Genomic DNA, 248814 nt, shown 5'->3' on the forward strand with positions numbered 1-248814 from the left:
TTTGTTTAACTGAAGCAATAGGTTTAAAAATATTAAATAATGTATATTTATTTTAATTATCTTTGATAATACTAATAATTGTAAGATAATAGTAGAGCCCTAGTATCCACAAAACGTAAACATTATTGTAATAGTAGGTAGACGAATATCTGCTATTAGCTATACCTAGAAAAAAGTTCAATTTTCTCATACATCGCAGTAAACATGACACAACAAACAATAAACGCTAAGCTCCCTTGCGTTCCCTATAATTTCCTTATTCGTAAAAGACTATATTTTGAACTCCGACACCGTTTTTACATAATCTTCTATGAACACTGGATGAAGCCATTATATTGGCTCGAGATAAAATTCTGTTGTAAGAAAGGTGTGAAAAGGGTACCAAATTTACATTATAACAAATTATAACTATATTGGCGCCAATCACTTTATCGGTATTAAAAATTACAGAGTAGGTACATTCGTTTGGAGTAAATTTTCAAATATGTAATTCACTATACTCCGATTTTTAATTCCGTAGAATTCTAACAGCTATAATTTTTTGACATGTCAGAGATGGAAAACCTTTTTGGCAAGGCACATTTTTCAATACGAGTCTGAAATTCTGAGGCTATACATACCTTTTTTTTGTTAGTGAATGTATCTATTTTATTAAGTGCAGTGCTCCACAGTAGAAGTCGTTTAACGGCGAGTGATAATTACGTCCCATTTCATCACAAACAGTAAGAAACGCACAGGTTAAGATAACATTTTATTTTATTACAAATGTTTACTAAACCTGGAATTAGTAGTGATGCTAGCTAGCTAAAGAATAAAATAAAGTATGTAATTAAAGTTAATTCGATATATTGTTCGTGATATTTGTTATTTTTGAATTAGGTCAATTGAGTAAATAAATACCTTTTTGTAGGTAAAATATACGTAGGATTTTTTTTTATTGCGCTCAAATAGGTCAAATTTGTCCCTTTTTCGGTGGAGAACTTTTTAAGTTAAATGTCAGATCTCAGAATTATACGGAATGAAAAATCGGAAAATTTATAAAAAGTATTATGTAAAAAATAACACTAAGAATTAGTTGTAAAAGCACCAGTACAAAAATTTTTAATAGTCAACTAACCACCGCGAGTACTTTGCTTTTAAAGTACAGAAGGCGTTAATTTGAAAGTTTTTTCTTAAGACAAACGTGTAATTCAATACAAATTATTTTAGTACTGCTTGTATGCGTTATACGACGTGTGAATATTAAATAAATCTCAAAGACAAAGCAACTGTAAAGGCGAAAGCTAGGCACTCTATCACCTTTCACGAAGCCTCTAATGTGATGCCTCTAAACTAGAAGTCCAAATTACCCAGTTGAGAGTACTTAGCGTGTCACATACAGTGAAATATGACTTAATGTTAGTATGGAAAGGGACGCGTTCATGCATTTCTAAGTACGCTGCCATTTTCTACAACTAGATTGTTATCACAGAGATCACGCTAACAAGTCGACATGAGCAGGTAGCTCGTAGACCAATTGAATGGACTGCGGAAGTTTGCGACAGTAATCTGCCCGAGTCGCGCCCACAAATCGAGATATTCACTTGTATGCTAATGGAAGCCCATATAGCTGATGTGATTATACGAAATGGGCTCCATATACAGTGATACGAATTGTAGATACCAGATACACGTGTTGATAAGGCCGATTGTCGGAACTCGTAATAGAGACAAAGGGACAGGTCGACATTGCAAGCTCTATACTTGTAACAATACCATTCTATAATAACGTTATTGCCACGAATTCCAATGTGAACTCGTGCACAAATTGTGTGGCTAGGAATATTGAAATCGATATTAGCAATGCGCAATAATAATTTTATTTTGCATAAATGCATATTTATATAGTCGTACAAAATTATAATCTCAACTACAGCTTCGCAGCTTGTTCGCTATACATTCACAAATCGATTTTCACAAAGTTTGAAGTAGAATTGTTAGTCTATTTTTAAATAACTCTAAAGGCCGATTTACATAATCTTAGTGTTTAGGAGAGTACTTTAGTACAACTTGAAAGGCAAGTTCTTTAGCGTAGCTTTTACTAAAGCAAGTAGCGTTTACATGTTTCAACTAAAGTACTATCCTAAAGCACTCTCCTAAACACTAAGATGATGTAAATCGGCCTTAAGAACAGTATTAAAGACATCGTGTTACATCAAGGTATAATTAAGAAATATGTTAAAGAATTAATACATAATATCAACGTTGAATAATGCAAGGCATGCGTGCGTGATCAATTTATTATCTACTAGTAGGTCAGCAGACTAAAGACTATTTAAGGGTTCAGAAGGGTTAACCAATTTGTTAGAAGGTCAACCTGTTCGATTACGGTTCTCATCGACTAGAACTCCTCGGACCTGAGACCGCTATACAATCTGTAGTTTCATGTGTCCTAATAAATTTGTATCTGGGAACCTAATGAGTGGTGTTGTATATAGGCAGTCCTCGACTTACGTCGTTTCAAGTATACGTCGAACAATGTTTTGACACTATTTATCAAGCATACGTCATTTGTTTCGATTTCCGGCATAGGAAAATTCACTTGTCTTGTGCAAATTTGGAGAATGCCATGAACATTTTTGAAGAAAATGATCCTAATTTTGAGAGAAGTTTCAACGTTAATAACAAAACGTGTGCAGCCTATCAGTGTTACCAAGATCTGTATGATAGCAAGAAGAAAGAAGCGAAGCAATCTAGAATTGATAGATTCTTTTTTTTTTAATTTCGAGTCCGTGTGGATCCTAACCCTTGAGTTTTACATGTAAATATACGAAAAAATATGTCTCGACTTACGTCGTTTCGATTTACGTCGCGCATTTCGAGAATCTAACATGCCGTAAGTACGAGGACTGCCTGTAATCCAAAATTTCCATTAGTAACCAATTTGATTCGTATAATTAATAATGAAGATGTTAACTTGGGTCCGTTATAGTATGTTTATGCTATAGATTAATATAATTAGTACCAATTTAAATACACTAGGTATTTAATCTGTAAATATGTAATGTAGATTTTATAAAACAATAACTGCCGTTACGCCTGACGAATTGGGTCCGATACTTAGTCGGTGCGAAAATTTTAATTAAATCTATAATTTGGTTACCGACTCTCGTGGGGCCTAATGGTCAATATATGCCAGGTATGGTAAAATTTCATACGGTCTTTGGCAGTTGTATCCCTAGAAAGACCGTGGCCTTATTACTAAGACAGAGAACAAATATTTTTTTGCAACACCAATATGTTTTGTGAAGAATGCTTAAAAGTTAAGAAGAACCCCAATCTTTAAAAGAGGCTGGAGGAAAACGAATTTTGGAGTTGTGCTAAAATAAGAAATTCCTAGTCATTATAGTCACATTCGTTCATTGCGTATTGCTAAAGGTTGTTGGACTTAAAATTGGAGGCGATATTAGACTGGCTAAAACCAATTACTTGCTAAAATCACTACAAGTATTTCCTGTTCATATGTACAATACACATGTTCAGAGGCCCTCTTGGATACTGCACCCTTTACCGACTTTTGGCTTGGCTTCTCTATCTCCTAAGATTTGCCACACACACAGTTTTTGATCCTATTTTCTCCACAGATAACCATGAGTCTACAATTTGAGGACTCGGTTTGATAAAAGTATTTTATAGTCTCATGACTATCTTGTAAAAGTTAATTAGAACTTCATCACCCGGTCGTTTGTCTCGTGAAAAACCCCGCAGATTTTTTTTATCATAGTTTCTCAAGAGATTTAAAAAAATTACGGATTACATAGATATAAAGGAAGTCAATACGCGTTTACAACTTATAATCTATTGCATGTCTTCATTCCATGTAGTTTAAAATATAATTAATCTTCTAACGTTATTAATGATATTAGTAATTGGATATTAATGAATGTGAATGAATCCTACATGAGAAACGTTCAACTATAATTGTATGTTCATATGGAATCATTAGCTTTTTTGGATTAGAGGCGTTGTTTCCCATTGATTTCATAAATAGAATTTACAATTAATTGTGATATCTCCAGTATTATTCTATACAAATAACTTTTATGGATCCACTTCCTCGTATCGTAAGGGAATCAGTTATTTTATAGTCAAAATTAATTGCATGTATCAGATTTAAACTCATCACCAAACCAAATAAATTGATTTAAAAATATGCCCAATAAAATAGATGCAGAAACGTGTTCCGTTGGTGCTTACGGGATTCCTAAAGTAATTGAACTTTTATTACACGACTAACTAATATAAACGTAAAAATATTTAGAGCTTTAGTACGAAAATAAAGTAGTACGTTTACAATAGTAAACATAAATTATTTGCGTATGATTTTACAAAGGTACTCTTATGTTCATTGATCAATAATATGACAGCTATTTCAAATCATATTAAGCACCTTGAATGATGCTTGTATACGTTATGCAAGAATAGTATTATTATTTCTCAATGCAAATAAACGTTATTTGTAGTTCCTCACTTCAATTACGAGATTATGATTAGAAATTAACTCTATTTTGCACTCGAAGGCATCCCTATTCATGAATCGGATTCGAGCTTCATTACAACGCATTCAAAGTGATCGATGTCCTGTCCGGGATTGAGTTATACAATTCTAACAATATATTACTTACTTCCTTTAGTGTTCTACGTCATAGGCTAATGATGAGTCTTCATGTATTAAGAACAGCCTTAGGGTTTTGAAAGTTTTCTCGTCTGACTCAATCGTACTGATTGGTGGGCTACTTTTCTCTTAAATGTTTTAAGTAGGTAATTAGAACATGATTGTTTTGAAATGCTAATTTCTATATCTTTCAACCCACCGTAACTGATATGGCAATTATTTTAAACAACTTCTAACCATACCGGACCTAATAAATAGGCTTAAAAAGCGACAAATCCTAAGTCTTGATAGACACGGTTGAAAGAGAGGAGCAGTCTCGATGGTGATTTTGCTCTGAACGCCTAACAGCTCTCAACACATCTGCTTATAGTCTAGCTCACTGATTGAAAGATAAACACTTATATAAAAAAAAATTAAACAACTTGTTCATAAGCTATAAGACAGAGTCGGATTTGTCCGAACACTTAGAAATCAAGAACGGCTGTACCAATATCAATTGTTTTTGATTTGTCTTCGTCCCAAATAACTACTAAAAGAATTGGAAAATTGGCGAATAAATAAAATAACATAAAAATGCAATACAAAATGTATGGGTTACTACTACTTAATATGGGTTTCGCTGTCAAACATTTAATGTTCATCCTGATGCGGATGCATCAAATTAAAGAACGTTTTTAAATAAAGGTTTCGTATCGACAAGATAATACTCAAATGATCGAGTATTTTAAACTAAAAGATGTAGCATAATCTCAGTAATGAAAAAATGATTGATGGTATTCGTGGTTTTTCGGAAATCATAACAAACTATCGATAAAAATTCTAGGTACTTAGAATTTTATGACACCCATCCATTTCCATTACCCAATGCAAATTAGTAAAATTGAGCAATTGCTATGTATAGCCTTTCAAAGTTATTACTTGGAAGATAACAGCTTTGACAGGCTCGTAAATACGTAAGGGATTTCTGGAACGAAGCAATTTAGCAGGAACTAAGTTCAATTGTAATTTTCATTACCCATTCGAGGTTCTCTAATTAGCTGGGATGCTTATTACTATTAAACGGCTGGCTCACGATTTGTCGATTTACTTCAAATCAGTTGTGGTTTCGTCTTGATAAGCTGGACATTAGTCAAGACCTTTGCTAACTAGCAGGATGTGCACATTCCAGGAACACTTAGGTAAACATCGTTAGATATATTCATATAAATTGTAAGTATTTGAAAATAATTTTATTTGTAATTATTCTCTATTGCGCGTAAAGAAATTATTTTCAAATTATCGTCATTTTGTTCGTTTTTGTGATTAAAATATTGAACTAATAGGTCATGGTACGAAACAAAAGCGATTCAATTTACAACCTAAACTCATCAGTATCTCAACTAGATTGTTATAACAAAACTCATAGTAGGCTCCCAAGAAGTACTTACATTAAACTTAAAGGGATCTGTAATCATGGCTTAGAATATTCTAACAATACTGCATTCTAATACATATATCTGTAGGAATGATAATAAAGTATCTTAAAGATTTCGTATGAGTATCAATCTGTTCTATTGGTATTTGCACAAAATAGGCTGCGGAAGCAACGGGCGACAAAAGCCCTAGAGGAACATTATGGCTTCCAAAAGCCAAGAAATTAAAGAATGACCTAAGATTGCAACTGACTGAAGCTGGTTTCTTTAATAGTGCCAAAGAGTTTTGTAAGAAAGTGGGCATTGGTGATACAAAAATGTTTTTCGGATGCGGTAAGCAGACGTAAAAAAAACTAAACGGAATATGTCCAGCAGACTCAAGGAACACATTGCGGACATAAGACATAGACGACACACAAAATCAGCAGACTGTGAACACACACTAGATAGGCCTAATCATTACATACGCTTTGACCAACCGAGAGTACTTGCTTAAGATTGGTACGCAAAGCCATTGAAATAAAAAAACACCCCAATTTCAATAGAGAAGACGGCCTAAAATTGTCAAACACCTGGGATCCAATAATATCCAAATTAAAGTCTCAAGATAATAGCGACAATAGAGGACACCGTGAGCCATTTCTGCCAAAACCCTCCATCTTTTAGTCGATACCAACTCCGGGGAAATAAATACAGATAATATAACTTTTTCTACAGCTGTGATACTTTTTGACATTCAACACGCACGCGAAACGTCGGAAATTAAAATAAAATAAAAAATAAAATTATGTAAAATAATTGTAAATTTATAATAATACCTACATAACTTCAATCAAAAAAGTGTTTTCTTTAAAAGTTAGCAGTCGTAATATATGTATATGTAAATTCCAGTAGCGAAAGCACTAATAAACTTTCCTTATAAAATAATAGATTTGTATAATAATGATTGTAAATTTATAATAATACATAACTTTAATCCGGTTTAAAAAATTTTTTTTCTTTAGATTTGTATAAATTTAAACACATTTTCCTAAATTTTATCATATTATATATTTTTATAATAACCTTACCTTTAGACAATATACCACCTGAAATTTATTGCAGCACCGATGTCCATGCATCGTGACTTTCTAACACTGTAACTGGCGCATTGGTTAACGGATTTTCATTCACCATTTGCACGTAGGTTTTATTGTTTTCGTACACTTATTGATGTCCATTTGCGAAAAGGAATTGTTTGAGGTTGTGGTGATGCGGTCTATATATTGAAGTATTAGGCTTAAATAGAATACGGTTTTTGATATAAATATATTCCATTACCGATTGTAATAAATAGCGTTTATAGCTCCATGTATGTGTATTATGACAACGTCTGTAACCCCAAGTAAATGTGTTAACGTAAGGGCCACACAGCAGTCACATTTCTGTGTCTGTTTCAATCATAATTCTTCGTAAATACGTGAATGTAACCCCGAAACTCGGTAACCCCGAAACAAATTGAATCATATTTTTATTTTAAATAACTATCTTGTTTATTTACTTTAATAGTTTTGACATTTAGTAATTGCCGCAATTCGTACTGGCTTTCCTCGGAAGATCCCACTTTCCAATCGAATTAAAACACGGATAGTACGAAAGCGCATTCTAAAAATTTCATTTTAATGAGGTTTGCTTGAAACGTTTTTGAAACGAAACACTTGACTGTAAGCGGTTCTGGGATAATTTTAATGAAAACATCCTTATTAAATAGCCGAGAACAAAAACTTTACAGACAATCAATGAGCCGTGCGAACACTGGAACTAAAATATTTTTTACGATGTCACATCCAATTTGTTTCTAGATCGACGCAAATGCAAAACATCTATTCATATACTGTTACTTGTTTCGCTTAATAAGTAGTCGGGGTTGAAATCAGATAGGACTATCCATTAGAAGAAAACAACACACCTGTAATGATGTACCAACATCCGTCAAGATGTTATCGGTAACACTATGAGGCATGACTTGGCAGATCGCACCTCACAATTTGTATAACATATTTGGCAAAATGCTTATTACAATAGGTGTAATTTAGCTTACTTAAAAATGCATTAAACATTAACCGTTATTCATGTGAACGGTAACTGAAATGTTTTCTGTGTATTTGAGTTCTAATTTATGTCCGTTTTGTAAAGCAAAGTATTAGCTTTTACCAGCACTAATAGGATGGAAGCGATATAAAGGCTTTTTCGATAAATGCACTATGAGACGACAATTATATGATTATCAAAACGTAGTTGTTTTTTCCTCCTGTGATTATTGCGTTGAACAAAAAAAAAAAAATGAACAGCTTTAAAATATTAACTAAATTAAGATATACCTTATAGAATGACGATAACTAGCAAGAGTGTTTTAATACGAATCTTTAGGGTGTTCTATATTGTATATATAAAAATATATAAAGTTATGTAGGTACATGTAAACATCGTGGTAAACCACAAACAGGTTTTCTAAGCACAACCTTTTAGTTTTTCTCAGTAGTAATGCGCTGGAAATGGATACACAATGCCAGAGAACTCGCGAGTGCGTCGTTGGACTTCTAACCAATTTATGACCTCTTGAAAATACTTTCATTTTAATCTCAACATGTGACTTGAAGCGCAATTCAAGCTTTTTCATAAAAATGTCATGTTACTATTTTCATACGTAATCTTTTAACATACAGCTTGTGAAATACTTACACTAAGTCCAATTTCTATATTATTTGAAGCACTGGTAATGGTATTAATGGGTATATGTGCTAATATATTTAGACTAATTGATCGAGTTATATACGACGAATCATTAGGACAGACTTGCACGTTGTCTGACTGGCATGGCTAAAACACGACAGCGTCACATTTAAGCCGATCAACGACCTTAGTTGACAACTATATATTAGTATTTTTTTGCCAATTTATTCTATACCGTGTATGACTCATGTGGAAATTGCAGATTATCTCTGCGACTTAAACCCACCTATCTTTGTTTCCTTAGACATCGCAGCCAGAACTAAAGGTGCATGCAATAAAATTTTGGCCGAGGTATCTCTAGTTATTATGTGTGGATCTGCTAGCAGCGTAAGTTCAAACCACCATGGATTTTATAACTATATGTGTGGAATTTCGAAAAATCATTTCTTGATTTGTGTGCTATTATATATTAGTCAGAAGGAAAGAAATAAGAAATTAGTGCAGCTTGCTACAAAAATAAACCAAAAGTCCGTTTAATGTGCTATTCATGTATTGTGATTTTGTAAAATTATTATATTAGGTAATTATAGTTGGTATAAACTGTATGTACCACAATACGCAAATGTTTTTTCGACAGCATAAGAAAAAAAAATATTTTCCTTACATTTCTTTCTCAAAATCGAATACCAATGAAATTACATGTAGTGGTTTGTATGTTAGTAGGTAATTGGCATTTTAATAAATCATGCATGACAATTTCGAAACTGTGAAAAGAATTTGCGTGACGGCGTAAAGTCGACCCCACCCACGGTGACTAATGCTAAAAACGATAGGAAATATTTTCGAAGCAAAATTCTGTTATTTTATTTTACCAACATAGGTTCTGACTTGCTCTCCAAAGTATTTTATTGTTTTACTTACCTAGGGATGCCAAAAAGACCGCAGTTCTAGCTCATTATTTAAATGGTGTGTACTTTTAAATTTGTTATATAAACATATATATAACAATTGCTATATAAAAGTATTACTTAGAACTATACAGTGATATTCAAAGTATATGCAGCGGTATACATGCATTATTTACATTGAGAAATTATCTACAAATATAAATGTAAGGAAAAATAATTGGTATTTGTATTTTTATACTTATAAACACAATTTAACTATTGTGTTTATAAGTATATAGAAAGTAAATTTAACCAAAATTGATAATTTTCTATTCTATTTCATTGGTATTACATATAAGGTGTCTTTTGCTTGATCCACGTCGAAAATTATCGTTAGTTTTCTCACAATGTTTTCCTTTAGCGAACCAGGAAGTTTAGCGCGAACTAAAAAACATTATATGGTGCATAGAGATGCCCTAGTGGATTTCATCTCTAAAGTCGTAGGTTCGATCCCTTGTACACAAATTTTTGTGTATGTGCTCACTTAACACTCTTTCGCTCGTACGGTGAAGAAAATTGCGCCTTAGACACAACGAAGTCAACGTCGTTCGTCGGCCACAAAAGCTTGATCACTTACTAGCCTATTAGAAAAAAAAAAACAAATGATCACGAAACAGATCCCATTGAGGCCCAAACCAAAAAGATTGTAGCGTCACTGGTTTTTTTAGCATAGCCAGTATATATAGTAGCCATAATCGAACGAAATTATTAAATACTTATAAAAATAAAAACTCTGAAATGTTATAATACATCGTATGATGTACTAAAGTCAGTCCTACGTCCTGTATAAGTTAAAAGAAATAAGTACACAAAATACAACGAATTATTTATTAATAAAATATCGTAAAATTAAGAACAAATACATATTATTTACATATTACGTTGTGCTAAGAATATTTTAAATACAAAAATAATTTTCAAAGATTTATACAACAGCTTATATACGAAATTGTAAAAAAGAATTACATTTTATTATGCTCTCACAACACCACAGGCAATGTACTATTTAGTCGACTTTATAAAACTATAGCAAAAAGCTTTTATCCGCTTGTATAAGAATTGTACCCTTAGTACGAGATATATGGTCGAATCGTTACAGTAATGATATAGTTTCGTAAACTTGTGCTAGTACCGAGCACAGCACAAATATTACCACAGTTTTGTTAGATATTTGCAATAACAAGTTCATACAAAAATTTGGTATTACGATAACTATTCGATCATTCGTTTTGTTCGTGCTGATCTGTAGGCATTAAATCTATTCATGTACTATAATATTGCATAATTTATAAGTCTGCTTTTATCACACATTATTCCGCAACATAAGGCTTATGGCAGTAACATTTCTTATTTTACCGGTAAAGACAATTCTATGCTGTAGATTACTCCTGACGTTACCATATATTTTACGTACATTACACCTTAATAAAACTATAAAGTTGCCATACACGAGAAATTAAAGTATAGAAAAAAAATCTTGGCTCTGTGCTCTTTGAACTATAATAATTATGTAATAATATTTTTTATCTGTTGCTGGTATAATACATCAATTGCGCAATGTGTTTGAGAAAGTATTAAACGTAACGTCTGCATGAAGTATTTAACGACAAAGAGAAGAGAGATAGGAAGAGCACCATAAGATTTACCTAAGCGATAATAATAGTAGCTCAAGATGAAGGAACATACATGTTTATTGAAACCGGGTACATAAAAAAACTATCAAAAAACTTTAGTTATTCTCTACGAATAGTTGTGTAAAAAACGTTCGATATACACCAAGGATTTATAGGATTTTTCATAAAAATATAGGTTACCATTAATACTTAGTCAAACTCATTTAAGCTACAGAATTCCTAAACTAAATCAATTTCGAATAATTAAATTAACAAATTTTACCAAAATATTTCTGGGCCAGCTGATCAACCTGACATTTAATAACATTACTGTGTATTTTTTGGAAACATGTAATAATAAAAAAATCAATAAAAAGGAAATATAAGGTTAAGTGCGAACAGATAGCCGTACACAGTCATTTATCTAATCTTATAATAATATAATAATTACGAAATTTAATGACTGATTTAAGGAAGTATTAAAACGAAAGAAGAAAACCTTTGGACTGATCTCGATTAATATATTCACTCCTTAAATTCTTTAAATAACCGTTTATTCTTAGCGAATGATTCTGTACGGGTTTAAGTTAATGGATGGATTTTGACAGATGGAAGAGTTAGTTCGCATTTAGACTTGTCTTTGAATTAATCGAAAACTATAACAATAGTGAATTAAAACATGTCCGTTCTTATTTATTTATTACGAAGACAAAATCCTGACTTTAATTTATACAGACAAATAAAATTATAAATATTAATATAACAAATGTAGCAGTTTGTTGTTTGATTACTAAAGAAATTTAATAGAATATACCGAATTTTAACGCATGATCATCAGCTATAATCTATGATAGATAATAAACTTAAAAAAAAAACATTCATTGGCATACGTATTTTGTAAGGATTTCATGTTAGTGTAAACAAAAGTGAAAAAGCATTTGTGCTTGCTCTACACGTATTTAAAATAAGTACAACATCTTATAAGGCTCACAAAACGGAAAGTTAAAATTTTATAAAATTCGGTTACACCAAAATAAAGAATACAAATAAATGTTTAACAAATCCAATAATTAACTAAATTCGACACTAATTTTGAATAAAGAACAGCCAATTTTATGTGACTAGCTACCACACCCTCAAAGTTAAATTGCTAAATAATCTTTATATACTTCGTGTTTCCCAAAATCACATAGCATAAAATTTTATGAAATTTTAATTTTAGTGACATAAAATCGACTCCTAATGCGAATTTGTACCCAAGTTTTACGAAAATTAACATTTCCCATTTCGTAAATTTATTATAAAAGCGTCTGAGAATTGTCTCCTACCATTCTATCAATCTAAACCGCTTGAGTATAACAACATCTTAAATGAATGACATGTTTTTTGGCAAGAACATTAATCTAGAGAGACAGTTACTTGTAAGTGGTGCGCCAGAGGGTATGTGTTCGTAATTTGATCACCAACGGAAACAATTCTGAGTTTTGAGAGATCATTTTACAAACAAATTTAGATTTTGAGGTCATGAAATGGATTTTTTGCGACTTCAACATTTCACTTATGCATTGGAAACCTGTGTCATACACAAATTCAGATTGAATTTCGATTTTAAACGTAATAGTTTACAATGAAACGGTCAACATCGTTTTTGAGTAATAACATTTCAAACAATTCGGACTAAAGTTGTGTGTTTTTATCGACAGTTGCTTTTCATGGCGCCATGTTTTTTTAACTCTAGATGGCGTCGCATTTGAGTAATTAAGCGGTCGGTAACATTTAATTTCATTAGCGTTTTTATATGGGTTCATTGACAGTTAAAAATATGATTAAAAGGGTTCAATTACAGATTAATTTTCGCTCGTCAACAAAATATTTAGGTACAAACACACTCTCCGATTTCACCCTGAACCAAATCTCCGATCAAACTCATTTGTTTTTCAAACACTTCGTTGGTGCCAAGAATATGAACATCTTAACAAGACATAAAACTTAAATATTTTTTAACGACTTATTAACGGAAAAAGTCTAGGCTTGATTAAGTATGGATGCAATGCGCTCGAATCATCCGATTTGAAAGCTACCTACATTTTTATTTTATATACAGTAGAATTAGGACATCTTATTATTATTTTTTACTGAGTAAACGACAATCGAGGAGCTACGGGAGCCCCAAAAAGGGCAGTCATCGCAGCCCATGGACAACCATATTAGTGGGTGCGTTGCCGGCCTTTGAGAGAGGTCGTATTTGAGTCATCAGATTGCGAAATTATTGTGATTGATTCATCCATCGGCATATAGTAATGTCATCCTTGCGTGCGTAAGCTCACTTCAAGGGAGATTAAGCGGTGAAACGTGTGAAATCTTTCCTTCTGAAGTTTTTAACCCATTAACAGAAATCATTTGAGTCTCCTAATTAGCTGTGACAAAGTTGCTATCTCAGTAATAGATAGGTTTATTGATCGCGAGAATTGTCCGCCAGTCGCATTGTGTGCTAATGAGTCGGAAGCGTGTGCCCTCTGATCCCGGCCAAGTTGGGAAAACAAATATGTAGTAAGGGTTATTTGTTATACCACAGCAGCAATGCTTTAGTCGTATTAATTAACTGGCTTATTATCATACTTTCCTGAGCAATATGTCGAAATAATAGCTATCAAAATGACGGTATATTACACTTGAGAACGAAAGTCTTTTCAATGCGAATGAAATTAAGAAATCAGTTCAAAAAAAATACTCGGATAAGTCTTTTAAAGACAAAAAAATTTAGGTCTGGGCCTCAGATTTATGTATCTGTTTCCTGATAATTTGTCAACCTAATAGGCTAGTAGGTGATTAGCCTCCTGTGCCTGATACACGTCGTCAAACTTTTTGGGTCTAAGGCAAGCCGGTTTCCTCACGATATTTTTCTTCACTGTTCGAGCGAATGTTAAATACCCACATAGAAAACCCATGTGCACAGTCGGGGATTAAACGTACGACCTCAGGAATAAGAGTCGCACGCTGAAGCCACTAGGCCAACACTGATCTAATTTTAAGGCAACTTTGAATTGCTAGGCAACTATAATTTGCTATTTTAAATTTTAACTTGGTATGAAACAATTCCGTATTGAATATATATTTGGCGAACCTTAGCCACTCGTATTTATGAAGTATTTTTACATTTATAAAAAAACACTTTGTAGAAAAAACCTTTTAACCAAACGATCCAAGAAATAATGTTATAATTAAAACTTAAGCTAACAATCGGTGGCGTAACAACAGGGACGTACTCAAACAGTCATTTATTTAGCTTTTGAAGCTTAACACATTTTATAATTGTTTGTAGTCCACCAACGGCCGCTTTATATACTCAATCCCAATCCAATTTTTACCACTAGAGATTGATATTTCAATCCATTTCTCATAAAATACTTTTCAATAACCGATCGATAGATCGTTTTTGTAAAATATCTTTGAATTCGACAGTTCGAATTTTGACATGTATCAATCTAAATTTGCGAAAATCTGGATTGGAAATAATTTTAGATTATAGATCGAGTATAGAAAGCGGCCGTAAGACCCAATTTTGAAGCGTGTTTCATTGATATTTTTGTAGGGTCGCTTTGTCAAGGCCAGCTTTCTGTGCCTACCTGATAATTATTATTTTGCCAGAAATAGAACCTTTAAGTTACCAAAACATAAAACTAATGTAATAACTTAAAGGTTATTACAGTTATAGGCAATGTGGTTTGGATTCACGGATTCGGATCACGACGTAATTATTATATTGTTTTTATAATGTTACGTTGAAAATTAAACGACACAGTTAGTGTCTAAATTCATAGACTATAGAACGTACGAACCCCTAGTGAGGCCCCAACGTCGGGCTCCAAAAACCGTAATTACACCACCCAGTTAATAAGGAATGAAAATAATTCGGAAGACGGCGTGTAGTGCAATCGCGCGTAAAAACATGACTTAAACATAGCACCCAATTAGTATTTACAAATACAATTTTTAGTTTTTTATTCGCAAGATCGATATCCGTTAAATAGTACATGTTAGCCGAATGAAAAAGCTGGATACTGCTTAAGGCTCTAATCAACCGTGTTTCCTTCGACTTTTTTTATGTGAGTTTTTACCAACACACAAAAAGCCAACACATCAACGCGTGGGTTTGTTTTCGTAAAAGAGGTTTAGTTATGTATGTTACAGGTGTACTAACAGTCGATATTAATTAGGTTACAAATGATTTAAGGGATTATCGACATTTGTAGCTTCATTTTGATCTACGGTCAACTTATTTTAATTCGCGTGATAAACTTAATTTCGTAATAAACGTCTCACACTTGTTATTGTTTTTAGCTTCAGCAATTTTTTTATATAGGTATAGCAATTAATTTTGTTTCTTTTTTAATTTGTACAAAATTCCATTTTACAATTTAAAATTTAATTTTTAAAAGACCTGTGACCAACTTTGAGTTAAAAGCTAATGTATTCTAATATTATTTACACATATGAGAAATCAATCAAATCACGTGACTTATAAAATATCATAATCATACAGATTTCGAGACTTTAAGGAATACAAGTCTTGCTTGTCAGTAAAAACTGTGTTTTACGTGAGTCTATGAAGAATATCGGTTGTGATGCCGCGTAGAAACTCAATCACCTCTCCGCTTTCACCGCTGTCAGCGCTTTCCGCTGTTGGAGTCTCGGGTTTAGAAACCTGAAAGCAGACATTTAATTAAATATTGGTTTAGTATTTATTTGTGGAAGATTATCTATCGTGTCATTTACATTAGATACTACCGTTGTTATAATTAATGAAACTATTCCACAATTTTTATTAAAAAACATGATTATGATATGATTTAATATCCAAGACATTATATAACAAGAGCACTTTATAAAAATTGGTTTATCAGTGAAGGTGAGAAAGGTTTAAGAAATCTCGGGAACCAAGTAACAACGAAGACACAAATAGGTAGAAAACATTTTATTATTTGATATTTTATTACGAATTTTCAATTAAACAAAACACGACACGACCAAATTGACCAAAATAAATGAAATACACCATATTTCATTTATTTTGGTCAATATAATTTTCAACAACCCGAGCACGTCTGAAGACCACCGACGGAAAACCAATCGAATCAGGCAAACATTATTTTTTTATTAAAAACCGTCTTAAAGTTTCCTATTTATTTATCCAAGACTTTAGTTACCTATTTATATAATCCAAACACTTCTAAACACGATAAACATTTCCCTAACGCGGGCCATATCATTTTGTAAGTTCAAACAAGGTTAAGGAATTCCATCTAGACTTATCTTTTATCACCTAAATATATTTTACTGAAATGTACATAAATGTCATTTCGACATAATATTTGCGACTATTTCGCAGAGTACGAATAGAAAACATGATATGTTTATTGTAGAGTAACCGTTATTAACACTTCTCATATATTTGTATATCACAGCACTATTTCAAATCGATTCAGACATTCGATTTATATCGTTAGTGAATTGCCGACGCCGACGTTGTTCCATATTTGGAACAAAAGACTATCTTTTTCGATCAAGAAGATGATTTTTATTCGGTGTATATTTAGGAGCAGCTTCAGTGGCAGGAAGTCACGCAACCCTGAGGTAGCGCTTTTGTACCCTGGCTGAGGTTAGTTAACCTGACATAGTAAATTCCATGCTGGGGCCATAATACTAATCTTAATATATATAAATCTCGTGTCACAATGTTTGTCCTCAATGGACTCCTAAACTACCGAACCGATATCAATCAAATTTGCACACCGTGTGTAGTTTGTGATTTTTAGTTTTTGATTTAAAAATAATTTCTCAGAATATTGTGTCGGTATACAGCAAGTTAGATGATTTCCAACTCACCCTTGCCCAGCTTAACTTTGAAGCAGATTTGATAATTTTAACTGAATGTAGAATAGATAGTGATAAACCAATACCCCAAATGGAGAACTACACTTCTTATTCGACTACAAACCATATAAACCAATGTGATGGTGTTGTTATCTATGTTTCTAGAAAACACAGTGTCAATGTCAAAGAAATTATTCTAACACATGCATCCTGCCTCCAAATTTTATTTTGTGGAGTTACCGTGCTAGGAATATACCGGTCCCCTTCACATACTAATTCCGAGCCCTTCACGGACTCATTAGACCGACATTTAACATCTTTGAAAAATTGTATTAATTTAATTATAACCGGGGATATTAACATTAACCTGATTGACAGAAATGATGCTCCGCAGCAGGAGCGTAATAACCGGCTTTACTATTTAAACATGCTGGCTATGCACGGCTTGCTACCTGGCCATGTACTACCTACACGGTATGGTAATTGTCTGGATCACTTTATGCTGAGACTAGACAAAAATAAACATTCCGCAAATATAAATGTAATAAATACTTCTGTCACTGATCACTCCACCATATTCTTAAGGCTCTCCAATATACCAAAGTCAGGTGCTTCCACTAAGACAAAAACATTCATTGATTACGATAAGGCGATAGCTACTCTAAGAGATAGCACATTGGTGGCTGACTTAACTTCATTAAACAACCCCAACATGATTATAGAGCTCTTACTAAGTAAAATAAGACAAACCTTAGATTTACATACAGTCACTAAGATCATTACATGCAAATATCGTGTAGTTAAGCCATGGATGACTTTGGGCATTCTACGATGTGTCAGAAATAGGAATAACATGCAGAAAAAGCTAAAATTAGACCCTGATAATGAAATTTTAAAAATAACTTACCGTAGATATCGAAATTATTGTAATAAATTAATCAGAAACCTAAAAAGAAATTATAATAAACAGCAACTAATTCTAAATAAAAACAACTCAAAAAAATTATGGCAAACTGTCAACAATATTACAAATCGGAATAAAAATAAAAGCGACAATTACGAACTGCTCCACTGTAAAGAAACAGCACAAGAGTCTATAGATCATTGTAATCAATATTTTACCCAAGTTGGCAAATCACTAGCAGAAGGTATCCTTGCACAACAACCCGCATACAATTGTTCTGACAAAACTACTTCGAATTATCCTCACTTAACTTCATTTGTATTAAGAGATACTGACAATGATGAGGTTCTTAATGTCCTGATGAGGTTAAAATCAAATAGTGCTCCAGGCTGGGATGGCATTCCTACCCAATTCTTAAAGCTAACTGCTGATATAATTGTCCCTATTATTGTTCATTTGATCAATCTATGCTTTGCTCAAGGTGTCTTTCCAGATGCACTGAAAATCGCTGTAGTTACCCCAGTGTACAAAGGAGATGATAAAACGGATATAAGCAATTACAGGCCTATTTCTGTTTTACCACCTATTGCCAAAATACTGGAGAAAATAATTAATAAACGTTTAATGAACTACCTTAATACATTTAATATCCTCTCCCCAAGTCAATATGGCTTTAGACGGGATTTATCGACAGAAGATGCCGTGTTGGATCTCACATCGCTTATTACTAATGCTGTGGATAAAAACAAAAAATGTGCTGCAGTGTTTTTGGATATGAAAAAGGCATTTGACTCAGTATCAATTACAGACCTTATCGACAAGTTGGAGAAAATAGGCATAAGAGGAATTCCCTTGAAATTATTCAAAGACTATTTATGCAATCGAAAACAGAGTGTAAAAATAGGAAAACACCAAAGTGAACAATGTGAAATCACCTTCGGAGTTCCGCAAGGAAGTGTATTGGGGCCCACTCTATTCCTTGTATATATTAATAATTTATGTAACATGGATATAGAAGAGGGAACAATGTTCACTTATGCTGACGACACTGCTGTCGTTTTTGTAGCTGACACCTGGGAGGCTGTTAAAAATAATTCCCAAAAGGGCCTTGCAAGAATAGCTAAGTGGCTCAGCGATAACCTTTTGACCCTCAATACCTCTAAAACTAACTATGTATGCTTCTCCAATTATAACTCCTCTCAACCACCTCCGACGTTTGCTATTCAAATACATACTTGTGGCTCACCTCATTCTATAATATGCTCATGCGATTTTATTAAGCGGCAAAACTGCGTAAGATACCTGGGTACTATGGTAGACCAACGCCTATCATGGCGCGATCATATAGAGCTAGTTATGGCTAGAGTAAGAAAACTCATATGGTTATTTAAAAATCTAAGACACGTAGCTGACTCGGCCCTCCTAAAACAAATTTATACTGCTCTTGCGCAGTCAATATTAATATACTGCATTCCGGCCTGGGGTGGTGCCATTAAAACAAAATTCCTGGAACTGGAGAGAGCACAAAGGTCACTACTCAAAGTTATCCATTTTAAGCCATACAGATTCCCTACGGAAATGTTATATGCGGTTAGCGATCTTCTGTCAGTACGTAAGTTGTATGTACTGCAAACTACTCTTAGAACCCATCGACATATTGGATATGATCCTAGTATTTTGAACAGACGTAGAAGGCATAATGTGGCACCTTTACCAACTTTTAAAACTAAATATGCTCATAGACAGTACTGCTACCAGTCTGCTAACTTATATAATAAATTAAACAAGGAATTAAATCTATATAATATGAATAAATATAAATGTAAAATAACTATAAATTGTTGGTTAAAAACTCAAACCTATGAAGAAGTTGAATCTACTATCTAAGAATTACTATTCTAAAGTCTACTTTTATCTTACACTCTAAAAGAACACACACACTCAAACATATGATACAGACATATACACACATACCTCATACACACTCACTCACACACACTTACACTCTCACACATCAACATACACTTAACTGAATACAACGAACACCCCTCAATTTATCACTCATACACGATGCATCTTTTAACTTGTATAAATATTGTTTTGTTTTTGTAATATTATTCCCTTTTGTCTAAACTTACATACCTAATTAAGTGTACCTAGGAAGAGCGGATACTCCAAACACAAGTATATTATACATACTTAAATGGAGGCTCCAGCCACATGTTGTTATCATTGTAAGTGATTGAATAAATATTTTTTCATTTTCATTTTCATTTTTCAGTTTGATCCAACTTAAAAGATAGGATAGCTTACATCTGAATTTATACCCGCAATATTATTTTATTGCAAAATATTTGTTTATTATTTGATACAATTCTAACAGATGGCGCTGTGTTAAAAGTATCAACGTTTAACATAAGCTGTCATCTACCTTTCACATAAGTTCTCCTACCGTTTCCCTTGAATAGTTTACTACTATGTAATATAATAAAAACCTTAGCCACAGCAACGCTTGGCTGGTCTGCTAGTAGTATATAATATACTAGACTTACGCATCTGATGGGGAAACCACTTGAACGCAAAAAATGTCAGCGTGTGCCAAGCACAAACAGCTCAACTACTACTTGCCTCTTATAAAAAATGATTAAGAAGAAAACAGAGAATCCTAAAGGTGAGATGGCGAGAAGTTTATGGGGTTAGTGGAATATCACCATCACGTTTTTTAAGTCGGATGAGAATCCTAGTTAGTGAGTTGTTTAGGAAACCCCAAAATTGCTTTATGCAGACGGAAGGATGGAACCTATCCTGTAAATTGTCTTTTTTTTCTATAAATTAGAGAGAGATAGAGTCATTATTACTCCTGAACTAAAGCAAATAAAAAATGCATCGACCAAGTTCTTTCTGAGCGAAACTAACGCAATCGAGATATACATAGATAACTTTTAAAAGTGCATGTCTAATCAAATTGTTCATTCAGTTCAGACCTACAAAGTAGTGATTTGTGAAACGACTTGTAATATACAAAATTGCTTGAGAAGTTCACACAGACGAAATGATAGCCCCCAAATAATTCAATTGCGATAATTTACCAAATCTCGCTCTGAGGCAAATTGTTCCGTTTAGGAAATAAAAGTTGACCCACATCTTAAAGACAAGATAACAATCACAAACGAAGCGACATAAGCATTGTGAGTTTTTGTAAATCTCTGAAAGTGATTCGGTAATAGCCGACATTAAATCGCCTCTAAGGTGTTAGGACTATTGCAAACAATGATAGGTGTAATTATTCGGAGAGCGATGAACTGGACTAAGGTGAAGCTTGTCACGCTCGGGTGGCCCCGTTGTTCAACTTCAAGTGTCTTCTTTGATTTTAATGTTAACGATAAAGGATAAGTAATAATTCTAGTTAGACGCAATCTACTTATCTATCCGGTGTGATACAGGAATTTCGCATAAGTGAGCCGACAGGAGGGGAAATATTCTCAGGAGTTTTTGTATTCGTTTTTGTAGTGTGAAATTAAGATCACAATCGCTCAACTGAAAAGCCAGATGACATATTGGGCTTTAATTAATAACTTTACGGTACTTTGTGTGAGAAATTAAAATATTCAGAATAATTTGGTTATTATTTCTTTTCGTTCGTGAAATGTTTATATCTTTAGTATAACAATCTCGTTGTGCCATATTTATGTGTCTGTCAATACAACGCGACAGTGCGTTATCAATTCGTATGTGATTAAGATCTGAGTTTCGTGCGTGGATTGGTCGGGTCATTACGCCGAAACGTAACCGACCAAGAAGTAACGGCATTTGGTTTAGCCGCGGGCATAGTTATACATATTTGTTTACATGAGCAATTAATAGAATTTACAACTTTTATTACCATAATTTAGTAAGATGATTCAGAAATACAATTACTGAAGAAAAGTGGGCTAACTCGTAAGAACATGGTCCATACATGTGGCGATTATTTTGGTGATTGTAGTAATGGGATCAAAATGTTCTTCGCAATAGAACCTACGATGGTTATGAGGTATTAAATAAACTAAGTGATTTTAACTGATTTGTAACGAATTTTCGTTACTGTAGAATGATAACCTCGTATGTCAAAAACAATTTATTTTTTATTCTTAGACTCTTATGTCATTTCACTGGTATAATCATGAAGTACCATCCAAAACTATGGACAAAAGCACATAATAATATTTTAACGAACATTGACGAAATGAAATTTTTTTTTCGTTTCCTGTAATGTTGGGTTCTCTGGACATACGAGGTTATCATTCTACGGCGACGTTTTGTATTATTATTTATAACAAAACATTAGAGGAAAAAAAGGTATGAGTATATTATTGCCTTGTCTTACTGCTTAACTAATATATATGAATGTCACATCGACATAATATATATAACAGTAAGTAAGCAACAGAAACAATAATTTTAAATACCGAGTTTGTTGTCAATAAATTGAAAGGCTAGCTCATAGGATTAACAATTTGTAAGTAACTGAAATTCGATTGGGGTGTTTTTGAGCTTTCATCCCAACCACAGAAAAAAATATTTCGCGACCCTTTTCGCTTGTTTTATGTTTATTATATAACACAAAGAATGAATATACTTTGCATTTTTTAATCATTTTTATTGCATAATTTTAAAAGCAACTGACGAAGCGTTGTACATGTGTTAAAATTTCGTGGATTTGTGATATAATTAGTGAGTTAACACTTCCACTGCTTGATTACGCACTTCTGCTTCACTTTTTGTACTTTTAAATGAGATAGGATTGGTATTTATATTTTTAAAACGCAAACAAACGTGGCACGATATTAGTTCTTTCCGCGCCTACCCTCCATAGCACAGGACCGACAACAATGGGCATCTTTGGAGGAGGCCTTTACCCAAACCGGGGTTCCTGTTAAATAAATAATATAAATATATATTACTAACATAATTTAAGCTAACCTACTAACAAAATCAATATTTTTAATTACTTTAATATAACAACTATTGTAAAACAGGAAATAAAAAGGCTTATTATTATTATTATTATTATTATTATTGCATAATTTTACTAAGTTTTTCTGTCCTATGTGACTACAGAATAATACAAGTTGAAAAATAATAGTATACCAGAATATATTCAAAACATGCTATAAAAAAAACTTATGAAAAAGCTATGGGAAATGAAAGTGTGTCACGCTTATAATAGTACAATAACAAACACGTTCTGAAAATTGGATTGGTAATTTTTCCGCTTTATTTAACCGAACCGTTTTATACCCAACAGAATAGAATGTGAATTTGACGTGATTAACTAGTGATTGATCCCAATACTTCCCGCAGAGATGTTGTCATATAATTTAAGTGTGAAGTTAATTTATTCAACACAATGATTTCACTTATGTAGTGAAGAAATCTAAATATTTTCTTTTATTGGAATTCTTTGTTCGAAAACCAAGTTTCAGACTTTTGTCGTTGTTTATGCTTGATTTATACCATAAACCATATATTTAATGTTGTATTAGATGTTATAGATATAATAATTCAATAAAGCTTATAAGATATAATAATTGAATGCTTAAGTAAAGTTTATGGCGACATCTAGTGGTCGATATTTAGTTGTCAACAAATTTGTATCTACCCTCACTACTTTCCGGCTAAAAGCGTATAAGAATTAATACAAATAGAAATTTGCTAACAAAAAAAAAGAGTGTGTGTGTGTACACGCGTTAGAAGTTATACTTCTTTGGCGTATGGAAAAAAATATATAAATGCAGTAGTGATTAACGATAAATATTAAAATTAATCAATAAAATTATTATTAGTAAATACTATCACCGTCGTGTATGAAATTGATTTAATAAAAACACCAAAATAATATTTATTTATTCACACTGTTTAATTGTACTGTTACGAAACACGTGTTCTAAATATAAAAATACTAGAATATACAACTTGAACATAGTTATTATCGATTTTCATGCCACCTAGAACTAACTTCATTCTGTTAATTTTGTGTAACGGTGCGCGCGCATCGTAAAATTTCACTCTCATCAATTTTTCATAACGCGCCTAAAGAAGTATAACTTCAAAAATTCAATAGAATTAAAAAACAATGTTTAGCTATTGTACATAGAATTCAGATTGAGACCTCTCTAAGTCAAAGACATGTTACAGGAAGGCTACATAGCTTACATATCCTTAATCTTATCGTTTACATTGTGTTACCTAAGTGAATAAATGATTTTTGAATTTTTTTGAATTTTACTAGAATTTACAAGTGATGCATATTCCTAGTATTCATTAAAATTAATTCGTTCTTGGGTTTTCAAAGTGAAGGCGTTGGACAATGCATGTGATATTGTTCGGTCAGCACGAATCCATAGTTCATACATACAAAAACTCAATGAAAGTCGAAAGTCACGCTTTCACTTGACGGCGATTTTGTTTTGTACATAACCGCTAAACTCATTTTTAACAAAGGTGAATTTTTGGTAATGGTCAAATTATCGAACGCAAATTATTGGGTCGAGGTATAATTATTTTTAAACAAGGCATCACATACCAAAGGCTTTTATGGGTACGATTTCACTTATAAACGCGACCTTGCCTACTTTGAAATGGAACAAAAACCTTTTGAGTTTTCAATACAAGCCGTCGGATGCATCTCTCAACTTAAAGATCGTGTATTGGAATCCTAGCCATCCTATGTACACAATTAATACAAGCTGGTGGTAAACCAAAATGTGTTAATAGGTCAGGCGCAGAAGGTTTTTGACGCTGCTAAATGGACATCCTTACACTATGTTCTCAAGGTTTTTGAAACCTCTCAAAGTTTGAATTTCGAATAATTCATAAGAAGAGTTACGCGCAAATATCCAAGCAATGAAATTGCATAGTATAGTGCTTTTCATGAAAGAAGTCCCGCGGTGATTTTTGGAACTAAATTTGACAGGTCGGCAATGTTGTCATTAGTCGATGTTATCAAGTTCGTTTGTTGTGGTAGATTTTTGTGAATTATTAACTAGATTAGTGCATTTTGAAGATTGATTACAATGCCAAAAGTTGTAAAAAGTTCGGCTCAAGAAATTATATTAAAGGTGAAAGAGTTCTGTGAAGCGGAACATAATAATCAAGTTGTTTTAATACCACTAAACAATGTTCGGAAGAGAGTTGCCGACATAACAGGTACTTTTTAGAGTTGCCATTTAATTTTTTTTTGCTGTATTGATGGGACTTTTATGATATAAATTCGTTTTTGCGACAAAATTTAACAAATACATAACGTGATGAAACTAGGTAACTGAAATTAAAACATATTATATTACATATTACATGAGCATTATAAACTTAAAGTTACTATTATTTTTAAATGTTCATAATTTTATTGCAGGTGTGTCAGAGAAAACTGTAACAAGAATTACAAACGAAGGTATAACAACGGCGTGTATTTCGAAAAAAATTGTAACCCAACAATTATGCATTAAAACTCTGAATAAAAATTGTATTGTTTTTCTTTACCCTATTTTCCCATCTTTTCCCTGTAAGTAGGTAGAACACCGCTAAAATAAGCAAATAAAAATATACTTTTTACATAACAGAAATATTGTTTCATCGAAGTATGCAGAAAATAGTATTATTTGATAAATTACATCTGTTAAATGTAAATAAAATAGGTAAATTTTTTACTCATAAATAACATTACGTCATGCGATTGCAGCGCCGCGTCTGGGGGACTTCTTTCATGAAAAGGACTATAACAGTTACATCACATCCAGGATCAACGTGTCGCAAGTGTCAAAGCTCTCAGTGAGTTGTCACGAGGTCAGTCACTAGAAAGGTCAGAGGCGGGTAATTATATCGTCTGCGCATGTCCGCTAGTAATCTGTCTAAAGGCCCATTTACATGATGCCATTTTCTTGTACATACCAGAGCAATAATTGAATGCAATAAATGAAGCGCAATAATTGCCGTTCAAGGATTGTATGCAACTGTTTACACTTGAAAACTTGAATGCAAGTATTGTATTCAAGTATTGACAAGGAAATAATTGCACATGCCTTTTGTTTACACCAATGCAACTATTTTAAGGAGATTATTGCTTTCAAGTATTGTCTTGTCTAAACACAGGGTTGTACGTGCCTATACCATTTAATGGCGCTTTCGTGCAAGTATTGCACGTATTTGCATTGACAAATTTTTCATTCAAGTCTTAAATATTTTAGAAGAGTGTTGGAGTTTGAATATGTAAATATTAATGTAATAAAGGCAGGTAACACTTGTCACATGTAAAGAAAAAGTTTTAGTTTAGAATATAAAGAATACCTGTTTGAATTTTATATAAAAAGATACTTTCTGTTTTTTGTTTTTAGTACTTCTATTCTAGACGCAGATAGTGTAACATCTTTGGCTCTTTATAAACATAAATTATTGTTTTTTTTTTTAAATAGACCCTCACCACCAGAGCTCAGTCTTCTTAAAAGATTAGAACCATCCAACAGAGAGGTATGAATATGAGTAAAAAGGTGTTTAAATTCAGTTCTGCTGATATAATAAAGTTCATTGAGATTTATCGCAGTCATGAGTGTTTATGGGATACCGAAAATGTAAATTATAAGAACCGATGCACGTAATGCTGCGCTAGCAGCATTTTCACAGGAATTTGAAGTTGACGGTTTCGGACCGAAGGAAATAACAAACAAAATAAAAAAATTAGACTAAATTAATTTTTAATTTATTTAATTTAATTTAACACACCCTCACTCACTGCACTCATGTTTGCAAATGAAGAGATAATTGCGTACAAGAATTGCGTAAGAAATTATTGTACGTGCTGTTTACATCAATAATAGTTTTGAAAGGAAACTTTTCCCATTGATCAAGAATGTTACGTTTTGTTTAGACTATGCAATTCATTTATTGCGTTGATATAATTGTATGCTACAGGCAAGAAAATGGCATCATGTAAATGGGCCTTAATAGTTTAAATATTTGTAGTAGGTACATTGCATACAACGTCAAAGACAGTAGAATATTTCATAGTATTGACAAAATTTTCACACTATACTAATTTAAGGTTCATTAAAATATGTGTATTTTAACGATTAAAAATGAAATTGTTCCATATATCAGTACAAAAACGTTGTACCCCACCATTGTATTGCTATATATGTTTGTTTTAATTACTTTGACATTCAATAAATGTTATATTTCCTTCATAATTACTTAATCTATTATTTTAGTCTATCTTACTACGATATTCTTAATCTACATATTAATAATAATAATTAAAAATGGATAAACAGAAAGCTCTTATAAATTTAAAAAGTTTTGGTTTCTCGCTGTATTGCGATACTTATTCGTTGAGCAAGGAAACCACCAGCTCTGGGGTACTAACGTAAATCTTTAAATAAATCAATTAATTATTATTGCTTGTAAGTATGTACTTATGTAAGTAAACGCAGACTAAAACATAATATACTTTATTCATATAATTCATGTTATATATATAACATGAATTATATATATATATATATATATAGGTATGCATTAGTAGAGAAAAATTTATAAAATCTGCGTCAAGCATCAAACGTTGCTACTCTACAAGTTCAAGTACAACTCGAGTTCAAAGAAGAGCTTTAGATATTCAATTTATGGAGCAAATTAAAATTGCAATAATTTAAACGAACCCACTTATCGCTTAATGCGTAAGTAACACGATAGCATCTTACATCAAGCGTTATCTCATGAGTAAAAGGATATAATTATTGTATGTCTAAAGATGAGACGTAGGTCCTGGATGCTGTCAATCTTTATTTCAAATTGGTCCTAGCATAAAAGATATTTAAAAGAGCAATAAGCATTCGTGGATAAATTACCTGAGTGTATTCCCAGGCATCATATAATAAGCGATAGAATTAGAAGCCAATAATGACAATTTCTTTGCGATGTTATAAGATGATAATGTTGCCAGCAAAATTATATTTATTAGTTTAAGTCAAGGGAGGTGTCAAGTAGACACGATAAAAATTTCAGTAGATATATTTCATTTTTTCGTAATCAGTACAAATCAATACTTAACTGAAAGATCATTAAATGCATTTCATACTGGAAAAAATATAGGGAGATATTGAATGATTGTGTATATTTCGATTACCTGCGGAGGCTGAGCATGCCATGCCTGTCACAAATCACCCCAAATGACAGCCCGCTTCGAGCGATCCACAGATGCGAGAAGACCGGACTGCGGGTGCCATGAGACGGCTGTCACTGCAGTTCTAAAAAAATAAAGTTGAATATTTAATATGGCTAAGTAATCTTACTACTAAACCTTCATGGTTAATTTTTTTTAATTAGTTAAAAATACATTATAATCTAAAATGAACGTAAACGTAAAATTTCAAAATATTGTAGTTATTTGGAAAACGTAGCGATAAAAACAACTAGGTATACAAACTCTTCGCAAAAAAGTAAGTAATTATAAAGTGTTTAAATATTAAATAAGTATTTAGTATTAAAAAAAAAATAGGTGCATTTATTTGATCCAAGATAAATTCGAGCATTAAATAAGACACAGTGAGTTTAGATAAAATATATTCTTAGTTCTTTCAGAATTTCCAGTTTCAAGTGTAATTTGAAAAAGTCCAAGCAGAAATACCACGATCAGACTCCTACACTATATTTGGCTATAGAGGAATGACATTTATTCACAGATAATAGACTAAGAAAACCATCCATAAATGTCGTAATTGGATATATCAATAGAACTTCGAGATATGCTTAAATATCATTCGGTCCCGTTAATAAAATTGAATAATTGTTCGGAGAGTGAAGTCGTGAGTGAAGAACACGTCAGATCGGGAACTAGTGAATAGCGAACCTTGAATAGTCAATTCCGATACTGATAAATCTTTGAACTTAACGTTAGACCGACAAATATATGAGCTTTGACATTTCTAACGCTGATATAACGCTAAGTAATGGCTTGGAAATGAAATATGACTGAAGGTATTCACGATTTTATGTAACTAATTGCGCACAAAAATTTTATTCAAAAAATAATATTGTGGGGCGCTCTGAGCCATATTTTTCGTCTATCGAGCAACCCACGCTTTTTCACAATAATACCAGTCTTTTTTGTTCATTACCATTTTCAGCCTAAATTAGGAATTATTTATCACTTTTTAGTTTGATGTGCTTTAAAAGCGTGTTTTTTAGTTTTTTTTATTATTATTTATTTTTTAGTAAAAATTTTTTTATTTTTTTTTCGGATTATTGCATTGTCATCGATCTTTTAAGAGGTGCGCAAAGTTTGAATTAAATCTGTCCGTTAAAAGTGGGTCAAAATCGAGTCCGAAGGAGTCGGTTACATACATACATACAGGTGAAGCTAATATAAAGCGTGTAAAAATGAAAGAGTATCCGTTAAATTATGAAATGGGTTTTAAATTACATCGTTTTGTTATGAATATGTTATGCGTGAACTTTTTCTTGCCCGCTTTCTGTATTAGTTATTATTAGATATGTATTAGTGTGTGAGTATCTTTTTCAGAGTCCCTTTTACATATGACTTAGTATTTACGACGTTTTTACTTATCGTGGGGTTTTTCAAGCAATTTAATTAAATGTAAGGATTAAATCATTTCTTAAAAACTGGTAGCCATAAGAATGTGGTTTACGACGTACATCTCATCTCGCGCGTGATAAATGTCATTCGTACGTTGTTAGATGGGTCTTAAAAGGAAGACATTTCGAGCTTCTCGACAAAATCTTTTAAAGGTCATAAACTTCGTTCCATAGTAATCTTCATAACTGGTGCATTTTGTGGTCGTAATATTTCTTAGAATAATGAACGGTATCCATAGTAGTCTTCGTTTCGTAGTAGGTGTTGATAATCAAAATCGTTTGCCTTTAAGATACTAAACAATCAGCTAGATAGCCCCAACTTGTTAACAAAATTTCAATTCCGTGTACCCAATAGACATCCCAGACATCCCATCCTTCCATTTATTCCTCCTTTCCGGAGAACGCGTTTTGGCCGAAATTCACTTATGTCCAGATTGAGCATTCTATTAAACGAGCTGGATCTGGACATCCATAGTTGCTCACCTCAAACTTTGAGAGCGATTTTCGTTTAGTGTTTGTTTGAATTTTGCTGTTGTTTTGATTAATTAATTTCATTACTTCTTGTATGCTATGTTTGCCAGTAAGTGTTTGACACATTGAAAACTGTATTTTATTTTTCTTCTGTCAATGTATTAATGTGCCAAGCGTTGGCAAGCTTTTATAAATAAATAAAATAAAATAATATTAGCGATTTCTAAAAGTCGATGCCTCCTCATACATTATAAGTTAGTAAGTTATAATAATAAGATTTTTATTTACTCTAAAACAATGGATTATGCTTCACTATTTATGAGTTAAAGAAAATCCCATCTTAGGTTAGTATCTGCATTTCCTCCTAATGTTCTCTGTTTGGTTCTGTGCATTATAAATATCAAGTATACATTGAGTTCATAGCCAACAATTTTTCTCCACATAGTTTTATATATTAATTTCGTACTCCTACACTAACAGCTAACATATATATAGACATTACATATATACACATTTATTTAAAAAATATACGAAACATATAGCCGAGATGGAATACATAATATAAAAAAAGATTCAAATATTACGAAGAAGGAAAAATCTATTACAAAAAGAAAAATTATTAAATAAGATTACGTGAGTTAACTAATTAAAGCTTAATTCATAGTAAAATCAGTTGTGTCATCATATATCACTCTAAAAATTATACGAGTATCTATATTATTTGTATTTAATTTTCAGGTCGTTGGTTCGAAACCCACCCATGGATTTTTATTTCTATGTACGCATTTAACACTCCTATGTACGACCAAGGAAATTATCGCGAGGAAACAAGGCACCCCTTACAGAGACACAAAAGGCGGATCACAAAACATACATGCCAGGTCCAGACCTAAAAGGTTGTAGCGCCACTATAGGATATATATAAGCTTAATATATATGAAAGATACCTAATTAATTACAATTATACACCATTTTACCAGCTAAGACGTCTCTTGTCTTCAGACAGTTCATCAATTAAACCAAAGCATTTAACTCATACCTTCAAACTACTTACAGTAACTATTAGTTTAAAGAGCACCAATTATTGCGCTTATTGTATAGCGGCTAGTTTATAGCTTTATTATCGTATTTATCCTCGATAAGGGGCCGCATAAACAAGAATTAGAGAGTATGCGCGGTTCGTTTACACATACCGCATCGGGTCCGTATAACGAGCCAAGCAATTTGGTACCAGGAAGGCATATGCCGAGCCAAAATCGGGACTAAGCCCGTTTGGATATAAGGTCTTAATACATACAGACTTAATTAGCAAACCGGGCAAACAGACTTAAGTAGAATACTTATTTAAATGAAATGTAGCTTAGCAGGATTTTTAGTTTTAATAGTCTTCTAGAAACTGTTAGACGTTTTAGCTTTTAATTAAACCAATTTTGGCAGTTTTTACAATATAGAAGATTTACGTTTGTTTATTTATTTATTATTAAGACAATTTGTAAGGTGGTACAATCGTAAGTTCGCATATTCTGCCACACACAATGGCGCGCAAATTTGTCTTTAAAGGAATTTTACATTTTTAGTCATATGAATTGGTCAATTCTTATATTATTTGTATCGTACATATCATACGTCATTAAATTTATATCAACTACAGTGTCTCATGCATAAAATCATTTATTGAATAATACGTTAATACTAAAAGTAATACACCAAGTCGACTTTTAAAAACACTCGCTCGAAGTCTTTCTGGCCCTCTTTGCCTCATCTGCGACGCCAGGTTTGCTTGTGACGCCCATGCTCCCAAAGTTGCTCGTTAGGGTGGTCAATAAACCAAACATACATATAAAACCTCTATATAAAACTCTTTAAGAAAGCATTTAAACTGATCCATAAATAATACACACTCTTGGTATTAACGGTACGTGAGTTTCAACGTTAATGAAATCGTTACGACCTTTAACCGAATTCTGATCAATTAGTTAAATCAGATAACGCATAAGGGCCGAATTAGTTACGGTGCATCATTTGATAATCAAATGTTTGTGTGCCCATCAAAATTTAAATTGATTCTGTGGGTCAATCTTGAATGCGAAGCAATACGAGTATTCTAAATTCAAATTCAAAATTTCAATTTTAAGTTTCGTTAATGATGTTATATATTTATATATTCACTCCTTTTCCAAGAGGTAGGCAGAGACCATAGAACTCCAGTTGCTATGGTCCTGACGTACTCGCTTCATCCACTTACATGACATTGCCATGCCATGCTCGTCGTTGGTACTATTTACAGTAAATATTATTATAACAAGGGCTAGTTAAACAGTAGTACGGAGTACATGGCTGTTATTACGTACTACGCAGTTACGTCAGAAACAAAATCTTTCTATATATAAATCTTCGACGGGTGTTTAAATTCCTCCTAAATGGGTGGACCGACTTTGAGGAAGTGTTTTGTGTGTGTTCAATCTTCGAGAATGGTTTAAATGTTCAATTCGATTTTTTTGTGATTAATGTGTACTGGAAATTATCTTTCGGGTTCACTATGTATAAAAGCTTACTAGAAAACATTTTGAAATATTTGCATGCTACTAAAGACAGCATGAGACCGGAGTAGAAGGCTCTTGACGTAGCCGCCAGATGTTAATCTAAAAGATTACGTTAATTTTTTAATTACGGTCCATGAAGGTTATACAACCTATTAGTTTTTGAATGACTATTAAAACAAAATTTAAATTTTATTAGACCCTTATCAATTCAGGATGTTCTCTTATTTTATCTTTAAAACTGCTTCCGCAGCTCCATGCAACTTTTTTAAAAGTATAATAAAAATAAGTCAATAACTTTTATTTAACATCTCACTGCGGAAGCAATGATAATTTAAATTTAAATGAATAATAATAATAACAGTGGCGCTACAATCCTCGTTCTTTGCCTCGGATTGCGCCCGTTTCTTGGATAATTTTTATTTCATAGACAAGTAGGTGATCAGCAGATTTATGTCTGACACATGTCGATTGGATTTGAGACATACCGGTTTCGTCACGATGTTTTACTTCATTGTACGAGTGTTAGATGCACACAGTAAGGCCGTTGGTGCACAACCGGGGATTGAACCTATAACTTCAGGCAAGAAAGTGGCACGCCAACGCCACTAGGCTAACACAGCATTTATTGTATTTATTATTAATAGTATATTTTCCTAAAGTGAGAGTATTTGATAACCGCTAAAACTAAACACGCAAGATATTCTAGGTGTGTGTGTCTTAATTATAAAAGAACTGGACTGTTTTACAGTTAACATATTTAGGATTTATTAAAACTGTATAATTTTTGAGCTTTCAAAACCGATAATGAAGGAATTTCGATATGAATATTCAAATTATTAAAAACTATTTCGCATTATGGTAGCTGATTGCTAAATCGATATAATGATATCAATAATAATTTGTGTATCGTCGCTGGCGGTCTAACGGATATTCGATAGCTTAATATTTTCAGTAGAAGTAGGTACAGTAAATCCCCCTAGAACGCGTTACATTTCTCAAGTTATATTTAGTGTTAAATATTGTATAATGATTTGTCCATAATTAGTTTTGCGTACCTGTTTAAATTATGTTGTTATACAATTAAAATTAATATCTTTATTAAATTGGTGTTCCTAGTTTTTGTATTGATAAAAAAACGATTTTCCGAGAATACTCCTATAACGCGGTCTGTGTCTGCCGCGTTGTTGGGGGATTACTTTATTTATTCCTTATCATTCTCGAGTCTTTGAATAAAAAATAATAATAAAAAAACGTGTGTGTACTTGTACACGCGTTAGAAGTTATACTTCTTTGGCGTAACAAGATAAAAATCTTTACAAATTTTATTCTACGTTACGTTACGACACTAACAATAGAAAAAACTAAAATTTTGAATGTACCTAACTTCAGGGTATTGGTTTTTTTTGACAGTGTACGCGCGCATCGTAAAAATTTACTCTCATCAGTTTTCCCTAACGCGCCAAAAGAAGTATAACTTCATCAGGCTTTTTATTTACCACTCCTATTTTATCTGCTCCAGTACCAACCCGCGTACTACATTTCGCCTCAATATGATTTTTTACTGAGTTTTAATGCTAAAATTTTTAAGTAATTCTTTATCAGTGGCATAAACGTTTAATGAATTATGTATATTTGCGATATCAACATAAATTTGTAAGCATTTACGATGATAATTTATTGTGTTATAAATATTTAAAAAGGCTTTCCTTTTAAAACTACAGTAATCATAATGTATCTAGTTTTGAGTGAATCTTCATTTAAATGTTGTTCTTGAATAGAATATTTAACGGTAAGTCATAATAGGTGAGATAAGGTGATTTAAAATGCAAAAACAAATCAATATTAGAATCGATCTGCATATGTACCGAAAGTATCTGTATATAATATAGGAGCAAAATAACATAACTATATATAAAATTAATTATAATAATTATTTATAGAAAAATCTATAATTAAAAATATTATTACATACGTCAGTCACGTGACACACAACGATCACAGATAAGTCGAATCGACAATGCAAAGCATGCTTGTGAATAATGTCTTCGCCTGTCTATAACTATCTTGGAGTTTAATTTCATCAGCAACTGTTTTTGATTGAAATATAACATGTGTATTTGTGTTCTTTATGAATGATAATTAAGACGCAAAAAACTTGACAGTGGTTTAAGTGTTTACCTAGTAGGGACTAGGCGACGCCATCTTGTCTAGAGATGATTTTGGTGGGTTCTGGAAATAATGAATTAATTTGACTTTTTAAACCTCAACTCAACAGAAATATAAATAACAAACCTAATAATATGTAATGCTTTTTAAAATCCATTTCTTTTAGTTATTTTTTACAGTATAAGACAACAAAGATACTTAAATTAACATACATTTTATTTCAGTGTATCAATACTTAAAGATCCAACAACCGCTTACAATTACAATTAGAACCGCTTAGAATTCCTAAACCTGTCACAGATATGTGACTAGCTTAGTTTAGTTTTTGCAAAGTATTTATTTACTACTATATAGGTTGGCAATGTGGAGGTCGCTACCATAAAGGCACTGGTCCTTGAAAAGCTTACATTGAGACGCAGGTCCAACAAGAAGAGGTCATTAGAAAACATTTACTCAGTAGTTTATAAATAGCCATTAATAGCCAGCTCCAAAAACTTAAATAACATTGATAGGTACATTAAATCTGTTAGGTCTAAAGAAAACTTTGCTGGCAAACTTTAAATATCAAGGGCCAAAATTTTAAATTTAGATGCCAATTTGGGAATCTATTTGAAATTAATTAAATTTTTCTCGTTATGTTTGACTTGTAACTAGTTTGTGGATTCATATATGTATAAAAAACGCAAGCCTCAAAAACCAAATTAATTTTTATACAAATCTACGTTTCAATACTCCTTCGTTATTTATTGCAAATAGATTTAATATCTTAAATTGGAATTTATTGATTTTGGTAATTACACATCTAAACAATAATTATAAACTCTGGTATTTCCATCAGAGTTTGTTGACTTTAACTAGCTGGCTTGTGGTATGACGAAACATATAACAATATATGAAGTTAAAATAATGAAAACTGGAGAGTACGTAGGTAACGTGTTAAATTAGTTCAACCTTTCTTTTTGTAGTATGTAATTTATAACACTTCTTTTATCAAATATCAAGTTGCGCCCGCACACTTAATTGCTACGTACCAATATATAGAACATTTTGCTATGCTATTCATAAAGACTGCTCCCTTTTCCGGAATATAAATCTAAATATTTTTTAAATTTTTATCTCCATAAGATCCTTTCTAAGAATTAAAAATCAATTAATCTATTTGGTCTTCAAGTTTTGAGCTTAGCAACACATTTTGCTATTCATTTTTATTTATAAAAAATATATCATCGCCAGCGAACACTGTTACCATGCGAATTATTATAAAATATAGAAGTTTCATTAAATGTTAGTCCATCTACCAAAAACAGTCGTATTCGAAAGAGGTATACTGCTATTTCCCTCATATCATGCAAGGTGTTGTAAAGACTCGCTAAGTCTATACAAAATATTAGATAAGTGTTATAGCTTAAGGACCTGATAATATTTTTTTTAAAGGCGACGTTATCGTGTGAGTACAAACACTTATTTTGGAAAAGGGAAGAACAGTGGTATTTTGCGAAAACCTCTATCACCGTTGTTAATCTTTTGCCATTATGTTTAGTAATTCTAAGGGCCGTTATCTTAAGTGATATGAATCAACGATAAATCGTCGGGCTGCGCAATAAATCATAATACACACAATAAGTGTCCGCGTGTCGCACATGTTGTTAATTTTGTACCGCACGCTGCGAAGGGCGCTACGATAACATTCAGCAAGCACGTCACTGCTTTTATGCGTACCTTTGACCGACCGAATTTCATTTGCAAATGTACTTCTAGGACCGTTAGACTTTTGTTATGGTTCCTATTACTAAAACTATGCCTCTAACAAACGCGATGACTTTTTAAAGAGATTTATTTTTTATAATAAACATTTGACCGCATTCGGATCGTCTGAATACGTGCCTTAGATCCAAAAGTCGACGGCGTGTTTCAGGAAGAAATGGCTGATTACTAGTACTTGTATCTTAACAAAAAAAATCAAGAAAATAAATACAAAGCCCTGAGGTACAAACGGATGTAACGCCACTGAAAAATATATTAATTTAATATTTTACTAGATTTTTACACGGCTGTGATGCGAATAAATTTCTTAACATTCTAGACATTTGTGCTTCAATTAAATTAGTAATTATTAATAAAACGCCTTAAAGAAAAATTAACTAAAGGTCATTCACCTTTCAAAGGTCATGAACTCAAAGTTGACCTATCAGCTGTTCGTTAGCTTAATCATGAGCTCTGAGTAGTTAATAGATTTTTAGGAAATAATCGTTTCATGAGATCTACTTTCACTATAAAACATAATTTGTATATTGCTGCTTGTAATACTATTTAAGTATGTATAAAACCCAATCATGTATTTTGTTATTAATAAAAAAAGGACTAAATAGATTTATTACGAAAACCGTACCACGGTACTAGTAAGATTCGAGGCGTGTTAAATTTTATTACAATGCTAATAAGTCTATCTCGATAAGACTTGGAACAGTTTTATAGTCGGGTATTGAACCCGCTCGCGGTTTATGAAACACGAAACAATGGTTGAACCGAAATGAAATCCAATCTTTATTGTTCATCTAAATATTCGATAAACTGAAACTATTTAAATTGATTTCCGTTAAGTTAATTTCTATTATAGACCGCTGCCACTGAATAAGCCAGAGTTTTGATTCCTACTGTTTAACTATAGTATATAGAATCATTAATACGCTCACGAGATATGTAATCGCTAAATAAATTTCTTAATTTTATAACCAAATAAAATAGTTTTTTTTATTTATGTATAAAAACATTCTAACCTGGGATGTTCAAACCTTGAATATACAGATTACATTTATACAATTGGTAATTAAAAATAAAGACTTTTACGATATTTTTGTTATGATTCAGACCACCAGGGAATAATTCTAATAGTTACCCACAACACAGGGAGGTGTTGCGTTAGATCAATTGTCACAACCATATTTCTGTCCTGAATAGTTTTATTATTATTATTAGACCAGTTCACAGCATTATCAAACATCCTATTGTCCTAGTCGGTTTTTATAAAGTTTGTTAAACTGGTTCAGTTCCCAATAAGCAATATAAATAATTGCTGTTAGTTTTATTTCAGCATTAAGAGGAAACCCGGATAAAATTGAGCTTGTATGGGAACTCATATGTGACACCGGATGCTTAATTTCCTACTTGCGTGAAATAAATTTAAGAAACAGAAAGAAACCCGACCGATCATTGAAAACCCAGCATCAAGAGGAAAACCGGATAAAATTGTGCTTGTATGGAAGCTCGGACGTGGAACCGGATAGGGCACAATTGTTTAATTTCCTACCTGCGTGAAATAAATTTAAGAAACAGAATGAAACCCGACCGATCATTGAAAACCCAGCATTAAGAGGAAAACCGGATAAAATTGTGCTTGTATGGAAGCTCGGACGTGGAACCGGATAAGGCACAATTGTTTAATTTACTATTTGCGTGAAATAAATTTAAGAAACGGAAAGAATCCCGACCGATCATTGGAAATAAAGTTAAGTTAGGTAAAAAGTTATTTCAGTTTATTCCTAGATATTTGTTTAATAAATGCAAATTAGTATTTCGTGTCTTGGTAAATGTTCGTACATCTCAAATAAATAAACTAATCGACCATTAAATTTAACGATTATTTCTGTACGTCGTGCGTTTTAATTAAGAGACCAACTCACTATATAATAATAGCTTAGAGCACGGTAAAATGGTTGTAATTATTCAAAACACAATTACACTATTTTAATTTGATGGCCTTTTGATGCTTCTGAAATAATAATAAACATTGCTTCCTTAATGCTAAGTTAAGAGCATATATTATTTTACACTATGCGTTGTTATATAATATAAAACTTGTAAGTTGTCTATCCGTTTCAGTTTTTGCTATGAAAACTCTTTCGGGAATTTCAGTACGGAGGATTTGAGGAGGGGATATAAAATGCAAATATATATATAATTGTACGTAGATTAAGAAGATATTAATTGCTGTCCGTGGTTAACGCATTACAAGTAAACTGGAGTTTTGATTCTCACCAACAAAAAATAGTTTTGTACAATAATAACACTCACCAAATATCAAATATATAAATAATTAAAAAATATACCATATAAAATTTAACTGATTTAGTTATATTTTTTAAATATATACAGTGACACATTTCATATACCCCTTGTATACAAAAGGTGAATATAGACGTGCTAAGCTATTTTTGTATGTGATATAAATAACGAAAATATGCATAAAACAGCTACAGAATAGTTTAACGCTTATAAGTGATGCCTAGCTTCACGATACTGCCCAACAACACATTGACAATTCAAGCATGTAGAAGAAATGGGCCTTAAACTTAAAAATTTATCCCAAAATCATTCAGCTTAACCAATTTTGTAGGCATTGCTTAAAGGGCATATATTATTTCAAAGCCCAGCGTAAAAAATCCTATCTTAATGATAACTTCTCATATAAACTATTAACCCGAAACGAACCTACTCTTTATAGCGCTTTCTGCTTGGTTGGCTAATTACAATATCACACACCTTTTTTATGTTTTGTCCTTATTACTCTCTGGTCAGTTTTTAAACTGAATAGAAGAGACAACACTATTTTTAGTCTTGAATTTGCTTATAAGACTATAAAAGTTCTATCTTGTGTTCTATTTCCCAAGTGTAGTTAATACTTACGTAAGCGTCTGAAAGTCACAGAGCCGTGTGGGAAAGAGAAATTTATATAACGAGAAAGACAAAACTGACGTTGACCTCACGATTTCAATAGTCCAAGCGAATTGTTTTGCCTAAACGATGTCACGAGCTGGCTGTTAGTGTGAATGTCAAGGTCGTTAAAATCCCGCGAAAAGATCATCTTAAATTATTTAAGTCTCTATTTTTCGTTCTGTTTCATATCGTTAAAGTGGCGAACAGGAGGCAGATCACCTAAAGTCTTGCCTATGTACACCCGCACACCAGGAGGTTTGCAAGTGTGTTGACAGACAGCAGAAGGTAGTACGCTCGTATCTTAAAAGCCACTAAGTCGTAACCGTTCTGAAATATCTGGAATATTCGTTGGATTCATCTATTTTATTGCCAATTTTCTTTATAGTCAAGCCGATCTTTTATTCAATTTAACCGGAAACAATTTAAAAGAGACCCCCTGTATACGCCATATATCACCGTTTTACTAATTATGGACCATGCGTTCCTTCAGTCAGTCTATCGTTGTCTCTATAACTGGATTTTTTATAAAAATTAAAACTATTAATTAAACAGATGTCAAAATGTGTGTGCCCTATAATTATCTTAGCGGTTACGGACTTTAAACATTACCAGTATTATTACTTGTTGTTGATGTGTACTTTAAGTCCACAAAGATATATCACAACGCGAAGCCCCTAATTAGAATTATTAAACATAAGATCCTCTGTGAAAATACTTACGTGTGATCTTTGAGTACTGCTTCTAGTTTTCCGGAATGTGTATTCCATACGTAGGCGGCGCCGTCCGCCGCGCCCACCGCGAGAAGCCGCCCGCCCGGGCCGAAGGCGGCGCGCGACCAATCGCAACCCACTTTGAAGGAATCGTGGCTAAAAAAATGTTGATTTTAAGTAACTTTATTATGTTTACTTATATTTATTAGTTAAACATTGTTTTAACGAAATTTCCTAATCGTATTTAATTATTTAATACTTTGTTGTATAAACCAGAAAAGTTAAATATTTAGGACCAACTGGCGGCCTGGCGTTTAACAAGCGTTCTAGTAAGTAAAAAATTCAAATTCAAAGTGTTTTGCCATCAAATTATGCAATTTTAATTGACACAATACAAAAACATCAAGTATATACGTAAATAGTTTCGGCTTGTGTTAATTGTTATGAAATTAAGTAAATTTTGTCTTCCTTACATACAAAATATAAAATAATATTAATAAATAAGTCTTACCTGAAGGACCGCACAATAGTATTCATTCTTAAGTCTATGAGTTGTATTGTGTCATCTCGTACGCACGCTAATAAATAATTACTATCTGAAAATCAAATTTAAAAATTAGTTTCTTGTAGTTCGGATAGTCCTAAAAAGGACACAAGTAATTGGTTTGCTTTGGAACACAGTTATGTAACTGGTATATTGCTACTGATATACCTTTCCGTAAAACTTTATTTTTAAATAACCCCGAATTCTACCCTTATGTTAAACATGTATGTGTGTATATTTTATTTATATATACACGCCTTTTTCCCGAAGGGGTAGGCAGAGACCACGGATCTTCACTTACTACGGTTCTGCCACCTCTCTCGCTACATCCACTTTCGTATTAATCTAATATATAAAATTCTCGTATCACAATGTTCGTTCCCATACTCCTCCGAAACGGCTCGACCGATTCTTATGAAATTTTTTATGCATATTCAATAAGTCTGAGAATCGGCTACTAATCTATCTTTCAAACCCCTAAATGTTAAGGGTGGTCCAACCCTAAAGTTTTATTTTTTAGATTTTTTTGTTTTTATTTTTTTATGATACAGAATACAAACATAAATACAACCCTGAATTTTCACCCCTCTACGATCAACCCCTATTTTTATTTGTTAATTAAAAACTTATGACTTATTATCCAAGAGAAAAGTTCACAGTAAAACCTAAAAAGTTTTCATTCCGGAAAACCGAACAGTCTCTGTAGCATAGCAAAATGTTCCATGTTGGTATGTTTTAAAAAGGAAGGCTAAGTTAAATCACATTAAGGAGAAACGAAGTTCGCGGGGGCAACTATTATTATATATACATGTGTGTATTTATGTTGTACATAAGATACTTTGCATGTTACAGTTATTTAAACTTAAATAATTCTAAATTTTCCAATTGAATGAATAATCATTAAAATAAAAAGCTTCAAGATTGAAATGTGATACATAAACATTTATTTAATTACTTAATGCCTTAACTGTCTCACGTAACAGGAAATGTACCTCCAAAGGATAATTTAATGATTCCGAAATAATCTTGAAGCAACCAAAAAGATAATAAAGAACATGCCACATATAACGGGATATATTATTCTCGAATTAAACAAACACTTGTAACTGGACCTAAAAACTTTAGTAAAATTATATACAACATCCTATTATAGCAATTTATCATGTTTACTGCGATCATAGTGTATTATTAGATAGTTTATTGGTTTTCTATGTTCGCGAGAGGATTAACCTCTGCAATACCAAAACCTTTCGCAGTATAAGGTAAAAAGCAGTTGAGACCACTAGATTATGCCAGGATTATTATTAAATTAAATGGGGACTTTACACGATAAAATCTCTCTCGCATTTATCATAGTATTAGCGGATGGACAATCAATTGGGGTTTAATTTTGAAATATTATCGCAAAGTGGTACAACATTTCTATGGCGATTGATTACGAGGAGTTTGTATATGAATATGTGGGTCACCGCATCCGCTGTTTACGGGTACATCAGCGCGTAACAGATGATTGATGCTCTTGATGGATCTGGATCAGGCGTGACGTCTAACTGTGAATCTCCCAATTTGTTGGCCGATCGGTCGAGCGAGGTCGTCGGCGGAATCGACGTGATTCAATCAGTTTCCGAAAGACGTCCAGACGCAGCGATAGAATGTATCAATCTCGGTATTTCGTGCTCTGTCCGGACCGTTACCGACAAAAAAGGGTTTGATCGAGACACGCGTAACGGAAATAGGCATCGCCTACCCGTCACGTTGTTGTTCTGACACGAATACCGATAGTAATAATCTGAGCATTCAATTATAAGAACACTATAGAAATTAAAGCAAGTATGAAAACCGTTCAAACGTTTGGCAATCGTGAGAAAGCGATGTGTTTAATTAATACCAATCAATAGTACCTCTACTGAGATCGAGTGAGGTGACTTTGCCCTGAAGCACAATGTGATTGGCTGACATTTCTGTTCGTATGTCCCAAAATCGTATCCGCTTGTCGAAGTGTCCTGAAATTATGGTCGAGCCTGCGCCGTCTGACGTCACGAGGTCATTGCAAGATGATCCCGCGAATTTGGTTTCTGTACCTGTAAACGAAAACAGAATTTAGGTACGGGAGATTTTGTAGACACAACATGCATTCGTTGGGTGCAAACTTATGTTACTTACAATGGTGCATACGCGTGTCTCGATCAAACCATATCAAAATACATATTTATTAAAATATAAACAACATTATTGTAGGAGCTCTGAGCAGTGTTGGTCAAGTGGCTTCAGCGTGCGAGTCTCATCCCTGAGGTCGTAGGTTCGATCCCCGGCAGTGCACCAATGGACTTTCGTTCTATGTGCGCATTTAACATTCGCTCGAACGGTGAAGGAAAACATCGTGAGGAAACTCTCTTGCCTTACACCCAAAAAGTCGACAGCGTGTGTCAGGCACAGAAAGCTGATCACCTACTTGCCTATTAGTTGACAAATGATCACGAAACAGATACAGACATCTGAGGCCCAGACCTAAAAAGGATGTAGTGCCACTGATTTATTTATTTTTATGGTAGGGGCTCGATTATACGACTCTTAACCCTAAGGTTACGCGTTCAAGTTCTAGCTGTGCAGCACCAAATTATATTTTTAGTCACACTTGCTCGTATGGTGACAGCAATTATCGTGAGGTCACCGACATGTTTAAGATCTTATATTGTCGACAGGTATTTGTCTATACTTAGTCTACGGTTACTAGGTTAGAGCGATGTTTTTAATAATGTAAGATACTGTTCACAAAATAATATTAGTCCTAAATGAATACTATTAGTGCTATGAAATTATTAATAGCTCAAGAGAGTGTCGGGGATGGTCTCAGCTCTCGGATTTAACACCGACCATTTAGGGAATCATTTCTTAATAAACTCAAAATAACTTTATTCATATAGGTAAACAAGTCCACTTATGAACGTCAACAGAAAAGATGTTTAATTAATTCAAAATTTACATTTACTACCAGTTCGCAAGTCAAGGGCGTAGTGCGGGCAAGAAGAACTAGCAAGAAACTCTCCGCCACTCTTTTTAATCGCTAAGTTTTGAGTCATTTAAATATTCATCAAATTTATAAAAAGCTTTATTGATTAATTTACGTTTAACGAGAGCTTGCAATTTATTCAGTGATAATTCTCTAATTTCGCTTGAGAGTTTGTTGTAAAAACGAATACAATTTCCATATAAGGAGTGGTTTATCTTCTGGAGCCTGGTCGGTCGTACGCTTGAATAAGTGCTGTTTCGAGTATTAAACTGGTGAAATTCACAATTTGTTTTAAAATCGTATAAAAATATGAATTATAATAAATTGTCTCGTAAAGAAAAATTATCAAAAATTATAATATATAATTATTACTTACACATCCTACTCCTAAGATCCCATATTTTCAAAGTTCTATCATGACTTCCGGTGATAACTTTCGAAGGTTCTCCCAGGAATTTGGCTGCCATAACTTTCCCACTGTGTCCAGTTAACGTATGCTGAAACAATGTTATAAACGTTAATTTTCAAGTAATGTAAAAGGAGATGTTATAATGATAATATTTTAAAACCGGTAACTTAAAATGATTTCTTAAGATAAGCAGAATGAGTACATCTCGCGATCACTTCCGGTGATATTCGAGCTTTTATAGTAGATTCTTTTTGCATTTATTTTACGGTATTTAGTTTAAGCTTATTAAATATTTGATATATAACATTTAATTAAGCTTCATTGATAAAAAAGTGATACCGCGCCCATAGACACTCACATTTCCAGAGGGCTTGCAAGTCCGTTGCCGGCCTTTTTTGTTAATGGTAGTGGACAGCGTGGATTTAAAATTAAGTAATTCCAAAAAAAAAAATTTTTTTTTATGTTAGTAATTATTTTTCAAAGTCCAGTAATTATTTTGTCTGATGCAGAATGCTAAAAATGCGATTGGTTATTCATTAGTAATGCTAATGTTTGTATAACATTCAATAAGGCACAATTTAGTCCTTCATTGGCCATTAGCACGAGTACATGGCGGCGCATGCGCAGCTAGTTGCGACGAACGATTATTGTCCAATGTTTACGGCTTCGTGATCACACAACTGGATTCGGCCCGTGCTATACTGACGTCTCACGAACAGATTTGCTGTAAGCTTATTTACATAGAAAAAGCTCATTAATTATCCGTTTAATGTCCACAACCCTTGTGTACCTATTTGTGTAACTTTATTGCATCTTACTGCTGCATTTGTCAAAACCCGTTTCGTAACTCAAAATAGGAATCTTCGATAACCATAACCAAGCGAGTTACCTTGATAAAAATGATACAGTTTAATAGGCCGGCAACGCCCTTGCGAGCCCTCTGGCAATGTGAGTTACAATGGGCGTCGGTATTACTTAATATCAGGTGAGCCTCCTGCCCATTTGTCATTTAAAAAAAAGATACGAAACCAAGAATTCTATCAGTCACGATCAGATCATATGCTGGATATTTGGGTTGGAATCCTGGCGGTTTCTGTACAAACTTTCCATTAACCTCAGTTCAATATATCATAGATAAATTATACAGGGTGGTCAAAAAGTCGTCAATAAAACGCAACTAGGGGTTAGATGGGGTCATCAGCTGAAAAAAATTATTCTACGGGAGGTCCTTCAGCTCAACCCCTGCAGAGTTATAATTTATTTTGCGTTTTTATAAGAAAATTGACTTTTATTACTAATTCTTATTAAAATTCGAAAAAATCTACACCTGTATCTATTTCGTAATATACACTAGATTTGTACTGACGAGTCCTTGCGTTAGACATGCTATTTATAGTTGTTTATTTGGTGTATTGAAAATAATACTAAGTTATACGATACAAAATTTTCTCAAATCATAACTTTTTGTTTACTTCGGACCCCACTGTGAAAAATAAATACTCTACCGACAAGTGACCCTGTATAACAATTGTTTTGGCGTATTTAAAAGGGATTCTGAAAAGGTATTACACATGTCCATGAGTGGCTCTAATTTCTTTCTAGGACGAAAAACCCAAACATCGATTGTGAAATAATTGTTTTATTAAAATTTCCTGCCACTGGCCATAATACATAATATGCACAAAGGGAAAGTGGATATTAATAAGCTAAATTAAACAATAGTCTAGTACCATAACTAAGGTCTCAGTGCGTCTGGCCTTCTTAATTACAGACAAAACACTCCGTTATCCGAACGTGTCGACTCTCATTCCATTTATGCGAAGAACAGTAACATAAACAAAGGCGATCGTAGAACGAACCGCAAACATTGATCTGCACTTGCCAAGCGAGATGTTTGCTTAACTTTAGTGTTCTGTAACCTATTTAGTACTGTATCCTATCTATCAAATTACGTTTACATATTTATGCGTGTGTGTATGTTTATTTTATATTGTTAAATTTTCCAAATTTCATGCTTCTTCTATATTATATATATTATACCTGATAAATTAAAGATACATAGTATTATCCTCCATGGTATTGTTACTTAATACCGTCGATATGAATCTTTTATCATTTTAATTGAAAGTATTCATAGTATTATGAAATTACTGGACACTTTACACAAATAGAACTGATTACTATAGATTTCAGTCTAAATTCATACGTAAAATCGGTAGCAATCACCTCACAATTTTTGTTTTTAAGCAATTAACCCTAAACTATAAATATTGTTCGTATTATATTTAGTTATTGCAGCAATGCAAAAATGATATTTACAATTTTTTGCTTAGATTATTGTAAATCTTTATTATTGAAGTGCTGATGCTTAGTGGCTATCAGAAATATGTCTGCTCTAGCTGGGTAACTTTAAATAAAAAACAGCGTGATAGTTAAAGAAATTTTAGGATATTTTTTAGGCATAGGTTTATCCATAACTACATACTTATATTAGTTTAGATGTATATTTATGTATTTAATTATTTAAAAAAAAGGTTTACCATTAGGTAGGCCATTTCGAAACCCTTTAATAGGCACAGCATCCTAAATAACTATTGGTAACAGAATTCTTATGGGACGGAATATACACGATAACTTATTGAAATTTTTTGGAAAAGATGTCTCTGCGAAAGGTTGAGAACCCCTTCCACCTCGGAAAGGGTAAATTTCTGGGGAAAATTTATTAGCTTACTTACAAATCCTACGAATAGCAATTTTTGGGCGAACGACACCGACATGACAGGTTTTACGACTCAACATAGGCCATTGCAAATACCAAACACTGGTCCCAGTAACATAAACAAAGGCGATCGTAGAGCGAACTGCAAACATTGATCTGCACTTGGATGCCAAGCGAAATGTTTGCTTTACTTCGGTATTTTGTACTGTATTTATAGTAGACATACGATACTAAAAATTGCGCCTTTAGACTCTACAATTCGTTGTGTCAACTGACTGGATTCGGTTTAAAATATTAATATTTATTATTTGATACTAGCGGCCGGTCCCGGCTTCGCACGGGTGGACATTTTTAAATATTGATACATTCTTTGATATTGTGGTACATTTTTGTTCAATCATCAATAGTTTTTGCAACGCATGCAATTAAAGATATTTTTATAAGATTTTTTTAGCCATTAAAATATTCTATATTAATCAGTGTTAATGTAGTATTCAAATGGTGAAAGAATTTTTAAAATCGGTCCAGTAATTTTTGAGCCATTTCGTTACAAACATAGTTACATACAAATCTTTCCTCTTTGTAATATTAGTATAGATATAATTTAGAGTAAACATTTCAATAATAAGAATCGCAAACAGCCAATTTAACATTCTATGAATATAAATAAAATACCTTAACTTTTATAAGAACCTATTGTTGGCAATGGATTGCGCAATTCTGCGTCACAAATGCATGTCTTAAAACTATAAAAATATATTTATGAATGAGAGATGTGTAAATGTTCTTCATGAAATTACCTACATCTTGTGCACTTTTAAGTAATAGCCTATAATTGCCTGGTTATTACATTAAATAACGTCTTATTAGTGCAAGTATAATTGTTTCTAATTTTAAATACGTGATATTCCTAATACGTTCTTGTCCGGTGATCAAGCCTTTTTTGATTAGACATAACATCGCCATAGAAGTTATTGTTATCTCTTTTTCCATACCGCTTGATGCCGCATAATTAAAAGACTATTATTATCCTCGATGAACGAAAAAATAGACTGCATATTTCATGGAACTCGGCGACAGGTTTGTGAGGCAGTAGGAGAATATAACAATTATCCTATAGGTATAAGTTACAAAATGCTTTGATCATCTTGTTCGTTATTTCTCAAACAAAACACAGTCAAGCAAGCTAATTAATAAACTTTTTAGAAATCACATTTGAGTTGTTAATTTTCATTAACAACTCGGAATGTCGGTCGTATTTTTTTTATACAAGTAAAGAAAAACGTCCCAAATGGAATCCCATGAATCATATAACAGTGACGGTTGGATATGTCCAGAGTCTAAGAAGGGTGTTTATCAACAAGTTTTAGTTTTAAATTCATCAATAAAATTCGAATTTTGTAAGCTGTTTTTGCGCACATGACACGTATGAGAATGGAGTTTAAAGGATTTCAATTTCTTTAAGAGAAGAAGTAAAAATGCGCCAAAAAATTGTATGAATGAAGTGTTCTTATATAAACGATATTATTTGTAGCAAATACAACGCACTAGATAAAAAATACAAACTGTTTCCTTCTGTACAACGTGAAATGCGTGATAAAGTGCGTGCGTCACGTATTATAACATACATAAACATACATACATTATAAATATAATTAATATTCATTTCATATCGTAATAATATATTGTAAAGTACGATGATGATGATGTAGTGATAAGATAATATAAGAATTGACTTGAATGATATGACTCATAATATAATTGTAGCTTCTATTCTACCTTTTAAGATAAATTTTGCAAGCCATTTTGTGTGGCAGAAAATACCAATAATATACTAATATACTTAAGATTGTACCATATTCTTGCAAATACATTATTATTATTTCATAAAGTACGATTAATACGATAAATCTCAAGATATATTACACTTTACGAAGCAACAAAGAAATGTTTGTAGCATATATTTCATCCTAATTTCAAGAAGACATTGCAATACACGAACTAATTTTCAGTTCTAAAAGCATTCCCTCGTCGTGTGAGAGAAAGGCAATAACGACTCTTACCAATCTCTTAAGAACATGAGGAATTAATTAAACGATTCGCAAACCATTAACCAATGTTTAAGACCAACGGGATGTTATCATTCCGAAATTTATAGTATAACGGCTAATTAAGTGTATCTTCATTCCTTTCGTGTCACGAGCTGAAGCTGCATTTTGATTAGTACTTGGAGTCCAATGTTTTTGTATTTTAATTAATTAATATTTTTTCGAGAAAATAAAATCGATGTCATAAGGGATACACAAATGATCGTACAAATATTTTCATAACAAAAAATCAGTTTAATTTGATCTTGATCAAGTAAAATACTCGTTATAATCTAAGCACTAACTTATGGAGTGGAGAAAATATATCGAGATTAGATACGGTTATTAAAATTAAATTATTAGACGTTTATAAACGTAAATAATGAATTTTTGTATTTTAATTAATTAATATTTTTTCGAGAAAATAAAATCGATGTCATAAGGGATACACAAATGATCGTACAAATATTTTCATAACAAAAAAATCAGTTTAATTTGATCTTGATCAAGTAAAATACTCGTTATAATCTAAGCACTAACTTATGGAGTGGAGAAAATATATCGAGATTAGATACGGTTATTAAAATTAAATTATTAGACGTTTATAAACGTAAATAATGAATTTTTGTATTTTAATTAATTAATATTTTTTCGAGAAAATAAAATCGATGTCATAAGGGATACACAAATGATCGTACAAATATTTTCATAACAAAAAAATCAGTTTAATTTGATCTTGATCAAGTAAAATACTCGTTATAATCTAAGCACTAACTTATGGAGTGGAGAAAATATATCGAGATTAGATACGGTTATTAAAATTAAATTATTAGACGTTTATAACGTCTTAATATAAGTAGTTCTAACTCTTAATTACTATTTATGATATGCGCATATTCTATGAAGATCGAAAGGGATTGTTAAATACGCCTGGAGGCACCATATTGCCTTATATACATTTATTACACTGATAACCGCGTTAGCCTTCGTAGTATAGGGATAAAAAATAGATAGTTACCTTATCGTAATCAAGGAGTTATTATTACATTTTATTTGTTTTTTACTTAAATTTCATTAACTGTGTTCTATAACTAGAAACATTTACTAACTTAAAGGATGAGTAGAAAGTCTTAGACACGAATATAATTTCAGGTCTGATAAATACACATACCTACATCATTATTAAAACTTTTATTGAATACTGGACTCATAATTGTCCGTTATGTATCAGCTAGACGAAGGACATTATCTATCCATTTCTGAATAATCTCTATATATATAAAATTCTCCAGCTCGGCTACGATTTATATTTCAAACCCTAACTCTTAAGTAATATTTTTTAAACATGGCATTAAAAAATACATATAACCCGATTTCGACAACAATCCCCGATTAACCCCTATTTTTTATTATAGTATATAGTTATTTTTATTGAACTAAAAAAATGTTTCCTAGACATAATATACATGGCAAAACAAAGTTTGCCTAGTCAGCTAGTATAGTTATATTATTTATTCAGAACAGCGTAGCCCTTACATTCTACTTTAATAATTATCGTTATCCGATGAAACACTCTTCTTAAAGCCACAGCCAGCATTGGAATACTTGGCGTTGACATATCGAACGACGTTCAGTTTCGCGGTCACTTGGAGGGAAAGGCTAAATTAGCCTCCAAAAAGCTTGGTGTGCTCAGCAAGGCGAGACGGTACTTCACTCCGGGCCACCGCATGCAACTATATAAAGCGCAAATTCGGCCCCACATGGAATACTGCTCTCACCTCTGGGCGGGGGCTCCCCAGTACCAGCTCCTTCCACTTGACCGTATTCAACGCAGAGCGGTTCGAATCGTCGACGACCAATCCCTTTCCGAGCGGCTTGATCCTTTGGCGTTGCGTAGAGATGTGGGGTCTCTCTGCATCTTCTACCGCATTTACCATGGAGAGTGTTCAGAGGAGTTGTTCGGATTAATACCTGCAGCTGAGTTTCGTCATCGGACGTCGAGGCAGAGTACGAAATTCCACCCGTATCACCTCGACGTCCGCCGTTCCACAACTGAGCGTTTTTCAAGGCAGTTTTTGCCGCGCACCACCACTTTGTGGAACCAACTGCCCATTGAGGTATTTCCGAACCATTTCGACTTAGGGTCCTTCAAGAAAAGAGCGTACCGATTCCTGAAAGGCCGGCAACGCACTCGCGAGCCCTCTGGCATTGAGAGTGTCCATGGGCGGCGGTATCACTTAACATCAGGTGAGCCTCCTGCCCGTTTGCCCCCTGTTTTATAAAAAAAAAAAAAAAAAAAAAAAAAAAAATGAAGTGTAATTGAATCAATGGCCACGATTTGTCCTAATGTCTTTACATGAGCTGAACGCGAGGGAAGATGGTTTCCCATCTGAATTCGCTACACTTATCTCGCCTATGGATTTGAATATCTAAGTGGTTTAGAATGTATAAATAACCCTCGAGCTTCGGGCGAAATAACTCATTCCTTATAAATCCGACGATTTGAATTGCAGTCGCTCATTAGCGATTCCAGCTGTGCGGCGTTCACCAGAATCAACACAACTTATTACTTAAATGTATATACGCATTATAGTCAAGATATGTAATGAGTTCATAGGGAATTATTGATAGACTTTTACATTATATCAAAGGTACTTTATTACTTTATTTGAGTGTCTCAGAGAAGATACTGCTTGACAAACCTCGCTGCCGGATTTGAGTATATCGTTTTCTTCAAAAAATGAAGGCATATAGAATTTGATGTGAATCAATACTTAGACTTGGAATCTTTTTAGATTATAGATAGATAGTCAGGGCAAGGGATATAAATGCAAAACGGCAACGTCGCTTGTAATTATCAATGGGAACTAACCATTGTATTTTTACTACATACAATGTGATGTTGTTTGTAAAAAACAAATAAAACATTATTGTGACCAAACGGCTTAACAGATTTAATTTAAATTTTGAAAATCGATAAACGTTTAATTCTATTATGGAGGCGTTGGTTCGCAATTTCTTGCATTCATAGTACAAACCAAAGTTTAGATTCCTGACTGTAACAAACAGAAATGGTCGATTCAAGGGCGAATTTAGAGTTAAAGAAGGACAGACTTGCTCAAGTTTTTGATTTATAATTTACTAGTGAAAAGTCCTATGCTATATATGAAGTTACCCAGAAGTCATCCCTTGGTTCCATTTTTTTTATAACCGAAAATTATTTTTGCTTACTGACAACAACTTGTACATTGCTGATTGAGCTTATTTTATTATGTTTATTTGAAAACACTTTTCATACCATTATTCATTTTTAATAGTCGATTAAGGACAAATATAAAAATACTCTAATTGATTGTCGGCTTAGACTTTGGAGATAAGTGTTAATGGGGAGAAAGGTAGATAACCTTACAAATAGATTCCACTTATTGCTATTCATCCTTACTCCACTCTTATCACTTGTAACAGGTTCTATGATGTGCGATTATTGAGTGCTATCTCACTTCCGCTAATTAACACTTAATTGAGATACGTCAATAACTGAAGCAAATGTACTAACGGTATAATTGTCCAATAATAAAACAATAGAATCGGGTATTTCTCAATACCGTAAATGAGAATCTTCTTTATTTTTTATCACAAAATTTTATAATCTGTTCGACCCGTCATGTTTTTTTAATGTAATAAAATTACGTTTGCGCTACAGAAGTACTTTATTGATACAAGGTATTATCTAAAATTATAAAATTCAGAAGAATATTAGTATAATAAAATTTGTTTCTCCTAAAAATCGATCTTAAGACCTACCACAATTAAACAGTCTTAGACGAATTGACTGTTATTTAAAAGCAATTAAAATCAAGATAGCTAAGCTAAATGAGACATGTTGACTGTTATTATAATAGTCACAACAGGATAGATCTTGAGAAAATAATGTTATAATAAGTGTAAGGTTTTCTGTGTCAGCGCGCAGTAGGGATCCACAGTTATTTCTTAATGTGATAAGGACCCGGAGACACGTGTAATTGTGCTGATGTATCTCAGAAACGCATCGAGAGAAATAATTAGAAGAATACGTGTAGTATTTATAGCGAAGTCCCGTAACACCAGTAAGATTTACGCGGCAGTAGTCATCTCTTACACTGATTTTCAGACTTTAAAACTTAATTCGATAGTGTTACAAATTGATGGTGTCTTATCAAAAGATAATATCTCTTGATGTACAGTCGCGGTTCAAATGCATGAAAGGGGTTTAGCGTAAACCGCCTAACCACTACGCTAATAGATTTTTTATTCGAACCGAGACTTAACATAAATATAGGAGGTCGAAAGCACTCTATTTTGTTATGGATAATATCACTTTGCGAAATAAATCAGGCGCTTATCTTAGAATTGGCCAATTAAACGGATGTTAATTTGCTCGTGAATCTAGCGAGATGCATGATTCTAAATGATAAAGTAGAAAATTTGAGGTCGTTGTGCACCGTGAGAATATCCTTAACTATTCACATTATAATTTTGTTTTATAGAACAGTGTATGAATCATTTAATCCATTGTGTATATATAGTTTATTTATTACGCATTGTCCCCGAATTTTCAACCGCGCAGATCATATGTAAGGTCACTGACCATTCAGAACTCCAAGAAGCAATTAAGGTAAATTGTATATCTTGGATTTAATTTATATTTAATAATAGAGTTTAGCCAACAGAGTCCCGTTGATGATTAATTAGAATATCGCATTGACCCGGTGTTGTGAACCTAGTATCAACCAGTTTGTTTGAACAACGACATGTAATCGAGGAGGATATGTTTATGTTGTCATTCGTTGTTGCTGGGTCAAGAATCATAAGTCGCGTTGTCTTGTACGGTTAAAGGATTAAGGCTCTTTGCATACTGTGTGCGGTCTATGACCGGCACTTCATGTTAATATTGCCGTGTCTCGGCGGCGACATGGCCAGCGCATGGTGCGTACGAGACTTTGTAGTAACCATTTTATATTTGACTAGCAAGCACGGATAGCAAAGACTAGCACATTATTTTGACAGATGAAAGTAATGGGGTTTTGTCACTTAAAATAAGTTATTTTTAAATACAGACTGTAACTCACTGATAACGTGATAATAAGAAACCATATTATATAAATACATGTATCTACATTCTGGAAAAAAATATTACTTTTTTCGTTCAGCATCCGAAAAATCTTTAAAAGGACGACGTGTATTTAAAGATCCTAGTTGAAGTGATTAGATCTTAAAAATTTAATTTAACGTACAAAGTATTATTTTCACTTTTTATATGTATTAAAATATAACTGTATATTTGTAACAACTCGCCTATTTACATAATAATACAAAATATTCTAGTAAGATGTTTTTACAAAGATTTATAGTGGAAACACATAACTTATATCATACATATACATTATACATATTAGTCAGCATACAGTTATCTAAACATTAACATATATTATGGATGAAATAAAATAAACCGTTTAGGTTATTTTAATCATATTGATCTCACTTTACTACCACTATGAACAGTATTAAGAACGATGCTTTCAAGTTATTTTAGAAAGCAAAATGTATATTTCTATTATATATCTGAAGTGAACAAATAGAGACGGACTTGAATGGTTTCCTTGTTATTTGAATACTATAAAATTTCCCCTTTGTTTATTGTGGGGTCATACAATGCAGAGAAAGTCAACAGGGCTAAATTTCAAATCTACCTGTCAGGTTGTCATATTCCCACGGTACGATTGATAACATTTCCAACTTGTTAGTGGAAATGAAAATTATTAACAATTGTCCCACATACGAGCAATTCCCGAATTTCAAATTCTATCTAATCTTATTTATATACCTGTAAGATATTTTTATTTTATTAACATTAAATAAAAATTACGAAATTTATATATTCTATTAGTCTTTCTATGTATCGTTTGTTTATTATGCTCTGAATGATATTTATTGTAAGTTTATGTTTATTATATATTTATGTTCGTTGATTTATGTTATGATTTTTAATAATAGAGAATTATATTTTTCGTGATACATGTTTTAGGAATTAAATAAATGAATAGTGTTAAAGGTTCAAAATGAATCTAAATATTCCAGGACGGGAACTTTGAATCGTATGTTTATTTTTTTGGTTTGTTTTTCGAAAAAAAGCTATATTTTAAGCTTTAAACTTAGGCTCACCTTTATACAACTCCTACATAAATGAATAATATTCATAAATAAATCTAATCTTTCAGCCATTTATTTAAACACAGAACAGAATGAAAAAATATTCCGCGAAAGTTGACACTGTAATCTATATTAACCAACCAACTACAGAGGCGTTTGAAAACATTAACATAAAAGATTTATTCCTACGACGACAACATCACGCGATTAATTAACAAATTAAATATGTGAGAAACAGAAACTGGGATAATGCAATGTACGTTTTTAGATCACGTTTCACTCCCGTACCATTGTCTTGGCTCCGTTCGCATCGATCACTTGCCGGGTATCGTTAAATTTAAATAGAACACTGCACTTTCCTTTAAATTGATTGAATTTTAATCATTTCAGATCACAACACTATACATCACAGGACAAGATCGTAGCAGGCCCCCAATATGGGGCATCAAGAGGACTAATAGAAATAGCATTTAGAAAAGTAATGATTCTTGAAATAGGATGAGGTTAAAGACAAAGATAACAATGAAAATTAAGTTTAATAATAATGTATTCATTTATTATAAATTCAGTCTTACTGCTGAGAATAATTTATAGTCCGAAAACAAAACACCTCTAGGATTTAAGATATGTGCCGCTATTTAATAATTATATTAGATAGTCCAACATAAAAAGTAGGTTGAATAACTACTTTTATATGCATTTTTCACGTTTTAAACAAGACTGCTATTGTTACATTCATAGAAACCACAGCGGATGTCTGACGTAACATATGATTTCATTATATTATTCTGTAAAAAAAAAATATAATACATATTAATTGTATTCTTCAGTCTCACTCGGTTCTGTCTTTGGAATTTTTCATATCCACTTGTTCCAACTTTTGTCTTTTCACTCTCCTGGTACTGTATATTAAGTTTAGATTCATTATTATAGATATTCGTACTCTTGCATTTCTTCAAATTTATCTTCTTTTACAAGGTTGACTGGAAGATATCGCTTGAGCGATCAGGCCGTATACCAATAATATTTGTTTCAGTTTATTATAAGTTTTTTTAAATCATATAAAATTAAATCTTATCTGCCAAATCAAAAGGTAGTTATAAAAACTTTAAGTACTTCGAGACCAATCTTTTCTTAATAAAAATGCTATGTTCAGACGGTTTTCCTTTAATTCGACATCAAATTACGCTAACAAGCAGACACCCACAGTGATAACCGAAGCAGTCATTAACCCATATCATTTTATTGCAATATCTTTATAACGGAAACTTATCAATGTACTAATTACGCGCCGTTTTCATCACTTTTATGAGCGCCGATGCGTGTGTATAACCCTGTTTGATATTCCCCTGTTTCTTAAACTATCTTCCCAAGTAGCTCTCGCTTTGAAAAATAAACACGATAAAATATTGATAATTCTAACAATAAGATTTATAATTTTAGTTTATTCGTACCAGGTTTGGAAATACAATTTACAACCATTTGATTTTTAAACTACAGGCATGCTGAGAAGCAGTTTTATCATAATTTAACTAAGCATATAAAAAATTATTAATGAAAATTTTTCGGCCTAACACTTTCTTTAGCCTAGGAATCAATTAGTTTCCAGGAGCTTTCTAAGCCAACCATATAATACATATTTACACATGTAAACAAGGACTCAAAATAATTAATTGTAAAACGAGAAATACCTAACTATATTTCCATTTAAAAATAATTAATCTTAAATAGAGATAATTTACTATACCAAAACAAAATACTGTGCGTGCGAAAATATTTCTTAATACATAAGTTTGATTTAGGGTCGATATTGCCATACTTAAATTGAAAAGTACACATGAGTTTACAGTTGAAATGTACGGTTAGTCAATTAACGAAATGCGTCGTGTAGCGGACTTAGGCTTTATATGCGGTGTGCTTTATCTTTATTGAGTTTTCCGCAAAGGACTGTGGTTATAAGCTAGAACCGCAAAATCACCATTAAATATTTCATCTGGTAGCTTATTTATGCTTACGACGAGGTTATTAATTATAAGACATAATATATTACTCTTAAAAGAATTTTAGAATTGATTTTCATAAGTCTTAGGGAGCGTTCATGTATTACGTAACGAATTTGGGGGGGGGGGGTTTGGTCGGTTCTTTTGTAAAACGTTACGATGCGGGGCGGGGATTGAATTACGCGTTATTGTTAATATTATTTTAGACTTTCCAGTACTTTACACCACATAATGATAAGTTTTTTTAATGAGAGAGAGATTTTTTACAATTTACGAATAAATAGGATTTCAATATCATAACAACGATTTATTAAATCACCAAGCAAGTGGCGCTACAACCTTTTACGTCTTGGTTTCAGATATCTCTTCTGTGATAATTTATTTTTCTTAATAAGCAGGTGATCGTATCACCTCAACATTCGTCGTTCCATAACTGATAGTTATTTAAGGCATTTTTTGCGGCGACCACTACACCCACCGAAATCACCCAACCTATCAAAAAGTACATTTTATTAAAAGTTTAAGTTCCCAAAGTTAAATATCCGGAGTCAGGAGCATTTGTCAGGTGGAATTCTTACATTAAACACAGTTTTACACAGCTTTTAAGTTCCTTAACTGGCTGCAGAAACTAAGAGCATTTAGTTAAATATCAAAGAATCTTGCTCACGAATAAAATTTATACCATAACCGCCTATATTTCACTTGATATATTTGTTTCAGTAATAGAATTAACTTTTATTAATTCATTTTTCTGTGATTCTTTTTTATTTAATACAAACTAAACAAAAACGCAAAATAAGCCTCAAATAGTAGCGTACAAGTTTTCGATCGATATATTCATGTATGTATTCAATAAACTATTGATTTTATACACTTTTCAAGTAGAGAGGTTCTTACTAGTCAGCTAGAAACTCTTTGTTTTATATTAAATTACTAATGCTTGGGTACTCCCAAAATTCTGTTTGATATTTAGAGTCTAAAAAAAAGGGGCAAAGGGCAGTAGATTTGGATTAAATGAACGGCATGTAAACATAAAAGAACAGCTTTCGTTAAAAGTGCATTTCCTCATAATCAGATACACAACAGTCGAAATACGTGTGAAACTTGTATACATTAAAATGATGTCTAACCACTTGTCATAAAAAAGCCGTAAAACCATTTCAATTACACGTGTTTAGATTAAAAAGTGCTGTTGCAATTACGAAGTGAGGTCTGGTGGCATGGGACAAACATTTGTTCGTATATGTTTCATTTTTAGTAGAAGAAGCTACCTACTGAAGTATATCCGGACCTACGGCTCCTTTAAGAAAAGAACGAATCAATTCTTAAAAGGCCGGCAACGCTCTTGCGAATCTTTTGCTAATGTGGGCGGTGTCACTTAACCCCTATTTTTAAAAATACTGCGCTTTTTATTATTACATTTCCTATGGTTCTAAATGTGGTTCGATACATACTAGATCTATCGATCTAGATAAAGATAGAGATACGCTTTATGGATTATCTTTGTCTTTCTTCAGGCATCTAAGATTGGGGTAAAATGTAATACCAACTGTCCCAATGCGGCTGCCGTATCACCCAAACTATGATTGTGACTATATTGCTACTATATCATTGTATGAAAATGTTTAAAATACTTACGTTTACGCCAACCTTAAATATTTTTATTTTTATTATTATTAAAAAAAGAGTATTCATATTACTAAATCTAAAATATATATATGTATATGTAATACGGTAATATAAACTTTTCGCACGCTCTGTGCAAATGGTTTCAACAAGAAAAAAAGAATGCGGTAAAAACAAAATTGGGCGGTCAAGAATCGATGTGACCGTGTTTCTGATGATAGTAATGCTTTTGTGGCGTGCCGACACCATCTAATGTGGTTATAATGGCAATATGAGGCGGGGCTATGCTAAGTAAATTGATAGAGCGACTCCGCTAAGTTTACTGTGTTAGTCGCGCTAATATATTTGATTACACACAATGATGTCTTCATTTACAGACATTTGATTTAAATAATATAACTTAACATTTTCGAACCAATTACAAATTTTCTTTTATAATATTTAGAGAAGCAGATGATATTTAATTAAATTTTGTATTATAAGTAAAACGTTACTGGCCAGTTGTTTAGACAGAGAGCACAAAATATCACATTATTAAAGTTCATATTGTCTTGCTCAGTCAAGCCTTAATGATGTAATAGCTTATAAATTATAACGGACTACAGAAATACAAAAAACAATCCTTATATAGCATTATATTTTAAGTAAAACAGAATGCACTGTAAAAAATTGAATCCAAGAACGCACACGTTGATTTATAAACATATAAAATGCTATTCCATAATTCAATAGTCTTTTACGAGCCGTTGCAATAAAGGAAGATTACGAATTTCAACAAATAACATGCGAGCGTTACGATAAACAAGAATTGCGGGAAACGCTTTTTCTTTCAGATGGGCACCCATAAAATCAGCTACATCCCCGTTCAACGCAAGTCGCCCATTGTACGGCCCATAACAATAAACAATAGTTAATGCTTTCTATTCCTAGTGTACTAGTAAAAGTTTATGCATTATCAAAATTATCCGCGGTAATCTGTTAATATCAATAGGTTTGCGCAGACAAAACGAAACACTGTTGGTTCAGTCGATTTTTGTTTTGTTCACTAAATTATACGTTTTCATCATGAGAAAGTTCGAGCGGGATTCAAATTCGTGCTAAATTGTCTCTTTAAGTGAAAGTTTTGCACGGACAAGGGAAGTGTTTATTTTCTGTGGAAGTAAATGAAGTTATAAAGTGGCTCGTACACAAGATGCAAGATTGAGAGCTATCATCGTCGGGCCCTGTCTTGTTATTGTAGCGCAAATATCGCTAAGTCAGTAATGCTCACGGGCGTATTCTTAGAGGCATGACCATTACATTTAGAAGTGGGTGCGAAATGTTCCGCTAGTGGTTTTGGTTACAGTGTAGGTAAAGTGTAACGAACAAAGGATCATTCACATTTCATGCTGTTTCTGCCTTAGGAGATAGCGTGTAGGAAACAATAAATGTAACTGAATCGCTCTTTTAGTATTGTTTTGTTGTTATGGCCTTTTCATTTCTTTATTTGACTAGCTCTTAGTATGTAAACTTTGTAAGCATTGGAAAAGTGTTAAATTTGCGATATTTCAGCTAAAACAAAATGGTGCCGCAATTTGACGAAAGAAATAAATTCTTAGTCTAACAGGTTCCTTAAAATTCCATCCCGCTGTGAACTATGTAAATATAGAGTGAAAGCACTCATTTTGGCATTAATAAATGAGTTAACATTAAGAAAATAAGCCAGAAAGTCAATTAGCGTAATTACTATACACGTTTTCTTACGGCACCAAACATTAAATTAATCTCTTGTAGATGTCGCACTAAATCTCTTCGCGTGGCATCCATAATAGATGTGAACACTATCACTTATGTTAAACAATGTGATAAAGCGTAGAGTTTGAATGATAAATGTGCCAGAAATGCAAATACATTAGCTCTAGGGCTGGAAAAGCAGGTATAAAAAATTTTGATACGACTGATGCTTGTCTGATGTACGTCGCGATATGAATCGTTAACTTTATCTCGATCGAAGCTTAACTGGAGCAACACGCAAATTAACTGAATACTGAGACAAAAATTGCGAAAAAATGCATTTTCCCATCCTTTTCTTGACGTGCAATCTCCGTTATTAATTACATTAACGGGAACCGGTAAAATTTACACAAATAAATTATTGTTACGGTTTATGGAAGGATATATATTCTGTAAATAATGCTATTTATAAATATGGTAGAAGGAGACCTGGCCGCAGACGCACGTCCTGGTTGAAAAACTTGAGACAATGGTTTGGTCAAAGCACCAAGTCATTGTTTAGAAGCGCGGCATCCAAAATTAAAATAGCCATGATGATCGCCAACCTTCGCAAGGAGATGGCACTATAAGAAGAAGAAATAATGCTATTCATGTTTTTGGTGGATCTAATATAATTCACTGGACTGGCCCAAATGGAAAAAGAAACAAGGGCAGACCAATAGAGCGATGAGCCAACGAGATTGGATGACGACGGGAAAAAATAAAATATGGTGGAAAAAGTTAGAGGACGCCTAGTAATAAAATTGTATATTTATTTCTTTTTGTATAATGTATGTCAATACAATGTGAATAAAAAAAATGTGTGCGTGTACTAGGTGTACACACGTAAGAAGTGAAACTTCTTTATGACCTTATTTTTCGAAAAATTATCTACTATATGCAACTTTACAGAAATTGGTTAAATAAAGTTAAATTAGATAAAGTTTAACAAAAGGCTTTTATTATCATAGACATGAATACAAATACAATTATTTCATTTTAACTTATTACTGTACTACTATGGAGTACTAAGATTATTACAGAATTTCATTAATTGTAATAGAATTATTAGTATTACTATCATTGTTATCGTTATTATATACATATTTTTGTTACTAATGGCTTCGAATCTCTTCGGATCAACCGTGGTAGGGACAAGAAAAAGATGGCGCGTAACCGAAAAATGTGACAAATGTGTGTAAATTTTTTTCCAACGCCGATAAAGAAGTTTGACTTCAAAAAGCAACATAGCGCGTAACCTGCTACAAAATTTCTCCCATACGTCGATAAAGAAGTTTCACTTCAAAAGATGGCGCGTAACGGAAAAATGTGACGCGTAACGCAAAAATGTTACATTAAATTTTTTTCCAACCCCGATAAAGAAGTTTCACTTCAATAAAGGCTTAAAACAAATATATCATTCAAATAGTACCTAATGATTAAGAAATTTGACTTATATAACGTGGCGATATATTTTGAACTCTTTATAGTTCACTTAATTTACTAGACGTTGTCGTAGTAAATTAATGATATCAATGATAATTTATTACGGATAGCGCTTTCCATACAGAACCAACAATACGTATACTAGACGATATATTTAAGGCTGAAATTCAATAACGGCTCTATGTACTAAGTCATCTTACACTCTGGAATTTAACAGGTCCCATCTGTCAGAGTCAGAGTCACATGACTTCTGGCTTACTTGTACACTGAGTTACTTTTCGGGAAAGATTCATAATCGACACTTAGTACTAACTCTGACGGGTCATTAATGTTTCGCGTTAGTAAGGCCTGTTTCTTACCCTTGGATTGATACGATACGCCCAAACAGCTGCTGTAATACCTCATACGAATAGGTATTTGTTGTTACTATAACAATTGTATTTACTATTCATGCTATGGTTGATATAGGGTAATATAAGCTATATTATTTTAGCCTGAAGTCATAAGCATTACTCAAAGCCAGCTCTGATTCTACATTACAAAGTTCATTACGAAGACTTTTTGCTAATTTTTATACTGGCTACTTAATCATTTGTGTCTATACGATATAAAAAAACAAATTGTTTTTACGTCTTAATATTCTGGAGGTTTAGTGATAAATGTTGTGTTCGCACGATATTGTTTTTATACGCAAAATACAAACCGAAAACTATCGTTTATCTTCTAATATATAAAATTCTCGTGTCACAATGTTCGTTCCCATACTCCTCCGAAACGGTTCGACCGATACTTTTGAAATTTTTTATGCATATTCAGTAAGTCTGAGAATCGGCTACTATCTATTTCTCAAATCTCTAAGTGATAAGGGGTGTTTACCCCAAAAAGATTTTTTTAATTTTTCTAGTATTTTTTTTTGTTTTTATTTTTTCATGATACAGCATACAAAAATACATTCAACTCTTCATTTTAACCGCTCAACGATCGACCTCTATTTTTTATTATAGTAGATAGTTATTTTTATTGAACAAAAAAATTGTTTCCTAGAAATATTATACATGACAAAACAACGTTTGCCGGGTCAGCTAGAATTAATAATAAATCTCTATTCATGACACAAATATGGATGTGGCAAAATTGATCTAATGCTAATGCCCTCGCTAGGGAGCTGGTATTGTGGGTAACTAGATAAAAGCATTTTTTTTTATTTTAAATAAGTGCAAAGAGCATTATTTAAAACATTTTTAGAAAAAATACCTGACGTCAGGTTACGCCACAAATGGCGATACGGAGTTAGTTAAAATTAACGGTAGCTAGGTACAATACCCTTGGAGGGCGATCACACGCCAAACTTCGCACCCATACCTACGAGTGCTTATCGTGTTCACAGCGTAAATATTTGGTCCAGGACATTCACCTTTACGACATCTATGAAACATTCATTCCATAGTTACGGCTTAAGATATTATATGATTTCTATATTATATTTATTTGTCATTACTAACATTCCAAAATTTAATTAAATGAAAAAAAAATACAATAATATATTAATAATTTATAATTGTATATATTAGTAAAATAAAGAGCAACAGCAGAATATTAGGACGTGAAAACAATTTGTTTTTTAAATAATATAGACATAAATGATTCAGTGGCTAGTATAAAAATTAGCAGAATGCCTTAGTAATGAACTTTGTTATATAGAATCAGAGCTGGCTTTGAGTGATGCTTATGACTTCAAGGAAAAATAATGTAGCTTATAATACCATACATCAACCATAGGACAAATAGTAAATACAATCGTTATAGTAACAACAATAAATAGACTTATTAGATAAAAATACAGCTATTATAATTTTTTAACAGTAACACAACACGAAAAAAAAAACAAAATATAAGGATACAACGTAACAACAACAATGAATAATAAATATTACTATATATACGTTTTATTCATTGTTGTTTTAACAAATAACACACAAATGTATAATTTATATTCAGTCATAAAGCAAGCCAAACATCTCCGAAAGGCGCCAACTGTGTTGGCACCTGTTATCGTCGGAGGCTATTAAACTATTTTTCACTTCCTCCAATTGTTATTGTATAGGATTTTTATTTTAATTCCACACTATAAACGGTTATACGCTACTGTAATATATACAGTATTTTCACTGAGTTTACATTCAATTAACATGACTTATGTTTGTTCATACAAGAATACAGTTGAAACAGCGAATATAATTGTTATATATTAAATAATTATACTAAAAAAAGGTTGAAATTAAGATAACTTTTTGGCAACCAGAAAACTGACCTTATCAATAAATTATAGAACCGTTGTTTTGTAATCATCAAAACATGTTAATTGTTAATGCGAAAATACGCTGGTAATGAATTTCGCATTAATGTGTGTTTAATCTTGCTATGAATTTCCTTACATTCGTACTCAGAGACAATATAAGAAGCTACTTAATATCAATTAGTGATCGACTAATTTAAAGGGTAAAATACCTCAGGTCCAATTAACGTTAAATAAATATTTACTAAAACTTAGTAACCGTTAAGTTTATTACGGCTTTTAGTAGGAATAAAATATATGTTTCAGTTGCCCTACAAATATATATATAGGTCTTATTCTTAGAAAGGACTACATCTTTACGTGACTTTTATATATATTTTCATCTAACATAGGTGACCTGACCAAGTTAAGGTAGACCTGACATACGTCAATTTTTCTTCTGCCAACCAAGGGTCAATCGGGCAGTAAGAAAAATATATTGGGACACAACTGGGCACGACATATTTCCGTTCTATTAATGAAATACATGACATCTTAAGGAAGAAACCTGTGTTGACGTTTACCAGCCTCTGGAATGTGTTAAGTCGAAGGCACTAAACATGCACCTTGACAACATGTAGACATAAATCTGTGCAAACTGCGTTTGACGATACAATGGTGGGAAGAGTAATATAATTGTTTGACAACATCTCTTGTGAAATGTTGTCAGGCTGTCAAGAACAAAAGCACTTATACATTAACAGATTCGTCTGCTTAATATTATGCTTAAGTTGTATGCAGAAACGATTTAAAAATTAATAAAATACCGAAAATAGACAGACGCAATGACATCGACGTCACCAAGTTTTTGACTGAAATCTTCAAGAATAATAAACAATTATAATTTGCTGGAGATATGTAGTACTTGCTATAGCTTACAGACTTTTCCTAGTAATTATCTTATGATGATGGGCTGTGCCTGAAAAACGCTATCGAAGTTTTGGTACCAAGGTGTGTCGGTGTTTACTCACAACATATTCCTTCACCGTAAGAGCGAGTGTTAAATGCGCACATCGAAGGGTCGGGTTTCAAACCTTACCTTACCTTACCATTACCACCTAACCTTTCACCTTAGTTCCATTCTGAAGCCACTGGGGTAACTCCTCAAAAACGGGAAAAAGAATAATATTGCCCAAAAAAGTTAAATAATATTAAATAAAAGATAAGTTGAATTTGTGGATAAAATAAATTTCCAATTTATATTAATGAAATAGTATTTATCTCTTAAATGGTATTTAATTAAGTGATAAACACGTAAGATACATGGGTCAATAAAATCCCGTTTGTCAAGGTCAAAAGTCCATACATTGACTGATCCAACAATAAAAAAAAACACGCCAAACACTCTTCAAGTCGTAATAAATAAACCAAGATAGATAAGTATTAAAAATGGCAAGCAATAATTCAAATTAAAAATTCGATCGAAATATATTCGTCACCGATAAGAATGTGTCCTTAAAGCTAAGACCAGACGAGCGTAACTTTTTTAAATTGAGTTGCGTAATTTCTTTTTTGCACTTTCTAAGATTAGGTAGCGTTCTTGAACATCTATAAACTTTGTATTATAAGTGACTTTAATAAACAAAAACGTCATGACAGGGTGGGTATCTTCAATAATAATAAAATAAAACCCTTTTTTTCTTACAGCTTATAAAACAAGAAGTTAGATTAGATTAGGTTAGTTTACTTACATACAATTGTGCGTTTTGTTAGTAATTAAGATGGTGTCCTAAATTTACTTGTGTTAGTTTTTCCTTAACCCTATACTATTAAACTATTATTCTTCATTCTGTAAGAACTCCTCTGTAGGTGAAAGCCTCCTCCAAAGATAGCCAGCCCAAGATTGGGCTACTTGAATCCAGTTGGGGCAAGCTGTTTTTTTGATGTCGTCTTCCCAGCTAGCCACAGGTCTACCTCTCTTTCTTTTTCCCTGTGGACCCGCCCACTTGGTCACCGTTTTCCATCTCTTGTCACGTAGACGCGCTGTGGCGTGTGACGTGTCCGGCCCACCTCCATTTTAGTGACTGGGCGTATTCTAATCCATCCCTTACATTGTATCTTCAATATTCATCCGAATCACGGAAACTTTGTAACTAAGCCGCTTAAACAAAAACTATTGTTACTTTACAATACTTAAAAGCCATGGCCTCGTATTGGCCTTAAGAGTGTCTCTATTTAACAAACTGTCGTAGGTGGGTGTATACTCTCATCTGGCCTCAGCCTTAAGACTATCAATATATCTAAACGACGGTAATTCATCATTAGGTTTTTGTCGCAAAACCCCGCCTTAAGCTATGTAACTGTATTTAATGAGTTATTTTGACAGAACGTCACTTAATCATTGACCTTATGGACGTATGATTAATCAATGTTCTATTAGAAACATGCCACTTGACATTGTAACATTTGAATACGGTTTTTATTTTAAACTAAAGTTCTCGTGAACTGACAACTGGTAGATTTTAATAATCGTTTTGAATTTTTGTTTTTTTTTTTCCTCAAATAACTGCCACTTTTATTCTTTTTTATTTCGGCAACAGAATTGATTCGAAAAACAAATATATTTTTAAAATATACCTCATACTAAAGCTATGAATTACACATTTCTGAAGGTCTTATTTTCATTATTTTGTTTGTAAAAAGTCAAAAGACATCAAATATTTCTCAGCTAGGAACAGTCTTTAATGGATTATTCAACGGTCGCTTTTAGTCCTTTTCTTTACGAATTAATCATGTTCCCCACTTTCCAAGAACTTCACAAATATTTTAATATAATTAGCCAGCCATTCTAGAGTTTTAGCTACTAACAAACAGTAATTCATATATAATCTATATATTATGGGTAAACTATTCGTTTAAAAGACGTTCCTTAAAACAATAAACAGATTGCCGTATAGAAACAAGCCATCCCAATCAGCTAATATTCGCGTTAATTAAATTAAAATAAAATATCCATTTTGTAAGTTAGCAACAAATTAAACGAAACCTACGTATTCAAAAAAACATTAATTTCATATTCATATTAATAAACTTATAATGCCTTTTAATAAATCATACAACGTTAGGTGAATCGGAAATAGGCGATATTTGTCAGTGAACTCGTCCGTTCTGCATGGGTGGTCTAGGCGCGCACGCACCTAATTATCCCTCGCAATCTTGCAATCTGAATATTACTTTATTTCGAGCTTAGCTTTCATGTTTGATAAAGATAAGTATTATCATTGCATAGATACTTGTTGCAATAAGCTTTCGTGCTGAACGCAATGGTTTTAGTACTCATGGACCTGTAACTTCAAACAGTTAATTATTAATTTTAATACCATTATTATATTTATTCATTTAAAAATATACTTCGCGGTAGGAGATGCACTGGACTGAAACCAAAAGCAGCGCGTTTACGCTGTAACTTAAAGCAATATACCTACATTAAGTTCGATGTAGTTTAATATCCGTAACACTGATGTCGCAGACTTGGGATCGTGCGGAACAAAAACTCATTATTGTGATCCAGCATCTCTGTCTGCTTTCGGCCGAAGACGCTCACCTTCCCATCATAGCATCACTTACGATTTATACGATATCCAGCTTAAGCTGACGATGAGACCTTATCATATTTTTTTACGCGAGATATAGAAAAATAGTCTATATTTTTATAGTAAATATTTTTAATTTTATTTAACTTTATATGTAATTGTATCTACATATAACAATGTAATAATAAGCATTGTTTTAACTTTAAATGTTATAATTATTAATTCCTATACGTTACACTCTTTACCTTCAACATTTAAAGGCTACAATATATTCTTTAAAAACAATTAAGTATTTTAATAAAAAATTAATGATTTATCTAACGGTTTTATTAACGGATCGTTTTCACACACAACAATTTTAGTTTCTGAATCCAAGAAAACTTGATATGTGTATTGTGTAATCCATAAGCTAAAACTATCGAATACCGAAATTTAAATTAAGCATCGTGTGGGTTATTAATTACATTACTACGTGCCTGATTTTTACCATTCTTAATTCGTTAATTAGCTTTCAAATGGAAAGCGCCTTAGCTAATTTGGTTATACCAATAAAATACTAAACCATAAAAATAAGATTAGGAACATGAATTTTATTGCTAAAGATAACATTGAGGTTAACTAATTGTAAATAATTTTATGTGTATCATGAATAAATAACAGTCTACCGTAATAAAATGCATTTCCGTAGTATATATAGCAATGCGTGCCTAATAATTGAATATTAGACTTAAATAAAAAGCTGTCCCATGGGCAACTCTTAAGCAGTCGTGTTAGAATTAACCGAGGTGATTTTAGTGTGTATAGGTCACCTGAATCTCTACGTAATACATATTTTCTTAGGCTATCAAAATCAGCAGAAATAATAAATAATTGGGTAGATATAGTAGATAATTTTATAAACTTTTTAAGTTAAAGAGTGTTTTATATTTAATTTTGTAATGGTTTCTGTTACATGAATTATACTATAAAATTTTCATAAGTCTAATCGCACTAAGCCTAAAATGTACCTATATCGAAGATGAATTCTATCATAACTGTTAGAATATAATCGTATTTCAAATTATATGTGGAAGTAGTTATTACAACAGCTACCAATGTATGTACAATGGGATTTTCGATGAAATATCTACAATATAAGCCATTATAGCCCTCATTTATTGCCCATTTAATTTATAGTCTAGAAAAGGAACAACTTGTAAGGTCAGATGTGTGGTCTATGTAACTTGTCTTTGTTTCATTACTTTTCTATCTCACATGACTAAATGACATAACTAATGAGATACATTCTGAAGAGCTCCAGGTGCTCTATGGCCTAAAACACGTTGCACATGTCCCGCTAATTCAATTTATGTGTTCGGCTCGAAAAGATAGGTATCGGAGGCGTGAGGCGGAAGGATTGTGGTACAATGCGTAAGTACGCAGGTCGCGTATCGCGCTGCGCGAGAGCATCCGCGGAATATCTCATAGGACGGTGTTCGCAATTAGAGGACGGCCCGACGATGCTAAGAGCTAGGCAAAGTTTAAAGAATCATGGAAATATTTTTATATAACAGAAAGTTATGGAGTTGGTTTTTTTATAACAATTAAATGTAACATTTATCTAAAACAACCAGTATTTCAATAAAATAAATTCCAAAAAATCTAATTTAAAATGACCTTTGGCCAATCTTCAAAATTTCCTTTTTTGGCAGGAAGGGGTAATAATTAATGCTTTTACGTACCAACGGGTTGGGATGATGTTTAGCCTTGTCGAAGTGGCGTGTAGACGCCAATTTCATCCATTAGGCTATGGTAGGGAGCTCCAGGTCGTGGTGGAGATCGACTTTATTCACGTAGAATGGCGCACCGGGCGCGATTCTCATAAACCGACGGCGACGTTTTAGCTCCTATACTACACGCTATCGACGCATCCGGCGCGGGCGCCGCGTATCGTGTGTGAGATCAACCCCACCTGCACTTAGCTGAATACGAGTGCCATTGCAAATGATTACCGACAGATCAGATTATCAAGATTATACTGGCACTAATATAAGCTTATTTCAACTTTAATTAGAGTTAATTTGATGGCTTCAGAATGTTTTTAGAGCCTTTCTTAAGCACATTAAATGTCTATATACACATTGAAATTACTTAAATATTCGTAATTAAATACAATAGTTTTTTAAAGTATTGTAAAGTAAGTTTTGAATTTGTATAACGAAACACCGAGATTGGTTTTAAACCACTTTAAAAATATGCATATTACTCGTAAATTGATATGAAAGAAATTCAATTTAAAACATTTGTATAATAACGAAAAATCTAATATGCAGTCCGGAATAAATTAAAACATTGTACTAATGAAACCTCAAAAATCACTATCAAAGTAATAAATTAATTCAAATCTATATTTTAATACCCGAGGTGTGATAAAACATTAATTAACACTAATAAAACACGGAAAGCTCTCGGGATCATTAATATTTAAATTCCATCAAAAATCCCATGACATGTAAACATTAAGTTGATTAATATTTCGAATACACAAGTAGCCAGCCACGATCAAATGTGGAATTCGCAGTTTAACGAAATGCGGCAAAATTACGTCCGATAAATCACATCAATTTAGCCATAAATTATTCAAGCGATAAGTAATCATTAATATGAATAGTGTGAAATTTATAAATTGGAATTTGGCGACGTCAAAACATTTGTAATTTAACCGAGGTTCATTGGCCGTCTGTTCGACACTGTATCTTTGCTGCCAGGGTCAAAGAGAACTTATGAGACATCACTACGCGTACGTTAAAAAAAAAGTGCGTGAGTACAAAGTACACATGTCAGAAGTGAAACTTCTTTGGCAAACGAATTTTTAACTCTTGTTCATATTTATACAAATCTAAAACTTTAGATTTCCGAGACTTTGAGGGATTCCCTCCCTCAGGGATATAAAGGAAGATATGTTAGGAATTTAATGAATTTAATTGTCATTAAAATATTAAAATGAATAAAATTAAAAATTTATTTTTTTAAATTTATTTCTTTTGAGATTTCAATAAATTATTTTGCATAAAATACTAATCTATATATATAAAAGAAAGTCGTGTTTGTTACAACACTTATAACTCGAGAACGGCTGGACCGATTGCCATGGTTTTTGATTTGTTGGATTTGTTTCCGTCCCGAATAGCAGAATAAGCAATAAAATATCGGATAAGTTATCGAATAACAATAAATAAATAAATTAATTTTACGAATGCAAAAACCATATGGTGCCATCTGTTGACAAAACTACGCATCATTTTACGTCGAATTCGTGTCAGTTCAAGAAATTCCGATCTTGAGGTGAATGAGGAGATGCATAACCATGCTTTGATCCTGATCAAAAGATGTTGGATATCAGAAAGTGCTTAACATGCAGTATCGCCATATTGACGCTAGAGAGAAGATGCCTAATGTGTAAAACTGCCATTCTTCTTTCGCAATGGCAAGCAATAAAACATTTCTGTATTGGCAAAAAAATTGTATTAATGTAATACTTAACATTAATGAAATCCTAAAATAAGTTAAATTAAAGTAACAACGATATTATAAGGTTGTAGGGCGGAACGAAGTTAGCCAGGTCAGCTAGTATTACATAAATTCTCTTTACGAAATATTAATTTTAAAAATAGAATTTCTATAAGGTAATTCACCCTTCTCACTCTCTCTCAATCGGTCTCAATAGCTCACTCCCTTTTCTACGACGAAAACGCTGCACATCTTCGTGACGTTTTTAAAAAAATTTACCCTCATGCGCCTAAAGAAGTTTCACTTCTTTCTTTAATCGTACGTACACACATATATTATTAGGTTTCAAGACAATTTCTCAATTAAAGTTATATTCATGAATAGTCTGAAGTGCTCGAAATTTCGGTCATAAAATTCGCAATAAAATCGAAGTGGGAAATTTTTTCGTAGTTTTCATAAAGGCATATTTTGATAATTATTGCCTATAATTTTGATCCTTGCTTGCAATATAAATAACTTACATACCTAAACATTTTAATGACCCCGACATTAACAGTAAATGCACTTTTGTGGGCAGTAAAGCTGTTGATCAGTTACGGAAAGGTGCATTGATTGTAAAGTATCAAGACTGTAACTGTTGATAATTAAGAGTGGTCGCCTGATGGCGGTAACGGCTCGTGTGCCGTGTCCGCTTCACCAGCAAATATTGACATTATGACCGCTATAAAGACAATATCTAGACATGTCTAGGCACTGTGTCCACACTCTAAATCCTCGTTAGCTTAAACAAGACGAGGAAACGTTTTTTAGATTAAATTCCCTATTAGAAACATTTTAAATTTATTTTTGGGTAATTTAACAAAAATAAATAAAGGTTTATTAATATTATTGTCAAATATAAGATTTTTTTAAAGAGAAGAAAACTGGAAAATCAAGAGAAAGATGTAAACAATTAAGTGTTCTGGTATGTGTAACAATTTTAACCGACTTGAAATTAAAGAGGGTGGTCAATTTATTATATTTGTATTTTACTCGTGTCACGCAATCATCTGTTTATACATAGTGGATTCAGCGTGCGACTCTTATTCGAGTTCGATCCCTGACTGTGCACAGATGGACTTTCTGTCTGTATGCGCATTTGACACTCGGTCGCTGATCACCTACTTGCCTTTAAAAAAAACAAAAATACTAAATATTCGCTTCAGACCGAAAAAGGCATACCTGTATTTAAGGGTGAAAATCTATCTTAAATCTATTGCTTAGATACAGAATAATCCAATTATCAATCTACCAATAAAACCTTGTTGCTGTCACTAAACTCAATATTTATTACACTATATTTTATCATGTTATTTGTGTACAATTTGCTCATAACTATGTGCATAAATCCTAATAACTAAGCGGCCGTCAAGTGTGGACTCGTTGTATATTTGAAGGTACAAAGGATGGACGGGACATTGAAAAATACGCGAAGAGAACCTCCAGGAGCGTAATTCAAATAACATTAAATATTTATACATGAACTTGCTCTGTGCATCGATTTCGCATACAATAAATCCAACTTCACATGCAATAATGCACTCGTTTATCTAGCGACTCCCTACGACTTTGCACATACTTAATGATCTATAATCTATATATAAATAAACTGCTGTCTGCTGCGGCTCTCTTGCAAAAAAATGGCTAATTATGATCTTGAAATAATTAAGAAAGTTCAGGGGAGCTTTAAACGGTGGGAAACACGAATAATATGTAATTATGTACTAAAAATAACAATTGAATACAAACTGTTCCAAGCTGGGAAATATTTGATGTCTTTTGTCTTTTTAAAATTGTCACTTGGTTGTCTCATATATTGAAATTTGTGTATTATAGCTGTAGTATGAGGTCGAATCTTCACCTAGTTATAAGAATACACTTTATTCATAACTAATTATAGTTATGACAAAATTGATTCCTAGCCCTTGTGTGTGGGTGAAGTATCATTTTCAAAATAAAAGGAATATAAGTTATGTATTCAAACTCAAACTCAAAATATCTTTATTCATGTAGGTAAACAAGTACACTTATGAATCGTCAAAAAGAAGTTAAATTATTTGTAAATTTACATTTACTACCAGTTCGCAAGTCAAGGGCGTAGAGTGGGTAAGAAGAACTGGCAAGAAACTTTAGTTTATAGTTCACATACAGTTCATATACGACCCCCGATGCAAAATAGTTCAGTGTGAAATTTTCTCTCTGAGATTAAAGGCTATAGGCGTTACAGCTACAAGTATATATGATGGCTTTGAGCAAATTGCAATCACTGCCCATTCAGGCCTAACTACGCTTTGTCAAAACATCCCGAGCTGAGCTGTAAAGGCCTTTAAGGCCAACAGCGAGTTTTTTTTTTTTTGGACAATTCACACCAATTGACCTAGTCCCATGCTAAGCTGGTGAAGCTTGTGTTATGGGTACTAGGCAACGGATATACATACATATTATAGATAGATAGACATATAAATATATATTTAAACACCCAGGACCTAAGGACAACACCAAATGCTCATCACATCGATGTTTGTCTCAGCCGGGGATCGAACCCGGGACCCATGGATTCGCAGTGAGGAGTACTAACCACCATTGTCAGTCAACAAAACGGCACGGCAAGAATTTATTCAGTCCCTTAAGTAGGGACTGAATAAATTGACAGACTTCGTATTACATGAATCTTAAAAAAAAAATACGGTAGATGAACTGAGACTTGTTTTTTTAAATTACGTTTTTGATGGTTCAGCTAAATTTACCAAAATATACAGACAATCACTATTTACATTTCTATGTGTATATATTTCTAGGAGATCAGGTGTATGTTTATGATATTTACGATCTACTTTGCTCGTATTAATTTTATTCATTGCTACTAGAATAGATTGTTATTTATGGCCCCGTGAGAAGAGGCTTTTAGCTTTTAAATATTTACTTCTATCGACCGATGTCAGATAGAAATGATTATTAAATTAATAAAACAATTTGAATGAGTACCACCAAAGTAGTACCAGAAATAGTGGGTAATTTCAAAAAGTGTTTAAGTTCACATAAACACTTGCCGTAATACATCTCGAAGTACATATATGAGGCCTGTTATAATGTAAGACAATAATGTGTATGTACATAGAAGGGCAGGCGCCGCCACAGAGGCTCGGTATCCCCACGATTGTATTTCAGCTATGTGCAGTTGAGTTATCGCTGTTTGCTTCGTTCGTTTCCGCATCATTGTCACAGGTTACAAATACGGCTAACACAGTTTAATACAGGTAGAATTAAAGTGAGGAATGAAACAGCTGTTTAAGATTTAAAATTAAGTTCTTTAGCGGTTGTATGTTGCCTGTGCATTGTTAGCCCTGCGCTAGCGGCTCTTTTGATAAGCTAACGTACTCGCTACGAGCGACCACTTGATACCATAATCATATAATCATACATCGGCTAGACTAGTATAAACTTTTTAATCTACTTCGAAGTTATTACACAAATTAATAATACTAGCCGTTTCGCGCCCGCTTTGCTGGACGAATTAAAATAAATTTTATGTTTCATAATTTTTTTTTTTTTTCATATTTTTATTATTCTTCTTTTTAACTTCCCGCTAAGAAAATTGAAATATTTCGAAAATCGAGTTTTTAACAGATGTTGACGTTTAGAGGTTCTAGGAAGCCTCCCCGAATGTTTCCGCGGTGAAGTCCGTATGGATAAATTTTCATAAAAGTAAAACAGCAATAAACAAATGAAGGAACGTTGGAATTTAATAAATAAAAAGCCATAAACCAATTTCGCATCGAATGGTGGTAGTTTCATGTCGATACGATCAGTGGTTTAGGCGTGATTGAGCCTCAAACGAAGACCATTTTCATTATATATATATAGATTAATGTACCAATTTACTTTCAGAGTATTAATAACAAAAAAAATTAAGTTATTGTAATAGCATTTGGCAATAAAACTTAAAAATATAAAAGAATTGTAGGTTGTCAAAGTAATGATGCCCTACCCGCAAAACAGTCGCTGGGAACCGAACCCAGACCTCCTTGTTATGTTAACGAATCACGAAATGCATTATTAGATTTTAAATACATAAATTATCATTGAAGTTTAATACACAAAGAAATATCGTGAAATATAAAAAAAAACATAAACTTTACTAATTTAATTACTTTAGGTACACGATTAGAGAAATCTTCTTATCTTATCCCTAAGGCAATAAAAGTAAATTATTTTGTGAAGTGAATTATTAAATAATATTGTTAGTAATCTAACTAACCCGAACCTTAGGGTGATATTTGGAAACGAGAAATAGTACCTCAAAAACAATCATTACAGATTGAATAAATTGATTTTCCAATGCGAGTAACAATAACACTATAGAATAAAATTTACTTTTTCCAACAGACACAACGTCCAGTACCTAATAATAAATTAGCATCGATTGAAAACGATGCGATAGACAAACCTGAATACATAAAACATGATCATGAAGTTTTAAGTTTTGAATAGAATCGATATTGTAAGATATGTGCATGAATTTATGATAATTGATAAATGAATATCAGAACCTACCTTAACAAGTTTATCGTAGAATTCTTATGCCAATGAATTGGACGATGTCTGTATCTTTACATAGTATTGCTTCCCATAGAGTCTGGAATCTATATGTCAAGCGAGTGATAGCTCGTAGAAGATGAATATATGTTTTTTTTTTAAATGTAATACATTTCAAGCACTGGTATGCTGACGTCAAAATTTGGGATTAAAACCTACATTGGCAATGATAATTGTTCTAATTCAGTAAATATTATGTCTATACAGTATAGGTAAAATAAATCAATATATTTTTTAAATTTTAAATCTCTGTGTTACTACTTGGTCACTAATAATAAATCTAAGTAATGCAAAAAAAAAACAATTTGTCTACTTCAAAAGAATAAAGTAAGATTCGTCCTAAAATAGAATAAAGATTTCTGAATCTGTTTCATGATCATTTTTAAATCTAATAGACAAGTTGGTGATCAGCCTCCAGTGCCTGACACACGCCGTCAACTTTTTGGGTCTAAGAAATGTCGGTTTCTTCACAATGTTTTCCTTCACCGTTCGAGCAAATGTTAAATGCGCACATAGAAAGAAAGTCCATTGGTGCACAGCCGAGGATCTAACCTACGACCTCAGGTATGAGAGTCGCACGCTGGAGCCACGAGGCCACCACCACTGCTCACTGATTCAGGTCCTAAATTTATGTAAAAACGTTTCTCACTTTTAATACTTACCTACTGAATAGCATCTGTATACAAGGAATCGTAAGAAACATTTAAAATCTAAAAGAACCCGACAACAGCAAAACTTTCAAGTATAATTATATATACTACAAATACATAGACATTATTCATCATAGCTCATCAATGAAGTAACTAATTAAGCTGATCATAATTAGTGAGCAACAAGATGTTCAAATGCACTAACAAAGGTGTGAGCCAATGTCAGTGATTATTATTCGTTGTAGCTTCAGGCAATTTTACTTCATTCCCCTCACGGTAACTTTAATTAACAACAACACAAACGTCCGCGTTTAAAAGGAGCGCACCTAATTTATTTGCAAATTTATTTGAAACATAAGCCTCCTTAGATTTATTATAGGAAACGAATTGACTGCCGCTAATGCATGGTATGATGCTGTTTTAGTGATCTCCAATAACGAGTTCGCCTGTTATGGAATCCTATTATTAGATAATAAAACAATTTTTTACCGGATTTAAGTTATGTATTTATAATTATTTTTCATAATTTTAAATTTAACCGACGTTCGCGTGCTTTACAGCGTGCGTGGTCACGGTGACTGAAGACAAAAGGTGTTGAATGTCAAAAAGTGTCATAACTTAAATCCGGTAAAAATTGTTTTATTATCAAATGTGTGAAAGTTAATAAAAATAAAAGACAATACTATCCTATAATTACTAAGACGAATTATCGAAAGCAAGCGTTTTTGTCCCAATTCAAAACAAACTGAAAATAGAACAAACATTAACCGAACACTTTCAAAAGCTAAGTATGTAAATGAAAAAGTTACAGAGCACAATACGGGAGTGAGGTACGTGATCGACCGAGAGACCTACTCGATTTAATCACATTAATTGATAGAACCGTTACGGCAATGATGATGTATTGTGGAAATAATTTGATATTTTAGTATACCGTGTGTTGCGTGCAAAAAACGAATTCAGGTACCGCAAATTAGATAAAAGCCTAGCGTGGCGTGGGGTGTTTGACTTTTGAGTTGCACTTTCTGAACAATGGCGGACTGAGTAATATAATTGCCCTATAATCTTACTAAATTAGGCATGAGAAGGAAATTTTGTCTGAATTAGATCACTATTTTTGTGTGAAGGTGTATGTTTTTTATAAAGGATAATTTGCAACGGTTACTAACTGGCCCGTACTGAAAGTTAAAATTACGATAATTACTTTCAATTACAGTTTGCCAACTTTTCTTAGGTTGATTCAACTCCGTGGGAAGCATGAATGAAGGCAATACAAATATAACACAAAAAATCACTGAATTAGCTATTAAGGTAGTGTTTCCGATATAAATTCCAGTATAAATCGATCAGAAAGATAATTATGTGCTGTGGTCACGATTACCAAACTAAAAATACTAGATGTGTGAACCCGTAATTTAATACAAATCCATCAGAGCAATGAACTCAAGGTAATATAGAAGAAAATGATCTGGGCACTTAAGATACAAATTTTATTGTCGAAATGAGAGCAGAGGCGGCCATCGCCTCTAATGACCGTTGTTACGTGTGTAATTTGCACAGATTTAAGACAAATGTGTTAATGTGAATTTTATGGCATAATAATTAACGCACTTGTAAAATAAACGTCAGATTGAGACAATTTGAATGGAACTAACTTCCGCCCAAGGCAGTTGTAGTTATGTTTATCACACATAACATCTGTGTTGTTCTAATCGCGATGTTGCTATTATCGACAGGTCTCGTTCAATAGTTATTACGTCCATAAATCTAAACAAATTTTCTTGCTAGCTGTAAACGCCCGACAAGGATGAGTTGTGTTGACGATGTCAAAAGAAAACAGGAATGTTTTATCGTATATCGTAGCTGCCTGGGGCCAGGCGGCCAGTTAGGTCGATACGGGACAAACTGTTCACTTCCTAACATAAATTCGGTGCAGAATCGGATATAATTCAATCGTACGATCGAGGTACAATAATTCATGGCGACTCGAGCGCCGGCGGCCGCCGTGAGCAGCGGCGCACGAGTACGATCCCATCACCAAGCATTCGAATGCTTTTAGCAGGTGCTTTCAATAGTGTGATGCCATATTGACGTGTGAAGAAACCTTTATATGAAGAGCGTACAATTAACATTTACTTCGGGCAGCTTTGTCTCGCTATAAATAGAAATTAAATACTTATTTACAACGATACCATTTTTAAGAAAACATATAGTTCGTACAACAGCTACTTTGAATATTAAAATTGTAAGAGTTAAAAGCCTGTTAAGTAGTTCTCTTAACTTGAGCTACTGAATTAAACAGTTCAACGATGACTTTGTTGATATCTTTTGTACGGGCCAAACGTTCTTATAGGTAATAAACAAGTTTAGCGGAGTATATATTCACTATACAAGTATTTTACTATGGAGGACTTTTGGGTCTATGTCACCAGCCTGATGTCACAATGATTATTTCACTGAATATCGATGCCTCCGTTGACAGGCTGAAACGAATGAACGAAGCCTTCAAGTTGAACTTAAGTTTTATCTTAGTTAAAATTGTCTAGGATAAGATTTCTTTATTTCACGTAATGTCACCACTTTTATATTCCGTACGTGAGTTTAAGAGTCAATTATAAAATAAAAAACAATAAAAACACCGCCGGCGGTGTAAAATGTTGAAAAATTTTTACTTAGAAAAAGAAATTGTCCGACAAAGAAACCGGTATCAAAATAGCTATGCACTTGCCCTAATATCACGGTACATTTGGACACTTTTTAATTTCACTATGGCTAATTTAATAGAAATTCTTTGAAAAACGAAGTAACGCCTCAGTAAAACTTATTCTTTATGTAGCTGGTATAGTATAATATTTATATACATTTCGTGTCCATTATATCACAAAACCGTCAGTCAGACCTCACGTATGTCGAAGGCTTTGCCAATACCAGTGGCGTTACGACCTTTTAGGTCTAGGCCCCAGATTTCTATATCTTCCTTCGTGATCATTTATATTTCATTATTAGCAAGTTGATTTTTGGGTCAAAGGCACTCAGGTTCCAGTACAGTGAGCCGTAAATGTTTCTGTATATAACACGAAGCTATGGCTGATCACGTACCTCAAAGTCAAATAAACTTTATTCATATAGGTAAATAAGTATACTTCTGAACATCAGAAAAGAAGTTGAATTAATTCTAAATTTACATTTACTACCAGTACGCAAGTCAAAGGCGTAGAGCGGGCAAGAAACTTTCCGCCACTCTTTTTAATCGCTAAGTTTTGAGTCAAATATGTTTGAACTGGAGCAAATCAATCCCAAGGATAAGATTCATTTAAATATTCGTCAAATCCGACGAGTCTTTTGTAAAAACGAATACAATTTCTAGTAAAATTTATCACTTTGAATAATAAGTAATATCACAGTGACCAACATAAAATGACGGGAACAAATTTTTCATAAACAAAAAGTCGATAATTAGTTAATAAAATAATCAATGTCAAAAAAAATAATGAAAAAAATTCTAACAGTAACTGTATACTTTTTATCCCAGTATATATTAATGAAATAATATATTAACTTGCTTATATAACAATCATAAATATGTTACACTTGTAAAGATAATGCAGTCCTGTAATTGTTATGTGGGCGCATGACTAAAATGTATACTACTTCTTAAGGAAAACTTAACGTTTTCAGACTTCGAGATGAGATCATGTTTGAAAGCAATATTTTCTACCTGTCCTAACGGTATATTTAAATAGAGTTATAAAACATTTTATAAATTAACCAGTGGTGCTACGACCTTTTAGGGCTGGGTCTCACTTTTCTGTATTTGTTTCGTGATAAGTTTTTTCTAATAGGCAGGTACGTGATCAGCCTTATGTGTTTAACCGCCGTCGACTTTTTGGTAATAGGGCATGTCGGTTCCTCACGATAGTTTTCTTTCCCGTACGAGCAAATGTTATAACGACGGTAAAAGTTCATTCGCCACAGCCGGGCTTTAAACCTACGACGGTTTGAGGTCATCCGCAGTGATGAAGTCTAACGCCACTAAGCCCAATACGCTCTTTTAAATTTAATTTACAACACTGATTTAGAATTGGTGAAGCAGAAAAGAAAATTATTGCTGCTGATGACAGCAACTTAAAGCTGAGTTGGACAAATATTTTTTTTAAATGTAGGAGGCTCAGTATAAGATTTTTTTGTACGTATACATATATGCTTTTATCATATAAATGTTTTTTTTCATTCATTTTTATAAAATAAATACCTATAATAAGTATCTACTTTCCTATTTTATTTCTTTTCTTTGTAGGTTAAGAAAATTGTAAATACTGTATACTTGATTGTAATCAATAAAATTACTATTAAGTGTATTTAAATATTAAAAGTATTTAAATGTTATATATAGTTAATGTTATGACTTATTGCGTAATTATAACTAAATTATAATATTCGATATAATATACTTTTCTATTAAGATTTTCAATGATCATTATCAAGCAAATAAAAGGCTTTCTCTAAGTCTAGATCATTTAAAGTCTAGAACGAAATCATAAAATCTTCAACGTTAATAGCGGTGAAAGTTCTCAGGTCTGCAAGAAATTGATGACCTAAAAGGCAAAAACTGAAGATAGATCTTACATTAAAGGTCATGGGACAGTCATGCCTTAGGTCCATTGGAGAAATAGCTTCTAATTGGTACCAGTGCATTGTAAACGGTGTTATTCATTTTAATACAATGCATTTCTTTTGATGTAAGGTTTTTAGACTAAGAAAGGGGAAGATATGCATGGTATTGTATTATATGTGTTATTTTTCCGAAACTAACCATTATTTAAACCTGGAAAGACAATAGTTATAAGAATAAAAAAAATATTACGTCCTAATATAGCTTTGGCCTGTGAGCACAGAATCAGAATCTAATTCTGAAAATTGAAAGAATAATAACATATTTAATGTTCCTGAAACTATCTTAGATAACTGCTGTATTTCGTAACTGTAGAAAAAAATGTAATAAGCATAATACTCTTTCTTGCCTTAAGGGAAAATGAAACCAAAGGCATATAAGCCTTCTAAGGTACGTCGACGACGTAAGAGCAAGTATTAATTGTACATTGAAAAATATGAAATACGACTTTTAGCTCAAAAGCTTTCGTCTAAGCCTTTCGAACCTAAACACTGCGAGAGGCGTTCAATACCGATTAATTCATAAGAAGTATTATTAGATCCACCTGGATATCTAGGTCTATATAAATTGATCTGGATACCCGCCACGGGCTAAAATAAAATATCTAGAGTGTAATGGAAATCATTGAACTAATACAAAACTTTTCCTGTCTTATAACCCGCTGGCGAATAATATATCGCGTAATTATAGTAAATTATATGAGATACTTATAATATTCATCGTGATGCTTTACTTTAAAAAGAATTGATCTATAGCTGTATGAAGAGTCGTTTATTAGGAGTGGCATTTAAAAATGTTAGCTTTAGGAATCAATATTAAAAGTTTTGTATTATCAATTAGCGAATTACTTTATGGAGCGAATCGCATGCTTCAAAAGTTGTTATACGATTTAAATCGTATGTCTTTAAATCGTTACTTAATCGGTGAGTTCGGTGCACCAACTTTATTGAAACATCACGCTGATGAAGTCACAAGCATTTAGTTTCCTATTTTATTCAAACGTTACTTTAAATAGTCCTTAGATACGTATACATTCAAATTAAGCTCACGTTTTTCAACGAGGTAAAAGAAATACTTTGTAAAGCCAAAAAAACCTAAATAAAAATCCACTTAAACATTCCTGTAATGTAGAAATAGAAACCAAACATTGCATTGATATAAAATATCGAATGGAATTTATAAGCCATTCAATACCCCGGCAAAAAAATAAAACCTACAGGAGCTTGTGTAATTTGTTCGTAAAATATCTACACTACTTGAATTAGCTCGAAGCACCTGCCTCTATGGAATTTTGTGCCACACACTTAGCATTCCCGTTACAAAAATAAAATTGAAACTTCGGTGAACCATCGAATGGGAATTTTAATAGTGAAAAATGATGGTTTACGCTCGAAAGAAATTATAATTATCTTGCATCATATCGATATTATTACACCATGATAACATTTGATTTATTACTCATGAGCAACAAACGTTTTAATTATAATCGTTATTTTAAATGAATTTGTTATCAGATTGCGTAGCTGTAGAATTTTTCTTTAAGAAATGAACACTTATCAAATAATACTTTCGTGATACTTTTGTTTCGTCAATAATGATTATAAATTAAAAAAATATAGGTATATACATACGTATTTAACAAAAATGTAATTATTATATATATTAAACATTACGACGATGATAGCCTAACTAGTAATTAAAACTAACCTTATTTACTAAAAAGGATTTTAAACATAAGAAAGTGTCTAATAACCCTAGTTACAGTCACCATTAAAGGGAAGACTCTATATTGTTGTATACTATAAATATAATAAAAATTATATAACAATAAAACTATGGCTAACAATTAACTTCTAAATCGCATAAATCTATATATTTGGTAACTGAATTAAGTTTTACGATGTGTTTATACAAACATCTCAAATAGAGCAACTAGTATCTTTACGAAGTAATGAAAGTTAATTATGTGAATCCGAATTGTAACAAAAAAGGCGTGACTAGAGAGTCATTAGGGTAGAGAAACGGCAAGAGCGTGCCCAGAGGCAGTTGGTAGTCGGAACTGCAATGCGAGTAGCGTGAGAAATGCACACTGAGGCCCTACCGAAGCGTGCGCACCCAATTCCCAATGCAAATTTGCACTCATCTCCCACCACTAGTGCACTAAACCGCCCGGCCCGACTGCAGTATCACGTTAATCGCTGGAGGCACAAGGCTCAAACTCGAGCGACCCAAGAACTCCACATATACAGAGTTAATAACTGGGTAAACGTACCTTTTACTGCTTTATTCGCAACATTAGAATAAGCTCCGAAGCTTTTACGGCGCATCACAACAATAGTGCTTAATAACTACAGAGCACTGCTGCAAGATCGCATCCCTATTATTTTATTAAGTGCTCAATAAGAAGAGTCTGCGAGCAAGACCCATTTTTCTCCAACTGCTTATTGTTTAACCACGAGCGTAATAAATACATTGGTGGTAAAATGTTTATCACGTCATAAATATACATGAATCAATTACTCTATCATTTTGTTCATCACAATATTTTTCACAGTAATAGCTGTTTTGCTTTTATTTATTGCCATCTGAAGCTCGACACTTCTATAAACTATAATGTTAGGGTCATATATAATAACGATAGTTAAATTTAAGATATACAAGTAAATTGGGTTTCAAGTAAAATTAATTTCTTAGCTATCGTAGAGTTATTTTTCGATTCGGCAGTTTTATTTGTATTACAGACAAAATCAGAGAAGTATATAAAAATAGCACATCATAATCACGAATAAAATCTAAGCAGATATTTATCGCTTCATAAACTAGGTATGTTATTTAGAACAATTCAAAAATTTGATTAGCACAAAAAGTTGCACGGATCGATTAGCGTGAAGCGGTTGACACGAGACAAGAGAGCGGAGTGCAGATTGAATCCGACAGGCCGAACGATATTGTTGGAATTACAAGCGTTTAATCACGGAGAATAAGCTCGCGACGCAACGCAAGCCGGCGCCGACAATAGCAGAGCGTCATGCCGAACATCAAATCTCAAGCGATCACGACCGCGACATCAGAAATCAATAAATGATTTAGCCACCGCTCCGCGTGCGAACCTGATTAGACACGATAATACCGCGTCTCCGAACTCTTGGGCTGCGGGGCGATAGCTTATCGTCGCCCGTACTTCACACAACTGTTTTACTTCTAGACATCGAATAACGGCGTAAAACACTGACATATATTTTACAACGATATCTATCTCACGAGAGCGTACTCGATTTAGTGGCTCTTAATTGTTAGGCGTGCATTTGCCGTTGAGTGCAAGTGTGAATTTCGGATACAAAAAAGCTTTCGTGAGGTATCAATAAAGGCAATTACTATCTGTGTAATCGGCGCTGCGTGCGAGTTTCCATCATGTTTCACTAATGTATCTAGAATAATCTATCATTACAATGATTTATATGGGGTCGATCACTGGCTAGGATGGTTAATGACAGGTCGTGGTCCTTCTAGCGTTGCATATGGGTTTGTGGTTTATAATGATTGAGTACGCCTCCCTTGAGCAATGAGCGTAATGCGTGTATCTTAAGAAAAAAAGACAGCGCTGTTCTATTAATATTAAGGAACTTGAGAATAAAAACTATAAAAAGATTTAGGTTTAGCTATATTATGCTTGGCTTAGGTAGTACTAGAAATGAAATATAGTAATTTAACTCATGACAGACTGTAGATTAGAAGTCACACTATGTATAGTAGACGATATATGAAACCTCTAGCCTCTTTGCTACCGCTGTATAGTTTTGGTATGATAAAAAGTATGTATAATTACAAAATAAGGGGAGCATAAACCACTCGGCATTTACAGAAGCACTTGCAAAAATCTCCATCAACGTAAAAGATTTTTTGTGGAAGCTTAAATGAAGTTATTACCGCAACGGCCAACAAGTAATAACTATATTTAAGTACCAGCCAGTTTGGAATTCTTCTCAACGTTAACAGTACAAAGGAAAAAATGTCATTAACAAATTTAAACGGCATGAATTTTTAATAATAAAATTATTTTAATACTTTTATATAAGAATAACATTATCAGTCGACTTGATACATCACCTGTAATTCAGTTCGATTTCCGATGAAAAATCACAATTGAACTTTCGGTAAATACTTATTTTTTTACTATGCTTTCATGTGCTATATACACACAGGTTAGCTAATAGTTTGCGTATCTTAACGTATCAGTTTCTAGTTTATTTAGTAATTGTTTTGTTGAAAGTCTATTCTACGAAAATATTTATTTTGCTAACTATTATGTTTAAAAAAAGTCCATTTCATAATTATCCAATAGTTGAATTAGCTTGGGGGCAATGCATACTATATACTGAAAACTAACCTAGAGACTACCAACTACCTTATTAAATAATGAAGAGTGGTGACTACCTATACCTACATATTCTATAATAAAATTTCAAATACAAACATAGCACCATATTTATCTTCTAATGCATATTTTATCGAATAAGATATAAATTAAAATTTTGCATATATTTTACTTATAAATAATTCCTTTACAAATTATTTTCATACTCACATAAGACCTGACTTACCAAGTGTGATTATCTTAACTTTGTTAAACACATGCCAATCAACACGACATGTGCTCATTGGTTGTAAAAATGTGATATTCAATTTAATGTAATTTTGAACAGTTACTTTCAATTACGTATAATTTATCGCCATTAAGATTGCGCATTTGTGGACACATCAAAGCCTGAGTTCACTGGCTTTTTAACAACGATTTATAATCTCATGTTTGATAAATTAAATAAAAAATCAACAGATTAAAAATAATAATCCTAAATGGCACGGCCTCTCAATCTGTTTCTTTGAATATTTTTATTTCATGGACTATCATCCTCTAACTATCAGACACATGTCGTATATTTTTGATTTGAGACATGCCGGTTTCCTGACGATGTTTTCCTTCACCGTACCTAGCCAGTATATTCGTAGGATGTGCACATGCGTCTATTGGTGTACGGCCGGCCATGGAACCTACGATCTCATGGATGAGAGTCGCACGCTGAAGCCTAGACCCACACTTCTATTAAAACGAACAGCTTAACAATCTATTATACTATCTAACATCTTTACCATATAATGTCGTATGATTGCTTTCATGAGTTTCACAGTATATCACGTAACATATTCACATAATTCGTATGACGAATCGCAGTTAAATAGAGAAAACTTCACCTAAATTTACAAAAATCGAAACAGCCTATTAGATTCGATTAAAAAGTTGGTGCGCATCACCAACAACACGCAAAAGCTTGCTAAATTACTTGCCATCCAGTGTTTTATACATTTACACAAACTTATAATTATCCAATTCGATTGTGGTTAAATATATGTAATTTTATACAAGCTACTCGACAGCGATTCTTTGTGAATATAATAAGTGAACCTTTAACACATTAACTTGGACGTGGTGTATTTGCAAATAACTACAGATTATGCTCGATAGTAAATGGAGCCCGTAAAATTAGCTTAAGACATTGTGAGATGATAAATACAATGAAATTAACTGCATGCTCTATGGGGATACAATATTTTTTTTAATCACTTGATTTTGAAGGTTAGTTTATATAGTTTTCAATGTGCTCTGTGATGTTTTAGTTATTAAAAACGTTATCATCTGTACATAGACTTCAGATTAGAATGCTAGTAAAATTAAGTATTCTAAACTTTGAAAACTTAATTTTACTAAATAATATCCCTAATTTTACAGATGAAATTTTATCAATATCGCCTTCTTCTTCATTAGTAATAGTGTAGAGCCTTCCGTCTCTTCAGTTTTAATTGGATTTTAATTTCAAAATCAATTAAGATTTAATGCTTTTACATGTGTCAAAACAACAATCAAAGTATCCGAATCAATTAGCAACAAGTAGCACACTTTAATTTAACAATGTATTTAAATATAACGGACTTTAAAATTAAATTCTGTTCGATCACTTAATGTCGAATCGCACGTTATTTTTGTCAAACTGTAAATTACGACTGACCCAAATTTCTATCGCATAAACGGCGAATGCTTTTATTGTAATAATAATACGATATTAAAATTTAATTTAGTATCTATAAAACTGCAAGTATTCTGATAGGAATATACATTGTTGCTTAACAAAAGCTTACAGAAACTTACTGTATAGTTTTATGTAAGTAATGTTTGATTTGCCATTCGATATTCAAATGTATTAAATTTGCAAATTTTGTAGGCTTTATTTTCAAATTTATAGACATAACATAAACCTTATATTATATAGCCCACGATGCGAAGTGGGGATTTACCGGGCGTCATAGAGACCTATTGAGTTGCGAAGCTAAAATAAAAAGAATAAAATGTTATATAATCTACACGTTTTCACCGGTAAAAAAAAACTGTTGCATGGACATACTCGGGCGCGTCAGATATGAATAGCATCCATGTCATATTAAACTTTAAGATTTGATGTCCGTATTAAAATGCATATTTTAACTAAATCAATAAGGCCTCATAGTCACACATTTTTAGTCTAAGTCTATTTTAATTTATTAATCAATTAATAATCTAAAAAATAAATATTTTTTTGTTTCTTTCATTTATTTGCAAAATGATAAGGGCAAATTATTCAACAGCTACGTGAGTTTTATAGTTTTTATTATATTTATGTATGGCAAATCTGTTTTTATGCGCGCTTAAGCAAAATAAATAATTTTTGGAAATTCTCTTTATATTATACTGAAAACGTGTCAATAATGTAATCACTGATGGTTTAAATTACATTGATGATAATGTATTTAATCGTGAAATCAATGTTTGTACTATTATGTTAAGTACCTATGTATCGAAATATTATAGTTATTTTTTTTTACAGAAACCCAAAGAATGTATTGTTAATACAGCTTTGTCCTTATAAAAATAGATTTTGCTAGTCTTGTTCAGAAGTTGTTTTAATTAATTCGTTTAGCCAAAAGAAAAAAGCGACATTTACAACGAGCAATTACAGTAAATAAGACCTATTTATTGTTCACCCAAATCGTTAATCCACAGGACTTTTAAGATAACATCTTTTGAGAGAACGATTTAAAAAGTCTTAATGATTAGCCCACCACGACATTTCATTATTCAGTGAGGCGCCAATAATCAGGACTCAGGCATGCGAACAGGCCAGCCATAAATAGACTTGCTCTATCGAACTTCACCAACTAACCTATAAAGCCTCCTTAGATCCTTATATCGTTAACTTGGAAAATGTTTTAAATGAAATCTCGTGGGTAAGAGAAGTCTAATGTGTACCTTATCAAGTAATATATCTACAAAAATATAAATACATATTATATATAATATTAAATTTTCAGGTTATTTTGGGAATACTAAATAATAGAATCAGCCTAATTGAGCTTTGAAACTTTTGCAAACGTCAATTAACATTACACAGTGAAATGTTATTTTATTCATATTTATTACTTAAGATGTCATGTGGAACATGACAACAATGGTTTATTGGTCCTTTCCAACGTTGTGTAAAAAAAACTTGGCGATTAAAAAGAGTGGCGGAGAGTTCATTGCCAGTTCTTCTCATCCGCCCGAGAACTGGCAGTAAATGTAAAATTAGAAGCATTTTATGAATTTTTTTTGACGTTCATAAGTGTACATTGTGTTACCTACATGAATAAATGATTTTTGTCTTTGACTTTGAAAGTGCTCGTGGGAAACTGGTCACAACCTAATCGACGACGTGTGTCAAAGCTGATCAGTGGATGATGCAAAAATGATCTGGTATCCCCATTTGGGTAATGGAACTAGAAACAATATATGATACAAATCAACAGAAGCCGTGCAAATATTACTTACATACATATTAAAGCACCCGCAAATTATAGCAAACTATTTAAAAATGCTTATTGAATATTAATATTATTTTTAACATTCCATTATCTCGTTTAACAGCGGATAAGTGTATTCATGTGCATTAAATAGTTTTAATGCTCGTACGATAAAACCGGGAACGATCGTACGCTTACTTGATCACTCATAAAAAATATAATAAAACTATAACTGGGCAAGATATTGATTATAACTCTACATATTTTAGCGCAGGGCTTATGACATAATTGTATGTTGATGAGTGCTAAGTGGCGACATCTGGGCGACGTACTTACCATAATATTATAAGTTATCGTTCCTTGCATTTTCACCCTTTTTAATTGGTTAAAATACTGTCTAAAGATAGATATGAGAGTATAATAGAGGAGAACTTCATCTAAGTTTGCACGGATGAATTTAAAACTAAGCCTTAAATGATCTTACATAACCTTAATTCAACAAAAAATTCGTATCAATTAAGGTATAATGAATACACATTAATACTAATTTTAACCTTACTAGTTATGTTCGAATCTTGTGGTTTAGGTGCATTTAGACTTTAAATATCTTCCCTATACAATGACGGTATAAATACTATATTGATACGTATTACTATCATAATACATAAACGCATAAATCATTGCACTTGTTGACCTCACAAATCACAAGCTGTAATTAAATGCACTCATAACATGCATGAGTTATACCTTTGCATGCTTTGCAACTTTTATCGAATACGAAAATAACCTCGTCCTCCACTCAAACTCTCACTTCAATAACCTGCACGTCGGTACTCTATGGTGTTTTTATTCCATTTTTAAAACTAAACTTGTCATTTGAATGTTCATTTATAATTAAAACTCTTACTACGGCAATAAATCGAGGATAGAGCCTTGTTTTCATGTTTTTTAATCAACCCGGTATGCAGATGGAGATACTTACACAATAAATAAAGCTTCTATTGTCTGATCGTATAATTTAATAGTAATATTCTTAGATATATTCAAAGATAGTCGCAGAAATATACCTTTTTATTACTCGAGCATAAAGTATTTTTACTGCGAAAATACTTCTTTTTGGCGAAGTATTTATGGACAATCAGCATAAATATATTGCTTTTTAAAATGTTTATAATATTTAGAGGCAATAAACTCGTAGCATTCCTAGCAAAGATAAGTAACTGTTACGCATGACTAATGATTGGATATACAAGAAATTTCTTGATAAAAATACGCCGTTTAAATATTAAGTTTGGACAATAGTTGACACAAAACAAACACTATTTTAATTATACCTGGCTATAATTAAAGCTTTTCTAACATGATCTGTAAAAGGATTTTCCTCATTTGGCACTACAAGCCCTGGTAATCAACCTATCAGTATTCATAGCAAATCGCGAAACAAGAAGATAATATCATACATGTATAAAGTACATGGATAAAAATCGATAATAACAATGTTATTAAACCAGATAGAAAAACAACTAAAAATCCAGTACAAAAATAAATCGTACTAAAATGGTATGTTTATTAATAATATCTAGGGTGGATTCATTGAAGTGTAAATAGAAACGAGTCGAAACTGGTTAGCAATTCCTAAGGGGAGCTATATATCACGAGCGGTGGAGGGATGATGTGCGAAAGAGATAGAGATGTCTGGCTGCAAGGACGCCATTGCAAGGCCGAGTGCGTGTCATTGCGCCTGCGTCACAGCCCTCATTTGACAGAACCCCGATCAAACGTCACACCAATCAAGGGGCGGTGACAGCTTTACACGCCTCAAGGATCAAGATGAATTATTTATTGCTTTTAATCTGAACTTTATTGAATCTTCTCTTCGTGGAATGCGATTTTAATAGGCGCTGATATCATATTATGATTAAAGACGAACAATCTCGTTAAAACATGTATTTTTGCAATTGGAAAAGAAAACTTTTTCTCTGGGATAGTGATAGTAGGTAACCCATGGGGATTTTATGTATGCATGGGGAATGGGATATTCCGAAACCCCCCACTGGGCCTTTGTGTAGACACTTTGAGGACTCGGCTTCAAATTTATGTATCTGTTTCGTGATATTTTTCTAATAGACTAGTAGTAGCTTTAGGTCTAAGGCATGCCGGTTTCCTCACGATGTGTTCCTTCTACGAATGAGTATTTAAATACACACAGAAACAGAAACTCCATTGGTGCGTGAAACCTATGACCTCAGGATGACGTTGCACGCTGAAGCCCTAAGGCTTGACTATAGACTGCTCAGAGTCTATTTATATTCAATATAATTTTTATTGGAACATTCAAACCCAAAAACATGTATTTAAAAATACTTGACTAGGATTTATTTTTAGCTATAACACAAACAATTAAGAAAAGGCGATCGTCAAACAATATACGCAAGGTAATAACTCATTGTTATTAAACAGAGAAGCTCAAGTAGTAAAAGTTCCGTTACCAATAAAACTATACCTATATCTAAATACTTAACGAGAACCCGTAAAGTGCAAATGCTTTGGTTAGAAATAATATCAATAGTTACAGCATCATACAGTTAGGTTGTAATAAAATCCTTAGCGCGAACAATACTTAAAATCGAATTGTTAACGTAATAGCATTGTAACAACATTTTTGTATAGAAAACTTGAACAGTGGAAGTATTTGGAACTAATGTCTTTCGATTACTGTTCGTGCAGATGATACCATGTATGAGATCTGTGTGCCAGTTCAAAAAAGTATCCAACACTTGAAACTATTAAAAAGTGTGTAACACACGAACCAAAAATATAAAATAATTATTTACATTACAAAATTAAAATGGAATACATTAAAATGTTTAATGCTAATTTAACAATAAACAAGCACGTTAATCAAACATTTTTATTAGTTAAATAAAATTGAGCTTTTAAGTGTATTATTGTACGATAATATGGCAGTTAAGCTCCCGTTGGCATAACCGAAAGCTGCATGCAAGATAATGTAATTCAAATTCAATTCAATGTTGTGTTAAAGTGCCCTATTAGCTGGTAGGTGATTGTTGAATATAAACGATTTACTTCGAATTAAATAGCTATACGTGACTTGGCGCATTCGAGACTTATGGGAAAGTGTTAAGAAATTGTCGAAACAAGTTCACGATACTTAAACGGTTGGTTTTCTAAAACAGTTCGTAATTCTAATACTAAAGCTTCGTTTAAGAGAAATCGTATTGTTAAAATGTCGGTGAACATCGGCCTGAATGGAAACGTTTACATACTTTCATTTGAATACTTATTGATAACAAAACTTTTTATGACATTTATAGACAGAAGGTCACTGTTAGAAACTTTTCTGATTCGGCAATTTGTCTTAATAGCTTTAAGTATATTAGGTTAAAAGATATCAATTCATCTAAGTATTTATGTATTTGTATTGTTGGTAAAATGTTATTACAGATGTGCATACCAAACGAAATATTTCACATTTATAAATGTATAATTAAAATTTTACCCTTTTACCTACCTAACGTATGGACGTTACGTCCAGATTCCATTATTAGGAAATTAAGGCATATAGTGTAAGTTTAAAAACGTTCATCATAAGTATAAGAGGCAAAAATGGGTCAATAACACAGCTTCCTCAAATTAGTTGATAAATTTTAAAAAACAGGGACACTAAGTTATAGTGTCCCTGTTTTTTAGATTTCTCATTTATGTTTATCTTTTTAACTAATAATGCATCGTATGTTAAAATAATTAAATTACTGGTTATCCTTCAATACTCATACATGTATTACCGCTTGTGAGAGTGAAAATCATGAAAATATAATAATTTTCAACTGACGACACAACTAGATAGACAATACCTCACCTAGATCGTAGATTAGGAGACACGTATTTTACGATTACATACGCTTCGAAACAAGCCTTATACACTCACAATAATCGTACACTACAAACCCATTTTCGTACTGAATACGTTTCAAAGACGGGCAAACTCAATAAATTCAATACAGTATAGCCTTCGGTGGCGAGAGCCGACCATCTAAATATGCCACGGATGTCAGGCTAATGTTTCGCTTACATATTATACAGTATTACCGTTCCTGAATAATTTTACATGAATCCCTTTGACAGTCCCTTTTACACTTAAACAATGTACTTCCTGTTTGCAATTTAAGTGCGGAAAACCAATAAGGTTAGCTTCGGATTATCTAATTTGAAATGCTTTACGCTTGTACCATTCAATGCAGTTTATTAATGACGATAGATGAAGTGCCTATTACGCCAAATAAAGTAAGGTTTTTTTAACAAATTTCATGTTTCCTGTATTAAAAAGATTTCTAAACATTAGGAAAATTAATGGCTAATCTATCAAGAGTTTTTAAATTTTTTTTTAGATTTTACAAACTTTATAAGTGCCAAAAGTAACCCATAGGAAGAAATGATACTTGCTTCTAATTTAACTTTGCTAATATTATAAAGAGGAAATATTTTGATTGTTTGTTTGTTCAGGCTCAAACTGGACTGATTTGAAAAGTTCTTTTACTATTATGCTTAACGAAAATAGGCTACATAATATTTACAAAAAAGTTACGGATCCGTATGAAAACTTTGACAATGTAACACAAGGTCTGAAAACAATACACATAAAAATCCCTATATGCTGCGGCAACTACTGATAATAAAGAAAAGTGATGTACTACAGTTTTATAGAAGTCATCAACACAAACATCTACAAAAAAGTCCGTGGTGCCATATCTCTAAATATTAGATATTTAATAAAATAAATATCCAGACTGCTAGTATACGTAAATTTTTCAGGAATAATTCACTTGATTTTTTTTTTGTGTACAGTAATAAAATAAATGCAGAAAGCATGGTTATAGATAGTCTGCCTTTTACAACATGCTGTTATTTGTACTTGCACCTGACATTTGCATTGTAAATTGCTTATCAAAGATCTGTCGAAGTGCTTTGAACTTAAAGCTCAGTGATCTAGTGCAAAGTTCACGACACTGATAGGCCTACTTAACTGTACTTTTAATTAACATATCTCAATCTTCGCGTACATGTACCGTAACAAAGACTGCACAGTGATAAAATTAACGACTAGTGAGTCCTTACCTTATCTTGATCACAGACTATATATAGCCTATATTCAAGCCATAAATAATAAAGTACAGTAGCTCTTAGTACTCTTTAATTTACCATATGCAGTCATAGCTTTCAAAGGCATTTATTTTTAGGCGATAATAAATATTCTTGATAATAATCTTAAATAGGTCTAAAATGTCGCACATAACATATTTGTTAAGATCTTAATCGTTAATTAGAGTGTCGAAGTCGGCGCTTCTTTTTAACTCCTTAAATGGCCGAGAAATGTGAAACTAATTAAGAAAAATAAAATATTATGAAACATATCGGCTTGAAATATTTAACAGCACATTTTTACTAACATTGTAAGTTTCATTTGCGTAGAACTAAGCAAATAAATAAAGATGAATTATTGTGTAATGAAACTTAATTGTTTAATTTTATGAAATAACTATTTATGAAATTAAGGTAAGTAGCTAGTTCGGACATATTTTATCCATTTCTTCTCTTGTCAAAGAAGTGTTAGCCTAGTGGCTTCAGCGTGTGACTCCAATCCCTGACGTCGTAGGTTCCATCCCCAACAGTGCATTTAACACTCGCCTGTACACTGGAAGGAATCCATCGTGAGGAAACCGTCATGTCTCAAATCCAAAAAAAAAAAAAGGCGTCTCAGGCTGAATAAACTGAAAAAACTATGAAATTAAAAAAATATCAAATAAACGGTAATCTAAGGCCATATAGGGTTATAGCGCCACTGCATTAATGTTATTATTACTCTAGTCAAATTAAATTTAATAGCAAGACTTTAAATACGCTCTTTTCGAGGTAATTATAAATGATCGGCCCTAATCGTCTACGATTCATTAATCATTGTTGCCGGTGACAAACACAGCCTCTGCGCACGCACCGGACTAACCAACCACTATCATTACATCTTGCTTTATAAATTAGTACCGTTTAGCTTTAATTAGACGTCAATTCATTTTACATATGGAACTGGCTCCATCATCCGTCTATTGTCTAACATTTTTATAACAAAAGAAACAATCTTGGTAACGTTACTTTATTCTAGGAATGAATAATTACTAACTGTATTATGATAAGGATTTGAAACAGGTCCTATTAAAATTCAATGACCAATTATCGATTTGCGATCCAGTTGCTAAAAGATATTGACCCCGTCCCAAGGTGGATGGCATATGATGGATGGTGGATGTTTTTCATTCGATCAATAACTCATATTTTCAATTTGTAACTCTTTTATTACCATATCCCAAATACACAAACCCATCTCCGTAGATAATGTAAAAAAAACAAAATACATTTTCCATTACAGTTATTTGTGTCGATTCATGTACAGAAGCATCAATTGATTCACTACGAAATAAAAGGTAACCAATATCGCTACATTAAAAGTAGATTTTGTTAGGACGCTTCTACAATGAAATATTATTAAACGGCAAATGCAAAACAAAACTTATCGATTCTAGAGCGTGAGATATAAATCAAAATAGTTGATGCATGATATAAGTAAAAGTGTGGGCTTGATTGACAGTCTTTCCATTTCTATTTGTTCAAATTGATGAGAGAGAACGGAGCTTTTACTTGATACCTGCAAATGGCATTTAATCCGCCGGCATGAGGTCTCTGGCACTACGGATTAATTAGCCTTTGCAAATGAAAATAAACGTTTCATTGATAATGCATAGTGCATTCATCGCTTCGGCTTATAGTCATCGTATCAATATGTCAGGCTATTTAAAGCTGATAAGTTTTTATTCCAATGTTATTTCAAACGGTGAGATTTAACAATTTTTACTCCATCTGATAATGTGGCGCCGCGGCAACTAGCCAAACAGTCGTAAGGATCACATCTTGTGGAGATTGGTGAATTAATTTAGCGAACGCGAGATCGAGTAACGGTGTCGGCGTGCCATTGACATTTGTCAGAAGCCGTCGTCGCTCACCGGCCACTGCGCAAGTACGTGTCATCGAACGAATTTCCACTCTAATATTTTTTATCAATAACATGTACACCTTTTTTTGTTTTGTCTTGCACTGAATCTATTAATTTGGTGATGGTGCTCTGAATACGCTTAATATGGCGTGAGTGTAGCGTTTCATAACCACCTTTCCAATAATAATGAATGAGTTGATGTTATATTACAAAAGTTTGGTTAGCGGATTTTTTGCGCATCGCTCTCTTTATAGATTGATTTCTATTATAGTTTGAGCGAGAGCATTAACAATTGAATATAATTAACACCCGCAGACTTCACACTACAGTGAGCTAATTTTATATAGAGACTAACAATTAAGTAAGTAAAAAAACGTCTGTAATTGGCGCAAGTAACATTTGTTTGACCCACTTGGAATCTATTAATCAGTTTTGCGTTGAACGCGCAAAGGATTATTTTCGGATTAAGTTTTAAAATCGGCCGATTCTCACGTTTCAGAATTTTAATGTTTTATCCGAAATTAATTATTTTGCATAAAACGACAGGAAATTAAAACTTTTTTAACGTACGTACGTACGGTAAAACATGTACGGAACAACTTTTTACAAAGTTTATTTTCTTGAAATATACTCGTAACACTTAAGTTCAATGTTTTAAAAAAAATTGATTTTATTGATGATTTTATTGTTAAAACTGCGGAACGTTAGCACACTTTTTAAATTATTTAATGTAAATATTATTTAAAATCACACCATTTTACATTCCAACTACGATGAAGCAGTTTTAAAAAAATACAGTTCTTATCGGATAAATCTGGTTTAATTATTTTTAACTAAAGCAGTTTGTGTGCGATACCTACATAAAAATAAGAGTTTATTTCTTATGCTATTTTTATGCTCTGCGCACTTGCTATACAAACAATATTTAAATAAAAACTTATCAATGCGATGTCTGCAAAAATTAACACTATTTGAATATACTAAACTAAAAATGTTTTGATAAAGAAAATACACATATAACAGTCTCCTTGTATATAAAAGGGTGGTTAAGACTAAATAATAAAATAGAAAGCAGGAAAAGTTAACATCGCACATTTAGTTTAAATTTCAATTAATATATTTTTCTAATACAAAACGGATTGTAAAAGTAACGTTATAAGCTTGTCATCTCTAATAAGTGAAATATTCACTATTCTTTTTTATAAATTGTCTCTGGACAAAAACATATTTTAACATTACGATCTAGCCCAACTTTAGATTAATAAATAATTTAAGTCTAACCTAATTTACTAATAAGGATAAGAAACTCTGGTTTTGTGTGCTATTTTTTTCTACTTGCTACTGTTCAGCAGGTTTAGATTTTTTTAATGCTTAAAAACGGTAAAAAGTTATCGACATAGTCATATTTTCATACAATATAAAACCGGTGTCAAACCGCTTATAAAAGTATTTAAGTGTTGTCTTACAACACTTCTATTTCTAGACTTTATAGTTTGAAATAAAATTAAGCTGAGTATCGCATACGGTGAGAACTTTTGTGATTATTAAACAGATATATCTTGTAATTAAACTGCTCATTATAAAAACGGGTGCTTGAAAAAAGGAAATATTTTATGGCAAGATTTTACAAGGCGTGGTAAGGTTTTTTAATCGTGTAATAAGAATGTTAGATATATATTGTTTCTATATGAAATTTTGTTACGGACCGTCTATTATATCTGCGGATCTTCATACTGTCTAATGTAAAGTCAAACAGGTGGTCACCAAAAACATATAGTTTTATATGCCCCTTCTTCATACAATACAAGGCAGACCCAACTATTTAAAATTCCTCGGTCTAATACAAACTATTTACGTAACTCAGTCATGTATCGTATACCTTCAGATTATAACACAAATTACCAGTAAACAGATATATTTAATGTATCTAAAAATGCTTAAGAAATTATATAAAAACTCTAGTATCCTTTATTAGATAGAATGGCTTTGTTAATCCTCTTTTATATTAAATATATTATAATGAACAATGAATCTAAGAACTTAGAATTTATTATAAATACATATATTCTTTGTATTTTTTTTTATATTTGTATAGGTGAAACTGTGCTTAGTGTATGTTTAAATGTGTATTCCGTTTTTGGCTTTTGTGTATAGTGTAATTGTTTGAATATTGTTTAGTAAGAAGCTGTAGGAATACCGTTAAGCAAATAAATAAAAAATAAATAAATCTACTCTAGATGATATACAATTTAGATGATAATACTAGCATTAATATTGCATCAAGCACAGACATAGACGCGATCGAAGGCTTGTAAGTATTCCGACAATATGTTGGCAATATCTCACTGGCAATTTGAAAAACCTAAGTTTTATAAATTATCATAACACTATCGAGAATTTGCGTATAATGTCCTCGATTAAGATTGTGTAGGCGACTGAACGACCGTTTCTATAAAAGAAGGCCTGTGGGATTATACAAATAGCTTTTTTGTATTTTAGTTCATATTTATGGTAATACGTGACTCTATGGTGGGAATTATCTACTTAACGTCCGACCTTAAATTGAAGGTAAATAATGTTTGGAGGTAAACTCTTCATTGGTAAACTCTCACTAAAATTATTAGTTAAAGTACGTATTCAAATTAAATTTTAAGTCATTTTTGAATCGTCAGTATTCTATAGTAGAGCCGGGAATCTCAGTAGTTACCATAATGAATGTATTATATTGATAGAAATACAATAATTTTAAAGAACAGAGTTATATTATTATTTTATGGTTGATATTTCTGTATTGCTAATAGTAAATGTAGTGCAATACATAGAATGTGTAATTACCATAAAATTTCAATATTTATTTTAGTGCTTTCAAGTTTCAACCACTTTTTAAAATCGTTGTAAAATAATTTGAAAGAACAGAGTTATGTAATTATTTTATGGTTGATATTTCTGTAATGCTAATTGTTAATGTAGTGCATAGAATGTGTAATTCCCATAAATTTACAATATTTGTTTTTGTGCTTTCAACAGCTTTTTTAAAATCTTTTATAGTACATACAGTATAAATTGCTGTTTGAATGTATTTTATTTTTGTTGTGTTACACTTAGTTTTTTATACAAAAAATTGTGTAAAAATTGAAGGACTTGTAATGCGTAATGCTATTTGTTATATTTGCTATTTGTAATGCGTCTGTCATGTTTTATTTTTAAACAAATAAATAAACTTTTAAACACCTCTTCTCTAGATCACTGCGGTACAAATATCGGCATTAATTTAGCTTAGTTCTGGACTTTCTTCTTTTTCGCGACTGAGGCAATCACTTGACACGTCAATCTATAAAAATTATCCTGAGAGTGGCGGACGAACACGTTATAAAATTAATCATATATTCAATTAGGGTTTATAAGGTACTACGTAAAAAAGCCTCTACTAGAAAGATAAGTTGTATTCTTGTGATGTGTGTGGATTAATAGGAAGATGATAAAAGAGACATAATATACAATTTAATATTTAAATTTTAAAATAGCTCTACTCTGGTGACCTTTTTTAGTAAAGATTTATAATGATACTGAATTTTATACAGTATACAGATGGGCTCTTTTTATGAGCTTTATAGACAATATTAAGCGCGTATATCTCTAAGCCGAAATTGATCGAAATTCTCGATACTTTGTCTCTTTATCCAACGTCATTGCTACAGATTAAACGTTTTTCGATTGAAAACGCATTAACAGCTTGATTTACCGTAGAAATTACTTCTATTCGGAAAAAAGGAAACAAAAGAAAAATTGTCTATAAAAATATTTTTTATTTGAAAATTTGTTACAGGCTACATAGCAAGACTCACTTATTTAAAAATAGAACAAGGCTTTTTTTATTCTTTAAGCTGCCTGAAGGCCGATGATTTTACTGCAAGGGCTCCAGTTTTTACCATATGCGGCACTTGTCCTGCTGTACGTCACGCTTTCTTTTATTTTAGTGTCACAAACGTCTGTTTGTGGATTAGTGTCAACTACTACCATTGTCATGAGAATAATGTTTCTTCTCACCGACAGATATAGCGTTATATATTAACCAGACTATATATAGTCTAAAAGGTTATTACCGCTAAAGACAATTCTACCAGTAAATTCTAGTAATAATTTAATTGTATTTTATGCTTGTATTTTATTATTAATGGTATATATGGTTTTGAATGTTTCCTATAAGCCAATTTCATTTTGAGTTGTTTGGGAGAAACTACGTTTTGCAGTAAGTGGTGGTTACACATTAAATTTTATTGTTTTGTCTGTTATGTACATAAAGTGTTCTTTTTATTATGATATATTACCGAACTTATATGCAGGCACACAGGCTTATATTATGTTTTTAAATAAGAGTATTAGTATATTACATCTTGTTAGAGTTTTAGTGTTATCGAAGTCCAAAATTCATATTGAATTTTGATTGTTAAAAATACTTATTTAGGATCAACTTAAAATATAATCAAAGTTCTTAAAAGTATTTCCTTATTCGAATCAATTTCTGGATTGTATATAGATATCTAAAATTTAATTTTAATTGCATAAATTGCGACAGCAATACCTTTAAAGGTTTCAAATTCTACAAATGATTCGTAAAATAATAAGTGTTAGTTATTATTTTTTGTAAAATTAATGTTCACCGCATTTGTCATGTATTTAGAATAGATAGATTGTAGAAAATCCATTATATACTTAATAAAATAGATAATTTATTGCATACATGTTAACTGTGCCCTAGTGGCTATCTATTCAATAGAAGTTAGATAGAACAGCATACATTAATTCTTAAAAATACTGTAAAATATCACCGTTAAAACGGAAAAGCCTACGCGATAAAAAAACCGGTTGAATTATACAAATATATCGAATGGTCTGTTAAAAAATATGCGATCTATTGACATAATTTAGATCAAGTAGGCTATCGAGATAGCCTTGGTGCTCTACATTTAGTTCCGCGAATCACCTGCACTTGGATGTCGTCTGTTCGAGAAAATGACCGATGAAAAATGGAAAGTGGAGTGAATTTGTCTGGTCCAGTGTGTTACTATCTTAACGGTTTTCAAGAGAATATCATATAATAATAAGTATCATACAAAACAGCAATACAAAGCTCGGAAAGCTTCATCGATAATTATCGCCTTAGTATTTATTATTTTAAACAAGGAACAACGTTAAGCTTTTAAGGAAGCTTTAAGGGATCAGTAAAACCTTACTCACGCCCTATCTATAAGTAGAATTACGTACGTTTTGATAGAAAAATCTGATTTGTATAAAACTAAGGCGATAAGTACACTCTTGAAAATTTGATTTATAGCGACATTTTTTGTAACGATAGGTGTATTGCACAATTTACTTTCCGAACGGAATAAATTACTACACCTATAAAATATATAAAAACATTGCCAGACCCAAGAAGGTGCAATTCATTTATATCATCACAATATTTGCTTGAGGTTTTTAGTTGAACAACTGAAGTGAACTGAACTAAACTAATTAGGTTCAATTCAGTTGAGTTGTTAAGAATTAATATTTGTACGTCTTAAAATGGTGTGTGACTGTTTTTATTGTTTCTTGTTTGAATATTCTTATTTTCTAATGGAAATGTGGTGTGGTTGGTCGACTCTATGTAAGAACGTAGTATGTAAATATTCTATATATATATTTTTTACTTACTATTTATTTTTTATCAGATTTCTATTTTTATGTTTCATATAAAGCTCATGAAAGGCCTCGTCTATCGTATCTATCCTTGCAAGGAAGGACATTATTTTTAAAATTGATCACCTTTAGAAATGTGTTTCTTAAGACCAGATTATAGTAAAGCGTGAGAATAGCAGCTATCAGTTCTGATACCATCTCGTTACAATCATGATAAATCATTTTGCCGCGCAGTTGACTTCGACTCTATTATTACACCTAGCACGATGTAATTAAGATACTTCCAATTAAATTATGACTCTTTGTATACAAACATTATAAACATTACACATCCAAAATATTGGTACAAGTCTTTGCGACGTGAAACGTAGATTTTCTTTTTATTTAGGTAAGATTATAGTGAGATGGAGGTGCTTATAGATTTTTGTTATTAAATAGCAACAGTAGTTCGTTGCGTACAGGACTATGCAGTATGCACTGAATATACTCGTACTAACATAATATTAGGTCCTTACATATGAAATTGGCGTTTTGTAAGGGAGGAACCAAAAGTCGAATATTTTTAAATATAATATATTTAATTAATCAAAGCATGAACCATTGTTTTCTGTGCACTTTTGCCATCTCATAGGTAGTTCATTGATCCCTTTACTAAAAAAATCAGTCGGACGGGAATCAATAAAATCTGTTAAGGTGATTTGGACTGCCCCATCAGAGTAAAATTTTTTCCCTTGCAAGAAGTTGTCCAAATTTCGAAAAAAATGGTGATCTGTTGGAGCAAGGTCCGGGGAGTACGGAGGATGTCTTAGACATTCCAATTGAAGCTCTTCTAATTTGGTAGCCGTCTGTTGTGCAGTGTGTGGTCTAGCGTTGTCGTGAAGTAGCAGCGGCGTGGAGCGATTGACCAGCCTAGGTTGTTTAGCCGCTAGCTTTTCCATCATGGTTTGCAATTGCTGACAATAGACATCAGCCGTAATAGTCTGGCCAGATTTGAGAAAACTGCATTGAACAATACCGGCACTAGTCCACCAAACGCTTACAAGTAACTTTTTTGGGGTTAATTTTCGCTTGGGGCAGGATTTCGCTGGCTTTCCAGGATCCAACCATTGCGCTTCCGATTATCGTAAAGAATCCATTTTTCATCACAGGTAATGATTCGGTTTAAAATACCTTAATTATTGTGCCGGTTCAGTAATGTAACGCAGCAGTCGACGCGCGTTTGCCGGTTTGCTTCAGTCAATTCGTGAGGTACGCATCTTTCAAGCTTTTTAATCACCGCAGCCTGCAGCTAACTCGGACGTGGTTTGCGATGGATCCGCTTCCACAATAGCCTTCAATACTTCAATATCAACTTGGGTCTCAGGCCGTCCACGGGGCTTGTTCTGCAGGTCGAAATTTCCAGAACGAAAATGTTGAAACCAAAAATGAACTGTGTTTTCACCCTTCATTCACCTTCATTCACCCACATCATTCACCCTTAGAGTGGTTTCCGCAGCACTAGTACCACGGAAGAACTCGTACTCGTAAATAATGCGATACTTTAAGTTTTCCATTTTGTAAAATGAGTGACGCAAACAGAAAAAAACAGAAGAAAAAAAACAAATGAATGACGGTCATCGAAGCACAAATGCATGAGTAAATAGCTGTACAAATTTTAATTTGGAATTCTTAACCAAAGAGGAGATATTTGAGGTCAAAGTGGCCAAAACGTAAAACGCCAATTTCATATGTAAGGACCTAATATTATTCTATTCAAAGACCACACATTAAGATTACCTAAAAACGCACATACACACTTACACTTTCCCACATTCAGCTCAAATTATTACTAAATTGTCTTGATTACTACATTGTCTTCGTATATATAGTGTAATCCGTTTTAGCGTTTTTTATTTAAAAATTGAAAAAAAATATGTTTTAAAAAAGCTGTGGATTATCAATAAACTGTTAAAAAAATCAAAATAATAACTATTAATTAGTGTACGAGTGTGTCACTACGTAATTTATAATTTTATAGAATAAAAACGATATGATTATTATAGACAAGGCGGCTGTCTGATACGAATAAAGACGTATTTTGTACATTGGATATAGGGCCCGAAACAATAACCAAACAAGAATCACAGGAATATAACTCTGTATGTTATAACTAAAATACTAATTTGCCTTCTGGCAAATATTCTACCATGGTAATCTTTTTTTAACCAGAATAACCTTTACATCAATATGTCAGGCGGCACTCACCCAATGAGCTATTATTAGACCTTTCTAAATAGAATATTAATATTTAATAATTACCGCTCTTGTATTAATTCTTAATAAATTAACGTAATTAATTACTCCAGCTTACTTGTTCAAATCCGTCATAAGACAATGAGACATGATAGACTCATTTCTTCATCGTCCATGATTAGTTGTACTAAAAAAACTTTCGCCAAGGATCGATCCCCAGACGCGGTTTATCAAGACCATTAAAATCATTTATATATTTTTACGCCACACTTAAGAAGCTTATATCAATGAAATAAATTTGTAACTTTCCAAGTGTGTCAACCAATTACATTAAGTACTCACAATGTTAATCCAGATAAATATTTGTCCTCGTCTTACCTGTAAAAGAATGTTTATATTAAGTTCAGACAATTAAAATTAATCTTTACCGGCGGATGCATTAAGATTAAATACATATTTTAAAGTTAAGTTCAATACTTACAAATGATATTACAAAAGCTTTCATTAAGATACTAGCTGACCTGGCTAACTTCGTTCCGCCCTACAAACTTATAATATCGTTGTTACTTTAATTTGACTTATTTTAGGATTTCATTAATGTTAAGTATTACATTAATACAACTTTTTTGCAAATACAGAAATGTTTTATTGCTTGCCATTGCGAAAGAAGAATGTCAGTTTTACACATTAGGCATCTTCTCTCTAGCGTCAATATGGCGATACTGCATGTTAAGTACTTTCTGATATCCAACATCTTTTGATCAGGATCAAAGCATGGTTATACATCTCCTCATTCACCTCAAGATCGGAATTTCTTGAACTGGCACGAATTCGACGTAAAATGATGCGTAGTTTTGTCAACATGGTTTTTGCATTCGTAAAATTAATTAAATATTCGATAACTTATCCGATATTTTATTGCTTATTCTGCTATTCGGGACGGAAACAAATTCAACAAATCCAAAACCATGGCAATCGGTCCAGCCGTTCTCGAGTTATAAGTGTTGTAACAAACACGACTTTCTTTTATATATATAGATTAAGGACGCTTAATACATGAAGTATGCACGTTCGCTAATATATGACTAGATATAGCAGCATCAATGCTATACATATTTGATATTAATTCTCACCTTCATGTGACATAACAAGCGTGTAATTCATAAATATTGTAGCCGTTAAATCGGAAAGTTAATTATTAAAAAAGTGCGTGCGTACAAGGTACACATTTCAGAAGTGAAACTTTTTTGTAAAAGTAATTTTTAAGTCTTGTTTATATTTATACAAATCTAAAACTTTAGATTTCCGAGACTTAGAGGGAGGAAAAAAGGAAGATATGTTAGGAATTTAATGATTTGAAAATCATTAAAATATTAAAAGTGTCGAAAATTAATAAAAATTATGAATTTAATTTTTTAATTTATTTTTTCGATAAGAAAAACAGGTGGCAATTTACTGTACAGAACGTCATTTGAGATTTTAATAAATTATTTTGCATTAAATATAAAATACTAATATTTCATAAATACTCTTAAAATAGAATTTCTATAAGGTAATTCGCCCTTCTCACTCTCTTTCAATCGGTCTCAATAGCTCTCTCCCGTTTTCGACAAAAACGCTGCACATCTTCGTGACGCTAATATTATTATGATTGCGTTTCATCCGTAAATTTTTAAACTCATGCGCCTAAAGAGGTTTCAATTCAAAAATAATAAGAGATAACATGTTTTACATTAAATATTTGTTTCACAACTTGCCTTAACTACAGACAATTTTCTGTATTTGCACGTTAAGAAAATTATTATATTGAAGTATTTTATGTAATAAATATATGGTTACAAGCACGTATGCTGTTAGCGACGACCTATTTGCCAGTAAGAAATATAACATTCCGTACGTGTCAAAGTAAGCTTAAACATTCGCGGACTGGCATTTTGTGATAATGAAACTGGGACAAACAATCCTAAAATACATTAATATTACACGTATTGAAATTTGCTTTTACAAGTCTAAATTAGGCAATTATTAATATTGTGCTTTAAGTTCAGTTTTTTATGTAACAGGAGGCAAACGGGCAGGAGGCTCACATAATGTTAAGTGATACCGCCTCTCATGGACCCTCACATTGCCAGGAGGCTCGCATGTGCGTTGCCGGCCTTTTAAGAAATACTGTCTTTTCTTGAAGGACCCTAAGTCGAATGGACCCTGAGCCCTATTTAGACGTTATTTCATTATTCGTTCCTTGTGAAAGAATAAAGAAAGAAAGAATCATCTTCGAAGGCTCTGTACACTTGGTACAGAGATTAGAGTCGGTCAAAATAAAACGGTCCGTTACCAGTTTAACGAGCCGTTAAAATGTTGGTACGTAACTTATAAATCTTCCAGTGACCCTAATCAGAAATGTAGAAGGAAATATCAAAACATAAGCTTCACAGATTCTGATATAACTGTAATTGTATTGTCTGTGCGGATCAACCCACGGATCTCACATCAAACTTGAAGATAATCGTAATTTAAGGTCAGATGAATGTCAACTAAATAGGGTAGCCTCCATGATTGTGAGTTTCTAAGGATCTTTATACAATAAATCTTAAGTGGGACTAGGAACGTTTCCCTCTTAGAATTTCATTTTTTTATGTCCATTTTAATGGTCATTTCCAATGGAAATGGTATAATATGTACTAATCATGATATTTTACAATAAACACATGTTTTATATCACATTGGAACGGATTTTCTCGTATAGAAATCATTATCTTGGTTTAAATAAACACGACTGAAAAACTCTACGCCATGACAGACAATGCAACTTGTCGATAAAACAGAGCAAGCGCCAACTAGCGGCCCAGACTGTTTTACCGACGTTTGAACAGATATTCAGGGTGTCGTTTTTTTTTGTGAAAATTTACTCTCATTATTATTCCCTAACGCGCCAAAAGAAGTATAACTTCAAAAAATTTATTTAAAAAAATGGGCTATGATAATACTAGTTTTATAACAAATTAAATAGTATCTTATAAATATCCGCATTGTGATCTCAAAACTTATATAGTTTCATAAACAAAAAAAAATGAAATAGTTTCATGAAAACAAAACATACAAAATAACGATTATATCGAAACAGAAGCTACTTTAAACAAATCTTGACGTCTCAAAGATTTGAAAACCGCACATTTGCCGTATAGTTAGAAATTCCTCACAAAGGCACGCGTGTTAAAATTAATGAGAAGTTATTCCATGTAGTGCGCTACTAATTAATTCTATTTCCTTGCTTTATTTTCATCTCTACGTTAAAATACTTAAACTACCAATAGGACATTACAGTCTTCCTGTCGTTTATAGCACTGCAATTTAAAATAAATTCCACAAATCTAATTAATCATTTTAATAATTATTCATTTACATAATTAAGTTAACCGTTACGTGCCTAGACCGTCTCGGTAACGAGAGTTATATAATTATTGTGGGGTACAAGTTTACTCTCAGTTATCAGTATTTATTGGACTATAAGGAAATTGTTAGGGCTCTTCCTGTTATAGGGATGCAATGATTCTGGCTATCCCAATTATCGCTGCACTTAAATCCTTGCAACGGACGGCCTATCCTGTCATTTGATGAAACAAGCCATAACATTAAAAATGAGCCTGAAATAGGGCTTCAGTCAATTTATTTATTTGAGCGGTGTTGGCCTAGTGGCTTCAGCGTCCGACTTTTATCCCTGAGGTTCGATCCCCGGCTGTGCACCAATGGACTTTCTTTTTATGTGCGTATTTAACATTCGCTCGAACGGTAAAGGAAAACATAGTGAGGAAACTCTCTTGCCTTACAACCAAAAAGTCGACGGCGTGTGTCAGGTATAGGAGGCTGATTACTTGCCTAGGTTGACGAATGATCATATATTATATACAGAATGAGGCCCAGACCTAAAAGATGTAGCGCCACTGATTTATTTTAAATATATAATTCAGCACAGAATTATAACTGGTTAATAGAGTAAGATTATTAGTAAAAAAAATCTCCACAGCATTGGTGTTAGGGGACTCATTTTTAAACATTAGTAGCAGATTACTACTGGATCTAAAGAGTGGAGAAGGACCTACTGCAGCTCAAAGCCAACTGACGGCAAATATACAAATACATCCTGGGCACAAGGAGTTTTATCGTTTTGCAGGCCAATACGTATTTGAGATCGCGGTGTGGAGTGAGTGAGCAAGTTGAGAGGTCAGAAATGATATCTCAAAGAACACATTTTATTTTTTATTTTGCGAGATCTATATGAATGGTTTTCTTTTATAGTAGTACGAGATCCGACCGCGTGATTTATACGTTCATATGTTTGATTAATAAAATATAATTTTTATCGATATTTATAACTAAACCAATGCAGATCCGCAAAGGTGGCCATCCAAATTTGGCCGCAATTAATTTTAATTAAAATGTAATTAATTATTTATTTTTGAACAATTACGTTCACTTGTAATTGTTAAAAAATATATTTCATTAGAAAGAAATATACCTGAGATACCGAGAAAGTTCAAGGTGCCATCCCTCACTTGGCCGCAACCTAATGTCAGCCAGGTGTAAACAGGTATAATTTCGTTAAATATATACGTTCATAATGTATTATCATGTTATACATACCAAATTGAAGATTAATTCTTTCCCTACATGATGAGATATAGGTGCCTATGCAAAAATGCCCGCAAATAGTGACTGCCAACGATTAAAGATAAATAAAAGCGAGAGAAACTTAAGATAAACACCCCATGTCGAATAAAGATAGAGCATCCCAGCTGCTTGTCGTTTTTATGCTACTGCGCATGCGTCCATAGATAAGGTGCTCAACTAGTAGCTCGCGTATTTGCTTGGAGTTTAAAATACTCCAAAAATTGAGCAGTAAAAATAATATGTCATAATAATTAATCTACCAAACTAGTGTTTTCAATATTTTTTTAATTATATTCAACTAAAACAATATTGATATGATTGCAATATTCAGTACGGTATTTAGTTGAGCACCTTGCCTATGGACGCATGCGCAGTAGCATAAAAACGACAAGCAGCTGGGATGCTCTATCTTTATTCGACATGGGGTGTTTATCTTAAGTTTCTCTCGCTTTTATTTATCTTTAATCGTTGGCAGTCACTATTTGCGGGCATTTTTGCATAGGCACCTATATCTCATCATGTAGGGAAAGAATTAATCTTCAATTTGGTATGTATAACATGATAATACATTATGAACGTATATATTTAACGAAATTATACCTGTTTACACCTGGCTGACATTAGGTTGCGGCCAAGTGAGGGATGGCACCTTGAACTTTCTCGGTATCTCAAGTATATTTCTTTCTAATGAAATATATTTTTTAACAATTACAAGTGAACGTAATTGTTCAAAAATAAATAATTAATTACATTTTAATTAAAATTAATTGCGGCCAAATTTGGATGGCCACCTTTGCGGATCTGCATTGGTTTAGTTATAAATATCGATAAAAATTATATTTTATTAATCAAACATATGAACGTATAAATCACGCGGTCGGATCTTAGACTATAGTATCGATACGGTTTTTCTTATATCAAAATAACCATATAACCTAGAACAAAATAGGTGTTACTACCCGGTACTATTTAACTCAAAATAAAATGCTTCAGACAATATCAAAACATTTCTAACGCTAAGTAAAACGCTCCGTGAGAGACAACGGGATCGTTCGTACGCAATAAATCTCTCCTAGGAAAATAAATTTCTAAGTCAAGTCTACATTTCTATGTTTTATTTAATTTCACGCTACTACAGTTCAGTGAGAACAGATGTAAAGTTTTGAGCTAGTGTCATGTCAGCACGCGCGGCCCGGATCGTGAGGCGAATACTGTGAGACAGCTGTGTAAAAGTAAAATTGATATGTGCTTCTCACATACGCGGTGACTAACAACACTTTCAACAGGATTTCGTTAGTTCCTTACTAGATACGTGAAAAATACGATTTATTACGAAGAAAGTTTTGTTGTTAAAAGTTTGGCGTTATGAATAAGTTTTATCGTAGTTCCATACATTTAGAATATATCAAGACTTTAATTTAAGAGCAGTGTCGAAGTAATAAAAGTAAGTTTAAAGTAAATTTGATAAAAGGGCCTGGGACTAGTGCTAGACAGGCTACTTCTAATTAATTTGCGATATTTGTTTTAAATAAGTGTTGTTTGATGATTTGCTGTTTTAAAAGAGTACCGAGAGTTTTTTACGCCGGCTTTTTCTCTCGGCCTACACCCTCTTTCTTCTTTGCCGATGAGTAGTTATGCCTACAAATTCAAATTTAATGACGTGGAATAAGTGATACATGTATCTTATGTTCCATAATAAACATATATATATATACATTTTTTAATGGTTTGGGAATCTTAAACACTGAGGTCGCAGGTACAAACACCGGATGTGTCCTAATGGACTTTCTATCTGTCTTTCGTTAGCACTCGCTTGTACGGTGAAGGAATACCGGCTTGCTGGACCTAATCAGTCGATAGCGTGTCTCAGACACAGGAGCCTAATCACCTACCCGTCTATTAGAGGTCTGAGGTCAAGGCCAAGGGTTGGAGGGCCGGTGATTTTTATTGTTCATTTTAATAATTATTTATGACTTTCTACTTAATTTATAATTTATCGTAATAACCCTACTTGGATTTTGACCATTGATAATGTTTCTTTTTTTTAAGTTTTGTGCGACATCTTCACCAAAATTGCGCAAATAAAAATACATTTTCTAGCATTAAACCTATGACAGGGTTACTTAATAACTAGCTCGACACTGATATCAAATATTTTTATTAATAAATTTAGCAATTAATGAAAACTCGCTAACCCTTCGATAGTTAAGACCCTACTAAGACCTTAGGGTTAAACTATACAAACAATTCCGTTAGCATAATTTGTAAATTTTTAGCCCAACACAATTAACTTGAATACATTCTGAAATGTATTTAAACTACGCCTCGCAAAGTGTGTCAAATATACAAAGTAAAAACTGTTTCCGTCCGCGCATATCGTATTTATGTATTAGCCTGTCTGCATTTAATAAGAATGCTAAGAAAGACCGTGAAAATTGACTCTAAAACGGGTATTGTATGCACAAAATAAATTAACATATAAACGAGATACAACGTTGAAGTATAAAGACGTGTCTGGACGGAGATATAATAGCTATGTACAATCTTTATAACCGTACAACTATTTAATTCTTTCATACTATATTTCAATCTACTACTACTAAGAATAGCATTAATCATGATGGGTGAAACGCATTGAAGGGAAAAGAATTTTAGTTATTTAGTTGTATGTAAAGGAATAATTATATTTCTTTTATATTGTTAATTATCTGTCATGTGTCAAAACTGACGTTTTAAATGTAATATTGAGAGTTTGTTAGTCTGTGGAAAAAGACGCGAGTATTGGCTTGTCACTAGAATGTTTACACCATTTTCGGATTTTAATTAGAAATTAGATTAAAATAATTGTTAAGATCAAGTTTAAATAATAAACTAAATGTTGTTTTTATAATTATTTTAAGTAATTGATTAATTATTAATTTTACTTACTGAATGTTTGGTCAATTATTAGTTTTTAAGAATTTTGTTTAAAAATTAAGGTTAGAATAAATCTATAATTATTTCACCAACACATTGGAGTTTCATTCATCATATGTATACTGTAATGTTAATTGGTTATTGGATTTTGACGGATGGGAAAGTTTGATCGCATAGAGCGCTCTTTGAATCTTAGTGTTGTAACACAAATAATAAGATTATTTAAGGCTGCTTTGCCGCGCACCACCACTGTGTGGAACCAGCTGCCCACTTAAGTATTTCCGAACCAATGCGACTTAAGGTCCTTTAAGAAACGAGCATATCAATTCTTAAAAGGCGGCAACGCTCTCGCGATCCCTCTGGTATTGAGAGTGTCCATGGGCGACGGTATCACTTAACATCAGGTGAGCCTTCTGCCAGTTTGCCCCATTCTATAAAAAAAAATGTCCTATTCATAAAAATATTTCAATTTTTTGTATTTTTCCCTAGTTTCCGAACTACTGTCTTAATGTCTTGTCATGTCTATATACTTGTTTAGGATCAAAATACTGTATGTCATATAGGAATCATATGATTGTGTATTTAATTATTGTGATTATGTTATATATAATATCGAAATTTTCAATCTTTTTAGTTTTAACTGTTAAAAATAAATTTATATTGATTTTCCTTAACTCAGGATTCACCCGCGTAATTCGCAGTATGATTTATCCCCGATAAATGGACTTCCCGCACCAAAATATTTTTTAAAATACCTGTGGTTACCACTTTCAATGTTCGGCAATATTAAACATAGTACAATAGATTCAAAACCAAATTCCTAAACTACTTTCATAAAGTACATATTTAAAAATAGAATATATTTCTTTACTTGGAAAAACAATTAACGTGTCAGTTTCACGAGCTAAGTTAAATTATTACACCTCGTGCTTTCTGTTCGTTATGTGCCCATCATTTGTACGCTTTTTACAGTGATTAAACGACTCTAATAATTAGTATATTTATTTATTACAACGATTTAACATTTTAATGAACCGTTTAATTTGAAATACTGTTAAATCAAAACATACTACTGTCGAGTGTAGCTGTTAACAATCATAAACAAAATTTTACTTGTCATTATAATGTCATGAATTAGATGCACAATGGGTTTAATGAAACGCAAGTAATAATTGCGCATACGGCGAAGTAAAACATCGAAGGACCTAATACTCATTGACTTCTGTCAGTAGTAAGCTGACTACAAAAATCAAGCAATTACAGATATATTTGTGGTAAGACCAAATCTGTAGCGGTTTTTACTGTCTTATTACTACAAATGAATATTTAACTAATAGTTACAGTACGTTTTTAATAACACTAGACTTTATATGTACAGTACTAAATACAATCTATCTTTAATTCGTCTTATATTCAAAGGTCTTTAACCTTTATACGTAAAAATAAATTCGAGCTATTCGTTAACGATTTGTATGGTAATAAATTTTTAATTAATTAGCCAAAACATGAGTATAAATGACGTGATAACAATATCAAATTAATATTTAATTTATTTGAGTAACGGTAAAGCTTTTAATTACTAAGCTTACAATAATATTTTAACTCATGAGATAAAACTTGTTTACTAAAATTGAATATTAAAATTATCTTCATTCGATTTAAACAAGATCTTATCAATCAATTTTTATTTAATATCTTAGGCTATTAAACTACAAGTTAAACAGTTTGTTAGTTTACGACAAAGTTCTTTTAATGAGACTTTAGTACTTTGAACTGAGGCTACCCGAAATCACTATAGCAAAAATAACCATATAGAAAGAGCATTTTTTTTAAAGACAATTCACACCAATTGACCTAGTCCAAGCTGGTGAAGTTTTGTTATGGGTACTAGGCAACATATATACATACATATTATAGATAGATAGACACATAAATACATATTTAAACACCCAAGACCTAAGCACAACACCAAATGCTCATTACATCGATGTTTGTCTCAGCCGGGGATCGAACCCGGGACCCATGGATTCGCAGTCAGGGGTAGTAACCACTAGACCAATGAGTCGTCAAAAATTATATATGTACAATGTACATATATATGTGTTTTGGGTGTCATAGAAGTTTATACTTTGGTATAAAGTGTATGTGTTTAAAGTATTAGAATTTAATCTAAAATTAAACTAAAGCTTCTAATACAGAAGCCTTCATATATTTTAGTCATAAATTGTAGCGAATTACATTGTCTGAAGTAACTACAGCCTCCTTGTCCAATTAATTGTCTAACGGAGAAAGGATATGATTAAAACTTGTAATATAATGTGCAGGTTAAATGAAGGGTAAATAAAGGCACCAATAAAAACATTTATTACATGGCAATTTTTTTAATGGGCTGAAATTATTTAGTTTATAATTGGTAAGGTGTTTGGACATTGGATTAAAAATTCTGTAAGCCAACCACAATCTAACAAAACGCACAATTGTTTCGTCTTTTGTTTTACTTCCCATTCATTCCTTGTAGCTTACGAAAAACACTTATATTAATTAATAATAATGTAATATCTAAAGCACTATTACCCGTAATTTAATCTCGCTATTATTTCTCTAAACAATGCGGAAATTTTCACACAATACTCATCCTGTTTTGATAAAACCAATTATGCTATATCAGCTTAGACCACAAATGACTGGTACGCACGATTTTGTGTATTAAAACGGAAATTTCATAGAATGTGGTACCGCCACTGCGCACCGCAATAGCCGATAATTACCTAGCAATTAGGTGTAATGGCATATCTTTGGGTATCAGAGTCGTGTTGAAACCTATTTCTATCGTAATTGCATGATAATCATATGTTTGTGATACACATGGTGTACACTATAACAACGCTTCAGACTTGATTGACATAGGAACCGGAAATTACAATATTTCTTAAATTTGCTTATTAAATTATGGAGTTGATTCAAGCTTAGGTCTTACTAAGAGAAATATATTTCGGATTACGAGAGTTATGTAACATAACATTGGTTAAGTAACATATTTATATTTTAGTTAATAATTAAAACATTAGCGTTACCAATTATCTTACACTTGTAGATAATAAATTAAAAAATGTCAGTTTTACTAGCCCTTTGGTTTTTCATACACTCATAAATTATAATACAACATTCTCGTTTCGGATAATGTACAATAGGTCGACATCGCTTATACCCTTTATACTTTGTTTTAAGAAATAAATAAGTTTCTTGTTAGTCTATCGTCGCAACCCCACTACCCCTAATTTTATGTTATATGCCCTTGTTTTAAACGATTAAAGTCAGTTTAAACCTAGCTATAAACAAACAGTTTAATTTATTTAAAAATCCCTCCAACAACCGCCACCGAAGTTATTTAGGCTATTTTTCAGAGGTTGTTAGAATGCAAACAAAACTATCATTGTCTTATTAGTGTAGAGATTTACAGACTTCACCCAACATCGGCAAGTTCAAGTTATTAATGAAGTTTTGCAAATCACTTTATTTCCTTCCCACAAGAGCGGAGCTCGATTTGCTTAGACAAAAACTTGCACAAGTAATTCAAGTATATCAATTAATGTTCAGCAAACAACTAATTACGACAAGATGGGGTCGTAGAAGATTGATGAGTTCGTGTATCTTAAATTTAAAACGTTTGCTTCTGCCGCGATTTGTTTTTATGAACTTTCAAATGGGGTCAATTACCGGGATAAGTTTAATATATCATAGTCTAGTTTTTACCTGCAGTAAACTCGAAAAATCTACTAATCGTCAATTTTTTAATTAGAACCGGTAGGTAGGTAAAACCGTTTAACTTTACAGATTTGCAATATTAATAAATAATAGTTTAAAAAAACTAAAAAACACGCTTTTAGTTTGATGTGCTTTAAAAGCGTGTTTTTTAGTTTTTTATTTTTTAGTTCATTTTTTTTCGGATTATTGCATTGTCATCGATCTTTGACAGGTGCGCAAAGTTTGAATTAATACTGTCCGTTAAAAGTGGGTCAAAATCGAGTCCGAAGGAGTCGGTTACATACATACATACATACAGGTGAAGCTAATATAAAGCGTGTAAAAATAAGAAGTGCGTAGTCATTTAGTAAAAATTTAAATAAAATCACCATAAATCCAAACGGAAGTTAAAAAATGTGCCTGCGCTTCCTCAGATCAGTCTGGAACTAATCGGGCATAAAATTTTGTTGGTAAGTTCCATCGTTCTTTAGATTATTACACTATTAGCCTAATGGGGCTCAACTCAAGGCTGAGGTCGTGAGTTCAAGCCCTGCTGTGCACTGTGTCATATTGTGACAACATCGTGATGAAACCAGCATGTCTATGGCCTAAAAGTCGGGCTGTGTCAGACCCAAGAGCCTGTTAAGCACACTTGCCTATAAGGAAAATTGATCAAGAAAACGGATCTATTATGATATTAACTATTAAAAAATCGATTAAATTATTAATGATTATGTTTATTAGAACAGATATCGGGGATCAAATAATATTTTTAGTTTGTACAAAGACATCTAATTTTAAACATAATAAGGAAGGCCATTTTACAGGAAACACACACTACATAGGTTTTATGCTTCCGTAGAACATTAAAAATCGTACAGTTGATTGGAATAGGGCCTGGAGCGTGTGAATAGAATATCAAGGAAGTAGATGTAACAAATGAGCACAGATATATTGATGGTTGGGAATATCAGATATTATTAGTATCAGAATGTTGCGTAATTTAATGCATAAGGCGAAGACTTTTTAGAATGAGTGTGGTTTAAGAAATTCTTAGTTATAAAACAGTCTTTACGGTGTACAAAGATGAGGAAAAAAGAAATCTTCATCACAAGTGCTATAGTGGCTTAATAAATTGATTAAGATTTTAAAAACATAATTATTACTTTGTCCCCGGAAAAATTTATTGGTAAATTTCTATCAGTATCATATTTTTACACATATAATATAACATCACCTAGAGAAATTGTTAGCGACAAGGTCGCCCTTGAGAGCCGAAGTGAGAACGTAGGACGACACTGGTCAAACAATTATGACCGGAAACACAATCTAGCAATATGTGTGATTGAACTAAAACGCTTTTATCAATTACAATCGAACGTCCTTTGTTTAACATCTTCACCAACAAAATATTCTATATATTCTAAATATTCTATATCTATTCTTAACAGTCTTTACATTATAACTTTAAAGGCGAAAAGGAAATTAGACATAAACGCACTAATACATTTCGTTACGATGCAATCGCAAATACCAAAGCACTCGTATCAAATTACTGCTCTAATTCGAGATATTTCTGATCCTTGATCGTGCTGATAGGCCTCCAATCAGCTTTGAACGCCATTAAAAATTTCTCATCCTGTAATAGGTTTAGCATTTAGACGTTTACGTGAAGGTTGAATTACAAGTGCTTCACCGCTTCCGTTTTTTTTACACGCTTTATATTAGCTTCACCTGTATGTATGTATGTATGTATGTATGTAACCGACTTCTTCGGACTCGATTTTGACCCACTTTAAACGGACAGATTTAATTCAAACTTTGTACACTTATAAAGAGTCAGAGTCATATTATATAACTTATATATATATATATAATATTATAGAACTCTTTCAAGGTTTGCACTCGAAACACGTTTTGCGTTCAAGTTAAATCGTGTAATATGCAGGGCAAATAATTCAAGGTTCGATTCCCGGCGAAATATTATAAACGCAGTAATAAGTCTGTACTTTGGATAGTTTATCGTTTTATAGATCTTTATGACGCCGATAGCTGTTCAAGTGACCGTCAATTTAGTCGGATTTTTAATAAAACACTTATCATATTTGTACCTTTTAATACAAATATCATTTTGAGAATACCATATACGCACCATATAATCATTAAACAAAATTCCAACACAAATCTCCAATCAGATATGCTAAAATATTTCATTGTAACGTCATGTTCAACTTTCCTTTAGACCTATGATAGTATTGAAATATTTGCAGTACTTTCAAAACAAGCTAGTCAAATGTCTAGTAAATCTTAAATAGAATTCAATGTACAAATCGAATAGAATATTACGTATGGAAATGCGGGTTGGATTGATGGAGCGGCCTGATAGAAATACTAACGGGCTCAATAAAGGTTAGCAGTGCAGACGATTTGAACTTAGGGAGTACGTACCGAGTAAGGGATGAAAGCTTACCACGCAACTTCAAAAGGGAATTTAATGGTGGATAATTGGCTGGTACTAGTCTTTTATAGGGAAAAGGTTTTCGAATTAAGAACGACTACAGCATCTAAAAATGCGTTATTAGCATTACAAGAATCGATACAACTTTCATAGTGTTTTTTCAACAGCTATGCGGAATTACGTGGTACGAAAATCTATTAATATCACTTTTGATGTTAGAGTAGGCTTGCAGTTCCGTGCTGAGACCATACTAAGAGCTCACGAATTCCCAAAGATAGTAATTGACACTGATGCTTCAGCGACGTACGGTAATACATATAAACAAATATATACTAATATTATAAAAAGAAATGGTTCCGTTGTTTGTTTGTTTGCTCCAAAACTACTGGACTGATTGAAAAAAATTCTTTCACCGTTGGAAAGCTACACTCCCCTTGGCGGCTATATTTTATATAGACGGGCTAGAATACCAATAAAGCGGTCTCGGTTTAAAATTTTTGTAACTACATACATACTTCCTTAATGAATTTCAATTAAATATTTGGTCAGAGACATATAACTATTTACAGGATATTACAAGATGCAGTTACACAAATAAAATAAAAAAAATATTACGAAGCTCATATCACTTCTCCGTTTATTGCGAGATTTATATACTTTTTTATATCAAATAAATGTACTTAACCCCAAAAAAGGTTTGAAATAGCAAACGTAAACGCGGTCAAATCTTTACTAGGATCAATTAAAGGCTGTATCTTTACGATAGTTCATTGACGTTGTAAATTGTAAACAACATCTTGACGCCTTGAAGGCCGGCAACGCAATAGCTGATTAAGGATTGAATCCATCCTAAAACTATTAAAAACGTATTACGCAATAAAATAAAACTCCTCGCTAAGAAAGTCAAAACAAACTATAATCAGAAAAAACAAAAATCACAACAAACAATTTGTTACTTAAAAGCTTTATACTACAGTCGATAAAATATAAGATATTCGTACATTACCAACAAGCTCGAAGCTCGTAAAACTAGTAGTTTTAATAGCTATATCTCAAGTTCACTATATCATCGCCTCTTTCAATATCTCAAACAATAGTTTACACTCTAATCTATAGCTGTAATGTACACTGGCGCGATGTAAGCAATTATTTCGTGAGAAAATATGACGCAAATTCTTATCGGACTGTCATTACCGCCATTTGTATTATCGTGAGTTATAGATGATTCTTTTTTTAAATTTTACAATGTTGCCAGGATATGCGCTCAAATTGACGTAGAATTAATCTTTAGCTTTTTACACACTACAGTATTGTAAAAACAATTGAATTACATATTTTAATTAGCGTCGCACCTTGCTGTAGATTAGTCCATTGTTCGAACACGAGTTTTTGAGAGAGAACGAATATAAACACAAATATCGATTTTTATAATAAAAAAAGATATATATCTAAAGTTAAAATCGCAAGATTAACCCAAATTATAATCACGTATAACGAAAATGAAATGCTGCGAAATAAAGCTTAATGCTTGAAAAGAGTAAGTGAAAGCAATATCAGCGACATGTATTTAGCTTGTGAGGTTTCGAGATAAACTGGTGAATAATCAACCGTGTCCTTGTGACCCATAGAAAGCAGGGGTCGTCTGCATAAGCGATTCTTTAGAGTTAATATGCCGATAGGTTGTATCGGCGCGACCTACTTGAACCGCATGCATTTTCTATTTCTCATTTCAAATAGTTCATGAAAGTTCAAGTAAATCGATACACAAAAGAAAGAATCAATTTACTAACGGCTATAATTAATTTATCTGTAAAAATTGTAGCGACTTCGAATTAACATTGCCAAAGATTGTCGGATTGGTCGTAACTATCTCTCCCTTTCTTTCTGGTTATCGCGCTCTCTCTCCGTCCTTCGGCGGCTCGTTCCTCTTCTTCTTGCAAGGTTAAGGTTACGTCAGACGTGTTATGTTATAACCGTTGGGGCGCACTCCAGCAAGTTCAGTGTCTCGTGGAGAGTGGCCGCGACACGACTCGCGATCAATACCGCGTCATCCCCGAGGACTGTGCGCCCGGCTGTGATAAACGAACAGTGAAAAGTTCATGAACTGGGTGTTGAATTTGTTTGAACTTGAACGTGAAGACCGGCAGTCAATTTATTAAAACGAGCCTAGTTCAAGGTAGGTTTTAGTTAAGATTAAAAAATTCACAAAATACGCACGAAGCGTAAAAAATTAGACAATTCGTAAGAATAAATATAAATTAAATAGTAAAAATGTTTGATCCTGTGGTTGGCCGGTATATCCTGTTCAATAACTGGTCTATAAATATTTTATGTTGGTTCCAGTGGCTGCGTAAGGACGCCACAATTTCTGCTTTGGTATGAGATAATTAAGCTTATCTCGTGTTTGTATGTCGTTAATTAAAGTACATGTTCTGAAAAAAAAACGTAAAAAAGTCCCCAAAGGGTAACTGACCCATTAAAGATTCGTCGATATGTTACCAGTCCCAAATTATTATTTAGGAGTCACGAACTTAAAATATGCCGTGAGCAAGCAAACGAACAATTGTATAAATAATGATAATTTATCACGCAAGTGCATCAATATGATAAATGCCGATTTATAAACGAAATATATAATATACGATAAAATACATTAAAACAGAATATTACAAAAAAAGATTTTCGTTGGATTATAACCAGGAAGAATAATTCTATAAATTTCTTTAAACATTTAATAAATCGCTCAATTATGACGAGATGTTATTTTGTCCCGTTAGACTGCCCATAGGTTTTTGCAATCCGAGCACTTGTCTTCAGTATGAACGATAAGCTTCGATGCGCTTGCGCAATACAAACGATGCTCTATATTTTGATGCGCTTCGCTCACCACTGAGACAATTAATTTTGATAAAACTTATTTTTTAAGGTTTACAACGATATTTCCGCGTAAAAACCTTTTGAAAAGATTAATTACAGCGGAAATATAAAAAATAAACGTTTCTTAACTCATCTTGATATATTTCTTTGGTAATTAAACGATAAAAATAGGTTTTAAAAAACAAGTCTCGGCACACGCGGTTGTTTCAAATAAAAGACTTCAACGTGCTCGGCGATACTGCACGTAATAATAAGTATTAAGAAAATAAAAACAATAAAATTATACGGCGTTATTATCTAGATCGCCCATTCCATGGGCCATAAAGCTTTTATGTATTACTTGCACGGCTTTAAATAGATTTATTTGACCGGGTAAGAATAAGAAAATAAATTGTCTAGATTTATAACTATAAACGAAACAAACATATTCGAAAAAGATTTTTGCGTTTTTTTAAACCATAGGATTAGGTTTAAAAAAACATTGACAAAAACATAAATATATTTAATAGGTAATGTAATGACGGTATATATAATTCAGATAAAACAGATTAAAAGAGATAAAATTAGCCAAGAGCTCTCATAAAGCAATTAAATATTAAATATTTCAAACAATGCATAAACACGCATTCGTAACATCGTTCATACAAAAATCCCAAATAAAAGACATCAACGCGCTCCACAAAATACTGTTTTATATTTATGAGGCGAAATTTAAACAATAAAAAGTGTTATTACCTAGATCAGACGTACCGAGAGTCATAAAACGTTTACGATTAAACGCATTATTCACATGCCTATAAAATAATAACCTATTTTTCTGTCGCAACTCTAAAAATATCGTCCGAGTTTATTATGAGTAAAAATAGATTTGACACCACCTAACTAAAGTATGTGAATATATGTACGGTTTGAAGTAATGTCTTAAAATATCTTTCATTCATAAAAAAACAATTTTATTGATACACATGCTTTATTAAAATAAATTTGCAAACCAATTCTTGGGCATGAGATAAGGAGTTTAATAAAATCAATAATTCAATTTTTATTAGGAAACATTTATAAAAAAATATATTTAATGTTTGAAGATATTTTAAAGCCTAGTTCAAAATTATTTTTATATTCTAAATTTAATAGAAACGATACACTAAAAACATTTCTAATCTCTCAAACATTGTTAGATTATCTATAACAAATCGATTTCAGAACATTAACATTGTTTTGATAATCTCACTGGGTTAACTTGGTCGTAACAGGTAGTTAAGGCTCTATAAGCATAAGGTTGTAAACGTTGTATAGTGTACAAACGAGCCGATACACGACCCGGGTCACCATTAGCGCAAGATCGCTTTGAACGTTGTAAATTGAGACATACGAACGTAATGTAGTCTATCTCTAGACATTCATCGTATTTCTCTGTAATCTACGATATGTTATTAATAGCGATTTCGTGCGGAAGATATCGACTATTACTTGTAGAGCGCAATTTATAAAATACCTATCTTTTCATTCACAAAGAACAGTACATATTGTAATAGTTATAATATAAAACGACGGGCTTACATTACATTTATAACATGTTCCATGTATCACAATTAAATTAAAATAAAATTCAGCTGGTTAGCGAAAGCGTAAGAAACATACTTTTATTCAACAGTTTAGAAATTTATTTTAATAGTTGTAGAAACTGTGTGAAAGTAACATAAACACTGAGTTTAGATAATTCGAAACGCAGTTATTAAGAACCGGACAATTATTGGTTTCTCATTGACACGCAAAAACAATATGAAATTTTACGGCTTAACTATAAATGGCCAGTAGGGCTTTTCTATAGACTCATCTGACCTCCTTGGCGATGCACAGATAGTAATTAAGAGGTCAGGTGAGAATCGCTTGTTCGTGATCGCGCGCGATGGTGACACGCTACTCTTGTATTATCGAGTACAAGGCGAGACTGCGTTCCGATTTCCCGATAATGGGGAAATTCGAACAAGTCGTTTCTTACAGCTTTCATAGAATTCGCATGCTCAATTCTTTATGGTTTGTCCAATTTTAGTATAAGTTCCAATCAGGAATAACTACAAGAAAAATAAATTTATATATACGATCTACAAGGGAATATATAGCTAAGTTTTGAATACATTTAAATTAGAAAATGTCTAACATACGCGCACATAAATGGCTTACGGAACTTAATAAGGAGTTCCTTTTAAATATTTATAATCAAGAGGAAGTAGCCTCAACATTTTTAAAACCGGACCGAGGCACCGCGTTGATTGACGTCGCATTAAAATTCATCGGTTCTTGTTATTAGCAAGTTACTGTTATATTGATATGGGCTAACACTATAATTTAAATAAATTTAGCAGTATTTTTTGCAAACATGATTAATTATTGATGATTTTATTGCTTGGGAATTTTATTCGTAAAAAATATTTTAAAGTTACACCACCCAACACGGTGTAAAGGACCAATAGAAATTAAAGTATCTTTAATCAGCTTGCAGAAGTGTTAGCCTAGTGGCTTCAGCGTGCGACTCTCATCCCTGAGGTCGTAGGTTCGATCCCCGGCTGGACTTCTTTCTATGTGCCCATTTAACATTCGCTCGAACGGTGAAGGCAAACATCGTGAAGAAACCGGCTTGCCTTTGGCACTCAAAAAGTCGACGGCGTGCGTCAGGCACAGGAGGCTGATCACCTCCTTCCCTATTAGATAAACAAATGATCATGTAACAGATACAGAAATCTGAGGCCCAGACCTCAAAGGTTGTAGCGCCACTGATTTATTTTAATCGTCAGCTAGTTACAATTTACTGCAAATACAAAATACTAATTATATTCAGATTAATAAATTGGTTATTGGACGCTGTCAGTAGATCGTATAACTTGCCTATTTATAAAGCAAAGGGCAGTGCGGTCGTGGGCGAGGTCACAACGGATTCCATCAGGTGCACTTTCCATCAAGGATTTTAATTACGGCAAGGCGAACGACCTTTACGTATTACGTCTAGACAATTTTAGAAATTAGAAGGTATCTATTGAAAACCTTCGGCGCCTCGGTCGATTTGGTATAAAAGAATAGTGCTTATTCATCGAATTTCATTAGAAAGTTCGATAAAAACTGTACTTTAACTTGTTGAGGCGGGTCAGGGTATTTTGTTATTTAAAGCTAATAAATTATACGTTTGATTTGTATACGTATAAATTGGTTTTTCGTAATTGTAGTTATAAAATAGTTTTGTTTGTTTGGTCAATTTCTAAAAAAGTTAATAAGTTTGCGCTAACAAGACAGAGCTAAAATTTTAAGTAATGTATTGATTTTAAGTAATTAAGCCGTTTAAGCTGTTCATTTATAACACAGCATTGCAAAAACGGTTTAAATATATTTAGTACTAGCCGATCCGGCAAACGTCGTTTTGCCATGTATATCATTTATAATAAAAAAATAGGGGTTGATCGTAGAGGGTTGAAAATTAGGGGTTGTATGTATTTTTTAATTCTGTAACATAAAAAAAATAAAAAATAAAATTTTATCTATAAATAAAAAAATAAAAATTAGGGGTGGACTACCCTTAACATCTGGCGGGCTGATTTGTGAATCTAAACCATTCCCAGATCCCCTTGAACACACACAAAAAATTTCATCAAAATCGGTCCAGTCGTTTAGGAGGAGTTCAGTCACATACACACGCACACAAGAAATATATATATTAAGATTAGACTAGATTGACTAGTATAACTAGTCATAAAAATTCTTATAGTTTTCTGAAAAGTCCTTATATTAATTCCAAACAAAATAATACTAATTCTTACAAAGTATTTTAATCCCACCGGTTCCCAAGTATTTCGATTCCGTCGGCATAGCAGCATTACTTCGAGCACATAGCAGGTGCGCTCACAATGGACGCAAGGAATAAACAAAGTATAAATCATGTATGTTTGTGTCACCGTTTAAATGAATTACACGAAAGTTTTCTTTTGATATAAAATAGTTAAAGGCGGTTCCAAGAGCGAGCCCGTTAGATGTTCAATAACGTTTTATTGTACATGTATTATTGATATATTGGAACGGGAAACTGTGAGTTTGAACGCATCGAAGATATTAAAACTTTACCGAAATATTTATTTTAAAAAGGCAAACGAAACTGTAGTTTTAAGCTGGATCGACTTAAATTTTGAAAGCGAAATATCTAAAAATAAGTGAGATTTCAAAATCAAGACAAACGTTTTCTCATACGATATAATTTTTCGTGACACGACATGACAAAATCTGCATAAAAACTTAGAGAAACGAGGTATCATCTCCCAAAGCTAGCATAGACCCGTTAATTGTTCCACATTTTTGCAAAGTTGGCGAAAAATTAAGTTTGTTAGTCATGACACCAAATAAAGGCACGTGAGGTGATTTTAGAAAAATGTTAACAGCTTCGTGTGGGTGTCTGTGACTCACTGACATGGTTACCATACTTTTGCAAATATCTTTAAACTAGGTATTTGTTTACGCTTTCTTTATTAATGACTTGTCATTCTGTAGATGAGAAGACAAATTTGCAAGTGTTGTTTTATTTTTAAAATTATGTTGTATATTTTTAAATAATACAATCACGCCTATTTCAACTTTTCTGTTGCTGCTCACTGAAGTATCTCCGAAGCATTTCGACTTGAATTCCTTCAAGAAAATTAGTGTACCAAATCCTAAAAGGCCTTTTTAACTTTCTGGATATGTTAGTGTCCATGGGCGTCGGTATTACTTCATTTGTGAGCCACTTGCCCGTTTGCTTTCTGGTATATAAAAAAAGCATATTTAATAAACATGTTCAAAATGTGACGTTTAAGTGCTTTTAAGTAATCGTGGTCAGCGAGAGACTGCTACATCTTGACAAATAATAACAATTATATTCTAATTTAATAAATAATTAAGGCAAGTTATTTTATATTGATAGCATTTTACTTTGTTAGATCTACTTAATAAAGTATTTTCAAAATTAAAAGCCACCGCTAAGTAGAAGCTTCGCTCATAAGCACCTACTTATTCTCTAAGAGCCACCTAGATTGCACTCAAATTGATTACTAGCGATATACGGATCGTAATAAAATCACTAATGGAACGGTACCGGTAGCGTGCATCGCATAACGGCTTACCTCGGATTCGCTCCCACGTTATGCAACCTGCGCTATAGGCGTCACAATGCGAGCCATTGATCGCGATCAAGTTCTCGGCAAAAACCCGGTGGAATTAATATATGTGGACCTTTCGCTGTCCTTACTTGTTTAGTATACAGTGCTGGACTACAATTGTTTTATACAGTCGATTCAGCGACTCTCTGAGGTCGTAGGTTCGATCCCCGACATCAATAGACTGTCTGTGTGCATTTAACACTAGCTCGTACGGCGAAGGAACACATCGTGAGGAAACCGGCATGCCTTAGACACAAAAAATCCGACCCTTTTAAGAAAAACCAAATGATCACGAAAAAGATACCGAAATCTGAGGCCCAAAGCTGAAAGGTTGTAGGGCTATTGTTTTTTTAAGTGCGTGCTAAAAATAATTTGTTAACCTGCTTTATGTCTCATTTTTCTCAGCAAAGTTGAATAAACACATTAATAACATTCTAAATCATTCAAAAGAAACTAATTTGCTGTTGAATTTTTCGAACATCGCACAATAATTTCCTTTCATTGACACATAATGGTTCATTAAACGCTTAATAAGCACCTATAACCTCTGAACAATATGATAAATGTGCGAGAAACTTAATTAGCTAAATCCATTTAATTCAATAGGCAATTGAATCATTAATTTTATGGTAGGAACAAATGTATGAAAAGTATGTGCAAAGAAAATCGCTTTCATTTACATAAAATTACGCATTTAGTAATGATGTTACACTATCAATGTTTTCTCACACGTAAATAGACGGAAGAGTGTCGACATTGCGATTTGCATATGCATCATCATCTCGCTTTTAATTCCCACTGCGATATTTTAGGACATATTTGAAAAGAAAAAAAAGATTCAACAAATTCTTAAGTTATGTGTACACTGACCTCTATCGAATTTGTGCAGTCAAGGTCCATATAATATCCTGTGTCATCCACCTCGAGGCCCTTACTTATGAACACAGGATGAAACGGCCAATAAATTATTTAGCAACTAACCGTGCTCTTTAGATACGTCGCATTGAAACTCCGTCTTTAAATTTCACACTTTATTACTTAGCATGTGACCCAAATATGCTTCACGTCTATTCGGCGTGCTATGAATGTGGAATGTCATTTAGTCGCGAGCGCCGCTATTTTACACCGCAATGCTTATCTCTAACTTCGGTACAACTATTGTAAGATATGTTCTTTACTTTTGCATTCTAAATAACTGTCGCTGCAAATGATCTGTGAATGTGTAGACAATGAGTACCCACTCGCATCTAACGATAACTTTTTGTAGTTCAAGTACGAGTTTATTGAGCCTGACGCTTCTGAGAAATGCGTGCCGGTTCAAGAACAACGATCTTTTTTAATTGTTCTAAAGTATAAATTCAATTAAAGCTTCAGTACTGGGAAAACGTATATCAGATTTTAATTAATGAATACGAAGGTGTTAGAAGTAGATGCATCACGAAATAAGGATTTAATAGTCTCGGCGTTATAGGACATAGTGGCTTAATGAAGTTTGTGTTCATTGTCGAAAACAGTTAGTGATAACATTCCGTTGGGTCGTGACGATCGGCTACAGTAGCGTGTGTCGCAGTAACGAGTGCCCAGAGTTTTACACAGATGCAATGCAAATTGACTAGCGATTTGCGCGCGCATAAATAAACCTCTACAAATACAGCACTAACCGCATTTCGTCAATTAACGTCAGTATCGCGTGAGATAGAGGAAGTGTTTATTCATGGGCAACTGATTTCGCTGGCGAGATATACGAAATATAACAGCAATTTTTGTTCACAAATACCACCCAGGCATTTCGTTCCCGCCCTAAGGGTATTCATCGTCAGTATAACTAACTAGAAAGTGAATAATAACCTACGAATAATTGTCTAGAGCGGTTTGTACGCGCGAACAAGATTATAGGGTGGTTTTCTAAAAGGACAAATTACAAACAATTTTTGTATTTTTTTTCGTTCCAGTAGTCAAAGTCAAATCATTTATTTCAATTAGACCATTAAAATGGCACTTTTGAACGTCAAAAAAAAAAATATAAAGAAGATTCTAGTTGCCCCTTCCAAAAGGTAGTTTCGTGTGGAGAAGAATGGGCAAGAAACTCCACACTTACTCTTTTAAAATAGGTTTACAATACTTTGTTAAATAATTATATGTGAAGACAATGTACTCTTAGAATAAACTACTATACTAAAAAAGTTAGTATACATGTTCCTCACATATTTACAAATATCGAAACCGTAGAATATTAACATTAAAGAGTAATAAAAATATTAAAAAAACACAACAAAACAGTGTGTGAGATACAAAAAAAAAATAATTACATTTGTAGCATTATAAATTAAAAATAAATAAATAATAATAACAAAAATATGTTATAGCAAAAAATCAGCAACCAATTTGATTTTGTCCAGGCTCTATGATTGTCCTATGGAGTAATAAAATTAAATGAGTTTGTTTATACAATATTACATCAAATGAGATAATAGTTGTTGATAATTAAACGGCGAATTAGCAATTACAAATCGGAATTTGAATGCCAGTGAAGTGGAAAGCAGAACGCAGAGTTATATAATTACTTGATATTCCATGAAAAACTATGCAGTGATAGTGCGTTTATATTCTCGTCTTTTTGAAAGATTAGGAATAATTTTGATTTATAAATTATTCATCCTCCCGTTTTAATTGTGCTTACGGTACTGATCAGCTATTTGCGTAATTATGAAGTTTATATCAAAGACTGAACGGTGGCAACAAAGTGCAATTACCTCCGAGGTCTGTAACAAGTGCTGGTATCCTTAATGAGATTGCTCTAGGTTCCGATATATTAATACAGCTTAAATTGATAAGACTTAATTGTCGTGGCAATTTATACTCAAAGCTTGGAATAAAAGACAATATTACTTAAAGGGGCGATCGTGCAATCCCCAGTGGGACATGAGAATAAACATTAATATTTATAATTAAATATTCTACTAAAAGTATCACATAAAATATTCCACATTTATTATGACTTTAAAAACAAAAGAACGACATCTTAAAAAAATAATAATAAAGAAAGAAAAAGATACTGTATTAATAAAAATTTCTTTGATTCTAAAATTTAAGCAAACACAAATGCTGCTGTCAATCGATTCACACGTTATGTTGGATTAATCTTGTCATGCGCATGCGTCGGTGGGCGTTCTTATCCTGACGCCTTACACCTCAACTCTGGTTATAAACAGTTACATATGCTATATATCCTAACGTATTATATATTATATTATTATAACCTAATTTTGAATACAGAACATGAGCTACATATTTAAAAATTATATCTTCAAAGACTTTATTTCTGATTCAATACTTAGAGTCGTCCCTTAATATATATGTCAAAATTGACTAACTAATATCTAGACGGTGCGAAATTTAATACCTTTACCTAAAATATTTAATACTGACTACATTAAAGATAGTAGAAAACTAAAATTTTCAGCTACCGATATGAATTATTTTCTTTAAATATTTAGTAAACGATTAAATCTTAATCAACGAGTCTGAGCAGGTTAGCTTTGTCATATAAATAATCAGAACGAATATTTATAAGAAAAGTTAGCTTTCCCGTTCAACACAAGTTACGGAAGCGCAAATAATTTTCACTCCTGTCAATTATTTAAACCGATAAGCTTTCCCATTGTTTTTCCTCACAATGTTAAAGGACGACTTCGATACCCTAACAATGATAGTATTACATCTATTTCTACACTATCAAGATGTTTAAAAAAATATCTGTGATCATGTTTTCCTTTGAATCTACACTTTCAACCTAATGCATAGTGCATCAATCAATAGTAGAGCAAAACAGGCGTCGTGATCGCGCACTGCGTACATTTCTCATCAATAATGGCGCATCCAATAGATGTAATTACAATAAATATCGCTCACGTGCGTAGGAATAGCTAACATGACGTGTCGACGCTACTATCCTTTTGCTAATTATGCAACACGTTGCCTGAAGCAATTTTGCACAAGGCATTGACTGCTACATTGTCAGTCCTAATGGCTTAGAAGAAAAATTCCAACTAAGCCATTTATACGTTCCTCTCCCCTTGCATAGTTAATTGTAAGAATAAATAAAATCCTACGCACTAAATTAAGGTTCATCTCCATATTTTTACATACAGACTAATTAAATATTCCGTTTCTTGTTATCAATTACATCATCCGTAGAAACACAGTTGCATTACCGATGTATTTGACCTGAGAACCACAGAGGTCATTGACCGCTCCGAGATGCGCCATAAATGACAAACTGTTTGCAAAAAGGAGCAAATATTAAAAAAGGAGAACATAAGAAAGCACGAGAATAATAATAGTCGTGTTGGCTCTGTTATTACAGTAATGTCAGGTTACTTCGTCCTGATTCCCGGACGTAGCGCGGCAACGCTGGGGAAACTAAAAAGCGTAGAATGCAGCAAAAATTTCTACATCGCGACGGCTCTATTAGGTTTTCTACTACACTTTTTGCGAAGCTGTCGATCAACACGATCGCGGGACGAAAAAAAGTTCCACTCGATTATTTCGAAATGAAATAAAAGTTGGCATAGAGATGATGAAGCGCCTTTTAAATTGAAAATTAGCAAAAAGCACTATTGTTTGCTAAGGTAACCTCGTTTGAATCTTTTTAGCATAGTGTTTCGATTTCTAATTCAGTTTAAAGACTATGATTTATGCAGTGTTATTGTCGAGAGTCGAGGTTTTAACAAAGCAATGTTGTTTTAATTACTTTTTTATTAAGTAAAAGTGATTTAGAAAGGAAGAGTGCATGTCACTGCGCAGTCACAACGGAGAAAGCACCTGACATATCGCGAAAGGGAACGACTATTAAGTGCAATGACATTGCCCGAACTAGCTTTAATAGCGAGATTAGTCCCCAGAAGTACTATCCTCATATCGAAGTACAAGTTTTTCTCTACGATAGTATGGAATCGTAGAACAAGTTCTTGAATAAAGTACTTCCTGAATGCGTTTATTTAAATAGTCGTTCTTTTAACCATGAGCAAATGCATTTTGTATTTGCTCGCTACTCGGCGCTCGCGGCAGAGTCGGATTTCCCGCGATTAATACCGCTTTTATTTCACAAAACTGTTGGTCTGATATCAATGTAACGGTATTGTACGGATACGAGGTTTTGCATGGTGCACCCATTAAGTAAACCGCTGCCGGTGGAAGTTATTAAAATACCTTTAAGATCAGTACCGTTTTCGACGGAGGCGATAAAGAGAAGAGACCGAGTCGTGAGCGTGCCTCGAGCAACAATCCTTTTCGGATGGAATCGAGCTCCCGAGGAAGTACCGCAAACAAAATGGATTGAAGTGTTTCGTGAGCTAGTATTGATAAATGCAACTTTATCGGACACGAATAGCGTAAGCTCGCTACAGAGGATATTTCACTGATGCATAATTTAAGGCACACTTTTACAACGGTTACTTGGCACAGGATGTATTGTAATCTTGACCCGAGTTCTGCATGCACTTTTACTAATGTTAGGGTTAGAAAGTGGGGCCACGAATGGCGTCAGATAGCAATGTCGTTGAGTCGCGTGACAAGTGAAGTCTGTGAACATTATCATTCCACGTACGACGTTAAACCACTTATTCGGCTCGCGGTGACCGTTATCCGGCGCACGCACACCGCTTGCATCAATGGCATATTTTTCCTCGGCGAAACTCCACGCACATTTGCCATTCAAGGTTAACCCGGTCAACGATGCTCTTTTGTTCACAAGAGCGTCGAAGACGAGACGAGAATTCCTGCATTTAGAAATCGAATATTAATTAAATGAAAGTAAGAAAGTGTCGAACACTGAGCGACAATACAATATTCTAAATATTTCCTCTTAAGTACACATGCTGTAAGCAATAACTCGCCTTTATCTTCCCCAAGGTAAATCGTTATAAATGTTTAACATTCTAACTGTGCTGTAAGCGACTGAATACACATTTCACACGATTTTATTACGCGGAATAAATAGTCATGTTACATATATCGTCTACGTCATAGCTATAAAGATCCGACAATATTTACATTTCCCGTATACAATAGATATTTATTTGTATTTTATGTATAGAAATGGCCCATTAAGTAAATTGAATCATTGACTTTGAGGCGATGATATAAACATCAGCTGTCCAAGACGTCGGCGTCCATCAAGATAACGGTATGCGTGTCTAAGCCCTATAAGCCTTAGCCCTTGAGCTAAATGGCTAAATCAAATCTGTATCGCTGAATAGAATGTGTCATTTAATTGAATAGAACCCAATAAAGCTTAATGGTTTTGTGTTTGAATAGCTCAGTAGCCGTATCAGTGTTCAAAGCTATACTATCATAAGAAATGGAATTCGTTTTGTCTATTTCGCTATAGATCGCAAAAATTATTTGACTTACACATTAAGTACTTTTAAAACATGTCGCTGTTCATATATCGTATTCTAAATATACAATAATTGTTTAATATACCCGTATCAGAGACTCGGAATTAGGCTAATGCAAGCTGTATGCTGGTAATGAGGAAAGTAAACCATATCCGCGTGTACCTCATATGTGAAGTTAGTAAACCATTCTTGGTCACAAGTTTAAACTGGTTACACGCCAAGCTGAGATTTAATAAGACCTCCTGTTTCGTTAATTAACTAGGCTCCATAACAAGAAAACAATTGAATGTTAGATTATATGTAAAGAGCTATGGAAATGTTCATAACTCATTACTGGTATTACAGTTATGAACTCTACGATGATATTTTATGTTTATATTGTTTACTTGATTTGCAAAGCTATGGAGTTTGTTGTAACTTATTGTTGGTTTAAACATATATTTTTGTAAATTTTCCATCTATAGATAGAAGTTATATTCTTTATAAAACCGGTGAAGCCGAAATAGTTTTTTTAATATATGCCTCCAAGAAAAGAGCGAACCAATTCTTAAAAGGCCGGCAGCGCGCTAGCGAGCCTTCTGGCAGTGTGAGTGTCCATAGGCGGCGGAATTACTTAACATCAGATGAGCCTCCTGCCCGTTTGCCTCCTGTAACATAAAAATGAAAAAAATACAAAACAACCGTCGATGGGGAATGTTTGGATAGGCCTTGCCGTACATCTTCAGGTACTAGAGAAGAGACCAGTTAAATGTACCCATTACTGATGAACATGCATGGTGAATGTCATGAAAGTGGATGAAGCGAGTATGTCAGAACCGATGTGGAGATCCGTGGTCTCTACCTACCCCTTCGGGAAAAAGGCAATAAATAAAAATGTAATTTAAAATGTAGACCTCAGTTCAGCCATAACGATAGCCGCTACAAATAGGTTATAGGTTTGAAGTACAGTGATTTGTTATTCGCGTGCCTGCACTAGCCAAATACGATCTGTCGTCATGCCATCCTTACATTTTAACGAGAGCGCGATTCTGCGCGCCGATATCGACAGCCTAATGAAAACCCTTGAATAATGCATTAATACCAGCGTTAAATCGTGAGCACCTACAATCGACATAACGACTTAAGAATACTAGATGCAAATTTAAGTCAACATTGGATGCCGATTCGCTTCCGGATTCAATTGAAGAAATATTTACATATTTAAACTGTGATAGCATTGGGTACAAAATTTAGATTTATTGCTGGCATAAGCCATGACATGATCATCGGTCTGCGGAAGCGTCACAGAATCTTTTCTAACATTGTGACCAAATGTATGTACATATGTATGTATCGTGCCTTGTCTCACGCCGCGACCCATGCTCACCTTCCCTATTGAAATGTCAGTGCTCGGACTGGTGACGAGACAATCGTAAAATACAATGTTAAGGTCACATCATGACTTCAATAAACCATTCTTAACATGGGAAACGTGACAGTCGCGGAAGACCCTTCGCAAGAATCCCAGAAAGTGTGTCAACGTTGTAACATACCGGCAAACAGCACGTTACTTGATTCTATTGCTCAGGAAGTATTAGGTACAGAATTTACCGCTGAATTCGCACTATATATTTGTCGGAACCGACTACATATTACGATTTTTACGACCACTGTTACATAATTCTGTGCAGACATCGTGTAAGGTCATTGGTAAGATGGAAATAGTACAAGAGCAGAGGGCAGACCCGAGCAGCGTGATAACAAGCTGCTACAGCCATACTTACCATTCCCGCGTTCCAGATCCGGCGAAACTTAGTATTGGGGTCGTTATGTCGTCGTTCTCATCGAGCAAATGCTATCTGTTTTTCCGCAGTAAATTCTACTACCTTAAAGGCCATTTGATCTTTGCAGACCCCATTAGGACAACATGAAATTGCATTCCGAACGTGCTTATCCAACAGATATGTCCCTTGTTCAATTGCACTTGGGTACCTTTCACTAAAATTTATGGTATGCAACTTATTAAATTGCACGTTTGCAATGTGCACATAATTCAACATGTGACAATAAAATTGAAGATAGAAACAAAGGCAGCAGGTTGATATTCCAGAATAATTTATCACAGCAATTTGTGTGTCAACAGGACACGAGGCAAGTCATCGAGCGCCAACATAGCGGGGTTTTACTTTCTTATGGTGGCCTCAAGAAACTAGTTAAGAGAAAGTAGGATTACTATCCAACACTATATCGTTATATAACTTTGATCAGATAACTCCAAAAGGAGTTTATGGTTCACCGCTGAAAATTTCATGGGCATTAATTAAAGCGTTTTTATTCTCCTCAGACTGGAACAAATAAGCACCTAAGATATCCAATTAGAGTAACAATAGAATGCGTATCCACCCAAGAGCCGTGTATACGCCAAATAGATATTTTCTCATAAATATTTATGACGAACACAAAGACGCTTTACGGACTTCCACATATAAACAAAATTATACTGGCTGTCAAACAAGGATTTTGAACAATGGCCGAAACGGTTTTCATTACAGAGTATAAAGGAATTTCTCTTAGCAACCGCCACGCCGAATGTCACCAATGTTAGGTGACACAGATGTTGCCTTTGCGATTTCTTGTAATACTTGAGAGCAGACAAGGAATTGTGTCCAGTCATCCACAAAGTGGGTGCCTGAGGAAATGTCTGCTTTCATATCAGTCGGTCAATTTGTTTTTCACTGCGGTTTTCGGAGTGCGGTTGCAACAGGAAATTGTGGTGTAGAGACAGTCAAGTGTGGGTGAACGACTATTTCTGCTTGAGATTTTAAATTTACATAGTGAGATTGTTTTACAGATATCATGAAGTTAGCTGATACTAAAGTACCTAATGTTATGTTAGTGTATATGGCCCTACGTTGCTACCCACATTTCGACATTTTGGTATAATGCGTGCCTTTGTTTTATTTCCAATTCAAAGCGAAGCGGTTAATATACCTACTTATTTTTTTAAAAAAAAGGGTGCGTGTATGTACGCGCGTAAGAAGTTATACTTCTTTGGCATTATTAAAAATAGTTTTTGATTGCATGCAAATAATTAATTACAAGTAAATAATCAAAGACTGGAAAAGGAGTCATTATAGTCAGTAAAGTTCAGTTTACATTTGAAAAATTAAATAAATAAATATTTATTATTATTCTCTTATATTAAGTTTAACATAAATTCTATTATTATTCGAATGTTGTTTTTAAATTATGTCCAATGCCGTAGCATCTTCCGTGGGCAACTTCATTCTGTTAATTTTGTGTCACGGTGCGCGCACATCGTAAAATTTCACTCTCATAAATTTTTCATAACGCGCCTAAAGAAGTAAGTATAACTTCAAAAATGTCACCTTTCATAACTTTTAAAATAATAATTTTAGATCTTTAGAAACTAAATATTTTGTATTGTAGCTTCATTATTCTCCTAACAAAAACCATAGCATAAAATCAGCACGATAGATTTTCTACTTTTTCGGCCGTTTCGCAGCTCCGTAGTTAATTTGCTATAGTAGGTATCCTGAATCGGATTTCACGCTTTACGGTAATGAAATCTAGCTGTACTTGTTATTCTTATTACTTTTTCCTTTCAAATACTTAAAGCCCATAACAAAAACTAATAAAACACTACGAACGAGTAATTCAAAAGTTATTGATGGTAATTCCTTTACGCGGATGCCTTTAATTATTCGATTCTCTCGCTCGTAAAATATGAATGGAATCACGTACATGGCAATAGATCAAAAATTGTGTAATGCCGAGCGTAGGTCGACGTCCGACTGAAAAAAATTAATCGAATTACAACCAAATACTAAACAAATGAGTTTCTGAATAAACAGTTTTTATTGCGTTCGTTCACCTTTGAATTTAGAATAAATAGCCTTCGTCCAATTCACCCACGTACTTGATGACACATTATACGTTGTAGGTTATATTTCCTTATAAAAACGTATACTATAATTTGATATTTTACAGATGAATTGCCCAATCCATACAAAATTAAATCCATACTAATCTTCCGAGACATTATTTAGTCGTGTTCTTTAGTCCGAAAAATTGTGTTAGTGTCGCCGCACTGTTTTATCTACTCTCCGTGTCGGCTAGCCTTAAGAATTAGACTTTGGTAATACATGTAAGAACTCGATTTCGGTCCGGTTCAGGGGAATCAGTCTCAAATTAGACATAGACATATCATTTATTACAAACAAAAACACACACACATAAACACCCAAAATATATCAATGAAAAAAAATAATAAGAGATATAATTTTTTTTTCCGTTTCACATTCGGTTCGTTTCAAGTGTGTAATGCGTGTGTGCTGTGGCTGTAATTGGTCCTGGCTCAGCATTATACTGAGGAGCAGAATGTTCCACAGCGCAAATTGTGGTAATATATCAATTTATGTCACCAACTAATCGTTATAAGTATGATTCAAATTATTGGAGACAGACATCTCAGTTTCAAGCAGAGGTAGAAATGTAACATGGTTTATTACACTATTGTTAAACCGTGCATGAAAATATTTGATTTTCATAGCGCGCAAATCTGTAAATCCAAAGACACTAAGTTATTGCCAAGTTTTAGTCACAGTCAAGACTTCGATGTACGACGTTGATCCCCTCTCTGATAACGTTAAGCTGCGTGGGAGAGACAGTATTTCTAAGGTGTCGATAGATACTGAACACCCATAACGGATTACAGGTGCGAAGTAAGTTAGGAGCTAGTGTTTTATCTGTGTGAAACATCAAATTTCTATTAATAAATAGCTGGAGAGGAATAACTGAAGAAAAAACTTTAGCGAAATAAAACTTATTACCAATCACATTCTAAAAACTTTGATAAAAATGTGTGTTTCAAAATAATAGAGCCAAAAATCAGTATAACTTTCAACTTTCGCTTAACCAAAAAACATAATTTAACCTCTCAAAATACCAAAAAACATTTAGGTCAAATATAAGACGGGAGACATTAAGCAAAAACATTAAAACGACAAGGAAGAAACTTATGTACATAGCGTATAGATGAGTCAATATTTGTGTTCGTAGGTTATCGACCCTATATTGTTTCTTTGAAAGCTTCGAAAAACAAATACGCCTTCCTTGTGCACACGAACACCTTACACTCTCGTACATTAAACGCCAATAAGATAGTACATTGAAATTACATCAGATTAACGAGATTAAACGCACGAATCATGTGTGAGCGCGTGTTCGGATTCCGCCGTTATCTAGTACGAATTTACAACCAAGATAAAACTACTAAAGCAACGCAGTTTATCACTAAGGTCGTTGAGGAAGCCTGGTAATGGCTTCTTTATTCATTTCCTGTTCGTCGGTATTTTGCTAATTCGTAACATTGATGTATGAGTACAAGATGCAGTTATCCGTAAGGATTGCGAATATCAAATATCCCGTCGTGCGTGTCTGACACTTTTTATTATTTTTTAATTTAGCAGGAAAACATTCGAAGATGTTTGTAAAAATGTTTAAAGCCTTTGTTAAAATGTATAAGTGTATGAAAGCCAATGTTTTTAACAGACATTATTGACAGTTCTTCTTTTTCGTTCTACACCCTTGATTTGAGAACTGGCAGGAAATGTAAAATTATTCATTTAATATATATTTCTGACGTACATAAGTGTACATTGTGTTACCTATACGAATAAATGATTTTTGATTGATGGATTGATTAAACATACTATATTACTATGCATGCTATATACCTTCTATTTATTCATGCCTAGCAGTTGTAGTAATATTCGTTTTATTAACTATCCAGAGCGTTTTCTGTACACGAAGTCTTAAAAACACCTTGTTAAGATCACAAATTCACTATCAAAATAACTATAAGCAGTTATTCTAATTAATCATACAATGTTTATTGTAGCGCGTATTGTTGCATACTTAAGCAAATAAGCTTTTTTACGCAAAAGATAACTTCCAAAGCAGCTGCAAAAGTTATACGATATGAATTGTATTACGGTTGTTTTATAACGAATTACGTTACGATTCAAACTGTTACTTATGAAGCTTAAACTTATTAAGCTTTCTGGCTGCATAGGCATAGGTTCGTTGCTCTAACTTTAGAATTAAAAAATACACGGAAACTGTTTTAATACAGTTAAATGCTAATGTACTATCACTATCGTTTTTCAAATAAACGCGCCAAAATGTTTGAGCAATTCAAGGCTGTTAAGACATTTCTAATTAAATTTTTGACAAGTTTAATTAAAGATACATATTCCAAGTCCGAGATTATGCAAAATTGATATCTTAATAACTGTAGTGTATATAGATTGCGTTTCTTAAATAAAGGTGAGGTTTAACTTTGGCTGATATATTACACAAAAAACGATGCGAAATAAAATAAAATAAAGTCTTAAATCTATATTATTCAATTCTCATTACATTATACTCACGTAAATAACAATACAGCAAATTCCAAACATTATCGCATTCCAGCAAATATCTGTTACATTTCAACAGGTTACATAATAGCGAATCGTGTTTATCTTTCATAACAATCATTGTAATGTCATAAACATGAACCGGCCCGTTGAACAGTTAACCTTTAGATATTGCTCTTCGAATTTGTATCCTTTAATATGGATACTATGAATCCTTCTTGTTATGAATAACTCACTACACTTTATTTGTGTTTTAGATCCCATATTAGCTACGATTAATACTAATAGTGCTATACCTTTTAGATCACATTTCCGTATCTGTTTCGTGATATTTTTTCGAACGCTGAGGACTTTTTGGATTTAAGGCAAGCCGGTTTCCTCACGATGTGTTCATTCACCGTACCAGCGAGTGTGAAATACGCACATAGAAAGTCTATTGGTGAACAGCTGGTGGTCAAACCTACGACCTCAGGGATGAGAGTTGCACGTTGAAACTATTGTTCTAAATATGTTTAATCATTAGAGATATATCGAATAGTTAGCGGCTCATTTAAAAACGACAGAGACCTTTTCGCTACGAATGTTCGGTGTTATGAACATATTTAAACCTTTAACAAATAGTATAATCGCTCTTAATAAGTTATATAATATTTATAAACACTTTCAGAAAAAAAAGATATTTTCAGCAAAAGCTTGTCGTTACGAGAGTGTACTGTAATGCTCCTTTTTTATTTTATAATTAATTAATTACTATATTATTTGAAATCATCGGGAAATAAAAGTTATAGACCTACTATATTTAAATAAATGTTTCCTTGTGTATGTGTAAATGATACTTTAATTAATAATAGTTTTCTTTCACAGGTTAAGCGCCAGTTCGAGTAGCAGTTGAAATCTCAGGTCAGTAACCCCGCGCACCTTACTCGTCCATCGGAATTCGTGAATCTTCACAAATAATATATCATTATATCGTATTAGCCGTTGAGGAAGCACTTAAAGCAATTGGAGAATAGCACGTTACCAGGCTTTAGCGACATTGAATAGTTTAAGGGTATATATAATAAACTATATTCTTGCATAATTTTTTCTAGAGATACGTTTAAGTACGCGATTAACTTTAGATCTTCCGAAGCCGTGCGTGAACTAAAGTCCAAGACATGTACTAACCACCAGGCACAGAGGGCTAATGCCCTACTAGCCTATAAAGATCAATTTAAAACTATGGAATATCGGCCCAAGACAACCGCTAATACAGTAGAACCTCTATAAGTCGAACATCAAGGGAGACGCCAAAAAATTCGAGTTATAGAGTTTTCAACTTATGGAGGATTTCGACTTAGGCGGATTTTGATTCGACATAAAGAGTTTCAGCAAGACTCAAAGTTTTTAGTTTACGTTTCACAGCACTCATGTTAACTGTTGTACTAATTGATGTGTAATGCAGTAGAACCAAACTAACTGTACTTCTGACAGTATTTAAGTCGAAAACAAATGACTGGCTTAGCTAAATTTCAAAGGGAATCAAAATTGAACACCTGACACAGAGCAAGCAAACACGTGTTTCCATGAGTCATAAATTTATTATTTTATAAAATGTTTTCTAAGAAACAATAGTGTACTCACATTGTCGGCAAGTTCTTAAAGTCGGTAACTTATTTTTGTTCGAACAATAGAGATAATAAATTCCAAATGATCAAGTTGTAAAGGTTGTAAAATAAACGTTACTATGTTCGAGATACAGAGGTCAAATTTAATTTTTCGAGTTATAGAGTGAAAATATGTACCAAAATGGCTTGGAGGGACTCGGTGATTATTTCGATTAACAGAGGGTCAAGATTTCAAGTAATGGAGGTTTTGGTGTTTTAAGGGAAGGGAACAAAACATTTTTTCGAGATTTGGAGGTTTTTGACTTATCGAGGTTCGACTTAACGAGGTTTTACTGTATTTTTATTTATTAATGTTTACCTAACAAAATAATTAAATAAACCAAAATGTTGCCCTTAATACTTCAATATGCAGTCACCTAACGCCTGTGAGCATAATTGCCTCGTTACATTAGTTACAAGTCGTATATCGTCATACGGTAAAAAATTGTATAATGTTACTGTAATGTCAAATTATGTCGAAATGATTCATAAAATGAGGGCCATTAACGGCCAAAATTAATAATGTATCCTCAATCTATGATTATAACCAATCTTGGACTGATTCATATCTAAAGACCGATCTCCAATCTGCATGCCAATAAACATTTCTGCTATCCGATTGTTTATTTGACAAAAGATTGACAGCAATCTTTTGCGTGATCCTTGCCTCTCGACCGCGTTTCGTTCAATGCAATATGTTGTGTTCAAGCATACCAAAAGTTTGCTGTTTTTGGAACGAAATAAAATAAGTAAGACTAATAGGGTCTGTTTCACAATGTATGGATAAAGTAGCAAATAGCTATGCAACGTTTTGTTTGTTTTTTTGTTACGAACAAATAAAGTTATAAAATTCTATAGAAAAACATAGAACCTTAACCTTTTTGTTGGTCATTTAATATTACTTGTAACGAAACGGGCTGTCATTTTCATATGGTATTTTTGTTTGTTATTGAGTATTTTAGTACATATTATTACAAATATAATTTTTCTCTGAGTAGTTTGTGTATGTTGTTTTTGTTATTCGAGGTTGGTTCTTTAACTTAAAAAAATGTCTACGCAAAAACGTGAAAGAAGCGTCAATTTCAGCCGGGAAGAAGTTGACCTTCTAACTTCGCTTGTTGCTGACCATAAAAATATATTAGAAAATAAAAAGAGTGACTCAGTCACCTGGCAGGAGAAAGAGCAGTGATGGAAGACGCTGGAGGCGCTGTTTAATAGCACAAGTGGGGTAAACTTTCGCAGTGCTAAAGCTTAAAGAGGGCTACAAGAAAAAAGTCTGCCTTGATACATGCTGAAACATATCGTACAGGAGGTGGCCCTAGTGCTGCTACTCCTCTTACCCCGATCTCTATCGAGGAAAAAGTCAAAGACATGATATTGTTGTCTGTCGAAGGAAATGAAAGTCAATTGAAAGGAAAAGCTTCTAAATAAGAGAAAGCAATGGGCATTTGAAGAGGAAGAAAGAGAGCATAAAAGATAATTATGGGCCATAGAAAAAAATATATTGTTAAATAAATTAGAAAAATAATAGATTTTGTGCCTGGAGCGAGGATGTATTGTATTAAAAATTTGTATTTTTATTTAAATAAAAGCATTGAATTTTTATTTAATTTATCTCAAAAATGTTGTAATTTATAAAATATTATAGTAATAAAGCAAAATAATCACTTATAAGATTACTTCGCACACTTGCATTTCCCACGTTGTCAATTGCGCTTTGATCAATATCATCAGCTTGTTCATCTACTTGTTGCAGTAGTTCAAAATGTTCATCTCGCATATCAATAGCAATATTGTGCAACACTGCACATGCCACTATCACGGCTTGTACACGAGATACTTGAAGCAAAACCTTTTTTGACAAACCGATTTTGGGGAACCGATTTTTTCCAAACACCATATTATGTCCTTTCCACCACATTTCTGCTTCGTATTTGAGATTCGTTATAAAGATGTTCTGCTGGAGTCTTGAGGTTTTGAAGTGGATTTAGTAGGTAGTATCTATAGTAACAAATATTTTTGGTTGTAGCTAATATTTTTTTTTTTTACAAAAGTTGATGAAAAGATGAAACCTGCAAGAAGTCATATATGATAGACATCACTTTGTGTAAAAGTGTCTCCAAAGCTTCTTTTGTTAAATGTGAATTCGGCGTCATTCAGGCCCTGGATATAATAAATTCTTGTCTTCTTATGTCTTCGCACAGAAGTACGTTGTCTTCTTCCAGCTTCAGAATTACTATCCCAATCGGATAATTGCATTTAAACTTCCAAATCACTATCACTAGAACTGGAAGATGACGAAGATGAATAAATTTTCCCAATGAATATTAAGTTAGGTCGCAATCCCAAACCCAAATCATACGAGTTTCACCGATAGCAATCCGAGATTGATTTGGCCAATCGAAGCACTGTCAAAATGGACAGATAGGTTGTTGGCATGAGTAAACATTCATTTTCATACAGAGGGCAATCTTCAATCTCTTATCCGCCCTCTGAACGATTGGTTGAATAATTAGATTGGTATCTCAGTCCATGTATTGAATATTGGCATGCTTTTCTTTAGAAATGGATTGAATTGTCAGTCTATGACAGCTAAAATTGGATTGAGATTGCATATTGGTTTTGGCCGTAAGTCAACGAAGTGAAAAACGGATTGAGATACAGTTATATATTTCGTAGCGCGTGTTGTTTTAATAGTAGCCGTACTACCGTTTCAAAATCAACTCGAGGTTTAGTTAATGAGTTATACATGAAGCTCATAAAATCTTTATCGTTGTATGTGTATGAATCCTACTTTTTTATTGTTTGCCATGTCACACGCATACTTGATATCGCATCAAGTATTATATTTATTTTATTGAGCAGTGTTGGCCTAGTGGCTTCAGCATGCGACTCTCATACCTAAGGTCGTAGGTTCGATCCCCGAGTGTGTACCAATGGACTTTCTTTCTATGTGCGCATTCAAAATTTGCTTGAACGGTGAAGGAAAACATCGTGAGGAAACCGACATGTCTTAGACTCAAAAAGTCCACGGCGTGTGTCAGGCACTGGAGTCTGATAACCTACTTGCCTATTAGATTTAAAATTGATCATGAAACAGATTTAGAAATCTGAGGCCAAGACCTAAAGAGGTTGTAGCGCCACTGATTTAGTTTTTATTTATTTAATCATTTTGATGCGTTTTTAGTACAATTAGAAGTCAATATATATAATTTTCTTCGTGAACACATATTAATTTTCCTTTGCGACATTGGCTTAAAGGTATTAAATACGTGAATTAGAGGTCCACATAATATGACAATGGATACACTTCGATAAAATACCATGTTAAATTTGGCGGGGACCTGCCAAAATCTCACTTCCCAGAAACACTTTCGTGATGGACTTTTCAGGTCCTGGCACCAAAATTACGAAACCTGTTTGTAAGCGCTCTCTTACTTTTACCGTTTAAACGAACCTGACCCACAAACGTGAGACGTACGCTACTACATAATCACGCATGTAATTAATATTAATTACCACGTCTAAGGATCGCTAGCTTTCTTACAGTAAAAAATTATAACCAAGCCAGCAGAACGTCGATTCATAATTTTAAACGAATTCATAATATCATACAACTAAAACAAATCCGAATATTTTATTTAAAATAGGTCTATTCAAATGCCAGTTAGATAATATCAGTATCACTTACTGGTAAAAGACTTTTTTCTTTCGTTATTTTTTAAACGTCTGATGGCAGACACGCGAAACAATGTATGCGAAAGATAAACGATAGGCTCTCGCGATTAAAGTAACACGCAATATCCGTAATTGAGCGGAAAAGCCTCAATTTAAGATATTCTTTTTAAAAAGTGCCGCAAAGAACAATGGACCTGAGCTTTTATATTTAACGAGACAATTCTAGAGAGTTTTACAAAAACTCAACAATATATGTCACTCAGTTTAGTTTCTTTTAATCAATAAAAATAAGAAATGTGTGAACGGAGCGATTGTTATTTGTACTGTTAATGATTCTAACACCTTTTTTAGAGTAAAGAACAATAGAAGAATGAAATGGATACATTCATAGCACTTAACACAAGTATTGATTAGGAAAACCTATACTTTTAAGATATTTCAACTTCCGGAAATTTAATAAATTTCTATTCAGGCATTACGATGGCAACGTGGGCGAAAACGTGATTGATAAGCTTCAATAACGATAATCTCGTTGCGAATACACAAAGATGACCGAGAGCGATTCAGATTACACAACAGAGATTCAATCAGTCCAATATTATTGTTTCCTTATTGATCAAGTTATGATTCGAATCTAAATAGATTTTATGTTAATTTAGCGAATGCACTGACCAGTACAGGAAATGTTGGGTAGCCACCCTAGGGCACGAGAGGTATCGGGAAACAAAAGGCGATCGGTCGCAATCTGCGCCAAGGGCTTTTAATTGACAATGGGAAGCGACTCCTCGAAGATCTACTAGATAGCATCCTACCTTTAACCTTCTCATTATGGTAGCCCGTCCAGGTATGCTCTTATCTCATTTGCCCATTATAGTGCAGATCGGTATTATCCTCTATTCTTTGCACATCAGGATGAGTATTAGCTTTAAACTAAATAAGCCTCATTCAGCGGACGGTAAGAAATAAATGTGCAGTCATTATGAACATCTGCGATTCCACGACTAATCAACGTGGAAAACCGACACAAGAGACATTGCTTCGAGTGTCCAATCGTTATGTTGCTATTTGTTTGAGCGGCATCGCCAAGATAAATGCTTTGAAGATAATTTACCACTAATTGTAAATTATCCCAAGCATTCCGTAATTAGAATAAAACTTTTCGCAATGGATTAAAAATATTATTTTTTAACTTTCTACATACAATCCGTTAAATATTTGCAATTACTTGATTTTACCGTAGTTGAAACCAATTAAAAATGAAACACGCTTAAGTGTTAAGGCATGTCAAGTGTGTAAATTGCTTAACGGAGGAGAAAAGTGTGTCGACAGCCTTATTGTAATCATATATACCATCTGGGGTTTTGCTGCCCGGGTAATGCGACATTAAAAATGCACATAGCGTCGAGCCCTCAAGTTATAACGAACCCGATGTTATTTATTCTTCTTTTATAAGTCTCGCTTTGTCGCCACTCCTATTTGAGCCTCCAGCCCGTTTGCCTTCTGTTACATAAAAAATCAATCGGTCTCAATAGCTCTCTCCCTTTTCTTCGACAAAAACGCTGCACATTTTCGTGACTCTAATATTATTACTTGTTTCATCCGTACAAATTTTGCCCTCATGCGCGTAGTTTCACTTAAAAAATCGCAGACGGGAAGAATACTTGTCCCTCAAAGGCCGGCAACGTACCCACTAAAATAGGTCCATGGGCTGCATGACTGCGATGACTGCCCTTTTTAAGTGTCAGGCTTGTTTGCCTTTTTTTATCATATATCCTTTAAAAAAGGGTCACCTCATGTTAAGTGATATCGCCGCCCATAGACACTCACACAGGAATCGCCAGTGTGTAGCCGTCCTGTTAAGAATTGTTACGCTCAATTCATGAAGTCGAATTGGTTCAAAAGCTGAGCAGCTGTTGTCTATGTCGGCAATAATTGGGTGACAGTCACTAGACTATAGAAGTCTTGGATGTGTATAAAACTTCAATAACTAAGGATACGTCTCAGCAACAACAGCTTGTCTAGAATACATAAGTCGTTTGATGTAGTAGATGTCTGGGAGGTGTTGTCAAGTCAGTTATCAAGACGCGACATCTTCGTTGGGGTCGCTTTTTCTGCGCGTGCGCGGAATTGTGGGCGGTAATAGCGTCCGTCACAACGGGATTCGTCGACATCGTTTCGTGTCTCATCGTGGCCGCAATACATTGCTCCACTTAAACACCGCGCGCTTGTTCCGGTAAACGCTTTATTGACAATGAGTTACCTTAATTTGTGAGATTACATATTTGATTTTAGCAAACAATCTCTTCTCTTTATCTGTAGACACTAACTTCTCAACCTATCCTATGCTGAAACGGAAAATATTCTTATTGTGCAACATTAGTTTAATTATAAAATGTAAGTGTCAGTGTAGAAATTATTGTCAAGTACCGTTAACATGTCAAAAGGAATAGACAAGACCACGACTCAGGGCATCCTAGTGTAGGCTAGTGCACTTTATTTTTAACTAAAAATCCTTTTTTATTATGCATGATAAAGTTTCTTTTTCCTTTTTTTTCTAACTACATTATTGCATTCCATAGTTTTTGTTTCACTTTTAAATGCCGGCACACAACTCATGCTTGCATAATCTTCGGATGCTTCAATGAAAAGCAACAATTCTTCTATTAGTAACTATCCTATCCGAAATTCTTTCGTACAATCTGTTCCTTCAAAGCCTTCGCAAAGTATAATTCAGTGTCAGAAAAATCAGTTACCCACTTTATTCAGTTCACATAACTACATCACGATGATTTGCGATAGTATGTGCTCAAACAAACCTCGCACACGATCAATTGCTGATAACGGTAGGCGCGAGATGACGCGCCGATAATTAATATGTTTTGACTTTTACAACTGTTTTGATATGCAAAACCTTAATATATGGGGAAAAGTTTATCCCAAGTGCTTTTGACATAACAGTATACCTTATCTTTTAGGCTGTCTGTTCTCATCATTATATTGTAAATAAAAGCCACCTGATAGCGTCTATTTGTGTGAACGCGATAAACTATATTTAAGATTCACCAGGAAATAATGTAATTCAGGAAGGTTTTTAATATAAATTGTTTGAAACATAACATTTATGGTTGAGGTCGCAAAAATTCCTGCCAAAAAGAAGATTTTAGTGCAAGATATTGTCTGCAAACTGTTAAAAGCTTAACAGTTCATTTTCTTACATTTGTTATTCGTATAGACCATATTACCTTACTTATAACACTTCTTATTAATAAATTACAAATATAATCTTTTAAAGAGCCTGCATTGTTGACGATTTTAATTGTATTTTTTACTGCACGTCTTCAATTTCCGCAACGCCAATATCTCATACAAAAATCGTTATTTAAAGTAGCCAATAAACGTTTAAATACACCATTGTTCACATTCATATTAAAAACGGCTCGTCGAGCGGCACTTTTTTGCTTAACTAATTATTTCGTCAGATTGATTGACAGTATATACGAGATAATATGCCATGAGTGATAGACTTTTAATTTAGTATGGATCAATAAACAAGTGGCTATTATCTCATTATAGCAAATTCGTCCCAATTATTGGGACCGTTCATTTGAACAAAACTGATCTTAATTAAGACAATTTGTTAAATATTGTATTCAAATTGAGAATTATATTGAGAATACTGTTAGATATATTTTTTTTAAATTATGTATATACATTATTTTCGTAAATACGAAAATAATCTGTTATATTGAAATTTAAATACATTTTATAGATCTAAAATTAAAGTCCATTCAAGCCTATAATTGTAGTTTTTATATTACACATTCTTATATAATATAAAATTCTCGTGTCACAATGTTCGTTCCCATACTCCTCCGAAACGGCTCGTCCGATTCTTATGATTTTTTATGCATATTCAGTAAGTCTGAGAATCGGCTAATATCCATATTTCAAGTGATAAGGGGTGTCCACTATCCACCCCACAAATTTTATTTTTATTAATTAGACTTTTTTTTGTTTTTATTTTTTATGATACAGCATACAAAAATACATAGAACCCCTATTTTTTATAATTGTAGATAGTCATTTTTATCGAACTAAAAAAATGTTTCATAATATACATGGCAAAATAAACGTTTGCCAGGTCAGCTAGTCTTTATAAAAATAAATACCTAGATAATTTACTTGTATAAACGACACATTTGATAGAAAGAATAAAACGAAATTGTAAGCATACTAGGAACGCTTCTCGATATGCCGGAACACTGCATTCACCGTTATAACTTTATAACATTAGTGTTTTTGTATCCGCCATCAGTGGGACAGGAGACCGGGAAACCAATCAATTACATATTAGCTTAATGTGACGGAGACTTCGCCACCATTTGCATGGTGCGTGCAAAACCGTTGAGGACTCGGCTAACGGCATTGGGGACAATCAACCCATGATTGTTCCTGGAATTTACTTTTAGCAAACTTTAAATTTGAATCTTTATTTACTGCCAGCTTGGAAGGAACGAACAAGAAACTTGGTTTATTTAAAATATTACAAACTAGCTGGCCTGGCGAACATCGTACCGCCTAACAGTCGATTCTTTATTTTTTTAAACACTTATTCTGCTATTCGGGACACCGGTTTAGGTAGTATGATAAAAAAAAGAAAGTTGATAATACAACAAATACATTATGTCAAAAAATAAAAATTTACCTTCCCGAAACCCCTCCACTAACACTTGAACTTTATGATATGGTATTAAAGTTCAAATTGCCTCCAATTCAATTTTTCTCTCCGTAAGAACCATCCTCGTACTTCAAGCAATATTATAAAAAAAGAATCAGACAAATCGGTCAAGCCGTTTTCATGTTATGTCGTGACAACGGAAAACGGGTTTCATTTTTATATATATAGATTTGAATATCGTACGATAATTGTATACAAAAATATTTGGAAGGTGTTAATTTTAGGAGATTTAAAAACCCGTCGTACTTAACATATTAAAGGATAACTATTTATATCCATCCGTTTAACGATAAATAATGTTTAATCTTAATAGTCTAAGCATGACTTAAACATAGGATATGCGACAAAATTGTAACGAAAGGTTCGTTCGAACAATAGTTTTACAAAGTTATACGTTGGAACTGTACTTAATTTATTAGAGGAGATAGGTGGATCATAAAGTAGATTTTAATTGGAATTGCTAGGATATCGTATCCGGGGGCTAGCGGGAACAATGGCGGCGTGCAGTAGGCGGAGGCTGGTCGTGCCACCCCGCCCGCCCTATTGGATTAAACGCTACAATGGTTGTTCATTAATGTACTTTAATAACTTGCGATAACTCAGATTTACACTGAACTTAAATTGATTTTTTAATCAATTTGCTATAAAATAGTGCATGTCTACGAAATTTCACCCCAATACGTCCGTCGTTCCACAACGGACCGTTTTTTAAGGCAGTTTTTGCCGCGCACCACTACTATGTAGAACCAGCTGCCCACTGAAGTATTTCCGAACCAATTCGACTTAGGGTCCTTCAAGAAAAGATCGTACCAACTTTTAAAAGGTCGACAACACACTCGCGATCCCTCTGGCATTGAGAGTGTCCATGGGCGGTATCACTTAACATCAGATGAGCCTCCTATCCGTTTGCCGCCTTTTCTATAAAAAAAAATATATCGTAAAGAATAATACGCCGCTCTATACTTGTAACCATTAAGTGAATAAACAGGCGCCTATTCGCCCGATTCATTCATAAGATTAAATAAGTAATATAGCATTGGTGTCGAGCGTGAGGTTCATGGGTACTTTGGATGATTACTTGTTCGATAATGAGTTTAGATGTCCGTTATGGACCGGTCGAACGTACCGTACAGGCTCTTCTCTCTTACCAATTAGTTATTACTAATACGGGGTTACATAACAAATGTAGGACAACGAAAATTAACATCGTGAGAGGACTGGGAATGCACTTTATAATATGTTAGTAGAACGTTCCACATATGAGGTGTCGTGTTTATATACTCTAGTATAGGTCCTCTCTGATCACTATGCAGCCCAAATTTTTAAGATTCTTATCGACAGGCAGCCATCCTAACGGTTTAATATCGATACAGCTGATTGTGACGCGAAGTATTTATAAATGATAAATGCTCTCCGACAATCTAAGAATGTTGCGTAATGATCAGTAAATAAAGATTTAAATCTTCATAATCATACTTCATGCCGCAATAACTGCATAGAGTTTATTTCACCACTCGGTATGATGAATGCGCATTATTTAAATATTGAATTAACATAACTGTTCATACATTTTCTTAACTACATGGCGCTTAGAATCCAGTATGTAGCGGAAGCGATGTGCCGTTACACCGTTCGTACTTGTTAAATTCGATTTTCAAAAACTTGTCAGACCAATAGATATCATTTGTGGACACCGGTAAAGCCGCAATGCAATTTGCCGTAGGCTCCAGCGGCATCGGAAGATTGAAACAAACCTGTAAATCGAATTTATCACGTACTGCCTGTCATTACAGCAGCCATTGGATTCCTTGCGGTCGACACTCCCTATGCAAGGTAAAATATTACCGCACACGAGGACATATACGTACGTTTGACTTTACATAGATTATCTGCGTTTGGTTCCCAATGTGTTGTAATCAGAGGCCATAAGTTACGTCAGTGAGCCTCCCTTATACGTATATCATTCTTTATGGATATCACTATTATTGCTTGAATGCAAATTATACTAAGTCGTATAGAAGACGGCTGCATAAAATTAAAACTTCAAAGACCCCAATAAATACGATTCATAATATAAATAAAAGTATATTCATTCTATAGGCGAAGAAGAGATCGTGAAATAGTTTTAAATAAATCGAATTTGATCGCGGTGCATTTGCGGCGCGTGTCAACCAAATAAGAGGAAACATTTCTAAGAAATTTCGAATTTGTTTCGTTTCGTCGATTTTTCGACGCGAAGTAGAGCACGGCAGGGCGAAAATACCTACCGTTTTTGCAACATTTTAGTTTCCCTCATAATTATTTATAACATAACAGTTAATTACGAAACGCTATTTCGCAAATTTAAATCTTTAACAGCTTATATATGATATCCGTTATTTTAAGTATGTTATAAAACTTAAATATGCTTAAAATAAGGATTGAAATAAAAGTTATATTATAATAAATCAGAAGTTCTGACACACACACATATATATAGAATATATATTTAAGAATCTTTGAAATTATTTTTATAAAATACTTGATGACCCGTTGAACTTCGTATCTCTACTTATATTTGTCTCAAAACTTATTTTTTTTAAAACAGACCAAAGATATCGGACAATTACAATTTATATTTCTAAAAAGTAAAAAGTCAAAAGACATCAATATTTCCCAGGTAGGAAGAGTATTTCAAAATTCAACTGTCGTTTTTAGTATTTTCTTTACTTATTATTTATATTTCCCACCGTTTAAACATTCTCTGAACTTCAACCATTTCAAGATCATATAAACCATGATCCAGTCATCCTCGAGTTTTAGAAACGAACAGCAATTCATTTTTATGTAAATATGATGTGTCTTTGATAACTGTGAAAGCAGGTGGTGGCAAGGTGTCAAGTAATAGCTGTTAATGGCTCTAATCACGATTCAAGAATTTAAACTATAGTGTTAGTATGAATGTACGCATAAAGTCACCCGCGGCGGTCGTGACCGTTGCGCGTGCGACGTCATGCGCTACTTGTGATTATCGAGCTGCAAAGCGCCTCTGTCATGGTCTTTATATCTAACCATTAGTGTATTTACAGCTACTAGAACCTCCATCGTTCATTGACAGCTGTCCCAAAGATAGAACCCAAAATATGAATACAAATGTTATTTTGCACAAAACTAATTTTTTGTTAATCAAATGTTAGATACAGATTTAATTATGCGCTTGCACATCAAGTTTAAATAAAAAAATCAATGGCACTACAATCTTTTTAGGTCGGGGCCTCAGATTTCTGTATCTGTTTCATGATCATTTGTTAATCTAATAGGTAAGTAGGTGATCAGACTTCTGTGCCTGACGCACGCCCTCGACTTTTTGGTTCTAAGGCAAGCCGGTTTCCTTACAATGTTTTCCTTCACCGTTCGAGCGAATGTTAAATGCGCACATAGAAAGTCCATTGGTGCACGGCCGGGGAACAAACCTACGACCTCAGGTATGAGAGTCGCACGCTGAAGCTTTTACACAATACTATCACAATTATTTATAACAGCTTTAAACACTAAGCAAAAATAATTTTCTTTCGCACGGTGCATGTCTAAAATGACTAAGATCAATCTTTATCAAAATCTCCGCAGTTAAGGAATGACCTATAAACTATATTTAAACTTTGTTTACTAATAAGAAAAACGAAGCCACAAGACAAGAATCACGCCTAACAGTAATACAATTAGCACTCCATTGAGAATAGTTCTGCACGATCTATCGCGCTCACTTCGAATGGATTTCGTGACAGCTGTCACGTGACGAACGAAGCATCTTTTCCGGGAATCGGTTACCGTTCTGTTGCTTTATTAGATCGGGTTCAATGTAAAGCGTGACTTTTATGCTAAAATATACGCATTAATAAAAACACACTGAATTTACAATAAATATACGTTACTCATTACATTTACTACTTGTAATGCGCCCTAAAGGTAGTTTGTCTCCCTCATAAAGAAATTAAAAACCCTAATTTTATATATTTTATATTACTATTTATATTTTTTGTTAATGACTTGGAGCTCTTATCCAAGGTTTAAGTAGAGTAATTAGGTTCTTCTCTTTTGAATATTTTTATATTTATCTTTGAAGCCATTTAGTTTTTCTATAATCAAAATTCTGACTCTTATGTTCTAATACGATGTGTATAGATGAAAAATGTTTTAGGTTATTCGTCACACATATTATTTATCATAAATAAATGAATTTCAAAACTAACTTATAGCCTAAAAATGTAAGAAATTTCGTAATTGTAGTCTCATTACAATAGGTACATAGGTAATTGCAATGTAGGATTGTATCATTGACGCCCTTCGTAATTAGAAAGTCCCAATCAAGTCACTTTGTTGTAACTAGCTAGAGGATTAAGTAGGAACAAATTTCCATACTCGAGAATTGGTAATGCTGTGTTCCGACCTCTGCAGACGCAATAATTGAGCATAGAAATCAAATTACCGATGATTGATGTTTCCGTTATAACTCGAAGCCACAAGTATCCCACCGGCTAAGCAGACCGTATCATATTCTTACAAGAAATTCGACAACACGTCCCAAACTGAATCTAATAATAGGCCGCTGTGAAATTATTTAATTAAATCAAATTGAATTTTCAAGTTGATTGTGAACAGATAGGTCAACTGTGATTATAGATGACGTTAAGAAATTCGTATAATAATAGCAATATAACAGAATAATTTCAATACTAAAGCGTAAAGCGTTTTTTTTATATATAACATTTGTTTCTGCACTTCGCACGCATCATGTTTATTTTTTTTTTAGATTTTCTCTTTAACTAGGGTTGCTTGGAAGAGATCGCTTATTAGCGATATTAGGCCGCCCGTTGCATCCCTTACAATTTTTATGTATTGTGTTTTTTTTGCAACGAAGTGTAAATAAATAAAATAGAACATACACAGAATAAATATTCATGCCAACCGTCATACATCCGCAATTTTACGAGATAAGCAATATAAAACCATTAGGGGTAATAAATGCCCGCTCGGCTTACGTATATGACATTTTACAACGCTGTTTGAAATATCACTCAAGTCTTAGAGTCCGCTTCATAGGCAATTGAAATGCCTGCGGCTGACTCTTCGTTGTTCTTGTCTAATATTTGAGACGTTTATGATCATTCTTATTAATGTTATTGAGATTTTTTGTGTATCAACCAATATAGATTTAATAATTATATAAAAATATTTATTTAAAAGCATAATAATGAGAGGAATAAATATGAAAAATAACAATTTTTTATAAGCAACGTATTGTCGTAATATCTCTATAATCGAATACATACTTCAGTGGCTACTAAACTGTATAGGCATCAGAATATATTCGTCTCCTTGTTTTCAGTTATTGGTAAGTAGTTGTCTTATTTTATTTAACAGAGGAGAAACATAAAGCCTTGAATCTAGCCGCTTATTAATGGTCTGTGCCTAACAAGATTTTTGGGTCTAAACCTGGGTGGTTTCTTCACGACGTTCATCTTGGCAGCAGGTTGTAATTGCAAGATCCATATGTGCACAGTCAGGGTGTAACCGCGTCCTAATTGAGAGTTGAACTCTAAACCACACAGGCTTAGAGTTGTAAGTAAATTCACGACAAATAAAACATAGCAACGATCATATTGAATAAATAGACAATAATTTATGTTCATCCGTTACAATGAAATATTCTTGATTTCCCATTGCAATACATAAATAAAATGTACGTGCGCCTCACTGAACGTGCCGCCTCGGGCACGTAAGCGCTTCCATTATAAACTTTTATTGCTTTATTTCATTTGAAGTGAAAATCGTCGTTGATTTAAAGCAATATTTCCTTCTAACTCGTGTAACGTCAATCAAACAAGTGTTAACTGACACGTGAGTTTTATTTTATTAACAGTTTTAGTTATTTTTATGTAAATTAAAAAACGTTAGTATGATTTTAGTTCTCACTTATAGGTCTTACCACAAACTGTGATTTAGACTCAATTAAAATATAATTTAATAATTAAACATAACATTGAAATTTAGTGATACAATTGGTCGGTGTTACGTTTATAAGTTAGTTAACAAATTAGTTGCGTAACTAAAGCTTAATTTAGATTTTTAGAACATATACATTTATAACCTAAATATTTAAAACATCGAACATTTTTAATTAATAATTCAACGTTTAAAAGGTGGATTTTTATTAAATTTAAACCTTTTCGCATATCCGGTTAAACTCACAAATAGAATAAACTAACCTCGAATGCATTGGAATTTTTAATTGGAAATAAATTATAGAACAATAGAATAGTTATAACTGTCCCTGATCATTATTATCATTATTGTTGCTTCATACTTTGACATGAAATATTTAATCATTATTACGAAGATTTTTATTTCATTATAAGCTTCTATAAAAAAGGTATGAACAGAATTCTATCATATTTTCCGCGCTCCATGAGTCGCTAGAGACGTTGACATAATAATGTCTGTGACGCGCGATGTATTTCGCACTTTTTTGTGTTATGAGTTTTGAAATAGAAACCTTAAAATAAATTGATTTAAAATAAGTCTAGAAAAACAGCGTAACAAGTGCAAAGAAACCGAATAGGTCAATCTGTGCAATTCAAAGAAAGCGACATAAAAGACGGATGCACTGTGCACCCAAAACCTAGTTTCTATTATAGCCGCCATGAACAATACGAAATTATAGCGTTTAGAATCTTCTACTTGAATGAGTTAGCGAGATTAATCGTGGAGAAAACTAGACAGGTTTTTACGGAGGTCATTTGTGATTGTAGGCTTTGTCTACCTGTCGTTAATAGTTATAGGAATTCTTGATTTTCTTTGCTACTAAAGGTACTATTACTTCTTTGAAACACTAACTTACATTATTCAATATGAAAACTCTTCTACCGCATTAAAAATGTTTTAAAATGGTCCAAAAATTAGATTTTAGCCAAATCGCATAAAGCATACTTCGCGGAGTTAATAAGCTAAATTATTGCTTCAACATAATATTTATTAAGTAAAAACGACAAAAAGCTTCACCAAAACCTTTAAATGTTAGCATATCGATATGAAGATTACGGACAAATAAACTCTAGGCAAATGTAATGCTTGCATAGTCACATAGTATGGTCACCTCAAATTGCAATTTAGCAAAGATGTTTTACGTTTAACACGACATTGGCATGTTTGTTGTTTAAGCTTATCTAAATTGAACGCTTTAAGTAATCGTGCGCAAGTTCGTAGGCGGTGGCTGTGATACATTGATCGACCCTTAGACTTGCAATAGCCATTTAATGTGTAGACTAGAGACGCCTTTTATTCTAAGACCATAAAAATTAGTGTTTTGTTTTCGTAAATCTGACGCGTGAATACCACAAAGAATTTCAAGCGTTATATACTAGAGAAGTTTAAACTATCATACTCATGAAACTACCAGGCTTAGCAAACTGGTAAGGAGATATCGCGATCCAGTATTGAGCCTTACGACCTCCGATGCGATCAACCCACTGACCCGGGAGGATTATCGAGGCTAAACATGTTAGAGACGTTTCTTATCGTCATTAAATTACCAGGTATTGATGGAATTTACATTTATGAAGAAAACGTAAGCAGGAAATGAGAATGTATGAGAAACTGGAAAATATTGTGTCACTGGTAAGCTGCGAATTAAGTTTTTGATTAAATGGTTAAAGCACGGCGTTGTGGTCAGCCACAACTTCATGCCTTGCCTTTTCATCTATCTTATAATTACTTCCTTTGTGAATATTTTAAACTTGAAAAATATAAGATTACGTTCTAATTCAAGCGTATTTTAAAGTTAAATTTGTGTCATCAGAAAATATACTATGTGTTCGACTTAGGGTCCTTCAAGAAAAGAGTGTACCAATTCTTGAAAGGCCGGCAACGCACTTGCGAGCCTTCTGGCAATGTGTGTGTCCATGGGCAGCGGTATCACTTAACATCAGGTGAGCCTACTGCCCGTTTGCCTCATATTACATAAAAATAGTTTTCCTTTTATAGAAATGATCGAGCTCTATCGTAAACCAAACATTCACACAGTACATCAAAATGTGAAGTGAGTAATAAATTACATGCGATCGACACCTGTCTTCACCTGCACATTAATAAGGCGGGTTCACAATTCCATCATGTCATCATAATGTTATCTCAGGCTTATTAAGAGCAACAAATAAGAACCTCATTCAATGTAAATGAGTGTGCTACTGTGGTTGTAAATGGTTAAATTTAGACGCAGGTTATCAACTTTCATTGTTGACAGTTCTATGCCAGTATAGTGTATTATGAATATGAATTGGTACTCAAGACGTTTATCTATATTTTTTTTTAACAAACACCATTACCTCATACAATTTATGTGAGCCAATCTAAGATGAAAACTTTACTAGATTCAATAAACGCCAGATCTAAACTAGATTAGAGAAGGGGCAAAACAGATTGAGGTCTTTAAAGGTCTAGCAAGAAATCAGCCGATATCCATAGTGTGCCAACCAGTACAAGTATGGTGAAACGTAAATAGCAGGTTGGAGGCATCCGCCTCATTCAATGCGCCTGACCCCATCTGATCACAGCTCGAGGCTAGCACACATTCGCAAGTGATATCGAACACAATAGCCCTACTAAAAACCCTTTAAGGGTCTCTCTAATAGACGTTAGATAGTCTTACTATAATTTCTGTTATTGAATACAAATACGTATAAATTACACGATTCGCTTACAGCGAACACGATAAACGAGCATTAGAATAATTTTAATTAGGCCACCGAAAGACTAATTAAATTTTAATATTATTATTATTATTTAGAGGACAAACAGAATGGTAATGTAAAATAATCAATTCTCAATTCGGACTCGCGAGTGCGTTGCCGGTCTTTTAAGACTTGGTACGCTCATTCCTGAGCCTTACAAGGATAAATATAAACCTTTTCAAACTTCGTTTGAAGTAGGCGCGCTCCATTAATTTCTCAATTTCCGCTTGAATTAAATAAATATGATTCGTCTAATCCTGTCAAATATGAGAACCATATCAAACATTGGACCATAAATCGTAATTTACATGACAGTACAAATAGAAACTCATACAAAACATACACGTTATACGTCATAGTTGAATCCCGCACCGTGTCTAACTAAATTGTATTACATTCCTAGTAATCTTCAAGGCGGTTACGGGTTTTATGAAATGGAGCAAATAGTCATGTTTTTGCTTCACATCTATTATGCTAATGTTATAATGCCACCCACTTTTATTGTCAATATTCATTATTTAGATATCATTTCAAATGTAAATGGGCATGTTCGTCACCTTTTAAGTTTTTATGGCTTAGACACAGTATAATATTAACACTTATTGATGTTTAGCTGATAATTAGATACAAATTATCGATTGGATCCTTTTTGTCAAACACAAGAAATCAGTTTATTTATCATGACTCTATACAAATATGTAATAAAATTTTAAAGAGATTTAATTTATATACAAGTTGTTAATACAAATTTCTACCATGTCTAGAAGCAGATCAAAGACGGTTCGCTAGCCGTAAATAAATCATTATTTTTCAATATGTAATACCGCTATGTAAAGTTAAGTAGAAGCTCGTTATTGAGGTTCAACAATAGGTTCAATGGAATCGATTTGCGGAGCACGCTACAAAAACTACTTTTGTATAGAAGATGTATTCAGACGTCCCCATAATTCAATTTTGGAATAGTTCGTGTTCTCGGAATTACTTGCTACCAAGCAGTAGCAATCATAGGCTTTTGGTAAATAGATCCCAGATTTTCATTAAGTTTATACAACTTTAAACAAAATCTAGTTATGTATGTCTTACAAGATATTTCAAGCATTAATTTGTTATCGTATTAAGTAAAAAGTTTTACAAGTTTTTGTATGAATGACGTTATTTAAGATGCAATAGTAAATAGCATTTGTAAAAGGTTAAGAAATAATTACTTTTAACGAAGGATAATTAACATTAATTTTCAATCAAAATGTGCATCACAATTTTTAACCATAAACACGGTGCCACTGACCATTGTGGACAGCACTTTAATATATACCGTTACTACATTGTGAGACTAAGCGTAACAGCGTACAAAAACTTGCTCTAATAAGCGCTTTACAATTCTCACACAAATACATTATTGCCTTCTAAATGGTTATCAATTACCGTTCTCTACGCGTTAATTAAAACAATCATGAAACAAAACGAGGTCACATTCTAATTAAATATTGAATGTGAAAGCTTTTGGCCGATTTTTCGTAACGAGTACAGTTATTTTTCGGTTTTTTAAAAGCAGAGTTCAACATGAAGGATATTTATTATACGTCATATTAAGCTCTAATTACTTTGAAAGACGATTAAAAAGTTAACGCCCCTAGATTGAGATCGTAATTGTTTTACGTTCATTCTCACAGTTAAGACCAGGTTACGGAATAATCAACGTAGTGTCTTAATTATACGAAATAACAATACTGAGAAAATAGTCCCGGCAAAAAGCTCAACAGTATCCGCAGAATTTAAATGAGCAACGTGTTTATCTTATGGAATAAGTAATCCTTACAATTAGATCACATCATTAAAAATTTACTAAAAATTCCTGAATAACATTTTGTTTTTTTGTTACAGATGTTGCCACGGTCCTTATCGAGAGGAACAATGCGGATTTTAATTAGTTTAGCGATATTAGTGTGCGCTGTGGAAGCCGCTAAGAAGTTCGAAGGGACTTTAAGATCGGCAGCCGATGCTCCGCCTCAAGACAACCTTGCCATAGAATCAGAATCTCCCGAACCATCCGTGGTAGATGCTCCCCAAGAGTATAAGAATCCCGGCGCCCCACCACCTGAAAAAGTTGAAGACGATCCCACTGAAGAAGAAGAAGATGAACAACCGGCGCCTGTACCAGAGACAGCAGCCGGTATTCCACCATCTGCACCCAGTGGAATATCTGCTCCATCGGCACCTGCGAACTCTCTCGAAGAATGTGATTCCGAAATGATTGGCTTCGAACTAGTCACTGGGTAAAATTATATACTATCTTATTACGGAGAAACGTAAAATAATGACGCCTTAATTTTGATTAAGTTGCTTCTATAATTTAATTGTCTGCAATATTACTCCTGATAGTCCATTGCGAGTACACATAAAATAAAAATAAATAAAACTAATTTAATGATAAGAATGAACTTTTGATTAGTATAATTATGCAACATCTTAAATCTTATCTTTCTTCACGCAGATACGTTTTCTCAGCGCCATCACACATTCTAGACGACATCCCTGGCACTTTAATGTTGACAGATTGTTTAGAACAATGTCAATCGAATGACACTTGCCGCGCTGTGAACTACGAAACAGGCTTGTGCGTTCTCTTTAGCTCTGATGCTGACCAACTACCAGGTAAGGGCAGACTGCTGAATGCAGATATTATTTATAAAATAGGATTGTATAACTAGTATAAATCATCTAAATGTACACTCTTCACAAAACTTATTAATAAATTTTATTTTTAGGTGCACTAACGAAATCGCAATTCCCTGTATTCACGATCTACGCCCAAAAATCTTGCCTTGGTGTTAAGCCGTGTGAACGGGCTTGGTGCTTTGATCGTGTGCGTGGCTACCACCTCAAAGGCCGCGGCAAGAAAACACACACAGTCAGCTCTAGGCACATGTGCCTTGACCTCTGCCTGGGAGAAAATGAGTTTGTATGCAGGTATGTAATTTGCTTTCCATTAATTTTTAAGTATAAGGAAATTACAATAAGGAAAAACTTAAATCAAAATACTGTACCAAGTTTGTTCAAAGGCCTGCGAGGACAAATATTAAATGTTCATAATTCACAGTCTGTACTAGTATTCTTGGCATCGCATTGCATAGAAAAGGTCATAACATCTTCATTGAATACTGTTACTTATTTGTATTCCCTTCGACGAGGAAGTGAAAATGCTTAGATTCCGCGAATAAGTAAGATTTATATTGTGTTGTTTCTGAAGCGTATTCAATTGAATAGGGCAGAAACAGTTCTGTTCCATTATTGTGGTTATGCACATTGCTTTAAAATCTAATAGCGTCGATCATTTCTTGTTTTATTGTTAGCAACATCTTTATGCTATATTCGGTTTATAATACGAAAAAAACTTCTTTTTATATGGTAAAAAATTATGTTCCACTATCGCATGTTTTTACTGTTGCTAATTAAAAGGATATTTTTAATAAACTACCATCCAGATAAGGTAGGGTCTTATCAAGATATTTTACTCGTTTGATTTCTAGATGTCCAATCATTCTTATTGCGTGGAACTTTAATTAAATCTACTGTAATACTGATGTAACGTCGATAGAAATTACATAGGGTAAAAGGAAATGAGTGCATTTATTCCATAGATACACGGGCAGCACATATGATTACGATCCAGTGGAGACGATAAATCCGTTTTACGATCATGCTTCCATGTTCGACTTTATAAGTTTTAATCCATCCAAACGAAACATTATTACGCCACTCAACTGCTTGATATCAATTAAATCTTCCCATAAGAGACTTAACAGACATGATACATTTACGGCGATTAAATCTGATGAAAAGCAATGAAATAAGAATTAAACTATAATTACTGGTATAATGGAACTTGAAGCTCGCCCTGTATAATAAAAATTGTACTGTAAATGATCGTAAATTTTGCAATAGAACTTTATAAGCACGAACATTCTTAGGTGTAAATGAATAATGTACGATTAGTCAAGCAACCCGCACCAGAGCTCATCGCGATTCGACAGTCACGACAAATATTCGTTTTCGCGAGAGGATGCTTAACGTCCCAGTGTGGGAGAGGATTGCCCTATCACTTCCTACTTTCACCATACAATAAGCGATAAACTGAATACTCCTCGCCTTATTGAAAGACCTACATCTCGTGCCAAGTGGAATTTATACGATGAATCCATAAATGTCACAATATCACGTCCTAGATTTACTATGAACTTTGAAAAGGTAGCAAGGAGGTTAATTCTTGTAATAGAAGATTTAAGCTTTAGGATAAAGTTTATAAATAAAATCGGTTTAGATACTCTTTGATGATAAAGGAGATATGCAGCCACAGGGAATTTACAAGGCGTGTGTTCTGTTCGATGTAGCTTAGTTTAAAAGGATGTATTGGCACAGGTTAGACCGAGGGTCATATGATTAGGATCGATTGTAAATCAAGAGAAAATATTGATACAGATGAACATGCGATAATATTATCCTTGGGTGGTCACTATAAAGTAATAAAGGCTATAGAGGTCACAGTTACATAAGTAACACCGTGAAGCGACTTGCAATAAAACCAGTCGAGCCATATGCGTTTAAGCAAACCCTAACATTATGGACTGCCACTAACATGATTTAATGACTTTTGTTAGAAACTATAACAATGCTCATAATGGCTGGTAGATATGCATGAGTTTCTAGCTGTTTATACTTAAGTAACGTTCTGCTACGCTTATTCACTAGGCATATCTTTTTGTGGTATAATTGGCTTGTTATCGAGTTACCATATAACAAGTTCATAAACCACAAGTAGATATAGTCGTTAAAGCATATGAGCGAATAAAAGGTGTCACTGGATGAGGTTAACTCTGGGAAAGTTCACACGGATATACAAAAAGAATAGAACGCCTTTTAAAGAACGTATTACTTTGTTATAGATCGGCGAACTACAACAACAAAACAGGCGAGTGTGTTCTATCAAACATGGATCGGATTACTTTGGGCGGCACCAATGCTTTCCAGCCGAATGAAGGTGCGTACAATTTTTTTATTACAGCTTTCATACAAGTAAAGCATTGTTTAATAAGGTTCAAAGTTACAACAGCCTTGTCTTTACATTCATGTTAATGGACTTTTAAAATATCGATTTCCTCTTACAGATACCGACTATTTAGAGAACAACTGTGTCGAAGAGCCAACGAAACTTTGCGAGTTCAAAAAAATGAGTGGCCGTATTCTTAAGACTGTCGATTCCGTGTACCAAGACGTGCAGACAGTAGAAGAATGTCGTGAACTATGTTTAAATTCACCTTTCCGTTGTCACTCTTATGACCACGGCGATACTGGTGATCACGTATGCCGACTCTCTCACCACTCCAAAGCAACTCTTGCTGATATTCAGGTTTGTATCTTTGATACAGAAGTTTATTAACATTATGAAGGCACGTCGATCACCATATTTAAATTATTTTCCATTTTAGGATCCGTACCTTGAAGTACCAGAAGCCGCCACTTACGAACTGTCTTCCTGCTATAACGTATCCATCGACTGCCGAGCTGGTGACATGGTCGCCAAAATTCAAACATCCAAACTTTTCGACGGCAAAATTTACGCTAAAGGAAGCCCCAACTCTTGTGTTGTTGATGTTAAACAGAGTTTGGAATTTGAGTTGCATATGGGTTACAACAACATTGAGTGTAACGTTAAACAAAACGGACTTGGCAGGTAATTCTCATCATAATAGTAGTATTTTCTTGAACACCTCTAACTCTAGGTTTATTCTAAGTTTATTACTGACGGACGCTTGTTGTTAATAATTATCATATTTAGGTGGGATTATTCTTCGAGTATGAGTTAGTAAATACTTAACATTTGTTACAGATATCTCAATGACGTCGTAATTCAGCATCACGACACGATCGTCACCTCTTCTGATCTCGGATTAGCCGTGACTTGTCAGTATGATTTAACAAATAAGACCGTTGCTAATGAAGTGGATCTTGGAATTCACGGCGATATTCAGACTGGTCTGTCCGAGGAGGTCATTGTCGACTCACCGAATGTAGCAATGAAGATTACCGACAGGAGCGGAGACGACACAATTGTTTCTGCCGAAGTTGGAGATCCTTTGGTAAATATAGACGCTAAAGTTATTTATTTCATGCAATACTATGCTATGATCATAACAGTATGATACTCAATGTACTTTTTAATTTTAGGCTCTCAAGTTTGAGATCATGGATCCCAACTCACCATTCGAAATCTTTGTACGAGAGCTGGTTGCTATGGACGGTGTCGATTCCAGTGAAATCACCCTTATCGATAGCGACGGTTGCCCTACAGATCATTTCATCATGGGACCTCTGTTCAAGTCTACATCAACCGGAAAGGTACAGTTAAAATCAAGATAAATCCATTCAGATGGCCTCAAATGTATTGGTATGTAGAATAAAATGTTTATATTTTATCTTTTCAGATACTTTTGTCCAACTTCGATGCATTCAAGTTCCCATCTTCTGAGGTTGTCCAATTCCGGGCTTTGGTGACACCATGCATGCCTACTTGTGAACCAGTTCAATGTGATGGTGGGCCAAATGAATTACGTTCCGTTATGTCTTACGGACGTAGGAAGAGGCGTTCCACATCAGCTGCTCCCACTGACGATATGCTCTTGGTACAAACCATTCAAATCACAGACAAATTCGGTTTCGACAAACAACGAGCTAAGAATGTCACAGAAGATTCAGTGTACGTCAGGGAGACCGATGTTACTTGTGTCAACGCATCTGGGGCTATGTTAGCAGCTGCTGCATTCATTGCTGCACAACTAGTCGTACTTGCCGCATGGACCTGCAGTTGGCAGAGGAGACGCGCTGCTGCCAAAGCTGCAGAGTTACTCCCAGGTCCCAATGCCCCTTCATCTCTTTGCAAAGTCTACGACCCTAGTTTCTCTCGAGCACACCAGAGGCACTTCTGAGTTATTATCTGAATGTCGACGTAACAGCGTTTGCAATAGTAGTATATCTGTAGCTTAAATACCCCCGTCGAGTCTTGGCTCAGAGAAACTTTCGAGTGAAGACCTGCGACAGCGGTTATTAATGATAGGAGCGAATCTAAAAACGAAAAAGATTTGCGCGACATAGAGACGGGGACGATCACTGAAGCGTTTGTGATAGAGGATGAATGATGAGAGGATAGTGTGTTAGTTGCGTGATTGTTCTGGATGTGAGCGCTTGCTTGTCCCCATCCCTGAAGTCGACAGCGGGACAATGGTCGTAGTCGTTATCGAGACGACGTCGCTCATTCATTCACAATACGTCCAAAAGTCCACAGGAATTATAATATGTATTGTACCATATTTTTCGATGTAGCGTAAGAGTGTTTTCACGATAGTTATAAGTAAAAGTAACATTTTTGTACCTTTTAAGTAGATAATCGATGAAGCGACCAAGTCAAGAAACGATACGAAGACTATCATAGTTCCGATACAAGTAATTTATTCATAGGATAGTTTCTTTTTTACTTAATTTATGTTCAACTACGAATTATACCTATAATATAAATCTTAAATGTTAACAAAATGTTGCTTACCTATAATAAAATGTGCTATTTTCTATATTTAGTGAACCGATAGTATTTTTATGGATATTAGTGCCTTATTATGAATTTATTTCAAATAATATTAAGTACCAGTTTCAACCGTCCAAATTGTCGAAAAAGTACAGCGAAATAAATTTATAAAGAAATAATATTTTATTTTATTTGAAATCCTTGAAACAAACCTAACCAACCAAAAAGCAAACAGATATTGTTTACTTAAAAATTTTCTTACATCAAATTGTAAGGGAATTGAATTTACAACCACAAATTGTATTTAAATGGTGCGTAGTCGAGCTACGGCGTAGCGCTACAATGACTAAAGCAATGTTCTAAAGAATTACCTTTATTATGTTTGAAAAAGCATTTACTATCAATCAATATCACTTAGGGTCGATTCGACCAAACTTCAATTTATACACGAGTAACTATACCAAGAATAATCTATTCCATGATTTTAATCTCGAGTAAATCCATAGTCGTTTGTCCACGTAATCGATAGTATAATTTGTGCTAGGAATAACAATACGCGAATAGCAAGAGAATGGTGAACGAAAATAAAACTCGGCAAATAAATGTTGTTCTACAACGGGACAGTGTAAGAGCATACATCATGTCAACTCGATTTTGCCGTATTATAGTGTGAAAAAGTAGCTTTTAACAGGTGTCAAACGACAACAAAAAGTTTTTATTTCTTGTTTGTTTGAGGCTTTCGTCTAAAAAGGAACTTCTGTTGAGCCCAGTTGAATTTCATTCTAATATTATAGAAAATAAAAAATCTAAAAACAAATAAATAAATAATAAATTATTTAAACGTTTCATTATACAATGCTAGACTATTAATTTAGTGCGTTGCGTTGACTTGAAATTAAAACACAGAATACATATTTGTGAAATGACAGAAATCAGCTGATTGGACTGACTGACGCCATTAAATTATTCTAGGAATAGCTGTTATTCCGTGCGAAACGGCGGTATACTAGCAATTCCCGAATAAGCCCACTATTCTTAGAATTTGTAGTTGGTAAAACGTAAAATTGATTTACTCTCGATTAACTGACGATTTATTCTAAGATTAAGATTTACTCTTGTTTGGTCGAATCGACCCTTAATAACATAACAAAAAAAAGATAGAAAGATAATTATTCTCAAAGCATAATATTCCATGCAGCAGCTCTCGATTACTAATAATTCCTACAGATACAATTAAATAAATATAACGCTTTAACATTTTAACTAACTCAATACATTGAATTTGTGAAGCAGATTTTGCCACAGAACAGAGACAATACACTATACGATAAATAATAAAAATAAATAAAACTTATTCATGACAGAAAAATGGTGAGACAAAATTTATCTAACGCCCAATTTTCGCAAATGACCCAATACTTTTTTTATTAAGATTGATATATAAACCTTAATTTGCTTATAAACTGCTTTCACATCGTGGCAACACGCGACGCAGTTAAAAGAATTTGATAACGAGCTTAAAGCCAATTTGACGACGAGATAACCGAAGAAATATCTTGAAAAGATCACGCGTGAAGTTGCACACGTCACGTCAGCATCCGTGCCCGCGATCAGATCAACGCAGACGGCACGCGACTACGAACAGCCTTTTGGCAGTTAAAAAGGATTTAAATCTACAGGCATTCTTTGACATACAGAACTGAATCTTTTAACTCTTAGAATAGGGTCTCTTTAGCCATCGCTCAACAAAGACGCTATATATACCACGTCCGAAGTTGCACTCTATAGACACGCGTCACCAGTCGTCTATTAACAAGCAGAAAGTGTTGAATTCTTTTAAAGATGCGAGTGCGCTTTGTAGCTTTATCTGCCATCGTATTCACACATGACGGTAGTAGGTATAGTTTCGATTTATTCTAGAATACCTAGGTTTAGATGTTTAAGATTATTGAATCTTAACTTATATATAGAAGATTCTAGATATGTGTTTTGTATAGAAAAACGATATGATTAGAGATAAAAATTCGAACAATGTAATCTCGAATGAGTTTGAAACATTGTTTTATGTTTCATACTACCAAGACTGTAGCTGACTTGAACTTGAATAACTTGTGTACGGTTCCTGGATCATCAGGGGTTCGAAATAATAGAATAATTTTAACTTACTCTATATTTATCACTCGCGTAATACAATAGAATATGAGCGAAATATTCTATAATGTTTGCCAGGCCACCTCTGTATCGTACTAAATAGTATATGATTTTATCTAAAGTGTCTATATCAAGTAACAAAAATAGCATAAAATAGGTAAAATGAGAACAAGGTATGTTGTGAGTTTATCAGTGTTTATTAAAAAAAATATTTTTAAATTTCCTAAACTAGTCAGCTCGAACGAACCAGTCAGCCAAGAATACATATAAGATGTATTACTAATTCCAATTTTACAGACAATATTACACCCTTAAATACAAAAATTTCAAACATAAAAAACAAACAAATAAATATGTAATTTTAATAATCTGACACATTCTCGAATTCTTGAACAGACATCAAAATCGTTTTAGCCGTTTAGGAGTTTAATTACAAACACGAATTTATATATCTAAAAAAACAAAAGGCATCAAATGTGTTGATGTTGTTTTGTATTGAAAAGTTAAATTATTTATGCCTAGGTTTTTGTTTTTATTTTTATTATATATTTTCCTTGTATCCTACAAGATGAAAATTAGCCAAATCGATCCTGCCATTCCCGACTTTTAGCGAGACAAACGAACACCAATTTATTTTAATTATAGGCATATAAGGCCACCGTATCTGACGACTTCTAGAACTTTTTATGAATTCCTTTACATCCTGTTCCTAGATCCTACCATTTGATTACAATTTAAATAATCATTATATAAGAAGTGAACATCCGCAGCGGCTAACTAGAACATTGATAGTTATCAATTAAAATCCGAATCTCGCTAACAATCTCTTATCATAATATATTCACGGCATTGAAAAGGTGAAGCACACGGAGAATTGTAATAAGAAGAATACGGTAAATGTAACATGTGTGAGATTCCATGATAAGTAAACAGTTAAACAATAAAACCACTGAATACTGATGAAACCGTAAATAAGTTGTTTCATGAAATATTCATTCGTTGATGAGACAGAGACGACCGTTTATAAGACAATTTATTTATGGAACTTTAAGGTATTCAAAGTTCAGAGAACTTATCGATATGGTCTTTGATAAATCTTTCCGATTCCATTCAATAAATAATTAGATTACATCTTGCCGGCATAACGGATATGATATATTATAAATAGCTTAGTACTTATAAAGGAACATCGACAGGTTATTTAAATGGAACTTAGGTTAATACGTAGGATTAATAGGTGGATTTATCAGAACATGAAATAAGGAAGTCTTTCTTGCTTTCACATGGATCTTATGTACGTCGTCACGTAGGTATATAAAGTATTAGTTTCCAAAATTCCAGTAAAAAAATATTAGTTGCGAAAATTAAGATACATCACGTATACTAATGTTTATAAGATTAAAAAACTATTTTTTTATAGAACAAGGGATCAACGAGCTCATCTGATGTTAAGTGAATGCCCGTGTGCGTCCATTTTCTTAATGCCAGTGGGCTCGCAAGTGCATTGCCGGCCTTTTAAGAATCGGTACCCTAAGTCGAATTGGTTGCAATATACTTCATTGGGCAGCATCCACAGTGGTGCTGCCCGGCAAAAACTGCCTTAAAAACACTCAGTTGTGGAACGAACGTAGTGGGTGGAATTTCAGTCTGCATCTCCGTTCGTACAATAAAGGATTTCATATAATATTATAGTACTGATACGATAGACAAGTCAATGAACCGTTTCATTGGAGGTTATGATCAAACTTTGACATAACACGATGTTAGTTGATTTGCTGATGCGGGTAGAATTCTCGTACTTATCAGATATTGAAAGAGAGAGTGCGTCGATAATACAAATACAATGAGCTCATAGTGAAATTATGCCCCAACGTCCGTACATGGTCGAATCATGTTTATCAAAGCCATTTCATTGTTTAAGCGCATGACTTTGCAATAGCACAACATTGATCGCAGATGTTACCATTCAGGTACAGGTAGGCAAATCAAAGAGTTGCAGTATTTGGTAGTACTTTTAGTTTCAAAACGATTCTATTGTTGTGTAAATGTCTTTAAACTTTTCAATGTGAACTAGGGCACACTTTCTCCGGGATGAAAATGAGGTCACTTATAATAGATGTGGACAATACACATCGTGGCTATTCTCAGTTGCTAACGACGGTCAATGAGGGGACTTATTCTTTGAGATACGATCTTATCAGCGAAGCGACATCGCGGCTTAAAACGGCAGAATGTAATTTTGGGCAATTTATAACATTTTCCTCTAAATGCAAGGCATTTTACAAATACAGTTAAGTTTCAACTTAAAGATCAGTTTGCACTAACTGATCTGAAATTATCATGATTCATGTGGATTATTTCCTTTTCATGTCCTTTTTTATTATTGTCGTGTTCACTGTTTATTTATGTTTTAATTGCTTTGTTTGGTTCCATTAGTTTTGTATAAATAACTATAATATGTCTTACGTATCTTTTCTTGGGCTTACCTTATTTTAAATTTAAAAAAAAACTCACAGTAATTGTCTGGAAGAGATCGCTCCAAAAGCGGTAAGGAAGGCAGTTGCCCTTCTTATTATTTAATTATACCAATTGTATTATATTTCTGTACATACAACGAACTCTAAGTAAAAAAATAAATAAAGAATAAAGTACATAATACCAGTTCAAGACAGTAAAATACCTTGCTATATCGGTCACAAAGGTTAAAAATTATAGTTTAATGATCATGAAACGAATACAGAAATATGAGGCCCAGACCTAGGAGGTTGGTGCGTCCCTGGTTTAGTTTATTAATTTTCGAGCCCTGTAACTTAGGTTATTATTAGCTGAAGCAACTACTACAACTACAACGACATTGCGCCGTCATATAACAATTAATAAATATCATTGTGTACGTATTTCGATAATCTACTCAAATAAGGATGCATGTTGACTTGTAAACAGAATCGTAATAGTATATATTAATCTCTTCGTCCATTTCATCAGTTAAGAGCACAGTTGGACAATGAATATAGTAAGGTCTGCTTTTACTGCACGATACCCTGTTATCGGGTCGTGATGAGAGGAATTCTCTGAAATTAACGTTCCAACATACAATGTACGGAAAATATGGTGGTGCAACTAATGCCAGCCAGTAGCTGGGTAATGACAAAAATTGATAGTGTCAGTGCTGAGGGCGAATCAACAAATCTGTTAGCAGATTGTAAATCAGTGAGGAATGTACGGAGCCTGTGCGTTCACGATGCATCGATTTTGGCTTATTATTATGGCGATTACTCGCTCTCGGTTACGGGAATTCGTTGTGTAATTTGTGTTTGCATCAGAATCATCCTGAGCGATCGTGGTCACGCAGACCCCAATGCGAAATCAAACACGGAAACTATAATTCTATAACCTGGAATAGCAGATCTATTTGCTCAAGACAATCTTCCCTTACGAGATTGATACGTGATTATGTATGTAATCCGAACTGTATATATTTTGTCCGAACATGTTTGTTAAGTATTACATACTATAAATAGATGGCGCATTTGCACTGTAACGACTGGGCGGAAATTACAATTTGAAATAAGAACGAATAATTTTAACAAATGGGCGGAAGTGATAATTTAAAATAAGAATGATCGACTATCGATATAATCACGTAAACCAGTGTCCAAAGTGGGTGGGACCAGGTTCATTTGTCACGGTTATTGAACCGCATTATCATTTACTAGTTGACTGACAGTTCCTTATTTGCAAAACGGGATTAAACAGGTAAGGCACAGGCGGGACACCCCGATCAATCACCCTAATACATATTGTAAACGTTGATACAAACGATTTGTTACTGAAACCAATTTGAATATTGTTTTCAATCAGACACCGGATTTGAATTTCATTAATAAACAATATTGATGTCTGAGCTATTGTTTACAGCTATTTGATTACAGTTATTCTTATAAAAATTATTATTATATGGAAGCAAAGACTTGTTGTTTTAAAAATAACTATAAAATGGATTGCTCACTGGTGTGACGTAATAAATACAAACATACAGAGGCTTTCCCAAGTTTAGTAATCTATAGTTTTTTTTTTAACGACAATTCACACCGATTGACCTAGTCCCATGCTAAGCTGGTGAAGCTTGTGTTATAGGTACCTACTAGGCAACGAATATACATACATATTATAGATATGTTTTTTTTTTATAGAAATAATATATATATATATATATATAATATATATTATATATATATATATATTTATCTTGGGTGTTATATAATACATATATTATATAACACCCAAGACCTAAGCACAACACCAAATGCTCATCACATCGATGTTTGTCTCAGCCGAGGATCGAACCCGGGACCCATGGATTCGCAGTCAGGGGTACTAACCACTAGACTAATGAGTCGTCAACTCATAGTAACTATTAATTATACTTATGTATTTTTTATCACTTCCCCCGTGCTATTTGAAATTAAAACGTATATCGTATTCGTATACGTATAGATGTTCAAGGTCAATATTAAGGGATGCTTGTTATTAAAATCCTTTTATCATTCTAAAGTCTAAACATAGACAATTATTTGCTAACAATATTTGTTAGACACAGAAATAGTAACACGAATATTCACGTAAACTGTCGGAAGTGATCGGTCGGGATCACGAAGTGAACCAGCCAACGCGCGCTAACAATGCGCTAATAGGCATCTTGCACGGTGCCACGCCCCCGTTCAACAATATCATCCACGTAGGTATACATATTGTTACACAATCAATCATTTTTCTCGCAATTTTGATGATTACAAACTACCTGAGCATTTTCGCGTCGAATCTCGACATTATAGAGCCATTTTGTAAATCATAGGTTCATATAATAGGGATAATCTCTTTGAAATAACCATTTTGAACTGAAAAAAATGTAGTGTTTGTTTCTTCCGTAACCACGACAGTCTGCTAAATCTACCATGTATACGCGTGCGAAATAAATATTTTTAACCGGGAATCAAATTAGGGATCACCACGCAGGATTTTTACATTATGATGTATAGTATAATAATATGTTACAGTATTAACCGCTATCGTGGTAGTCGCCACTTCTGTTATATCTACGAAAAATACTTTCTGAATGGCTGGCGTATAAAAAAGGCAGCACACGTATTTGGAACCAAAAAGGTTCGCTTTCTAATTATATTCGTAGTTGACCAAATGCTTAAGTTCAATCCCACACAGCCTAACAATAATCACATTCATCTACTTAAAATTAAAACGTATATCGTATACATGTTCAAGTACAGGACTGAACACGGCAGCACTTATTTCGAACCCAGTCTTTAGAACAACCTGCTTCCTGAGATACGGGAAATAGTGGACATTTTTAAGTACGCCTGCGAAGGCTTTTGATAGATGGACTTCGATGAAGCAATAATAAAAGTTTTTGAAGTTATACTTCTTTAGGCGCGTTATGAAAAATTTATGAGAGTGAAATTTTACGATGCGCGCGCACCGTGACATAAAATTAACAGAATGAAGTTGCCCACGGAAGATGCTACGGCATTGGACATAATAAAAACAACATTCAAATAATAATAGAATTTATGTTACACTTAATGTAAGAGAATAATAATAAATATTTATTTATTTAATTTTTCAAATGTAAACTGAACTTTATTGACTATAATGACTCCTTTTCCAGTCTTTGATTATTTAATTGTAATAATTATTAATTATTTGCATGCAATCAAAAACTATTTTTAATAATGCCAAAGAAGTATAACTTCTTACGCGCGTACGTAAGTACACGCACCCTTTTTTTCTCATCCAAAAGACATGTTTTTATAAGAATTAACTTTTTTAAATCAAATGCATAGAAAAGGTTCGGCCACCATATAACGTATATTATCGCTCACAATGCAAGTGTAAGTAGTATAGGCCTGTCTTATTCTTAGATAAATTTGTAGAACACAAATGTTGGTTTATTCAAATAACTTAATAGTTATTTGATGTGTCTGACCCCATTTATGCTATATAAGTATAATTTATTGTACCCTCTGCGATATAATATGAAGACTAGCGCGGTAAGTGCCAACAAACAATGGTCAATTAGTAATAAGTACAACGTACTATTTTCCCTACAAATATTTTTATGATTCATATATCATTATATTTATAATAAACTATGATCTTGAAAGTTCATTGGACCGTACATCAAAGGTCGATAAAAACGTGAACATAATACTATTATAAATAATTGATAAACTACCATTTATGTACAATAAAACTATAAAGTTCAAGAATAAATTTGTAATTTATTATATTCTATCTTTAACAATGACAACTTTTATAAAAACTTTATAATTCACAACTGTGTAACATATCTATGTCATGAAGATAATATTTTTTTATCGTAAACAGTTATTGCTACCGACACCGTGAAACCATAATCATCTGTGTTCGTGGGAATGGAAGGCCTAAAATCAATGACACTGAAATCTTCTGCAGTCTATATAAGAATTTATCTTCCTCATTGTGATGGAAAAAATATAACAGAATGTAATTCATTAGAACACAATTGGATTACATGACGTTAATAAATCACAATGTAACAGTTATCTTGATTATGAAATGTCAGAAGTTAAACCCTTATTCACAAAAACTAAATCAGCCTTCAACACTTTAAAATGAAGTACTTATTCATTATTGTCTATGAGATTTTTGGTTCACATTAATACTGTGATGAAAAATGAGTGTCGACATTTTAGCAACTCCGTTAAGAGCTTTCCCCAAGTCGTTCTAGCAAACTTGCAATGCTTGTTAATTATTATTATATTTTTATTTCATTCACTTTGTTTGATTTCGACCTTGATGAATTTATTATCAAATACACTGTTTTATTCTATATTCACGGATGCTTGGCAGACAAATGCGACTTCTTCAATGCAAAAAAGAAACAAAGATCTATTAGGTATGAGGGTGTGCAATTGTTTAATCGGTTGCCGTCTAAGGTTCGTAACATTAGCGTGATTGATCAGTTCAAAAGGGCATTAAATATACACATCAGAATGGGCCCATTAGACTAACATTGGGCTAGCTGATGGCGACGTGTATCTCGTTTCGTAGGTATATACTTAATATTAAATTTCTCATGTAAATAAAAAATAATTTTTGTAATGAGAAATAAAGTTCTTTTAACATTAAAAAGACCCCTTGGGATCTGCGACTTGATTTTCAGGAAATTTCCTGGATTTTCACACTGAATGAAATTTGTGTTTGATTGTCCTCGATTTAATATCTAAAGCAATCGTAAAAAATTATATCAGTGACGTTGATAAGACTGATTTAGATTTGGTTGAATTATTATAATTTAGTTCATTTAGAAACAGAAATTTTATATAATACGTTCTAATTTAAAAGTGTTTGTTAAATTTCTGAACGTGCAAATTCATCAATTAAATTTCATGATTGTCATTAGCGCCATCTATAAATTTATAACGGAAATTTCTTAAATCATGGAGGTAGAGTTTCTGCACTGGTCCTTTGCTAGAAATTTGTTTAGATTAATGATATATATTTTATGAATACACAAACAGTACAGTGATAATCTTATGATACTATAAACTTAAAATAGAAGTTAGTCCTTATCACTGCTATTATAATCATTCACAGCATCAATTAAATAAAACTTCTTTATCGGCAATATGCTGACCACTGACTGCTATAAGGAACTTGACATGTTAATGAAATAATGTTATAAATTTGCGTTGATAATAATCGTTGATAATAAACAACTAGTAGCTCTACAACCTCAAGAACTAGAGGACTCAGATTTCTGTATCTACGTGATATCTTATTTTATTTAATAGGCATTTAGGTGATTCTCTGCTTTACACATGACGTCGATTTTCGGGTCTTATCATGCCTCACCATGTTTCTGATTTACCGTACGGAAGAATATTTAATGCTCACATAGAAAAGTCCATTGGTGACTGAAGTCACCTCCGTCACATCCGAACACAAATACATCCAAGCCACTAGGCCAACACTGCTCAAACCGTTAAAGTAGCTTTATTTAAACTGATTTGCGTAAATGAACACGAATTCTATACCTTCAGTATAACATATATATTACAACTAAAAACATATTAACCACCTAAAACCAAAGAATATACGACATATTTTTTAAATAAATAACAACAATATACTAATTTCTTTAGAGAAACCTCTTAACAAATATTAATTTATTTGTGATAAATTAATTTTTAGGCTAATGTACTTACCCTTAATCGTTGGTCACCAACAGTCCAAACCCGACTCGCGAAGTCATTCGAAGCTCCGACAATGAAGGCACCAGTTGAATCGAAGTCCACTGACATCACACCAGCATTTGATCCGACGAGGGTACCTCTGTTTTCTGATGTACCCACTAAAAATAATAATATCTCTTTGTCTAGCCGTTAAAGTTTTACGTAAGCAGATTTACTGCAATTTATCCCCCTCCCCCTCCTCTTGTCAGCAAAAGTAAGCAAAGCTCTCAAAAATAATAGTACATAAACGTATTAATTTTTTGTAGGAATCCTCGAAAATGCATTTCGTTTTCAAGCATAGACAATGTGTGGGTAATATGTCTAAATAGGAAAACATCGTCAACCCAAAAAGTTGACGGCGTGTGTCAGGCACAGAAGACTTATCTACTTGCCTACTAAGAAAAAAAATATCACAAAACATACAAAATTCTGAGGCCAAGAAGGTTGTAGCTGTTTTTCTTCACCGTACGAGTTTTAATGCGTAGATAAACAGACAAGTCCATTGGTGCTCAGCCTGGGTTCGAATCTACGACATTAGGAATGACTATCACGCAATCCAACAGGCTACTAGGCCTACTACCAGTAGATTTAATATCATTCCCGAAGGCACTAAACACACCAAAAATTCATCAATATCGTTTAGGAGGCGAAACAATCACGCACAGGAGATATATCTAATTTTTTATTATCTTTTAAAAACTATGGTTTTGGTATTTTATCCTAACCCATATAAATCCCCTAATAAATCTTGTAAAACTAAAATATTCTCGAAGGCACTAGAAGTAAGGAATCGTTTAGGAGGCGAAATAATCACGCACAGAAGAGTTTTCATCTTTGTATAATATCTAGGCGTGCTTTTTGTATCCTGTACGTATATGTATTTGTGACTGTTTCTTTAAAGTTACCATGTAGGTACTACATATTAGAATGTAAATATATATATATATAACAGGGGATTATCAGCTCATTTGATGTTAAGTGACACAGCCGCCCATAATCATATACGCTCGTGAGTCGCCGGTCTTTTAAGATTAAGATTTGGTACGCTTATTTCTCGAAAGATCCTCAGTCGTATTGGTTTGGAAATATTTCAGTGGACAGCTGGGCCACATATTGAAGGTGCGCGGCAAAAAATTCTTAGGAAACGCTCAGTTGTGGAACGTGGATATTACTTTATTTCTTTCCTTACGTTGAAAAATAAATAAGGCTACCTTTGTAAAATAATAAATCCGTTTTTCAAAACCGCCATTAACGTTCAAAAAGCTTTAAATAAGATTAAATTCTTACATTTAGACACATCCCATAATTTAACTTTCCTATCAGCTCCGCCTGTAGCAACAATCCTATCAGTTGGACTCCACTTAACAGCATTCACTTCGCCATCATGAGCATCCTGAAATTAAAAAAAAATTAACATTTTCGTATCTTTTGTACTGTGTTTTTATGTAATAGGAGGAAAAGGGCAGGAGGCTCATCTGATTGTATGTGATACCGCCGCCCATGGACACTCAAACTGCCAGGAAGCAAATAAACAAGTATAGACAAACTACTAAACTCACGGCTGGGAAGAGCCGCATGCTTATCGATTACGACCTTATAGACCGAAACTTAACGCGAAATATGACTCTCGAATGTCAAAATCCAATACGATTATTATTATTCTATACTAAAACTGGGTTCACACGGCATTGTCCTGCACGTTTTTTTGCAGTATACGTCTTAACGAATAAATAGTGGCACATGTATTGTACATAGACCCATTCACACGGCGTTGGTACTGCAAAATATCGCACACCGTTTATACGTTCAAACGAATACTCAACGGACTTGTCAAGCGAATCGAATGAACTTCAACGTTAATTCGGTTCAAAGGGGCACATAATATAGCTCTGTCTCGTTCTCGCTCACGGTGACAACTGTGTGAAGACTGCGGCTATTCGTATTTTACACGAATGAAAATCTACCATGTGAACACCCGGGTGAAAGTACGTTAAAAAAACGAATACAAAGAAAACGTGCAGGACAATGCCGTGTGAACCCAGTCTTAGGGGTAAGTCAAAATATAAAATTCTCGATTCTCATCCTCAGAATCGAGACTTAGTGCTAATATTGACTCCTGTACGTCAAAATGACATAAGATTTTGACAAACGAGTCATAGTTCACCTTTATTTTTCAAATTCACTCTTCGAACCAACTTCGTATTTCTAGCGATAAAAAGTAAACACTTACAAATCTCAAAGCAACTTTATTCGGTAGCGACGTTGCATAGTACGGCAAGGAATCCATAATTTTATCGTCACTACCTCCAGAACCACTGCTTCTACTCCCGCCTTCTCTTGCTGCTTCCTCCAGCTCTTTTTTAACTTTATCACTCTTTTTTCTGGAAAAGAAAATATCTCTTTAATATATTGATATATGAATGGGACTTTTCCAGATCCTTCAAGCATTCGTTGTAAGCTCGTCGCCTCGTTTTCCCTTGCATCCCAAAACCAAATTTTGATTTAAGTTAGATTTCATTCCACATGCGGTATAAACATGCAAAACGCATCTTACTAAAATATGTACAATTTTCTTCACTTACATTATTTTATTACAATTTTACTCTTTCAAATTATGCGCAAAAGATATCGAATTGCCTAAGTATTCTGCCTCAAATCGCGCAAGCTTAATTTTGTAATTGTATACTTGAGACCCAATGAAACATACTATATTATTTTATACATATACAGTGTAATTCTTTATAACGAATTTCAAGGGACCGAGCATTTTTATGCGTTATAAAGGGGTATCGTTATAGGAATAGAAGAATTAATGTATGGTTATTGGGTTAAAAATAAACAGAACTCATTTTTACGTTATATAGAGAGTTTTTGTTATAACGAAGGACGTTATAAAGAGTTTCTACTGTATATTACATTTTCGGTATTAATTTCATCCTTTAAATTAAAAACTTACAGCCTAGCCTCATATGACCGTCTAGAATATATAGATGGAATTTCAAAGCTCGCACCATGCTGTAAGCTTAAACTTAGTTAGGCGTAGGAGGCTTCGTCTTAAGGTTCTATCTATTGATGTACACGTCAAATGTCTTTATTAGTATCACACGTGAATTTAAACAGGCCCATTACAATTTTCAGACTACATGTATTAAACAAGATTTACATTGTTTTTTTGTATTATAATTTTGATTACATTAAGTTAGGTCTTAAAATAGGGGCCGTTCAAGTATTGTGGATCGTTCAATAGTGGATTTATTGCCAGTTCTTCGCTTCCATTCTACGCCCTTGATTTGAGAACTGGCAGTAAATGTAAAATTAGAATTAATTTTATTGTATATTTCTTTTCTTGACGTTCATAAGTGTACATTGTGCTACCTACATGAATAAATGATTTTTGACTTTGACTGCAATTTTTCTCCCCCCCCCCCCCCCTCCCCCTTCTCTTGTCAGCTAAAATAAGCAAAGCTCTCAAAAATATTACCTTTTTGTAGGAATCTTCGAAAATGCATTTCGTCTTTAACCATAGACAATGTGTGGGTAATATGTGTAAAAAAGTAAATAATTACTGTTGACGTAATCACCAAATAAGAAAATCTAAGACCCCCTATAGAGCTTACGTAATACTTGAACGGCCCCATACGCATTAAATAGATGTTGTCTATTTTTCTTCGATCGTACCATAGAGTTTTCACAGCTAGAGTAGCGGAGTAGCAATAGGAAAGTGGCTTTACTTACTTGGAGCCGATTCCAAATATCTCTTATTTTACCATAGATTACAAAAAAAAGTTTCACCCCTTACAAGGGTAAGGGGTATAATGCATCATTTAAAGTAATTAAGAAGGATTTTCCTGACCACCTACGTCTTAGACTAACCCTCAAAATCACTCAACGATAACGTTTTCACAAACACGTATTAGTTATACTTTATCTACAAGTGGCGACATCTATGTGTAATAAGCCTGTTTAAATAATACAATGTTGAGTTAAATGGATCCACGCTATTGGCTGAATGTGTAGTGCAAACAATTTTGATTTATTATCCAATTCACAATCATTATTGAAATTTTTCGTTGACATTTCAAGAAAAGATAGAATAAGGCATTTGAAAATAGAACAAATTTCAAACCAAACATCACAAATGCAAAGAACAAAATCCAAAAATTCAGAAATCCGAGTCAGTTTCAGAGTGCAGTTAGGACATATTATGAGTTAGCCAACCGCAACGGAATACGCAAAAGATTTTCGGAGTCCAAAGAGAAAAAAAAATATATATATATTAAATTTATTCATCTAACTTTTTACGAAATTGTGAGATTCAGAAACTAATACATTTTTGACGCATAGATGCCAGGCGGGCTAGTTTCTGAATCACCCAAAATCTCTGAATATTAACATTCTCGTTTATCTATAACCCTTGCGTAAACCGTATTTGAAAAACGGTGCGGGCTAAACGCAATGGAGAGTTTACGCCACATTACCGTCATACCACCAAATCGTCATTCAATATGTCAAACTCACCCGAAACTAACTCTACCAAATGTGTTGATCAAAAACGCAGTAGGGTTGCTTGACCTGTTGAAAAAATTAACAAAAAAGCAAAACACATAAATCGTAAACTAGGCAGGCGCTATACCGCGTGACACACGCATAACCCTTCATTCGCCAACGGTACACTAAGCATGTTGAGTATGAAGTATCATTCAATTAAAAAGATTTTTTTAAATAACTTTCTAGTTTTCTATGTTAAATTTTTAAAACAATATTCAAACTTATATTTATTTATTATGCACATTTTAAGGTGAATCTAAGTTCTTAGCGAGCCGTTGGTAGCTACACTACTCTAGCACATACAAGAACTCTAACAGTATAGTCACTAGTGCATCATTTACAATAAAATAGCGGACAAAAATCTAAATTCTACGTGCAAAACTTCGCTGTTTAGCTTTCTATTTGTGCTTCAAAATTCATATAAAAATGTCTATAGCTAAACTATATCGTAACTACGTGCAAATAAATACGAAAATACATACTTAAGAAAATGTTCGTTTTCTTCATTCATTTTATCAGCATCTTTCGCCTTGTACTTTATCAATCTCTCCACTAGCGAACGGTTTTCATCCTGAAAGAACAATAATATTATTTTAAATACAAATTTATTACTGCATATAAACATCACTGACATTTCGATACATTTTGACGAAAACAGATTTATAACACTATTAACGATTTAACAAGCAATATATCACGCAAAATGCGACTTTAAGAAATGAAACACTCGTGCCCACACGATGCTAAATTTTGACTGAAACCTATGATCGTATAAAAGATATTAGCGTTAGTATGAATATAAAATAATATTGTATTTCTCCATTGTCCGTACATTACGTTTTTACGTACGTACATTTATTCTGTATTCAGTATCGATTGATTACAATTAGATATATTTTTCCTATGTTATATCCATTCTTGTTTTGTTCATTCTATATGTATTATGTAGATTTGCACTTCTTGCACTAACTATAATTACATACGGTTGCGGTTGCCTGGAAGGCCGCCCGTTATTATTTAATTAATTTAATTGTACTTTATTTCTTGCTAAGTGTAAAAAAAAGTGTTTTGTTCATATTTACGTTACAGGTAGAGTCTAAACGTCTGCCCAATGGAGTATTAAAGTTCCCAAATTATACATATTTGAAAATATTCATGTATAATAATTTTTACGATATATCTAACTATTTATTTCGTGATACGAACGCATGGCAAAGTCAGTATGAACAACTAGTTTCAAACACAAATAATCACGCAACTCATAAAACCTACGGGGTGTTACTTCGTAAATGCAATAATATTATTAGTGCTGTCGTAAATAGCCAAAACTAATCTATAAATATAAAGAGATTCCAGGATTTTACGTAAAATAATCTTGAAACTAATCAATAATTAGGATTAATCGTATTCTAACGAATCATTATCATTCAATATTATTTGAATGAATTGTGAATTGTGAAATGAAATTTGCATTATTCTAACAATTTTGAAATACAAACATCTTATAAACGGAAAAAAACTTCGAATTGATTTGGCACGGTGCCATAATTCCAATGATGCAATAAAAATATGAAGCTCCAGTGAGATACTTCTTAAGATTTAGTCCATAGTACTCGTAAAGTTGCGTAGAAATGGAAACGCGTGCGCATCGCGGAGGTAATGTTTACACATTATTTATAGGTTTATGTTAGTTTTTAATTTTGTAACTTACACTCCTTGCTATGACAGTGAGCATACCAAAAATGTTATCTATTAAATGTGAACATCCACCATTGTATAGACAAATATTTTTTCAATCACCTTTCATTTATGATTGATATGTATTTTTTTATTTTCGAGAATGTTTAACCAAAATATATAATATCTTATCAAGATACATGATCTCTTACAAGGTAAGTATATTAGGTGTTTATGCCTTTGTGCCCTTCTTGTCTACGCATCAAGAAGAACATACTAAAGGGTTTTGGGTGTTCTCTTCATTTAAGATTTTTAAATAAAATTATATATATTTCGTCCACAATAATTATATATACGTATATAATATATATCTAATGATGATAACGAACTAAATAAATAATGGCATTGTAATATATGACAAAGAAGATGAATTCATTACAATTATGATAAATTAAGATAATCTAGTCATGAAAATGAAATTAATTTTACGATGTTTACGTTATATCAAACGACTTCCCGACAAATAATTGGCTAACCAAATGTTATTATTAGAAAGAAAATAGCATTAGAATTTTTTTGTATCTATATTTAAATATGTTATTATATAAAGAGATAATTTTATTCATATATTATAATTATTATTATATATATATATATATATATATATATATATATATATATACTATAAGTAAATGCGTTTTTCTAGCCTGCATCCAATAAAAACTCTTTTTAGCTGGAAAAATGTCTTTTGTCTTTTTAGAAATAGAAAATTTCGGCTTGACATGATTCGAAAACGTTTGATCTTTCCTCAAATTTGAATGTAAAAATGAATAAACCTCTACAATGCTCATTGTGTTTACGAATGATTCGCCTCCGCACCTTTATTTTTTGTATAGGTAATCATAAATTTAGGTCCAGAATGTTTACATTGAGAAACAAAATTAACTGAAAACCTATTTTATATTTATAAACATTGAGGTTAAAGTCTGTCTGTTTACATCATTCTTCTATTAGTAAGCAAAATACGGAAGAAAACGATATGTATGTATTTATTTTATTTGTGAGCTACCTTAAACATTAATTAAGAACTTGAATCTCTGGAAATATATCAGATTAATTGGAATGTAGAAGATGTCAAGACTTTAGAATGAAACGATGTTTTTATAACCTGTCCTTAGCTGGGTTTGACATTTAAAAAAAAGGCAATTTTTTTGGCTATTCCGTTGAAGTATAAGAACAACCAGTAGGCATTACAATAACTAGGTCTTGGGCTCAGATATCTGTATCTGTTTTGTGAAAATTTTCGTTCCTACCAGCAAGTAGGTGCACAGCTGTTTCTGATACTTGCTGTTGACTTTTAGGTCTTAGGCATGCCCTACGATGTTTACCAAATATTTTAACTTTGTTTATATAAATTTATGCTATAGATAAAAAAGGTTGAAAAAGGCTTTGGTAGAATAATATACAATCATTGGTAGATTGAAGTATCTTGATATATTTTCCTCAGTTAACACAAAATAAATCAATTCATTTTAATTACTGACATTATTCTACATTTTCTTAAATTTAAAATTTGCCATTACCCGAATATTGTTCAGAAAAACCCATAAACATTTTGTATTGGATTTTTTTATTTTTTTAATGTTTTGACAATGTTGTAATAGTTATTGTGCTAGTCGGGCCAGCGATAAATATAACAAAACAAAACCCATGAAAATCGGTGCGGTCCCCGAGTTATAAGTGTTTGAATGACCCAACTTTGTTTTATATATTAAGATGAGAATTACCTGAGCTTTCCGTAACTTGTCTTCAATAGCTGCAAATGCTATTTGTAATGCTTGATGTTCATCTCTTAAAACTTGATTAAGTCCTTGTAACTCTGTCATATTATTTTCATACATCTGAATTTCAGCCCGAAGTGATGCAATAAGAGCTGTGTTTTCTGAAATTCTAAATATTTGTCATATTATTGTTGAAGAAATTTTGTTTGTTTCGATGTCTGTCATTGAAATTTAAAAGATAGTAGTTAGAATGTATATATTATTAATTCTTATTTGAATCATGTTTAGTTTAGTGAAATTTTATTTGTATAAAACTATTTACACTAATTGTCTTAGGTTCCGTAAAATTTAAAAACTACAAATCCTATCCTGCTTATTTGTCACTTTTGTTTTTCTTTTGTACTGCAATTTGGATTTGAGATTCATGAACCTTAAGATAAGCTTTTAGTTTTTAATTCAGATTTTACTTATTTTATTTATTTGTTATTATGCAACAAAGTTTTAAAAAATAAATAATTGACTTTAATATTACAATATACATATTACGAACATAATAACTGACTCCATATATATTTGATATACAGGTAGTCAGTAAATATATGATTATGCTTTGCAAATGCAGTATAATGATTCATGTTTATTTTGTTTAAAGGCAATATTTAATATAAACTGTTCAGTAAATATATGCTCATCATCAACATATAACATCATCTATTAATGAATTTGATAACCAGTATCACTATTTAATTAAAAAAAACTAAATTAAATATATTTACTCTAAAGACCACTAGAAGGGAGATTCACTGTCAAGATATTGTGATTAGTATGAACACATATTAAATTTTTACACACTCATAGTTTGCACTAAATCTCAACTCTGAATCTCATGATTATATAAAAATCCAATACACAAGCCTTATAGATATTTATTCTCAAAGTACATTAAAATTATCAGCTATGAATATACACATGTCATTCATGGGATTGAGACTCGAAGAAAAGAATGTCAGGTAATCTTTCATTAAAAAAGAAAGTTAAGATGAAAACTTAATGTTCTAAAGGATAATTACAAATACATACATAATATCTTTAGCTTGTAAGTTCTTCTCTAAATCATGTACTTTAGCATTTAAGTTTATTATTTGTTGAGAACTCTCTCCTCGTCTCCTGTGTAATGATGTCAACTCTTCTTGCTGGCTTAATATTTTATGCTCTAGGGCTTGAATCTTTTCATTAACAACACCTATAAAATAGTTAAATGTAATTAAATATACTGGCTACCATAACTAATAATGTACTTGTATTAAACCGATTTTAAGATCCATCAATTCATTATGGAGTTATTAACACCACAATTTTGTTTACTGATCATAATATTTTTTAAATTTCTCTGTTTGTGCTTTAGATAAAGTTGTTATATCTATTTGATAATATAAAGTTATGAAATCAAGACTACAAACCTCCTCCAGAAGAAACACTTTCTGTGTTAGAATATCTTATTCTCTCATTGACTAAAGTCAGCTGTAAATTTTCATTTTTAAGTGTGTTTACATTATCAAATAACCTGCTTTCTGAAAAGATATAACAAATTATTATCAGGGAGCAGTTACCTTAAAGAAACTAGGAAACAAATCCAAGTAAGATCTATAGAGAAAGCTATATACCTTAATTGTTGTGTGTTGACTTTGATCCTTTGTTATGTATATTATAACATTTTAATAATCATTATAATGGAATAGTAAACAAATAGTTGTTTGAAAGGTTATGTTAATGTGTACTTACGAAATGTAAAAATATCCTGAAACGCACAAGTTTCCCTTTTGTTTCGAGCTCGTAGCTGATTTATTATATTATTTCTCCACTCGCCACCTTCCATTTTTTAAAACTTTAGAACTATGGTGCAGTTTTAAAGTATTTTATGTAATGTGTAAAACACACACAGTAACTTTATTATTAAATAGGATTATGAGTTTCAATCGAGGACATCTTAAGCAGGCAAAAGTACAATTAGTATGCATTAAATTAAAATAAATTCAAAAATTAATCAGTTCCCTTGTAGGTACGTAAATAAAGTTTAAATATCATTGACAGCTGTTATGACTTTTGTTATTAGTGTTTTGAAATTCTGATGTTTGACATTTGACAATTGACTTATATTTTGAGTACTTTTTACGAATTGTCAGGATTCGTAAAATAAGAAATAGCATAGAAGCTGTGCTAAAATAGCAAATAAAGAATGAAGATTTGTTCTACATATTCTTACGTTATCTTAATGCGTAAAAAGGTGATCAACCGTTGTTTACTTTTTTTCTCCGTATTTTAATTTACGTAGGTTGCCAGTGATTTGGTTTCCGGGATTGCAGCGTCATCTGTCGACAGTTTTTTATCGATAAAATAAAAACAATTGGTGCAACGGTTGGCCTTATGGCAATCTCTTCCAGGCAACCCAAATTAAAAGAAATCATAAAAATAAAATTGTAAAGAAGTACAAGAATTTGACATAAAATTTGAACTATTGCCATAAAAAAGTACAAGAATTGGAAGCTTATATTATACATACCAAGTTCATACCTATTATAAAGAATTATTAAAACAAAAAATGTTAAGAGAGTAAAAATCTTGTATCTTACACGTTATTCCTATTATGATTCAGTTTAGAGTATTTAGTTAAATTAGTACCTACCAATATTATTTATGTATTAATAATGTCTTCTAAAATTTAGTTTGATTCTTTTACAAGACTAAAGTTTTATCAAGATTTAGCAGGTGATTATTTTACAGCTCACATCATAATATAAATGTCAATAATCTGACATAGTTTTCAGAACCAACGTTTATAATTAGTTTTATATTCGTTTAAAAGACTTCTAGCTTCTCCCATAGTCTCTTATAATTTTTCTTGAAGAGTCTTGTTCAGCACGTAAATTCAATTCCTATGCAATCATATATATAATATATATATGTTACTGTAAAAGCTCGAACTACGGTTAATCTTAAGATTTAAGTGTAAGTCTTACCTTACAGAAATACTTACATTTACCGTACCGAGTTGGTAAATGTAAGTATTTCTGAAAATACGACGATTTTTTCGAGCTTTTACCATTCGAATTCAGTATATGCTAGGTTTTACCACTGTCAGCTGGTAGATGTTGGTTTTACGAATAAAACAATGAGTAATTCTTAATTATTTACTTTAATGAACTATTAGACAAAACAGGTACATAATATTATAAAGGTATCATATGATAGTAATAAGTACAAACTAATACCAACTTATTTAAATCATTTTGAAAAAAACACCTAACGTATATCTCTGAATATCTCAATCTCTATCAATAAATATAAAAAATATCTATCTAACTGAATCAGTAGTTCTCTATTTGGAATTTAACAACGAAATACAAACATAATGCTTACATAAGCTACTCATGTTTTGTTTTTCAACATTTACCGTGCCATTAATGTAAATCCTAAGATTTACCAACGGAATGGTGGTAAGAGTTCGAATCGCAACCCTTTTAGGACATTTACCATTAGGAATTGGTAGATCTTAGGTTTTACTGGAATATCTTAGGATTTACTGCAGTTCGAGCTTTTACAGTAACATATACATAATTCATACTAGTTTTCTGTTGCGGTGTTAATCTCATTATGAGGATATATTTTGAGGATTGATTATATTTATAATTTCTTTCCATACGATACAAGACAAAAGAGGCAAATGGAAAATTTCGTCGCCTTTCAACAATTCCTCATCAGGTCATCTTAACAATTACAGGTATTTTCAAATATAACAACGCTGAGGATGCATTTATTCGACGCTCGAGAGATACCTACGCTTGTTCATCGAAGAGATTAACTTTAATGATTCTACTGCCACTTAATCTCGTTAATCCTACAAGATTTCGTCATGCTATGCTTCTAGCTTCTAGTAATGAGACCTTTATGGTATGATTTTCGTTTTCGGGATTTTTTATTAAATCTGTTTATGTTCAATAGAGGTTACACGAGACATGATAAGTACTTATTAATTTCAATAAAAGACCAGAATTCATGTATATTATTTATTAATTCAGAACCTCTCAGCAGATTACCGCGCTTCTGAAACAAACAAATGAACCATGAGCATTTTATAAAAACAATTTAAGTCTTAATAAACAAAAGCTGTACCTGCTGATTCCGTATCGGACGACTTTCCTCGATTATGAAGCCTAGAATTTGCTGAAATAAATGAGTGTTATTAGTATAAGTACTGTAATTTAAAGTTTTGTGAGAATTGTTTGTAATATTTTTTCTTACGTTCAGGCTCAAATTCATCAGGATTAATGCCCTTAGTGCTTCTCAGTGCTCTGTCATCGGAATCTGCAATTTTGAAGACTATAAAGCTACCTTTGAAGTAACATTTAATACAATTTTCACAAGTGATGAATCTATTAATTTTACATTTATTTGTAAGAAATCTGAGGTGGTACTGTCAATTATATATTTTTATGTGTCTGTCATTGCAGACGTATTTTAGAGCCCTACGTAGGCCCTAGACTAAGGCCCCGCATTTGGGTAACGCGTGTTAAACGTATCTACACTAATATTACAAAGATTAAAGATTTAATTGATTGTTTGTTTTGTATAGGCTTCTTTAAGCTACTGGATGGATTGGAATAATTCGCTCACGATTAGAATCCTGCAATATCCCTGATAAAAATGGGCTATAGCGTTTTAAAAAAGTTAAGAATACATATTAAAACTTCGAAAAGTACCCAAACTGTGAAAAAATACCAATTAAAATTTCTATATCGCGTACACTGCGGAAACAACAATAGGGTAAAGTGATGTACATACTACAGTTTTATATTAAACATCTACATAACAGTCCGAGATACCATATGTTTATTACATATTTAATCAAATTCAGCCGAGCGATGACTGAGCGCTAGTAAACTATATGAGAATATATAGGACCTAGGATTTAATTATAGTAATTTTATGTTTAACGTTGCGTTAGACTAGTGGCTAAGCGTAAAAAAGAAGCTACGACCTAAGGGCCTTCGAACATACGGTTACAGATGAGCTCCACCATAATCACACACACAGCTCCACAATAATAAATTGTACCTGAACTTTGAACCGCATCAACTTCGGAATCCTTGTCTTCCTTTTCAACTTGTTTATTTTCTTCAGTCTCCGAGGAAGAACCATCAGCTCTTATTGAAATTATAGATTTATCTGATCGTCTTCCAAATTTTCTTAAATTAAAATCTGTGTAAAAATTAACGGATATACTAAAAATATGAGATACTTGGTCATTGACTTGGTATGTTCGTACATTGGTCGTCCAAAGAGAATTAGCTGTCCCTTTAACTGACATTCAAACGTTCTTCGATACGATTCTCGCATCTTCATCATCATCTTATTAACGCAGCTGAAGTCGCTACATGAGGTAATTTCATAAAGAAAGAAAATGGTACCTTCAAAATCACGTATCCGTACCGAGGGACTGCCATCAGCCCTTGGAATAAGGTCAAACCCTATTTTAAGATTAACTGAAAATAGGAAATTTGGATGTGACGACGCTTAATACTGATATTCTTTTTATAACTATGGTTTTTTTTTATTATATCTATTTTTTCAGGAACCATTTTTACACATTTACCTACCGGTAAATGCCCAGCACCCAATTTAAGAATATAAAGAAGTAATTATTTTAGCAGATACATAAACGGCATAGGAACTGAAAAATAAACGAGTGATGTTTGCAAAAAACAAAAGCGTTACTAACTTTTGTGATCTTCAAATGCTTCAGCAAATGCACAGGTGATCTAAAAAGGTTTTGTTATTATACGAAGAGTATGCATTTAAACAATTACAATATTTTCTAATAAACTCACCAACATAATAAGGAACATTTTAAAAATAATTTTCCGTTTTTCCAAATGCATATTTCCAAATAACTAACCGTCTTAACTAAATTTTTAAAAGAAAATAATCTATACGGTATGATTTTAATTTAGTGCAATAATTTTTTATCGTTATAATCGTGAACACAAACGTACACAATAACTAGACTGTGTCAACATGCATACAATCAATCTTTTTTCTGTCGTTTAAAGATATCCAATAATTGTTATTTTCAAAAAATATTAAGTCTAATCCTGCAAGGACTATACTTACTTATTACGTAACTAGCTTCAACACTTGACATTTTCTCATGTACTTACTAGCTGCCCCCGTTAACTTCGTTTCTCCTAAATGTAATTTTACTTAGCCTACTTTTTTAGTACATAACAATATGGAAAATTTTGCTATGCTACCCCAGTGACTGTTTAGTTTTCCGGAATGAAAACTTCTGTGATGTTTCTCTAAATAAACCTCAGAGTTCAAATTATAAGTTCTTAACTAACAAATAAAAAATAGGGGTTGATCGTAGAGGGTAGATGAAAATTATGGGTTGTATGTATTTTTGTATGCTGTATCATAAAAAAAAATAAAAACAAAAAAATTTTTCAAAAAAATAAAATATCAATTTTGAGGTGAGCATCCCTTATCACTTAGGGGTTTGAAAGATAGATATACCTAAGCCGATTCTCAGACTTATTCAATATGCATAAAAAAATTCATAAGAATCAGTCGAGCCGTTTCGGAGGAGTATGGGAACGAACATTGTGACACGAGAATTGTATATATTAGATTAGCAACGAAGTTGCATGTTCCTACGTTTCTCATTGCATTAGCTGTACAAAAATACTAATCGTTTCTTCGATTTACAAAAATCCATGTGAAGAGCTGCGAGATAAAGCCGAGATTCTGAAATTGCGGTTTAACGACTGAGAGGTTGCAAGAGGTACAAGGTACGGGCCTCAGAGGGATTTATGTCGGGTTCCCTGAAAAATAAATGTTTAAACCGTTCCTATATTTTTCCAAGTTTGCGCTGCATTCGTTTGAATTCTATAGCCTTCTTAAGATGTAGTAAAAATCGTTAGGAAAATCGTGTCAGGTTATTTAAAATCAAATCATCTAAATGCGGAATGGTGTAATTGAAATAACTACTACTATTCTAAAGATGATGTATACGATTTCATGATTTTTAACCGCTTAACCTACTTAATTAAATGATATTATATATATCTAGTTAGGCAAAGCTTTCAATAATTATTATAGCTGTGGTCGTAGGATTGCAGAAATGTATTTTAGTTGAGAACAGTTCCTAAACGGTGCATTTTTATTACATTTGGTTTTGTCAACCGTGTATATAAGCGACTAATGTAGCTAACAGAAGTCGCTAATAAATGGTAATGCACGCATAGAGTATGAAAACAAAGTAGACAGAAGTAAACCATTGAGTATTTACCAAAAGTTTGACCTCACTTCGTTTTGGTTTGTTGATTACTTTTTTTTCCAGATACATCCAGTCTATAGTCTTTGATGTTTGGTAACAAAACACTATCACCTGTGTAACGAAGATATTATGAATAGAAAAATGTTTGTCCTACAATGGATGGTTAAATTTTATGTAAATATTAATATATATAAATTACGCGTCACGTTGTTTGTCCGCTATGGACTCCTAAACTACCGAACCGATATCAATCAAATTTGCACACCGTGTGTAGTTTGATCCAACTTAAAAGATGGCATAGCTTACTTCTCAATTTATATAATATTTTGCAATATTATTTTATTGCAAAATATTTGTTTATTATTTGATAGTCACAATTCTAACAGATGGCGCTGTGTAGTACCAACGTTTCACATAAACTACAAATTAATGGCATAACCACCAAAAAGCATGGTGGCCCCCAGCCCCCATGACTGGTGTTCTCCTACCGTTTCCCTTGAATAGTTTGCTACTGTGTAATATAACAAAAACCTTAGCCACAGTAACGCTTGGCCGGTCTGCTAGTAAACTATAAATCAGTTTTTTATATAATTCATCGATTCTCGCATGTGACACAAATTTAGAAGGAATAATTCAATTACTTCAAATATTCACGACACGACAAAGAGTTAGAATTAATACCATCGACAAAAGTTTATTTTATAATCCTTTTTATTATTTTATACAACTTCGCCGTTCATTTTTTATTGCGAAAATGAACGTTACGCCACCTTTGAATTCGTCGAGTGCTTTGATCAACGTTAATTAGGAAAGCTTTTCCAGATTTCTCGCTTTTAAATTGGTTAAAAAAGCCGTGACGTAATGTCAAATTACAGTGATCTCAGCTACGAACGGCTCGGAAGCTCGGTAATTTTTTTAACGTTAATTTCATTGTTTCTGGAACAGCTCCCGTACGCTGTAACAGGCAATAGCGATGGCGATTCCGACTTCAATGATGTGTTTCTGTACCACGCTATTCTAATGCTGCGACATCAGCGCGGCCCTACAGAGTCGGAAAGAAGACCGTTATAACCATTAGAAGTTATTACCATTACCATAAACAATAGGTAAGCAAGTGCGTTGCTGGGCTCTGAGGATGAGATATTACGTTCTTTTGAGGGAGCCTAATTTGAAACAATCGAAAATACTTGACTGAGATATTTATTCGGAAATGAAGATACTATATTATTATGCTTTAGATATTTCAGTAACCAGTTTACCTGTACTAAAACATAGTTCACCAACATTCGTTTTATTTCTATATATTTGTAAGTAATATTTATTCCTATATCTAGGGGGTATTAATGGAATCCAATCATGTATACGAGCACGTTGCAGCCACATCTGTCTCTGACAGGAATTGTAAGCGTTTCCATTATTTTTTAACTTTTACTAGGCGCGTTATCATCAATACACGTCGATACAAATATATGTGGAACAATGTTAAAGTTATTGTTTTAACACAAATAATCTGAGCTATATTTCTTAAGTTCAGTGCGTATTTATTGGAATAGACTTCATGTAAGATTATTCATTATGAAGTTAGGTCCATTTTCTTATTCATATCTCAAGGCACAATCTTACCTTGAGCGCTTTTAAACATGCCAAACTTCATACAGAAAAAAATTAAGCTTCTTAAACTAGATTTAAGTTTGATTGAAGTTTTAGAATGAGGGCCCTCATTCTATGGGTTCACAGTTCATTCAATCATTACATACGATATTGTAGACTTGCTTTGGTTGCCATAGTTACCCCTTAGCGATACAGTGTCGGTAAGTAACTTGGTCAGATTTTGTCTAGTTAACGCATTGTACGGTTTCGGACAGCGAATCAATTCAGATACTGAATAAGTATCTTGAACGAAATTTTAGGAGTTTGTAACTCCCAATAGCTATTGCGATCCCGACTCTAAGTTAATGTTTTGGTACAGTACAAATATATGAAAAAAAGTCCCCGGAAAAACTAATGATATGTATTCTAAAGCCGAATTTACATTACGAAACTAGTGGCTCGGAATTAGTTTTATGACATAAATTTCATCAACAATTTCACGTGTAAATTTACAGTTTCATAATGCATGCATCGGTTTCGCGACACTGGATAAATTTCGTGCCATGCGCATATTTTTTGTAAAACTAATGTCACGCAACTACTTTCACGATGAAAACGCGACACGAAACTAGTGTCGCGAAAGCATTTGCACAGGGCAGACGTGTGTGTTTGAGTGCATCGTGCAGCTAAATGACCGCCAAAATGGTAAACCAACGTTGGTCAGTTGATAAAAATATAAAATTCATTAACGAATACCAGCGTAACGAGTGTCTTTGGGATCCAAAACACCCTCAATATAAAAATAGAGATGCTAGAGAGGCGGCCTACAAAATCCACCAACGTCTTTTCTTTCGAGATAACCTTTTTCGAATTTTATATATTAACATCTGTACCACGACGTTCTGCATCGCAAAATGAAGCTTTGATGTTGACAGAGCCATGTCGTTGGTGATACTGTTGATTTCACGACACTATTATTTTTTGTTAAAGTAGTTTCACACGTGCTGCAACTATTTTCATGAAACTCATTCCAACATGCATAACACTAGTTTCGTAATGTAAATTCGGCTTAAAGAAAGTCAAATTGTTTCGTAAGTAAATGTAATGCAATTTAAAGGTCTGGCCAAAGGAGTGGAGGTCACAAATAATTTTTTAAATAAAATAGAAAAGAAATTTCAGTCGAGTTTTATAATACTTATTTTAAAAAAAGCTTAAATAAATAATTTATTATTAAAATACTCAATTGTGGGGGCTCCTCTTTTGTGGAGGACTCGAGAGAGTAGCCGGGGTGCTGTCCCCTAAATCTGGCTGAGTAAAATGTTTGTGCTCCAGACAAATCCTACATTATATTATACAAAGACCTAATTCACAGAGCTATTGCGTGTGTTTAATGGTGGCCCCACAGGATTCTCTTGCTGGCTTGCAAAAGTAAACCAATTATTGTAAACACTATATTTGCACAAACCTAACCTTTAAAGATATAAGTGATATATTAATGTACTAATCAAAATATATTTTTTTCCTCCAAAACTTTGTTTCACTGACCATGTTACTACCAAGCGTCATCGTCGATTCTATTTAATCCTGACCGTTTCGTGTCACGTAACTGACGTATAAATTTAAATATTTTTAATTATGGTTTTGTAGCGACACCTACATTCTATGGCTACACTATGGCGATGACGTCATCCTCTGAAATCCGCTAACGAACTTATTCCGACAGCTGAGGATATATATATTATGACAACTTTTACGGGCCGGTCAGTCAGTGTTTGGACTGGTCGAAGATCCTCCTTTTCGTTTGGAGAAATTATTCACCATCCATCCTCCACAGATTCTTTTATAAATGAATACATATTTGTATGCTTTTTAAAGTCATGTATGTAGATACTACTTTCACGAAAACTATTTAAAGTCAAATAGCATATTCAGTTAAAATGAAACTACTATCTACCTGCTCCTTTTGATGTTGGTTAAAAAGGTTAAAGCTCTCAAAATCACAACAAATATTCCCAGTTTATAAAGGCACAAGATTTTAAGGAACAAATATTTGTGGTTGTAACCTCGCCGCACCTTTTACCTTAAGTATAATTAATTGAGATTACTTTTTCAAAGTAATTTTTAGGAGTTACCTACGGCCGTATTTAATTTTATTCTAAAGAAGATATTGTATTTTGGTAACGCATTAAAATCAAAGAAACCAATTATAATTATCTCAATTGAATTTCTCTGAAATGAATTCTTCATAGGATTACGGAGCTCCTTTGTTTTGAAATGATTGACAACGCCGTATTGTAACGGAAATAATATTAGTCATTCGTGAGAAGGAAATTATACTTAATTAATTTCTGAATTATTAAAGTAGTGTCGTTCTAGTGCCTGGAACGTAGTTTAAGTGTCAGACCCAAAACATTTCTATTTTTTATTAAATTTTAATATATATTAAATCATCTAATTAATATAACGCGTTCCTAATTGTTTGGGATATAAATGTAATTTGTATAAAACCGATATTCCAAGAATCGTCTGAGTGGGTCACAATAAAGAAACGTTGCTAATTAATTAAGGCTTGTCGTGTTTCCTTGTGTGGGTGGGGCTATTCTTTCTTAGCTTTGAAAGGGAAAAGAAAAGTTAGATTAAACGCCTATTGTCCCACCATTGTAGGATCAGCGCGGTATTAACTGGTAAGGGTGAGGCAATGTCATTACTTGAGATTAGATTCTAGACGTAACCATCTTTATTGTTTTATCTAAGTATACAATGCTGTTACTAGTCAGGAACTACTACTTCAAACTTAAAGTTATTAAAGTGTAACTTCTTTAGGCGCATGAGGGTAATTTTTTTACGTCACGTCACGAAGATGTGCAGCGCAGAATAGGTAGAGAGCGATTAGGACAGAGTGAGAAGGGCGAATTACCTTATAGAAATTCTATTTTTAAAATTAAAAGTTCGAAAAGAGAATTTATGAAATATTAGTATTTTATATTTTTTGCAAAATAATTTATTGAAATCTCAAATGACGAATTGTAAATTAAAATGCCACGTGTTTTTATTATCGTTTTTCGATAGTAAAAAATTAAATTTATTGTTTGTATTAATTTTCGACACTTAGTTTTAATGACAATTAAATTCATTACATTCTTAACCTATCTTCCTTTTTCCCTCACTCTAAGTCTCGGAAATCTAAAGTTTTAGATTTGTATAAATATAGTTCATATTTATTTAAAGACTTAAAAATTAGTTTGCCAAAGGTGATGAGATGTTTTTGTGTTGTATATTCCGTTAAATTTCTTGGTTTTTTTCTGGCCTGTGACTTCCAAGAACGATATAGACCGTGAAACCGATCCCAAAAGGAGGTTTTCTTCCGCGCGATTCTAATGTGGCGACATCAGCAATAATAAAAAACTTTATTCATAAGTTAGGTTATATAGGTTCTGACAAAATTGATGTGACGCTAGTCCTAGGGAAGCCCTGCGTTATGGGTGACTAGAGCTCTTCCGTTGTACATGATAGATGTTTTAATACAAGTCACAATAATATACAATCAATTTTTAGAAAAAGTAGTTATATCTTAATAAGATGGAAACCAGGAAAAAGAAACAGTGGTCCCTCACTTGCACTGTGGGCTTAAAGAACTTGGTTGACAAGATCCCCAGCATATAGAAAGATGGAGCCAGTAGGAGGAGGCCTTTACTCTTTAAGAGGGCCTTAGAAAGAAATATAGCTATTTTTGTATTAAATGTGTATCTTTTGTAATATTATTTTAATGAATAAAAAAGAGCTTAGTTCAATAATCTAAAATCGTTTTTTTTTAATTTAAGTAAGAGTTTGAGTTTTTTTTAATTTAATTTCAACTGCATGAGTGTAAGCGAATGCGAGTGCGTGTGTGTGATTGTGGCTAAGAGATATACATCATATTGAGGGGACTACATCAAACATGTATACAAAAGCGTTAGGATCGGTATTACTGTCGGTATTGGATGGTACAGAGTAATTACTTTACAGGGGGCGGCACCTATAGCATAAACAAATTCTAAAATTGATTAACAATATAAACCGATCAATTTTAGTATGGAAAACTTAAGAATAATAAGCACAAACACGTTTTGGAATAGAATATGTGTAGGTATTCTAAGTGTATGGAAAGTCTATTGTAAAGTTTGTGCTAAGACCGTTCGCGTCATTGAACTTAGTTTTTAACTAATGATTGCAAGTTATACTCACAATATTATTTTAATAAAGTTCAAATGAAAGAAAGAAATGAAAAAAAAAACTTTATTATACACAATATACAGGATATTTAGGTAAAATAAAGTGCACTAGCCCTCACACTAGGATTCCCTGTATTGTGGGCAGCCAGTCTAGTATAGTGTAAGTATAGTTTATATGAATTTAATTAAAATAGTATTGCAAGTATAGTAAGATTCAAAAACGAGACTTAGCGACTGTTGTCAAAATCCTATTAAAATAACGTATCTGATTCATAAAGATGACATCAACACCCAGGGACTGAATTACAAGTAGGCTAATAGATTTTAGCTTAGAGCGGCAAATATTAGGCAGGCGGAAAAATTGGGTAAAAATTTTTTTTCCTTAAAGGAATAGAGACAATAATTTATAAGTACATTATTAGGTTTCCTTTGATTATAGATATTCAAGATGACTATTTGATTTGAAAATCAAATCAAAATCTTTATTAAATGAATTAAAGAATTTGGTTTAATTTAATGTTATATATTTTATTTTGTAAATGCCAAATCTATAAAAATCCAATTTAGTATCATTCGATGAATTCAAAGCGTATCTCGAGATTCTGTCTATTAAAATTTGAAACTTCGTTCTACAGAATAAATTGCTTCTTGACATTTATTTCGCAATCTGGACACGCAAATAACAGTTACTTAAAAAGTTTATCAAATTGGATTTTTGGATTGAGTAATCTCGTATTAACTTTCGATGCTTGTTGTTTATTTACTCCCTTATTTATGAGTACTAAAGATTAAGTGTGGTGTAATGACTTCTAAAGTCCTAATAGCCCGATTTAAGTAATTTATTTATAAGTAAACTCACACCAATACATATACATATTATTAAAGAAAACACTTAGACAATATACAGAGCCAATATACAATTCAAGATTGGTCAATAAAATATACAAAAAAGGGAAAACATAAGTTAATTAAGTACCTGCTTACATAGAAAAACAAAAACTAAAATTAAAAATCATATTTTACATAAAACATGATATTGTCACTACTGCTAAATAAAATCAGGCCTGCAACTTCCTACAATATTACCTCACACCGTCTTTGATAAGGTGGCAAATGTTTACATCTTCATAAATTGTATAACAGTTAGTTAAAACCCGATACATTGAGGAATGAGGCAGATAATTCGTGTTCGTACGAGGCAATTTAGTTTATTTAAATTATACTGAGTGGTTGGCGTTTTTATTAAATAACTTCAGTATATCTTAGTAGTAAACAATTGATTAAACGCTCAATGCGATAACCAGATGTGTCATTTTACATATGAAGGAAGAAGGTGCTCTTTCTCCAATCTATAGGGAGGATTCTCGACCAGTCTAATCTTGGTCTGGCCCGAAACCCCCAATGACTAGTCGAGAAGTTCTATATATTCTTAGCGCCAGTAATAACTTTGTTAGAGTGTTTCAGGGTATGTAGACATCGCAGTGATTGAATTCATAGATTGTAGATGAATTAAGATTGTCGTTATATTATAAATTTTACTGTAAATAAATTGGACTTTTATTAAGTAATAATAAAAGTCAAATTTCATTTCAATCATAATATAATAATATGAGTTAAAAAATCATACAATTATTACATCTAATGTACCAAATGTATTTATGAGTTCTGTTACAAATAAAAATGCATTTATCAGCCGGAAGTATTGATATAATATTTGTGGATATTGTTACGACATACGGCTTATTAGCTTGTAAAGCTCCGTCTCTAGAATGAGACCGACCACTCCATTCTTTATTCAAATTCATTGCATTTCTATTTTATTTCACAGCCTTCATATTTCAAATCTATGAAATATAGCGGGAACATAATGGCTTCCAAATTTAAAATTAATAGCTAAAAGAAGAAAGTTTTTTGTATTTATGGCCAGACTTATTGTGATAACCGCTTGTGTTACGTTGTTATAAGCTTTCCACCAATTGCAATTAGTGTCAGATTCTGTAAAGCAATATAGTTATATTGTGTTGTTAGAAAATGTACTGTGTGGTTTCCGAGTGCTTGAATATCACGTTGCAGTCTTGCAAGAGGTATTGTTCCGTACTAATTTAATTGTTATTTAACATGTGGTAAATTGAATATATGTAATAGTATGTCTTATATACTAAGTATTTAACGAATATTATAAAAGAAAACGATGCGGTAACCCTCTAATGGAGCCAGCATCTTTCTGTTTATCACAAATAATTAATATTTCCAAGGCTATGGAGCTTCTGTGGCTTTTGGGAGTCGAAACATTCTAACAGTTTTTTTTCAACAACACAAAACATCATATGATCGTGACGCATCTAGACTAATAACAATTAATTGTTAAAATCCCCCTGTCGTTTCTGCCTATGCAGAACTCTCGTGATACGCGGCTGAAGCTTCGATTACCATATAAGCAGATATCCATGAAATTCAAACTGACAAGTCGTTTTTATATAGATAATTAAATTACCGTTAATAGGAGGGATTCATCTATGGATGATTTTGTTAAAATACAGCTACTAATCATCGAGTGACAGTACTTCTCTTAAACAGATCTCCTTTGTTTATCACTTGAAGACAATGAAACTCAAAGGTGTGCTTAAAGCGCTACTAAGCCTACTCGAGACCACTCCAAGCCCTTAATGTTAACGCATACTACTCTGCTATTAAGTGTACATGCGCTATCGCAATTCACAAATTGTCGCGATATTTTAGTAACATTTCCTGCAATAACAATTCGGATTTGTATCAGCCGATGAATAAATTATAAATACATTTAGGAGCGTACGTTTCGAACCATTTCTCTTCTTGCTCGGCTAGCCCATTTGCAGATCTCCAAAGCGTGCCATTACTCAGCAATAAATTGGCGTTTGCGACGTCATACATAAATTACATAAAGCACCGAAAACCAAGTTCCTTCGCAGTCAGTTTTTGCGTATTATACTTTGTTCTTGTATTACAGTGTCAGCTTGGTGTTAGCTTTTAATGTTTTAATAAATTTTTTAACAGTTTTGTGCTAAGAATCATGTGCTACTTTTGCTCATTCCGCTGTTTAATTACGAGGACCATCCCGGCGAAGTGTGATGGTCGTGTCGGAGTAGGGATTAGTATTGGGTATCAAGAAATTAAAAGGGGGAAAGCAAAATCAGATAGGGTTAAATCACCGGGGAAGGCGAGGGCCGTTAGTTTAGATTCCGACTAGGATATTGACCACCAGGAATAACCCATTTTCGCAAAACACCCCGAGCTGAGCTTTCCAGGCTTTTAGGCGAACAGTAAGAATACATTTAAAAAAAAGCACATTTAATATTGCAGTAAAACAGTTTATGTAAAACAGTGAAGTGAAAGAAGTGTATTATAGTTAATCAAGTAATTAATGGAGTGTATAAATTCATACCCTTCATCTAGCCTTCATTACCAGTTAATACGCGGTCCTCCAACTCTGTTGCCATAATTTTACAAGAACTAAATTCTAACATAGTGATCACAAATCTGATCTTGACGAAGATCTAATAGATAAAACGATAGTTCTAATAGCGACTCTTAACGCGCCATCAGCACGTGTACCTTAGAAATCGATGTCAGCAGTACTAAATTTTTTCTTTTTATTGGACAAGAAGGCAAATGTGCTCGTGGGTCACTTAAAGTGAGCAATTTCCCACCGTCCATGGATACCCGCAACACCGTAACTACCGGCCTTGTGTCTTTAAAGTACAAAAGTGATCGTTTATTTATTACTTATGTACTCCTACAGCTAACCTTAATTATATATATCGAAGATAGAGAGATTAGATATATCGGTCGTGGGCGTCAAGTGCATAGTTTATTAAAAATGTGCTTATTAAAAATTTACTGAGACCCCAGAGCAGTACCTAATGGTGTCAGCATTATAAGAATACTGCCACAGACACCGACCGTATTATGTAGATTAGAATTGTAAATAAATTATTGATAGAAAATGAAATGCTTCTAAATTTAAAAACAACGAGTCTTAGAAATATAACAAGAAGAGTACAGATTATATAAAGGTTAAAACATGGAAAAACAAAACAATAAAAAAGAAAATAGAACACCAAGAGTATCTTCTCTACTTTTTATTACAGTTCAATGTTTTGACTACCTGAAACGAATTAACATAAATTAGGAAATCCGTGACATTGTTGCCATTAAACCGACCTAATCTATTTTATAGATCTTTGGATTCATGTATTGTAAGATTTTAAGCTGGCTCAAGTCCGCTTTCCGGTTTATCGTTTCTCTAATTTTACAATTCTCTAATTTATTATTATTGGAATTATAAATCTTTAGCTAATTTAAACATATTTAAATGGCTATTACTATGTTTATAGGAAAAATAGAGTATGTTTTTCTGAATTGCTATTATTGTATATCAATAAAGGATCATGTATATTAAAGCCATATTTAACATTTGGTTGATCTCAGTTTCATCGTTTCGTAAGCATTAACCTAAATAAGCCTCGGAGCTGATCCGCTAAAAAAAATCCGATTTTTTTTGTATGAATCAGTAGATAAACGGAGGCTCACACGATATTAAGTGATGAACACTTACTCAGAGGCCTCGCAATTACGTCGCCGATACTAAAGAACTAATGAGGGAATTTGTTTCAAGAAAACATTACTTTGATTTCCTACAACCTTCAACTTTGTCACTTAATATCCTTATAGTGCCAAGTTAATTAAACTCAGGGTATAAAAAGGTACAACCCTCCGATGTCACTGCACACACAAATTAAGTGAAGATCGATTAATTACCTTGTATCGGAACAAAGCGCCAGAAATTCAACACGAGACGAACAAGATTTCTCTTGGCTCTTGTTAATCGGTTCAAATATTTAATTTCAATTATTTGTCTTCAAAGTTCGGTGCTATCTGTTAGTATATAAATAAGTTGCATAAGGCTAGGTACATAGAAGATGATGTATATAGGTGGTACATAAAATAATGACTATATTTATTTACTAGCTGGTGTCCGCGACTTCGTCTACGCTGGATTAAAATAATACTTGTCCAAAAGATATAGCGTGAAAGACATATTTTATAGAAGCTACTTTATCGAGAGCGACTGGCCATGTGTAATATCTTTTCAGAATCCCTATTAATTGCGCCAAAACTTGTAATACAGGTTCACTTTTTGGCAGAGTAATTTTTTTTCACAGTGGAGTCCGAAGTAAGCAAAAAGCTATGATTTGAAAAAAATGTATATCGTATAACTTAATATTATCTTCAATACACTCAATAAACAACTTTAAATAGTATGTCTAACGCAAGAACTCATCAGTACCAATCTAGTGGATATTATGAAAAAGATACAGGATGCAGATTTTTTCGAATTTTAATAAGAATTAGTAAAAAAAAGTCAATTTTCTTATAAAACGCAAAATAAATTATAACTCTGCAGGGGTAGGCTTAGAGACCTCTCGTACAACAATTTTTTGCAGCTGATGACCTCATCTATCCCCTATTTGCGTTTGATCCACTACTTTTTGGCCACCCTGTATAGTAACGTTAAGCTTATACCTATTGGATTGTAGAATGGTTACACTCTCTGTATAAGTCCATTAGAAATTAGTTGAATGAAAATAGTAATAAAATTATAAATTAAAATAAAGATGGGTTGATTATACGTGTTGAAAATTTGAATGACAAGATGAAAACAGGAAAAAGTATACAAACAAAACGGATATAGAAATCTGAGTCCCAGACCTTAAGGTGCCATTGGTAGTTTTGCTCTTGACCTGTAGACAATAAGCTTTCAAACATAGCTTTATTGCTTAAAAATCTGATTCAGTTATTTAAATAAAACCTAGATCGCTCTTTATAGTTATCTAAAAACTCCTTGCCAGCTATTATGGCATTCATATTTTTATTACATAAAGTCAAATAAAATGTATGTATGAGGGTATGTGATTAATAATTTAGGTCGGTACCTTAAACTGTCCATCCCAATTACGTACTCAAACCCCAAAAGGACGATCTTCGCTCGAATAATATCTTATATATAAAATTCTCGTGTCACAATGTTAGTCTGCATACTCCTCCGAAACGGCTTGACCGATTCCTCTGAAATTTGGTAAGCATATTGGGTAGGTCTGAGAATCGGCTAACATCTATTTTTCACACCCCTAAATAATAAGGGTGGTCCACCCCTCAATTTTTATTTTTATTTTTTAGACAAAATTTTTAATTTCTATTTTTTTATGATACAGCATTAAAAAATACATACAATCCCTAACTTTCACCCCTCTACGATCAACCCCTATTTTTTTATTATAAATGACATACATGGCGAAACGACGTTTGCCGGATCAGCTAGTTTCTTTTATAAATTATTCTTTTATTTATTTAGCCAATGTGGAAAGTAATGTTATGGTGACGTGAAATTTTGAAAGCAAAATGTTTAGTCCTTCTAGTACATTAATTTATAACTCGGACCTTAATCTGACGTAATCGTTGTTTTCTTCAATCCTGATAAAGGATGGTTCTTCTCCAAGAATCCTTATACCAAAAGCAGTTATATTTACTGGTGAGAGCGTCACAGACCTATCTGTTGGAATTGGTAATTATAATCTAGTATGAGCTATTTATTTGACGTGAATACCTATAAATTTGTTACAATACGGAGGAATTCAAAATACCTAATGGTAATTAAATCGAGGGAGACCATTTGGCGTTGTAGTTTCGAATCCATCCTTTACATCCAACATAAAATTATACTACTGAATAGCTAAAGGATCAAAGAATTGATAAAAATACGCAAGAGCAGTGGAGGTTATTATTCTGTGTCAGATTTGAAATGAATATAACTCTTGACTCGGAGAAGCTATGATATTTTAAAAGGGGTTTAGGGGATGAAAATCATAGCTTATTAGTGGCATCCCGTTGCGTTATTTCTGTGGTGCTATAGCTAATAAATAAAGATTGTATAACAATAAGAATAGCACATCAGCACGTCTTAGTTTTCATTTTATATTTGCTGACAATGAAGGAATTTCTCAGAAGGCTAATATAAAATACTGTCCAAATACTGTCACCGAGCGATGACCGAATGTTCCCAATATAAAGGTAATGTAAATGTTTAGCACTTATTCATTAATCGTGCTAGTGGTACTGTTGCAAAACCGAATTTCAATGGAAACTTAACTGGAAAAGACCATCAATATTTACAATGTGTTTTATAAACAGCGCTTAATCTAATATATAAAATTCTCGTGTCGCGGTGTTTGTGGTTAGACTCCTCCGAAACGGCTCGACCGATTCTCATGAAATTTTGTGTGCATATAGGGTATAACTGAAAATCGGACAACATCTATTTTTCATCCCCCTAAATGTGGTCCCTTTTTAAATCTTATTTTTAATTTTAGATAAAAAATATGTTTTTATTTATTTATGATACAGCATACAAAAATACATAAAACTCTTAATTATCACCCCTCTACGATCAACCCCTATTTTTTATTAAAGTAGATAGTTATTTTTATTGAACCAAAAAATGTTTCCTAGAAATAATATACATGGCAAAACAACGTTTGCTGGGTCAGCTAGTATTTTATAAAATTTTCGCACACTTAAACAAATCTAAGAGATTCAGGTTCCAAAGTTTGCTTAATACTTTAAACTGGTGATGAAGGCATTAGAGCGCTGAATGCATAAGAAATGAGTTCCCGCCAAGCTGCTATATAATTAGTTACTTTATTACGTTAGTAAATCATAATGCTTAAGGACGATTAAAGATGAAATGTAAAGAAGTGTTTCATGATTACAGATACTAGGAATAATAATAACAACCTAAAGTCTTTTAACTTTTTATATAACGAATCCAATCACTGCTACAATAATAATAATAATAATTTTTTGCACAGCAGGGGTTTGAACACCTCAGGGTTCAGAGACGAAGTATATACAGCTCTACAAGTCTGTCATAATTATTTAAACATATAAAAAGTAATGTGTACATTGCGCGTAAAAGCGAAATCTAAGGATAATAAATAAAATATTTACGCGGGGTTTCTTGATAGAGGAAAATTGCGACCGCTATATCTCGAAACTAATTTGAAAAGTAATTGACTTGGTTTGTTTCCGTATTATCTTGTTTAATCTGGATCCAATTCCTTTGTAAAGCTGTTTTGATGTGTTAACAAAACTTTAATAAGTAGGAAAACAGTGATACTATTGTTTCCGTAGCGTGTTAATGTTAGTTAATTCAGTTAAAGTAATTAATAAGAAGTTATTTGGACAAATCATTTAATATCAACAAGGCTTTAATTTTAATGAGCAAGGGGACCGATGTATGTTCTAGATTTTTGGGTCTCACACGGATTTATTTGTTATAATTTTCACCTGGGAAGACTTAATATGTTTTCTATATAAAATACAGCATAGGTTTGAACGTGAGACAATTATTACCTGGACTAGCCTTGGCGAACGCTGTTCATGCGTCCAAGAGAAGGGATATCGACGCATTATTGCAAACAGACCAGGGTGATTTGGCCGATGTGAGTATGGTAGTGCCAGGGTCATGGCCGTAGGGGGGCGTGATTTTAACGGCTGATCACGTGGTGGAAAGGGGACAAAGCTACGTTGTTATCGTGTTAGGACACGGTAACAACCACCAGCAACGCCTACCTTGGGCAACCTTCCTTGGGCGATTGCTGGTGGTGCCATGAGGTTATAGTGGGTTATAAAAACTCGCGCCGCGGGATTGTATGGGATGGCACGTTGTGCTCTAGACCAAAGATTTGTTATAACAAAATACATCTTAAAATACAAAATAATATGATTTTGTATTGGATTGTGAGTTTATAGATGTAGAAATAATATTTTTGTAAGAACTTTTTATTCTTAGAAAAGGTCACTTTTTACACGCTTTATATTAGCTTCACCTGTATGTTTGTATGTATGTATGTATGTAACCGACTCCTTCGGACTCGATTTTGACCCACTTTTACCTTTGCTCGATAGCCGAAAAATATGGCACAGAGCGCCCCACGCTTTTTCACAATAATACCAGTATTTTTTGTTCATTACCATTTTCAGCCTTAATTAGGAATTATTTTTCACTTTTTAGTTTGATGTGCTTTAAAAGCGTGTTTTTTAGTTTTTTTAAACTATTATTTATTTTTTATTTTTTTTAGAATGAAATACACTTTTTGTAACTCTTTCGTTATTCTCCTTGGTTAAACCATTTTTCTTTATAAGCGCGACGTTTCTGACTTGATTTTGTTTTAAAAACCATTTAAGCGAACACAATATAATTTTTACCGTCTCTCCGTTGTCTCATTATGTTGATTTATTATAGCTTGTATTTAAAACGTTTAAGATACGGGCCGAACCTTCAAAACTAAAAAAAAACTACCTGTGATCTTTTGCAACCACTGCAAAACCACTTTTTAACCACTGTAAAAAATGTATACTAGATTAATATATTAAACTATATTATAGGTCGGTTATCGAAAGCTGGCGGGTTCACAGTACTCACACTAATTCAATTTCACATACAGTATGTTTCAAAATATGATTTTTTTGCCATGCTATACATTTTAGTCCACTCATACACGACGGACAGTCTATTCATGATGTATTTATGATTGTATTTCAGTTTGACATCACGTCTCGCGCTTATTCACAGACACTACACAAGCACAAAGTGTAAATGTGTTGAAGCCGCCAGCTTTAGTTAACATACCTATAATATAATTTTATTATTTAAGACATAATATATAGAGGCTGAGAATATATAAACTTTCTTCGATGCTGAAAAGTTAATACCAATTTTTTTATGCTAATAATGACTGTGATTTAAATAGCTTTTCACTTTCCAAAATACAAGTAATTGCTACTAGAGGTATGTTTAATATAGAATGTCTGATTTACTAGGTATATAGATCCCGAGGGATACAACTGTTAATTATTTAATCGCTGTAGCTTGACATTATTTGAGACCTCAATCGACCGGTCCACAGGCGGACGATTATCGTGGGAACAACACATAGACAAATTAACTAAAATCAACGCATACAAATTCACGTTCAACCAATCACCACAAGTTGCACCCGTTCACAAGTATGACGCATGGCCAGCCATCGGCCCCCTCGCCATATTTTAGGGAGAAAGACAACCCGACGCATGGACGCCGCCACAAGCAATGACATTTAAGCAACCATGACGATCCTCGAAATATGAATTATACTGAAATAATTTGATACCACATGGATCACGATTTGCTCTCACTTTACATTATGTTATTCCTGATCCCGCAATGGTGACCTCGGGACCTTAATAGTAGAGGACGTCACCACAGTAATCAAAAAGATTGCTGGGTCTACGAACAAAGGCTCCATCAACACGTGAATGTCGAGGCTATTCAACTTCTTGACACCCCGGGCCTAGTGAGAAGATTGGAAAGCACAAAACCGGTAATGTTGTAACGTGTAAAAAATATTTATAACAAGGTGTGAATGTTGGAGAAAAATAAATAAAATATTAGTAGAATAAGTGGGTCTGCAGTAGTTTTTATATAATTCAACGTAAACCATTATTCAGTGGAACTAAAGCATCCACAAGAATCAAACTTAATTTAGTTTAACCATTTTTCTTTATTAGGGCGACGTTTCTGACTTGATTGTGTTTTAAAAAACCATTTAAGCGAACACAATATTATTTTTATCTCTCTCCGTTGTCTCAACATTTTAAGTTGATTTATTATAGCTTGTATTTAACTCGATTAAGATATGGGCCGAACCTTCAAAACTAAAAAAAAAGGGGGGTTACTATGGGGTTTTGGACACACAAATTAAACGCGTTGTTGCATCGGAACTGGTAGACTTTCAGAATAAACTAAATTAATTGTATAAACTTTAGAAAAACATTTTTAAGTAAAAAATGTGAGAATCCTCCTAATAATAAGGGTGTACGAGCCCGCGTATAAAAATCAGGTTGCACTCTTCTAACTATTGCTTTCTGTTACATTGTGTTTAGGCTGTGATGAAAAAAAAAACATATGGGTACTTTCGTTAAGTTTTTACGAAGAGGTTTAGAGTCTTGCATATAATTATGGTAGAATAAATTTAATAAAAGCAAGTAGCTAAATATACTGCCATCGAGATTATAATACATCGCCGATACTGTAGCTCCTAATATCGAATCCGACATCGACGTTGAGGTTGCAACTACAGCGCTACGGATATTAATTCAATTCAAAATCATTTATTCATTTAGGTTCCACAATGTACACTAATGAACGTCTATAAAGAAATACATATTAAATGCTTCTAAATTTACATTTACTGCCAGTTCTCAAAAGAAGGGCATAGAACAGACGAGAAGAACTGGCAATAAACTCAATCGTTTTGGAAGTTACTTGCGCAGCACATCAACATACGAATACGTTGTTCACATACGAATGGACTCAATTGTTAATAGACCCTTCAATGAACGTGATACAAACGTAATAATGGATATCCATCAATATTCAACGACTGTGCGATGATTAAAATTGTTTTAAAGCCACGTTCAAATAATTTAACAGAGTTTATTAAAAGTTTTTAGTGGTGTGGGGAATCATAATGAACTTCCTTAAGTTAACAAGGAACTATATAATGTAACCATAAAATTAATCTAAAAATTATAACTCATAAATGATAAAAACATCTAGATAATGTTCTTGAGGTATGCTAAAATGGCATTTTATATTGCATACAACATTTTAAAATGCATGTTTAATTAACAGGTCGGGAGAAAAGTTTTTTGTTACATTATTAAACAGTTCGACCTTTCGAGTGCTTTTTAGAATTTGTGAATCGTTGTCAGCTAAAGCTTAGCTGATACAATTTATGATTAATTTAAAGAGAATCTCTAAATTAAAGTAAAGAAAAAATACGTAGTTGGCATAATCTTAGACGTCAAAATTAACCTACACTAACTAATCTGTTAATTTATTCAACTGATCATAACAACGAACCTAATGTTTAATTAAATTATTTATCAAGCTCGGCACACTCATACATATGGTACATATGTATTAAGAAAAATAAAATACAAGATTTAATGTGACAAGCACTCATAGGTAAACATAACAAACACGAAGAGAAAATGAAATACATCGATTCATAAATTAAAGGAAAATTGAGTTCAAAGTGTGAGGGGAGCAACTATGGATATCCAGACCTAGCTCGTTTAAGAGAATGCTCAATCTGAGGTACAAATGGGTTAATGGGATGATCTAGATAGTAGATACCCCAGTATCTAGAGAGTACACGAAATTTAAATTAAGTTAAAAGGTTGGGGCAATCAACCTGATTCTTAAATATTTGAACGCACTAAGGTTATTTCTTGATAGGACTTCATAAATTAAAATCCAGCAAAGGAGTAAGAAACAAAAACATTGTATAAAATTTGTTATACAAAAGTGAAATAAGTCGTTATATTTTATCTAATGGAAATCCACTGTTTAGATAATTCTCAGAATTATGAATTATTTACTCTAGCGAGTTAATGAGTTGCTAAGGAATGTTAAGAAATATCCCAGGACTTTGTTCTATACTTTATGGTCGCGTTATAGGCGATTCAGTTTCCGCGTCTAAAAAGCCTTCATTTTATTTGATTACGTTATTTAAAAAGAAATACATCTCTTTTTTTTTTAATTTATAATTGTTGTACTTTATCCAATAAGGTTTCTGGTCTTGCCACCTTTTTTAACTAGTAGTACACAATTAATTTACAAGCTAGCTTAATCTATTTATAGTACATATATGTAAGTGGATGTTGTAATGTTTTTAATACGTTTAAGGAATAAACATCTTAAACCGTACATATACAAAAGTTGGTTGTTCACCAATAAGTGATCTGTAAATGATTTCAGCGTAATGCGACTTTTGATTGATAGATTTTTTTTTATTTTAATTAAACAAATTTACAATTTTCTTAACCTACAAAGTAATAATAATAATAATTAAAAATGAATAAATAGAAAATTAAACCAAATTTTAAAAGTTTTGTCCCTGTGGCAGTGTACCAGTGACAGCATTTCCTCGCTGTATTGCGATACTTATTCGTTGAGCGAGGAAAGCACCTGTGCACTTGAACCCCACAGCCTAAGAGTCTCTACTACAAAGGGAAGAAAGTCGAAGTTGGAGGAAAAACTCGATTTGAGTCGTTTATTATTTGCGCCTGCTCTGCGGCCGCCCAGCTTTATTTCATGGTCAGTTTTGGAGGTCATGGCCTATTCTAAACGACACGGCGACATTGAGTCTCTTAAAAAATCTTTGGAGCAAGCAGTGGCGAAATTTCCCTTGGAAACAGTGCATAAATCCATATATTCGTGGCCAAACAGATTAAAGGCCTGTATAAAAGCTAAAGGTGGTCATTTCGAATATAATATTTTTTTATTTTTTGCTGAGACTTTAATATAAATCTAGGTATAAATTTTAATAATATTAAATTTTCATTTGTAACAAAACTTATGGCTGGACTAGGTATATAAAAGTATAATTTATAGGCATCAATAATAATCTTTTGGGATTATTCAGTGACATACGTTTAATTTAAAAATGTACCCAAATATAAATCCCTTGGATCATACAGATCAACCCGTAACACTGTCACAAGATCCAAGCCGTTAGCCGTGCGTTAATAGGATCAATGTAGGCTTTATTTGGGACGATGTCCACACGATTTCACCTAACTTATCGAATTTGCAAATCGGCTTATACTTCGTTAACCATATTATGTATAAGGTGATTGATAGCTTTAACGGACAACTGTCGGCCTTTTGACAAAGTTATATCTCCATTAACATGAAATATTTTCTATAATCATGATTAAATAAGTGGAGGTATCGGTCTGCCTGTACATGAGAAAAAATTATAATACGTATATAAAATATAATATAATACAGTGTATTTTAACTATATTATATTTTATACCAATATAATATATACGAGTATATTATATATTTAATCATAAGGCATACCAAATTTGTGTAGCGTTAATAAATTACTATTGTTAATTATGACCGAAATATAATCTGTTCATTTAGCTTGATCCATTGATGTATCAAGCGAAAGTAAGTTATTCTAATTTAAGATTTTAGGCGTCCCTGCAAAATACAAAAAGGCAATATAGAAAGCCTTTTTTAGAAAGTTTTGGGTCAAAACTGTAAAAATCAGCCATCTGCCAATCAACATGCCTTAAAACGCTTTGAATGTCTCATTTTCGGACAATAGCTGGGTTGATAATCTCAACAGCTGCTAAGTTCACACGTGAAAATTACTGCATTTCGATTGGTTGGACGATTCACAGCTGTTAAGAGTAACGTGTGTTACTTAGGCTTGTGATTTATATAATAAACTAGCAAACTCAGCGAAGCGTTGCTGTGGCTAAGTATTGTGTATTACATAGTAGTAAACTATTCAAGGGAAACGGTAGGAAAACACCAGTCATGGCGACCGCCCTGCTTTTTTGGTGGTTATGCCAATTTGTGGGTATGTGGTGTTAAATTGTAGCTTATGTGAAACGTTGGAACTTTCAACACAGCGCCAATCGCCATCTGTTAGAATTGTGACTGTCAAATAATAAATAAATAAATAATTTGCAATAAAATAATATTGCGGGTATAAATTAAGATATAAGCTATCCTATCTTTTAAGTTATATCGAACTGCACACGGTGTGCAAAATTTATTGAAATCAGTTCTGTAGTTTAGGAGTCCATAGCAGACAAACAACGTGACGCGTAATTTATATGTATATTAAGATTGGTAAGTTTATAGCTGTAATCTTACATAGTATATTTAGGAATTACTTATAAATATGCTATTGTCTGCGTGGCGTAGCGTTAAGCACCAGCCGTGTCCGGGCATAAGCGGTTGTCAATCGTATTTTTTTAGTCAAGTTTTACTTACCTGAAAGAAAACCTACGCAATAGTATTCTCATGGACTAATGAGTGGTTTACGGGACTTAATAATTTGGTTACCTGTTTTAAAATGAGGAAGCTAATTATTGCTTTTACTTGTACATCATAAACAAGATATTAAAACAGTTGTCTAATATATTAAGTAAAACTTCTTTAGGAGGATGAGGGTAAATTTTTTACGAAACGTCACGGAAATGTACACCGTTTTTGTCAAAGAAGAGGCAGAGAGCGATTGAGACCAATTGAGAGAGTGTGAGAACGGTGAATTAACTTATAGAAATTCTATTTTTAAAATTAAAATTTCGTTAAGACAATTTATGAAATATTAGATATTATTAATTCATTAAATTTCTAACATATCTTCCTGCCCCTCCCCCCCCTTTTAAAAAATCTGTGGAAATCTTAAGTTTTAGATTTGTATAAATATGAACAAGAGTTAAAAATTAGTTTGCCAAAGAAGTTTCACTTCTGACATGTGAACTTTGTTTAAGTTGCTTCAAACTTGCAGATTCGTTGCATTAGAAGTATGCATTCATTTCAAATTTAGAAATACAATTACCCTTATTACACCGAACCGAAATCTTACCCACGGAAATAAAACAGACCAATTTGAGACAAAATAGAGTGAAAGCCTTCCCGCTTAGTCTCTTAAATTATTAACCCTGTAAGGGTGATACGTAGAAAGGTCTTGTTTAGGCGTTAAGGGAGGAGGGAACTTAATACCCTATATCACTGTCGGGGTAATACAAACTAGCGGGGTCGTAACCTTTTCCACTAAATTACGTATCGGCACATGGGATAATCCCAACTTAGTTGAATAACGTTGAAACGAGGAACTAATTCCGTAATAAGTATATTGAATTAATAATATCGTTATAAGTGTGTGCGTTGTGTAAACTGTAATGACCTTACGCAAATATGTGTAATTACCTGAACAATATCTAGCGTCAGTCCTTGTCAATATTTGGATGTAATGGCCTAATTTTGTTTAACAACACTCTCACGAGGGGAATATGGAATATTAAACATAAGTTCGGTCTTCAATTTGTTTACTTTTATTTATTTTACAGTTTATTCAATTGAAATTTAAAAGACAATTTTAAATTAATATATGAAGAGGAAATTTATGTACTAACAAATACAATGTACAAATAATTTATTTGTCGAGGTGTGTGTGGGAATTAAAAATTTGTGGATATGTATGAGTGTTGGTACGTTTTTATGTGATCTTATAAATCCATTCGATTTGCTTATATCATTCGAAAATACGCGTTTCGAGATTATATGGAATAAGTCAAGGCCCGCGTACTCCTTATTATATAGATTTCCAATAAGTAAGTGTATTATTTGATGTGTTATATATCTCTGAACTTAAGATGAAAAAACCTACCTGGCGTGTTGGGGACACCGTCAGCCATGACTTCTCTATTGAACATTTAACATTTTCTCAAATTTACCTAATAGTATATTGTCAAAATTTTCTAATCAGCAAATTGAAATATAAATTTCTGTTTGATAATAGGTGAAAAGACAGATTTGGTTTGTTTTTTTATCGTCATGAACAAAATTTCTTTTTATACAAAATATCGTGTACGTAACAAGGATTGCAATGCTACGAATTTCGGTAACAATAAAATTTACTATCAAACCTACCACTAGGGTCAACTATACGATAATATAGACTAAAGGCACACCCTTGGCAATAAACGCAAATTAAAATTTAATCAAATCTCAACGAAATAAAAGACATTGCGAATATTAAATATAGGTACATACAACCTAACCGGAGTGAGATTCCCCACAAAATCTCCCGGCGACCATTACACGGAAGTACCTCTTACACCTTACAACTTATTGAATTATTTATCAAACTATCCTTATTGGATATATATAGCTTGGAAACAATCCTATACTTTTATATCGTTCAATCTAAGGGACATAAAGTATATGTCCAAGTCGTTCGTTTATTACGACGCTAATAAACGTCATATTTCTTTTATTTGCTATACCTATGTAGTTTCCTTATGTATATGAATAATAAATCATGTTTTTGTAGCTGTTGGTTTGGATTAAAGTTAGTGTGCGAGCCAAGGCTGTACATTTGGCTCACTCACGCTTTCTTAGTTTTATACGCTTGGCGGTTTTCTAAATCGTCGGAGTTACACCCCGAGAGTATAGCTAGACGCAGGCACTCTCTTCAACTAATACTTTGCATGCCTTCGATTCATAGCAATTTACTAAATCATGGGAGTTACACCCCGCGAGTATAGCTAGACGCAGGCACTCTCTTCAACTAATACTTTGCATTCCTTCGTTTCATAGCAATTTACTAAATCATGGGAGTTACACCCCGAGAGTATAGCCAGACGTAGGCACTCCCTTCGACTGGTTACTTTGCATTCATTTGTTACATAACAATTAACATTTCATTATTTAGCAACAAACTTTAACGGTATAAAACCAAATCTCAACTAACACGTTACTTACATACAAAAATACCCTAGTTTTAAGTGTAAAACAAACATCTAATTAAATCATCAATTATAATACAAATTTAGTAACTTCTAATCTAATTTTCGTTCGAAAGTTGAATTCTTAACAATAAAATACGTGACTAAATATCATTGTATCTGTCTTCAGTCAGTAGCTCATGTGGTGGTCAGCAAGGAAACATCTGGAGCGGGAAAATCATTGTGGCTTTGATATCCTTTAGATATTTGGCGCAGTAGGAGTTCAGTCGTTCCCACATCCTTCATTGAACGAGCATGCCTTATTTGGTACAAATCGATGCACGGTCAGAGTTAACAACCACCTAACGACTAAGGTTTATAATCGCCAGCTCAACATAATTTTAAATTAAGTTTTTTACTCCAGGTATGTCAATAAATACAATTCAGAGAATCGATATGAAACCCAAATCAACTTCCACGCTCGTCTGACGTCAATTGTGTGAAATACCAATTACAGTCAATTAATTGAACCGTGAGCCAAATAAAGATTCAATGATTAAAACTATATTGACATAACATAACCGAACTGAAATAATTATAATTGTTGCGTAAACAGACCATGGTTTGGTGTGAATTCAAAATCTCGTTAGCAAAATTTAAAATAACTCGTTAACGAAACACTCCAGTCGTCCTGTGATTTCGTTTAATAATTCGAGAGTACTGTTAAAAAATGTATTTTTGATTTTTGTCATTACAGAATATATGAAATATATTTTCAAGCTTTGATTGGATTTGAGTTCTTTAGCACCAATTTCATCATAACTTCATTTAGCATTATTAAGCTTTTGAGGTTCGATGATGCTTTTAACAAACTGACAGAAATATGTCTGACTAGGGCACTTCAGAATAAATAAATGTACGGCCTTACTTGTAATGGCCCAGTGGGTAGAAGAAAGAGAGGATGCCCCAGAAATTTGGGAACATGGAGTAAAGTGGCTCAGAATTGGAAATCTGTGAGACAAGAGACAAGTGGAAGAATTTGGAGGAGGCATTCACTCGTCGGAGGTCGAGTGTGATGTTTAACATAAACGACATGGACTTAGTGTTGTGTAGTACTCGATTAAAGGCTATTTTTTTTTTCTTTTATTTAACGCTGTTAACGTTATACGGTCACCCTTATAACTATAAATACTTTCAAAAGTAATATTTGAAGGGAACAAATTATTGTTTTAATGAGAGAAACAGTGTTACATACTAAATTCACACTGAAAGTCAAAGCCTTAAATTATACAAATTTTATAATCAAATTGCGGTTTAGATTTGCTAATCGATTTTTACAGTCTTTAAACATACAGAAGGAGATTTACATTTGGACACTTTTTTTATTAGTTTGCTTGGAATAGAATTCTAAGTTCGTTGTTTCAAAGATATGCGTAAACCTAAAATATTATTAAGATAATCGTATATGAATATTATCTTTATATCTGGATGCAATCTTCGAATTAAACGATAATATAGGAATAGTTACTCTCATTTATTGCTTTTGGAGAGTCATCTTCGTGGCCATTAAATTCTCCGGAATGTCAAATAAAACGTTCGAATCGATTTCACATAAACGATAGACGTGATCTGACGGGTCAGCGTCGTATAGTATCTCATTTAACACTATTAATAATGTTAGCTTTGGCCTAATAGAGTTACTTTCGCCTGGTTTATGATCCACAAGCAAATAGTTGAACTAAAAACCTGGTTAATTTGTTAGTTACCGATACATTACAATTATGTATAAACAAAACTTAAACAGGCTTACATCGGCCGTAAAGTATGAAGAAAAATCTTTTTTATATTTTTGGCATCGTAAAACGTATATTAAACCTTCTAATAAAGGCGATACATTTATTCTGAAGTGCCCTAGTCAGACATATTTCTGTAGCTGTTTAGTTATTTTTGAATACCTGTAATATTTAACTTGGTCCGGTAATAGCCTCGTATTTATAACACCATATTTACATTTATTTATAAAAACGATGGACGTAAATGGGCGATCTTACTGCTGAAGCAGTTTCAGAAAACATAGTTTTACTGTAAAAATTCCATCAACACTGAGTCATACCTTCCCTAAGATATAAAACTCTAAATATGATCCCATCAAAAACATAACTGAAAAAAAAAACAAGTCTTCCAACACACTTGTAAATAATTGTGAGAACTACGTAATACCAAGTTGGTTAATTTATTCAGTCCCTTCTTAAGGGACCTTCTATCCATAATTTATAACGTAATTAGCTAACCTAACAACATCTTACACTGACCATATACATATTACAAACAATAATGTTTTAAATAAATACATCACGGCGCACTCCAGATTCCGGAATGTCTCGACTTCTCAATAGAAATAAAAGCGCATTAATTAATATACTTCGTAACAGTTTTATCTGCAAGGAATTAAACCTAAGAATCACAAGGAGAGGTATTTAATACAAGGAGGATAATGGCATAATCTAAATTCGTATTTGCTCATTACTTTTGCACTAACACTGTCCATTAGTCATAAGTGATTTATTGCTATCTACATAAGCACTTAGGTTTGATCATCGGTACATTTTTCGTTAATGCGTCAACAAATGATTACTCAATGATAATATATACTTATAAACTAATGGACTCCACAACTGAGCGTAATTTAAGTCAGTTTTTGCCGCGCACTGAAAGAGATAACTTATTTCTGGGTAATTGTTTCCTGTATATTTTATGTAAGTGCAATTTTGTTATCTCTTGCTGACTACACCCTAAACGTAGAGGTAGGGAAATAATTTATTTTATTTAATCCTTAATTAATTCCATTACAGAAAAGAAAAAAAATAAACCATAATAAATAATGGACAGGGAACTCTTGTGAAATCTGTCAGTGTTAAACTGAATATGTCTATACCGCAATATTTTTAAGTGTGCGCAATAATTTCAACGTCAAAAAGTTCATATTTTTTTAATTTTATTTCGTCATAAAAAGTTATCAATATATATATATACAACTAGCTGACCCGGCTAACTCCGTTTCGCCTAACAGTCTAAAAATATCATGTTAACTTTAGTTCTCTCTACCGCCAATTCGCGCCAATTGCGATACTGCATGTTAAAGCACTTTCCGATATACAAAATTTTTTGATGAGGTTGACTAAGTTGAGTTATAAGTGGTGTAACTAACACGACTTTGTTTTATATATTTAGATTATAATTTGGCACCTACATCACTGTTTATTCGAGATCTCCACTACTGAAGTAACAAATACAGGCCATTTTCTATAAACTTAAAAATACGCCAGAAAAATCAAACGATACAGTTTGCCTAAAATAGTAATTTGAATAACGAACGACAAAACACGCCCATTGTATTGACAATGCCATTATTGGATTTTACTTTTCATCTGACAGTTCGTTCTAAACTAAAACTTAATTCAAGTAACAGGTTGATTTGAAATATTGTTTTGTTTTTTATCTTCACCGATTAGTTAGCACTGAAGTTTTCAAAATAATAGATGTTTAAGCACTTTATCCCAGCCAATCAAAATAAGAGTTAATATTAAAATAAGCCTTTGAGTTACTTGATATTAATGTAAGGCAGTCGCTGAATATTCCAAAACTGAAATTCAATTACAAGTTTTGGGCGTGAGTGACCATCAGATTAAGGGTAGACCCCAAGATCGAAATTAATTGGCTCATCCAGATATTGTTGTTCAAGGACCCTCATCTACGGATTTATGTTTCATTGAGGGCCTCTAAAAAGGATTTTGTTATGATTATGAATATGTTTCAAACGAGTACATATTAAGTTTGTAGAATTTAATTAGGTATTAACAATATGTGATAGTTGGAGTTAAAATTCTAGAAGACCCATGCTAGCGCATTTTTTTAGCTTATAATATACTATGTCAGTTTATTCCCCTTTATCGTCTAAATAAATCAAATTTTTAATCAAAGGTTTTTATTTATACCTCTCGTTTCAATTGAAGAAATGACACCTGTTAAGTAAAAATTATATGTTTTTGCTTAGTTTTTAAATATCTATCATTCTTATGCATATTTAACTACAAATAGATTTGTAAGTTAGAATTACTTTTGCGTAGACATATCACTTTAAGCAAAATATTTCTTTCCCACATTCTTCTTTACAAGTGTATTATAGTTCGCTGACATCCGTATCTTAAAACTGTCTCAAGAGGCATTACCAACGATGAATATTTGTTTTTTAATAATCTAACAAAAGTGAATAAGTACTAAGCAGAAATTTAAGCTATAAAGGACTTATCCTTACCCTATCTTACTGTATTAATCGAATAATTTATTCATATTAATCAGAGGGATTTAATAAAAAAATTCATTATCAAATATCGTCTTAAAATTATATATTAATAAGCTAAATGCAGACAAAAACCGTTATAAAAGAAAAAATTAAAACCGTAGTAAATACTCTGCCACAAAAATAAGACAAGAGATAATTAACTTGCCGGATTAAGCGTTTTGAAACGATAATTTTCTATTGTGGTGACTTAGTTGTAAAATATAGCCAACGAATATTAACGAAATTCAGACGGTTTCGAATACGTTCGGACTGCGCTAGTAGAACAATTTCTGGTCTGAAGGAGCATGCAATACCTATAATTTATATTATTATTATACGAAACATTTCATAGAAGACTGTGCTTTAATACATTCACGTTGTGGGTCAAATTTGTATGTAACATTTTGAGGCTATAAAAGTCGGTGGTTTGTAAAAGGATCGCGTGCATTGAAGAACATCCGACGTGTGACTAAATGCCGAGGTTTTTGCATAGCTACCTACTATGCGTGCATAGGAGCGATAACATTATATATTGCAAAACTTATCCAACTTTTTACTATGTCACTTTAGTAGGTCAAAGTATACAAAGAATCTCGATTAAACAAAGTATAGATGAAATTTAAAACATTACTACGGAAACATTTAATTAACATAAAAAGGCTATAATTAGATTTAGTCTGTAGCTTTCACAAACAATTAGTGTAGATTGTATCGAGATACAGCTATTACTCAGCGAGCTACAATGGCTGGCGATTTGTTATCCAGAAACATTGTGGGTTGTTGAACCGACATAAAGGGTGAAAATCAAGAAAAATAATGGCTACGATAACACGTTTACTTAAATCACAACACTTAAATCTGTATAAGCTATTCTTGTATTATGCACATGTTTTTGTGTGTTGAATTTAAAACTGGAAGACTGGGTAAACTTTGTATCACTTTATTAATATTTTTTTAACGCACTAAAGAGATCGGACTTCATACTACCGCTATGAAACAGAAATTTCTGAAGCCATCTATTAATATATGAACACCAAGCGACAATTTCTCATTTCTAAAAAAACGAAAGACATCAAATATTTCCCAGCTAGGAACAGTAACAGAAAATGCAATTTTCGTTTTTAATATTTTTCTTTACTTGTTATTTGATTCCCACAGTTTAAACTTAAATAAATCATTCAATTCATTTTAATATATATTTATAGAAGACACGATCATTTCTACAAATATTAAAAAAAAAACTTCTTGGCTTTGTGATGCTGTTTGTCCTTTCGCATACTATATTTCGGTTCTGTATTTTCTTCCCGCAAAAATATTAAATATGCCTGTTTATACTTGCGTGCACAATTTATCAATAAGCACACTTTACACGACTTACGCCCCTATATATTATGAGTCACGGGACTTCATACGCGTAGTATATTTCATATGAGACGATGGTCTGGTATATTTGCTCACTGGGTGTCGATATTATCAATGTTTTATTTTATAGGAGATTAAATATCATATAATAATTACTTAAACGATAATATTTTGGTACTTTAGAAGGAAGTTTAAAGTATATTATTAAGGAAAGAAGGGTTGCTATTCTTAAACTCCTTGACTCAATGTTTCTAAATGAGTGTATTTGTAGTCAAATACGTTAACAAATAATGGTTAAGTTAGTGCCCGTTTGTGACCTCTCGATCGGACCGCAAATTGATGATCTGGCTTTGGGGCAGTTCTAGACGATGCGAATGAAGGTAGGGCAAAGACGAATGCTCCTAATATCACAAAAACATGTCGTTTTATTATGCTATATTGAGAACTCGTTTGTGCCAACTACTATACGTAGAAATCACAACCACAACAATTGCAACAATTCGGTGTGAACTTATATAGTTATGATACGAAATAAACATTATTAAGTACAATTCATCGATATTACTTCCTACTCAGGCAAATAAATACGAATAATATACATAAATAAGCAGGTTCCCATAACTAGGTTCCTCAACAAAGACGCGTGGTTCTTGTCTTCATTTATTACGCGTGGAATAGACTGAAAAGCCAAAAAAATGATTTAGGTGTGGTACAATCTTCTACCGCGTTTACCCTGGAGAATGTTCAGCGGAGTTGTTCGGATTAATACCTGCAGCTGAGTTTATCGTCGGACGTCGAGGCAGATTATCTCGTCGTCCGTCCGTCGTTCCACAAGTGAGCGTTATTTAAGGAAGTTTTTGCCGCGCACCGCCACTCAAATACGCAACTCACCACAAAAAGAAGGAAAAAGTCCTACGCCATGAATATGAAGTATGAGTCAGCCTTCTACATCAACTTTAAAAAAAAAAATGCTTTACGGGCTGCCATTGTGTACGTTCCCGCTATTTGAGTGGGCTTAAAAAATAATTATAACGCAAGAACGGAGCGAGACAAAGCGAATACAAAAGAAAATAAAATTCAAGTTTATCAAGACGGTGGATTCTCGAGTCAAGTGGCACATCTGTTACCAGTTTTCTTCGCTCTCGTGACTTGTAATAATGGGATTAACGGGCTGGTTATGAACAAACGGGCGTCTTCATTTTCAGTAGCCCTATTTCACTGCCACTCAATTCGCCGAATGAAATAGTCGCGTTTGTAAGGGCTGTCGGACGGCGTTATGATTAGGACTTTTGGGTTATGATTAATGAACATTGGCGCGTGTGTGAGTAAATTTAATTATAAACAGATACGACATCATAGGTATGGTTTAGGTATAATTTTTAAACAAAAAAAGATATTGAGCACCGGACCTTAACAACGGTGCTTCTAAACTATTTTTCTTAAAACCAATGATTTGAAAATATATTGAATTTTATTTATAATTCTTTAAAGTGTTTCTTACTTTTCTTTGCCTGTGTATTTGTTTCTTTGATTACAGTTGGCAAAAGGTGAACGACCAAAAAATGTACAGTGTCTGTAAAAGTTTTCAACACTAGAAAAATAATCTATTATTAATATTAAGAATATGTAAAATTAAGTATTATTTTTGGTGCGATTTCGTTCTTTTTCGAAGCGATGGCTAATAAGTCACGGTAACACTCCATTATCTGTACAGTTCCTGGGTCAGTGAGTGGTGTAATAGAAGACTCTTGTTTTACTCTATTAACAATAGAATATGAGCGAAATAATGAAATGTTAATTGCTATGTAACAAATGAATGCAATTTAACAGTCAAAGAGAGTGCCTACGTCTGGCTATACTCTCGGGGCGTGACAATAAGTATGTATGTATAAGTGATCAAAATGTACAGCCATGGCACGTACATAGGAAATTATCACGCTTATAAAACTAAGAAAGCCTGAATGAGCAAAATGTACAGCCTTGGCTCGTACCCTTGCAAAATTGAGATATCATTAAAAAAACAATTATTGTCATATCGTCGTATAATTAACGTCAAGCGCGAATCAATTTATACACACGAGTACAAACCGATTAAACGCCGTCACGCGTACCAAATCCATTCACTAAATAGCCTCCATCTCGCATAATGGGAAAGGCGCTGTAATCCAATTAATTACTGGCGAGATGAAACTACATGCTAGTTGCACAATATGCCCTAGAACGCGAACCCTTGTTGGCTATCTTTGTTATTCTACCGAATAAAACAACTTAGAGCATCGTTTCGTATAAATGTTTTTGAAACGTTCCATTGTTTTTGTAGTTTATAAATGACAGTCTTTGTATAATGTCTTTTGTCTTCGTTTATTTTAACTTTGAGTTTATTTAGCTCATTTTCATATGAAGTATAACTTAAATAACCGGCTGAGCAATTCTCAACCAAGAAATTTTATTAACGCGGCCTTCTATCAACAGATTTTGAGCATCAAAGCAGCAGCAAATGAGCAACAAAAATTATGTAGAAACAGATATCCAAATCTGACTGATGCGGCACCACTGTCTTTTCTTTGTCCTTGGCGCGACAGACAGTCTCTTGTGCAGAGGCTGTTACAGCGTAGAGGAATCAGACACCCACGCAGTTCTGAAATGCGTGACTGTGACTTCCCAACGAGCAGAAATCCTCGGAGCAGTGAGGTCGCTTCAGCCTGCGAAGAGCCCAGAAAACTTCTAGGCTTCTGGAAGGAACGCACAATGGACCAAATGGGCGTCTAAAGGCAAAAGCTGAGTCCACACTACACACTACCACTATTTTTTTAAGAGCTTAAATATATTTCGATATCAACATTCTTTGTGCTCGATTTTATACTTGAAACTGCCTTTTGGCATTCCCATTCGATTACTTTTAGATTCCGCCAGCTATACTCAATTGGAATAGTGAGTTTTTATTATAATCTGGCTCGAAGCTGCTTGCAATTTTGCCTGCGTAGAACTTGAATAAAATGTACGGTCTTTTTCAAAGTAATATTTCTGTGCGAAAACATAATACAACCTAATTTTTAATCGACCTCAAAAAACCTGAAGTTGAAACCCATTGTTTTATTTCAAATTTATGACTAATTTTTGTGTCAAAAGCTTAGTTTAAGATTTTCATGTTTGAGTTTATAAACCAATCAACAAGTTAAAGTTTAAATTTGTTCTTAATGTAAGTTGAATTAAATATGTTTAGTTTATTTAGTTTTTTTTTATTTTTTATTATACATTTTATAGCTAAAATAGACATTGTTAAAACTTACTATTTTAAGCCGAAAGGGAAAAATAGCCTTTTTTCACATTTAGCAACAATATTTAATTTATTCATGATATTTTCTATGTAGTATTGAATACCGGAAAATAAGTAAAAGAGAATAAGTTATCACGACACCAATGTCAAAGTTACTCTTACAGTGCCACAAAACGGAACCTTTGAAGATACCTCATTAATTAGTGTACCAAGTTTATATGTAGTTAGATCAAGCAGATTAGCTATATAACGTTCTAGGTGGTTCTAAACGTTCATACTTTTCTATTCAAAAATTTCTACTGAAAATACTCAATACAAAGTTTGTATTATGTTTCACTTCAAACAAAAGAAAATTAAAAGGATACGACTAACAAGAAGCCGAAAGCAATCAAACAGTTTTCGCGTGATTTCTTAATAATTCGTTATTTGTAAGGAAAGTAATTTTATAAGACTTATCGTTTGTACTGCCCTACTGCCCACTGAAGTATTTCCGAACCAATTCGACTTAGGGTCTTTCAAGCGAACCAATTCTTGAAAGGCCGGCAACGCACTTGCGAGCCTTCTGGTAATGTGAGTATCCATGGGCTGCGGTATCACTTAAATCTGGAGAGCCTCCTGCCCGTTTGCCTCCTATTACATGAAAAGATTAACATTTGATAAATATATTTTCCCGTTTTTATGTCCACGAATTTTTAAAATCTATATATGTCTGTATTATATTTCTAGTCCTGTACGCTGTCGAATATTTCCAACTCCATAATAAAAGTAGGTTCACACAAACTAGACATGAATCATGGCCTGCAGTTTTTTTATCAATTAGAAGAAATAAAATACAAAATAAACCAAATATATTCAAATAGACCTTATTAATCATGATGTCATCATAAGACAGATGAACCGCAAGCGTTTGTTTGTTGTCAATGGTCTCCTATAAATCACAGACCCTCGTCCGAGAATACACAATGGGCACCCACCGAGTCAAAGTGAAGGCTCCCCAGATACTTGGTTATTTTTGGCAATCCAACCAATTATCATTCTGCCGCCTCGCTCTCAATGCAAACTGCAGTCAAGTAGTGTTTGTGATTATATAATTATATGGACACGCATCAGGAATGTTTCGTACTTTGAAATGTTTATCCCACATACTGAGCGTAATCATAATAAAGAAATTACTTAGAGCATTACAGTGAATGTATAAATGTCTAAAATAAACTATACATTCAAAGAAATTCACTGCCATCTTCAAAACAACAGTAACTATCACAACTGATTGTATATAATGTAAAAGCTTCCATCTTTTTTCCTTATTTATTATTGTTTAATATATAATAAAAGTTGGTTGCAGCTCCAACAAACGTAAAATAAAAAACTTAGCTATTGAAAAGAGTGGCGGAGAGTTTATTGCCAGTTCTTCTTTTCCATTCTACGCCCTTGATTGAGAACTGGCAGTAAATGTAAAATTAGAAGCATTTAATATGTATTTCTTTTTTGGCGTTCATAAGTGTACATTGTGTTACCTATATGAGTAAATGATATTGATTTGATTTGATGAGAATAATACCCAGAGTATGCAGGTTATTACGCCACCATAATTTTAATGTTCTAATAACTAACAATAACTGTATTTGATAGATTCATTTTTGTGAGGAAACTTATTCCATTGAACAATTATTGGGCTTGTTGGTGAAATTATTTGATGGATGACTTTCAGCGGTCGCGGGACTTTCCTAGTTTTACTTAACGGTTCAACTTAGCGGACCAACTTCCACTACACTTAGAGTTCTCAAGTGTTAATCGATCACCTAGTCAACGATCTTCGAGAACTTAGCTATCTTACTATACTGCCATCTCTATTCACTGGACGTTAAAGTAAAACTCGCGGAACTTGAGTAATCCTTTCTGTAACTTTGTGAGTTTGACAATGTACCTGCGTAAAATATTAGTAGTAATAATTTTACTTGTGTGTGTAACGGCCATGAGTGCTTCATAACTAGTATTAAATATGTACACACTATATGTGTGCATGTCCAATATGCACTGGAGGCTGATCCCCTACTTGCCTATTAGATTTAAAAATGATCATAAAACAAATTCAGAAATCTGAGGCCCAGACCTAAAGACGTTGTGGCGCCACTGATTTTTTTTTTAAACGACTTAGGGTCCCTCAAAGAAGGGCATAACAAAACTTAAAAAAGCACAGCATTAACAACGCACTCGAAAGCTTTCAAGCGTGTTTTGAGGTGACAGTATCCCTTAATATCATGCTCCGTCCGTTTGGTATTTGTTCTATAAAAACCTTTGTGTTTGATCTACTTTTACCGTTAAATATTCTTGGGAAATTATACCCATATTACCCATATTCAGACTAATTCGTCGTTATTAAAACTCACCTTATATCTTGTGATGTTCATCGGTCAGTATTCGTGCTCATTTCTAAGTATTTGACGTTGGAATTTCATGCATTTATATTTCCTGGCTCCGTTCACGGTTCATTAGACGCAACGTTCATAGGTGCAGCGAGCTGTTTTGAATACAGGCTAAAGCCTCTCATTAATATTAATAATTCTAAACCAACAATTCAGCTACTTTTATTTAAACAGACTTTCTGTTTTGGTTGTATAGAAATTTGAATTTCGAATATAATTCAATTGATGGGCACAGAAGAAGTAAGGCGTCCTAGTAAAACCTCTTTTCAAAAAATAATCTCGTCGTTCTATAACTTTATTGTAATAAATTAGCAATTAACAATTATTGTACTATTATGGTATGGTTATTGCTTTAGCACTTTAAGTACTTCTTCTAGTTATCATTTTTGCGAATAAAATTGTTAGTAAAATCTCTATGTATATAGAAAACATAACTTAAAAATATAAAGTTACGGACTAGTGATTGACGATTGAAACAGTAGGTAAGATTTAATACACGTATATATATGATATACTTATCTAAATATCAATAACATAATGTAGACTAATGATTCTTGAATGTTTGCTTTGTTTTTGTGTGAGTGCCTTAACTTAAATGCCAGTTTCATTACGTTGTTTCCCCTTATCATTAACCAGTACTAATTGCGCATTAAAAAATCCATTACTGCACCGACCGGGGGTGAAACGCATAACCCTAGTGTTCAGACTTGGCTATCATATCATCATGAGGATAGAGTATTCTCTGTACTAAAAGTACTCTAGGTCATAAGAGTATAACTATTCTTTGAACATAAAAAATCCGTATAAATGATATTGTATATTGCCGAGCATTATTCCTCATATCATTTATCTTTTACGTCACATTATTTTCTTTCTCCCTGTTTTGTACAAATGTCAGATTTCGTACTTACGTCAGAACGAAATAGGACCATTATGCTAGTAGGATTAATAATTTGTGACATTTGTCTATTTCATATATTCTTTGTTCCCTTAACCAGCCAAGCATTAGGTATATTTCTGTATATATACTACTTTAATTAAAATTTGTAAGTAGCCTACGCAAAACATAAACTCAAACTCAAAATATCTTTATTCTTATGGGTAAACAAGTACACTTATGAACGTCAAAAAGAAGTTAAATTAATTGTAAATTTACATTTACTACCAGTTCGCAAGTCAAGGGCGTAGAGCGGGTAAGAAGAACTGGCAAGAAACTTTCCGCTACTCTTTTTAATCGCCAAGTATTGAGTCATACAAATTGTTTGAACTGGAGCAAATCAATCCCAAAAAAACGATCGGCAACGCACTCGCGAGCCCTCAGGCATTGAGAGTGTTAATGGACGGCGGTATCAGTTAACATCAGCCCTGCGATTCTGTAACTCACTTCACGAACTCACACAGCGGTTTTCGCATCGGCGGTCGCTCTCAAATCAGTCGTGAAGCAGTCATTTTATGATTTGGCATTCTGAAAAGGTGGGAGCTTGTAGTTTATTGTTTATCAGAATGCCAAATCATAAAATGACCGCCGATGCAAAAACCGCTGTGTGAGTTCGTGAAGTGAGTTACAGAATCGCAGGGCAGATGAGCCTCCGTTTTATTAAAAAAAATTCACAGATAATCAAGCCTAGTAAGGCCTCTGGAATTGGACTTCAAATCGAAGTTCAATTCAGCTAGCGTTATTTGTAGGTATGTGATTTGCGACTTTGTATCTGTATAGTTTGACTATCTCAGAATCCATAGATTGGGAAATTTTAATATAAAGGAAGGGGCCCCTAAATGCAACGAAGCTTTGGCCAAACACAGTCCTTCGTTTTGGACTAAATTCACATAATTTGCGTTTTTATAACATTATAAACGCATCATCACATTAAATAAATAAACGTCATAAAAGTTGGGAAGCTAGGGTTGTATTCCGCTACTGGGTGGCCGGCCTGAAAGCTCCACTAGCCAAGGCTGAGAAGTTAAATAATGGATAATGAAATATGAATAATTTTATTAGCGCGTTGTATGAGCGCGTTGACTGAGTGCCGCTACAAAGTAACAACTTCTTTTTAAATTAATTTAAACATAGTTAACACCCTTTTTAAAACAAAAGTTCTCAATAAACCTTATTAGACAAATGATAAAGTTTTCAATGACAATAAAAATTTTGAAACTTATTAAACTTCGTTTTTTGTTCGTTGTCCAATTTTTAATATTTGAAGAATAACGGGTTCTTTTAGAACGAAACGTATTCAACTTTGTGACAATTTGGCAAAACGCCCAATTAGACGGAAAGTTATACAATAACTTGGTAGTTAGTTTAAGTTTAACGTCGATATTGTATGCTCTTGAAGCGAGGCCTTTACATTCAAAACTTGAGCTGGGTTTGTGATCTACTATTTCTATAACAATAGAAATAATATTTATAAATTTCTATTTAAGACTCATAAAATGGTCTAGGATATTGTCTACGGAAATAGTATGGCATACACTGATTGTTTCGATGTTTAAAAGGGCTCCTAGACGGGCCATTTATTCCCAAAAATGTAAAGCTAGGGTGGGGCTGGTAGCATCAGCCAGCATTTAGGGCTAGACTATATAAATATATATATATATATATACAAATAATGAGCCATATACTGTTGCAGAAATATTGCCAAGATTTTTCAGCATTCAAATGTTGTTGTGTTTTTTCGTTATATAGTCGGCTATGATGTAGCTACATATTTTATTAAGTGTAGCCCGTGTTAAGAATTTTGGATGCAGAAAAAAATTGCTATTTCATTCTCAACTCAAAGGTCAAAAAACATCTCTGTATACCCGGACTATTTTTTCGTTATATATTTTACATACGTTCCTTAACTGCCTAAGATACATTTGAATAACCATACAAAAAGTCATAATTCTAGTCTCCTTATTGTTTACCAAAGGTCGCCGTAACGTCGTAACGTCGACTTTCTTACTGCTCTGTTCTCCACTTATCTTTGAGCATTTATGTAAATAATTACTCTATTCAATAAAACTTAAACACTATACGATTTATAATATGTTTTACTGTTTATATTTTGACGCATAAAACTTGTATTCCGAAGTTAATAAGAACAAAGAATGTTCCAAGTTCCACAACACAATATCAGATTAAAACTGCCAATGATTTCTCGCTCCACACGGCTGCGATTAAGCGATTCAATTTTCGAAGTGCCAGCTATTAATGAACTTGTTGGCGTCTATTTTCCACAAGAATTAAACGAAATGCCAGTGTTAAATCGAAATATATGAAGATATTTACCTCAGGGCGATACGGTACGCAAGCGTTCAATGGTGGTTTAATAAATCAATACAGCATCAACGTTTTCATTATGACTCAGACTGCTTTCTCTTTATGGACAAGTGGGATAATCACCTTGCCGTTGATTTTTTAACCTTAGGATACGTTCCAGAGTCCAGACTTGGGGCTAAGTAATCACCACACGATAGTTTTATTCACCGACTGAAAAGGTAATAATTGTGTATATTGCTAGGCTGTTTCAGCACAGAGAAATCAGTCACCCACGTAGTCCTGGAATGCGTGGCTGTGGCTTACCCACGTACAGAAATCCTCCGAGCAGTGAGGTCGCTCCGTGAAGCCTGCGAAGTTCCCAAGAGACTTCTGTGCTTCTGGAACTAGGCTAGCTTAGTTAGCCAGGACTTTACGCACAACGGACCTAGTGAGAGTATAAGTGCGGAAACTGAGTCCACCAACATTGAAACTTTTTTCCGTATATTGCTTTATCGCGGAGTAGACGCGAGACGAGCACAGCTTATATTTTTTATAGATTTAAGTTCATCGGTGATTGGAAGATAAAACAGTTTTTTCACTGCCCTGTGGTGTCTTTAACTAACCAGGCAATGCGTTTCGTAGCATTTAATTTAACGGATGACTATAAGAAGGTTGTGTATCGAGTTTAATCGACCCCAAAGCATTTCTTTAATCTCGGCAATAAAGATCATTGCAATTAAGTCAATCACGCCTGTTTAACTCGATTTCCCTTTAAGAAACCTATTAGATGCCGCAGGGACCGAGAGCTACGAACTAAATTGCCTCGAGGTAGAACCTGGGTAGAACCAGTCAATTTAAATGTTAAATACGTTTCATTTAAAAATTGACAATGCAAATTTTATTACAGTTTAGGTAAATCCCGTTACAGCGTTGAGATACGCTTTTAGTTTTGCTCGAACCGGTGATTTCAATCTAGATTTCAGCTGTTGAATTAAGGCCGTCCATTGGTCAATTAAAACTCTTAAGCGTAACACACGTACGTATTTAGATATAATATCATTGCGAGATTCTAATTCTAGTAAGTTATGCAAAACTGTTAGTGTTATTAGATAACTTTATATAGAGAACAAACAGTGCTTACACTAGAATTAAAACGCGTTTGATTCACATATTACTAAATAACATTAAAAGTCGACCCGTGATAATGCTATTCGTTAAGAGCGCAAGACGTTTAAAAGGTTAAAGGTTGGTCGACTCAGTTTTCGCACTTAGACTCTCACTAGGTCCGTTGTGCGTAAAGTCCTGGCGAACTAAGCCAGCCTAGCTCCTGCCAGAAGTACAGAAAACTCCTAGGCACTTCGCAGGATTCACGAAGCGACCTCACTGCTCCAACGATTTCTGTACGTTGTTTAGCCACAGCCACGCATTCCATAACTACGTGGATGACTGATTCCTCTGCGCTGAAACAGCCACTCTACATGGGTCTGTTTGGCGCATGACGTCTAATAAATCATTGTAAAAATTTAATAAACATATTTAATATTATAAGGTATATTATCTGAGGAAAAAAAACTAATAACCAAGTGTGGTATCACAATATGAGATCCTCCTCGTAATAACGCAGATGTTATCAGCATCGAAACTAGTTTGTCAAATCTTAAATCGCAAAGCTATTGCTGTACTGTAGTAAATATTCAAGTAATAGTCCTACTCTTTCTACACATTATTAGAGCGTAAAGTTTTGTTTACGAAAATGAATATTATGTGTAAGAAATCTCATGCCGAGGTCAACAAAGAAAATACTTCTGATTTATCTATTTTCCTCTGTGGCTGAGTTCAGTGTAAAGTTTGTAAGTGTCTGCTTTTCTCTGTTCGGTCCGCTGTTACAGTTATTCTATAGTTTGCACTTAGTTGAAATTTTTAACAACATTTTATATTCAGTTATATGTAGTAAAAACTTTGCGAGTGAAATAAGTTCATAAAGCAAACACAAATTTTATATAATGTTTTTACGTGAAAATTAGGAATGATAGCGATTGTGAACCGTGAAATATTGAGGAGATTTTCTTCTTAATTTCTAATCGAGCAAGTATATGATTTGTACTAATGTTGTTACTTCCATACATAGAAAAATATAAATAATAGTTTAAAAAAACACGTTTTTAAAGCACATCAAACTAAAAAGTGAAAAATAATTCCTAATTTAGGCTGAAAATGGTAATTAACAAAAAATACTGGTTTTATTGTGAAAAAGCGTAGGTTGCTCGATAGACGATAAATATGGCACAGAGCTTAAACTATTATTTATTTTTTATTTTTTAGTTAATATTTTTTTATTTTTTTCATTTTTTTTTTCGGATTATTGCATTGTCATCGATCTTTGACAGGTGCGCAAAGTTTGAATTAAATCTGTCCGTTAAAAGTGGGTCAAAATCGAGTCCGAAGGAGTCGGTTACATACATACATACATACAGGTGAAGCTAATATAAAGCGTGTAAAAAATGTATAAATATGTTACCTATTATTTCAATGTTACAATACTAAACTTGTTGTGTTGTATAAAAAATACGTCTTGTGACATTTTTTAGTTTATTAAAGAGTTTGTAACTATATGGTGATTAAAAAATAAGTATTAATACGTTACATTAATACGTCTATTAATGATATTTCATTTGAGACGGAAATCGTTTGAATTGATGATCCAGGATATTGCTATCAACGTCTTGAATAAACCAGGGTTCTCTGAGATCACTTCCGTATGTATATAAGAAAAATAATTACAACTATTATAGTTGTAGTTTCTGCTTTTTTATTAAATTAAACGTCTCACAGGATAATACAAAAGAAGTATAAAGTGAAATAACGTGAATATAATACTAGTATGTACCCCTATTGTTGGTACTTGGCTCCTATTCAAATTCCGTTCATTACTTATTTAAATAGAGCGTTGAACCATTACATAATGTAATAAACAGAATACGATAACAATTACATTGTATATCGATCCTAAAGCTTATCTTACAATGGGTCACGACAAAATCAGATTAACACAATATTAGATCTTTATGCATTGCAATTTTACATTAAAATTATTAATACAATAATTATACATTACATTAAATTATTTACGCACTTACACGTTTTCATGTTCATTAATCTTGGTAATAGCAATCATGTGAAGGCGATTAAAAAGAGTGGCGGAGAGTTTATTGCCAGTTCTTCACTTCCGTTATACGCCCTTGATTTGAGAACTGGCAGTAAATGTAAAATTAGGACCAATTAATGTATATTTATTTTTGACGTTCATAAGTGTACTATGTGTTACCTATATGAATAAATGATTTTGACTTTGACTTTGAGTGCGTTGGCGAAAATAGCTAGATTTAGAGAAACACAATGCCCAAAAATGTAAGACCTAAGACCTCTTAGCTCGAGCTTGGCATTTTTGGATAGAGAATTAGGTGAGTGAATCTCTCCCTCGAGACTATAAGTTAATATAAAATTATCACTTGAATAAAATTTGAATTTTCATTATAATTAATGTAGTAGCTGTAGAAGATGTAGGAATATTTCACAGAATAAAACCAATCTATAGTAGTGTAGATAGCACTTCGTTACCTTATACAAATACATATACATAAAAAAAGCAAGTTACATAAGTTATTAGGCCACGAGCGGCCTTATCGCTAACAAGCGATTTCTTCCAGGCAACCCTAATTTGGAACAATTAAAAAGAAACACCTACAGAGAGTAAAGTACAAGAAGTGCATAAATAATTAACAAAAAAACAACTCAACAGAATGCGAATGCTTAGAAGCTACGTTCAAATTCCTTGTTTACCAGTGCTAATACTGATCGCAGTTGTCGTAAGGAACATCCGTAGCTGTCACATACAGACCATAGTCCGGACAATTTAGACCAAAAAATTAGAGTGAAGGTACATAAAATCCCAACAAGCTGAAAAGCAGTAAAATTGTTCAAAACATAATTATAAATAATATTTAAAAGTTCCCCATCATACCCGTGTATGGAAAATTTTCATTCAAGACCTAAGGTCAAAAAAATGAGTTTTTTGCGATTTTCAGCAAAACGGTAAGTTTTACCATAAAAAAATGAATGGGGAAACGTTAAAAAACGCGCTAAGTACACCTCATAGGCGGTGTAGAAACGTGTGAATATTATGACGATAACAACATTTACAACTTTTTGAATCGTTATATCTCAGAAACGGTGGCTCATACGAAAAAAATTATTCATTTATATTTTTTATAGATAATTGTATGATCGAATGTCTAAATTGACCGGACTACCAATACAATGTTCAATTTCTTCGTTATAAAATGCGGATAGTTGAATTTTCATAACCGTACCAAAAAAATCGAATTTTCTAAATTAGGACCGTGACCCCTTAACGAGACTCCTCTCTGTATTTGGCCAACAGCCAGACGCTTCCGTAACCGGATAGAATGAATAGCGCTTTCATATTTTGATCGATATACTACTCAAGTATTATTGCATTGAAGTTATACAGACAAACAGATCTATGTAGCCTGTGAATAAAATACTTTAGGACTAAAGAGATATTTATATGTGATAGCAAAAAAATATACTAATACTAGCTGACCCGGCAAACGTCGTTTTGCCATGTAAATTCTTTCGTTAATTATTTTTCATAATCAGCGGCGTGACGAAACCTTTTGAGTTACTAAAATGAGTGTAGTGTAGTGAATATAAGTGCGGCATTTCAGATACGTGTGTTACTATGTTTAGTGATAAAACATTATAGAACACTAAGACTGTTAATGAACATTAATTAATGAAGATAGGTAATCTTAGTTTAAGTATTCTACAAAATTAAGTCAACATAATATTACTTATTAGCCATAATTGTTATACAGGCAAGATTGAATTTCATATACAGTCACCCTCACTTTACTGAAGTTAATAGTCGAAGAAAAAAAATTGCGACGCAAAATTTTTCCACGCGGAACTTGTGTGATGAATTTCACGTCATCCGCCACTTGCATATACGACGTAGCTGAAGAAATATATTTCAATTATTTGCTCATTTGTAACGATTTTCAAATGAGGGAGGATTTCTTCGTTTATTTGAATTTAATATAACATTTGCCCTTAGAACGTGTTTGAAGTTTAAGCTTCAATAATCTCGAGATTTTTTAAGAGAGGTATTAGAGAGTTAAAGAGAGAATTTTTGAATGTATCAAGGTTTAATTGGTCCAAATATGTACCAATGATTAGTAAAAGAGTTGTGTGGCTTCAGAATGCCACTCTTATCCCTGAGATCGTAGGTTCGTACTCCGGCTGTATACCAATGGACTTTCTGTTAATATACTCATTTAATACTAAGCTCGTAAGGCGTAGGAGAACATTGTGAAAACACCGGCGGTCCAAAACCTGTAGACCCAAAAGGCGATGGCGAGTGTAAGGCACAGAAGGTTGATCTGGCTGGTTTACTTGCCTATGAGAAAAAAACAAATGATCACGAACAGATAAACTAATCTGAGGCTCAGACCTAAAAGGTTGTAGCGCCACTGGTTTTTTTAATTGGTCTGTTTGGAGTCGACACCTATTTGTTTTTTTAAAACTTGGAATGGCTTATAATAATAATGCACTCCTATAGGCAGGTCAGTGATTCTCGATGAGTAAATAATCATTGAATTTTCTGTTTGCCTCCACTGGTTCAAAAGGGTTAATGTCAATATAGTTTTTAATCATTCCTGTAATGGAAAGGGTTCATCGTCCAGACTACTATGGGAATTAAAATCCTCCACATATAACTTCGATGTATTTTTCTAAGAAATATTAAAACACATTTCAATATACCAAAAATTCATGCGTTTGAATTGGGGCTCAAATGAATGTTTTTAGACAATATATAAAAATGAGACTTTAATAACATGAAAATTATAACTAAATATATATGTCACACAGTAATTATCACATTTTAATAAAATGTTATGTCGTGACGTCTTATGAGAGAACAGCCTGTTCTGCATGCAAGCCTAAAAATAAGAAAACTAAATTTATTTTAAATACTAAATAGGTGATCAGCCACCTTGCTATGCCACATTACATGTCGGAATTTGATTTGTTGGGAATCGAAGCTAAACATTAAAAAATGTGTTGTGGTTACATCAACTCATTTAGTTAGTTAATTATTATCATTCAATAGTTTTCTAAGGTCATTGCGTAGGACTTTTCCTCGAGGATTTCTTGGTAATTTTGAAATAAATATTACACCACCCGCCAACTGCATGAACGATGGAACCTGAAACGTTGGAATATGCATTTTAAATTACTTAACGTTCCTTTAGGAATTGAATTTTATATAAAGAAAAACTGTAAATTATAAAGAGTAAAATATTGTTGTGTAATTAGAATTTGACCTCAAATTTTCATCTTAATCTACGGGCGTCTAGACTTACTTTAGTTTCCAATTATATATAAATTCTAAAGTCCAGCGAGTAATAGTTTGCACAAGATTGCAGGATAAATACAGGTGTAATTAGACCGCGGCTTAAACCAGAATCAGTTAATTAATTAATAAAAAAACACATATTTTAAATAACAATTTCCGTTTTCCGAAGAGGTCTTTTATTACTTGTATCGCGTATGGTTCTGTAATCTACTAATGTTCCAAAAACAAATGAATTTATTATATACATATATGAAAATTCTATGCGTGTGTCTTTAACTAAACTCTTCCTAAACAGCTGGACCAATTATGCTTTAAATGGCTTATATTTAGAATTTGACTGGACCTCTGTCAGGTCCGCTCATATATAGTATTATATAATTGGATTCAAGATTATACAAATTTGATTGAAGCCTAAAATAAAAATATATATATACCTCAGTAGCAACGTAGTCAATTAATTCTTTAGCTGTCACTTTGGCGTTTGGTTGACGAACAACGAAGGCTGTCGGAATGTCTCCGCATACCTCGTCATATTTGCCAACTACAGCTGCTTCCAGGACCTCTGGATGTAATTGTAGAATAGTCTCTAGTTCCAGAGGCGGTACCTAGAACATTATTTTACTACTTTTCCTGCGTAGATAAATTGGTTATGTTATACTTACATATATTATAATTAAAGTACTCGTAATTATCAGTTTTAAAATACAGACTTTAATAAAATCCGACCTGTGTCTTGTGTTGTTTGATATTATGGACAAAAACACAAAAATACATTTTCTTTATTTGTTTATTCCTTTATTATGTTATTATGAAACTTTTTCGTCTTCTTATGTTAAATAAATTAAGTCACGGACCATTTTTTTCAAAACTTAAAAGTAACTTATTTATTTGGACGGAGATTAATCAGAGTTACAAAATAAATCGGCAACAAGATAAAAGTTAAATAGCGCGGGAAACGGCTCGATATATATTTGCTATAAAATTTTATTTTGCTATAAAAACATTGGTGCTACAACCTGAACATCACCTCAAGGTTCTGTAACTGTTTTCGGATCTGTTTTAATATTTACTGAGACAGTACCCACCTGATCACCCCGATGATTCAATATTTCCTTGATCCTGTCAACTATATAGAAATAATTATCATTATCATAATATCCCCAATCGCCAGTTTTAAGGAATCCATCTTTATCTAAATACGTAGCAGGATCTATTCCAATATAATCATTCATGAGAACAGGACCCTTAGCACGTATTTCACCCCTCTGATTCGGACCTAGCGTTTCATCGGTTTTCGGGTCTGAAATCTAAAATTTATGTAAATAATTAGGAATAGCCCTAAAAAAAACTTACGAAAGAGTTGGAATGTGTAGAGGATGGAAGGTATACTCATCCTCCAACCTAGACTGGAACTTTGACCAGTTGAGTTGTGATAATTAAATACATAAATATTTCTATCTACCGGTAGTAATCTGTTTTAATAATTAAAAAGCGTAATTTACCTTTAAAATAATACCTGGAGAACCCATTCCGACACTTCCAGGCTTTGGTCCCATATGACCCCATGTTTCAGATGTAAGTTCACCACACTCAGTCATACCATAACCTTGAAAAATTTGTACGTTCTGAAATCTAGAGAATAGTTTTTAATTACACGAATACTTTGGAACGATCTGTATTAAATACTTTCAATTAAAAAAATGGATTTGATTTTAAATAGTTTGACTTTTGATTTTAAGTTACGATTGTTTATAGTTAAGATTTTTTTCAAGTTACCCATTATTGTTAGCTATCAATCTGTGATTTAAATAAATAATGTGACAGACATAGAAATAATACGTGTAAGCCGATGGCAAACCAATAATTATCCAGTCAATAAAACAAAGAGGGAAGCTTGGTATGGAATCTTTTGTCCGCTATCCACAAATCGATTCTGCCGTTAGTCACCTAGCAATAGTTTTGTAATAATAACATAAAAAACCATATCGGAAGTAAATTCAAGAATTAATCCAATTGTAGTACCTTTGTTTAGCTTGTTCAATTGTTTTGTTATGGAGAGGTGCTGATCGATTATAAATGATTCTTAGGGAGTCCCAGTTGTAGTTATTATTCACTTTACATAGACCGACAATAAGGTATGGTACTAACATCGCCATACTTATCTGCGAAAGTAATCAAAGAGTGAAATTAGTCATATCTTCTGGGCAGCAAGTTATAGTGTTAAGCCGGTATTCCATTGCACTTTCAGTTTAAACACATTTTTTTTAAATTATTTATATGTAACTAACACTGGCAGGTGTGAGTTCAAATTATATATATATATATATATTAGCTGACGCCTAGTTTACGCTAGGGGATATTTATAACTTTGTACTGTGTTTATAAAACGACACTTTAAAAAAATATTGTCCAAGAACCCATATAAATAAATTAAACGCGATTAAAGAGTTCAATAAATTAAGAAAAAATTAGCCTAACTCAACTCTAAGTTGCCAGCAACACTGATTTTCAGTGTACCCATACAATCATATAAATAATTTTTATTTTATAGTAAACATTTTTCAGTAAATTTCTCAGATATTTTAAATCCTTTGATCCTACCGTTTCACGCCTGTCACAAAGGCACCTCTTAATTTTTTTTTCATTTCATTTTATCACAGCGTAGATAAGTAAAATATACTAGTTTTAATAAAAAACATACTTTATATTTATCAATGCATTCCACTATTCTTTGCGAAGTAACATCAGAGAGGTAAATTATTGTACTTCCAGCACTTATAAATTTGTATAAGGAAAATATATCATAGTTATGAAACCACTCTCCGCACGTGTAAATTGTTTTAGTAATGTCACGGTCCAGTCTGGAACAAAGAGATTTTTACTTTCGTCTTTATAGTAAGTTATATTGAATTAGCGCTAAAATTCCAAATAGGATTTTTAATCAGTGCTTTCACATATACTGTGTCATTATTTTTATAAACTCTGATACTGGTATTCAAGTTTCATTTAGTTGATTACAAAAACACTTCTACCGTTAAATACTACATATTAGCCATTAGTTGGGTCCTTGAGAGTTACTTTGCGCCAATTAACTTATGTACGTTAAACACTTACGGTCTTACTAATAAAAAATCACTATACATGCGTTATGACAAGGTGATAGTAATTCAGTGAATAGAGCTTGTACAGGGCATAAACTCCTCTTTGACCAATAATCGATGTGTATTGGTTGAATAACAAAACGACCCTTATTTATTGTTACCCTGGCAACCCGCCGTGTTTGATTGACGTTTGATTTAATAATTTTGATACGACTCATAATTCTAATGTAAGTTGTATTTATTTTATCAACCAAAGCAATTATATACACATTTACTCAATATACTAATAACATTTTATTATTTGCAGCTAATAGAAACTCCAAAACCTCAGACAAAGAGGACTAGAATTTTACATAAAAAGCCGCGTTCTGCAGTACAAAAGTTAGAAGAGGTTAGTATCAATGTGATAGAGAAAGGACTATTTCATTCAAAATCCCTCAACGATCATACTTAAATAATTTTTTAGGCATCTCAAATAGTGGAAAGTGCCAAACTCCGCATCACGGTAGTGTTCCAGTGTATCCAGGAAGAGCACGAAACAAAACAAAGGCAGATAGCTGAAACACATGAGCTCAAACAGAAGCGACTCGCCGAAGCTCACGAAAGGGCTAGACAGAAGCATCTTCTAAGGCTCAAATTGTTACAGCAGCAATTAAATAAATAATTATATACTTATAAAAAAAATAAAACCCCCGTTTTAAATGAAATACAACTTTTTATTTATTTCAAGTCCTTAACTACCCACACCTATGTAAATAAAACAGCCTTAAAAATATGTTTCAATAAAAGCAGCTCTAGCAGCTTGTCTAGCCAGATTGCTTGGGGGCGTCTAGGTTGGCCTTGGTTCTTCTGGAGCATTCTCAGTGTCATCAAACGTAACATCCAGGTCTTCTTTGATATCAATAGCAATATTGTGGAGGATTGCCAGTGCTACTATATATAATTTGGCATTTTCTAATGACACAGAGAAGCCATGAAGAAGACACCTAAATCGAAAACCCTCCACCTCTAGTACTCTTTTCGACATCAGCTCGCACTCTGTCACAGATCTTCATAACATACTTCTTTGAAAAGCGGTATTTTGTTTTGAAATCGCCATGCGAAAGTAATAACGGATTGCACCGAGTTTGGTATGTTCTTTGACTTTCCTTGGAGGCGGCAAATCTTCAAACGTATGTATTAGCTGCATATCAATATTATCTAAATCTTCTATTTGATCTATAAAATCTATTTTCAACAAACACAAATATCTACTAACTTAAATCTTTCCTTGAACTAAACAGTCAAAAAATGCTGTCAAACGCGAAATCAGATGAAATTACGCAATTTTTGTCTTATACACCCGTTAAACTAGGCCTCTGCGTTGTATAAGCATTGTACAAGTCTTCATACAAACCAGACACTTGTTATAACAGCAGTATACATCAACCTTGTCAATTCAGACATTATTAGTAACATTTTTCTTATAACAGGCTTATACGATGTGCATAAATCTTTATTAGTAAGGCCGTTATTGTATTTGACATCTGTAAGGATCAATCATATTCAGTACATATAATCCGGTCAAATTAGACTAAAAATAGGGGTAAGGTTACAAAAATTCCCACTTGGCTGAATATTGGTAGGATTGTTCAATACACTATTATAAAGGAAATGTGAAAAGTCCTCATCGGTCCGGCACGTGCAAAAAAATTTACTCGGGGTCAAAGTTCAGAAAAACTGGTTTTTGTCACACTCGTTTTTAAAAAATGTCTAAATACTTTTTTTTCCTAAGAGCCACCGTTTTTGAGATATAACGATATGATAAAAATTACCATTTTGCTGAAAATCGCGAATAACTCGTTTTTGTGATCTTTGACCCCGAGTAAATTTTTTTGCACGTGCCGGATCGATGAGGACTTTTCACATTTCCTTTATAATAGTGTATTAAGCAATCCTACCAATATTCAGCCAAGTGGGAATTTTTGTAACCTTGGATGTCTAAATTGACCGGATTAATATGAAGCACTTACTTGTATGGTAAACTGTTTAAAATACAGTTCATATGAGTTAACCGAACACCTTTCGGCAGTCCAGTGGTTCCCGACGAATAAAGAATTAACGCAATATCCATTTGCCCGAACACATCCCCCGGCTCAAAGCTATTTATATCAACGTCATTATTTATATAGGACTTTATTGAATGCGCTGATGTTGGTTCATCGTCGAAAGTCATTAACGTCATCAATTCAGGTGATAATAATTCATTGTACAATCCCCAAAACGACTTAGAAAATATGAAATAGTTAGGGTGAGCCACTGATATTTTGTGCTGAAGAGAAACTGGAATTCGTAAACAAATAATAAAACATTATAGGTTAAGGTTATATATGAATATTAGTTCAGCAAGCATGTGGGATTCCGCTTAGTTTCATCGTAAAAAACCGATTTAATAATTAATGATTTGTTTTCTGAACTCAGTAATTCGTGCTGTACCATTTTTGGTTTGCAGATCTTGCTATTCAGTTTAGAGTATATGTATGATGAAGGTGAATCAAGTATTAATTTATAAGCATGTTAACACATGCAAAAGGGGCAGTAGGTTCATCTGATTTTAAGTGATACTCTTCTTGAAGGACCATATGGTTGGTTGGGAAATACTTCAGTGGGCAGCTGTTTCCACATAGGTACGCGGCAAAAGTTGCTTAGTTGTGGAACGATGGACGTCTAGGTGATACGGGTGGTATTTCTTGGTGAAACATATATTATGTATTATATAAGTATAGGTTTACATGCTTATCCTTAAGGGTGGATCAAAAGATGGTGCCCCTAGGCTCGAATGTTCTACGAACTCTGGGAACTCTCCGCCACACTCTCTGACGCGAACGCTACATTGAAACTAGTTTTACAAGGTCACTTAAGATGACCTAATTTTCATGAACTATGCATGTAATGGGTAGTTCTACTACGGTCCATAAACATTGTAGTGTAATAAAAATTAAACATACATTTTCCACTATGCAAATCATACGCAGTATAGGTAGCTCCCGTAAAAATTACAGCAAATATAGTGATTATTAGTGTGTTCCGTTTTTCCGAACCCACAGCAACAATATCTCCTCTTCCAATTCCCAGCTTCATCAGTTCACTGGCCAAATTGACTGCATGTTGCAACAGCTCTTTGTATGTTAACTTTTCTTCTGTATCCGCATGTTCCTATATTATACTTGTTATTATTTTGTACTAATAATTGAAACCGTTAGTAGCATAGTTATTATATTTTAGACTCCAACCATATCTCAGTGGTCTTAATTTTTTTTTTATTATTTTTTTAAGACAAATCACACCAATTGACCGAGTCCCATGCTAAGCTGGTGAAGCTTGTGTTATGGGTACTAGGCAACGGATATACATACATATTATAGATAGATAGACATTTAAATACATATTTAAACACCCAAGACCTAAGCACAACACCAAATGCTCATCACATCGATGCTCGTCTCAGCCGGGGATCGAACCCGGGACCCATGTACTCGCAGTCAGGGGTACTAACCACTAGACCAATGAGTCGTCAAACATTTAGCTCATACATCATAAATTTGATTTCCGCCGATCTAAAAGGTCGGGCACAGTAGGTTGGTTATCATGACATACTTGTCTAGCAAAGTTGTTTAAGATTAAGTGAAAAGGATTTATTACTTATAAAAATATTAATCCAGTGGCACTACAACCCTTAGTGAGATTTTTTTTTTATTTTCATTGAAATATCATCCCAATTTGGGATACCAAACGGATGAACCTCTTGGATAGGTTTTACAAACATTTTGTTGTTGTTAACTAGTACTGAGCTTACTATCTATTTATTTATCGTAAGCAGCGTCAATAGGGCAATAATCCTTGCCACCGGTTAATATATCCTTAAATTAATGATGCTCATAATAATGGTTATTATACCTACTACACAATATATATGACCAATGCATAAATAAGCAAATATTTTTTTATTAATACTCACCACAGCAATCGTGTCCCTTCCCTTAAGCAACTGTTTTATTAGGTATTTTCCAAAATGAAGATGAGCAGGAACTTCAACATTTTTATCACCATAAACATATAAGCTCATTATCGTAAAAATTAATTTAAAACCAAACGACTGGAACGAAAGACGATTTGTAAGTAAATGATTTCTTTATAACATGACTTACATCATAGTATTAATAATGGGTAAAGATAAATAATGGGTGGAAAATTTTTACACAGCGCACTTTGATAGAACAGAAAGTATTTCTATGAAAATTTTAAACCATCTTTCAAGGGTAAAGAGATTACGAAATTGGCTCCCTCGTAGAAGATAAGATTTATTTTCCAAAATTGCATTCAAACTCTTAAGCTCACTAATTCGAGGGCCGGACCGCACGCGCCCAGTTTTCATATAATTTTGAAATACCATATACGTAGACATCCCCAAGAACCAGTATTAAGTTATGCCATTTTGGTAACATATTTAATAATTTGAATTATTTATATTTTTTTATAATATTTGTTATTTATTCCAAACGCTATTTAAAATAATATAGAATTTTATTTCGTTAAATACACAACTGGTTCGGATATATTTTATAAAGGAAATATTTCACCTGTATCGCAATTTAAATATAAACTTTTAAATGACTATATTTTATTTATTAAAGATTAATATTTTTTTAAATACTCTTTGTCTCTGTCACTGTATGTAGATCAACCTTGAAAGCGGAACCATGGAACAATGGAATTGTCTATTTGAGTGTGTAATACGTCTTTGGACACGAAAATTAATGACCTTTTTACGACCATGTGCCGGTTACCACTTACCTGTAAAGGATACTTATAATTTAGGAAGTCTAATGAATTATAAAGTCAAAATATATTCATTACTATGTACTTCATTCTTCGCATACTCACTACAAGTTCATTTCTTAACGTTTAAACCATAAAACATATTATTATTACTCCTTTTAATAATATATTTTAGTTTATGTTACGGTTAGTTATTTATTTCAATGTAAATTCAAGTTATATAATATATTAAATCATATCACATATATATATGCCTTATCTTTTTATAACTTTCTAATTTGGTGGCGAAAAATAGTGTATAATTAAAAAAAAAGCATATTATATGGGTGATAATAATTTATCGCTACCATAAAACATGATTGTTATACATTTATCATGTTTCAAGCAATTTAATTTAATAGTTATTAGATAAGACTAATTAATAGGCTGCTGCTCTCTTGTTTGTGTGAAAAATACATTTCATCAGTAATATTTTATCAGGTTAGAGGGAAGAAAAAATTTTATGGAAAATTATGAGACGTTTAAGAGAGGAAGTAGGTATAAAATACCGTCTTTTTTACTGAAACTGTTTACAAGAACTCGCAATACAAAGTTTTAAAATTATTGAAGAATTAAATTATAATATATCGTGGTTTATATTAATTGTCAGCAAAGGTTGTAATGATGTTAATATCTAGTGATCCCCAATTATCGTGCAGTTTACGTGTAATTATATGTAAATATGTTAATTCTCTTACCAATAATTGGCAATAACGGTTAGCTAATGAACACGTTATGGAGTAAGGAGTATTGATTTGATCAGGGCAATAAAGGGCACTGCACTGAGATTGGTATTCGTTACATATTAATGGAATGGCGGTCCGTGTTACCTGCTACATGTGAAACTACTCTATAGTCTGTGAGAGTCTTTTTTGTTTTGACCATTGACAACGTGTTTGGTATAGGTTTTAACGTCCATTTTAAACCAACTTATAGACACTAAATTTGTTTTTGATTTTAGGAAAATTTAGGGTTTAAACTCATCATGTTTAAACAAAAAAACTGCTTTCGTGTGTGTGCACTAGAGTTATTAACTACAATCCATCTAAACGAACCAACGTTATGCAACCCTATACCACCGTGTTCAGAATAAAATAATCTTTAATTTCATTTAAATTTCATTCAATAAACAGACCGTTGCAAAATGCTAGTACAGATTTACCTGTTTATACCTGGCAGCCCGATAGTTGTGACCGGAAAATAATGGGCAGCATAAAGTTTGCATATTCTATGGGCTTCATACTTTCGATTGGTATAGAATTTATTTAATAATCATACCGGTGAAATGTTTAAAAAAATATTTTTTTTTTAATTATTAATTAAACATACTCTGGACAGAAATTTGCTAGACAACCCATATGGATTATATTTATTGACATATTAAATACGTTTCATTAAATAAGCATCTCGGTGAAGGTCGTTGTATAGCGGGATCTTATACTATTATGTTATTTTACGTTTTTTAATTCTTATGTTAAGATCTTGTAAGAATCTATCGCTGTGTTAACACAATTAACAAAACAACAGATGAAACTATGCCGCATTTCGTTTAATCGTGGTTGGTCAGTTAGATAGACGGATAATGTCGCGTGTTTATGACTTGACGAAAGTATTTAACTGATTATAAAATATATGCGACACCGTTTGGTCTGTTTTAGATATTTTTTATTAATTCGGCTTTTTCAAATTCCCTTTAGCCTACTAGAGACACCAGCGTGCGAAACTCATCTCTGAGATTGGATATCCGGTTAGTACACCTAATGCAATTTCTGCCTATGCGCGCATTAACACTTGCTTGTACGGTGAAGGAAAACATTGTTAAGGAAACCACCATGCCGTAGGCTCAAAATATCGACGGTGTGTCAGGCACAAAAGGTTAACCTATTAGAAAAAACAGTAGAAATCTAAAACCCTGATCTAAAAAGTTGTAGCGCCACTGTTTTTTTTGACGTTAATCCCATTTATTACTTAATTCTGTGGTGCCGAATATTCCCTCGACGATTCCTGGGCAAATTTGTAATGAATTTCACGCCACCCGATTCTTGCATGAACGTTGACACATGAAAAAATTTACCACAACCTTAGTCTTTAAATATATTTTTTCTCTGAAACCGGACATTTAGAATGTTATAATTAAATTCATTAATGTTTATAAATTTTGATATACAGGATATTTATCTTGATTATTATTAATATTATCATATTTTGTTCTCTTTGGAGTAGAGACTTTTGGGCCGTGGGGTTCAAGTTCACAGACACTCATTAAAGATTTAAGTTGGCGCCTGGTAGTGATACCGGTGACCCTAGCTGTCGCTTTCGCTCAACGAAGTATCGCAATACAGCGAGGAAATGCTGCATTACGCCACAGGAACCATACTTTTAAAATTTGCTATAATTTTCTATTTATCAATTTATAATAATTATTATTACTATGTAGGCTAAGGCAAATATTTAAAACGTTGAACATTATATTCATCAGCATCACCTTGATGGCTGGAAGTCTCCCACGGTCCGCTTTACAAGACATTTTCTTTTACAAACCAGCGAGCTGTGGAATCAACTCCCGAAGGGGGTCTTGGGAAATACGACCTCCAATTGTTTAAAGAAAGAGTATACTCCTCACTCAAAGACCGGCCATGGACACCCATTTGCGATGACTACACTGTTAGAACGTTTGCATAAATATACTGTATCTTTTAAATCGATTGTTTACTACTTTAAAAGATACAGTATATATAAGCCTAAGCCTTATTGAGAAACTATAGTATAATTATACTATAAACTTAGACTATATATCATTATTTTATTGGTAAGCTTTATACATCAGAATATATATTTTCAATATAATATTCACCTAAATAAATTGTATAAAAATAATAATGAAACAGAGTTCCTTTACAAGTATAAATTGTACATATCGTATCCATTACCTTGAAATTATCGTTCACAGACCTACTCAGTTTGCGCATTTTAATGAAGTTACATACAGATAACATTGTAATTTCCTTTTACTTTTAAATAAATGTTGGCATTTTAACCATTATTCTTCAGTGTAATAAAATAATAATTATAAGAAAAAATATGTTTATTATGGAACATAAGATACATGTATCACTTATTCCACGTAATTAAATTTGAATTTATAGGCATCCCTACACATCGGCAAAGAAGACAGAGGGTGTAGGCCGAGAGAAAAAGCCGGCGTCAAAAACTCTGGGTACTCTTTTAAAATAGCAAATCATCAAACAACACTTATTTTAAAACAAATATCGCAAATTAATTAGAAGTAGCCTGTCTAGCACTAGGCCCTTTTATCAACTAGATAATCGTTAACTTTACCACTTCGAGCAATGCAAATTATAAAATAAATTCGGAATATAAAAGGTATTTTAATTGTATTAAAAATAATATATCAACTTAAATAGAAATGATAAAAATAGAATTTACTTTTAGAATGACGCCAGGAGAAACCACACCGACTGGGACTGGTTTTTCCCCTTTTGTATAAATCTCGGAACATCGCATACGAAACCTTGGTAAATATTTTCTGTTTTTGGAAGTCTGTTGCAATATTATTGTAAGTATAATTAAATAAGTGAGAGCAGTGTTGGCCTAGTGGCTTCAGCGTGCGACTCTCATACCTGAGGTCGGTTCGAACCCCGGCTGTGCACCAATGGACTTTCTTTCTTTGTGCGCATTTAACATTTGCTCGAACGGTGAAGGAAAACATCGTGAAGAAACCGACATGTCTTAGACCCAAAAAGTCGACGGCGTATGTCAGGCACTGAAGGTTGATCACCTACTTGCCTATTATATTTAAAAATGATCATGGGACAGATTCAGACATCTGAGGCCAAGACCTAAAGAGGTTGTAGCGCCACTGATTTATTTATTATAATTAAATAAGTAGTTGAACATATTTTCAAAAGCTTTTTACTTTGTTTGCTTTTTAAGTGGCTACATACAAACATATGGAACATTTTTCTGTGCTACCTCATAGAGACTTCGGTTTTCCGGAATAAAAACATACGCACTTATTAAAACGATCACAGTTCAAATAGATTTTCAAAAATACTCGAATGAATCCAGAAGTCTTCGCTTGCGCTTAGCAACATATTTTGCGATATTTATAAATAGGTAAAAAAATACCTACTTTTGTATTCACTAGTAAATTTCTTATTCTATAACTTATATTAACATCATTAAAAAAGAACTTTCTAACCACTATTACGAAGAAATATTATAGCTAAACTAACTCTGCTATTTGTATAACCGTCTGGACGTTTGAATCTATCAAGTCTCTCACTTATGAAATAGTGATAAGAAAAGAGCGTACCAATTCTCAAAAGGCCGCCAACGCACTTGCGAGCCTACTGACAATGTTATGTGTCCATGGGCAGCGGTATCACCTAACATCAGATGAGCCTCCAACTCATTGGCCTCCTATTACAAAAAAAAAATGGTGCGTGTACTTATGTACGCGCGTAAGAAGTTATACTTCTTTGACTTTCTTTATTTTTTTAAAATATTAAATAATTAATAATAAATATTTAGCGTTAATAATTTAACAATATTTAATATTTAGTATCTATACTAGTTGACCGGGCAAACGTCGTTTTGCCATGTATATCATTTATAATAAAAATAGGGGTTGATCGTAGAGGAGTGAAAGTTAGGGGTTGTATGTATTTTTTAATGTTGTATCATAAAAAAATAAAAACAGAAAAAAATATTTAAAAATAAAGAAAAAATATTTAGGGGTGGACTACCCTTAACATATAGGGGGATGAAAAATAGATGTTGTCCGATTCTCAGACATACCCAATAAGCACACAAAATTTCATGAGAATCGGTCGAGCCGTTTCGGAGGAGTATGGCAACGAAAACTGTGACACGAGAATTTTATATATTAGATTATTCAATTATTAATTAATATTAATAATAATTATTATTTATTATTAATTTATATTATTAATTCAATTTAATAACTAGGTATGTTTCATAACCTTTTAACTAAGTAACAATAGGTCTTTGTGAAAAAGCATTGCTAAATTTGTTTGAAAAAATAATTAAAACTCCTATATTTGTTTAAAAGGTACTAAAAATGTCATTATGGTCATTCAAAATTCTTGGCATAGCTGCTAACGTCACGCATATTCTATTTCTTTTTACTTGTAGATTGTCTTATTCCCATCTCGCTCGCGCACGCTCGGCGCCCATTATGATAATATTGAGTCACGGTGCGCGCGCATCGTAAAATTTCACTCACAGAAATTTTTCATAACGCGCCTAAAGAAGTATAACTTCAATAAAAATTGTGGTATTGAAAGGCAATAGTGGTTATCGATCTACTGAAACATTGACATTGTTTAGACGAGAGTTCACGACCTTTTACACATCATATTAATTAAGTAAAAAAAACAGTTTTTCCAATTTTATACTAA

The 248814-nt window shown here is 33.1% G+C and overlaps 4 protein-coding genes across 7 annotated transcripts; 1 reads left to right on the plus strand and 3 right to left on the minus strand.

Moving 5' to 3' along the window:
* Nucleotides 1-15789: 15789 nt before the first annotated feature.
* Nucleotides 15790-185866, minus strand: LOC125060131 (autophagy-related protein 16-1). Of its 3 annotated transcripts, XM_047664871.1 has the most exons (15): nt 185571-185866; nt 185249-185359; nt 184869-185031; nt 183795-183957; nt 180813-180901; nt 180301-180354; nt 178013-178163; nt 177070-177175; nt 175756-175901; nt 44275-44395; nt 42790-42969; nt 40856-40940; nt 40354-40500; nt 28273-28393; nt 15797-16043 (listed from the first exon to the last, which is right to left on the minus strand). In XM_047664871.1, the coding sequence occupies exons 1-14, from the start codon at nt 185662-185664 to the stop codon at nt 28300-28302; spliced, it is 1704 nt and encodes a 567-aa protein (XP_047520827.1). In that variant the 5' UTR covers nt 185665-185866; the 3' UTR covers nt 15797-16043; nt 28273-28299. The 3 variants fall into 3 exon arrangements, with proteins under 3 accessions (XP_047520829.1, XP_047520827.1, XP_047520828.1); XM_047664872.1 differs by lacking the exon at nt 180301-180354 and having other exon boundaries at nt 15798-16043; XM_047664873.1 differs by lacking the exons at nt 183795-183957; nt 184869-185031; nt 185249-185359; nt 185571-185866 and adding an exon at nt 180963-181077 and having other exon boundaries at nt 15790-16043.
* On the plus strand, nt 120055-165519 carry LOC125060130. Its single transcript, XM_047664870.1, has 11 exons — nt 120055-120242; nt 139805-139840; nt 159649-160040; nt 160259-160419; nt 160533-160734; nt 162708-162802; nt 162930-163171; nt 163251-163495; nt 163652-163901; nt 163990-164160; nt 164247-165519. The coding sequence occupies exons 3-11, from the start codon at nt 159649-159651 to the stop codon at nt 164745-164747; spliced, it is 2259 nt and encodes a 752-aa protein (XP_047520826.1). The 5' UTR covers nt 120055-120242; nt 139805-139840; the 3' UTR covers nt 164748-165519.
* A 1950-nt stretch (nt 185867-187816) lies between the features above and the next one.
* Nucleotides 187817-189910, minus strand: LOC125060466. Of its 2 annotated transcripts, XM_047665371.1 has the most exons (7): nt 189674-189896; nt 189565-189604; nt 189254-189328; nt 188901-189044; nt 188088-188150; nt 187959-188009; nt 187818-187889 (listed from the first exon to the last, which is right to left on the minus strand). In XM_047665371.1, exons 1-7 carry the CDS (start codon nt 189722-189724, stop codon nt 187879-187881), a joined length of 435 nt encoding a protein of 144 aa, XP_047521327.1. In that variant the 5' UTR covers nt 189725-189896; the 3' UTR covers nt 187818-187878. The 2 variants fall into 2 exon arrangements, with proteins under 2 accessions (XP_047521328.1, XP_047521327.1); XM_047665372.1 differs by lacking the exon at nt 189254-189328 and having other exon boundaries at nt 187817-187889; nt 189674-189910.
* A 44958-nt stretch (nt 189911-234868) lies between these two features.
* On the minus strand, nt 234869-242676 carry LOC125060359 (4-coumarate--CoA ligase 1-like). Its single transcript, XM_047665232.1, has 9 exons — nt 242511-242676; nt 241501-241708; nt 240526-240835; nt 238114-238273; nt 237435-237574; nt 236915-237044; nt 236498-236719; nt 235847-236017; nt 234869-235262 (listed from the first exon to the last, which is right to left on the minus strand). The coding sequence occupies exons 1-9, from the start codon at nt 242616-242618 to the stop codon at nt 235146-235148; spliced, it is 1566 nt and encodes a 521-aa protein (XP_047521188.1). The 5' UTR covers nt 242619-242676; the 3' UTR covers nt 234869-235145.
* Between the last annotated feature and the right edge of the window lie 6138 nt (nt 242677-248814).

Source organism: Pieris napi, chromosome 21 (assembly GCF_905475465.1).
Source record: "Pieris napi chromosome 21, ilPieNapi1.2, whole genome shotgun sequence".
Classification (NCBI taxonomy): Eukaryota; Metazoa; Arthropoda; class Insecta; order Lepidoptera; family Pieridae; genus Pieris; species Pieris napi.

Bases quoted from the DNA above. Each gene is read 5' to 3' on its own strand.
- LOC125060359 (XM_047665232.1), bottom strand. From the start codon at position 242,618: ATGAGCTTATATGTTTATGGTGATAAAAATGTTGAAGTTCCTGCTCAT. The intron at 241,709-242,510 runs GTGAGTATTAAT...AGTATAATATAG, and splicing joins GAAGGGACACGATTGCTGTG to GAACATGCGGATACAGAAGA. The intron at 236,018-236,497 runs GTGGGTACTGTC...ATAATGTTCTAG, and splicing joins TGAATCATCGGGGTGATCAG to GTACCGCCTCTGGAACTAGA.
- LOC125060130 (XM_047664870.1), top strand. From the start codon at position 159,649: ATGTTGCCACGGTCCTTATCGAGAGGAACAATGCGGATTTTAATTAGT. The intron at 160,420-160,532 runs GTAAGGGCAGAC...TTTTATTTTTAG, and splicing joins TGATGCTGACCAACTACCAG to GTGCACTAACGAAATCGCAA. The intron at 164,161-164,246 runs GTACAGTTAAAA...TTATCTTTTCAG, and splicing joins AGTCTACATCAACCGGAAAG to ATACTTTTGTCCAACTTCGA.
- LOC125060131 (XM_047664871.1), bottom strand. From the start codon at position 185,664: ATGGAAGGTGGCGAGTGGAGAAATAATATAATAAATCAGCTACGAGCT. The intron at 185,032-185,248 runs GTTTGTAGTCTT...ACTATTTTATAG, and splicing joins AAGTGTTTCTTCTGGAGGAG to GTGTTGTTAATGAAAAGATT. The intron at 180,355-180,812 runs GTATGTATTTTC...TTTTTTCAACAG, and splicing joins GAAAACGAACATTTTCTTAA to GTCAAGCAACCCTACTGCGT.
- LOC125060466 (XM_047665371.1), bottom strand. From the start codon at position 189,724: ATGCATTTGGAAAAACGGAAAATTATTTTTAAAATGTTCCTTATTATG. The intron at 189,329-189,564 runs GTTAGTAACGCT...TCCTATTTTCAG, and splicing joins AGCATTTGAAGATCACAAAA to TTAATCTTAAAATAGGGTTT. The intron at 188,010-188,087 runs GTAAGAAAAAAT...CATTTATTTCAG, and splicing joins TGATGAATTTGAGCCTGAAC to CAAATTCTAGGCTTCATAAT.